Source organism: Carassius gibelio, chromosome A12 (genome assembly GCF_023724105.1).
Source record: "Carassius gibelio isolate Cgi1373 ecotype wild population from Czech Republic chromosome A12, carGib1.2-hapl.c, whole genome shotgun sequence".
In the NCBI taxonomy this organism is placed as follows: domain Eukaryota; kingdom Metazoa; phylum Chordata; class Actinopteri; order Cypriniformes; family Cyprinidae; genus Carassius; species Carassius gibelio.
The window spans coordinates 3,171,212-3,450,662 of NC_068382.1; the positions used below are offsets into that span (position 1 = coordinate 3,171,212).

General features: G+C 37.1%; 11 protein-coding genes and 1 long non-coding RNA gene across 20 annotated transcripts; 8 read left to right on the forward strand and 4 right to left on the reverse strand.

Moving 5' to 3' along the window:
- Window positions 1-6,018: 6,018 nt before the first annotated feature.
- On the forward strand, window positions 6,019-46,477 carry avl9 (AVL9 homolog (S. cerevisiase)). The gene is made up of 16 exons (XM_052612169.1): window positions 6,019-6,227; window positions 21,749-21,869; window positions 29,558-29,643; window positions 30,235-30,306; window positions 30,398-30,487; window positions 30,918-30,984; window positions 31,508-31,548; window positions 31,644-31,682; window positions 31,776-31,845; window positions 33,054-33,517; window positions 36,483-36,617; window positions 37,458-37,677; window positions 38,874-38,991; window positions 42,100-42,153; window positions 44,284-44,372; window positions 45,824-46,477. The coding sequence occupies exons 1-16, from the start codon at window positions 6,153-6,155 to the stop codon at window positions 45,934-45,936; spliced, it is 1,854 nt and encodes a 617-aa protein (XP_052468129.1). The 5' UTR covers window positions 6,019-6,152; the 3' UTR covers window positions 45,937-46,477.
- Window positions 46,478-49,137: 2,660 nt separating this feature from the next.
- kbtbd2 (kelch repeat and BTB (POZ) domain containing 2) lies at window positions 49,138-60,613 on the reverse strand. Of its 2 annotated transcripts, none has more exons than XM_052612168.1 (4): window positions 60,465-60,613; window positions 55,273-55,683; window positions 52,613-52,778; window positions 49,138-51,676 (listed from the first exon to the last, which is right to left on the reverse strand). In XM_052612168.1, the coding sequence occupies exons 2-4, from the start codon at window positions 55,443-55,445 to the stop codon at window positions 50,120-50,122; spliced, it is 1,896 nt and encodes a 631-aa protein (XP_052468128.1). In that variant the 5' UTR covers window positions 55,446-55,683; window positions 60,465-60,613; the 3' UTR covers window positions 49,138-50,119. The 2 variants fall into 2 exon arrangements, with proteins under 2 accessions (XP_052468128.1, XP_052468127.1); XM_052612167.1 differs by lacking the exon at window positions 60,465-60,613 and adding an exon at window positions 57,811-58,300.
- A 472-nt stretch (window positions 60,614-61,085) lies between these two features.
- Window positions 61,086-66,006, forward strand: buc2l (bucky ball 2-like). The gene is made up of 4 exons (XM_052612160.1): window positions 61,086-61,243; window positions 61,474-61,707; window positions 62,293-64,707; window positions 65,842-66,006. Exons 2-3 carry the CDS (start codon window positions 61,476-61,478, stop codon window positions 64,689-64,691), a joined length of 2,631 nt encoding a protein of 876 aa, XP_052468120.1. The 5' UTR covers window positions 61,086-61,243; window positions 61,474-61,475; the 3' UTR covers window positions 64,692-64,707; window positions 65,842-66,006.
- A 1,802-nt stretch (window positions 66,007-67,808) lies between these two features.
- si:ch211-217a12.1 (alanine aminotransferase 2) lies at window positions 67,809-101,926 on the reverse strand. Its single transcript, XM_052612173.1, has 12 exons — window positions 101,754-101,926; window positions 95,190-95,370; window positions 91,722-91,811; window positions 91,524-91,632; window positions 76,039-76,172; window positions 74,629-74,872; window positions 73,799-73,878; window positions 73,572-73,708; window positions 72,683-72,857; window positions 72,152-72,307; window positions 70,779-70,891; window positions 67,809-68,117 (listed from the first exon to the last, which is right to left on the reverse strand). Exons 1-12 carry the CDS (start codon window positions 101,909-101,911, stop codon window positions 68,027-68,029), a joined length of 1,668 nt encoding a protein of 555 aa, XP_052468133.1. The 5' UTR covers window positions 101,912-101,926; the 3' UTR covers window positions 67,809-68,026.
- Window positions 98,404-102,596, forward strand: LOC128025698 (uncharacterized). The gene is made up of 3 exons (XR_008186205.1): window positions 98,404-98,646; window positions 100,753-100,852; window positions 101,832-102,596. It is a non-coding gene; the product is annotated as an uncharacterized LOC128025698 (long non-coding RNA).
- A 9,679-nt stretch (window positions 102,597-112,275) lies between these two features.
- Window positions 112,276-145,231, forward strand: aclyb (ATP citrate lyase b). Of its 2 annotated transcripts, XM_052612157.1 has the most exons (29): window positions 112,276-112,481; window positions 114,470-114,646; window positions 114,725-114,847; window positions 116,393-116,455; window positions 119,066-119,256; window positions 120,360-120,439; window positions 121,983-122,113; window positions 122,211-122,329; window positions 124,138-124,274; window positions 124,540-124,601; window positions 124,679-124,796; window positions 127,416-127,570; window positions 128,071-128,164; window positions 130,018-130,059; window positions 131,436-131,577; window positions 131,782-131,950; window positions 132,378-132,482; window positions 134,917-135,113; window positions 135,603-135,684; window positions 136,106-136,216; window positions 136,532-136,659; window positions 137,933-138,026; window positions 141,083-141,237; window positions 141,368-141,518; window positions 141,844-141,987; window positions 142,751-142,864; window positions 142,964-143,046; window positions 144,218-144,294; window positions 144,556-145,231. In XM_052612157.1, exons 2-29 carry the CDS (start codon window positions 114,488-114,490, stop codon window positions 144,648-144,650), a joined length of 3,321 nt encoding a protein of 1,106 aa, XP_052468117.1. In that variant the 5' UTR covers window positions 112,276-112,481; window positions 114,470-114,487; the 3' UTR covers window positions 144,651-145,231. The 2 variants fall into 2 exon arrangements, with proteins under 2 accessions (XP_052468117.1, XP_052468119.1); XM_052612159.1 differs by lacking the exon at window positions 130,018-130,059 and having other exon boundaries at window positions 112,277-112,481.
- Window positions 145,232-147,872: 2,641 nt separating this feature from the next.
- klhl11 (kelch-like family member 11) lies at window positions 147,873-155,045 on the forward strand. The gene is made up of 2 exons (XM_052612165.1): window positions 147,873-148,444; window positions 151,704-155,045. The coding sequence occupies exons 1-2, from the start codon at window positions 147,912-147,914 to the stop codon at window positions 153,289-153,291; spliced, it is 2,121 nt and encodes a 706-aa protein (XP_052468125.1). The 5' UTR covers window positions 147,873-147,911; the 3' UTR covers window positions 153,292-155,045.
- Window positions 155,046-156,361: 1,316 nt separating this feature from the next.
- fkbp10b (FKBP prolyl isomerase 10b) lies at window positions 156,362-170,484 on the reverse strand. The gene is made up of 10 exons (XM_052612170.1): window positions 170,031-170,484; window positions 169,235-169,380; window positions 168,864-169,053; window positions 168,410-168,555; window positions 159,172-159,361; window positions 158,935-159,080; window positions 158,425-158,614; window positions 158,134-158,276; window positions 157,123-157,286; window positions 156,362-156,659 (listed from the first exon to the last, which is right to left on the reverse strand). The coding sequence occupies exons 1-10, from the start codon at window positions 170,222-170,224 to the stop codon at window positions 156,471-156,473; spliced, it is 1,698 nt and encodes a 565-aa protein (XP_052468130.1). The 5' UTR covers window positions 170,225-170,484; the 3' UTR covers window positions 156,362-156,470.
- A 3,035-nt stretch (window positions 170,485-173,519) lies between these two features.
- Window positions 173,520-187,753, forward strand: dbf4b (DBF4 zinc finger B). Of its 2 annotated transcripts, none has more exons than XM_052612161.1 (12): window positions 173,520-173,675; window positions 180,115-180,230; window positions 180,359-180,487; window positions 180,826-180,876; window positions 182,796-182,862; window positions 183,428-183,477; window positions 183,580-183,616; window positions 183,749-183,794; window positions 185,189-185,326; window positions 185,415-185,547; window positions 185,691-185,824; window positions 185,966-187,753. In XM_052612161.1, the coding sequence occupies exons 1-12, from the start codon at window positions 173,657-173,659 to the stop codon at window positions 187,551-187,553; spliced, it is 2,508 nt and encodes an 835-aa protein (XP_052468121.1). In that variant the 5' UTR covers window positions 173,520-173,656; the 3' UTR covers window positions 187,554-187,753. The 2 variants fall into 2 exon arrangements, with proteins under 2 accessions (XP_052468121.1, XP_052468122.1); XM_052612162.1 differs by lacking the exon at window positions 173,520-173,675 and adding an exon at window positions 174,850-174,918.
- A 1,772-nt stretch (window positions 187,754-189,525) lies between these two features.
- Window positions 189,526-227,387, forward strand: adam11 (ADAM metallopeptidase domain 11). 2 transcript variants are annotated; one of them, XM_052612164.1, is made up of 27 exons: window positions 189,526-189,861; window positions 190,162-190,331; window positions 197,000-197,076; window positions 197,196-197,262; window positions 198,291-198,373; window positions 201,223-201,286; window positions 204,811-204,871; window positions 205,140-205,246; window positions 208,699-208,773; window positions 208,864-208,935; window positions 209,043-209,209; window positions 211,296-211,380; window positions 212,423-212,513; window positions 212,610-212,661; window positions 213,669-213,768; window positions 215,404-215,475; window positions 215,951-216,043; window positions 218,041-218,121; window positions 218,214-218,264; window positions 219,475-219,538; window positions 220,070-220,172; window positions 220,266-220,385; window positions 220,753-220,921; window positions 221,320-221,434; window positions 221,700-221,790; window positions 222,754-222,771; window positions 226,372-227,387. In XM_052612164.1, exons 1-27 carry the CDS (start codon window positions 189,801-189,803, stop codon window positions 226,385-226,387), a joined length of 2,325 nt encoding a protein of 774 aa, XP_052468124.1. In that variant the 5' UTR covers window positions 189,526-189,800; the 3' UTR covers window positions 226,388-227,387. The 2 variants fall into 2 exon arrangements, with proteins under 2 accessions (XP_052468124.1, XP_052468123.1); XM_052612163.1 differs by lacking the exon at window positions 226,372-227,387 and having other exon boundaries at window positions 222,754-222,817.
- A 5,348-nt stretch (window positions 227,388-232,735) lies between these two features.
- Window positions 232,736-267,120, reverse strand: ppp1r16a (protein phosphatase 1, regulatory subunit 16A). 2 transcript variants are annotated; one of them, XM_052612172.1, is made up of 11 exons: window positions 266,939-267,120; window positions 245,192-245,669; window positions 244,639-244,709; window positions 244,184-244,329; window positions 243,051-243,154; window positions 240,092-240,216; window positions 239,885-240,010; window positions 238,795-238,870; window positions 238,592-238,721; window positions 237,840-238,002; window positions 232,736-236,452 (listed from the first exon to the last, which is right to left on the reverse strand). In XM_052612172.1, exons 2-11 carry the CDS (start codon window positions 245,436-245,438, stop codon window positions 235,967-235,969), a joined length of 1,674 nt encoding a protein of 557 aa, XP_052468132.1. In that variant the 5' UTR covers window positions 245,439-245,669; window positions 266,939-267,120; the 3' UTR covers window positions 232,736-235,966. The 2 variants fall into 2 exon arrangements, with proteins under 2 accessions (XP_052468132.1, XP_052468131.1); XM_052612171.1 differs by lacking the exon at window positions 266,939-267,120 and adding an exon at window positions 264,844-264,954.
- A 6,093-nt stretch (window positions 267,121-273,213) lies between these two features.
- Window positions 273,214-278,977, forward strand: foxh1 (forkhead box H1). Of its 4 annotated transcripts, none has more exons than XM_052610773.1 (4): window positions 273,214-273,310; window positions 274,669-275,090; window positions 276,200-276,304; window positions 276,389-278,977. In XM_052610773.1, exons 2-4 carry the CDS (start codon window positions 274,740-274,742, stop codon window positions 277,334-277,336), a joined length of 1,404 nt encoding a protein of 467 aa, XP_052466733.1. In that variant the 5' UTR covers window positions 273,214-273,310; window positions 274,669-274,739; the 3' UTR covers window positions 277,337-278,977. The 4 variants fall into 4 exon arrangements, with proteins under 4 accessions (XP_052466733.1, XP_052466735.1, XP_052466734.1 ...); XM_052610775.1 differs by having other exon boundaries at window positions 273,286-273,310; window positions 274,627-275,090; XM_052610774.1 differs by lacking the exon at window positions 273,214-273,310 and adding an exon at window positions 274,338-274,379.
- The last annotated feature ends 474 nt before the right edge of the window (window positions 278,978-279,451 follow it).

The window sequence follows — 279,451 nt, forward strand, 5'->3', positions numbered from 1 at the left end:
AGGTGCGTATTCCACAGTCACTGTGAATCACATCAGTCTCATTAAAAGTCTTTGGCAGCGTATTGGTACCGTGTCCAAGTCTTTTTTATTAATCAATGGTACGAGGGGTTTGTGGTCTGTAATAAGGCGAAATCTGTCCAGGCCTATGAAATACTTCTCGAATCTCTCGCCTGGTACCTGGTTTCTGCCTCATTTAACCTCCTCAAACAATATGCCACTGACTTTCAGCTGTCTCCGTGCAGCTGTAGTAGGACTCCTCCCAGCCCGTAGCTACTCGCGTCTGCTGACACCGCCATGGGTTTCCCTGAATCGTAGTATGCGAGATCAGGTGCAGTCATTAGAGTTTCTTTAAGCTTTTGAAATGCGCTTTCTTGAGACTGGTCCCATGTCTATGCTACAGTCCCTTTTGATAAATCAAACAGCGGCCCACCCACACATAGCCCTTACTTTCCCTGGGTCAGGCCTGACTCCTCTCTCGTCTATGATGTGCCCCAGGAAATAAAGCTCCTTCTTTCTAAAGATACACTTCTCTTTGTTGGTCTTGAGCCCTGTGTGCGCGATCCTCTCCAGAATGCGCCTCAGATGCTCATCGTGCTGTTCTTGGGTTTTGCCATGAATGTTTAGAATGTTCATGTTCCGCAACTCCCTCTAAGTGTCTAAGGTAAGGTCTGTCATCAGCTGCAACTTTCGTGAAAGCTTTTTATCTTTGATGCCAACCACAAGCTTATCTCGGATGTTCTCTGTCACAACTCTCTGCTAATTCGTAGAGTGCACAGATGAATATCTCTGCCTTTTCCCCCGGCCCTTGTATGCGTTGGTAAAAGCACTCCCTCTCTTGGATGATTTTCTTTTTCGGGATGAAATAATAATTAAACTTGTTCAGCACAGCGTCAAATTCTTTTTTCTCCTCGTCTCTCTCAAACATGAATGAGCTGAATATATTCTCTGCCTATGGTCCCATGGCATATATACAGTAATGGTACTCACTTGTACCTCGCCATCCTCCTCCTTGAGCTTCGAGGCTATCCTGTACCTTGTGAAGCACTGATGCCATGCGGCCCATTCTTGAGGTCTGTCAAAGGTGAAGTTTGTGGGTGGAGCGAATTTCTCCATTCCTACTTCTCCACAACTTCTGACACCATGTAATATAAGTCTCACTTACCATGGCTTTGTTGCTAAGAACTTATTTATTTAACTGAGTGCAACAGACACAGTCTCAATCCCTATGTCTCTGGCTACTGGATTCAAGTCCCACCCCATTTTACTCAATCCCCTCTTATGTCAATCAGCATATGTAATTATCTAATGTCTATGACAATTATTATTTATTTTTTATTTATTCAACTGTTGTATAAAGTCAACAATATCACATTTTCAATCAAGCAGATATTCAGGAAATGGCACTTTTGCCCACTTATTTTGAATTTTAAGCACATTCTAACTGCATTCAAATAGGCCACATCATAGTGAGTCATTGCCTTCTATCATGTTCATCACTAAGCAACTGCGTGCTATGTAAGATAGCATTTCTGGGCAGGGGTGCATTAATGCAATTTTCAATTCAACATTTTTAACAGTTTAACACGTTAAATCAATAGCCTTTGTTAAAACATTATCAGATTTTGGCAAAAACTATGCACATATCCACTCTGTCATGGAAGTCATTGTCTTGGACATTTTTAACATTTCTTGTTAAAGAAGGCATTTAATAAACACATGGTGTACCTTTAGTCAGCAAAGTGGTTCATAGTTGAAGCTGAATGTGTATTGCTTAAAATATATATTTTGAATTTCTGTAAAACCTTTATGTAAATTAGTATTTTACTATGACGGTGGACATGTTAAGCTTGGCAACATGCAGTACAACACAATATGATGTTGGAAATATGAGTGAAGATACTTAGTGTACTTGCAGCAGATGTCCTCCACTGAAGAAAGGCAAAATGTGGGTGGAGATTTCAAAGAGTAGACCAGAGGGTTTCTTAAAGGGGCAACTACAACATCATGACAGGGTGGACAGCAATTTCAGGGACACCTGGAAAAGGCTTAATATTATTATTTAAATAGAACATGAATGAACAATCTGACTTGTTTTTATTAACAACTGGCTGAGGGCAATAAGAATATTTAAAAAAAAAAAATTTAAATTACTTAACTAGTCATTGAAGATATCTGAGCTGCATGAGGGACATGCCAAAATCACACACATCCAATCAAAGAAAATGGTATAAAATGAGAAAAATACATTTCAAGAGACTAGTTGGAGTTATTTGTGTGTGCAAATGTTTGGTCATTTATCATATCATTCAAGATATTCATTATACTGTGTTATGTTCATGATGACTGAGCGATTCTGATGAGGACACCAAAGGCACTTTATAGTGATTTTGACCCACATAACACTTGCAGGTAAATTTAATGAAATTGACTATTTAATAAAGAATGAGGAGTAGCCACCCATAATGTGATTTGATATAACATGATCAGGTTTTGCCTCTGCCTCTTTTGAAATCACATTCAGGGAAGGGGAATATGACTTACTATGACTTGACTGCTTTTCTGTCTACTTTTACTTTTACAGTATTTCTTCATTGTAAATGGAAAAAGATCAACAAATTGCAAATTTTGAGTAATATTAGTAAAATATGAGTAATTAATAAATAAATGTCCCTATCTGTAACAACATTATTAAAATATTTAAGTCTAATCTTCTTTCTTACAGTATATTGAAATAAACTTATCTGTCACCTGTTCATACCACTATGAACCCCTTCCTTCCACTTGTTCCAGCAAGGGATTTTTCAATGGACAACAGTGCCAATTCTGATTTCACATTCCTGTCCTGTTGCATTCCATGGGCATTTCTTAATTTGATTTTATTTGATTTGATTTACCACACCTGCAGAAGTAGCCCACATGGTAGCAAAGAGACAGATGAGTTTTAAAAGCTCAGGCATAGCCTTGTCAAGTCAAGTCAAGTCACCTTTATTTATATAGCGCTTTAAACAAAAAAGATTGTGTAAAAGCAACTGAACAACATTAATTAGGAAAACAGTGTGTCAATAATGCAAAATGACAGTTAAAGGCAGTTCATCATTGTAATTCAGTGATGTCATCTCAGTTCAGTTTAAATAGTATCAATGCAAATATTTGTAATCAAGTCAACGATATCGCTGTAAATGATGTGACCCCAACTAAGCAAGCCAGAGGCGACAGCTGCAAGGAACCAAAACTCCATCGGTGACAGAATGGAGAAAAAACCTTGGGAGAAACCATTCTCAGTTGGGGGGCCAGTTCTCCTCTGACAAGACTAAACCAGCAGTTCAACTCCAAAATAATTTTCCAAATCACTTGAATTTGAATTTCCAAACTTGAATTCTCTGAGGACACATAGACACACATACAATTTATCTTTAATCCACCTGGTGCACCCCGTTTCAGTGGAAAATTTGCTAGAGGGCATTCTCAACTCCAAATCCACTGGCTACACCTCTTCAGAAATTGCCGATCCAAATCCAGTGACAGTGTCATGGGGTAGCGAGATGCCTCATTACCACAAGAGGTATATCAAAACTCAAGAGTCATAGCCAGCTCTTGAGTGACCATTTTGGAAGCATTTTATTTAGCACAACTCACCCAATATCCAGATCCGACAGAAATGGAGGATGGAAGAAGCTGACCTGCAGGTGGGTGAAACCATCATGATTGTACCCCATGTACTTTGGCCTGTAGAGAAAATAGTTCAGGTTTTTTCTAGGTTGGACAAGAGAGTCAGATCTGCAGAAATGCGAGTCAACGCAAAACTTAGACCCAACCTGGTACCAAGATTACCAAGATATACAGATAAGTGTACTAAGAAAATATTATACAGATGGAATGTGTAATAAGTGTATGTACACTATATGGAGAAAAAACTGAATATATTAACATTATTTACACTAAGTGCAATGGACATTAAAAAAAGTGCATAGAAAAAAATATTCCAATGTTCAAATGGATTATTCAGTATTCTGTATGAATGATCAGTCAGTAGTAATAACAAGTGTAACTGTTTTTGTTGTTGTTGTTGTTGTAAACCAGATGTAGTGATGAGGAGGGGTGAGGAGTGTGTAGTGGTGAATTTGGGGGGCACTGTCTTTAAGTTGGAGTGATTAAAATCACCCGCGGCAATAAAAGCAGCAATTGACACTCCTAATTGAGATTGTACATAGAGTGTCGGTGGTCCTTTTGAGAGATAGGTGGCGGTAATGCACTTACAAGTCTTATATGCCTCAGGTGCCTGTTGCTGAGAACGTGCTAAGGAGGACACGCTCAGGAGAGTTCTAACAGTTAGGACATTGCGTGAATCAGAGGTAAAAAACAATATTAAATACTTTTCCGTTTCTTGTACAGACGGATTGTCCATTGGTGATTGGCCCCTAATAAAATGAATTCTCTTTTTAATTAATTATTAATTTCCTTCCTTTTTTTCCTCTAGCCCAAACCTACCTCAGGCCACATTATCTTCCATGGAGCAATCACTGCAAAATCTACCATACTGCTTAACCTCAAACTAAACACTTCTAAATCTTTAGATATATTATTTCCAACCTGACAAAAGTTTCCCCATATATTTCTTCCGTTCTCCCAGCACTCATGTAATAGATTTGATGGGATCTGAGTCAAGATGCCCTTTCAAACAAGCCCAACAGTTTGTCACCAGTTGGATCTTTTGTAACTCCAGTTGCATTTTTCCCATTTCTATATGTATGGCTGGTACTGACGTTTTAAAAGCTCCACAACATATTCTTAGTGCTTGTATCAGGACAATCTCCTCTCTTTAAGATTTGGTTGCTGACCCATCCCCAAGGATACCATAATCCAACACTGATCTAATCAAAGCCACATGTACATTTATAGAGACGCATTAAAAAAAAAAAAAATGTCACTCCCAAAAATATTAAGATTCCTTCCCTCTTTAATTCTTTCTGTGGTTTACTATATCCTCTTCCAGCAATGTCAAAGCCTTAAAATCTTTAACATTGGGCACAGAGTATGATATTTATGCTTCTTTATAATGTGCTATTGGCTAGCTGTCGGGAGGGTGGGATTTAACTTATTTTCCTTTTTTAGTTCTTCTTTTCCTCTCAAATGTAATTTTTATTTCCCCTGGATTAATGTTTTGTTTTGTGGTTATTTTGCAAGATCTTTGTAGATTGTTCATATCAAAGATATATCTAGTTTGGTTGTTAGAATTGGATTTTATCTGTTGGATCTTGTTGGTGTTCTTTCAAGTAAAAATTCAATAAAAATAAAATTATATATATATATATATATATATATATATATATATATATATATATATATATATATATATATAAAAGAATAGTAAACATATAACATCCGGGAACTACAGGAATATCCCTAGAGTACCGATGCAGAATCTGTATCTGCTGTTAGCCAGCTCACCAGCCGGTGGTGCAAGCGGGTGTTTAGGAAGACAACAGATCGCCTACTGTTTTCTTTATTTTATGACTTTGAAATTATCTTATAGATAATAGAAGTAGAAATAGCTCCACAGATATTTTAAAAAATGAACAAAATCCATACGTTTTTTTTTTCTTTTTCAGAAAGTAAAAGGGAATTTAATTTTGCTAGTAATTTTGACCAGCCTGCATGTGAATGTTTTAATGATTTGCACTGTTAGTGTTATACCCACAGACAGTTATACCGTACAGTCGGTAATGCAGAAAACCTCATTTCCTGTTCGTAAAGTGAATCTCATAATTAAATGTTTTATTTTGTGTCACTTGCTCCCTCTTAAAATATAAATTAATTGCAATTCATTATCTATCTATATATTTAAAAAAAAAAAACTTTGAAGGGCTGATGTTTTAGAACTAGAAGGAAAAAATTATGGATTAATAGAATAATCCTATGGCACATGGATGATTGACGGAAGAGTGAGTTGTGCGAGCCATGGCGCGCCCTCTGTCGGCAGACAGGAATATATCTTCTATTCGTCCGGGATGTTTGTTCGTGCTGGAGGCGGAGCATCGCGTGACTAAACACTGACGGTTAAGGGTGCGGAAGTTATAGACTCTACACATTAAACGCTTAATTAATTGTTTTTATATTTTCTTTTGGACTCTGATCTAATTATAATTGAGCTGATGGAGTCTCAGTGTAAAGAGGAACCCGTGCTGCACATCGTGGTGGTGGGATTTCACCATAAAAAGGGCTGTCAGGTAAGAGAGTCCTCATGTTTGTTAATAAATATCAATCTGCTTTAAACAGTGGTGAGCTTCACTATCACCCTTACATGAAAGTGGCTTTACCATTGCATCGTGTGTTATTTACCATGGTACTCTGGTAGTGTAGAGAAAAAAAGAGCAGCTGGAGGAGCACTGAATGATTAACGTAATGAATATAAATAATAAACAATGCCTGTAATTCAGTACTGATGGTGACAAAGTGTGTGAGATCAAGCAGTACTGCCCTTTTCCTCTCCTCAAAACACACACACACACACACACTTGCATTTCTGGTTTACGGGAGTAATGATTTTTATACTGTACAGACTATATTCTATTGCACTACACAAACACCTAAATCTACCCCTTACACAAAACTACGGGGGGGGGGGGGGGGTGGTTGTTGGATGGGGTAGGAGGTCTGGTGCAAATTATGATTTGGGAAATATATATATATATATATATATACAGTGTTCGAATTGTGTCAAAGCTCTTGGGGGGTCATTCCCCCCCACCCCACACCAAAAAACAACAATAACAAAACAAAAAACTAATAATATAAATATTTATTTATTTCATATAATAATGTGAAGCCTTTGGCCTACTTGTGAATTTCATTTACTTTGTGTGCTTCAGAACATGTTTTTGCAGCTGAGCATTTACTATATGTAAAATTAAATAAAAATCTATATACTTCGTTGTTGCGCTTGTTGACACGTCGTTGTAACAAAATGTGATGTGACAGTTGATTGGTGTGGAATTTGGCCCGCCCCTCCTGCGCTCTGATTGGTTAGCTGTCTAGAAAGTGATGAGCGCAGCTATTTATCTAAAGTTGAACATTCTTCAACTGTCGGCGCGAGAAAAAAATTCCTGATCCTGAACGCTCAGCGCTCGGCACACTCCTGGCATTTAAAAAAACGTGGCGCTCCCATTGAGAACAACCGAAAAAATACACTAGCTGCAGGGAAAAACGCTTTGGTGGACACGCGGCCTTAAGGTTACTCGATTAAAAATAATTTGTTTAATTCAGAATGGGTGCAATGCTAGCTTTTTTTTCTCAGAATTACTTTAGATGGCTAATGTACAACTAACGATTCAAAAAAAAAAAAAAACTATTGACCGACCAAGATTATAATAATAGTGACTGGCCGATTCTGAGATAAACAGTTATTCAGTAGCAGTAAATTAGGTGTACCAAAAAATCATAAAACAAAGAAATATTATCTTACCATCATCGTGAGGTTTTAATGAAACCCCCCCCCCCACCCCCAAAGTTATTTATTTGGGCCATTGAAACTGTGTGTATGGTCTACTGTCCAGAAAGGTAAGAAAAACATCATCAAAGTAGTCCATGTGACATCAGAGGGTCAGTTAGAATTTTTTGAAGCATCGAAAATACATTTTGGTCCAAAAATAGCAAAAACTACAACTTCATTCAGCATTGTCTCATTCAATGTAACTGGATCTTTTTGAACCAGTTCACCAAATCGAACTGAATTGTTTTAAACGGTTCGCGTCTCCAATACGCATTAATCCTCAAATGACTTAAGCTGTTAACTTTTTCCATGTGGCTGACACTCCCTCTGAGTTATAACAAACCAATATCCCAGAGTAATTCATTTACTCAAACAGTACACTGACTGAACTGCTGTGAAGAGAGAAATGAAGATGAACACAGAGCCGAGCCAGATAATTATTTATATTGTTTTATTTACAGATTTTAATATACTAAGTTCCCTCTGTCTGTGACTGTTATGCATGTCAAGTCAAGTCATCTTTATTTAAATAGCGCTTTATACAATACAGATTGTGTCAAAGCAGCTTTACGGTGTTAAACAGGAAAAACGTGTGCTGATAATGCAAGAGGACAATAGAAAACAGTCTGCTTATTAGTTAAAGTCAGTTCATTGTTGATTCAGTGATGTCATCTTACAGTGGGAAGGAAGAAAAACTCCACTGGTGACAGAAATGGACAAAATAACCTTAGAACCTGGGAGAAACCAGGCTCAGTCAGGGGGCAATTCTCCTCTGGCCAGACTAAACCAGCACAGTGTGGTTAAAAGGGGTCCTATTATGCTTTTTTACAAAGTCTCGGCGCCTGGTCAGGACATGTCATGCCCCTTACCATAGCCACCTGTGAGCTTCAGTGTAAATATTGCATCAAAATCAAATCAATTTGAGTATGTTTTAAATCTGGATGATTGACCACTCTAGGTTCGTCTGCTTTGGTAAAGCTAGCATGTCTCTGACATAGTGATAAACTCACCTTCTCTAGTGCAGCTCAACCAGGTCTTTTCCCCTTTCGTCAGTGTTTGTGATGTCACAAATCCCAGAAAATAGGCATTGTAGTCCAAACAAGACATTCGTTTTAGTTTTTAAAAAAGTGATTTCTGTTAAATAACATACCTCCTTTTGAAGTGGACTTTGAGCTTTGTAACTTTGCAGATCTTTTTTATACTCAAACAGCAAAATTACAGATTAACTAAAGTTGAAAAAGTGAAAAAGCATAATAGGACCTTTTTTTCCAGGCTGCAATGCACATCGGACTGAGCCAGGCCCAGCACCAGAGGTGGGGCCGGGGGGCCTGGCTCCACCACGGACATCCCTGTGTCCCCTATTTCGACAGAGGGGGACGGCCGTACTTGAGCTTAGCGTGTATTATAGCCTCACTCATACAACTGCCTGCAGTTGTTTCTGCTTACTTTTAGAAGGAAAAGCTGCCCATAACCTCTGTTTTCTTCATAATAATAGCATAAAGAAATAGATTTGGCAGACAATCCACTGTGTCTTTTTCTATGGAAAGCGTCAAATGATTTTACAATGTCCCTGTCCCAAATGGCACCCTAAACTCTCACGGTCTTCCTCTGAGTCTGCACTTTTGTGACGTAATGCCGCATCGACTATCGGGAAGAAGTCTGCTGCAGAACTCGCCCCAGTGTGGGCTTGGCAGAAGTGCATAGAGGGCGCATAAAGGCTGCAAATGGGTGCTCAGGAGCTTGGTCTACATTCTCGTGGACTTAACAGACACACGCATGCGATGGCCACTGTAAGTCTGCAATATCGAAAGTGCACATGAAGTGTTCCATTTGGAACTGGGCCAATGCATTTTCGAGAGGTGAGCAATGTAGCCAATCACAGACGTGTTTGTTGATTTCTAAAACGCAATGGCCAAATAAGAGGTGTTTAGGTTGGAATCCACACTAACCACTCCAGTCACCATTTTTTTTGTCCAGTGCTGAGTTCAATAATGGCCGTTACTTCTTTCTAACAAAGACATTAAAAAAAAGTTGCATTGTGTGGTCCAGTTTGTTTGTTTTTTGAGGGGGGGGGGGGGGGGGATGAGCGACAGTTTTTAATAAATTTGAAGGGAGCCCTCTTTGGATGCTGTGTAGGAGAATATATTCAGAATTTAATAAAAACTTATGTTTTTAATGCTTGACAAGTGGCCATTTACAACACAAAGAAAGCTAACTACTACACTATATTGAAAAAGATAATAATTTCAGAAGCTCATATGTGATTCTGCAACCCAGCCTAGTCCAATCACACTTTACACAGGATTTAGGAAATGGTTAATATTTGTATTGGCTGCCACACCAAATCATGCACACTTGCTTGATTTTCTGTTTAATTTAGCAGTGTTTTTGTGATAAAATATTTCGAGCATTCACTTGAAAATATTATAACATTAGTAGTTTAAAATGTGGTATATTAACACAGTTTAGTGCTCGGGACACTGTTGGTTATTCAATGTTTCTGTATATGATATTCATTTGATATTTATATATTGTGTGATATATGTGTGTACGAATGCATATATATATATATTATATATTGTGACGGGAGGAGCACAAGACAGACACAGTGGGCGTGGCGTCAGACCTCGGAGAGGCTTTTATTAACAGAATATCAAATAATACGGGGGATAAAAGTGGCCAAAGGGGGAGGGTGTCCAAAACAACAGGGAATCTGGTGTCCTCGTCGTGCTGCAGGGTTCGTGTGGGTCGGGCAGTGTTCATGGAGGAAAGATCCAGGTAAGGGGCGGAGTCCGGCGGCCGCACGCACTCCCCCCTTCGGTCCGGGGTGCAAGGGGTGGCACCTTCCTCTAGCGGCCACATCACTCTCGTTGGCCGCGGCGCTGGCAGTCCTCTCAACGCACCCTTCCTGGACCCACGAGGACACCAGTGTGCATGCACGGGGAAGAGACCGGCCTCCCGAGAAGAGACGCGTTGGGCTTTTAAACAGCGGTGGTGATGAGGCTTCATTTCCTTCAGGTGTGCCCCATCACACGCCGCCAGCCCTGACTCGTCCAGAGCCCCTCCTCTTACACACCCACTCCAGTCGGGAGCCTGGTGAAGGGCGGCGATTTAGGACGGGGTGCTGATGACAATCAGGGAGGAGGCAGCTGACTTGTCACATTCCCCCTCCCAAGCGACATCGCCGTCATCAGGGTGCTGCCCACATGGGAGTGGTACCATCCTCAACCAGGCTCCAAACGGTCGGAGTGGGCAGGGTGGGGATTCCTCTCCTGGCAGTCCTCCCTCTCGCAGCGCGCCGGAACAGGGACAGAGAAACCGGGTTTTGGTCGACAGCCTCAACCAACCACAGGGTAAAATGACAATAACAGAGAAGTCACTTACCCCTTTTGTGGCTGGGAGGCTGTCCCCGGTTTTCTTCCATCCCAGTCCGGGTTCTCACAAACGTTTGCGAGCGAGAGGGATAGACGTCATCAGGTGTTTCCCAACCGTGCTGTCTAGGCTCCGCCTTGCCCGCATTCTCCACCACTGTGACGGGAGGAGCACAAGACAGACACAGTGGGTGTGGCGTCAAGCCTCAGAGAGGCTTTTAGTCAGTTGGGATATGTCTTACCTACTTTTCACATCTAGACTTTACAATATTTTCCCACTCTTTGCAGAACTGCTCAAGTTTAGTTAAATTTGATGTGACTGTTTATAGACTCCAGTCTTCAAATCATTCCACAGATTTTCTCTGGACTTCTGACTAGGCCATGCAAGGACATTCACCTTTTTCTACTTCAACCACTGTGTGGTCAGTTTTGCTGTGTGCTTTGGGTCATTGTCATATTGAAAGGTTTTTTTCCCCATTGACAACTTTCAGGCAGAGAGCAGCTGAATTTACTCAATAATTTGACAGTATTTTGTCCCATTTGCTCCATTTTTCCTTCTGTCCTGACAACTAATCCAGTCCCTGCTGCAGAGAAACACCCAGATAACAGGATCTTACCACCTCCATGCTTTACTGTAGGAATGCTGTTATTTGGATGCTGAGCTGTATTGGATTTCCGCCAGACATATAATTTGGTGTTGAGGCCAAATTTAAATTTAAATTTTAGTCTCATCTGCCTCAGAATCTTCAGGATGCGTTTTGGCAAAGCTCAGTCATGACTGCATGTGGCCTTTCTTGAGGAGTGGCTTTTTTTCTTGCAACTTGTAAAAAAATTACATTAAGCATGTTCTTAAAACCTGCATTTTCCACTACAGAGTGCGCTCGCTCAGTATGCGCTGAAGGCTCGTTGCAAAATGGTTAAAGGGTCTTTCACACAGGACGCGGTATGCGCGGCGCTGGACCCTGGGCTCAGCGTTGCCCTTCAGATACAACGCAATTTGCGCTGCACTATGCCAAGAGCAAAGTAGGTTGAGTTTTCAAAACTGCCCATGCATACGTTCTATTTATAACAGTTCTTCTATCTAATAACGTGCATGCCTGTTAATTGTATCTTACTGCTCAGGAAATTCCGACACAGTACAGTACTAGTCCATTTTGATTTCCGTGCTTGTTTGGATGCCCCGATCGATTGGTAAAGTGCACCCAAACACCAGACCTGTTGGTTATTGGAGGATCTTCTATTTCTGGTCTGTTAAATGCATTGGCCATTTTGCACGAGCCTTCAGCGCGTACTGAGTGAGTGAGCGCCGGACTGAGTAGCCAAACATAAACATATAAGTTGGTGTTTTTTTTCTTCTTTGGGGGTGTCAGGGGCGTTGCCTGTTACGTCGTTTGGGTTATTGGACTACCTTGTTGAATGCATCTCATTATATTAAATTTTTTTTTTGTTATTTTCCAAATATAATTAATTAGTCCAACGAACCGTTCGGTACATAATGCGTACCGCGTACCGAACGGTTCAATACGAATACGCGTATCGTTACACCCCTAATTTATATATAATACCACGACATTAAACTGCAATTTTAAAAAGTCCAAGAAAAGAGCAAATGACAGATCCAGTCAAGAAAGGCAATCAAACACCATGTAAAGATGGTGTTACTTCTCCACCCATCTCTCTCTCTCTCTCTCTCTCAAACCGGTAACCGGTACTTATATCTCCCATTTACTAATTGGAACAGGTGATCCTCATCTCTCCTGCCACCTATAAGAGAACAAGAAAAAAACTAAAATACATAAACACCCTTACCCCATTTATATTTTCTTTGTGTAATATCATAGAGCAGTGCTTGGAATGGAATACACCCCTCTACATCAACTTCGTGGACTTCAGAAAGGTCTTCGACAGTGTCCATTGACACACCCTCTGGAAGATACTGCAATCCTATAGAATACCATCAAAGATCATCTCAATCATAAAAACATTCTATGAAGTAGGGCTGCACGATATTGGGAAAAAATTACATTGCGATATTTTATATTGCGATATGAAAACTAATTTTTTTCTTACAAACAAAAACGGGGTGAGCACACTTATATTCTCATTTTAAATTATTTAAACATCGACACCAACGTGTCAATTGATTAATATGCGTGAGGGAGAGAGAGCAAGACAGCGTTTGTGTTGTTTGGAGACATTTAGCGGCCGGCGGGGCTCTCTCTCTCTTTCTCTCGCGCGCACGCTCTTTCTCTCATGCCGGTGACAGGTGCAATATTCAATAAAAAATCAATAATTATTAATTTACTTTTTAAATTACATTTATATCTGAATATGTCAACCTATAGACTTTCAAATATCTACGTGTCATGAATTAATATGAATCTGTGTACAAAATGACATATAAACATATTTTCCTATTGTATTTTGCCTGAAAACACTTCCAGCACGCTTGCGTGTCACGTGAAAAATAGGCGTCGGTTCTGTTTCTAGCATGCACACATTTTCCGGGCCGCGCGTCTCATGCAGGCAGTCTACAAGCTCTAACCTGTTAACATGGGAGCCGAATTAAAAACAGACACGCCACGCAGCTGAGACGCTTGCGCCACGCATCTAGTGTGGTGCCGGCCGCGCGCTTGCGCTCTTTCTCTCTCGCGCGCACGCTCTCTGGCCCATACAGTTAAGAGCGCGAGCGTGCTCTCTGGCCCATACAGTTAATGAATAACGGATCAACTATGACAGCCTACATCGCACATCCTGCGATGTGACTATCGTGGATTCGTACATCGCGATATCGATGCTTAAACGACACATCGTGCAGCCCTACTATGAAGTGTAATTTTACATTTTAAGTGTAGTGTCATTATGGGAAATCACCTCTCTGAGTGGTTTCCGGTGCAGTCCGGAGTGAGACAAGGGTGCATCATCTCCCCTATCCTCTTCCTGGTCGCCATAGACTGGATCACAACCAACACCATAGCAGACAGACCCAGAGGCATCCAGTGGACTCTCTTCTCCCAGCTGGAAGATCTTGACTTCGCTGATGATCTTCCTCTCCTATCAACCAACCAGTACAACATGCAGGCTAAAACTGATAGGCTGAACAACTTTGCCAGACAAGTTGGGCTCAGTATTAACACCTCCAAAACACAAGTGATGTGTGTCACCTCCATTACCACAGCACCCATCCTTGTTAATGAGGAACCACTTGAGTTTGTGGAAAATTTCACCTATCTGGGCAGTCTCATCAGTAAGGACAGTGGGGCATCTAAAGATATTAAAGCAAGGCTGGGAAAGGCTCAGGGTGCCTTCTCCCAACTCCGTTCTATATGGAGATCAAAACAATACAGCCTTAAAACGAAGATGATCCTATATAACTGTAATGTAAAGTCTGTTCTGCTGTACGGTTCAGAGAGCTGTCCAGTTATCAAAACTGACATGAGGAGAATGGAAGTGTTCCATAATGGATGCCTCCGATGAATATGCCAGATTTTTTGGCCTAATAAGATCTCCAACAATGAATTGTACAAGAAAACCGGAAGCTGGAGTATCACTAAGGAGATTACACGAAGACGCTTAAGATGGATAGGACACATGTTAAGGATGTAGAAGGACTGCATCACAAAAGTCGCCCTAAGATGGACACCACCTGGTAAAAGAAAACCAGGGAGACCCAAAACCACCTGGCGCAGAACTGTGACACAAGAGCTGGAACAGATGAACCTGACATGCGGAGCATGACCGAATACAATGGAGAGTGCTCATTGAAGCCTTATGTCCCATAGGGGATACCTACCCCATTACACCTCCCCCCTTAAAAAAGAGGACCCTTGCAAAGGATCTCCAGTACTGTGCCTTCTTAATCTAGTCCCCCCTCACAACACCAATAGCAGCAACTCTGGAAATACCTAGGAAAAACCAGTGTCACAAAAAGGGAGAACAGAACAAATACATCAAATAAATCAGTCACAAAGACTCACATGGGGCACAAGATAAAGCATCAGCCAGGACGTTCTCTACACCCTTGATGTGTCAAATCTCCAAAGGAAAGGGCTGTAAAAAGAGAGACCAACGAATAAGATGTTGGTTTGGGCTTTGCAAAGAGTGCAAAAAGGTAAGTTGTTTATGGTCTGAAAATATCACACTTGGAAAGGTTCCACTTTTCAAATAAATGACAAAAAAACTGCAAAGTCCAAATCAAAGCCAAGGCCTAGTTTTCAATGGTGGGGGTGGTTCCCGGCGGGGCTGACAGGCTGGCTAGCGGAGTTGAACAGACTGTTGAATCCCGGCTAATCCCTGCCGTGGAGGACCGGAACTGGTAGATTGCGACTTCTCTTGACGATCCCGACTTCTACTGGACCACCCTTTGGGGAAAGGGCGGTGCTCGCTCCCCAGCCTCCAGATGTTGGGTTGCCTCCGCCAGCTCGATGGCCTCCCCCAGCTCGTCGACGTTGGTGGGATTCCGCATACTGGCCGCCTGCCGGAGAGGGCGGGGAAGGGCCCGTAGGTGGCGGTCCACTACTACATGCTCCGCTACCTGGTGTGCGGTGGGACCCCCGGCCAGTAGCCAGTGTTGGGCAAGGCGTGAGAGGTCACTTGCACACGGGCGGGCCGCCATGGGTTGTAGGACCAGTCATGGAACAGTTGGGGCGGCGCTAATGGCCAACAATCCAACCCGCCCCAAGATCTCCTTCTTCAGCTCTTCATATGAACTGCTCCTCTCAGGGGTAAGCATAAAGTATGCCTGTTGTGCTTTTCCCAGGAACAACGGCGTCACGATCCGTGCCCACTCGTCCCTGGGCCACGCCTCCCGGGCTGCAATCGCATCATCTGAAGGATTGTCTTGTCGTCATCAAGAGCCTTCATTTTGGGGGTGAGCTGGGTAGCCTGGGCTCGGGGGTCAAGTAGCGGAGTTCGCGCAGTGGCAGCCATGCGGAGGGCGGCGAGCTCTCGTTCCGTTTCACCTTGTCCAACAACCCGCCATCGAGGAGGTAACAGAAGATGTTGAGGTTAGGGACCATCGAGACATCACGCAGCCCCTGGTCCAGCGGTGAAACCTGCACCGGAGCCCTGCAAACCCCAGCTACAGCCTTGTTGACCAAGGATCAGCAACCTTTTTGGCATTATGTGGCATTTTATATTTTTCTGGTTAACCACTGTACCAACCAAGCCCCCCCCCAGTTCAGAATAATCTCTGTTAATGCGCTGCTTTAATTGATGCACATACACACACACCACTTGCACACAGAGATCTGAGATTGTGCTGTGTAAAAAAGTAACATTCAGAAGCTCATAAACTTGTCAGTGCTGCCACATGACTTTTATCACTCACTACTGAATCGCTACATTATATTTCTCAACAACAAGGGGGCAAAATCGCTTCATTGTTCGTTTGTCTCTTTCTTTCTCTCTCTCATCAAAATGGCCATATTTGAGAAAATTGTCATCACTGGATATAGCTGTCTGTCATTTATTATTTCTATCATAAAACATATTGTTAAAAGTTGACTGATATTAAATGATTTGCAGCTTCATCTTACCTCGCTCTCTTAACGTTAAACTGATGCTTCGCGCTCGGCTTCTGTGAATGGTAAACCCCGCCTACTTTGATTTGATTGGCAATCTCAGTAATTTTGACATTGATGAGCGCTGTTAGACTTTTAGAAGTTGTTAGAGTCTTTGATCCAGAGTAGGGCTAAAACGATTCCTCGAGTAACTCGATTACAAAAAATTATCGAGGCAAATTCCTCTGCCTCGAAGCCTCTTTTAATTTATTTTAAATCTCACATCAGGTTCTTTCGCAATGATTTTTTAATGTGACACAACACGTTTACGTCACCCACAAAGCGGAAGGAGACACAAGTCCTGCGTCCAAAATCGCATACTGCAAGGAGTCAGCAGTGTTTTGATTTGAGGGCGCAGGCAAACGTAAAGAGAACGTCGTGGTGTGTGTCCATTGCAAGATATAGCTGGCATGCCACAACTAGGGCCCTATGATTTCCGCAATGCAGAAAACGCGGACGCAATCGCGGAATCCAGTCATAAAAACTGAATCTACAGTTTAACGTGGAATGGCACAGAATTTGCAAAATTTTGAATTAATTCATCCAAAATAGGTCATTGCACTTACATCAAATCACAATATGGACTAATATCTGTAAATATTTAGCCTGAACAGTCTATTTAAATATGAATCCTGCATGTTCTGCGTGTCTCTGTTAATGAATGGTGCAGAAGCACGTCTCCGTTTATTAACACACACTGAAGGGCACGTGACGCTCTGGTGATTTCAGTATCTGTCGTCTCTCTAAATAAGGATGTGGAACACATGAATAACATCTCCAGAACTGCTATGACAGTCACTTCATGAGCATTTGACCGTTTGATTTGAGTAAAACTAGCATCACATCACACACAGAACTGTAAAGGTACGTCAACCCGTCAAAATAAAAGTCCGGTTAAAGCAGGCGGCAAGGAAGTCTACCGGAAGTTGAAGTCAGCAGCGTGCCGCCATCTTGTAGCAGAACTTCACTTTCGTTAGCATCCCATTGACCTCCCATTCATTTTGGCATCACTTTGACAGCGAATAACTTTACATCTGAGGCGTTTGAAGACTCCATTTGTCCATGATTTATTTCTAAAGATACACAACAATGTATAAAGGGCTCCATTACCTTCTGTGTTACATTATGGCCCCGTAGAAACAGTTTTTGTAAAAATAGGCAAACGATTGCGTCATAACCACTCGACTCTCTGTCGTACAGTGGAGAAATTACTGTACAGGAGGAGAAGCTCGCAGGCAATTAACTTAATATGGCGTACTGGCGTTATATTTTAAAATACTATACAAAATAATTAATCAGAATACTTACTCATGCTCACTCAAGCCAAAGAACTCCCTGCTCAAGCTCGCCGTCTCTGCAAGATTAACGATGGAAGTTTGCACGCACAGCTACTAGAAGATTTACATCTGTCAGACAGGTTGCTGACATCATCAAGCTTAGTTTGAGTCTGCGCGTCAGAAATGGAAGTGCTTAAAATAGCTAAGAAAGGGCTTCACTTGTCTCAATTGAGTTCCAATGGGGTCGCTGTGTCCCTTTCTTTTACCGTCTATGGGTCAAAGACTATTGTTCAGCAGAATGTACATAGCCTACTACAAAACATAATTTTTTATAAGGTTTAAGGTTTAATCACATTGTTTCTTCCATGTTTTATTTTTAATAGTAGATCTCCTTTGTTTACCAATAAGTTCAGTTTTCAATAATTAAAAGATAAATTAATGTTTTATGTGTTTAATGTTTAATGTGCATCTCAGAAAATGCTTTATTTAAAACCCCAACTGAATGGCACTTAAATGCACTTAATTCATTTGTCAACTTTATTGTCATTGTTCACAGTACAAGTACAGACAGAGAAACAATGGGTAATAATTAAATGTTTATTTTTGATGTATGCATTGCATTCTATGCATTTAAAAAATAAAAATATTTTTTTTTCTAAAAAAGTAAACTTAGTTGTTAATTTTAAGAGACCCAGGAGTCTTATTTTCTCTTGCATGATTAATATTGCACTTTAAATAAGCAAAAACACGTTTTATACGATTACTCGATTAATCGATGGAATTTTTGGTAGAATACTCGATTACTAAAATATTCGATAGCTACAGCCCTAATCCAAAGCACCTAGTATGTGCAGTGTTTGCAAAAACTAGCGCAAGTTAATTCTCACAATTTAATTGGATTTTTTAGCTCCTAACAGGTGTTGTAACTATGAGAAGTTATTACCTCAAAATGTATGTCAGTATGCAGTTTTCCAGATTGCTCGTGTGCCAGCGATTATCCCTCTGCGTCCCATAGGTTGCCAACCCCTACTGTAGATGGATTGGTCTGCTTCAAGTCGAATACACAGCTGCTGCTGCCACCTTATGACACTTCAAGTTATGTATTCTGTCATTGATGACAGTAGCTCATTGGAAAACGATTAAAAATGCCCTTCATTTTGTTTGAACTAATACATGCTGCTGCCTGCCAGGTCCTAATATATATATATATATATATATATATAATCTCATAAATATTGTTATTGCAAATATTCTTGAAATATCGTGATATAATTTTGAGGCTATATTGCCCACCTACAGTATTGTTCAAAATAATAGCAGTACAATGTGACTAACCAGAATAATCAAGGTTTTTCGTATATTTTTTTATTGCTACGTGGCAAACAAGTTACCAGTAGGTTCAGTAGATTCTCAGAAAACAAATGAGACCCAGCATTCATGATATGCACGCTCCTAAGGCTGTGCAATTGGGCAATTAGTTGAATTAGTTGAAAGGGGTGTGTTCAAAAAAATAGCAGTGTGGCATTCAATCACTGAGGTCATCAATTTTGTGAAGAAACAGGTGTGAATCAGGTGGCCCCTATTTAAGGATGAAGCCAACACTTGTTGAACATGCATTTGAAAGCTGAGGAAAATGGGTCGTTCAAGACATTGTTCAGAAGAACAGCGTACTTTGATTAAAAAGTTGATTAGAGAGGGGAAAACCTATAAAGAGGTGCAAAAAATGATAGGCTGTTCAGCTAAAATGATCTCCAATGCCTTAAAATGGAGAGCAAAACCAGAGAGACGTGGAAGAAAACGGAAGACAACCATCAAAATGGATAGAAGAATAACCAGAATGGCAAAGGCTCAGCCAATGATCACCTCCAGGATGATCAAAGACAGTCTGGAGTTACCTGTAAGTACTGTGACAGTTAGAAGACGTCTGTGTGAAGCTAATCTATTTTCAAGAATCCCCCGCAAAGTCCCTCTGTTAAAAAAAAGGCATGTGCAGAAGAGGTTACAATTTGCCAAAGAACACATCAACTGGCCTAAAGAGAAATGGAGGAACATTTTGTGGACTGATGAGAGTAAAATTGTTATTTTTGGGTCCAAGGGCCACAGGCAGTTTGTGAGACGACCCCCAAACTCTGAATTCAAGCCACAGTACACAGTGAAGACAGTGAAGCATGGAGGTGCAAGCATCATGATATGGGCATGTTTCTCCTACTATGGTGTTGGGCCTATTTATCGCATACCAGGGATCATGGATCAGTTTGCATATGTTAAAATACTTGAAGAGGTCATGTTGCCCTATGCTGAAGAGGACATGCCCTTGAAATGGTTGTTTCAACAAGACAATGACCCAAAACACACTAGTAAACGGGCAAAGTCTTGGTTCCAAACCAACAAAATTAATGTTATGGAGTGGCCAGCCCAATCTCCAGACCTTAATCCAATTGAGAACTTGTGGGGTGATATCAAAAATGCTGTTTCTGAAGCAAAACCAAGAAATGTGAATGAACTGTGGAATGTTGTTAAAGAATCATGGAGTGGAATAACAGCTAAGAGGTGCCACAAGTTGGTTGACTCCATGCCACACAGATGTCAAGCAGTTTTAAAAAACTGTGGTCATACAGCTAAATATTAGTTTAGTGATTCACAGGATTGCTAAATCCCAGAAAAAAAAATGTTTGTACAAAATAGTTTTGAGTTTGTACAGTCAAAGGTAGACACTGCTATTTTTTTGAACACACCCCTTTCAACTAATTGCCCAATTGCACAGCCTTAAGAGCGTGCATATCATGAATGCTGGGTCTTGTTTGTTTTCTGACAATCTACTGAACCTACTGGTAACTTGTTTGCCACGTAGCAATAAAAAATATACTAAAAACCTTGATTATTCTGGTTAGTCACATTGTACTGCTATTATTTTGAACAATACTGTATACTGGAGCTGTTAAACACTGCTAAACAAAAATCCATGATGGGGCACTTTAAACCGAAGTTCACACGTTTGAGCTCAGAAGAGATTAAATAAAGGACTAAATGTTACAGTCCCTAGTGTTACTCGGATACAGATTCCCTAGTAAATTCTTGAAGAAAAATGGCTGCTGTAAGGCTTTATCACCAAGATACATCATCAGTTGTGTACCTCAGCATCACGGGGTGTTTTGCCCATTTATCACAAGACACCCTCTGCTGAGGCAGGCCTATTACAGGTTGATCAGGCTTGGTTATCTGCTCTCCTTGGCAGTCCATCTGGTGTCACTCCTTTTCATCCACAGCCAGTGAATTGTCCACTTGGCGGTGTAGGCCAGCTCTTTGATTGCCTGTCTATGAGCCTACGCACCTAAATACAGTAACAACAATAATGTGCATACAAGGATTTATGTCTTGAAGATATAGCCTAAAGTAAATAAATCAGCACAGAAATAATGATCCTCTTACTATACATAATCCATTTAGATTTATTCTTTATTAAATAAATAATGGATAATTCACCCAAAAATGAAAATTCTGTCATTAATTACTCAACCTTATGTCGTTCCAAACCCGTAAGACCTCTGTGGTGCGGCTAACAGCTTCATAAAATTACGGTTGAACCCCTGATGTCACATGGATTATTTTACCAATCTCCTTACTGCATTTCTGGATGATGATGGTGTAAGGACCTTTGCTGTCTTTGGGAGGGTCAGAGAGATCTCAGATTCCATCAGAAATATCTTAATTTGTGTTCCGAAGATGAACCGAGGTCTTATGGGTTTGGAACCACCATGAGGATGAGTAATTAATGACAGAATTTTCATTTTTGGGTGAACTAACCCTTTAACATGATGATAAAAAGTCATTTATTTTGTTAATTTAATGGTCTTAGTCACATTTATAATATTATATAAATTTTAATGTAATTTCTCATTTTTATTAAAATTGTTGAGAACAAGATGTTCAAATATTTGAGTTATGTTAAAAATATGATAAAGTTTTATAGTTTTCAGATAGCGCTTTGAGAATATTATTCAGCCATTGACCCCAAATCAGTCTACAGTTGTCTTTTTATTTTTATTTCAGGTAGAATTCTCATATCCTCCCATTATTCCTGGGGCGGGTCATGACAGTAACACACTTCCAGAAGAATGGAAATATCTGCCTTTCCTGGCACTGCCAGATGGAGCTCACAATCATCAAGAAGGTAAAGTCTCAATTTACTCTAGACTTCACTAAAACAGTTGAAGGGTTTATGAAATTCTACCTAAATTATTTTGTTTTGTATTAATTGTATATTTCTGATTGGTCATTGTAAAATCAGCAGATATATCTGTGATTGTCTATGTTGCTCAATGCTACAAAACATATTGTAAATAGAAAACAGCCCTGCCCCACAAGTTGAGGGGATTGGTTACATGTTTGTGATGGTAGAAAACAGGGGCGGCTTGAGACTTGAGTCTTTAGTATGCTGCAGTACACTGATAAACTTGCACATGGGTTGTCTTTAAGCATTTTAAAAACACCAGACTGTACAAAGCAAGCAAAAATAAAAACTAGATTTTTTTTTACCATAGAGGGTTTGAATAGACTAAATACGTTTCTTAAGTGTTAATAAGTGTTTTGGGTTCTTTTGGGTTTATTGTTTAGGGTTTGGTCTCCTACCGTATCGCATACCTTGTGAGTGTTTTGCGCTTGATTAGTCCTTTGTTGTGATAAACAGTAAAGTGTGTTCTGCTGAAATCAATTTCCGTTTTGTCAAATGAGTATTAAAAAGTTAGCATACTGTATCAGCGTTCGCGGCAGCACTTGCGTGAAAGTCTCCTCAGTTTGATGACCGAAGATTTTAAAGACCATCGACTCTACAGTTGCGACTCCACTGTGCAGGGACACCGGCAAGGGACATATGTATCACTTTTGATTGGGGCTATGATATATGGACCAAAAAAACCTATCGCAATTTCATTGATCAATTTTGCGATTTTGATTTTCAGCACAATTTTGACACACACAGAAATGCTTGCTTTACAGTCATAAATGCATTCAGTTTGAATTTGAAACCTATTTCCAAAAGAAAACCAATTAGAACTTTATCAGAGAGTTATAACATATCTCTTGAACAGACATAAGTCAAAATAATCACTAAGTAAATGTGTGACAAAATGTCTAGACATATGGCAAAAAAATATAATAATAATAAATAAATAAAAATATGTGTCCAGGGTTTTTTATTTTATTTTATTTTTATTTATTATTTTTTTTGCCATGCATTGGTCATAGAGCTCATTGTAGTGGTGCCTCATGTGTTGAAAGCACATTAAAATAATGCGCTAGTGCGAATCTCTCCAAACACATGCAGATTTCCTTTTGCTCTGTCACAAAACCAGACACGTGTGCTCAGATACACGCTGCTCACACCTCACACTTAAAACTTTTCTCCTCTCACTCAAATTGTGTCCCCTGTACTCACAACTCTCTCTATGCTAATGCCCTATCGCACCTTTCTTTTTCTAATCTTTTCTGTTCACATCTTTCGCATCTTTTACCACATGCAATGTGAACGCTCTGATCTGTTAACATGGGCTTGAAAAAAAATACGCACCACAGACAGAGTGTGTGAACCTGGAGTTATGTAGGCATAGCCTATGCCCAGTCTGTTCTGTTCTAGCTCTCCGTTTAGATATTTATGGTCTTTTTGGCCAGGATAAGAGATTTATACCATTTAGTTGGGTGTGTCTGCCTCACACTGACCACACAGGTAAATAATCCAACACAAAATGTAGCCTTTTTCTTTGTGAACATAATTATTCAGGAATTAATCAACATAAAGGAATTAGTATCATAGATGGATTTGAATACAAATCCTATTCCAAAAAAGCTGGGACACTGTACAAATTGTGAATAAAAACAGAATGCAATGATGTGGAAGTTTCAAATTTCAATGTTTTATTTAGAATATAACATAAATGACATATCAAATGTTTAAACTGAGAAAATTTATAATTTTAAGGGAAAAATAAGTTGATTTTCAATTTCATGGCATCAACACATCTCAAAAAAGTTGGGACAAGGCCATGTTTACCACTTTGTGGCATCGCCTTCTTTTTTTTTTATAACAGTCTGTAAACGTCAGGGGACTGAGAAAACAAGTTACTTAAGTTTAGGAATAGGAATGTTGTCCCATTCTTATCTAATACAGGCTTCTAGTTGCTCAACTGTCTTAGGTCTTCTTTGTCGCATCTTCAGTTTTCCACTTTGCCACTGTTCATTTTAAAAGAGCCTTGGCCCAGAGAAAGCACCTGTGCTTCTAGATGATGTTTAGATATGGCTTATTTTTTGACCTATAGAGTTTTCGCCGACAATGGCGAATGGCACGGTGGATTGTGTTCACCGACAGTGTTTTCTGTAAGTATTCCTGAGCCCATATTGTGATTTCCATTACAGTAGCATTCCTGTATGTAATGCAGTGCCGTCTAAGGGTCCAAACCTTAATTCACACTAGGGACTACCAATATGGTGTGACGCGGATTCACTTTCATGATGTCATGAGCAATCCAGTTCTCTATTATAGTTCAGTGTGACCAACTCTTACTATGTGTTTCCATATCCCTACAATAACTACCATTTGCCAGTGGTGGAAAGAGTACTGAAAATTTAGCTACATTGATAAAATAATACTCAATTACAAGTAAAAGTACTGCTGTCAAAACAGTACTTAAGTAAAAGTAAAAAGTACTCCTCTCAAAAAATTCTCAGAGTAAAAGTTACTAGTTACTTTTTAGCTGGCGATATTTAATTACCAAAAAATATTCATATCAAAGATCTATGTGGATGGATAATAGCAACTTTGAACAAAACCCACTTTTATCTTATTGACAAAGTATGTGAATTAGAGTTCATGATATAGGGATTTCTAACTTCACTACCTTGGTTGGATAGGAGTGGTAAAAGGGGTCCTATAATGCTCTTTTACAATGTCTTGAATTTGTGAGAATGGTGTTTTAAACTCAAATATACGGTTTATTTAAAAATGTGTTTAGCCGATTTTCGGAGGTTGTCTATTCGCGTCTTTGCATTGACTTAACATTGAAATCACTCGCTCCAGACGCTCTATTCACATCTGGCGTGAACGCACCATAAGAGTTGGATAGTGTTCTGTTTATTGTGCAGTAACTGTAGGCCTAATATACAGTTACAGAGATTTGCACTAATGGCCAGGTTTCCCTTTGTTTCTTTTTACCCAAGTTTAAATTAGTTTGTCTTAATTTTGCACTTGAATTTTATTTTCAATATTTATTTTTATATGTTTTTATTTCTATGCATACCAAACGGCAGGCTGCAATCTATTGAGTTCAAATAAATACAAGATTTTCTAAAATCAAGTACGCTGCTGTTTGCAGATTTACCGGATTTGCGTCGTTGCGGACATCACACTCCCGAGTCGAATGCACAGTCTGAACTACCGAAGATGCACGTCCAAAATCAGCGTACTTTGTATTGAGAAACGCACGCAGACCTACGTCACCAGTCTATTTGCCTAATCTTCCCGGTACTTTACACCACGGTGGAAACGCTGTTGCTTTCTGCGTTTCCACTCGGGAGTGTGATGTCCTCGACGACGCAAATCCGGTAATACTGCAAACAGCAGTGTACTTCATAACTTCAGTCTGCTCGTCTTGGTTACTGCAATTTTCCTCTCTGTATATTTACAATAAAACTAAATAGGATATCAAATACCACTGCCTCCTTTCGTTTTCATTTAAACATAATAACAGCTGCAGAAATGTACTTAGTTCAGGGATATGTGTATATGCAGCCATTACAATGAAACGAAATATTATATAAATTTGCCTTTTTTATTTTCATTTTAACATATAGATCAATTGAATACAGACCAAAGAAAACCTGTTAGATTTACCCCGCAGCTAAATTATATTTTATGTCTAACCACTAAAGAGACATCAGAGCAAGCGGCACATATCAGAAGGTCTTGCCGAAGTGAGGCTGCTTCTCGGCGGATAGATGATCACTGAGCTCTCGCTGATTAAGTGGAGTTGACCGTGTCTGAGATCGGCGAAACACATTTTTAAATAGGCGCTGTCTTTATAAATTAACCACAGATTTGAGTTTTAAACAACTACATTCTCGCCTGAAATACTTTTAAAATTACATTTCATGACACAATAACAGTAATATTTTGAAAATGTTGATCCGAATAAATGGTGGTTGAACTCAACCAACGCTGCGTGAACTCAACCAATCAGGATGTTTAGCGCCCAAGTACCGCCCCCAAAAGTTCCGGAACTTTGAAAAAGTACCACCCTGCCAGCAGGGACTTTCTGAGGGGCATTTTTTTATCCGGAACTTTATTTAGTTCCTGGTTCCTGTGGTGGAAACGCACCGAGTACCAGGACAAAGTCCCTAGTTCCTGGGTAAAGTTCCTGCGGTGGAAACGGGGCAATAGTTCCTGGTGAAAAAAGTTCCTGGTACAAATGTTCTGGGTAATTTCGGTGGAAACATGGCATTAGTGACAGTCTCTGCATTTCAGTGTAGCCTGTGTTGCCTCTTTTCAGAAGTACTGTATGATTTGTACCATTTTAGAAGCAAGCCATTCCTTCAAGAAATTCAGTCTATTCAGGCCTCTTTTACTCTGACAGGTCTATTTTAGGGAAGAATCTTTCTAACTGCTTTGAACTTAGAACAGACCAGATGAATTACTTACTGTTATCTGGATGTCAGTCTTTTTATTTATCCTCCATCTTTGATGAAATAATGCATTAGCACTTTTTTGAACTGACTGATTGAATGCATTGGCTTACTGGACCTTTGAAACAAAAAAACTTTCCAGGAGTTTACCAGTTTTATTTCAGAGATTTATTTATCCTCTGAAAGCTAACTAAATAAGCTTTCCATTGATGTTTGGTTTGTTAGTATAGGACAATGTTTGGCCAATATAAAAACGTTTTGAAAATCTGGAATCTGAGAATGCCAAAAAATTAACATACGGAGAAAAATCACCTTTAAAATTGTCCAGATGAATTCTTAGCAATTCATATTAGTACAACCAGAATGCAATGATTTGTGGAGGTTTCAAATTTCAATATTTTTATTCAGAATAAAACAAAGATGACATATCAAATGTTTAAATTGAGAAAATGTATAATTGTAAGGGAAAAATAAGCTGATTTTAAATTTCATGGCATCAACACATCTAAAACCCACTGTGTGGCATCCCCTCTTCTTTTTATAACAGTCTGCAAACCTCTGTGTTTGTTGTCCCATTCTTGTCTTAGGTCTTTGTTGCATCTTCCTCTTTATGATGCGGCAAATGTTTTCTATGGGTGAAAGATCTGGACTGCAGGCTGGTCAATTCAATACCCGGATCCTTCTTCTAGGCAGCTTTGATGTTGTAATTGATGCAGTATGTGGTCTGGCATTGTCATGTTGAAAAATGCAAGGTCTTACCTGAAAGAGACCACGTCTGGATGGGAGCATATGTGGTTCTAGAACTTGGATATACCTTTCAGCATTTATGTTGCCTTTCCAGATGTGCAAGCTGACTATGCCACATGCACCCATGCAAATCCAATTCCATCAGAGATGCAGGCTTCTGAATTGAGCACTGATAACAATTTGGGTTGTCCTTGTCCTCTTTAGTCTGGATGACATGGCGTCCCAGTTTTCCAGAAAGAACTTCAAATAGAGTTTTAGCCGTCAATGGCTAATGGCACGGTGGATTGTGTTCACTGACAATGTTTTCTGGATGTATTACTGAGCCCATGTTGTGATTTCCATTACATTAGCTTGTGATCCAGTGCCGTCTAAGGGCCCGAATATAATGGGCATCCAGTATGGTTTTCCGGCCTTGACCCTTATGCACAGAGATTGTTCCAGATTCTCTGAATCTTTGCATGATATTATACACTGTAGATGATGATAGCTTCAAACTCTTTGCAATTTTTCTCTGAGAAACTCCTTTCTGATATTACTCCACTATTTTTCGCCGCAGCATTGGGGGAATCTGGGAGACACTGCCACCCTGAGAGGCTCTTTTTATTACCAATCATGTTGCCTATTGACCTAATAATTTGCAAATTGGTCCTCCAGCTGTTCCTTATATGTACATTTAACTTTTCCGGCCTCTTATTGCTACCTGTCCCAACTTTTTTGGAATGTGTAGTTCTCATGAAATCCAAAATGAGCCAGTATTTGGCATGACATTTCAAAATGACTCACTTTCAACATTTGATATGTTACCTATATTCTATTGTGAATAAAATATACGTTTATGAGATTTGTAAATTATTCCATTCCTTTTTTACTCACGATTTGTACAGTGTCCCAACTTTTTTGGAATCAGGTTTGTAATCATAAATTAAGTTTTGATATAGTTATGGTCAGAAATTTACAAAGTATCTTCATAGAACATGATCTTTACTTAATATCCTAATGATTTTTGGCTTTAAAAAAAAATGTATAATTTTGACGCATACAATATTTAAAATAGCCAAAAATATACCCCAGCGACTTAAGACTGGTTTTGTGGTCCAGGGTCTTATATAGTTTATGTAGATAAATTGGGGCTATATTTTTTACTACTCTGCATGCCTCTTTGACATGCTCTGGGAAGGCGCAGCCAACACTTTAAAAACCCCTGCAATAAACAATACACAATACATTCAGTGTCACATGATCTTCAGAAATCATCCTAATATGCTGATTTGCTGCTCAAGAAACATTATTATTATTATTATCAATATTTAAAACAGTTGAGTAAATTTTTTTCAGGATTCTTTGATGAATATAAAGATCCAGAGATCAGAATTTATCTGAAATAAAAAGCTTTTGTAACATTATACGCAATACCATTCAAAAGCAGCAAATCAGTATATTAGAATGATTTCTTATAGAGGTGCTCCGATCACGATCGGCCGATCGTTAATGCGCATCTCGTCAGTAAAGCCGGTTTTCTAATCAGCGGTTAATTCCATCAGGTGCGTGATTTCACATAGAGCAGCTGTTACTACACAGAGCCGTTGTTAACTGAGAAGATGCGCAAATAAACGCTGAAAATTGACGTGATTTGCGCATCTTCTCTATTAACAATGGCTCTGTGTAGTAACAGGTGCTCTATGTGAAATCACGCACCTGATGGAATTAACCGCTGATTAAAAAAACCGGCTTTACTGACGAGATGCGCACAACGATCGGCCGATCGTGATCAGAGCACCCCTAATTTCTCAAGGATCATGTGACTGGAATAATGATGCTAAAAATTCAGCCTTGAAATCATAGGAATAAATTACATTTAAAAATATAATCAAATAAAAAACAATTATTTTAAATAGTAAAAAATTGTTACAAATTTTCCTGTTTTTGCTGTTCTTTAAATCAAATACATGCAGACTTGATCTGCAGAATATACTTCTATAAAAACAATGTTACTGTTTAAAAATGTTTGACTGGTAGTATATATTGTGAATAAAATTGTTTATCCAAAAATAAAACATCTAATCACTTACCTTTAATTTTTTCTTATCCATATTATATATACTTACAAAAGGAGATCTTATGCAGAATTGTATTCAGTTAATTTTCATATAGTAATTAAATGGTAATTAAGAAGGTTTCTCTGTCATCTCATTTTGTTTTTCAAATATATTTATTTGTATAAATTAATTGTATAATAATTGTAATTAATATTATTTCCCAAAGCTGAAGTGATAAGAATATCTTTTATTTGTTATGTATAACAGTATTTTAACTAATTGCAAGAGCAGAATAATCAATCAAATTCTATTGATTAATTGGTAAAATAATTGAAAGTGAGAAAACACTGTATTTCCAGACTGTATATCTGTTATTAAACAGTACTTTGTGTTTCTTTACGGACAGACACTATCTACTTTCATTTGCCCCCTCTGGATGGCCAGCAGAAATGTGTTTATGGAGTTTCTTGCTACAGACAGATGGAGGCTAAGGTTTGTCCATGAATAATTTATACTAATTCTTGTCACATTTTGCTGTTTTGTTTATTTTATAAAAAGAGAAAAAGAAAATTGATTTAATTTTAGTTATTTTAGATTAGGGAACACTATAACCAGTTGCTTATTAGCCTGCATATTATTAACATGGTTGTTTATTAGCATTTACTGTATAAAGCACTTATTAATGTCTTATTCTGTATGACCATATTCTAGATCCCTTAAGCCTATCCCATACCTTAACATAACTACTACAACATCTTCCTTACTTACTATCAACAAGCAGCAAATTAGGAGCTAATTGAGGGAAAACCCTTAGTTAATAATGAATATGTGTTCCCTAATCTAAAGTGTAACATAAATTTTTAAGCATAAGCCAGAAGAATGTAGTCTGATGCTATTATAATGATAGCATGCTGTTATTAGTAAAAGAGATGTTTCTTAATGAAGTCAGCCAATTAAAGGATAACGTAAAATGGTTTTCTCAATCCAACATAATTTCTTCTTAATAAAAAATAAATGAGGTATTTTGACATATATTTTAATCACATTGTGTCTAATCTGATATTTTAATGTTTTGTGTTACAGGCACTAAAAGTACGAGAGGCAGATATCACAAGAGAGACAGTTCAGAAGAGTGTTTGTGTTCTTAGTCGATTGGTAAGACATGTATATGGCAGAGAAACCTTTATTTACATAAAAATACCTGCTTGTTTCTGAAAATTATTAATGTAATGTATTGTTGTTTCAGCCACTGTTTGGTCTGATACAGGCTAAACTTCAGCTCATAACTCACGCTTACTTTGAAGAAAAAGATTTCTCTCAGATCTCCATCCTAAAGGCAAGTTCCTTCACACACATTTCATCTGAAGAACTAATACAGCTAGTAAAAATGCTTTTATGAGATGCGCAATATTTATGTCAGATTTGTTTAAAGATGTAGAACTCCAGTCATATCAGTGTTTACAAAATATTAAATGGTCTAAAATTAAGTAACCCCTTAGAAAACAGTAAATATAATATAAATCAACACACTGAAATTAACAGCATATGTATGTGTGAAAAGGATTTTTATCTGCCCACTTTCAGTTCCAGAATAAATTAATCAGGGTTGTCAAATATATGTTTGAACAGATTATTTTTTATAGTAACTGCAAATATTTGCTTTTGTGTAATGCTGCATCAACACAGATTTCGATATAAAAAGACGGCCAGAAGCAGAGAATCACTCAGTGCATCTTTCATGAATTTTTGTTTTTGGTTCTTTGAAGGAGCTGTATGATCATATGAACAGATCTTTAAGCTGTACAGCACTGGAGGGATCACAGATTTATCTGGGTAATTCAAAAACACTTTTCACTACTAAAATTGAGTAATTCAAGAATCTGCTTTTCACTAATATAACTGATCATTTAACCTCTAAATAACAGTAATTGGATGAGGAGAGTGCAATGTCCAAATTTACTTTACAAATACACATTCTTTTGTCTTATTGTGTGTAACTTAACACATCCTACTTTTTTTAAGAATCCAGTAAAAACCTATAGAAAAAACAGTTCAATCTTAATTTTTTTAGACTAGAAGATTTTATTTTATACATAAAAGTCCTGCATTATGGAAGTCAGTTGGTTACAAATGATGTTTCATGTTATCTTTAAATGCTTTTTAGGAGTATTTGGATAACTACTCAAGCACCAGTTATGAAATTGTGAAGCAAATTTTATTTATGGTGTTTTCATGACAACTTTGGGACTTGATAAAGTACAAATTATCATTTGAAATAAATGTGGCCATAGTATACATAACCCTATTAACTTCCTATTTTCCAACTTTTTTTTATTTACATTTTTATTAACTAAAGGTCTGTCTGCCCGAGATTTGATTCTGCACTTTAAACACAAGGTAAAGGACTGGACTCTTTCTTTTTTTAATTCTGCTTCATCCTTATGCATAATATGAATTGATCAAAATGCTTTTTTTCTCTCTATTTGCTGTAGGTTTTGATTCTCTTTAAACTGATTCTGCTAGAAAAGAAGGTCATTATTACCATGTCAATACACATTTTATAGTAAAGTGGATTCTCATAGATGAGTCTAGTTGTAATGACACAAGTATTTATCTTCCTTTAGATCCTATTTTATGTGTCTCCAGTGAAGAGATTGGTTGAAACTCTGATGACCGTCCTGTCATTGTTTCCAGGTAAAAAGTTTGTGATCTGTTGTCAGATTTGCTTGGTGGGTGTGTTACTCAAACTAAAAACTGAAGCACTGACTCAGTAACTTGCCAGTAACAAGATTCTTAAAAATTATATTAAATTATCTAATACAAACAATTTTTTGGCTTTTAATTTTACATACTCTGATAATCATTTTATAATATGCTAATGACTATATGTTTCCAAAGAAATTGCACGTTTGCTTCTAAACCAGAGTTCGACTGGCTATAGGGAGCAGAGCACTGAGATTTTTCTCATTTGTGAGCTTTGACTAGAGTACAGGCCGAGTCTGTTTAAAAGTTTTATTTCAAAGTATCAGTATTTATGTTAAGGTGTGACAAACTCAAAATCATGTTCGTATGCATAAAGACGATGCTTTAAATGAGCATAATGATAATTTACATAATGAACAAGCATAATGATAATAGTTTTATACAATAATTTTACACAATGCCAATTTCATTCAAGTAAGTTTGATTTTATATTGAACAAAATCAGTTTTTTCAGACTCAAGAAAATGAAATGTTCTTTACTGTTGTTTATTGACAATAGTAGCTTACACTGAAAGGTTTTATTCGGAGTAGGATTGTGAGTGTCTGCTACGTTAATCATGAACTTTGAGTCAAACTGAGTTGACAGAGAAAAGTAAGTTCAGTGAGCCTACTGAATGAACCTGATCTAAACTGGGTTGGAATTGGTTTGGTTTTTGGTTTTGTCAACCCTAAACCTACTGTGAAACTCAGAGCGTGTTCATCCTGCTTTATGCAACTGAACTCAGTACCTTATTGTCACGTTTATACAGTTGAAAAGTACAGTTCCAGTTTGGTAGAAACCAACAGAAACTTCAGTTTAGTTGGTGGCCAGTCCAGCATAAAATAAGTAACTTGTCAATGTAAATGTGTCAGACTAATTGCATTGTTAATATTTTTCTGTAATTTAGTATAACTGTTTCATTTTGTGATTTGTAAAAACTGAAATATCTGCATCAATAATTGTGTGAGCAAGGCGGTTTTCCCCAGAGTTTGTAGTTCTTTTGCCAGAGCCAGGAACAGACTAGATTGTTCTGCAACAGCTAACAGAAAGTCAACCAAAACCCATGCTTCATTGTTCTGTCAATTTTGTAAATCAAGTTTCTGACTTGTTTATTCCCAAAAGTAACTTTTATGTTGTGAAAAATGTATTTGTTTTGTAGGTGTAATAGAGCATGGACTGGCAGATTCCTCTCACTATCAGCCCCGGAGGAGCATCTCAGAGGACTTCAGTTCACCAGAAATCATATCTGCAGATGAAGAATCACTCTCTGTGTCTACTACAGATATTATTAACATATCAAAAGAGCTTGAGGACAGGTATGATGTCAGTGATCAGTCGGATCAATCAAAGCCTTGTAACACTACTTTGGACACACACTACCTTCAGCCTCATGCAGAAGGCTTGCTGGACTCAGAGTGCGAATGGGAGACACTGGAGCCTCATGTGGTGGGCGAAATGGAAGGGAAAGTAGACATAGCTCATTTAAATATGTTTGACACAGATTCAGGACTGCCAATAACAGTACAGCCACAGTCGGCCACAGGACAGGGAATATTGACCTCGGGCCTGGTATCTGGGCTGCAAGAGGACCAGTATGGACTACCACTCGCTGTCTTTACAAAGGTGTGCACACAAAACACAATCCACATCCACCATAATGGTATCTACAGTACACTTGTTCAAGTTAAGTTTTATTATAGCATTTTTAATATATATGTTAGAACTATATGCCATCCAAATATCACAGTATGAACATTTGTTTTGTAATTTTTGGATTACCTCAAGGCTACATTGGCTAACAAAGACAACTGTTAGATATTTCTATATTTGGCTGAGCAGTCATTTGGGTGGTCAGTGTATTAGATTTCTCACATATATAAAAATACATAAAGTAAGTAAGCTTGACCACTGTTCTTGTGATAAGATTAATTTGTTGAAGGTAGTAGTTTAGCACAGTTCCTCAGCAGCAATGTTTGTGTTTCAGCCTTCAAATGAATCTTAACCCAAAGTTCTGTCTGTGGGACACAGCTTTTTACTTAAATCTAATTAGCATACAAGATATCACAAGGAGCCCCCCCTATTATCTTTCACAACAGAGAAGCAATATCAAATACAGCTACAGTTTTTCAAGTAATTTCCAGGGTCTAGACAGATGTGGAAAATTTTGCCTATTATATATATATAATGTATGTATATATGTATGTATTTTAATGGTGCTCCGATCACGATCGGCCGATCGTTATGCGCATCTCGTCAGTAAAGCCGGTTCTCTAATCAGCAGTTAATTCCATCAGGTGCGTGATTTCACATAGAGCAGCTGTTACTACACAGAGCCGTTGTTAACTGAGAAGATGCGCCAAAAAACGCTGAAAATGAAGTGGATTTGCGCATCTTCTCTATTAACAACGGCTCTGTGTATTAACAGCTGCTCTATGTGAAATCACGCACCTGATGGAATTAACTGATAACAAAAAAATAAATAAATAAATATATAAATATATATATATATATATATATATATATATATATATATATATATATATATATATATATAAATAATCATAATCTGATAAAAATACTATTATAATCTAGGTCAGTGGACAATTCAGCAGCAAAATATACTCTAGAAAAATCATGGGTGCACAATAATTTAATAAAATCAAGTGAAATATTTTATTCACAAAAAGTGATTAAGTCTAAAATCTGGTAAAATGTTACACATTGCTCTTTGTATTGTTGTGAAATACATTAATCAAAAAACAAGTAAATCCATTTATACAGAAATATAAAACAAATTTATTTTAAATGTATAGCACAGAAATAAAGACAGCAGCATATGATAGATAGGACAGAACAAGAAAGACTATTAATAATCTTTGATTGCGCAGAAAAGTTTTATAATACCAAAGGCTCCAATAAGTAGCACAGAGCGCTTATGCCTGCACTTGACACAACACGGCGTCACAGTGCACAGCCCTCCGAGTTCACATAGAAAAGTTAGTACAAAGGGAAGAGATATTGATACATAGCATATTAAATATGTGTGTTAGTTTATTGAGCCTTTTCTTTTAATAGTTTTAAACATCAGTTACCGTGCGCTCTTTTGAGAAGTGTTTAATTGTTTCTACTGTAATAACCGAACGCTACACGCAGTTGATTGCTGAATGGAGGATGACAGACAGCTTCAGCAGAAAGAAGAGTTTGTGAAATTGAATTTAATTCTTTAAATATTCGTCTGTTGATCACATTGAATTATGGAACAGCTTCAGAACACGTAAAACTATAGTGAACAAAACCTTTTTGGTGCTTTTTGGTTTTTGTGCCTTTCGTGGGGCTCAAAAAATAACACAGAATAGTATATGTACAATATCAGATTTGGATCAGTCTCGTCTGACCGATAACTGACCTGGTAGAAAATGGCACTATCGGAGCCAATACGTATTATGCGTATCGGACCGATGCATCCCTAGTTAGTAGTCTCTACTAACTTTGCACATCTAGACATTGCAATATTTGCCCACTATTCTTTGCAGAATTGCTCAAGTTCAGTTAAATTTGATAGTGACCCTTTATGGACTGCAGTCCAGGACAACAGATTTTCCAGAAGGATTTGACGGTGTTTTGTCCCATCTATTTTTACTTCTATCCTGACAAGTGCTTCAGTCCCTGCTGCAGAGAAACACCCCCGTAACAGAATATAACCACATTCATGCTTTACTGTAGGAATGCTGTTATTTGGATGGTGAGCAGTATTACAGTATTACATTGAGCAGTATTACAGTACTGAATGTGTTCTTTCTCGAGGAGTGGCCTTTTTCTTCCCATACAAGCCACATTTGTAGAGAATATGTGATATTATCACATGCACACAATGGCAACTCTTTGCCATAAACATTCGGATCCAGGAAGGGTCTGTGTTGAACCAAATACAGTGCCTTGCCACCCATAGTTGATTGTTTGCTTCAGTTGCACTACCAAGGATCAAAATGACCACAGCTGAAAGTCAAATGGCTTTGTGTGCCATTGAGAAGGAGATTAGCTACACCTGATTGAGTTTACAAGTCATTTTTAGGAGGGATGATCATTTCTCCAACTCTGTAATTCTCTTTTTATTTTTTGTTTATTATGTTTGTGTTATATCTTACACTTGGATGTTATAAGCAGCACCGGGTAAATACAGTGGGATAAAACAAAAACTGTCCATCTTCATTTCAGGCTGCAAAGCAAAAAATAATAATAATAAATACAGATTATTTTCTATACCCACTGTACATTGATTTAAACTATTGATGCAATGTATTAAGGACAAGAATCACCGTATATAAGTTACACAGCAAATTAGTTAATCATAGATATGCACTTCAATAAACTGACAACTCAAGAAAAAACCCCATGACATCGAAATGTAAGGAGACATACATAGAATAGCAAAATTAACTGACAAGATGTCAACAAGAATGAGAATGCAGAAAGATGTTTTGCTTTTGAATGTAATTTGAGGTTTTACCAACCAGGACTAACTGCTAACCAACCAAACCCTGACGACTGGATTAATCATTCCAGTTTTATTTTTTCAACCTTTTTCCAGGGTTACCTGTGCATGCCATACATGGCACTCCAACAGCACCACCTGCTGTCAGACATAAGTGTTCGAGGTTTTGTTGCTGGAGCGACCAACATCCTCTTCCGTCAGCAGCGCCACCTGAGTGATGCCATTGTGGATGTGAGTACATCTGCTTTTTTGTCTGTACTCCATAATTATTATAATATTATAGAGGCCGACATACAGGATGTTATTGGATGAATCTCACAAACCCCGTCAATAATGTCACCGTATTGAGTTCTGTGTATTGTTTGCATTGTGACATTATTTTCATGATAATAGTTAAGCATGATTGTCATAAAAATTTGTAATCTAAATTTTCATTACTGTAATGCATCTGGAATGCGTCTTTACCTTTGATTGTTAATTTCTTTATTCCCCATAATGATTCTCATTACTGTAGCACAGTCATGAAAATGATTCTTTATCATTTTTCAAATTATTTAAATATGTAAACATACATACAGCCTGTGAGTCAGAACAGCCAGCATTGTATTCTACCCTCCCAGGATCAGGAAACAGTTCTCCAACAGTCTTCCTTTGGGTTGAATTGTTCTGGAACAGTGTTGTAAATACAACTTAACCATTGCTTTCTATTTCTGTTCTCTGTTGGAACCCCAAACAAAGTAGTTAGACTTTCACAATGAAACACAGTTTCACCACAACATAGCACCGGCAACAGCGAGAATATATGTTACGCCTCCTTTCTTTGTGAACATTTGGGCTGTGTTATGCAAATCTTCCCACATCGTGATGTAAGACATGTGTGACGTGTTATGAGCCATTTTAGGGAGGTGTGGTTGACTCTTAACTTTTATAAAGAATATCTCTTTGGATTTGAGACTTTAGTCTTTGCAGCTTTACAGATCTTCTTTATGCACCAGGAGCTTGTAACACTCCAAAGAGAAAGGACAATTTTAAATCGAATCATATGACCCCTTTAAATTTGCCTCTGTGCAGGTGGATGAAGCTCGTATTCAGATCCATGACCCAGAGTTGCGCAAAATGCTGTATTTAAGCACAGCTGACCTACGATTCGCTGATTACCTGGTAAAACATGTCACTGAAAACAAAGAAGATGTGTTTCTGGATGGGACAGGCTGGGAGGGTGGAGACGAATGGATACGGGCGCAGTTTGGCCTATACATCCACTCACTGTTATCTTCTGCTCTACAACAAGGTGCATAACAACACACAGATACATTACACATATTTAAGTATTATTAATTTGCATTTAATGTATTAGAATAACTATGTATTATTAATAAACATTAATTGACAATGAACAATATTAATTTAAGTGATGGATTAAGGGTGTATATGGTGAAATGTTTTTGTGTGTATTGAAATGGAGACAATCTGTTATCTTCCATTTAGGATGTGGTACAGTGACCGACAGTCACAGTCATACACAATTGCACATATACCTAGCCTCCAATTTACCTAACCTGCATGTCTTTATATATGGGGGAAACCAGAGTACCCAAAGAAAACCCACATAAACACAGAAGATGTAGACTACATAAAATATTGGCCTCCTGGCTCAGCTGGCACTCAATCCGTGGGTGGACCTTCTTGTTGTGAGCCGAGAGTGTTACCTACTGAGCCACATTTAAGTACTTTAACTGTTATCTTTGCCATAGAGTATCTCTGTTTTACTATTCTGTATCTATTTTTATCAGAAATTCAGTGCTCATTTTCTCTTTAATAAGTCAGGTTACCAACTACTCCAGGTTCATATCAAGTCAAGTCACTTTAATTTCCATAGCACTTTTATAGAGATTGTTTTAAAGCAGTTTCACATTTGTATTTAACAGGAATGTAACAGAATAAGTGATGGAAACCTAAAAAATCAGGCAAATCCAAAACTCTGCTATAAAGCTGTTGCAAAACTTTACTGTCATTATTCAGCACCGGTCAGTTCAGTGTTGGTTTAGTTGTGTTCAATAAATGTGTAAAATTAATTATGAAAGTATTAATTTAGCAATAAGTGAAAAGTGAAAGTGAAGTGACATACAGCCAAGTATGGTGACCCATACTCAGAATTCGTGCTCTTCATTTAACTCATCCATTAAGTCTACACACACACAGCAGTGAACACACACACGGAGCAGTGGGCAGCCATTTATGCTGCAGCGCCCGGAGAGCAGTTGGGGTTTAGTGCCTTGCTCAAGGGCACCTAAGTCATGTTATTGCCGGCCCGAGACTTAAACCCACAACCCTAGGGTTAGGAGTCAAACTCTCCACAACTTCCCCAATAAGCCAATAGTGTCATTTTATTAATCTCAGTTCAGTTCAAGTTCATGTATGTATCATGTTTTGTCATTACATGAAGTTTTATTTGGTATTTCTGACTGCATTTTTTTTTTTTATCAGATCATGAGCGTCTTTTGGCAGATTATGGAACTGCTTTCACATCTGCCTGGAAAATCACACACAACTACAGAGTGTGGATCAGCAACAAGCATCCCGCCATGGGCAATATCACACCAGGGTACAACAACTGAGTCACACACAGCAAAGACAAATCCATATAGAATACTAGCTTCTGCTTACTTTTTTTTTTTTTTATATATAGTAGGCCAAAAATGTCAACCATATTTAAAAAGCAATGAGTTTGTTCAGAAAAATATGTGACACTTTGGGACGGTTATACATTTTGATTTTACATTTGTAAACCAGTGTTTTTTTCTGCTTTTTATCTCAAACTTTGATATGAATTTTCCCATATTGTTTACTAGCAGTCCCCTTTGCTAGTCATTTTCTCCTGCTATATAGGCTATATCTATCTATATCTATCTATCTATCTATCTATCTATCTATCTATCTATCTATCTATCTATCTATCTATCTGTGTATATATATATATATATATATATATATATATATATATATATATATATATATATATATATATATATATATATATATATATATATATATATATATATATATATTGCCCAGTAAAAATTTTAATATTTTTTACACAGTTTTAAAACTTGTTTAAAACATGTTTGATAGCTAATTTGTAGCTAATTGTAAGTATTTAAATTGGTCAGATTGTGTCACAACAGTCTCTGGTCTCCTGTTCTACACACAGAAGTTGTACATCACTAAATGAGCAACTCATAACACCAGGTCACAAATCATGAAGAACATTTAAAGATCTGTAATGTGAACTACCAATAGACCATGTGTGGGCATGAATGTACTATATAAACACAGTAACAAACTTAATCATTTATAGAGTAAAATGTGTTCAGTAACATTTTGTTCATTTGCAATACGTTTAGTTGTACCCTCCTTCACCAACTACCATAATTTCTAGTAACACATAGGTTTTGTCGTCTTTTATGCATTATAAGCATGTGTTGCTTGGGCCGGTGACACACTGGCTGCGTGGCGTGAGCGTGGCGTTTCTGCTGCGTGTCAGTTGCGTGGCGACTGCGTCGTGTTTTCTGTGTCTTTACACACCAGAACCGTGCCTGAAGTGGCTCTGGCACGCTGCTGCTGCTGTAGGTGACATAGATGGCGGCCGCCGACAAACCAGGCTCTTGTCTTTACGACAGCAACAACTAGGGATGCACCGAAATGAAAATTCTTGGCCGATACCGAAAACCGAAAAAGAGAAAACCAAGGCCGAAAACCGAAACCGAAACACCGAAAGAAATTATGCTAATTATTAGTACCATTGCATTTATTGCTATGACCGTGCACTAACTTTACTAAAATTAAGACATTGCAATTGCATAAATTAATATTAAAGTTTCAAAGATAATTACAATTACATAACTTATTTAAAAAAAACATAAAAATACATAATTACAAATCATGCAAATATTTATTAAGCACATTGCAACAATGCACAGTATAAAATAAAATTCAAACCAAAAATGTATCCCACTCATGTGTATATTTAATAATAATGTACAGGCCTACTGGCCTGCAGAAAGGTTTTAAAATGAACTGTTCTCTCATAAAAACAAAGTGCATTTAGGTGAAGTGCATTTGAAATTTTTCTCTGTAGGACTAGAAAGTGCATCACTTCTCCAGTATAGGCAAGAGGGTTGTCACTTCTGGGGATGGGGACTTCAGACCATCTAGCTGTTGTGCAGTTGAGCTTGTCATCTGCCTGACATTTGAGAAATATTTGAGAGAGTGTATTTAAATAGGGCCAGGGCATAAATAAACATTTTTTTATCAAATTAAAGCAGAAATCTAGCAGAAAATCTAGCATAAATATGGCTACAATCTGATATTATGTATGTACATATGTTTGTGTGTGTGTGTGTGTGTGTGTGTGTGTATGTATGTATATATATATATATATATATATATATATATATATATAGTAGCCTAAGAACAAAATAGCCAACGTATTATTATTATTTGAGGCACTTTCTTGCAGAATTCCACTGAACATATCAGACAACGATGGTGCATGCCACTCATCTGGTGCAGAGACCAGTCTTTTTTCCGGCGCTCTGTATCCAGCGCTTGGCGCTTCTCCGTCTCCACGCGGGTTCTCCGCATCCAGCGCGGCCTGGATCATTTCTCGTGCGCGCTGCCTTATTTCCGCATCCAAGTAATGGTTTTATAACGCGGATCAAGCACATTCGCGATGAAGTGCAGAGGATCCGAAAAGATCTCAGTGAGACGTGTGCTAACAGACTCTATAAGACTGTACTTTTATTTGTTTTTACTTCGTGGTCCGTCTTAATCTCTTTGTTAGGAGACGTTTTAGTGCTGCGAATAAAGGAATAAGAAGAGAGAGAATGTTCTCACTGGTGTTAAGTGAATGTCGCGTGGAGCTCGTGGTCTGCGCTATGCAGGTGCACGTGCAGGTCGCGGTTTCTGTTTGCGTCCTCACAACATTTCGGCCGTGTTGTTTCGGTGATAAAAGTCTATCGGCCGAAAACTGAAAAGGACATTTTCGGCCGAAAATTTTCGGTGGCCGAAATTTCGGTGCATCCCTAGCAACAACATCTATTCTTCATGCTGAGCAGAAATATAAAGCCTACTGATAAAGGACACCGTCAACAGTATTGACGGCAAAATAGACTGTTTGACAGGAGCAATATTTTGAAAAAAAAAAAAAAAATATATATATATATATATATATATATATATATATATATATATATATATATATATATATATATATATATATATATATAATTTTTTTTTTATATCTGAATTTGTCAACCTATAGACTTTCAAACATCAAAATGTCATGAATTAATATGTATTTGTGTACAAAATGAAATATAAACATATTTTCCTATTCTATTTTGCCTGTAAATGCTTCCAACACACTTGCGTGTCGAGTGAAAAATAGGTGTCTGAAAACGCGCGTCTCACGTAGGCAGTCTGCAAGCTCTTACCTGTTAACATGGGAGCCGAATTAAAAACGGACACGCCACGCAGCTGAGACGCTTGCGCCGCACATGTGTCTCAGTTGGCTGTTACTTTACAAATCATGTGAAGCATATTCCTTTTTTTTTTTTTTTACAAAAAAAAAAACTTTGAAATAATTTTAACACATGACTATAACACAGGAAATTGTAACTTTGACCTTACATCATTATATCATTGTTCTTAGCCATCCATTCCAGGGTCAGTACAGTGTGGCCGATGTGAAGATTCGCTTGTCACAGTAAGTGTTACACATTCATTATGCTTTTGTCTAAATACTCTATGATTGGGTAATTAATGTCCATATGCATTGTCTATAGAACTCAAATATTTTCAGGGTAAAATGACACCGCATGTTGTGTAGATGTTAAGAGCATGTCAGGTCACTTTTATTTATATAGCACTTTATAACAACATATTGTTACAAAGCAACTTCACAGTATTAAACAGTAAAGTAACAGAATCTGTGATGCCAAATTCCAATATAAGACAAGTTCAAATTCGCCAAGCAGTTGTAAAAAAAGACAATTCATTATTCGGCTCCAATTAGGTCAGTGTTGATTCAGGTCAGTTCAATTACTGTATGATGTTTTATTATAAATCACTTATAAAATCAATTTAGCAATGAGCAGCTCAACTGAAGACACTAGTTTCTTTATTCAGTTTAAGTCAGTTCAGTGTTGATTCAGTTCAATGTTGATCAGTTCAATAACAGTGTTGATGATGATGCAAAGTTGTCAAATATAATTGTCTCAGTTTAATTATTTGTATTTTTTTTTTCTGTTTCTTCATGTAATCCCAGACAGACTGGATAATGTTAAGATCAAATCTCTGTGTGGAGCACTGGCTGTTGTCAGACTCCTTGTGCAAACACAAATCTAACTGGATTATTACAATTAATTGGGAAAAGGAATATCTGTAAATGTAAACTGATATTTCCTACTGACACACTACAGCCAAATATATTAATAACTGGCATAAAGGCATTTTATTTGTTGGTGAACATAGTAGTGTTCTAATAATTTTGGCCACCACTGTATAATCAGCAAGATTTAAAACAATTAAAACTAACGGGTTTCTTTAAAATATCTCCAAAGGATGTTTCACTAGTGAACATCCAGTTTTGATAAAAGATATTCATTCATTCACTTGAACATTTTTGTGTATGTTGCATGCCCACAGCATTTTCTATGTAAACATGCAAATCTTGCTTATAGTGGGCCAGAATGCACCAGTATGGGCATGTTCTATTAACAGTACTGGAAATTCTTCTTCTGAGTGAATTTGTGACAATGACCACGTTATCTCTTTGTCCATGTCACTCTCTTCGAAAACAACATATGCAAAAGCCATTCCAATGCCAAGTTTTAAGTATAAGCTTGAGCAGTGTATAGTGCAATTGAATGTATGTGTGTAGTCGAGTCAAGTAGTGTTCAACTGTTGTACAGCTCTAGCAAAGAAGCTTTTTCTTCATTATTGTAGAAAATGAATAAATTGTCCTGTATAGCCTACCAGATGGTAGGAGTTCAGTGAGGTAGTGTCCAGGGTAGGTGAGGGTCTCTGGTTTTGGAAGCTCTGTCCCGACATCTGGACAGGTAAATGTCGACTGCTGGAAACTGTGTACAGATGATGTTTTGGGCCATTTCGGTAACACATTGCAAAAGCCTTATTTTCCTTTCTCATGCAGCTGGCATACCAGTATGTAATGCAGTATGGTAGTACATCAAATGTACTGTGGAAATCTTGCTTTCTTCAGTCTTCTCAAAAAATAAAAGCTTTTCCCATTACAGTAGCCCAAGAAATGTCCTCTGTAATGTTTAACGGCAAGAATTCAAAACTGGCCACTCTCCCCACAGCCTCCCCATTTATGAGCACAGTACTCAGATCAGTTCTCCTTGTCTTCCTAAGGATCAGCTTATTGGTGAAACACCAGGCTTTCAGATTTTGTACCTTGTCCAGTGTCCATCTGCAGATTTTCCCAGTCTGTGCAGTTTGGATGCTAGGACTTTGGAAATTACCATATTAAAGACCAGGCAAAAATCAGAAAACAGCATTCCATCATGCATGTTCAAGTTTCCAGGTGCCCAAATGGTTGATGTTGGTCAAGTGGCAGTGCAGGCCTGGCAACAGCCCTACTTTTGATTGCAAAGAATGTTAAATTCCTCTGCTATACAGACATTTGCATTTATGGATATTATAATACCTTTTGTAGTCTGTGACAGTTTGTATGCTTTGTTGCCACATAAGTTGGGGATTGTTATTGAAGCTGTCCTCGGTCCTGTGTTTATGATTAAATTAATCATGGGTTAATTGTGAAATTGTACAAGTAAAATTGGAAAAATTTTGTGATAGCTCTCTCTTGATATTTCAGTTCAATGCAGAACAGTGAGCGTGGAAAGAAGATCGGGAACGCTGTGATGTCGACGAGCAGAAGTGTTGTGCAAACAGGAAAGGCTGTCGGTGAGATGGACAATAGATTAAATTGTACACTTGTTAATTCTTTCTTTAACATAGTTTTTTTTTTTTTTTCACATTAAATCTGTTCCTGCAGTACAAATCAGCCAAATCCTAATAGTGCAATGCTTTTTGAAAGTATTCCCACCTTTTTTGTCATATTTTGCCATATGTTATTACAATCATACTAATCAATTCAATTCAAGTTTATTTGTATAGCGCTTTTTACGATACAAATCATTACAAAGCAACTTTACAGAAAATTAAGTTTCTGCAATATTTAGTAATAGCTTATAAGTGGTGACTGTCAGTTTGTGCGCATATGACAGGATTTTTTAGATAAATCAAGACGTAGTCAGCCAGACGATGAACATTATTAACAACAATTATTATATGATGCAGTCACACTTGTAGCAATATTTGTTAGTTCTGTTTGTTGATTCGGGGTTAGCATCATCTTTTCTCAGGTGTTCTGGATCCAGACTGGAGCTTGTGTATATCCTAGTTACCTCGGGATGTAAATCCCGTGGCAAAACAGAGAAACAAATAGAGACATCATTAGCATAGCTGCTGTTCCAACAAAGTAAAGTTAATTAGTTTAACCCAAGCTAAAGAATAAGAATGCACATTTGATCAGGTGAAACTGCAGTCACAATTTAAAAGATACATTATTCGAATGCTTGGCGAAAGAGATGCATTTTAAATCTAGATTTAAACAGAGAGTGTGTCTGAACCCCGAACATTATCAGGAAGGCTATTCCAGAGTTTGGGAGCCAAATGTGAAAAAGTTCTACGTCCTTTAGTGGACTTCGCTATCCTAGGAACTACCAAAAGTCCAGCGTTTTGTGACCTTAGGGAGCGTGATGGATTGTAACGTGGTAAAAGACTAGTTAGGTACGCTGGAGCTAAACCATTTAGGGCCTTATAGGTAATGATAATTTGTAACTGATACGGAACTTAATAGGTAGCCAGTGCAGAGACTGTAAAATTTGGGAAATATTATCATATTTTCTTGACCTGGTAAGGACTCTAGCTGCTGCATTTTGGACCAAAAAAAAAAAGTTGAGATGTAGTTATGCTCTTTGTTAACAAAGAAACAAAATTTCAGTCCAATGCGATAACATTTACTAGTATTTTGGGAAATGGAAAATCTTCTTGGGTGGGGGTGGGTTTAAGCTCTGAAAAGCATTTTCAGCTGTTAGACCTATATAACAGACGTGTGCAATTTTTAAATAACGTTCAGTTAACTGAACTTGTTCAAGGTTTCAAGGTTAATTACAATTTGTTTATGTTCGTAAATACAAATTGTATATATTAATACTTTAACAGGCACTGTGCTTTTGTCGTGTGTGCCCCCTGAAATAAGTTACTCAAATATTCCATGTTATTGATTTATTGGTTTTGTTCGCAATGGGTTTTGTAATTCTTGCTTTGCTTTCAATATTTTTTTTTTTTAGGTCAATCAGTAGGTGGAGCATTGACCGTCGCTAAATCAGCAATGTCGTCCTGGTTCTCCATGCTGGCTCAGCCAACCGCAGCAGTCAGTGCATCTCCAGAGCCTGCAGATTGACATCTGCTGTATTAAATTATGAAGAAAATATGCAGACATTGCACACATCTCTGTTGTTATATGAAAATTAAAGATTTTAGAGAGCAAGACAGAATGAAAAAAATGTAAAATAAAAAAGGGGTTTAGAACAGCTATCTGTATTTTAGATTTAGTACTTGTATTAGTTTCGTGGTAATAAATACTGGAATAATTAAACAACTTTCTTCTTTCTATGACAAAATCCACTAATTTCAGGTGTTCTATTTTGGATTGTTTAGGTTTAGGGACTCACCTTTGTAAATCTTGAAGCCTGTCTATTCTGAGATCAGGATACCAAATGTTTTTATAGGTATTTTCCTACAAATAGCACACAAATAATACCTAATGGCGTATGAGAAAATATAATATTATGGTCATATTCAGTCTATCTTGCTTGTTCAAGTGGTCACTCTCCACATATATTACAAATAAAAACAGTCAAACCTAAAGAGTTTGATCATAAATTGGACCTACGTTGGGGTCAAATCAAGTACTATAACACAATAAAGAGAATGAAATTCAACCAATGTTTCACAAATCATTGTTTTTTTCATGTATTATTGAATATGATCCAGGAGTAAATGTTTGCAGGCTTTTCATTTATGTGGTTCTTGAGTTCATCATTGGGAGGTATAATGTGACATACCCAGGTAAGTTTATGGATAATTTAATCTCCGGAGCAAGTTATGTTTCAGTGTTAATTTACTTCAGATGTCAGAGTGCATGCATACCCTATTGATGAGCTTCCACAAGATTGTGAACCAATATAGTGATGGTCGAGGAATGTAAGAGGGCTGTTGAAGGGGTGATCAAGCTCGTACAACAGGAAGCATTCCCCAAACAAATAAGAATGATTGAGAAGGGGAACACTTGAAAGTTTGTGAACTAATTTATAAATTATTATATACAAAATCAATAGGAGTTATTAAGATAGGTGTGGTTTGGAATTGGTAAACTGCTTGGAAAAAAACTTGCCTAATAATTATGTGTACATTGTATATGATCCTGGTAACAAAAGTTTGCTGAGGAATAAGACATACTGTTGTAAAGGACCACTCATCTTAATGATCCCATCCTCAACAACGCAGACACTTGGTTCTGCACCAGCAATAATGAGTAAAAAAAAGTACCTCATGTGTGCAGTGAAATATACTGCTGTATCTTTAATGTTGTGGGTCTAGTTTTCTGCCAGACATCCTGGCTATTTTGTTAAGACAGACAGCATTGTGGATTCTATAAAATACCAACAGATACAAATTTAAACTGACTGTCCATGCTAGAAATTTTATAATGGGCCATGGTTGGATCTTCCAACAGGACAAAGATCCACAAACATCAAAAATAAAAACAAAAATGAGTTTTGAGCAAAAACAAATATTCTGCCATGGCCATTCCAGTCCCCTGACCTGAACCCTACAGAAAATGAGTGGGGTGAACTGCAGAGAAGCAGCACCAACCATTATAATTGAACAGGATATTTCTTGTCAGATCAGACAAAAATGTCTTTACCAACTATGACATACTAAGGTAATTCACTTTTGTTGACAGACGCACTGCAGTAAATTGACTTCTTATACAGTATACTGTGTTTCATCCAGAAAATGTCCTAACCTTCAAAACTTTCCATCAGACAATATAAAGATGGTGTTTTAGTCAGGGATTTATTTTGGTCTTTGCCACATAATAATAATTAAAAAATAATAATATATATATATATTAGAAACCCCTATCTGTCTACTGTCAATACTCGATAAGTAGCTACCAGAGTATTTAAAGAGTCTGAATACATATGCAAACAAGACATGGAATTTGTTTATTTTTATTACATTAGCAAACCATATTCAATATGATTCAACTGCACTCCAGTAAAATTGAGGCACATAGAATTAAATCTGTCCAATTTTTTTTTTCTCATACAAATAAGTTACACAACATATTTGCTATCCATGTAATCATATTTGAATTTAGAATTAATCAACTAGAATCTTATTGTATTCTGTTTTAAAATAGTTTGGAGGCAGGCGTGCATTCATATCTGTCAAGCAACTGTGCAAATATAATATCTTATAATGACGCAATACATTTTTTAGAACAACTGACTTTATAAATACCTCACTAATAAATAGGTAATTACTGTCTATTTTAAAACTGCCAAAAGCTTAACCACATCTGGATGAAATACTGGCAAGTTATCAGCTGTCAAGCTGTTAGCAGTCAAAGTCTGGGCCCAATGTCTCAAAACATTAAAACCTGTTCATGCAAAAATTTTGTTGTCTCTCTTGCAAGAAATGGTTAACCCAGGGTCACTCTAAACCCCAGGTAGACGGAGTCCTGTGTTATCTTGCACTGCTCAAAATTTACCCAGGCCAGGATTAATAATTTTTAAGATTCACACTGTACATTCCTAAACCCTCGGATAACATTATTTTTTCCATTTTTAGGACAAAAGCCACACACAACAAGTTTACATGCATTGCGTATCCTCAATTGGCCAAACTGCTGACTGTACCATCAAGTTTTCCCTGAATGAATTTCTGACCATTAAGGTAATAATAAAAAAGTCTCTTCACTCCAATTCACGTTTCCCTAAAATGAACACTGAAACAATTGTTTATACAATGCAAAATGTTTCTGTGACTGTCCGAAGCACATAAATATGAGGCTGTCTGTTGCTAAGCATCTAGCCTTAACATTTTAACACTGGCACACATTTGGCCCCACAATGCGGCGTTAACACAAAAGTGTTGCTATCTAGTTCCAGAGCAAGGATTTATATCCCCAGCCAAAAAAAAAAAAAAAGCAGCGCTAACACTTCTTCTAAATTACAAAAGGTGAAACATACTTTTACCTGGGCTTAAAAGCAGGGTTTAGAACAACGATATCCGAGGAATAAGCACAGTGTGAAAAGTCCCACAATCGCTTAACACATTTTTATGTTGAGGAAAAAAATGGCAGAGCGGCATTTCCTCCCCGCGAGTTTTGCAAAGGTACTGATGAGAAATTTGGATCAAGTATATTTACAACTGTTGTACCACCCTCACCTAAATGACCCAAGCAACAAAAAGAGTCTAAATATTATTTTATAACAAGTGATTACAAATAATAGTATGAAATCCAAAAAGAAGGGTTCAGTTTTGGCAGAAAATAACAGCTTTGTACCCACTATTGCACAAATACACCAGCAAAGATTTATTATTTTTTTATTTATTTTTTTACATTAAAATAACCATAATATTAGAACAAACGTTATGACCCAGGGCAACAAAGCATTAAGGGCAATTTGAAGATGCTTCATGGTGACTCAAGAGTAAAGCTTGTTTTATTTATTTTAACTTGGTTTCATTTAAGTTCCACAGCTTCAGTACATAAACATACATACATCTGAACATGATGGAGAATGAATACTGTTGCTTGTATTTCCTGCATTCGTTTCATAGGGGATATATATATGAGTGAGGGAATGAGAAATAAATGATACAGTAAACCGAGCAAGAAACCAGACTGGAAAGCACCCTGAGGTATCGCTAGTGTATCTGTGGTTGTAAATGTGAAACCTATCCTTTTAAGAGGTCAAATTATGTCATATCCAAGATGGGTCAACAGACAGACTACAGAGAAAGTGAACAATGAAAATACAGCACAACAATGACAATAACAAAATCAATGTCAAGCAAGTCACCAAACCAGCGGCGAATCCAAAACATCAAGTGACAATCAGTACAAAATATCTCGCCAACCCCTTGAACCTCTTGTTATTCTGGTGACATTTAAGAGAAAGGTGAGCAATTGATTTCTGGAAGATGAACAGGACAAAAAAAAAAAAAAGTGAGAAATTTAAGAACTCCCAATGTACAGTTGCCGTTTCCAACCAAAGGAGGTTGTGCATCATTCGCACAACCAAATTGTTAAAACCGTACCTCCAACTGGTAATGATGAGAGAAATTAAATATTTATGTTCTCAAACTTGCTATGAGAATGATAAAAATTTCAAGTGTTGAAGAGGGGTCAAAACTGAATTAAAAATGTGAGATTCCAATTAAATTTTTGATATCCATAAGCACGCTAATCATTAACGGAAGACCGTCACCTTTCCTCTCAAAAGAGAAGAGCATTATTCCAGAACAGTGGATAAATTACAGGTTAAATTTGAAGCCGACTCCATTAACTATACATGAGGCAGTGACACCATGTCCTCATCCACCTCAAACTCCTCCGCTCCATCAGGAGAGAAGAGGTAAGTGGGTGGCTTCCAGGGAGATTCATCAAGGCAGGAAGGGTATAATTTACCCACAGCACAACGGAAATCTTTGCCAAGATCCCAGAGCACACGTTCTGACACTGCCTGCCGCAAGGACCAGCAATCAAGCTCCAGGTCGTACTGATAGAGAGCATACTTCGCCCGCTCGTTTAAGTGCGTCTCACGTATAAAGATGCATAGCGTATTCAGTAGCACCACGGCACGCACACAGGGGTCAGAATACCTCTTGGCTGGGATGTTAGCAGCCAGACGCCATTCGTTTTTGTTGACATCATATATTTCTACCGTAACAGAGGAGCCATCAATAGTGCTTGTTGGCAGACGCAAACCCGAGTTGCCCACAACATGCAGACCACCAATATAGAAGATGAAGTCTCCCAGCGCAGCAGCTGAAGCAAAGCAGCGACTAGTCTGCCGCATGGCCATTTCCACCCAAGTGTCAGCTCGAGGGAAGTAGCAGTACATGAGGTCGTGTGTCATGACATAGATGCAGTCCCGGGCTGTTACTGCTGTGCTCCAACTCCACGCGCAGGGAAGAGGACTGCTCAAGCTCCATTCGTCCCGCTCGCAATCGTAGCGTTCCACTGTGCGCTTATTCAACTCACCACCCACATTATCACCAGCAATAGCGTAAATGAAACCCTGACAATACACCAGTGATGGTTTAGTACGAGCGTATAGCATCGGCGTTTTGGCCACCCATGCATTCTGCTGGGCATCCAGCCAGTAGAAGCTGTCCACTGAACAGTAGGCAGCCTGGAGCTTGCCACTTTTGCTGCCATGGGTAGCTAGAGTGCTCTTCAGTGGTATCTGTCCACCGGCAATAAACACATCATTGTCTGGGGTGACCAATGTCCCAACCTTCTGCAAGTCTCCGGGCAGGTTACACAGTTTATAAACCTTCTCTGCTTGAGGGCTGTAACAGACCACTGTGTGACGTGGACCTATAACGACTGGGTGGCTTTCAGCCGGTGGTTCAGCCTCTACAAAAATAAGCATTTCTTCCTTGGTCATTCCCAGTCTGGGCTTAAAAAACTTTGGCATAGACTTGTACAGGCCTTGCACTACCACTGATTTGTCGTTCGGTGGAAGACCTTTGAACCAGGCACGTTGGGTCACCTCAGAAAGCGCATCAATTCGAATCTGGCTAAGGACGGAGGACAGATACGGAGAACGTGCTTCCATGTTGTATTCCAGCCAAAGCATGGCCGCCTCACGTACCGTTTCCTCTTTCTCCACATTGAGATTGTCGCTGCTCAGGAGGTCCAGCAAAAGCTCGTGCGAGAGCTGCAGGAAAGCCTCCTGTCGGTAGACGACAGGAAATTTGTGCTCCACCATGCGCTTAGCACTTTGCTTCAACTCTGTGCAACTAAACAAATCACCAATGCTTAGCATGCGGACGCAGTTTTCAGCAGTGATTTTTTTGACCAAGTATTCTCGACACTGCAGTAAAACATCCTCCACCTGAAAGACAATGAAAGTCAGAAATAAGTAGGCATAAATCTGATTAACAATATTGCAAATGTTAAGATTGTTTTTAACTGTCCCACTTCTAAAAGGTCACTGAAATTCCATTTTGATCAGTCATTTCCTTCATTGGCTGTTTAATTTTCCAACTCTCCTAGAGTTCAACAGTTGAGTTTTACCATTTTGGAATCCATTCAGTCAATCTCTGGTTATGGCGGTAGCACTTTTAGTTTAGCTTAGTATATATCATTGAATCAGATAAGACCGATCTCGCTCAAAAGTTACCAAAGAGTTTACATATTTTTCTTATTTAAAACTTAACTAGTTACTAGTTACATCATGTACTAAGAAAAGCTGTGAGTTTCTAGGCTGATAATGCTAGGAACCATGCTTTCATTCGTTATAATCAAGGAACTTTTGCTGCCATACCATGGGTGCAGCAGTGCCTGAAATAAGTCCCCAGCCAGTTTGTGTAGTTGCAGCAATAGCAGAGTTGCTGGGGACTATTTTCAGGCACTGCGTAATATCACTGCACCTGCTGCACCCATGGTACGGCAGCAAAAGTTCCTTGATTATAACACGGAATGAGAGTATAGTTCCTAGCCATATTGGCCTAGAAAATCACAACTTTTCAATTTCCGTCATTCTTAGTACACGATGTAACTACAGAACAGTTAAGTTTTAAATAGGAAAAATATATAAACTATATGTTAATTTTGAGCGAGATGCTAACAGTCTTATCAGATTCAATTATCTATGCTAAGCTAAGCTAAAAGTGCTACCGCCATAACCGGAGATCGACTAAATGGATTCCAATACAGTAAAACTCCACTGTTGAACTATAGGAGAGTTGTAAAATGAGCCTATTTTCAAAACAAGTGGAGTGTTCCTTTAACGTTTACCCATGGAAGAATGTGTGCATGTCTTCCTAACCTGAAGAAAACATGCCGTCTCATAGAGAGGTTCAACAGTGGTGTCGTTGATGACTAAGATCCCGGTGTAAGCATAGGTTATGATGGTCTGCAGTGTGATGGGGTCAACATTTCTAAGATGAACATGTGTCTGTTTGCTCTCACTGAGTCCACTCATAAACATGGCCCTACAGAAACAGAGAAAAAGCAAAAGCAACACTGGTTAAAACAAAGACCCTCGAAAATAAATGTGCACTCTCAAATGAGTCAACTGATGATCTATTAAAGTTCTCACGATTCTAAAGAAAATGATTATAATTTACAAAACCCAAAAGAACATGTACTTTACTAGAGGTCTGACTTTGTCCCAGCCTGTGTCCATGTTATATCCTTGTTAATGGTGTCCTTGTGTCCTTTTAGATACTGAATAATATTAATTAACTACATGTACTTACTACATGGTTATGGTTAGGATGAGGGTTTGGTTTAAAGTTAGTTGCATATAATTATGCATAATTTATGGTTGTTATTACTAAACCAAGTACATGTATTGTGTAACAAGGACACCATAAAATAATATTACAGGGAGTAAATATCTGAATTTTCATTGTTGTGTGAATCATATAGTCAAAGAAAATAAGTTGTGAAGGGGTAAATAAACTCCAAACTTTGAAAGAAGGACAGCTAATTAAAGGGATACTCCACCGTGTTTTCATATTAATCTATGTTTTTCCCTTACCTAAGACGAGTTGATACATACCTCTCTCGTCTCAGTGCGTGCACTCAATTGCTTTGGCGCGCCGTGACACTTTGAAAGCACTTAGCTTAGCCCATTCATTCAATATGGGCCAAGCAGAGAAGCTACCAAACACCTCCACGTTTTCCCTATTTAAATACAGTTACTCGCGTAGTGTAACTCGACCTAGAACGGTAACACAAAACAAAACGTTGCGCTTTTCTAAGCGTGTAAAATGGATAACTATATTGTGTGGCGGAATACCATGGCAAGTGCTTGTAAGCACTTCGTCTTGGCGCAGTCATATCTTCACTCGTGAAAAATCCTCTCACCGGCCCCCGCTCCCTCTAGCGCAACGTTTTGTTTTGTGTTACCGTCCTAGGTCGAGTTACACTACGCGAGTAACTGTATTTGTAGCTAAGTACTTTCAAAGTTTCAAAGTGTCACCGCACGCCAAAGCGATTGAGTGCACGCACTGAGACGAGAGAGGTATGTATCAACTCGTCTTAGGTAAGGGAAAAACATAGATTAATATGAAAACACGGTGGAGTATCCCTTTAAGGATTACAAAACCCCTTTCCTGAAATCAGAGGTGGAAAGTGACAAATTACAATTACTTTCTCGTATAGTTGAATAAAAAGTAGGCCCTTATGTATTCAACTTCACTACATTTATTTTTTTATCAAAAGTAAAGAAAGAAAGAAAGAAAGAGCATTTGAATAAACTACTGGGGTGGTGACCAGCACTTCAGGTGATGAAATTCAGACAGTAAGACTAACTCAAAACCTTCCAGTTCAGCTGGAGTCCAGAGCAATAAAGTGACATCCACTCACTGGCTTGTTGAATCAAATTTAGCTAACGTTGCAATATTTTTTGTGAAGCTATGTGAGCTATGCTCATATTGTGATTTTCAATTGGTATTCGGGCTGTGCAATATGGACAGAAAAAAAAAAATCATGATTAATATTACAATTTTGATTTCAAAAGGTAACAGATTAGTCTCTCAAATAACAGAAACTAGAACAATGCATTGTAAGGCCAGTCGGTTCCATTCTGGCGCTAATTATTAATAATGGTTATTTTAATCCATGTAAAAAACAGTTTTTGCCATTTAATATTTTATGGAAACACTTTTTTCTCCAGGATTCATTGATAAATAGAAAGCTCTAAATACAGCATTTATTTGAAATATAATCTTTTGTAACATCATGTTTTCACTGTCACTTTTGATCAGTTCAATGCATATTTGCTTAAAAGAAAAAGAAGCATTGAACACATACACATTTCAATGGTAACATCGATAAAAATAAGAAATGTTTCTTGAGCACCAAATCAGCATATTGGAATTATTTCTTTAGAACCATGTGACAATGAAGGCTAAAGTAATGACGCTGAAATTTCAGCTTTGCATCAAAGGAATTAAGCATATTTAAAATATATTACGATACAAAACAAAACAAAAAAGTACTGCATATAAATTGTCCAATGTGTAAACAATATGACTTAAGTACTTAACCCAGCAGAAATATGAATATGAAGACACTATCAGCATATTTGAAAACATTTATGACAGATGTCACACTCACTACCAGCTTCACATGGAGGTTATCTGCCGCCCCAGCATTATTTACTTTACATCTGCAAAGTCGCTCAGTAGACACGCACCGTGAGAGGAGTTGCAGAGAAATTGTGCTTTCTGTGGTTTATAAATCATGCTTGCTTACATTTTTGATTAATTGCACAGGCCTGCTTGTCTCAATTTTGTCTACCCTGAAATGGTCATATTTTTTAAATGACCAGAGCACTGAGCAGTTGAAGTAAATAGAAAACACGTAATCATCAAAAATGTAATTTCCAGTAAACACTGAACTTTATAGAATTTTTTTTATGTTTTTTAGATTAATCAGTTGAATATTCAGGCATTCAGAAACACCTGCTCCACTCACCTGAAGTAAGAGCTGCAGGTGGCCAGCACCATTTTATGGCAGGGGAACTCACTGTCCTCCACCAGCAAAGTTATGTCAGTCAACAACTTCTGCTCGTAGAAAAACTTCAGCTGTTCCAGCACAGAAACAGCATAATCTGTGTTGACTTGCCGACGCTCTCCAACCTCCGACATGTTCGTATCCCATGAGTTTTCAACCAGCCCCTGAATGTCAAAGAGTATCGCTTCCTTTCTGCAATGGCCTGTTCCCTGAATACTTTGAAATTAAGGCTATTCCTCTACCATGCTGAAATCAAAACTTTTACAGCGGTTCCAAAGTATTCAGCTGTCTCAGAGGACGTTGGGACAGAGGGAGAAAGTGACGTGAGGTAGAGGGAGATGTCTACATCAGAACACCAGCAATCCAGCGTGTCTGTGGGGAAAAAATGTGCACATTAGACAGAAAAGGACAAAGGGGTAACAGAACCACCCCCATATTTAAAGTATTAATATTACTTTTTATATACAGAAAATGTATATATTCCACTCTTATTGAATGTACCATTATTTTTCTAGCATATGGAACTGACTAACTTCAGTGATTGTGTGTGATTTAGTAGCAAATTGAAGAAATGTTTGTGACTTTGCTTACTTCATACACAAAAAGTTTAAAATTCGGACAAATTCCAATTTCTTGATTTGATATTTTATAATAGTAATAATTTAAAAATATAGAGAAAAAGTATCAATAAATGATTAATAAAAGCCAGTGAGTGATCCTCTGTTGCTGTCTACTGGTTATAACTGATTTGATGTATAATTTTACATAAGTGTTTGTTTACCACAAAGTATATTTTGTTCATGCCATTGAAATTAACATTCAAACTGGATCACCTTGGAGCTTTAAAATGCTGGAAATAGTTGTGTGAAATGCTTGAAAGTCACTGAAAAGTGCTAGAATTTATCTCTCAAAAGGTTGCACAAACCCTGAAATGAATGATATATTAAGACTTAAAGTTCTGCATAATTAAGGGCGTGGCCATTTGAGTGACAGGTGGATTGCCGCTGCTGACAATGCCGTCGCACTAGGTGGGCGTGGCTTCAGCAATCAGCTCCCGTCTTTTTGCTTATTTTCGATTATCCGGGAGAATCACACGGCGACGCCAAGATGGCAACGGCCCGCTCTACACACTTTAGGCTTCAAAACCGCTAATGAGGAGTCTATGACGTCTGTGACGTCACGGACACTACGTATATATTTTTTTTACAGTCTATGGTTGGGCAATGTGGTGGTCGCACCAGTGTGATCACTCAAAAATATGTTGCACCGGCAGAACAAATGGTCGCAAAATGTGAGCATTTGGTCGCAGTCTGGAGCCAGAAATTTATATATATATATATATATATATATATATATATATATATATATATATATATATATATATATATATCAAAGCTACAGTATGGTGCAAAGTTTTAGGCACTTGTGTAAAAATGCTGTAAAGTGAGGATACAATCAAAAATAATGCCATAAATAGATTTTATTAATTAACTTTTATTAACTTAATTTAAATCAACATTTGGTGTGACCACACCATGAGTCAAAAAAAGCTTTTGTCCCAGGTTCACTTGCGCATAGTTTTTCAGGTAGGTTTCTTGAAGTGCCACAGATCTTCTGGATTTAGTCCATCTCAGTTTGTTCTGTTTCTTCATGTTATTCCAGACAGACTAGATGATGGTGAGATCAGATCTGTGTTGAGCTCTGGCTGTTGTTAGGCCCCTTGTGCAAACAAAAATCTTAAAATAATGTGTGGAAATGTAAACTGATAGTTGCTACTGACACACTACAGCAAAAGATAAAAATAACTGACTTAAAACCATATTTTTTGTGTGTGTGAAATTTTTGCACAGGACTGAATATATATATATATATATATACACACACACATTTTGGATTATTTGTTAAATGTTGATTTTATGCTGTCAAACGTTGCATAGTCATCGACGTCAACTCAGCACGTGAAGGTATTATGAGAATTGCAAGATGCAGCCTAGACAGTCCAGTCGTCGCCGACTAACGTTACAGTTCTTAACTGGCGGGACAGGAGCCTTTTCCGGTTAAAAATCATTAGTTCACATCAGTAATGTCACCACATGAACCCATACATCCGCATATATATATATATATATATATATATATATATATATATATATATATATATATATATATATATATATATATATATATATATATATATATATATATATATATATATATATAATCGAAGTAAGAACTATTTACTCATAAAGAAATACAGTTAAAGTTACCCCTTATATTAGTGTGTCCTAATTTCCACTTAAGTGAAGAACGTGATTTGCCTCGGCATTATCATGTTGTAGCATTGAGTACGTTACTATAATGAGAACAACATCTCACTGTGATACGCAAACATTTTTAGCTCAGTGGACAGTTGCTCGCATCTGGAGCCGAGCAGAGACGCGGTTATCGGTCTCATAACCACACGGCGCTGTTAAACAGGCCTGTTAGAGGTCACCTTACCTCCGATGTGCTGCTTGGAGCTCCGGCTGCTGTGCGTTTCTGTCGAATCCACAACACGAAGACAAAGCTTTTTCACAGACGGCGAGCTGCTAAAATTGCTGTCCTAACCGGATCAAAGTCCGATGCTTAATGTGCCTACATCAAACACCCTGATCATAATTTCAGTATTTAAAGAAAAGTCAAGCGCATATTACACACTGATCACTGCTATAGCAGTATGCAGCTAAATATATCTATATGAACAAATATGAAATGCTAACGCAGCTAGCTAGCTCTCGTTCCCCTTATAAAAACAACAATACTTTCTTACAATTGAATAAATCGATATCAAACAAGATCGATCATGCAACTAAAAACATTTAGATGTAAGCAACGGTGAAATTACTTATTCAGGCCTGTAGACACCGAGTGAGCTACGGAAGCCTAATTTAAGAAGTTGCTTCGATCAGGAAAGCTAACTGCATGCTAGTAACGTTAGCGCGACAATAGAACCGGTAGAAGAGAAATCAACGTCAATCGTGTCACCGGAGGGGGCGGGTCTTTTCCTGCCTGGCCCGCGGGATTAATAAGCAAAAGTAAATAATGCAAATAAAAACATTCTCTTCTATATCAATGACGTTATACAGTGTGATCAATATCCTTCAAAAAAGATACTAGTACTTTTTAAGGATTAAACTGAACGGTTTTTATTATTTTTATTTTATTTTTACATTAAATCATGTCAATATATACTGTTACACCAAATACAGAAAATAATGATCTTAAAAATCAAATGACCCATTTAAGGATTAAATGTTAGAATGGCTTGCTCAAGGATGTTATGTTTATATATTTGTACACTGGGTGGCGCTAACACTACGTACAGTCCGTGACTTCATTTGCTTTACTACCACACATTGCAAGTCTTAACGTGAACCATTAACCCGTGCAAGTTAATCCGCTAAAAATGTTTGTTTTGGTAATCTTTAATCAAAATCTTAACATTTGCTTCCGCTCTGAAATGGCATTCCTTTGCTGATGACGTCAGTGTGGTGGCTTGGGCAGAATATCCTTAAACACAGAGAGGGGAGGAGCGCAAAAAATAAAACCATGCCCTATATTCAATATTCCGTTTCAGATGGAAATATTTCACCACACTCGGTCCGAGACCATTGCATTTCTCAAAACAATACAAACAGAACCACACAATGTATTTACCTGCAAAAGTCTGTAACTTTCTCAAATTCTATAGTTAATTCTCTCAAAAGTATTTATGTAAATGGATTAACAATTCTGCTTTTTAAAAGTGCTCTGACAACAACATGATTGCTATAGTGAAAAGCAAAAGTCTCTCACTTCATATATTTACACACAAAACAGATATGTTAAGGCGTGTGTTTCAGTATGCAACATAAAGTATATTTACTGTATATCATAATATACAAGTAGACTACTGTAATATGAAGCAATACAGTGTATACATCATTTACAGCACAGTGCAAATTGTTGAAATATATTGTTTTGGATATGGACCTGTTTCAATGTTATTTTATTTTGCTTACTTTTAAGTTGATGCCATATTCGCTTGAATATGAAAATGATATATGATTAGAAAGTACCTAAAATGCTTTAAATGATATTGATGTATGTGCATGACTACCTTTGTTTATACTGTAGGAAGGATGAAATGAGCAAAAAGGTGTCAAAAGTAAATTCATGAACTTAATTTTTTCAACTAACGACAAAGGTTACTGAGATCGTACATGGTGTGAAGAGAAGGTTTTAAACCACAAGAGGAGGTTAAACAGACAAGACTACAGTAAGAAAGATAAGAGTGCTAAAAGAAGATGGCAGCAAAGGAGAAGATAGGAGGACATCCGGCAACTGGACATGATTCACAGAGACTGATATTGAATTGGAATTTACCAAAAATTTATAAATGTTCTGAGGAGTAAACCACTCTTCAGATGCCATTAAGCATGAAGGACACCTACACCCTATTGAGGGGCACTTGACAGTATCTCAAATATTGAAAATCTGGATATTTATCTTATAAAAATGAATGGATTCACTACAGGGGGCCTTAATTCCCAGCAAATTCAGCAGTTCCTGACATCATCAAGAAATAATGTCTCTAGGCATTTCTTTTATAACAACTCAATGCCATGTTGTATCAATGAAACATTCAAATAAGTAATTGGTGACGTGTCAACAATACGTGTCAACAGTAATGACCTGATGAGTGGAATCAGGTGTTAGATAAGGGAAACATATAAAAGGTGCAGGGCAGGGGGGCCTCCAGGAAAGGTCTGGGAAGCACTGAATTAAGTTAATGATGTTTGTGATCACAGTTTCATTCGCATATCCTTTGTCAGATATGACTGACTGACCAATATTGACTAGCCTACAACTTATAAGATTCCTACAAGTTTCACACCTACAGCACATATTACAGACATTGATGCAAAAACGCAGATACATTGTTCTACATGTCTACAGTATAAATAATGAATAAACCAGTCTTATAAACTCCTTGATTTTTCGCTTAAGTAACTTTAAATATAATATGCATGCAAAATAATCCATTGTAAGATTAATTTACATCACTCCACAGAAAGGTTTTTGAAGGTTTTAATAAAATAAAAGTCCTAAAAAAGCATATTTCCAGTACGCACCCCAGGCTTGCACAGTATCGTAAACTCACTCATCAGAATCTTCGGTAATCCTCGGCAAACATCGACACGGCTCATTCGGTTATTTTTGGGTCCACGGCAAATTTCGACTGTTGGTTCAACCGACTCAATCGGTTATTTTGAGTCGGACGTGCTACTTATGCTGTGCGTCCTGCGTCACCAACTAAAGTTCGATTCAGTTCGATATGTGAACCGGCTCAAAAAATGATTCGTTCAAGAACCGAACATCACTAGGGATTATATTCTTTGCGTTTTTGCTACTCCTAAATATCTTTTATGTGTCTAAATGTTTTGTCAACATTCCCAAACACTCTGATAGTGAATTGTCTGTATGAGTTAGGCTACTGTAGACAAGGTTATTAAAAGCAATGCAACTGAGCATTATTCAAGTTATATCTGATCTCACTGGTGGCTGATCTGTACTAAATGTACTCATTTCAGTTTTCTGACTGAGGTATTTACTCAAGTCTAAAGGTAGACATTTGGCATCTCAATCGACTTTGTGTTTGTTGTGCTAGCATAGGTTGATTTAACTAAAACCAAATAACTTTTCTGGAAACAGTAGCCTTTCTAATAAAGTCAGCAGAACTGCCTAATCAGGTCATGCTTCATCCTAATTAACTCCTCCTGATTAATAGGTCTAATTACTTTGGTGTGGTTTTCTCTGGGTTCATAACGCACTGATTTAAACTTGAGCAAAATTGTGGATTAACTTGTTTTAGTTTTGTGAAAGCTTTTCCCTTGGTGTAGACAACATAAAGGTAAGCACTATGTAAAAATAAAGCCACATACTCTGTTTAATTTGGAATTATAATAATTTAAACCAACCATTTTAGTTACTACCATATGTCTTTAATTGCTAAGAAATCTGTACAAAATGAGAAACAGCCTGTGTTTGATTAAAAAACAAATGTTCCTTCTGGTTGACTGTAATTTGAAGAACTTTTCTGGCCAAATAACCAAAACCTTTTTTTGGCTTGTTATGCACAAGATATGGCTGCTATAGCAACACAAGATCCCACTGGCAGTATTGCAAGTATACTTCATAGACCACAGTATGCACAGGCTCCTCAGCGCCCTGGTCCTCTGCCCTCCAGAATATTACACCCAGAAGAGCAGTTCCAGCTAAACCAGCCCTTTTACGTCCCCACTGTCCAGCCATTCATCCCATATCAATGGTCCATGTCAACTCCATATGTACCCTATGGTGGATTTCATGGATTAGGTATAACTTTTTTGTAGTTTTGCTAAATATTACTAATTCTTATTGGTTTCAAATTTAGTTTTTCAGAATTTTATTTTTGTGCTTTAAAAAGTTTTACCTGATGAACATAATCACTTATCTGTATCGTCTCTAAAAGTTTCTAGGTCTTTCCCAGATAGTTTTTGAGGACATTAACATGTAGGGAACCTCGTGCTTTTCATAATATAAAGTGTGATCTTTAGGAATCCAACATAAGCTGGAAAATTCCTAATGTTTCTGCTCAGGCCTATTTTTAGGTGTCTGGTATAAGCTATAACTTTCTGTCCCTATTGTGAAGACTTCACATGATTTAAGTACCTGTGGTATTTTGTGTAACAATGAGCTTGATCGAATGTATGCAATGTTCAAAATGACAGCCTTAGGATTTACAACAGGCTTCCTTAAATCTGGCCCTGGATAGCCTCTGTCACGCAGGCTTTAGCTTAAAACCTGATCAAGCTTACCTTCTTGTAACTTTAGAGACCTTGATTAGCTTGCAATGGAAGACCATGATTAGCTTAAATGGAAATCCACACATACGCAATATAACTTTTCTTTCTTTTTAAGGTTATGGCATGATGCCATCATTACTACTACCTCAGTGTTTAGAAGTTCCTGGATACATGATTCCTCAAACTCAACTTCACATGTTGGACTATAGACATCTGACCCCCCATGTGGCTCCAACTATTCCTCTTCAGACCCGCCGCTCACATTTTCAAAACGGTGTGCCCCCTGGTCGTGTGATGGTCAGCTCAGAGGTGCAAACTGAACCACTTTGTCGTACCACAGACACACATGAACGTGCAATATCTCACAATTGTTCTGAATCAGGTAGGGGTACTGACAGTCCAGTGTCAACATCACCCAGCTCCTTGGATAACAAATCCGTAGCTTGCCCTGAAAGTACATCCATGCTAACTCAAAATTACAATGCCACCAATGCTATCAACACTACTGATTTGTCTGCTGTTCCCAAGAGTGAAATCCTTCAAGCTGAACACATGCACATGAAATGTGACAAAATGTTTTATGAGCATAAGAAGTTTCAGAACAAGGATAACATGGAGCTGGCTAGTCATAATGAAACTGACCTTTTGCAGTGCAGCATGGGTTCTGTACAATCCTCAGGGGATGTTGTCTTGTGCTCTTACCAGTCATTAGCATTTAGGAAGGATAAACAGAGAGTTGAAGCTGGGATGTTAAGCTACTCCAGGAAGCATTGTCTCCCTGCTTGTACAGAAGTTACTATGTTGAGAAATTCTCCATCTTGTAGAACTTTTAAAACTTATCCTAAACCAACCAGATCTGTCATTACCCAAAGAATCAAAGCAAATAAAAACTCTGAGATGCCATTTCGTGCAAAGAGCAGAGATGATGTCAACATCTTCAATAACGTTGACTTTAAGATTCTGCGGCTGCCATTTGACATTGAGAACCCTAACCAGCCTTGTCAGCTGGAAGCTTCTATCTGGTCAGTAGAGTCTCTGATACCTTATGTACCTTCAACTGAGTGGATGACCAATAATGGTCTTTTAAAAACTCCCCAGAAACCTTTGAGCACACTGAATGAACATGTTGACATTATCTCAAAGCCAAATTATGTTCCTGAAGGGAAGAATCTACAACCTGGTGCATCAGTTAAATCTCATGGTCGTCCATGTCAGCTTGAGGCCTCTATCTGGTCCGTAGAATCGTTGATGCCTTATGTGCCTTCAAATGAGTGGATGGTTGAGAATGGGTTTTTAACTCCTCAGAAACCTTTGGGCACACTGACTGAACATGGTGACATTATCTCCAAGCCAAATTATGTTCCTGAAGGGAAGACTCTACAACCTGGCGCATCAGTTAAATCTCATGGTCGTCCATGTCAGCTAGAGGCCTCTATCTGGTCAGTAGAATCGTTGATGCCTTATGTGCCTTGCAATGAGTGGATGGTTGAGAATGGGTTTTTAACTCCTCCGAGACCTTTGGGCACACTGAATGAACATGGTGACATTATCTCCAAGCCAAATTATGTTCCTGAAGGGAAGACTCTACAACCTGGCGCATCAGTTAAATCTCATGGTCGTCCATGTCAGCTAGAGGCCTCTATCTGGTCAGTAGAATCGTTGATGCCTTATGTGCCTTCCAATGAGTGGATGGTTGAGAATGGGATTTTAACACCTCAGAAGCCACTGAGCCCACATATTAAATCTAGTGACCTTCTATCAAAGCAGAATCAGTCTTCCACTGGTACTCCAACAAAGAATCTACAAACTTGTGCATCTACCAAACATGACTCCTTTAACCCCTCTGAGTCCCGATCCCCATACCGTCCCTCAACAAGCTGGCTGGCTGACTTTGGTAATGTATACTACTACAGTAAACTACCTGTTGTACAGCAACATCCTGACCTTCCAGAGAAGCAGCAACCAAAGATGTCCCTTGCCATTAGTCTTGAATCATCTCCTCTCAGAAATGGGAAAAACACAAACAACCAAACACCAGGAATTGGCGTCTCTGTTCAGAATCACTGTTCATTTCATACTTGCAAGTGCAAAGGAAAAAGCAGTTTGCGGTTAGCTGGATCTTCCATGAAGTCTGGTCAGGTTTCTCATTCCACACTGGAGAATGAACTTCCCTTCTGCCCATCATGTAGATATGATGAGAAAGGAAAGGATCATAGAAAGCCTTATTTTTCGGACCGTTTTATCTGCAAAAGAGAGGAGACTACTGAATTGAAAAACTTATACATGAAAAGAGCTACTGCGGGATTCCATGGTACCCCAAAGATGACTTTAGGGAGTCATTTGACAAAATGCTATGCTGCTTCTCGGGCTAAACTGAGTGAAAAGACTGGACCATGTCAAGATTACCAATGCCTTAATCCCAGCCCTGTTCAAGATAGTTGTGGGGACCTTAGATGGCGAATTTGGGAAAAGAGTGAGGAAGACTGGATTAACAATCCAAATCTGAGATTGTAACCGAGACTGCAGAGAGGTAGGACTTCCATTTATACCATTGCCAAAATGTATGTACTCTAAATAATAATAATAATAATAATACATTTTATTTGTAATGCACTTTACATTTGAAACAAATCTCAAAGTGCTACAATTAAGATCAATTGGAAAGGATAAAATACTAAAGGGTTTAATAGTTAAGTCATAAGTTCTCCTAAAAATACATGTTTTTTAGTCTTTTTTTTAAAAAGTCTCAATAGTTTGAGGTGCCCTCAGATGGTCCGGAAGGGGCATTTCCATAGATTCACTGGTAGGTTAGAAGGGAGATCTTCTATTCAATCCTGGCGGAAACCGGAAGCCAGTGAAGAGAATGGGTGTGATGTGATCATATTTTCGAACTCATCAGGATCCTAGCAGCACTATTCTGAACATACTGCAGTCTCTGCAAGCTTTTGTCCGGGATCCCGATGAGAAGTGCGTTACAGTAATCCAGTCTGGAGGAGACAAAGGCGTGGACCAGTTTTTCTGCATCTGCTAAGGGTAACGTTGGATGTCAATCTTACACAAAGATTGGTGACCGTTGTGGAGAGGGGAATGACATGATCAGTGATCGTTATACCAGTAATGGAGGAAGACTGGGTTTGATGTGGTGTGCCAACAAGAATTGCCTCTGTTTTAGAGCTGGAGGAAGTTGTGCTTCATCCACACCCTTTTCTCCTCCAGACAGGCAGTAAGCGTTGAAGATAATGTTGGTGAAGGTTTCATGTACAGTTGTGTGTCATCAGCGTAGCAGTGAGATGAGACTCCATAGCAGCTAATGACATGGCCAAGAGGGATCATGTAAATGATGAAGATAATGGGGCCAAGGACTGACCCCTGAGGGACCCCGCAGGTAACCGTGTGTTGCCGGGACCTTGCACTTCCAAATGAAATGTACTCCGTTCTGTTAGTGAGATATGATTTTAAACCAGTTAAGAGCTATAAAAAGTATATTTTTTACAATACATGGAAAGCAAGTATGCAGGGATTTGAAACTGAAAGAAGGATTCAGAAAAGTTTCATTTAAACCAATTCTGATCATAGGTTCTCAGCAAAAACGACAATGCTCTGTGTGTGTGTGTGTGTGTGTACTGAATGCAAATTTAAAATCGTATATTTTCTTTATTTTCAGAGATCACACAAGAGGAAGACACCATGTTTATTACTCCCAGTCTGCACACCCCATGGAGGGCTAGAAGGTGTATTTACGTCACAAATGGTCAAACCCTTCCTACAATCAAATAATCGCATGTATGGTTTTTATGCAGTGATTTAATAAAGTACTTTTGAGTGTGAACATGTTGTATGGGTTTATCACTGAATCCTCAAGTTCCATTTGAAGTTGTCTCAAATCTATTTTTTTTTTAAATACTACAAAAGAAACCATGCATTTCCTAACTTTTTTTTTTTTTTTTAATTGCACAACAAAAGGTTTGATCCACAAATCGATAGGTGACTGATTGCATTAAAAGGCTTAAACCAGTTTAACAAGTAATCCAATTTGTTTCAAGACTAGTCATAATGTTTAGTCAGTAACATAAAATATATTGGTTTCTGGGGAAGTCGTGGCCTAGTGGTTAGTTTTGACTTCTAACACTAAGGTTGTGGGTTCGAGTCTCGGGGCTGCAATACGACTGAGATGCCCCTGAGCAAGGTACACCAACTGCTAACCGGGCACTGCAGCATAAATGGCTTCCCACTGCTCCGTGTGTGTGCACTTTGGATGGGTTAAATACAGCGCACAAATTCTGAGTATGGGTAACCATATTTGGTTGTATGTCACGTCACTTTTCACATTCATCTACAGTTGTGGCCAAAAGTATTGGCAGTGACGCATATTTTGTGATTTGCTGCTTAAGCTGCATTGTTCATTCACATTGTTTATAGATTGTCACTGCCAATATTTATAGAAACAATGTGAATGTATACCATAACAGGATAAGTAGCAAATTTTGTAAAACACTAAATTTATGCCACCGCCAATACCTTTGACTAAAGTATGTTGAAAATAAGACCGTTACTCCTTGGTTAACAGGTAGTTCTTAACCCAGGCTCAACATGGAGGTAATGCTTATGCAGTTGGCTATGATCTTACCATTAACCCAGTCTAATGTTACATTAAGAGACTTAAACAAGTGACACTAAAAACTAAAATCATAGAGCTGATATGTGGAAGTATAAATACAGTATTTCTCCTTGCACACTACTTTAAAAGTCTAACTAACTGAATCGACAACCATCATGATTGTTTCAATACATCTAATGTGTATTCATAGCAAGAGTTGCTGTCTGGAGTGACTGAAAACATGTTTAATGGGAGACTAGAGTTAGTCCTGAGTAGACCAAAATCTATGAATATCCATTAATATTACCAACACATTTAGAGATGAAAAAAAGTATAAATGCATAATGTCGTAATGATTAATCTGATTAGTGATGATGTGATTAGTGATATTCTAACACACTGCCTGATACAGATGCAAAGATGTCTACAAGGACTAAATCAAGCAAGCTAAGTGGATTTAAAATCAGACAGAAAATTGAAAATCCAGAACTGGTGTTTGTGATAATTTCTTTACATTTGTATATGAATGTGGTCACCGTTCACTTTAATTTGGAAAACAGCAGACTGATCATTGTCTAGGTAATTTCTAGATCATTCTTATAGTTTACTGTATATTGAGTAGGTATTGTTTAGTCATCCAGGCAGTGTGCAGTGAACAGAGGAGTAATTATAATGAGGTGACACAAGCATGCCCATTCAAACTGAAGGGACAATTGTCCCATCAGATTTTTGATCTATTTAATCTATTGGTCTTTGAAAATTAATTTCCAGGATTATTGTGTGTAAAATGTGCTTATCTTAAACACTGTTAGCATAAAACATGGCTTCTGCCAACTCATTTTAGAATACTGTAGTCTTAAATGTAATTTTTTATTTTTTTACTTTATCTTTTGTAAATAAATGAGACTAACAGATTGCCTTTTTGAAATGTACAATGTCATCTTTCTTAACACTGGAATGTTAGTAGCAGAATAAACAATACAGTGACCAAACGAAAACATTGAATAAATAATAGAACCATTAATACCAATGAAAAACTTTGATATTGTCTTTAATGGAAAAGCCAGTGACTAAACTCACAGTAGAGCTGTGTACTCTCAGCACACCTGTGTTCAACTCGCACTTTGTGAGATGCTAGATGGGAGTTAATTTGCATTGCAGGGTATTTATCCAGAACAAATCTCAAAAGTGCTGTAGCTTTAGGTGTAAAATTGAGGATTTTACTAGATATCAGAAAATGGGATGGCCGTAGTTAAGAGTACTGCTCCATAAAATGCTGGTGAAACTCCTTAATTTTTGCCAACACTATCTTCAGTTTCTCTTTTGGAGGAAGGATGGTCATTCTGTAGGAGAAGAATGTTAAAAACAGGTACAGTTAATCAACAGGGATTGAAAGAATTTCAAAATATCAATTTAACAATTGATAAAGTGTTAATATTACTCTTATTTGACTGAATTTAGTTGACAGTTTAATTCTGACAATTTATTTGGCATTTATAGTAGGTGAGACAGACTTCATAATTTTGATTAAACATCCAAAGAGCTACTGTCCTGCAGAGTTCAGCTCCAACTCCAATAAAACAAATATGAAATGGGTCATCAAGTTATTCAGGCTTAAAAGTACAGGTACACTGATCAGAGCAGATCCCTGGCAAAGTTTTGCTTAGGGGTGAATAAAGGCCCCCGTAGCAAATCCATACGTTTTTGTAAAATAAATATCCAGATTTCAAACGTAATAAACACTTTTTTTTCCCCTAACATCTGCTGACTGTGGGACATAGAAGACATCTTCTGATTAATCAATTTTATCGATTAACTCAAATGTGTAGTTTACATCAACTTTTTAAAATAAAAATCATTTTTCTTTTTAACATCCGCCGACTATCCAGGTTATCTATACCTGGTGACCATCAAAATAAAGTGTTAGCATATATTTAGCAGACATACTAATACTCTAATGACCACTAGTTTGTATGTAGTTGCAGAGCTACTTATCAATAACTGTCTAAAGGGTACCATCAAAATAATAAAACCGATATTATAATAAAAACAGTTCAAAGCAAATGTGTAATTTCACACATTAATCTGGTATCTGATCGTATGGCTGTTTGAGAGAAAGAAATATATTATTATTATTATTATTATTAATACTACTTATAAGTGGTCATTGACTGCTTTAAGTAGTATCAGAAAAATGGCAAGATATGAGACATATATATATATATATATATATATATATATATATATATATATATATATATATATATATATATATATACATACAGATAATAAATTATAACTATGAGAAATATAATCCATTGTAAAAGTGGATGCAAAGTGTTCATTGTGTTATAAATCATCATACTCTTAAAAGCTATAACCACAAATAAGTCAATATTATAATATATTAAAACTGTTCTTATGAATATTCATGAGATGATACAACGTATGTTTTTTATAATGCCTTAAGAATACCCTTATAATGTATTATAAATACGGGCTTCATAGAAGTAATTAGCAAATAATTCTTCATAAGTGTTAGCAAAAGGATTTGCCTTGTTGTTTTCAACAGTTCAGAAGATGTTAAATGCATCTGTATCTGTAATGAAATGTCCATCACATGGCTCCGGGGGGTGAATAAAGGCCCTCTGTATCAAATCCATCCGTTTTTGTAAGATAAATATCCAGATTTCAAACATAATAAATCCTTTACCCTCATTGAAAGGCTTGGAAGAGCAAGGACAATATTTAATATAAATCTGATTGGATTATTCTGAAAGAAGAAAGTCACATACACCTAAGATGCTTCGAAGTTGAGTAGAAGATGAACTGTCCCTTTAACAGATGATGAAAGACAGCAGCAGGTTTATACAGTATGATGCTGCCATGGAATGCACAGATATTGACTAGCATTCAATTACTTTTCACTAAAGACATAACTGACTGTGTTTAGTGAAAATTCACCAAGACGAACATTTTGACATACAAAATGCAAAGTAGCCTATATTTGTCTGTGTTTTCATAACCACTGGCCAATATAAAATATGAAACTGGTGTTTTGGGGGTCCTATGCAACATGCATACTTTGCATATAGGGAGGATCACCTCTGGCACTGATGCTGTTCGCTTTATTTGAACAATTAATTTTGATTTAATACCATTGTATCAGGTTTCTTGCTCAGACAGGACTGCATCATGTCAAACTGAGTTGAAATAGTTCTTTTTGCCTTAACTCAATGTTTTCATTTTGAAAGAAATTGTTTTAAACAAGAAGCTCAAAATTAATTTTACACTTCCTGTTTTTGGGCAAGTTACCATTGTGGTGAAGTGTGGAGTGTGCGCTTGGGTTGAGGACCTGCTAAATAGAATTCCAATGGGAGTTCTAGAGATGTAAATGGTGTCATCTTTGGACTGCCAAAATTGAACATGCGTTTAAGTATGTTATATTTAACTTACTAGTATGTCATCTTAACATTTTGCCTGAATTGCATGGAAAGTGGTTCTACAGAATGGAAACACGTTATCTCTACACAAATACTGAACTAAAATGAAGGTACTCAAATCAAATTAGACATTTAGACAAATTAGACAACTTGGTTCAGTCTTGTCCAAAAAACTGATTCAATCATGTGGAACCACTGTCCATGATTGAATAATTTTCAACCAATGAGTTATTTTTTTGAGTGTACAGTAGTACAGAGTGTACTTGGAGCAAGTTTGGAACTCAACCCTACAGGATGTTTGCTCACTTTTCCCAATGGTACATACATTAAAAATAAAATAAAATAAAACGAACTTAAATTTTTATATAACTTAACTTTATACATTTTATAACTTAAAACTTGCTAAATATTTAACAAACTTTTTTGTATTGGCTTTTATTTCAGATGTTATTTCACTCTTAATTACCCATAAGCTCCTGTTGGACTAGGACACCCACACCTTTGTCATAAGCATATCCAAGGCTAAACTCATCATTCTTGTTTGTATAAAGGGAGAATAACCTGAAATGGTAGGTGCCATCTCGCTGCCCAAAGCCGCTGCCGGGAACCAAACAGATGCCTGTTTCTTCCAGAAGCTTCATACAGTAGAACATATCTGGAGTTTGTCCCTTCTCCTAAAATTGGAGTGGATGGGGGATTTTGGTTAGGGTTTTATGATGCTGTTTAAGTCAGCCAAGTAAAATATAATATATGACAGCTGTGTAAATGTGTTCAATTATAAAATTATAAAGAAATATTCAATTATATGTACAGAACAAATCTTCTAAAGCAAATAAAGGCCAAAATCTAAATTCTACTGTTTTAATAACTAGCAAAAGGGAGCACAATTAATGTAATCATTTTATTCACCATAACAACGATATCTGAGATCATATTTGAGACAATATTTGAGAAAAAGAAACACCCACTGTTTTTGGCTGTAAACTGTTATTTGGACATTTCTAGGTTCATAAAGATCTGTGACAGCTCTTAAAGTTTGCGTGCACTGAAGAACTATAATAGGAGTGAGGATTTGACCTTTAATTTTAGGGGTAGTCAATTATTTTGGGGTGCAGATGTCCCAGTTAATTAATCAAAATTAATCGCATTTTAATCGCATATAAATATTTGACCTGAGAACAGTGAGAAGTAATTTTTTTTCACATGGATTTATAGTATACCATTGAATAATGACTGAATACATAAGCTTAAGTAACAAAATATTGTTTATTTTTGTTCAACCAAGTCTAGCAGACCAGTGCAATTTTTGCCATTAAGTGTAGCAATAGCATATTTAGAAACAATTTAGAAATAGTATATTTCAGAAATTCAGGGACCTTATAGGTGCTGGAACCTTCTGTAAACTGTTTTTTAAGTAAAACACAATACTGTCAAGTACACTCAGAACATTGAAAACCTCTCTCTGTTGCTTCAGAGGTCCAACACTCTTTAACCTTGGCCAAAACAATAAAGAGTTCAATATAAAGTGTAAAGTCCACACTAGCTGCTATATGTTTTGCGTTGAGGTGATACTTGAGGCTCGATGTGCTGCGGTGATGTGTGAACGCTAGTTGGTGCTCCAGTATAATCGGTCCGCCGAAACTCATCCAGTGAGAAACGTTCCGCGGTGCAAAAAGAAGTTATTAAAGATGCGGGAATTTTTTTTTTTTGTAATTAATTAATCTTAATTAACGCGTTATTTTTTGTGTAATTAATTAATCTTGATTAACGCGTTAAAGTCCCGGCCCTAGTAGCAATATATTATTAAGAACAGCTCACACAGAATTCACTTTCAAACCAAGTAGCTGTCTGTTAGGAATCGGATAGGTATCTGATCAGTAAAAAAGGTACAAGTGAACAATTGTTAGGTTTAACTGATCACAAGTTCATCCTACCTTGGCCTCCAGGATGGCTTTTGGTGGGAGGTGGATACGTGGGAAAGTGTACATTGCACCCTGCACTGGGTTACATTTTATTCCTGGGACCTGATTCAAGATTTCTTGCGTCATGTTGGCCTTCTCTGCCAGTGCGGCTAAAGTGTCTGTGCGCTCCTGAAGACAACAGAAAAAAAGGTTTTATTTTAAACTACGATGTACATATACAAAAACGTTCAAAATTAAGTTAGAAATTAAGATGCAAGAATATTGATATGGAGTGATAACTGTATTCAACACAACAAAAATACTGAGTATATCTTAAAAATATAATTTCCTGGTCAAATACTAATTTCTTGTAGAGACTAAATACTATTGTAAAAATATAAAATTAACTTTGATTTGTACGCATGTACAGTATATTACACATTGTACGCATGTATATTATAAAAAATATTATTAAAAATATATAATTATCGCTATTTATTATTATGATATTTACAAATCCACTTTAGAGTGTCCAAAGCAAACAGTTAATGGGACAATATAGACCTTGATGAATGTGTCATATGAGGGTTCATCTGGTTGGGGTGGATTGACCACCACATCTAGAAGAGCCTGTCCAATCACTGGAGGACACAGCCGCACAGATACCAGCTTAGTGAGTTGAACTTTCACCTCAGGGTCTAGATTTACCACCTCCATATAACCACCACGAAAACCACACCTTAAAGAAGACAGACAGACAGACAGGCTTAGAGCTTAACTATTTACTTGTTTTTTAAGAACACTACTGTTAGAGCAAAACAAATTATTTATTTCACAGTATTTGTATATGTATGTTTTTCCGACATCATCTCACAACCTTCATTTCAAACCATGGAGGAACAATACAGGACATTTTATTTAAATCGACTACAAACGTATTTGTAATTGGTAAAAGCAGTATGTGATGATTGTGCTCAAACGTGCTTGCGTGAAATGCAAGTTCAAACCTCATTGGTTCTGGAGCTTAAAACAAGTGTGTTTAATGTTGTGTTTACCACATTCAGTAAGCTCTCTGTATGTGTTGATCAATGTTTACATGTGAATAAAAGCCAAAATTCATGTTTTCACCACATCAAGCAATCATGTCTTTTCAGAGGTCTTGAAACTTTTGAATTGTCAAACTTTAATGTAATGGGCTTTCAATGGAGGGACAGAAAGCTCTCTAAAAATAACTTAAATTGTGTTTCCAAGAAAGAGTTATGGATTCAAAATGACATGAGGTAAGTAAATGATGACAAAATGTAGATTTTTAGGTGAACTGAACCTAACTAAGAAGTTGTTAGGAAGATTGTGAATTGGAACCAGATTAAATCATTTCTATCATCTTTCCTATGGAATAATTCTCCCAAATCACCTAAAGATCGATTGCTCTTCTCTTGTTTTTGATACTCACTCTCCCATGTAGCACTTCGACGTTGAGTGAAAGGAAGCTAGTTCCACTTTCTCAGAGTATTCCAGACCCATTTCAAACAGCACCTTCTTAAAGGAGTGAAATTTACACCCATCCGCGTAAACATTGTCCTGATAAACCTGGAAAAAGCAGGGCAAGTTGAAAATATTAATAATGTGAGGTTTTTATTTATTTACAAAAAATATATATAAGCCTATCATATAAATCACCTCATCAGCCATGAGGAAAAGCTTTTCTGCTGCCGCAAATCGGATCACGTCCTCAATGCACTGTCGGCTTTGCACTTGACCTGTCAGGTAAAAACAAACCATAAAAGCGTTGCCATATTAGTTTAATGTTTTCAAACCCAATGGTTGTTGGACAGTTTGGATAATTGAGAAATCCTTATTAAATACTACTACAGGGTTCTGTAGGTTTTATGAAGGTAAATTTAAGACTTTTTCTTAAAAAAAAAACTTTTTTTAAAACCTTTCCAAGACCAGTAATCGAAATTTAAAGGAAAATCGAAAGGAACAATATTGTATATGAAAGTCTAGGAAGCAGGCAATGAGCTGTATTAGCAACTTCCCAAAGATCTATGTTACTTTTTCATTCATTTTACATAAAAAAAAAATGATTAAGACTTAAATACAGAATAACCACTAGAATACGGAAATAACGTTTACACAGATAAGAAGACATATTGTTCTGAGAAACAATTGAACAATTAAGTGAGATTAAGATTAAAACAACAACAAATGTCAATGTGGTCAGAAAGAAATTCTCAAGAATGCTACTTTGCTTACACCATTGGCAGATATTTGTTCTTGGTTTAAGTATAAACCTATTTAATTTGATTAAATTCCCAAGAAAACAAGACTTATTCTTTATTTTGCATCTCAAGTAAATGTATCTTTTTTTATATAATATAAAATGTGTTTTTTTTTTGCACTGCATGCAACATTCCATGCCGTAGATTTATGCATTTAAGACTTTCTGCTCTGATTTTGGGAATCACAAACTGACCACCATAATAAAAGCTGACAAACTGTCACCAAACCTGTGGGGTTTCCAGGATTGATAATGCACAGTGCTCGAGGGCTGCAGTGCTTCTTTGCTTCCTGCAGGGCGCGTCGTAACTCACTGATGTCCAAACTCCAGCAGTTGTCTTCATCCAGATAATAATTGATTTGTACAGCAGCCAACTCAGCCAGAGCAGCGGAGTACAGTGGATACTGGGGGATGGAAATCATCACTCCTGAACGAGACATTCCTTTTCCTGACACCAGCAATTTAAGCATGGTCTGACACATAGACAAAGACAGATCATTAAAAGTAATTCTGTCGTTGCGCAGTATCAACTTTTATCCATGCATGGATTCAATGGGAAAGTTGTTGTTTCTATCATATATTCCAAGTTGGTTAGAATCTTAGGGATGCACCTACATTTTACTCAAAAATCTGAACAGAAATTGTTACTTAAATCTGATAATTCTGAATTATTAAAACATGATCAGTTAATTTGAGCATCATAGGAGGATATTATCAGTTGGTTAAGATCAGTGTTTGATCGTTTAGAGTTAGAAAAATATAATATGTTTGTTACATTCTCAATATTTTGTCAGATTGCCTCAGATTATGTACTATACATTCACTTTAAAAAGAAGGTTGTTCATTGCTCCCTCTCTGTTGTGAGCCTGTGCACTCCTCTAAACCTGAGGGTGCTACACTGCTCTCGCGGTTGACTGCTGCACCTTTGTTCCAACCTTCTAGAAAACGGAATCCTTTGTGGATCCTCCTGAACTGTACATTCATCTTTCTCCATGTTTCTTTGACAAATGGCAGAATCTCAGTCTGATGCACACTGCATATGAGTTACCCACGCCTACTTATTTACATCTCAATGTATACAAAGAATTTAAAAAATCTGTTACGGTTGACATTTTATACCGTGGTAACGATATATAACGTCATACCCACCAGCCCTGGCATTGTTTAGCATTGCTGCCAGCAAATGCTGGAAATCATAATTTCACACTGGGTTTTGATTCCGGAAAATTACAAGAGAGCTTTTTGTGCGAACACAAACCTTTGTCAGAATGCACAAAAAATTGACAGCACTATTTACTTTATCTACAGGTCATTACATCTAAAATTTTGAAGTAAAATAAAGTAACGCAATAAAAATTAATTTCTTCTAAAGAGCGAGAAATTGTGCCAATTATCCGTTTCTGTGCCATGTTTCTCTAGACAGCAATATTACCACTTTATTACTGTGAACTATAATGCAGCTTTTTTACAGCAAAGCTATTTTAATGATAAAAGTCACAGGGCAGTGCTGACAAGTTGTCAGTGAGACTCTGGTCTAGAGTGTGTAATGCACATATCTATTTCATATAAATCAATTTGCATGTACACTTTTTACAAAATATTAGTGTTACATTTTGATCTGTTTGTCATATCTGCTTACCACGATTGCATCACTGGCTCCTGTGGATAAGTAAATGTTGTCAGGGTCACACGTGATTCCTCCATCTCGCCGTTCAATGTAGCGTGCAATGTCCTGACGAATCATTTCAATTCCCTGACTAGTACTGTAAGCACCTAAAATATCCAGAAAGCCACAAAAATTAATTAATTTGAAAAAATAAATGCCATGTTGAATCAATATCTTTGTCATATTATCCTTTCAGCGGTAATGGGATTTCTCATGACAATGAAAAACAAATATAGATATGAAAAAGTACAATGGAAGTCAATGTATACTGTCAACTGTCAACATTCTACAAAAATATCTTGTTAATTTTTCAGCAGAAGGAAAGATAAAACTCCTATAGGTTTGGAACAACTTGAGGGTGAGTAAATGGTGACAGACTATCCCTTTAGAGTAAAAATAATGTCCTTGTTTACAACCTTGTTTCATCCTTTCAATATAAAAATTTTACTGACTCTAGTTCTACTATAAAGACTATTTTTACCATCTAATGGTATTGTATCCTCCACTGAAGTCAAAATCACCATCACTAACACAGACCATTTCTCAATATTAAAACATTATTAAATACTATTAATATTTATATAAAATATTATTTATTGAACAATAATATTTAATAAACAATAATTGCCATTATAAAAAAGAAATAAACACGCAAATAATTCCGTCATAACAACAAAGGCAGTGCTCTGATACAGCATTAAAGTTTTATAAAACGAATGGCCTCTGCTGCCCTAGAGCTCACATCTCAGAATCTTTATAAATAAACAGCATATCAGGTAAGAAAATTAAGCTATGAGGGTTAGAAGTACTGTGTTCAGTATCACTGTACTGTTGTTTAACATACTAATTGTTCCCATACCCATTTTTTTTTTTACTTCATAACTCCATAAAACAGTTTTAAAAGAAGTGAGATAATGAAAAATACATTATATAGGACCTTTATACAGTGCTTGCCATTGTAAATACTGTAATGGCATTTTTCCTCTGCATGGTACGGCCTGGCTTGGCACAGCATGGCATTGTACTGTACAGCTCGGCTAAGTTTATGTTTCCACTCCAGTTTAGTACTGCTTTAGATTGGGTGGGATTATAGACATGTCGTTTAAGCTTTTTCATTGCATGTTGTACCTTGAAGCTCTTGTTGGATCCACTCCTCGGCTATCAACAAGAGGAACATCCATATTTCCTCAACAGACCACGAAACGTTCATTCAAAAAAAAAGTTGTGTTCATTCCTCGCTGGCTTTGCTATTTTAATCTAGTAAATCCTCCTGTAGCAAGGTCAATGACTCAGGTAGTGACTATGCTCTCTGGCCAATCAGTGATCAGCAGGGTTTACACATCACATTTTGGTAGCAGTACGGCTTGCTTGGAACCTCAGCCGAGGTGGTACTGAGAGAAGGTACACAGTGGAAAACCCCCCAAATGTGAGTCTATCGCCCACAGCCTCATTTTCATTAACGTCAAAATTAATTTTGCGGCTATGGCCTATAAATAGTCACATGTGCACATAATAGCACATGTGAAAATGTGAATGAGTACTAGTCAGGTCAAATCACTATCGAACAGATTGTACAAGCAGACTGATTGGTATAAAACAATGGAAGAAGCACCTTGCGAAAATATTCATACCCCTTCTTTTTTTTTTCACGTTTTGTTATGTTGCTGCCCTATGTTAAACTGCTTTAAATGACCCTTTTCCCCACATCAATCTGTACTCCATACACCGGTTACAGAGTGGTGCATAAGTGAATGAATGAAAACAAATGAAAGCAAACACAAAAGTCCATAGCTGTGACAGTTGGACCCCCACCATCTGTGCACTCCGCCGGGCTCCTTCGTCCCTCCGGCTCCACCTTGGTCTGTAGTCGACCATCTGCCACCTTGGGACTCCACTCCTCTCGCTCCGTACCTCAGGCTCTGTCAGACTCCTCCTACCCTCCAACACCACCTCAGACCTCTGTCGCTCTGTCTTCACTTCGGCCTTCTGGATCCCCGCCTCGGTCGCCGACGCCATCTGCTCCGCCTTGGCCCTCTGGATCTTCTGTGTTTTCCTGGCTCATCGGCTCTCTGTCTCCACCTCGCGTCATGTTGAAAAAGGGCTGGGACAGAGGGGGACTATGGAAGAGGACAATGTTCGAGAATGTTGGAGAATGTTCGAATGACTGGGAGGAAGACAAAAACCAGATTCCAGGGTGGTAATGACGGAGGGAGGGAAGAGGGAGCCCGGTGGAGCTGGTGGACTGATGGACCATGGTGAAGCCTCTGGGTTAAAGGGCCAAGGCAAAGTCCAAGACTTGGTTTTGGTTGAGGTTGAGAATAAATCCTCAGTAACTGTTGAAGACCAGCATTATATTGACAAAAGATCACCAAATCATCCGCATACATAATGGTTTATAATGGTATGACCAACTATACAACCTGTTCTACAACCATTTAACAGCTTTGATAAATCATTCATATAATCATTAATTAAAAAGGGAGACAAAATGCTTCCCTGCCTGACTCAATTACAAACAATGAATTGAACAGACACGCAATTACCCCATTTTACAGATTAATTGATCAGCATAACAAAAAGCCCAAATTCTCACTAAACTTTGGGAACTCCTCTATTGTTTAACTTAAAAAAACAAAAACAAATTTTCATGATTAACATGATCAACGGCTTGAGAAGCATCAATAAATTACAAACAAATTGTGGAATTATGCCTGTTATAAAAATATCCTTTAGAGCAAAAATAAACATATCAATGCCATGTTTCGGTTTAAAACCAAACTGGTTATCAGAAGTCAGTTTAAAATGTTTAATCTTATTCATTAAAATCCTTTCAATAACCTTGGATAAAGTAAAGTAATTATCCATGTAATTTATTTTAATTGTCTTTAATAATAGGCACTAACATAACAGATAAGATAGAATCTGGCAAAATACAATGATCTAAAAACCCAGTAAAACAAATAGCATGCAAATAATATAATTTTCTACTTGCAAATTGTAAATGTTCAGCAGATATTGTATCCATACCACATACTTTACTATCTTTTAGCATCATAACTGCATCATTAAGTTCTTGTGGGGAGACATTTATAACTTCATCATTATCAGTGTTGCCCACTACAAGAGTTACTCTTAACACATTTAAACAGCTCATAATAATGCTTTTGCCACATTTGAGTAATCTCCTCTGACCCGCTTACTCCACTTATATTTGTTGGTAAAGATGTTTTACAATTGTTCATTTGATTTCTTTCTTTCCATAAATCGTTTAGATTATTATTTTGCAGATTCTTCGCAAGAGTCCGATCTCATAAAATGTTCATTCCTCTTGATGAAAAGTAATGCATACTTAAAATTTGTGTTTGCCCGTTTCTTGTATTCAAATAAAAGGACCATAATTATTTCTGCCTGACTCAACCCAAGCTTTAAAAGCCTTTCTAGCCTCTGTATGAAACTCTTTTACAGATTCATTCTAACCTGGCTTAGAGGTACATATCTTATTATTATGCAGAGACCTGCTTGATGTAAGTAGAGACTCCACAATGTTATCATACAAGAAACAAAACTAAATTCCATGTTGTGGGTTCTTACATTTAATATCACAGCATATATCTGTGTCTTTAGGTTAATCAATATTACTCAACAATGTGACAGGCTGAAAGCAATATACTTTAAGTTCCTTCTCAGTCAAATTAGACCAATCTAATATCCCTACCTGCATGTTGTTACTCACAGACAATAGTATAGGTAAAATGCCCAAATTTATAGACATAGAAAAAGGCACAATGATCAGTGGTGGCAAACTCATAATTAATTCTCATTGACTAAGTTGTGTAGATGCAATGATCCAACCATAAGGTTTTATGTCATGCATCTTTGATATGTGTGTAACTTTATCAGGTAAATTACCTGGAATGGACCAGACCATTATCAGAGCAAAACTCAATAAAATTATTGGCAAATAAGGAGCTACCATCAGAAACATCCATATCACCCACAATTAAAAAGCATGTGGTACCATTATCTTGAATAAAGGACATAACACAAGCCAACCTGTTAAGGTATTCATATTCACTCTGTGGACTCTCATAAGGTGTATAAATGTTCAGAATGATTAACTTTTTCTCACCACAAATGAACTAAATTCTTATTAACCAAATTAATAGACAAACTTTATGTGCCATAGTACTGCCATAGTACTGTAAAACCAGTACTACTGCCATAGTACACAGAATCAGAATCAGAATGAGCTTTATTGGGGGGTATGTTTACACATGCGAGGAATTTGTTTTCGTGACAGAAGCTCCGCAGTACAACAGAATGACAGCGACAGAACATAAAACACATAATAAAAGAATAAAAAATACAAATAAGTAGATAGTGAATGACAATATACAAATGACAATTGTAGGCAGGTATATTACAAAATGCAGTTATGTATGTACATATATATTATGTGCAAAATTTAAGTGTATACTAAGTATGTGTGTTAGATAAATAAAGTGTATGTGTATATAAATATGAAGTGTAGTGTGTTCGCCGTTATTATCAGCTGTTCATAAGATGGATTGCCAGCGGGAAGAAACTGGTCCTGTGTCTGGTTGTTCTAGTGCTCAGTGCTCTGTAGCGTCGACCAGATGGCAACAGTTCAAAGAGGGAGTGTGCTGGATGTGAGGGGTCCAAAGTGATTTTGACAGCCCTTTTTCTCACTCTGGATAAGTACAGTTCTTGAATAGATGGGAGAGTTGAACCGATGATTCGCTCAGCAGTCCGGACTACCCTCTGTAGTCTTCTGAGGTCAGATTTAGAAGCTGAGCTGAACCAGACAGTTACTGAAGTGCAGAGGATGGATTCAATGATGGTGGAGTAGAACTGTTTCAGCAGCTCCTGTGGCAGGTTAAACTTCCTCAGCTGGCGGAGGAAGTACAACCTTTGTTGGGCCTTTTTCACAATGGAGTCAATGTGAATGTCCCACTTCAGGTCCTGAGAGATGGTGGTTCCCAGGAACCTGAATGACTCCACTGCAGTCACAGTGCTGTTCATGATGGTGAGTGGGGGGAGTGCAGGGGGGTTTCTCCTGAAGTCCACGATCATCTCCACTGTTTTGAGGGTGTTAAGCTCCAGGTTGTTGAGAGTGCACCAGACAGCCAGCTCTTTTACCTCCTGTCTGTAAGCAGACTCGTCACCGTCCTGAATGAGGCCGATGAGTGTGGTGTCGTCTGCAAACTTCAGGAGCTTGACAGAGGGGTCCTTAGATGTGCAATCGTTGGTGTACAGGGATAAGAGCAGTGGGGAGAGAACGCAGCCCTGGGGAGCTCCGGTGCTGATTGTACGGGTGCTGGATGTGTATTTTCCCAGCCTCACTAGCTGCTGCCTGTCTGTCAGGAAGTTGTTGATCCACTGACAGACGGAGGTGGGCACGGAGAGCTGATTTAGTTTGGGCAGGAGGAGGTTTGGGATGATCGTGTTGAAGGCCGAGCTGAAGTCCACAAACAGGATCCTCACATAAGTCCCCGGTCTGTCTAGGTGTTGCAGAACATAATGCAGTCCAATGTTTACTGCATCGTCCACAGACCTGTTTCCTCTGTAGGCAAACTGAAGAGGATCCAGCAAGGGCCCAGTGATGTCCTTCAGGTGGGCCAGCACCAGTTTTTCAAATGACTTCATGACTACAGACGTTAGAGCCACAGGCCTGTAGTCATTTAGTCCTGTAATTTTGGGTTTCTTAGGGATGGGGATAATGGTGGAACGTTTGAAGCATGAAGGGACTTCGCACAGCTCCAGCGATCTGTTGAAGATCTGTGTGAAGATGGGGGCCAGCTGGTCAGCACAGGATTTCAGACAGGCTGGTGTAACACAATCTGGGCCTGGTGCTTTTTTCCTTTTCTGCTTCCGGAAGACTTGGCGCACCGCATCCTCGCTGATCTGAATTGCAGGTGCCCCACCTGAGAGGGGGGATGCAGGAGGTGTGAATGGTGAGAGTGCTTGATTGGAGAGGTGTTCAGGATGGGTTGCAGGAGCTGTTAATGGTGTGAACGGTTGTTTGGAGAGGCATTTGGGGCTGGTTGCAGGAGTTGTGAAGGGTGTGAATGGTTGTGTGGGGAGGCGTTCAGGGCAGGTGATGGGTGTTCTTTCAAACCTGCAGTAAAACTCGTTCAGATCGTCTGCCAGTCGTTGATTCTCTACAGTGCTGGGGGGTGGTGTCTTGTAATTGGTGATCTTCTTTAGACTTTTCCACACTGATGCGGAGACGTTGGAAGTGAACTGAGTCCTTATTTTTTCAGAATAGTTCCTCTTTGCCACTTTGATCTCCTTTTCCAATGTGTATTTAGCCTGTTTATACAAGACATTGTCCCCCTTCACGTAAGCATCTTCTTTGGCCTGACGGAGCTGTCTGAGTTTTGCAGTGAACCACGGTTTGTCATTATTGTAAATTAGTTGAGTCTTTGTAGGAATACACATATCCTCACAGAAACTGATATATGAGGTTACGGTCTCTGTGAGTTCGTCCAGATCGGTGGTAGCAGCTTCAAAAACACTCCAATCAGTGAGGTCAAAACAAGATTGTAAATCCTGCTCTGCTTCATTAGTCCATCTTTTTACAGTCCTTGATACAGGTTTAGCTGATTTTAGTTTCTGCCTGTAGGACGATATAAGATGAACCAGAAGGTGATCAGAACGTCCCAAAGCTGCTCGTGGAACAGAGTGAAATGCATCCTTTATTGTGGTGTAACAGTGATCCAATATATTACTGTCTCTTGTGGGACAAGTAACATGCTGTCTGTATTTTGGCAGTTCACGGGACAGATTGGCTTTATTAAAGTCCCCGAGAATGATTAAAACAGAGTCCGGGTGTTGTTGTTCTGTCTCTGTAATCTGATCAGCAAGTTTCTGTAAAGCTGAGCTCGCATGCGCTTGCCGAGGGATGTAAACACTGACCAGAATGAACGAGTGAAACTCCCGCGGCGATTAGAACGGCTTGCAGTTAATGAAGAGTGTTTCGAGATTTGAGCAGCACGTCTTCTTTAACACAGTTACATCTGTACAACACCGTTCATTGATGTAAAAGCATGTCCCGCCGCCGCGCGATTTCCCAGTTGATTCTGATTCGCGATCCGCTCTAAACAGCTGAAAGTCTGGCAGATGGAGCGCGCTGTCCGGGATGGTGTCATTCAGCCAGGTTTCCGTGAAACACAGAGCAACAGAGTGTGTGAAATCCTTATTTGTCCGAGTAAGCAGAAGGAGTTCGTCCGTTTTGTTGGGTAGAGAGCGGAGATTTGCCAGATGGATGCTAGGCAACGGCATTGGAAATCCGCACTTCCTGAGTCTGACGAGCGCTCCCGCTCGCTTCCCCCGTCGGCGCATCCTGAAGCGCTTGATCAGCGCCGCCGCTCCTCCGATAACAACGTTCACTAAAACATCTGAATAATTGAAATCCGGAAAAACATCTTGTGGTGCATTCTGCCGAATGTTCAGCAGTTCTTCCCTGGTGAAACTGATGGCAGGAATATAACTAAAGACAGGACAAACTAACAAAAACACAAAAACATATGCAGAGCTCGTCACGGAGGCAGCCATCCTGTATCGGCGCCAGTCGTTAACCGGGTACACCAGTACACCGGGTTTCCTACCTTGAACTACTTTAGTGCTCAGGTCAGTGGTAGATTCACCCCATAAAAGTCTTTATGTATAGAATTAAGTCTTTCCAAGTCATGCTTAGGTAAGGTCTCTTGGACACACAAAACATCACAGGACTCCAATAGTTTATCCACCACAAAACAGCGTGATTTATCTGCATCCCTATGACCAACACACAGTCCTCTTAGCATTATATGACACTACATTGATCTTCATTTAGTTTAGTTTATCCTGAAGACCCACAAAGCTACTGCTCTCTTGTAAGCCTGCAGATGTTACGACAGGCACTTGGGCGATGTTCTTGCAAATCAGCCTTCTGATCCGAGGGCCGTGCTGCCAATGTCTACTCTAGAAGGCTCAGAATAACAGCGAACATAAATACCCGCCAGCCAAAGTTGTGGGTCATACATGTCAGCTATTTCATTACACTCACTGTACAGAGTATGTCAGCATCGATACTAGGGTAAAATCTAGTTGCAAACACACTCACACAGCTTAGTTTTGACCACTGGAATGTTACTCTCAGTACAGGTATCAATAGTACCTATTTTCGTCCACTGTTCCCGTTTCAAGCGAGCCTGCACAGCTGCATTATTGGACTGCCCAGTTACGCTCGATGGCCCACAGCACCTCTAGCACGTACTTCTGCAAAAGCCGCCATGATGGATGGGATTGTTTGAAGAAGAAAAGGTGAAGGCTACCATGAGTCCTGTGATGTGCCAACAGTGAAGCATCCTGAGACCATCCATGTGTCGGGTTGCTTTCCAACCAAAGGAATGGTCTCTCATAACTCTGTCCAAAAACACTGCCATGATTAAAGAATGGTATCAAAATGTCCTGCAAGAGCGACTTCTTTCAACTATCCATTAGCAAATTGGTGATGATCTGTGCATTTTACAGCATGATGGAGCACCATGTCACAAAGCAAGAGTGATAAAGAAGTGGCTAGAAGAGCATTACATTGAAATTTTGAAACTGTGGCCAGGCAACTCCCCAGATCTCAATCCCATAGAGAACACTGTGATCAGTCCTCAAAAGGTGAGTGGCCAGGCAGAAGCCCACGAATTGTGATCAACTCTGAGAACTACTAAGGCAAGAATGGATCGCCATCAGTCAGGAATTACCCCAGAAGCTAATATCCAGCATGCCAGAATGAACTACAGAGGTTATGAAGAACTATGAAGAAATGTCACCTTTATTTTGATATTTAACTGTGTTTCATGTTGCTGTCATGTGCTTTCCTTCCCTGTCATGTGATCCTGCTATTGGTTCCTATGTTCCCCTATCTTTTATGGTGGTAGCCATCCTGTGTGTTTGGGCTACTCACTGCTCTGTCCATGAATCTGCCCCAGAGGCCTCTCTTATCCATGAGTTTGTGCCTTTTCCTCCCGAGATGTTGGCTTCTGCTGCAGAATCTCCAGAGGTGGCAACAGTTTCTGCTGCAGAGCACCTCGTGGTGGTGGCATCTGCTTAAGCTCCTCTCAAGGTGAACTCTATGCTTATCCGCATGTGGCTGCAGAGGCCATTGTTAACCTGTCTATGCTCTCTGTTCCAGTCCTGCCTGATCTGCCGTGGTGGTTCCCTGCACCATCTGTGTTTTTGTCTGCTTTGGTGATCTCCTGCTCTGCCAGCTCTGCCCTGGCTTCCTTCTCCGCCGCCTCTGACCTAGTGGTCTTCTGCTCCATGTGGGCTCCCTGCTTTGCAAGCTGCGCCACTGCTTCATGGCCGAGGTCCTCCACTGCTCCATGGTCCAAGTACTCCAGTGCTTCATGCTCCAGGCCCACCTTTGCTCCACTGTCTAGACCTGCCCTTGCTCTGGAGTCCAGGTTCACCACTGCTCCATGGTCTGCCTCTGCTCCACGTCCCAGTTCCACCTTGGTCCCAAAGTTCTGATCCTCTGCCATGCTATGCAGTGTTTCCCATAAACTTGCACTCTATTTGTGGTGGCATATATATGCAAATTCATTCTCTGCCAGCAGGAGGCGCTTGTAGAGTGGGTGAGATCGAGGTTTCCCCGGTAATGGCTGCAGGCCCGGCGCCACGAGGGGGCAAAAGGGGGCAATGCCCCCTCAGATCTGACTTGTGCCCCCTCTGTTTCATTTTTGTATTCATGGTTAAAAATAAATGGTAAACCTTTTGAGTTAAATAATAATTTAACCTTATCCCCATGGGATTTAGAATGTTCAGTGTTGTGACTCGTGACATTACTGCCAGATTCAAATATCTTTCGCGTTGGTTGGCGCTGAGCCAGATACGGACGAGCTCAACGCTGTCATATATCACAACTATGTAGTGTTTTCAACCTCTTAATGTTTATTTTAGATTTCATACATTTAAATAGGCTACACGTAAGCACTGGTAAAAAAATAGGCTACATTTGGAGTCTGTGAAAGCAGCAAAAACAATCTATTCAAATGTAATTAGCCGGCGTGTGTTTTTAAAATCAGATAAACACAGTGGAAGTATGCTATCTATAAAGTTTACTCTATTGTTATAAAGATTTTAAAACGACCAAACACACTCACTTACACATATTTGAGAATCGGCATATAGGATAGTTGATGACATGGTAAGTAAGTTTGTGAATATTTCGAATAAAAAAGGAAAAACGAAATGAAGGATAGCCTACATCTGTTATACAGTTATTGTGGCTGCTGTGTTTCACGTGACAAATATGACGCGTTGCCATGGAAACATTAAGGGGGAACGTTCTAAAATAACTGTCGCCTTGAAAAATCTTACTCTCGGGAGTCAGTTAGAATATTTTAAACTTTAGTGTGAAAGGGTTAATTATTCATAATAAATGACGCTGGCTTGGCTGTGTGATTTCCTGATGTGGGTATTAAAGGTGCTGTAGGGAACTTTTGTAAAAAAATGTTTTACATATTTATTAAACCTGTCATTATGTCCTGACAGTAGAATATGAGACAGATAATCTGAAAAAAATCAAGCTCCTCTGGATCCTCCCAGTGGTCCTATTGCCATTTGCAGAAACTCCTTCGCTCCCGGTAAAAAATAACCAATCAGAGCTGCGGTCCGTAACTTTGTGTTCAAAATGTAGAAAAATTTATATAATAAGCGAGTACACCATGAATCCATTTTCCAAACCGTGTTTTTGGCTTGTCCTGAATCACTAGGGTGCACCTATAATAAGTGTTTATATTCGGACTATTTTAGATTGCTTCGGGGATACCGCGGCGGAGTAACCCAATACCTTTGTGATTCTTCATAGACATAAACAGAGAGAAGTAGTTCCGGCTACGATGTTCTTCTGCAAGACGCAAGCAGTTCTGTTTATTAACCGCTAGAGCGTCAAAAGTTCCCTACCGCAGCTTTAAATCACATGGAAAATACAGTTGTTTAAATTTAAAGCAAGGGGCGTGGTTTTATCCAACCCCGCGCCATTCGGTGTCCATCGAGCAAATATCTGAACATGTGATATTATCAGCAATTCAGTTTCAGCTAAAATGTGAATTATCATTAATATCATTAAAAATGGACATAAGAAAGTATATGCAGCGTATTTCAGACCACAAAAAGAACACTGAAAGTGTGATTGAGAGTACAGCTGATGAACATGACAGCCATCAAAGCATTTTGATGGTGTAATAAAGTTAAGCCCCCTTAACAATTTCACATGCCCCCTCAGTCATTTCATCCTGCAGCCGGGCCTGAATGGCTGTACACAAAACTGCGCTCTGCTCACAAATGCTGCTTTATCAGACATTGCATGCAAGATGAAATGAAAATGACATCCAAAATGATTCCTTCAGAAGTACAGTAATATAAAAAAAAAACACAATGGGTTTAAATTTTTAAATGTGCAGTACTCATGTTTATTAAAAAAAATCTAAGCATCTGGGCCATTAGGCCATCTGGAGCAGCCTTTACAGGGTGGGATATGTCACGCTGGTTTTTGGGTTTTGTTTCTTGTTACCATTTTCTTGTCTTGTATTTTAATTTTCAACCATGCTTCATGTTCCTGGCATGCGTTTTCCTACCCTGTCATATGATCCTGTTATTGGTTCCTTCTTCAATGTGTCATGCCGTGATTGGTTGTCTTATTCATGTGTCCGGTTTCTCACTGGATGAATTGTCTCATATGAGCTATATTTTTTGGTATGTGTAGCCCCTCATGTGCCAGTGTCTCTGGTTGAGTATTGTTTATGTAACCCCCTGTTAGTGAGTCTTGTTCATGTTTTTGCTTAGCCAAGCCTTGTTCATATTTTTGCCAAGCCAAGCTTTGTTCCTGTTTTTGCTCACTGTTGTATTTGTAATAAACTGCACATGGGTTCAGTGGACTAATCTTTATTGTTAGACCTTTTTCCAATTTTCTATGGTCCAATCAGTTTCATGTTCTTGACAGCTCTTCTGCATACTTCCTTTGAAACTAATGGTTATTTGAATTACTCTTGCCTTTGTATCAGCTCGAACCAGTCTGAACATTTTTCTCTGACCTCTGGCACCAAAAAGGCATTTTGCCCACAGAACTGCCACTCACTGGATATTTTCTCTCATTTAGGCTGCTCTCTGTAAACCCTAGATATAGTTTTGCATGAAAATCCCAGTATATCAACAGTTTCTGAAATACTTAGACCAGCACATCTGGCAACAACCAAAGTCACCTTTCTTCCCCATTCTGAAGCTTAGTTTGAACTCCATCAGATAATCTTGACCCTGTCTAAATGCCTAAATGGACTGAGTTGCTGCCATGTGATTAGCTGATTTGATATTTGTGTTAACAAGCAGTTAGACGGTTGCGACTAATAAAGTGGCCTGTGAGTGTATATATGGCTGTGTTTACACTTGGCATTAACATGCGATCACCATCATCAGATCAGGCAGAGCGGATCATCAATCAATCAAATCAAATTCCCACACAATATTTAAATAAGTCTGCAGAGAATGGCCCAGTGCAAAGTCAACCTGAAGTGGGTGGGTTTAAAAAGCATTTTCAGTCATGGGACATTTTACAAATCAAAGAGAAGTGTAGGGGCCGTTTCATAGTCAACGCATCTGTACACATACGCGTCCCCGAGGCTATGCATCGTTACGCTTCGGCCACCATTATGCGTCGGTGCGTAGCCAAATGTGTCGTCCTAGTTTTTGCTACGCGACACGCCGATGCACGCAATACATTGCAAGTATTGTACATTAATTCAAGTATATTGTGTTTACAGAAGAAGAAGAAGGTTTGAATACAATGGCGGGCGAAGAGGAAAAATGTCTCTCCTCCTCCAGGCTTCGCATGGGAAGCACCAGAGACACAAACTCCCCAATCTGATCTCTTTTTTGATTTAAATGCCACCGTCTATCTCTGCATTGCCTTTGTTGCCGCCGATGTAAAATCAGCAACAGAATACACTCCTCTTCAGTTGCCATTGTGATCTGAATATCATGCGACCCGACTCTACTAATATCACCCGACTCTACTACCCCTGGTGCGTGAGCGGTGTATTGCATACACGCATTGACCGTGACGCTTGCGTCCACTGTTTAGACTATGAAAGGGAGCGTGTCGCTCGCGTTGCTTGCTCGCTTTCTCACGTTGACTATGTAACGGCCCTAGGAGTCACATTAGCGCTACACATGGGTGTTCTCCATCTTTTTTGGATTACCCTCATGTTTCATGAATTAAAAAGTCTCCATCGTTCCTTAGACAGTGTAAGTGTGACAGATCACCCGACCAAAACAATAACCTCCATTTGTCTATCCTCCATTTTGTTTTCCGGATTTACTCAGTGTTTTCTTTTGTTCCCATTGTTTAAAAGATCTCCTCCTTCACCCCGAATTCCTTCCCCTTCTGCTGGAGCAGGGGGGCTGCTTGCTCGAGGGTCATACAAGATTATTTCTGGCTAAAGCCCTTCTCACCACCTACCCGGACGATGCGCTCAGCACGTTCTATGACAGCAGCTTCAACACCGCATCCAGAGTGCCCAGAGCCCAGCCCATCATCTACCAGATGCACATGCCCAAGCCCACCACTGACAGAGATCCGGAGCCTGCCGACGAGGCATCCCTGCATAGAGCAACAGAGCTGAGGATCGCAGCGGAGCGGGAGGCAGTGAATTCAGTCAAGGTGTGTGAGCCAGCAACAATGTCTGCTATGAGGGAGAAAGCCAAGGATAGTGTGAGAGAGGATTTCTGTACTCTGCACCGCAGCATAGGGTGAGCAGAATATGACATTGCGAAAGTGCCAAAATGAAGGGAAGAGGGCTCCAGCCCCCAAATCCAGTCAAAAGCACCCTCCAGTGCTCAATCCTGTTCTGATGTTCAACCTAGAGAGGGCTACTGATCCGGTGAGTAGCCCCGAATGCCTGGAGGCTCACAATTGCCCACCCTCGCACCTGCTCCTGCCGCCTCCACCACTGTTGTCTGGCAGCCCCTCTGCTTGCCCTCAGGCCACCACCTATGTGGTGCGAGCTCTGCAGGACTGCCACTCTCCAGCGTTGCCGTGGCTGGAGTCTCCCTTGACTTCACCTCCAGCCTCCGAGGCCTGTTGACCCTTCGGCTCCACCTCGGATTCTAGATCCCTCGTCTCCACCGTGGCCCGGCAGTCCACACGCTCCGCCAGGCTCCCTCATCCCTATAGCTACACCTTGGTCTGGCGTCGACCATCCTGCGCCTCGGGACTCCACTCCTTTGGCTTAGCCTCATACCTCCATCCCTCAAGCTCCGTCAGGCTCCTTCATCCCCTCTGCTCCACCTCAGTCCTCTGTCACTCTGGCTCCACCATGGCCTCCCGGATCCTAGTCTCTGTCTGCCAGCCCCCTCCCGGGTGTCCGTCCTCTTCCGTAACCGCCTCCCAAGTTCCCACCCAGGCCTCCCTCTGTTGTTGTTATGGTGCAAGAATGCACTTTCCAGGAGGGGGCATAATGTCAGGATCATGGACTGTCTGTGTCATTTTTTGCCCCTGTTTCGGTTCCCTTATATGGTCAGGTTCCTGTGTTCTGTTTAGTCCTGGTACATTCGGTTTGTGTTTGTCAGGTCTACTTTGTCCGTACATGTGTCATTCCTCGCTCCTGTGTTGGATTACCCTCAGTGACGGAAGACTAATGAATGTAAATTTAAGACTTTCAAGTTTGTATTTCTACCTTTTTGTGCTTTACTGAGGTGTGGGGAGTTCACTTTTAAATCACTCCATTAATCCTGCCATTATTCAAACTATGTCAGATATTATTTTAGACCATCACCAACCGACTTTATTGCTAAAGTACTCTAAACTAGCTGTTTTCAATTCCAGTCCTCACAACCCCCTTGCTCTGAACATTTTGTATGTCTATCTTTGTTAACAGACCTGATTCAGATAATCAGCTCATTAGAAGTGAGCTCAGTGCATGAACTATGTTCCGACTAACATGGTTCCTACATAGTGTTCATTGCTCACTATTCCCTGAGCAGGGGAAATCTTTTGAAGTTTATATACTGTGATGTACACTTCGCAGGGCACTTACATTTGAATACAACAAACGTCTGAAGAGATAAGAGAGACATGTGCAGAGCAAGAGGTCTCGAGGACTGTAACTGAGACCTGCTGCTCTAGACCCTTCACACCAAACACAAATATTTACCTATATTTAGACTATCCTGCACTAGTAAAATTTTGAATAGAAGCTATGGATTCCTACGTGAGCATTTTGGCAGAGTGGAAAATTAGACAAAAAACAATAACCAATAATTTGCATTGTCCTTGTGACATCAGTCAAAAAGGTGAATCAAAGACTGAACAAGATTTCAGCAACAGTTAAGTAGTTGCTCATTTTGATTTCATGTATGCTTGAACTATCTAATTCAATCTAACTTAAAAGTTTTTCCTGTACCGAGACTTCCTCCACCACATGCTTGCAGAATGCGGCGAGCTCTACTTTTGGCATCTTCTGGAAATTTGCTGTCTTCAAGAAGATCTGGATAAGAGCACAAAGCCAAGACCTGACAAAACAAATTGAGCAAATGTACAGTATGTACAAAAACTACTGTTTAAAATTTAGCATGACATGCAAAATATCTTGTAAACACACCTGTCTAAAGAAGGTGATGGGTTTCTGGCCCATAGCATGGCAGTCGCCGATGTTTGCTTTAATGACCTCTGTGAATGGCTTTTTTATTCCCTACATTGACGGAGAAATTAATGAGAAAGTAAGAAACATAGGATAACAAAGATAATTAAAGTAAGAAAGAAATAGGAAAAAGAACATAAATTTACAACTGGGCTTTTTAAATAATTAGAGAATTTTCATCCAACGATTCCTTAAAATAGATCATTATATTTTTTCACCAATTTCTGTAAATAAGTAAATTAGACAAGACAAATTTGCTTAAAAGGAGGGTTGCAAAAATTAGTAAACCCTTGATTAAATTCAACAAACGTGTAATCTTGTTGTATGTATTATGTTTTCCATAACTTTAAGTACTGTATACTGCTCTGATCATTTAGGATAAAAGTTCAAGTTCACTGCAAATTGTCACATCTCCAAGAGGTCAACCTCTTTGTGTACCCTGAGGTTTCATGGAGGGGGTTGCTCAAATTGTCTCCTCAAAATTCCCTCAAAGGTGCTCAACTGTGAGTCAGGTAGATGCGAAAATTTGCATTGAACTTGTACACTTCAACACCTTAAGTGTTTACCACCTGTAAACCGCAAATGTCTGGACCGTTCCACAGGTGCATGTGAAATAATTCTATATGGTTTAAACCCTTTCCAATAAAGATCTGTAAAGCTTATTTGGATTTTATAAAAACCATATCTTTAAAATACAGTATTTTAAAAAGGGACAGTATCAATAACAATATCATAAACGGATATTAAAATATGGTGAAGGTTTTGTGCCTCAGTACTGATAAAAGGCTAGAAATGATCCTGGCTGCAACTGACTGCAACACTCTCCTCATACTGCAGTTGATGGCACTGTTGTTAATTGGGGAAGAGTTTTGAAGTACTTCCACTTTTGGATACACAATATTTTAGAAACATTTATATTTACCCTAACAAGATTAGACAATTCTGCATTGATCTAAATATTCTTATTTTATTTAAATTATAATCACATAGTTTAACCATATATTATGATGTGTTTAAAGCTGCGGTAGGGAACTTTTGACGCTCTAGCGGTTAATAAACAGAACTGCTTGTGTCTTGCGGAAGAACATCGTAGCCGGAACTACTTCTCTCTGTTTATGTCTATGAAGAATCACAAAGGTACTGGTTACTCCGCCGCGGTACCCCCGAAGCAATCTAAAATAGTCAGAATATAAACACTTATTATAGGTGCACCCTTGTGATTCAGGACAAGCTAAAAACACGGTTTGGAAAATAGATTCATGGTGTACTCGCTTATTATATACATTTTTCTACATTTTGAACACAAACAAAGTTACGGACCACAGCTCTGATTGGTTGATTTCTTACCGGGAGCGGTCAGTAACTGCAAATGGCAATAGGACCACTGGGAGGAGCCAGAGGAGCTTGATTTTTTTTTCACAGATTATCTGTCTCATATTCTACTGTCAGGACATAATGACAGGTTTAACAAATATGTAAAAAAATATATATTTACAAAAGTTACCTACTGCAGCTTTAAAGGCATTATGAATGTTCCTCTTATTTTTCATAAACAATAGTACTATAATATGAATTTACTATTAAGTGCAGGTAAGTTCAGCTTTGCAATGTTTAATAATCACTCAAGATGTGTTAAAAAATAACTAAAATATGTAAGAAGCAGGAGGTGTCATGTACAGGAAATATGCTTGCAGCAGATAACAGATCATCATCTCTGAGAAACTGTCTTACAGTGGACAGCCAACTAAAACAAACTGTACAGAGCATTTGCTTTCTAGAACACTGGAGGAACATCACGCAAACCTTTCTAAGCAACATAATGAAACAAGATAATACAATTTTGAAAGTGAACAACAACTTATAGGTACAACACTAATACTTTCATAACCACTTGATGTGTTCAATTTTTTTTTAAATAAAAGTTACATTTAAATGCTCTAATTATATAATATAATAATAAATCACAAAATATAACTTTTACTAGATAGAACTATTAAAGAAAAAAAGAGTATTTAATAAAATTACATAATAATAATTTGAATATACTTCCCATGCTTTTGCGAATTTCATACCTTTGTGTTTCAAAGTTCCAAAGAAGTGAAATTGTATTTCTTTGCTGATTATTTGAAAATAATTGAAAAAAAAAAAAAAAAAAGACAAGAAGCATTTATAGAGAAAAAGAGCAAGAAGTGTTTCTTGATAAAACAGATCTCAGACCTGTAACTTTACCCTGTGTGACAATTTCCTATTTCTATCCCTAACATGACAAGATCAGGCACACTAGGGTGATAAGGCTGTAAGCATTAACAAAACAAGCTAACACTGTATATAAAATGCAGATAGAGACATTTTTACTAATGAAACGAAGACAATGAACACATAACAAATACATGGATGATCTGTAAAGTAGTAATGTAAAAAGTAAATGCACGGTTTAGTTGTCACCAGGGCACAGTAAGCTACATATCAAAATCAGTGGCAATACCACCATCATACCACCACAGTATCTAACTTTGTTAAAGCTTGATTGTGTTGAGATCACAGGTAAGACTCGGGTAGGCAGCTCACCAAGTTTTAAGACACAGCCATCATCACTTTAGTGTTATCTAGCTCATTTCTATCAGACTGTTGTCTGTGTTATGCAGATTTGGTAGTCACTGTTGTTATGATGTATGCATTAGGTGACATTGAGATGAACGTTAAAGATAATTGAGTTTCATTTGTCAAAATGTGTAATACACAACAGAGCTCATAGCATGAAATGGGCTACTCTAATCCACAATGCAATGCACTCAGCCTTGCATTACCAGTATGAAAACTGAACTAGATGTAGTATCTCTTTCTTGACTTATTTTCGGTGTCTGAAACTTAAGGTGACCTCTGCCAGGTCAGTCAGTGACTTCACACACACAAGACTTTTGAGGCACCACAATGTCTGATAATCTTAAAACAAAACGAAAGTTGTATTTAGAGACATCCAATCATATTTTTGGATAGGCAAATGCACATATTTCTTTCAAAGCTCTTACAGGATTTTACACAAACACTGGATTCACATGCTTATAGTTAACACTAATCCAAAGTTGGTTTAAATAATAATAATTATTTATATTTCTGTAATCATAACTATGTAAACTATATCTGCCACATGCAGATTAGGCTATACGGAAACCATATATAAGATATATGAACGGCTTACCGATGTATGCCATTATAACGTTTGCAGATCATTGGTTTGCATACTGTTTTGAATAGAAACAGAAAGCTGTAGTATGCAGTAGCCTATACTAGTATTTAATCAGAAAGCCCGTCGACTTTTAAAGTCAACTTTTAAAAAAAGTTAATAAATCAATAAATAATTTGCGATCTGATGTTTCTGATCGCCTATACGATTTTAATGAGTTTATGAGTAGATGAACTGACACTCACCATCTTGAGTTCTCTTTCGATCTGAACTGCCCTCTGGACGATGGGACCTCGTACAGCGTATTCCACGCGTTTAACGTTCGGGTTCATCGTGTCCATCCTCAGCACCCTCTCACGGTATTCACCGCCGTTTTCAGTCATTGTATCTCCGTGTATTCCTTTTCTGATAATTGCTTGTGTAAACCTGGAGATAACAGAACAAACGTGCACTGCTCAAATAAGACGTCAGTAATCAAGAACGTCACGCATGCACATCCTTTGTTTCCCTCTTCTTCTACTTTCTTAAAGGAGACAAATTGACAGGTGATCAATTGATTGATTCTATATTAGCTCATAGAACCTGTGGAAAAGTTATAAAATCTTGCACACAGATAAAGTTTGGTGCAGGGCTCAAATCACTAGGTGGAGTTGGCATGGGTGGGGGGTGGGGGTGTGGCTGTGTGCATCATACCTTTTTTTTTCTTTTCTTTTTTTTTCTTCATATATATATATATATATATATATATATATATATATATATATATATATATATATATATATATATATATAATTCCATTTTCATTATGGCTGCACAACAAATATAAATAAATATGTCTTATTAATGCGATAGCGTTATCGCGAAGGCTACCATTACCGTTAACAGAGTCCATAGACGCTGAAGAAGGACGCAAAGATCGAGGACGTGCGAAGAAATCTCAAATATTAAATTGGGGATGATATTTATATGAATGTATCTGAATATTCATCAGAAAAGTTTAGATGGCATTTTTTCATCTTACCTCCGTATAATGCTCATGGTGCCATGGTCTTTAGAAGCACTTTGTTTACAGTGGTAACTAAGGAAACACTATATTGCCAACACTGTTCCCTAAATGCCACCTGCTGTCAGAGTTTTTGTCAGCTGTTTTTGTTTCGTCCTGATTTTTTAAGTAGCATAATTTTACAAAGCTAAAAGTAAGACCATTCTCATTATTCTGAAATAAACAAATAAAATAAATTGATAAAAATAAAATACATTTTGCTTCAAATGCAGAGGTGGGTAGAGTACCCAAAAACTTTACTCAAGTAAAAGTAAAAGTAATTCTAGAAATATTTACTCAAGTAAAAGTAAAAGTACTAGTCTTGAATAGTTACTTGAGTAAGAGTAAAAGAGTATCGGATAAAAAATCTACTCAAGTAGTTAGTTACTAGTTACTTTGGGTCATATATACGGAGCCTTTTTTTATATAGATATATAGACAAAAAATGTATGTAATGTATGTGTGTGTGTGTATAAATGTATATATTTCATCAGCCTTTAATCCAATTTATGTAATTTATTATAAAACCCTGTCTGTTTAAGTAACAAATATAGGTGTCATGCCATAACATATTTTTAATACGACTGACTTTATTTTAAATGTGAATTTAACATTGAAAGTTAATGTGATATAAATATTGCTACTAATCTTTCATTGTTCAGAAAGAGAGCAAATAACATTTACATTATTAAACATAATTTTCACTGACAGTCTAGATTTCATTCACTCTCAGAAACTACCATTAAAATCACTGAAACTGTTAACACTGTGAAATCAATATCTTAATTATAGATTCGTACACACATCTGCACTTTGTTGTTTCTGACGAGAGAATTCGCCAGAAAGAGGTATTCAGTAAGTGAGCGAGTGAAGGAAGCACCGGCATTTCAGCGATGACTCATCGGAACACCTCTGATTGGCCATTGCATTCAAAAGCTCAACAGAACCGTGTGTGATTGGTTAATGCGCAGTGCTGTAAAAACGCGTCTGTCTCTGGCTCAGCGCCAGCAAGCGATCACAGATCTGAATTTAGCAGCTGATGATAGGACTTGCTGAACGTACTCGCACTGGTGTGATTGTATTAAAATTAATAAAATCTTAATCGGCTATTCTTTGTCTTTTGGAAGCTGCATTCAACCTGTTATAAGCCACACACGTACAACAAACTAATGTCACAGTGGTATCGTGTACTGTAATCGAATGTAGCCCAAGTTATTACCTGTTAAACAGTAGACAGCACACGCGTTCATCTAATAAGGATCTCCATCGCAAGCAAATAATAGCCTTTGCAGATTAGCTTTCAATTCAGTGCAGTTCCATAGCCCCGTTTTCAACGCTGCTAATATTCTTAAACGTTACAACTCTGAGTGAACCGCTTCAGAGCTCAGCGCGTGCAGCATGGAACTGAACGACTCAATCAAACTGATTCATGAACCAATTCACTCGTTTGCCAATTGGTTTGATCAAAGCCTTTGAACAGAGTTGACTCAAAAGAATGAATCATTCGCGAATGGGCATCGCTCATTGTCCAGAGAAAAGTAGACGGCGTGTTTGGAATAAACTGAAGCATTTATTGCATTAAGATAAAGTAACGAGAGGGGCGTCGCCCACAGTAACGAAGTAAAAGTACAGATTTTTCCCAAAAAATGTACTCAAGTAAGAGTATAAAGTACCCATCTTTAAATATACTCCGAAAAGTATTAGTTACCCCGAAAAATTACTCAAGTAAATGTAACGAAGTAAATGTAACTCGTTACTACCCACCTCTGTTCAAATGTAGAAATTATACATTACAATTTAAATATAAAACTGCTCTTGCTACATGTAGCATCTTTGTTTGGATTATGGTCCAGATTTTACAGTTCAGCCTTTAATAGAGCAAATAAACATCTTGTTCATGTACACATATTTCCATTCTTTCTTGTCTCTTTGATAAATTACTAATTTTAAGAATGTTTGAAATGAAGAAATCAAGACATATATATTAGTATTGCAATTTTACTTCAAATATTAAAATAACTGATTAAATATTGCAGCATAGCATTGGATGATAACACTTTATCATTAAGTCAACTACTAACTAGTTGACTTAATGTCAGTGTTTTTTTTGTTTGTTTTTTTTTTTGTTTTTTTTGAATGATCGGTGGAGGAATTGGCTGTGATGCAAGGGCAATGCAGCTAAAATCTTGCCTAGGGCACCAAGTTGGTCAAGGCCAGCCCTGATTTGTAGTCTTTAACTAAGTAATTTAATTTCTAAAAAATCTTTAAGTAGTACAGGGATCCTCAAATCTGGCCCCAGAGATCCACTTTCCTACAGAGTTTAGCTCTAATCATAATCAAACACACCTGAGCAAGCTAATCAGGATCTTCAGGATCTTCAGGTCTTCAGGATCATTAGAAAATCACAGGTAGTTGAGTTTGATCAGGGCTGGAAATAAACTCTGCAGTGCATTGGCCCTCCGGGGCCAGATTTGAGGAACACTGCCTAGCACTACTAACTGTCCAAAATTTACGTTAATAATAAGGGCTAGAAAGATTTTTTTTTTTTTTCTGATTTCTTTTGCTTAAGATGATTCGATTTGTACCCTAAGACGTCATGAAGACCAGTGGTTTTCAACCTGTGGGCCGCGGCACCCTAGTATGTCGCGATGGTATTGCAGGTGGGCCGCCAATTACTATTAAAATAAATTATAATATTGTTAATATATGTAAAAATGACTAAGTCATTACATAATAACATCCTTTCATATATATAATAAAATGACAAAAAATAAATATTAAACTGTAGTATGCTTCCACTATTCGAGCTCGCTGATTGGTCAAAGAATAAACCACCAATTTATCTTAGATATTTTTGCTGCATATGCTACAGAACAACAAATTCAAACATGCATAAATGGCTGTCAACAGGGTCAACATAAATGGCTGTTCCCTCTTGACTGCTTGCTCGGCTGACTGTCTACCTGCTGCCGAGCTCTGCCTGGATCTGGTTTTCCCGTTTTCCTGAGCAGTGCCAGCCCGAGTTATTTTCTGTTCATTGCCAGTTCATTCAATAAAGACAACAATCTAGCTTCTGAGTATCTAGCTTCTAAGTATTAAGTGATTAACCAACAATAGTGGGGTCAGTTACTTTTTTTGCAGTGGGCCGCACAAATATATTTGTTTGGTTGTGTGGGCCACGAGTTGAAAAAGGTTGGGAACCACTGAACTAGACTATTGGTCTAATTTTTGTGAAAATCAAACCTAATCATCTTCAGTCCATACCGACAAAAAGTTGTCAAATTCAATTTGATTAGTTAAGCTGTTATCAAATAATGTGTGATTGAATTTCACAAATATGTTGCCAAACTGAATGTGTGGTTATATGTCCGTAGCGCTTTAGCCAATTCAGACCAATCTTGCTGTTATGACAACCATGACCTAAGTGTACCTGCAAAAGGTACCCAGCTATTTAAATGGGGTCCTAGAGAGGGCAAAGAGTTTTATCACTAAGTCAGAGACGGGCTAGTTTCCCCAAGGCAGACAAACTTAGAATGGTTACAATCATCCGGGTTTAAATCCTGCACTAATTGAGCGAATTTGACGCAATATTTAAACTGAAGCTTGCAGGCTGCTATGGTAAGGGGCATTACATTTCCAAAGTTTAAAAGTCCAAAATTCTGCAGCACGTCTTTTAACAGGAACCAAGAAGAGCACTCATATAACTCCAATTCTTGCCCCATTGCACTGGCTTCCTGTTCGTTTTAGGATTGATTTTAAGATATTATTGTTTGTTTTTAAAGCTGTGAATGGACTGGCCCCAACATATATCTCGGACCTCATCCAAATTTATACGCCAGCACGGACACTGAGGTCAGAGGGCCAGCTACAGCTTGTAGTCCCTAAATCGAGACTTAAAACTCGAGGAGACAGGGCTTTTTCTGTGGTTGGACCTAAACTATGGAACGCTCTGCCCCTCCATGTCCGAACTGCCCCTACAGTTGAGTGTTTTAAGTCTCGTCTAAAGACTCATTTTTACTCTTTGGCTATTAACTGCGCGTGAGTTGTGTGGTCCTTTGTGGTATTTAATATATATATAATATATATTAATATATTTATTTTTTGTATTTTATATATTTTTAATTGTTTTGTATGATCTGAATCTTTTATGCAGCACTTTGGAAACTTTGTGTTTGTAAAATGTGCTATAGAAACAAAGTGGATTGGTTTTCCCGACCAGGCGTCGAGAGGGGCCAATCACAACAAACCCTACCCCAGCTAACCAATCACAGCAAACTTTGTATTTCAGAAGGCAGGCCTTCATTTGATACAGGAACTATTCGAGACGTTCATTCGAAAAATAATGTGTTTTCCAACAACATAGTATGAGAGCCTGTTCAAGTACACCCCCAAAACAAAATCAATACGTTGTAAAAGAGGATAATAGGACCCCTTTAACACTACTCTTTGTCATATCACACTGACCACACCACATTAATCTGGAAACTAAACTTTAATCTTACTCCAAAGCATTCAAATAATGCATCTAATAATTTGTGACTGCAGTTGCATCTGATCAAATGCACATTCCTATTCTTTAGCTTGGGTTAAACTAATTAATTTTACTTGGTTGGAACAGCAGCTACGCTAATGGTGTCTCTATTTGTTTCTCTGCCTGTTGGTGGGACTTATGAATGTGCTGCTAACATTGACTCTTAGGAAACTCTGTGACTGAAGTGAGATCAGTGAATTGCTGAATCTTTTTCCTTATGGAACTTTGTGTGCAGGACATCCCCTTGTCCCTTGTACAATGCTGATGTTGATGAATACGTGCCCAAATTGAAGTGTTCACTGGGAGCTGATGAGATGGGTGCAGCCTGCTCAACGGTAATTCTAGTTTCCTGCCATGAGACAAGCAGGGGATACCCCAGTGGTGACATGTTGGGTAGCACGATAAAGCTAACCACAGAACTTTTTTCAGATGTTTTACCAAAAACCCATTCAAAAAAACTATAAATTACAAACTTACTTCTTATAGTACTCTACTCGAGTCTTGTAGTCTCTACTAATGACCAGATGAGATTAATCATGTGAGATATATGGGGAACCGTGTGTACTGATGGGACATCAGGACAGGTTTAGGAAGCACTGTTTTTCGGTTATTTCTATATTAACATAACCATGCCTCATATTGATCATATACTTTAGTTTTTGGCCGCACATAAACAGGTTTTGGTCTATGAAAAACATTAAGGAAACAGGTAAAAAAAATGATTTTGTAATTCTGATTATATTCTGTGGTGATTTTCTTTGTTGCTTTGTTGCTAAAACATTTAACTGCTGAGCTTGTGTTTTCTCAGAGTATGTTTTCATTACCGGAAGGCGTAATGTAGTTCTCTGCCATTCAGCTAATGATACTGGAAACATACAAGAACTTACTTCTCTTTACTTTCAACTTTGCATTTTTGCTCAGATTTTTTAAAACTTTTATTATTGTTATTATTTAAGTGGATATATGAAGTCAGTTCCCCTCTAATTAAAACAGTAATCTCATCATCACATTAACTTTTTGGATGTTCCACTAATGTCTGCAACCACAAAGTGTCACAAATTTTATTGTATTTTTTTATCATTTTAATAAAAATGGTCCATTGTTTTGTCATTTCAAACTTTCATTTCAAAAGCAAACAAACGCAACCTTTCTAGACACACTCTAATGATATCAGTAATATGTTCAAACAAATCATGAAGTACATTTTTTACACTTTTGTAAATAATTGCACATTACCTTTTCTGACGCTTTTGGTCATTAATCTCTGTCTTCCAACTATTTATTCTGATCTTCTTCCCTCTTTTCTGTGCACAGTTTAAAAGACAACTCCACCAATGTGAAGACCATGTGTTCATATATGACATCAGAGGTTTCTTCCTGCCCACCCCTTTCATTCCGTTCTATTCAAGGAAAGTGTCCAAGACATTTCCAAGTCGACTTTGGCCTCTATGGATTGTACCTTCTCAGGAAAGAGTGATATTCGATCTTTGTAGACATGTGATGTTGACCCAGATGAAATTCAGTTGAGCAGAACGTGCTGCACTCTGACAAAATGTACAAATGCTGCAGTCCATCAGCATAAACTGTACCATATTACATATCTTCTATAACAGCTGTTGTTTAAAAATCAGCCATCAAAACACAGGGACCACTTTCTAAAGATAATACACAGCTGATTGTGACATGTTGGTTGTAGAATGGAAGGAGAGAGTTGAGGAAAGGGTCTATTTGCACCGTTTATTAACCCTCTGCTATTATTCAATCATTAGAAGAAAAGATCCCATGTGGTCTGAGAATTAAGAAATTTCCTTCATTTTGGGCTGATCATTTGGACTAAAATAAATGGGAGCAAATACTGAATAAATTCTCTATCATACTTCTCCACAATACGGAAGCTAAAAAAAATACAAAAGGAAATACATTTATTTTATTTTACCCTAAAATAGATTTTAATTTAATAAATAATTTTCCTCTATATTTTAAAATATTTTATATTTTATTTTTGTTTTCCAATTTAATTAATTTATATGTTTCGTATGTATTTTACTACTTTGTTTGGTTTGTGTAGAAGTTGGTTGGTTAAAGCTATTTCCACTAATTATTTTTTTAATTAACTGTTTTGATTATCCACTGATTGACAGTAGTTTAAAGAATGTTTGTGTGAATAATGGATGTGTATCCTGAAGAAAGTGAATTCTGTGTCTATAATGTGTTGATCAACTCTTTTAATGTTTTAATGAATTAGCCCAGTTCATTAATGGCTTTTCATGATTAACCATGTGAGTGCCTTGGAATATTTTGTTGTTTGATTTATACATAAAATTTGGACTTGTTTTGAGATGGTCTTAAAAAAAGTCACACTTGTACAGTTTGAGGTCCATAGGAAATTAATGGGAAAAATACAGAACATTTTGTGTGTGTGTGTTACAATTTACAAATCAGCCATGATGCAGAAAAAAAATAAATCACACATCAGAAGAGGATAAACTCCAGAAAAAACATCAAGAGTGCAAAATAGACACTTCCAACCTAACACACGTATCCACATGCACATATGAACTAGTGTCACTGTAACACACATTTAAGTTTTGTCAATTTGTGAAACAAAATCAATAATTAAGCCAAAATGCAGAAGAAGAAGAAAAGAGTAAGATAGGGATGGACTAAGATGGGTGGTATCAAATAAATTATAAAGGGTATTGGATTTTTATTGCACAATGGGGAGAGCATTTAACTCTTCATGAGGTAGTTTGCTGGGGAAAGAAACTTTTCTGTTCTGTCCTTGTGTTCAGTGCTCTGTAGCACTGACCAGATGGAAAAAGTTCAAGAAGATGGCTTGGATTTGAGGGGTCCATGATTTTCTGAGCCTTTTTCCTCTCTATGGATATACAGTATACAGTTCTTAAAGGGTGGGTAAGGGAGCACCAATAATCCTTTCATGATGACAGAATTTATTTTGAAGTGGAGTATCCTTTAACAAGTGAACTGGATCAAGTTCCTGTAGAATAAAAAATGTTCTTGATGGCATGCATTGTTTCTCGTTTTTATTGTTTGATTATACAGCCAGGACTGGACTTCCTGCTTTTACACACACACACACACACACACACACACACACACACACACACACACACACACACACACACACACACACACACACACACACACACACACACACATATATATATATATATATAATTTTTTTCATGGTATAATTATGTAATCTGCTTATTGTGAGCCTAAATGAGTAAATTGGTATTTAATTATTATCAGGGTGACTTGCCACCAACTGCTGGTGTTTTTTATATATATATTGAAAGTAGTGTTTCATGTTGTCACTTCACATTTAATAGCCTCTTAGAATGAAATTGCTATGTAAATCCACAGTGCCTCCTTTGAGCTGCAATAAGCAGTGTGTAAAGTACATCTAAATGCCAGGTCAGATGCTGTTTCTGTGCAAAGCTGGGTGTTTGTTCATACAGAGTTCATCAGACAGCCTGAAGCCTATTACGTTGTTTATTTAAATTTCAAAACACAATTCAACATTTGCTCGCAGCGTTTTTTTTTTTTTTTTTTTTTTTACGAAACCTCATCATTTTGCAGGACAATTGTCTACTACAGTATACAACACATATAAAAAGGGTGCCAATAAAGCTGTGGTGATATACAACACGCTTTAAGAAACGTTTATTTCCATCACACTGTAAAGTGATCTAGAGGAAAAGCAGATGTGTTTTGCCTATTGGCATAGATAGCCTATTACGTGCATTTGTTTTTATTCATGCTATTATAATTACAACGGGTCACCAACTAACGACAGATGGAAATCTACAGTAAATTAACAAATCCTTCTTAACTCTTCAACCGAGTGTAATGGTATTTAAAAAGCCTTTAATAGTATGTGCTCAACATTAAATCTGTAACATGTAGCCAACATTAAGAATAGGGTTGTGTCAGTGAGGAAATTTTCCCATTGATTAGTTAACTTATGACAACACCAATGTTATTTGTTAATCTATTCTGTAGATTTTGATCTTTTTAAGTTGTTATGATATATTGTTAATTAAAAAACAACAGTAAAATAGTAAAAAAAAAAAAAAAAACTTGCGTATATAGAGTTTGGGAACATGACCTCAGCAACGCAATGCATTCTGGCACTTTAGGACACGGACGCTGCTGTATGTATTGTATTGTATTGATAATAGACTTTTGTTTGCTCTCTACAGCTAAAAAATAAGTTACAATGGTAAAACCTTGTTGTGTAATTAACTGCCATACTCGTACTCATGACCGGCATGGAAAAATAATTTGAATGGAGTGCGATTTTTCAGCTTTCCCACTGGAAAACCGCACCTTGATCTCAGGTCTCCGAGTTAACAAAGCGGCGTCACATGGCTTGGTTAGCAGCAGTAAGAAGGAAAAGAAGGATTGTCCCTTTGGTCTGATATATACACACGTATGTATGTGCATTTATATATATATAAATATACAGAAATGTACGTTATATAAACAACTTTTTTTTGGATGTGATTAATCGATTTGATAGACTTATATTAAATGTTACCTATGCATGAACCACATCTCCTGCATTATCAGTGTTATGCATATTGCATACCACCTGTTACAGTAATAAATGGCAAAATTGATCAATTCTGTATCTCTTTATTTGTGCATCATAACACACTGAGGTTAATTTGTACAGCTTACAATAACGCATATTAAAAAGTGAAGGGGCAGTGTAACTCCCTCGTTGACGCGGAAAATGTGTAGGTTCTGCACCCATCCATTTGTAAATTGCAGGTGAGACTCGAGAGATTTGTGTACGCTCTGACACTACAAACAAGGTAAGAAAACACATTGGGGAAGCTTACGAGTGGCAGCTCTCTAAGATCATCCGACCACTCTTTGTGTTCGTGCAGATTGAGTTTGTTGATTGTCTTGATTTTTTTCTAAATACCGCATCTTTGCTTCCTTGTTGAGTTTTTCTTTATATGTAATCTTACACTTGATCATGTCACTTTCACTTTTACTGATAAGCGTGTCCCAAAAAATGGCCGCGACTACCCAGAATGCAATGCGCAGTGACGTAGTTTCCCAAGCTCTATAGCCTAATCAAACTAATAAGACGGGCATAAAATACCCATATTATAACAAATAAATAAAATATATTTGGAAATCGCCCTTTAAAACAAAGGCTCGGTTTGTGGTTCACAATTATTTGATTAAAACAAAGACAAAGTCATATTAAAAAAAAGATATTTATGTTTTTGTTAACAGAAGTTATATTGCTCTTTTAATTGTCTCCGCTATCGTCCTGTCAATCATATTCGCGGCGTCGCAGGTCATTTTCAGTAAAAATGTATTTCACCATCATCGGTACCAAGTTCTGACTGCTGACTGAACACTGGTCAGGGATCCTCTCCCGCTCGGCGCTGTCTAGCGCAGCTTCACCACACAGATTTAACTCCGCACAGCTAAATAAAACGGGCTGGTGGCAGACTAATATGTAATATTTCTGATGTAAAGATTTCTGTGAAACGCGTTAAGTTGCACAGAAGAAAGCCCAACAGGACCTGCCCTGCACAGTTTAAGAATGGGTAGCCATAGTAACGTTAGAGGACTATTAATTTGTTGAACAGACCTGAGCGGCTACTGATGGCGTCACATGCTCAGATTTGCTTGACCAATCGGCGGAAGGGGGCGTCTCAGGACCGCCCACATGTGGAAAACGAATTTTGAAGTAATTTATTCGTTCCTTCTCGAGGCGATAACTCAACATTACGTCAGCTAAGACGTATATGGGAACTCTTCCCTTCTCCACTTTCACTGAAATCTTATTGGCTAACGCCAGCTGGGGACAGCTGGCCAATTGACGCGAAGCATGCAAACACTGGCGGGTCAGCGGGGAGTATAAAATGAATAGGCGCGAAAATTACGTCAGAATCTCTTTCTTCACGCTAGAAGTCTTATCTAAGTCATCGTGGAAGTTGCAATAGAGGACTACTCACCCTGTTTTCCTCTCCGCATCCGATGGCTGCTAATGCTAGATTCGGACCGTCACCAGTTCTGTGGGACCTGCCTGGGTTTCTCACACGGACCACACGTGCGCCCCCTGTGCCGAGCTGCCAGTGCGCACCCTCAGGGCCAGAGTGGCTCGAAAAACGGTGGGAATGAGGCCCACTGCCGCCAGCGAGCTGGCGAGGAAAACGACTCCATGTCGCTTTCGACGTTGGAAAAGGTTTTGAAAAAGACCTCCCCGACCAAGAGGGCCCTGCAGACCTCCAGGAGGAGCTCATCAGGGTCTTCGGAAAGGCCGTCACAGAGCTGGGTCTCACTTACAAAACGCACCTGACGAGCCTGTGGAAGGTAACTGGACTCGTGGCTCCTCCAGTCGAGCTCCTACCAGACGGCATTGAGGCATGCAAGAGCTTGTGGTGAAGTCGTGGGCTGCACCCCAATCGGCGCGCACCCACTCTGCTACGCAGGCCATGTTCACACACGAGGATGGGGCGGAAACCCTCCCCCCGTCGTGGAGACCATTACCGCACACCTGTGCCCGTCTCCCTCTGCATTTGGTTCGGACCACAGCCTGCCTTCCAAGCCGTGCAGTTCACGGCCCTTAGACGAACAAAGCCTATACTTCTGAGGGAAGACAGCTTCTGTTCTTCAGGGCAATACTCTAGGTGTTTCAGGCAGACGGCGGCACAGTAGCGCTGACGTCATCAGGGATCTGCGCGCGGCAACTGATCTCGCGCTGATGGCTACTAGCACTCTGCTCAGCCGTTTCATGGGGCTCATGGTCGTCCTTACAGGCACCTACGGCTTACCCTAGCTGTCCTGGAAGACGCGGACGTTCAGGGCTTATCTTCACTGCTCTCACGGCGGGATTTTATACAGTTCCCATATACGTCTTAGCTGACGTAATGTTGAGTTACCGCCTCGAGAGGGAACGTCTCCGGTTACTATCGTAACCTCGGTTCCCTGAGAGGCAGGAACGAGACATTACGTTAGCCGCCGTGGTCGCTGTTTGATCAGCTGTGCTAGCATTCAGTCGTGATTCTGACGTAATTTTCGCGCCCATGCATTTTATACTGCCCGCTGACCCGCCAGTATTTGCATGCTTCGCGTCAATTGGCCAGCTGTCCCCAGCTGGCGTTAGCCAATAAGATTTCAGTGAAAGTGGAGAAGGGAAGAGTTCCCATATACGTCTTAGCTGACGTAATGTCTCATTCCCGTCTCTCAGGGAACCAAGGTTACGATAGTAACCGGAGACGTTTTATGTCTCTGAACTAAAAACGAAAAATAAAGCAGAAATCTTGTTTTTTCGTTTTTTTTTTTTTTTTTTTAACTATCCTACTCTTTCCCTGTAAACTCAGTTCAAGAGTGGTGTGAAATTTGTTTCAATAGACTGACTTAACTCAACTAAGTAAACTGCTCAGGTCAAGACAGGTGAAATGTGTTTTTAGTGTACCGTGGAGTTTATAGGGTTACATGAATTTATAGGAGTAATTTTTTTCTACATTGAATTTTGACACAAAAAAAGCTTCCAGTTTTATTATGTATTTTCTCTCTCCTTTTACATTTATTTCAGTAATGATAACGACCCAAGCACGTCATCTACACCGGCAAGACCACCTCAGCTTCCACCCAGGAGAGAAACTCTAACACCCAGACACTCTACTGAGAGTGTTCAGAAGCCCACGCTGAGCCGCTCAAGATCACGCTCTCCACACCGTACAACACATGAACAACACTGGAAAACTGAAAACAATCCAGATGTGGCACCCATTCTCCCCAGGTTTGCCCTTGCCAGGCCCCCAGGAGTGCAACTCGATAAATCCAAAGTGTACAGTCCACTTGATTTGTTCCAGCTTTTTTTCAGCAATAATGTCATCAGAAAATTATGCAGTAACACAAATAAGCAAGCTGCAAAGAGGATATCAGAAGGACTTCAATTCAAATGGACTGATGTCACTCCCACAGACTTCCTAAAATATCTTGCACTTGTGATTTTCATGGGACTGCTAAAACTTGGATCAGTGAAAGCTTACTGGAGGCAAAAAAAACATTTTTTTCAGTGCCATTTCCAAAGAAAGTGATGCCAAAGGACAGGTGGCTCTCCATTTCCTCAAATGTGCACATGAGCGATCCAGCTGAGGATGTTGTAAATGACAGCAAAAAGGGAACATCAGACCATGACCCACTGTTTCGCCTCAAGCCTCTGATGACCGAAATCATGGCAGCATGCAAGTCCTTTTACCAGCCCCCAAAAAATGGCGATAGATTAGAGGATGGTGGTGACAAAAGCCAAAACAGGAATGACACAATACATAAAGGACAAACCGACTAAGTGGGGATTCAAACTGTTTATCTTGGCTGACTCTTCAAATGGTTATACATCTAGCTTTACCATGTACACGGGAAAGGCAAAGTTAACCACTGGCTTTGGACTTTCGTATGATGCAGTTGTGGGCCTCCTGGACAAACCACATTTGGGAAGTGGTTATCACTCTTCAGACACCTGTCTTCTCTGCACTTTAGAGCCTGTGGTACATATATACAGGGGAGGAAGGACACCCCTAAATCAACTGTGAATGCCCTCTCCAAAAAATCTCAAAGAGGCACAATCAGTTGGATCCGAGATGATGACTTGCTCTTCAAAGACAAGAGAGGTGTCCATCTGCTCGACTATCCATCAGGCCTACACATCGGAGAAGGTCACGAGAAGGCAAAAAAAGACAGATGAAACCTGGGAGAAAGTGAGAATTCCAGTTCCCACTCCAGTTGTGGAATACAACAAATACATGGGTGGTGTTGACTTGTCTGATCAGCTCATCCAGTACACCTCTGCTCACCACAAAGCACACAGATGGTATAAGACTATGTTCTTGCACTTTGTGGACATCGCCACATGCAACAGCTACATCCTCCACAAAGAACTGTGTAAAGAGCAAAATACTACACCACTGACACACAGAGACTTTATGGAGGAGCTCGGTGCTCAACTTGCAGGGGTGACAACTGAGGATGCAGACAGGACAACTCACCACACACCCCTACCCATTGCTCCCTTGGACCCAGCAAAACCTGCACACAAGCCTGCAGATGTCAGAAAGTACTGTGAGCACTGCAAGGCAAGCAAAGTGTACAACAAGACCCCCTGGCAGTGTGGGGCATGTCAGGTGCCCCTCTGCAACTTCCTGGAGAGGCCTTGCTTTGCTCACTGGCATGCCTAGGACTGTTTGTAAAAAAAAGTTAATTATTTAATTGTTCTTTACACATTTGATTAAACAATAACACATGTCTGTCAAGCAAAGAGTTTGAAAAATATTTTTGTTGTTGTTCAAAAACTGTTCTTTATTGTGTGATTTACAGTAATAAATGACAAAAATCTAATTTTCGTTTTTGAAATTCTCTAGTTTATTGTACATTTTCTTTCACTCATACTTCCTTTATAAACACATTACATGCATGCTTATGGTAGCTTAGGGTCTTCTGAATCCATAGATACCAAACACAGGGTGTTCCATCTCCTTTACATATGATTTATAAGCCCAATATAAAAATAGAGAAAACAGACCAAAAAGGGCTTAGTCCCAAAAATAAAAAAAAACGCCTAGGACTGTTTGTAAATAAAGTTAATTATTTAATTGTTCTTTACACATTTGATTGAACATTAACCCATTTCTGTCAAGCAAAGGGTTTGAAAAATATATTTTTAGGTCAAACACTTTTCACTATTGTTGTGTGAGGTAGGATTTTCAGTAATAAATGACAAAAATCTCATTTTCTTTTCTGAAATTCTATAGTTTATTGTACAATTTTTCACTCATACTTCCTTTATAAACATATTGCATGCATGCTTATGGTAGCTTAGGGTCTTCTGAATCCATTGATACCAAATACATGGTGGTCCATCATCATTACATATGGTTTATAAGCCGAAATGTAAAAATAGAGAAAACGGACCAAAAAGGGTTTAGTCCCCTAAGGGTTAAAGATATGAACGCAATATGCAAAGTTTTTAACACTGGACAGCCTGTGTTACAAATAATGACTGTTTTGAGTTTTGCATGTAGAGTTTTGAAAAATGACATTAAGGTTCTGTTATTAGTGCAAAAATGATTGTAAAAAATTGTTGCTGTCCATATGAAATGAAGAGACTTTGCAAATATCATTAATTCATTCTTCTATCCGCTGAAGTTAAGTTTAACCTTTATATAATACTTAAATAAAAGCACAAAATAATTAAAAAGTCTAGGCTCTTATCCTTCAGCAATACTCCAACCTTAATTGAGACCACAGTCAAACGGTGTATTGATATAAAGCCAGTTTTTTAAAATCCATTATGTTATATGTTATATGTAATCATACTCTTAAAAGTTATAAACACAAATGTGTAAGAATTATAATTAGGGGCCAAGGTCCGTAGGCACCTATTGTATCCATTAGCATGATTTTTTTCTTCCGCCACATGTCTATGGCAGCCCATAGAACCACTTGCGAGGAAAGTTGTGAAATTTGTCACACTGATAGAGGACAGTGAGAAAAGTTACCATCGCAAATTTTGAGTTTCTTATTAAACTCTCTAGTGCCACCACTTGTCTTAACTTTCAAAAAATGTGAAGTGAACACACACACACACACGTTTGTTTTTGTAAAAAGTGGGGACATCCCATAGGCGTAATGGTTTTTATACTGTACAAACTGTATATTCCATCATACCAACCCTACACCTAACCCGAACCCTCACAGGAAACTTTGTGCATTTTTACTTTCTCAAAAAAAACTCATTCTGTATGATTTATAAGTGTTTTGAAAAATGGGGATATGGTTTATGTCCTCATAAGACACCCTCTCCTTGTAATACCTGTGTCATAACCATGTCATTATACAGAGTTGTGTCCTGATATGTCACAAAAACAAGAGCACACACACACACACACACACACATGACTCACAAGGTGTGAGTTCGAATCTTGGGCTGGCAATAGCACGACTTAAGTGCCCTTGAGCAAGGCACCGAACCCCCAACTGGTCCCTGGGTGCCGCAGCATAAATGGCTGCCCACTGCTGTGTGTGTGTGTGTGTGTGTGTGTGTGTTCAACAGAAAAAAAATAACTTTATGCAGGTTTAGAACAGTGAGGGGAAATTATGACCGAAATTTTTGGATAACCCATTCCTTTAAAGTGACAGAAACATCTGTGCATATTGTTTTATTAAAATTTGGATAGTCTGTTAATATAATATTCCATACATTATCAGAGCTAGGTAGACATTATTATATTTTGAGACATTATTAGAGGAATGAATAGATTAAAATTAATGTAAGACCCTATTTATTAACATCATTTATATTAATCATAAATATATACATAATAAATAATCATATGTCACATATAATTTGGCATTTTAAAACAGTCACAAAATTTTAAATTAAAGATCCCCTTCTGGTGGAATGACCTGTCCAACTCAGTTCGAGCAGATCTTCAGGATCTGCTAAAAATACATCTCCACTCACTAACTACCTCTCTACCATCTAACTCTAAAAAAAGATAAATATAAATAATTAAATTAAAAATACCAAAATTAATCTGTTGCAAGTTTACATAGTTGGGAATGTTTTATTATGGGTTATTATTGAGCAAATTTTTTGTGACATTGGTGAGGGGTGTGGTTATGGGTAGAAGTCATGAATGGGTGTCCTTTATTATGCCTCGCTGAAGGAGGCAACGAGGCAACCCTTGTCGTAGGCATAGGCCTACTATTACACACTCCAATGTAGTAGGTGGCAGTATGCACGATTTACAACGGTCTGTATCCTACCAGGAAACTAAAACAAGAAGTAGAAGAAGAAGAACTCCGAGCATCAGCATCCAAGTCAGAGCGTACCCACCGGCAGCTGAACTGTATCGAGTTTGACAGTCCCGAACCTCAAGACCGTCACATTGTGTGTTTTGCCCGGTAAGGTTTGGCATTGTTTGGCCGGGCCGTGTTAACGTCTAAATTCTGTTCCTGAACGCGCGACGAACTTTATAGACGACGGTTGTCCTCTGTGTAGACAGCTCCGTCGAATATAATGGGAGTGTTTGTCGCGTCGCTAGCAGTGTAGAGCGGTTTCCTAATTGTTAATGTGTGACGGGCCACTCTCTGTCTATTAGGAGATCTTCATATTATCACTCTCTCACCTTATAAATGTTAATGTAGGTAACCAACTCTTTCATTCCAGATGGCAGCCGACATTATGACTAAAAATTTTACTAAATTATAAAAACTATGTGTTTGTAGTTTTTATAAAAACTACAAACACAAACCAATTGCAGGAGCTGGGATTATTACCGCTAAGATTCAGGTGCTACCCTAAACTGGTTTATTTTGGACTTTACATATAATGCAGCTGCTTTTATTCAAAATATACTACCAATAAGTGTAAAGTCTACATCGTTGTGTATTATGGTGGTACAGCAACGGATGCTATCACAATGTAATTATATAGTTCTGATAGCTTACCATGTTCATGTGTCAGTATTTGTACATGCTCAAAGTTTATCTTGGTATTTATTATGGTGCACATCCCAAAAGAATCTGTAGTGTGCTATTTGTGTGAATATATATATATATGTGTGTGTGTGTGTGTGTGTATTTACATTGGTTTCTAGACCCTATGGACTTTTATTTCAGTAATTTATAGATCTGGATGACTATGTTTGTGTGTTTCCAGACAATTGCCTCAATTCTGTTTTGTGAAATAAGATTTTATGAATCTGGAAGCATTTCTGAAAATACATTTATCTTACAAGCAGAGTTTTTATGAAAATATGAATGCGTATCAAATATAATCCTATATTTTCAGTTGAGCAGAATAATGAATAACAAGAAAACAAACAAACTTGGAAAGGATTATGTATAGCCTAGAAAGTGTGTAAAGAGCACTCCTTTTATAATCAATAAAAAACTGTTTCTCATCTCAGTTCATCACAATCTCCATTATAATAAGTTCCATTGCTGTCTACACTACACAGTGAATCTCTTATTTACATTGTGTCTACGTTGTTACAATGACGGGGTCCATGATTGGACTCTTCTGATTGGAGATCAACATACAGTATGCTGACATATATATGTCATTGATTGGCCATGTTGAAATATTGAGTCAGTCTGATGCACGTGAAAGTCTCGTTCATTCCTTTAGCAACAGTTGGCTTCTGGCGTGTTTTATTTTAAATATTTATTGGTCCAATTAATGTTTTATTAAGAAAATAAAAGTTATGTAGCATCCAAAGAATTAACATGACTGTCGACAAGAGTAGTCTATATTTATTAACTAAGATGGACAATTGTGTGAAATAGATATTCATTAATTAATTATATCTCATTTAGAATATACGATACATCTGCAAGTGATAGTATGTAGCAAAAATAAGGATGTTTAAAAATTGTGTGTCAGATCTGGCTTATGAACAAAAATAAACAAGCTTTCTGCATTTTCTGTCATATATGACTTGTGCATCTGGTGTCATACATAATATGGTAAATGTGGTATCCTCATTATTAAAAAAAAAATCCCCCAAATTTCAGGAAATTACTAGCACGAAATCAATTAATATTTTATCGCAAGAAAATTTTTTTAAATCCATGGTGGGACTGATTAGAGGACTGTCATCTTATGGCCTCTTTGGTCAGTGTCTTTGTGCTGTCAATCATGTTATAATTACCTTTATATAATATGAAAATAATTAATCTGTGTAATAAACATGACATGTACTGTAAAACTGTTAATCATGTTTGTGGGCCTTTACCATTCACTTGATAAATGAGTTATATTTAAAGTCTCATATATATAGCCAATAGTCTCACAGACTTCACAATCATGCTCAAGTGATGCTAATGGCTGGGCCATTCTAACTGAAATCAGTTTGTTGAAGACCTGATTTTTTTCTGTCTTTCTATAGGCAGTGTTCTCGGCTGTGATGTCTGCTAAGGCCATTACTGAGCAGACAGGAAAAGAGTTCCTGTATAAATACATCTGCACCACAGCAGCCGTGCAAAACCGTTTCTGCTGTGCTACCGTCACTGCAGACACCGACTGGGCCCGCCTTACGCAGGACCATCCGTGGCTGCTAACAGAAGTGAGTATATGTCTTGGTTTTCTGATCGTAATACTGCATTGTTTTCAGTGTAATATATTTGTCGATCACTTCATGCAGAGGCTGGTTGTGAAGCCAGATCAGCTGATCAAACGCAGGGGGAAGCTGGGATTGGTGGCAGTTGACCTGAACCTTGAGGGGGTCCAGGAATGGCTGAAATCGAATCTGATGACAGAAATCACGGTAGGCTTTTAAAAAGTTGATATTTGTAGCTACTTGGAGTAACTTAATTTACCTTTCAAGTTGATTATGTAATTTCACTATGACCTTAGCTTTTATGTTACAAGCAGGTAACTAACAGTTTATTCCACTGTAACTACAAAACACTGAAACATGCTTTAAACAAATGTGATTTGACTTTCTGGCAGACATTAATCTAGATTTAATCCATGTAGCATAGCCACTTTGCAGGTAAAATTACATTTTTGACACTGGAAACAAAATTGAGATCATGAAATAATTTAAAAAAACAACTGTCAATCATGCAACAACCTTAATCAGAGTTTCAGAGATTCTCTATAATCATCAAAAACCTTTTTGATGATGTCATTACTTTGCTGTTATGTTGCCAGTGTGCCGGGAGGAGCAAACGACAGACACTGTGTGTGTAGTCTCGCATAGCCAGACCTTCAGACTGACGACTGTAGGTCTGGAATTTATGGCAGCTTTCATTGGCTAAGGCCCGCCTATGGGGCCGTTTAACCGAAATGTCAAACAACCAATCACAGTTTGTTTCGCTCAGCATCACGTTTCGGGGCGTGGAAATGTCGTCACAATAACAGACCGGGGTGTGTAAAACTCTCGTTTTTGAAAGATTCTATGCTGCGAACATTAAATATTAGAGATACCTTTAAATATCCAGTGTTTAGTTAATCCTGATAAGCGCTCATCATCACAGTTGTAAACACTACGGCTTTCTTCTTTCGTGAGGGGGTTTGACGCCACAGCATATTTGTTTCCAGACAGAACGTTAAAGAACGCAACACACACATCTCCCAGAAATCCTGTATAATTCATCCAATCCGATGACGACTTCGTCATGCATCAGACGTTTAGCCAACGGTCCTTGGGCATGACGTCTGAGCCTGAGACGACAGTGTGTGTGGTGTCCAGATGGGAAGGGTGTTCAAAATAAACAGGGATGGGGTGATGCTGATATTTAGGGGGGAGGCAGGTGACTCGTCACACCAGCCAGTCGTCAACTGTATCAGTACATCTGCCCTTTCCAGTGAACATAAGAAGACACCGTAATCTTGACAACTTAATCCAAATATTTTAATGAAATGCTTTTAAATAACCAAATAAGCCACTAATGTACTATTGTACACAAAGCTCTTGCTATGTGTACTGCATTAAGCTAACAGAGTTGTTATAGCACTTGTATATCATTGCTCTTTTGTTAATTTTGATTACTTCCATTGTCCTCATTTGTAAGTCACTTTTGATAAAAGCGTCTGCTAAATGACTACATGTAAATGTACTCTTCTGCTCTAAAACCAGTGCTTTTGTTACTAGGAACATATACCTGTACCATATACCATACATAAATGAGAATAACTATGTGATGGCATGATTTTAAGGTCTTTTTAGGTGGTATACATTTTAACTTCACGAAACCTGTCTAAACCTGATTTAATAAAAATTGTTTAATTTAAAGTTTATATAAAACATTATTTGACATTTGATAGAAAGTGTTTTTTTTTTTTTTTTTTTTTTTCTGTTCCTCAGATTGGGAATGCAAAAGGGATCTTAAAGAACTTCCTCATTGAGCCGTTTGTGCCTCACTTACAGGTATTACAAATTCAGTTCAATTTTATCTTTATCAGTATCTTTTTGGGGGGTAATTACACATTGTCCCTTCCTTTTATATTTTGGATGACACTTTAGAACAAGGTTCATTAGTTAACATTAGTTAACCACTTTAGTTAACATGCACTAAGAATGAACAATACGTCTACAGCATTTATTAATCTTAGCTAATGTTAATTTCAACATTTACTAATGCATTATTAAAATCAAAAGTTGTGGTTGTTAACATTATTTAGCTCGCTGTGAATTAACATGAGCTAACAATGAACACCTGTATTTTCATTAACTAACATTAACAAAGATTAATAAATACTGTAATGTATTGTTCATTGTTTGTTCATGTTCGTTAATACATTAACATTAATTAATGGAACCTTATTGTAAATTGTTACTATATATTTAAATATACTGCCTGGCCCTCCAAAAAGACCAATTTTAAGAAATCATTTTGAATAATTTTTCCAGTGATTAATATGTTTCTGGCATTTTATATGTTTGGCATCAATTCTTTTAACTCTAACTGGTGCAGTGTGTAGCTTTTTATTTATTAAAGGGGTCATATAAGATGCTTTTTTTAAAGATCATTATTTGGTGTACCATAATATGTTGACGTGCTCAAAAAACAATTCTTTTAGAATACTGTACATTACTGTATGTCCTCTATGCACTGCCTCTCTCAAACGCGTCGTTTTCTACAAAGTCCCTTGTTCCGACAAGCGCAGTCTGCTCTGATTGGCCAACTGACCCAGTACATTGTGATTGGCCGAACACCGCAAACACCCCTTTTCATAATCGTGAGCTTCATCTTTCAGATTAAAATGTTAATAATGTCCTTAGTTTTACCATCAGTTCAAGCCTGAAAGGGGAACAGAGTGGTGTGACAGACACAGTGATGAACCCCTTATGTGTTTGCAGTACACAAGCCACGGACGGTTTAGACAGCTGACTCCACTGTGTGTCCCTGTGTCTCTCTCTCTCTCTCTCTCTCTTTCTCACACGCATGTGCACACGACGTGCAAAACTCCACATTTGAACAGTAAATATCAACAACTTACAGTAGTTGAATCAGAAGTGCCAGATTGTCGTAGCAAAGTCAGAATTACCTCCTCTCCTAACAAATGTGCCAACTGAATGCTATGAAAACACAGTGCTTAACTTATTAGACCACCTGTTATAAGACAAAACAGAAATATTATAGGAATCTGTCAACAAAAGATTATATATATATATATATATATATATATATATATATATATATATATATATATATATATATATATATATATTCTAAAAATTTTATTGTAATTTTTGGACAAATAACAAACTGAAACAACTAAATAGTTTTATTCACATAACAAAAATTGTATATATGTGTGTGTGTTTGTGTATATATATATATACATCTATATATATATATATATATATATATATATATATATATATATATATATAGTGTATGTGTGTGTGTGTGTGTGTATATGTTTGTTGTGAAATATAGCCTGATAAGATTGTTCCGAAATACTGACAAAAATATTTGATTAAATAAAATAACCGGTTTCTCATTAAACACCATTTAAATAAACAAATATTTAAAAAAAAAAAACTGAAGTGTCATTACAAAGTCTTTGATTAGGGCAGTAATGTTTTTCATAGGACATCAAACATTTATATCAATGACTTATCCAGATTTGTACCATTATATTGTAGACACTGAGTGTATCTAACCAAGAGGCTGCAAAAGTGCCTTATAGTTTAGATCAGAGCTGGGTTACTCTGTCCTGCAGAATTTAGCTCCAGTCTTGATCAAACTCAATTGATTAGCATGTTTAGGTGTGTTTAATCAGGGTTGGGGCTAAACAATGGCTGCATTTACACTTGGCATTAACATGCGACCTGTATCCAGATGTTGTCCACTTTGAAAATACAAAAATACAATACACATTGAAAAGACAAGTGTAAACGCACCTCTGATCAGAATGTTATCCAGTCAGTGTGTCCTGGTCCAGAGGTAGTTGAGGACACATTGTGATCGCATCTCAATCTAATGTAAATGCAATCCAGCTATCGTGTCTGCATTCGCAGGTTGATATCACGCAAAATGCCACCCCCTCTCTCGGAGAACACCTGTGTGGTGCGCTAACGAGACTCTAACACTTATCTTTGATTTGTCAAATGTCCCTTGACTGAAAATACTTTTCAAAAGAAATTCCACCACTTCAGGTTGACTTTGCACCGAATCATTCTCTGCAGACTTATTTAATTATTGCGCGGGAAAGACCGGTACGATTGGTTATCCAGATAGAAAAGTCAGTTGATGTTGCCCAGTGTAAACACGCCATGTTCTGATTGACGGATCCAATCTGCTTGATCAGATCACTGTGATCACATGTTAATACCAAGTGTAAACGCAGCCTTTGTTGGACAGTATATACATAGAAGAGCCAGAGTTGCGAATGACCTTTAATTATTTGGCTTTCATCATCTTTTACGTATCTTTCTTTAGAAAAGGTTTTTACAAAATCAAACAAATTTTCATAAATTTGGTTAATTTGACATGTCTTTGTTTGCGTGTGTACTGGATCTCTCTCCCAGGAAGAGGAGTTTTATGTGTGTGTATACACAAGCCGAGAAGGCAGTCATGTGCTGTTCCATCATGAAGGTGGGGTGGATGTTGGAGACGTGGACACCAAAGCCCACAGACTTTTGGTGGAAATAGATGAGAAACTCACGGAGGACATGGTTACCCAGCAGTTACTTGAACATGTTACAGATGAGAAGAAAGAGTAAGTATGCTGATCAGTTTCATGTATTTTTTTGTTCCATGTCTGTTAGTTTAAAACTATTTTAGTTTACTTCTGGACTTTTTGCACTTTCACATTTCAAAGTCTCCCTGAAGAATATTGATGATGCCATGTTCCAATGATATACATACCCTTTGTAGAAGCTGCAAGTCAGCATGAAGAATATGATGAATCTTATTATTATTATGTTCTTTTTCTAGCTCAGTTAACTTATTGACTTTTTTTTCTTCTTCTTCCAAACAAAATAATGTTGATAATCATGTAGCGCTGTAAAAAAAATTTTTTTTTTTTTTTTTTTTAAACTGATAAATGAATAATCTTTTGATTATTTATTCTGATTAATCAATATTTTCTGTATTTTATGGACCCAAATATTATCCAACATCCTGCCCAGTGTTGACACTTAGCCACCAAACAATGTGCAAATTGATGGCTATGAAAAGCAAACAAATATGGTGAACATGTATACTGTATTTAGACTTTGCATGACATCAGGCTTCTTCTAATCCAGTCCTGAAGGGCCAGGATCCTGCAGGCTTTATTACCAATCCCAATTTAACCCACCTGTCTGAAATTTGCATGTAATTCTAAACTCCGTAATTTGATTTTTCAAGTGTGTTCGGTTTTGGTTAGAGCTAAACTCAGCCAGACTCTGGCCTTCTAGTGCTGGAGTTGATGAGCCCTGTTATGATGCCTTTACAGCAGAGGTAGCTATAAAGTGCAAAACTTCTGTCAAGAAAGTGCCTTTCCCCGTATGATGCAACAATACAGTTTATGTGATATGACTATACATTGATGTTGCAAGCACATTTGCACAGTTGTCCTCACATGAGATGTGCTTTATATAGTGAGTGTTTCAAACTTACTCATGAGCCTACAGTTTTAATGTGGCTTGCCCTCCTGTCACAGGAGTGTGCTGTTTAATGCGTTTGAGACATGTTTTCCTCAGTGCAATAACTTACATCTTACAGTTGTAATCCTATCTGTAAATAATACAAATTTATGTCAGTATTTCCATTTTGCATAAAGACCAAACCACTTCATGGTGCCTTTATAAAAAAAAAATGTTTTTATTTTTATTGCAGAGTGCTGGCAAACTTCATAGTGGGTCTCTTCAATTTGTATGAGGATCTTTACTTCACATATCTGGAGATCAATCCACTGGGTATGTGTTTTTTTTTTCTCAGGACTTGTGTCCTGTTATTTGAATGAATGGTGTTTAAGGCAAGCATGAATATTAATATTTACTCATACTTAAAGTTCCATATTGATATTTGTTGTGTGACTGGCCATATGATGCAAATTGAACAATTATTTGTAAATATTATGCATATTATTATTATTATTATAATTAGTTTTTTTTGCCATAATACTTTTCATAGAAACACCCCTCAAAATGAAAGGTAAAAAAACAACCTGTGCTTGCTCAGTAACTTGATTGTTCTTGGCCACAATAAGCTGTAATGTGGACCAGACTATTGTTCAGATGTGCACTATTTGCGCTATGGAAATAATTGATACTTAATATCATGAGGAAAACTGAGCAGACTTGTTGTTTCTTTTCTAGGTGGTCAGACATAATGGTTTTCCATTAATAGGTAATAAAACAGATAGGATAAAATCCAGTAGAATATAGCATATGCTGCGTATTTTAATAAATCGTGCAAGGTGATTTACTACGGTTTGTGGTAGTCAGTTTTTTTTAGACAGTTTTTTTTGCCATAATTTAATATCCAAGAAGCATGTCCTAACTCATTTTGTGTCTTTGTTGTTAGTAGATCACGTGCTCCTGATTATCATCGGCTCTGCTTGTTTGTGACCCTACACTAATTTGCGCTGCTCTTTTGGCCATTACAGACATGGTCTAGCTGCATCTGTGTCTTTTCATATGTGTATTGTCAGTAGAACTTCTGCAGAACTTTCCATTCCCATCAGGGCATTATTGGGATTGCGCTAACACTAATTTACCACTGTTTATTAAATCTCGCACTAAATCTTATAAACTGGTACTGAATGAAAAGAGAAAAGTGAGTACTTAAAGGCCGGGACATCAAGCCGACTTCAAAGAACTAGTGGTGATGAATGCCACTTTGGCAGTGTCGGACCAAAAAGGTGCGCTCAAACACACCGCACTGACTACAGCTGACAGCACATGCGTGAGAAATATTAACTGTCTATATCAGCAGCTATCAATAGTATATATTTGTCATTCAAAGGGAGAAACCGAAACAAAAATATAGGAGAAAAACGCAGATTTATGAAATGTAAACGAAGCAGCGCTTGCTTACCATTTTTAATATCAGTTATTTTGATAACGTTAATCATTTTAAGTGGCTCTTGTTATAATGAAAGAATTTGCATATTAGAATGATTTGGAAAGATTACAAAACATTTAAACAGCCTTCTTTCTGTACTGCCTTCAATTATGTGCTTGTTTTTATCACTTCATTAATTCTCTTGTACTGACTCGTTCACTTAACTGAACATCCAATCAGAGTTCATGTTGAATTGGGCAAACTGCCACCGACATGAGCCGACGAACACCCCAAACAAACTAGCCCGACTGTCGCTCGCCATCGGCCAATTGACCGTCAGCTTGGTGTGTCCCAACCTTAAAGGAGAAAACTCTAAACTGGTGCTAAAAACATAAACAGGATGTTACTACCAGAATGCCAATCATGTGTTATTTTCTGTTTGCATATATGCAGTGGTCACTAAGGAAGGAGTGTACATCTTGGATATGGCAGCCAAAATTGATGCTACTGCAGACTATATCTGCAAGCCCAAGTGGGGTGATGTGGAGTTTCCTCCTCCGTTTGGCAGAGAAGCTTATCCTGAGGTACAAGTAGACAAACGTCATGCCATCGCACACAATTACCAGAGAGCAGGTGTTCTTTTGCTCAGATTTGCTTTGTTGCTTTGTGTTTTTTGTACAGGAAGCATACATAGCAGATCTTGATGCTAAGAGTGGCGCCAGTCTGAAACTCACCCTGCTGAATCCCAGAGGACGCATCTGGACCATGGTGGCTGGCGGCGGTGCATCAGTGGTGTACAGGTTGTGCTGCCAACATCTTGGCCCTCAGTTAGATATTAGATAAACCAAGGGCATAAATACAGTATGGATATGGATCAGCTATTTTCACAGTGAACCGTTTTAATGCATATCTCTTTAAATGAAAATGAGTCATCTATTTTTTTTTTTTTTTTGTGAGTGTGTGTTAAAAACGTATAACAGTATGAGATTTTCACGGTATTGGAAAATGTTCTGGTTTCACAGTATCATGGTATATATTAAACAATAACTCTTATCAGTAACAATGACTCTTAAAAGTATAAGAACAAGTTATTTGAGTGGACAAACCTTTATTAAACTAACTTGAAACCATTTTGAAAGTCCCCCTCTCCAAAAGAATACATTTCATTTAAAAAAAAACAATTAAAAATAAAGGTATACACCTTGTGTACATATATATTACACACCTTAACACTTTAATGTTTTAAAATGTTATCACATGAAAATTTTACAACTTTTATTTTGGCAAAGTTCTGCACAACAGAGGTTTACTAAGTTAAGACATGGACAAACATGATAGTCCTTGAAAATAATGTTTAAATTCATTATTATAAAGAATATTATTGATATTATAACTTTGAAGTACATTGAAAAATGTTAATATATTTGTCATAATTAAGGTAAATCAAACTTTTATTTTGACGGACCTTTTGAGTTTCCGATTTGAAAATGGTTTTACTCAAATAAAACTAAGACATTTTTATTTAAGTTCTCTTTCAAAGCAGCTCTGGTGAGTTTCATATTTATGTAACGCTGAAAACACCATTAGAGTCATGCCTACTTCAGTGTGTAGTAGATAAAACATCATCACTCAGAGATGAGCAATTATTTCTATCAGCAATATCTTCGCACTTCAGATTGCAAGTTTTACATGACATCCTCCTTTATACTGTAAATTCCATGTTAATGACTTCACCGGGATTCCCTCTGCATCAGGAAATTATACAGCTTTAATTTGTTCATTTTTATAAATGTGACACACCTTTATCTGCACAGAGGGAAGGTTTCCGCGAATATGAGCGAAGATAATGTAGAATCTTAATACTTAAAGGGTTAGTTCACAGAAAAATAAAACTATTATGTCATTAATGACTTACCCTCATGTCGTTCCAAACCCGTAAGACCTCCATTCATCTTCGGAACACAGTTTAAGATATTTTAGATTTAGTCAGAGAGCTTTCTGTCCCTCCATTGAGGCTGTGTGTACGGTATACTGTCCATGTCCAGAAAGGTAATAAAAACATCTTCAAAGTAGTCAATGTGACATCATAGGGTCAGTTAAAATTTGCTGAAGCAGCGAAAATACATTTTGGTCCAAAAATAGCAAAAACTACGACTTTATTCAGCGTTGTCTTCTCTTCCGTGTCTGTTGTGAGAGAGTTCAAAACACTGCAGAATCTGTATTATTGCTGTAGCGTCTACCTAAATTTTGAATAGTAGGGACATGTGCCATTGATTTAGATACGAAATGGCTTCTTTACTTTACTTTAGGTTCCCTCTAATAAGTTAAATGTTTAATCTGATCAGGGATATTTTATAACAGGGCTGTATATGCAATCATTATGTGCACCACAAAGGCATTTAATCTTAACATTTAGTAATACATTTTTTAAATGGAATGTTGTATCCTTTAACATTACTTAATGCACTGTGAACTGACATGAACTAAGAACATTAAAGGCATTAAAGACCAATGAAAATACATTGAAAAATAAATTGTTAGTTAATTTAGCTAATGCATAACTGATATTACCAGATAAGACTTATTATAAAGTGTTGCCCTTGTTTAGTGATACCATCTGTGATCTGGGTGGAGTAGATGAACTGGCAAACTATGGGGAGTATTCTGGAGCTCCCAGCGAGCAGCAGACGTATGACTACGCAAAGACTATCCTCTCTCTAATGACCAATGAGAAACACCCTGATGGTGAGTGTGAGACAGAATAGCATGCTTTTTAAGTCATGAATTGTAAAAATAAAACACAATAAATGGCATTTCAGTTCTGTATGATTTCAGCGGTGCTAACACCTAGACAGAAACCAAAAAACAAAAACAAACACAAAATAGAGTTGCTGTGGTCGCAGCTGGTTAAAATTAATGATTTAATTTGTCCCTCGCATTGTGTGTGATTAAGACATGGTTTAAATGTTAAATTCAGATTTTTTTCCCGACTCCAATTTTGCCTCTCCAGGAAAGGTGTTGATCATTGGCGGCAGTATTGCTAACTTCACTAATGTAGCAGCTACCTTCAAGGTACAGTGGCTCCATCATTGTTAAATCATGTTATGTAGCTAGTTCTTTTATGTTTTATTTTTCATCAAACTCATTAGGGCATTGTGAGGGCTATCAAAGACTACCAGGGGCCCCTAAAAGAACATGAGGTTACCATCTTTGTTCGACGTGGAGGTCCAAACTACCAGGAAGGGCTGAGAGTGATGGGAGAAGTTGGTAAGTAAAAACAGCTTATAAAGGGTGCTATTAACACCTGGTATTAACATTGACCGAAATAAGATTTGTACAGTTCAGACAAAACTGGTCTCACTATCCAATCAGAGTAGATCACTGTTAATCCCGCCCCCACGAGAGGTTTGTCAAAACACCAACGAAAAACTGCGAAACGTAAGCGAAATATGTGGCAATGAATTCAGAATTCACGATTAGTGAAAACGAATCTTTGAAAAACTTTAACAAAGAATGAAGCATATTTGAAGAGCCTGTTACATTTGTTCGACTGAGTTCATTTTTTTTAATTTTCATAGTGTTTTTCTTTTTTTTGTAATGGCATATTTTTTATAGTTTCTGAAAAAGTTACGTTCAGTTTTATAAAGTTTTGTTCATTGTTCGTTCAATACTTTGTGACATCTGTTCTGCCTTGTGACAAAGTCTCCTGGTTCAATTTTGTCCCAGAGAAATGAGTCAAAATTGCAGTAACTACAAAATCCAAACTAATACCAAGGCAAACCACAGTAAGTGAAGTTACTGAATTCTGGCTTTGTTTTCCTGTTAGACACCACAGATATTGCGCAGTCTGCCTTGATATCCCATGGTAAATCATGGTTGAAAATTACATTTTGATAGCAAAATATTAACAAATTACAGCTTTTTAATCAGTTAATAATAACTAGCCAGCCGCTAGCAAATTAAACAGCCTGCATTGCTTCATACCCAATCTGAAAACGTAATAAGAATCTGATTTATATTATTTTATTTATTTATTTATTTTTCTGAGAAAATTTTATACACCTTTTTATATACCTAACTGCAGATATGGATGTGGTACAGTACAAATATTTTGAGCATCCCTTACTCTGAATCACAATTATCCCTTATTTTCTTTTATGGCATCCCTAGTTATCTTGTTAGGAAAAGTTTAAATTGTGTGGATTTTAACTACTTGGTCTATAATGAATTACTTTTTAAATAAAATGAGCAAAACACTTTGTGGTGAAAGGAACATTGTGATAAGATGATCTTGAGGCTTACTACAGAGTAATTATAACTTTCACAACATGCAAACACCAATAAAACTATTAAAGTTATTAAAAACAATCAACATTTAGTAAGAAACACAAAAAGAAAGCTGGATGGACTAGTTTTTTAATCTGATTTAGTTTGTAGATACTTCACTTTGCTTTTGAAATAGTGTTTTAGTTGATATCTGCATTTTAGTGGACAAAGGTCACATCAATGGTCATGGTTTTTATCTACAAAAAAATGTCATCCTAAAAAGGCTTTAAATGAATGCATTGCCACTAATTTACCCGCAACATGTTTGACTGACTGATGTAAAAACTTTAAAGGCATTTTTCTCAGTTTAATTAAATTCAATTAAAGTTTTGAATCTGAGGGGTCAGCATCAACTCTTCTCAGGTGTTCTGGATCCAGACTGGAGCTTGTGTATATCTGTGGCAAAACAGAGAAACAAATAGAGACTTCATTAGCATAGCTGGTGTTCCAATAAAGTAAAATTAATTAGTTTAACCCAAGCTTAAGAATAAAAATGCACATTTGATCAGATGCAACTGCAGTTACAATTTAAGAGATGCATTTTTCAAATGCTTGGCGAAAGAGATGCGTTTTTAAACTAGATTTAAACAGAAAGTGTGTCTGAACCCTGAACATTATCAGGAAGGCCATTCCAGAGTTTGGGAGCCGAATGTGAAAAAGCTCAACCTCCTTTAGTGGACTTTGCTATCCTAGGAACTACCAGAAGTCCAGCGTTTTGTGACCTTAGGGAGCGTGATGGATTGTAGCGTGGTATAAGGCTAGTTAGGTATACAGGAGCTAAACCATTTAGGGCCTTATAGGTAAATAATGATAATTTGTAACTGATACGGAACTTAATAGGTAGCCAGTGCAGAGACTGTACAAATGGGGTAATATGATCATAGTTTCTTGACCTGGTAAAGACTCTAGCTGCTGCATTTTGGACTACCTGTAGCTTGTTTGAGTTTATTGACTTTTTAGGGCAGTATTGTGTTGTCTTGTTTATCTGAAAGTGCACTTTTTTCTTGTTTTAAATCTAGCCAAAAAGCCACTTTGACTGTAAAACAGACTAATTGTATAAATTTAGTGTGAAATTACTACATTTATAAATGTATACATTTATACTACATAATACATGTTTATTTTTACTGCGAACATTTCACTGTCGCTTTAATTCAGAATCTGCAGCACAGCAAAAATAGACTGTGTGTAAGCGATTGCTACAAATGCACCGCTCCTGGAACACAGTGCCAGGCCTCAACTGCGTGCAGTGTGAATGCTCAGAAAAAATACGCACCGCATGACAGCATACACAGTTGCCTGTTTTACATGCCTGTTCTTCTGGCCTCAAACAGATAAGAAATGTAAAAAGATGTATTAATTATACATTTTACTTCCAAGTTTGATTGTTAGCCATTAGGTCAATCTGTGATGTGTAATAAATTCACTGGTCAGATCAGACAATGACAAAATGTCCCTGTATTCACTTGTGAATGATGTTTAGAGATGTCCATTCACACATAAAGTAATCTCATATTTCTGCATCCTTTTGTTGTTCTTGTTCCATTTTCATTGCAACAGGAAAGACTACTGGAATTCCCATCCATGTCTTCGGCACAGAGACTCACATGACCGCAATTGTTGGCATGGCACTTGGTCATCGACCAATCCCCAATCAGCCTCCAGTGGCAGCACACACTGCAAATTTCCTATTGAACACCAGTGCTAGTGCAGCTGTAAGTGTATTTTTATAGTTTATCCCAGTGGCTGACATGTAAACACATACAGTGTTTACGGCCATGTGTGAACTTACAAATGAGTAGCACATGATGCAGTGACCAGCAAAGAGAATGAAGACATTGGAGCACATGTGATCTGTATTTTATGAGATACTGTAGTCAAGACAAGAGTTGGCAAGATGGAGAAGTTTATAGCAACATTTCTCATAAACATTACATGGACATACAATTCTTACCATTCTGAATTCATGCAATTCTGATTCATACATTAATGTTAATTTCATACATGTATGTGTTAGAGCTTCTTTATACTAAAATGACATTTTTTTACATATACCATTTTGTATTTAGAATGATTTAAATTCAGTGCCAAAAGCAGAACATATCACACCTGTTATATAACTAAATATGCTAGAATAAATATACTGAATATGCTGAATAGAATTCAGTGGCCCACAAACCCTTTCAGAAGTTTGTTCATTCTTTCTGTCTTCCAGACGCCAGCAAGAACCAGAAATACTTCATTCTCTGAACACAAACTGACCACTGGTGTCACCGAGGGCATGACACCCACAGCAGGTGTTCCACGAGGTACAGAATTTAGAGCTCAGCTGAGGTTTAATATCACAGTCACAGCAACTTTTTAAGATAACTTTTTAAGAACACATTTATGTTTTATTCTTTAACTGTATCTTAATTGAAGGTGCACTAAGTAACTTTGTTTAGCTAAACTTCTGTTCACCACCATGAACAAGTAATTTTTTTACTCCAGATCAAGCAGAATTTTATCCTAGAAGTTTCTAGATTCTTTTAAATTTTTTGCTGTCATGCTTTGATCTCATACAGCAATCCTTCTGTGCTAAACCGATAACTCATGAACATTTTAGACATGTTTAAAAATGATCGGGAGGTCGGAAAGTGCTCGTAAGGCACTCTGCTCGGCTCGTAATTCCTTGCACATGATACGAGCCACGACCATACGAGAATACACGATTTCCACACGATTGAAAAAAAATGCATGTGAACTCGTACAAAAGCAAAAATCGCACCGTGTACGCCCGCCTTAAGCAAGTAGCTTGACATTTGACTTTATATTTCTTTTAAACTATTTCCATTTTTAAATATTTACTTAATGTTCATAAAAAAATGTATGTGCATTTAAATGTTTAGTTAGTTTTTTAAATGATCAAGGTGTTTTTTTAAACATTACTGTGATGTTTTAGTTTAAAAGGCCAATTTAGTTTGAAAACAGTAACTAAAACTTGTCATTAAAAGAATATTCCGAATTCAGTACAAGTTAAGCTCAGCTGATAGCGTTTATGGTGTAATGTTGATTATCTAAAGTAAATGGGCCAGCTTTTGGAGGAAATATGAACCTTATCATTAATAGATACTTATAGTATTATTTGAGATTAAAAGCTGTTTAAATCATAATTTGTTTTTGCAGTTTTAAACTGTATTTTATTTTATTTTAACTCTGTGTTGTCACACTGTTTCTGCCTTATCTTGGCCAGGTCGCAGTTGTAAATGAGATCTTGTTCTCAACTGATTTTACCTGGTTAAATAAAGGTTAAATAAAAAATATATATATATATATATATTTTTGCATTTGTGTAAAATTGGAAAGCTTTAAACTGAAAAGGTTAGTGATTTTTTTTTTTTTCACTCTAAAATCATGCATCTTGGAAAATTAGCTTTGAAGCTATATTTAGTTACCGTATTTTCCGGACTATAAGTCACACTTTTTTTCATAGTTTGGCTGGTCCTGCGACTGATAGTCAGGTGCAACTTATTTATCAAAATTAATTTGAAATGAACCAAGACAAATGAACCAATAGAAAACATTACCGTCTCCAGCCATGAGAGGGCGCTGTAGTCTACCACTGAAGACATGGAGCTCCCTCTTGTGGCTGTAGACGGTAATGTTTTCTCTTGGTTCTAAATAAATGCGACTTATAGTCCAGTGCGACATATGTTTTTTTTCCTCATCATGACGTATTTTTGGACTGATGCGACTTGTACTTAGGTGTGACTTATAGTCCGAAAAATACGGTAGTTGAAAATGACTTGGCTGCATACAATATATTATTTGTATCTATTTTATAAAGTAAAAATTGGTGTTCAATAGCATGTTTTCAGTGGTGAAGTTGATTTATTTATTATCTTTCTATAGCTGCCATTAGTTATGAATTGTATTTGTGTGGTGATAAGAAATATGCAGAAATTTGGTAAAAGTACAAACAATTTATACATTGAAAAGTTATTAACTGCACCTTTACTTTTATTTTTTATTTTCTCTCTACATTTTTCTTCTGTCTTGTTTTTTTTCCCCAGTTCTTTTGTTGTTAGTCATTTTTTATAATTTTTTTTAATTTCTCTTTCATCATGTCTCTTTTTTTCTCCTCATGCTGTCATATTTTCTTTGTGTTCATCATCATAATTAGTTTCATGGTCTGCAACAGCCATGTTTAATGCAGAGGTTAAAGGTAAGATCTCAGGCTGTTCAAGTCAAGCGTTTAGTGTGTTTCTTTGCACAGTGTCATATGTTGGCATGGCAGCAGTTATTAATCAATAATCCAAGAGGTAGTTCTGGTCCTCTAGTTTGATTGTTCAAGAGTGCTTATATTGAGAATGAGAATATTAAAAATGTAGTCTGATAAAAATGTAGTCACTTGGTTAAGCCTGGGCCTGTTGTCGTTCTGTAACATCAGCCCAGCCTGCATCTATGTGCGTTGCATGTGAGCAGCAAAAAGCTGCTATTAGATGTTTTTTATTTTTGTAGAAAAAAAGCTGTATGCAGGCCATTGATTTGATGTTCTGATTCAACTGCATGCTAACTTCATCTACTTATTTATCATTGTCTAAAACACATTTAAAGTTTACCTTACTACCTGAACAAGTGTAGGTACAACAGGTGAACTGCCAGCTGTGTTATGAATACTTATCTTTTCACATAATGTTTTTCAGCTATTTTATAATAGTGAAGTATGCATATTCAGATGCAGCCCATGACTTTGTGGCACATAGGCATAGTAAATTACCAGGAGGCAATGAAAAACATTGAGAAGAGAAAGAGAGATTGAGGATATTGAGAAGCCCTTCCTCTTTTGGTGTTAATAAACACCATACCATCCAAAAAACTGTTAAGGATTGATTAAATAAGTTGAATGGCTGTTTAAACAACAGAAATGAAATGTTGTGTGTACCGGGATAACTAGCACATACAGTATTTGCATTTCTGTAAGTGCCACCTAATATCAGAGTGAGTTTGCATTTATTTTTACATACTGATCTAATATAATTGAGGAAATATGAAAAACTTAGATTTGGCTGGACTTAATAGGGCCACTTCCTCCGAAATATATTGAAAATGTATATAATATTGTCAAAAAAAAAAATATATATATATATATATATTTTATACATATATGTGTATGTGTGTGTGTGTGTGTGTATTATTTATATATATATATATATATATATATATATATATATATATATATATATATATTTAATATTTAATAATTTTATGTTTAAAATACGCATTTTCATGTCCATGTCTAATTCTCATTTTCTTTATCCCTTTTCCATGTTTCTTTGAGTCTTGTATCTATTATTCCATGAGTCTTTTCACACCCTTATTGATGTCATTTGTTTTTTTTTTTTGTTTGTCTTATTTTAAGACACTCAAACTGAAGGCATATGAAGCAATAATGTAAAAAAAAAAAAAAACAAGAAAAACTCATTGTGCATGTTTGGACTTAATGGTCTTTATATTTACATAATTTAGATTTATGGCATTAAGCAGGCAAATTACTTTAAGCTGAGTTTCAGCCTAACATTTGTCTCTCTACCCCTTTAGCTAAAGCCACGACTCTATTCACCAGGCAGACTAAGGCAATCGTGTGGGGCATGCAGACACGGGCAGTTCAGGGCATGATGGACTTTGACTACGTGTGTTCACGTGAAGAGCCCTCTGTTGTTGCAATGATCTACCCCTTCACGTCAGTACATTTAAAAGAATGTAGAGTGTCCAGAAGAACTTAATGCTGAATGTCTACCATGAGATTTAATGTAACTTGCGCGATGTCTAATAATTGGTTTATTCTACTTATTATGTAGCACATAAGATTATAAAAAGTGATTGGGATTTGAGGGCATGAGGCCATTTTTATGATTTTTATGTTATGTGTGTTTGTATGTGTCAGTGGTGACCACAAGCAGAAGTTTTACTGGGGTCATAAGGAGATCTTACTTCCCGTCTATAAGAACATGGCTGATGCTATGAAGAAACATCCAGATGTGGATGTGCTCATAAGTTTTGCCTCCCTTCGCTCAGCTTTCGACAGCACCATGGAGACAATGCAGTATCCTCAGGTAAAATCCTATATTGACAGCTCAGCATTTGTAATAGCAGTTAAATAAACCTAATTCATTTTTTTTTTATGATAATCTCTGAAGCCTGTACAGAATCACATCGATTTATTGCCACATTGCACATATAAACAGAGACCAAAGATGTTGTGTTTGTATTTGCAGTGCAATAACTGATATATAACTGATGTAAATATATTTGCGTGCGCTTTGTGTAAAAGAAGGCAATTTCATTATAGGAAGTTGCTTTAGAGTTGCAGCATGTTTCAAATGCAAAAACAACAGCTCAACCTATGTTCCTGACAATATGGTGTCTAATGTATTCCCTTCCCATTTCAGGCTAGTGGGCACCACTGGTCATATGACACGTTGCTATTCCGTACCTGTAGATTCAACTGTGGGTATAACCATGGTCTTCTTGTTTTATCAGATACACACTATAGCTATCATAGCTGAAGGGATTCCTGAAGCTCTAACCTGCAAACTCATCAAAACAGCCAATGAAAAGGGTGTCACTATCATTGGACCCGCAACTGTGAGTGTTTAAATATTTTATAACTATATGTTATGTGTTTATATAGTTGAATATCAACATTAGTACAAATCTCAGGGAAAATTCTGAGGCAGATGAGAATAAAATTGAATTATTTGGCCTCAACACCAAACAATTTGTATGGCAGAAATCCAATACAGCTCAGCATCCAAATAACAGCATTCCTACAGTAAAGCATGGAGGTGGTAAGATCCTGTTATAGGGGTGTTTCTCTGAAGCACATGTCAGAATAGAAGTAAAAATGGATGGGGCAAAATACGGTCAGATTTTTTAAAGCAAAAGGTGGTTCAACACAATACTGACTCAAGAGGTGATCCTTTTTCCAACTCAGTTATTATTATTTTTATTTATTTTTTTATTTTTTTGGGACATGTAGGGGTGTGCCGGTTTCAGAATTGGTGATGACGGTTATGACGTGAGTCAAATGTGACGGTTCATAACATAACCGTCGGGGGGGTGGGGGGGTGGGTCCAAGTCAATTGGTTGTTCTTGGAGATAGCGGGTTAACTCCGTGTCAGCGCGCGCTCTGATCGGTAAAGGGGCAGAGATTTCAGACCTCCGTTTATTAAGGAGATCTGTCACAAAACTCATCATTCGCGCCAACGTTTTTTGAGCAAATTTCAAAGCCGCACCCGCCCGCCATCCGCTGATTGTTTTGGGGTCTATGGCGATGCAATGCTTTGCTGATGCGAGCCGCAAAAAAAAAGCCATTGCCATTTGCCCATTAGCTCCACCCACTACCGGAGAAACTGGTATGTCTTCTGCTTGTTCGAAAATGAATATGAATATTTCTAAATTTAATCCATTATTTTGACAGTAGAAGACAACAAAGAATAGTTTACATATAGCGTGTTGTTTAAGCGTGGTAAGACTCTCGCTCTCTCTCTCTTTGCATGTGTGAGAAACAGCGCTATCAGTAAAGTGATGGTGAGTCATGCGCATTCACAAAGAGTTTACAGAGTGTCAAATACAGGTGCGCTGTGTTGTCCATTGAGATGAGCTGAAAAGTTCAGATCGTTTGAAGGAGAGAGAACTCTGAAGCTCAGATGCTGAAATTAATGCAAGCGTCATGCGCTTCAGTCTATGTAGTAAACAAACCTGCACGTCTCTGCCATTCATTAATTCACACAGAGACGCGCAGAACACGGATTTATATTTTAAACAACTTTTGCGGCTTAACATTTACAGATACTGGTCCATATGGAGATTTGATTTGATTATTTTATGCTAACTTTGGCAAATTCCATGACTGTCCATATTAAAATGCAAGTTTCATTTTCATGACTGGATTTCGAGATTCCGTCCTCGTTTTTTGCTTCATGGAAATCATAGAGCAAATTTCAAAGCCGCACCCGCCCGCCATCCGCTTCTTGTTTTGCGGTCTATGGCGATGCAATGCTTTGCTGATGCAAGCCGCAAAAAAAAGCCATTGTCTGTTCTAGAAAGGATGCAGCAAAGATATTTAATGCTAATGTATGAGTCATAGGCCTACGCTGAGTTTCATTTACGATGAGATGCGCTCTAGTGCAGTGCAAGTGAACGCGGCGCGCTGGTGCTTCCATGTCACGGTTATCATTGTCTGCTTTACTTTCTTTTTATTTATTAAAATACATGCAATTGGTTGATGAAACATTTATTAAAATTAAGATAAAATTTGTACAAAACGAAATTCGTTTTTAAGAGGTTTTCTACAAAGCAAAATTTTATGAAGTGGTAAATATCATGTCTGACGATTTACAAAACTTCATTAAGTGGTAAAAACCATGTCTCCCGATATATTGCGCATCTTATGATCTTATCTAAAAAATGAAAATAATTTTTGATAAAAAATGTTTGTAAAAAATATTTTAATGACACGGTTTTGGCGGTTATAGAGTTCCAATGACGGTGTTCAACTATAACCGTCGGTCTCACGGTTATATACTAACCGTCACACCCCTAGGGACATGTTGGTGTTTTATCTTTAACTTGGATGTTAGAAATTGCACTGAGTAAATACAGCTGGATAAAACAAAAACTGTATCCACCTTCATTTCAGGCTGCAAAGCAACAAAATGTTATTATTTTTAAAGGGAGTGATTATCTTCTATACCTACTGTAATTTGCCTGTAATTAAATAAAATAATATCTGTAATTTTGTGTTACTCACTTCCAGTCAGAGTCTGAACATAACACTAGCCGTTCAGATAAGACTCAGGATTAGTCGATTTATGAAAACTGGTAATTTTGCCCTGTTTTTGCAGTAATAGGGATCTAATGAGAATTACCACTGAAAATAATTAGAATTATAAACACATTCATAAGTCCATACAAACATGGGAGTATAGCATCATCTTTCATGGTCTTAATCTCTTTTATGGCTTGTCAATTTTTGTTTTATAAATTAGATTTACTAAAGTACACTTATGTGTTGTAGGTTGGCGGTATAAAGCCAGGCTGCTTTAAGATCGGGAACACAGGTGGGATGCTTGACAACATCCTGGCATCAAAGCTGTATAGACCGGGCAGTGTGGCATATGTGTCCCGCTCAGGAGGGATGTCCAATGAACTCAACAACATCATATCGCACACTACAGATGGAGTTTTTGAGGGAGTTGCTATTGGAGGAGACAGGTGACAAACAGAACATATCTTGTGAACATGATCAGTGACTGACAACCCAAATAGCCAATCAGTTTGCTGCGATGAGGAGCCTTGTTGCAATCCACCATTTTTTAAAGCTTAATGAAAAACCTACTGTTTTTAAATCACACTGAACTGTAAGACACATACAAACCATTCAACTGTGATTAAAAAAAAAGAAGTGTTCAGAGCACATGCATTTTGAATACTAGGTATCCAGAGTTGCAAGTTAAAGGGAGTTTTGTTCATTTCATTACTGAAATCAGCCAACAATTTTAGAAAATCACTGGATAGTTGTTCATCTGCTGACTTCATCTTATGTGTGTGTTGTTTTATTTTATTTGAAAAAAGCATGCTATTAAAGCATACTGCTACTAAAAGGTCAAATAGAGAAGGATTCAGAAAATGCTAATTGCTAGTTAATTAAGCTAATAAACCAATCAACATCTAAACTGGCTAATGTGCCACTCTCCTCCACAGATTTCCTGGCTCTACGTTCATGGAGCATGTTCTGAGATATCAGGACACTCCAGGAGTCAAGATGATTGTAGTGCTGGGAGAGGTGAGATGAGAAAGCTTTGTGAGGTCCTCGAGATATTTTCACGTAAGACTGATATTTACATGTATTTGTATCAATAAATGCTAAAACTCATCAAGGGGAACCCAATTCTAAGAATTCATATTCATCAGCAAAATGATCAAAAGCAAATCAAAATTAAGCAAGTTGTTATGACCTTTTGCATATTTTCTATATAATATCATTTAAAAAGAATGATCCTTTATTTATATTTCAGATCAATCACTCTAAAAATGGACAGATTTGTTAACATGTTCATGTATAATCTACTGGTGGTCAATTCTTTGACTTCATATTTTTTACCATAATTATATGACAGTAATATAATTTGAGAATTTGAGTTGAGTAAGTGAAATAAGAGCTAAGGCACTGTAATTCTAATTATAATATGTGTGCTGTCTTTTAGATTGGTGGCACAGAAGAGTATAACATCTGTCAGGGCATTGCAGATGGCAGAATCACTAAACCAGTCGTGTGCTGGTGTATTGGAACGTGTGCCACCATGTTCTCATCTGAGGTACTTCCTTTTACATGGCTTTTGAGATACTTAATGCATATTGGCCCTGTTCAAACTGGCACTCTCCACCCATTTGGTGGTCTTTTGAGTCAACACTTGTAATGCATAGGCAGGGATCAAGAGCATAAAATGGAATAAGACAACTATGGTCTTGTGGACTTGGTGGATATGTGCCAACAAAGGCACAAGTCCACATGAAGTGCTGCATTTGGGACAGGGCCCTTCAATGTTATGAGATATCTTTATCTAGAACTTTTGTGATAACCTAGCTAGTGACAGCAGTAACATTGTATTGTGTTAATTTAAATGTTTTAGGTGCAGTTTGGTCATGCGGGAGCATGTGCCAATCAAGCGTCAGAGACAGCTGTGGCCAAAAATCAAGCACTGCGGGAAGCAGGTGCATTTGTGCCCAATAGCTTTGATGAATTAGGTGATGTCATCAAGTAAGTAACAGAAATCAGAAGTATTTTGTCTAGAGGAAGTAGAATATAACCTAAACACTACAATTTGAAGTCATGGGTGACCGGTTTTATTTTTATTTTTTTTATTTTTTTGCATTTATGGGGTGCAGTCTAACGTGTTAATGCCATGTTTAAAAAAAACCACACAATTTTCACACAATTTACCTTTATTCTACACCGCTCTGTCGCTTCTCTTTTGAACATTCCGATGCTTTCTTGGTTTTTATGAAACCCCTCCCTCAGAAATACGCAATGGGCACAGATTGGTCAGCTTGGTCAGTGTGTTGTGATTGACTAAACTGCTAGTGCGCGTCTAAATGTCATGCCCCTCACCTCAGCGGTATGTTCTCTGGATGTATTGTAAACAGTGACGTCATCAATATTGCTTATCTATTTGAGCCCGATTGAGACTCATTAGTGAAGAGGTTCGTGCAAGCACGGCTCTTACAGGATACTTCAGAATGGTATGTTTTTTAATTTGTTGTTGTATCATTCTTTCGATATGCTATTATTTCTAAATGCTACTGCTTGTTAGCTTTTAATATATCTTATGGTTTTATCCTGATTAAAGCTTTAGTACAGCACGGCAACTAAATGTTTAACGCTTCTTATAGCTATGTGAAAAAATATATGTCTGTCTATACACACAAATTGTATAATTGGAACAGTTTTTATAGCCGACAAGCTGATGATCAGGTGAAAGAGAGATGCAGTGTGTGCAGAACAGGAGGATGTCACATGAGGATCAGGAACCGCTGCTTTGAAACATTAATATTGAAACTGGTGAATCCATTAGAAATCGTTAGAAGACAGTATCATGATTTATATATGAATAGATGTTATTGTGCACCCCTAGTTTTGACGGCATGACAACAACTCTTTCTCTTCTCTGTAAAAACAGCGTAACATGGCCTCGCCCCCCTGTTGCATGTTTCTGGGGTTGGGGTTTATTTACATAACATAAATTAAGTAACTCGTTGTAGACCCTACAAGCCATTTTTGAAGCATTAAACTGCGAGAATTTTAAAAGACATTGCATTGAACTTTCAGCGTCGTAACTTTGCAGATATTGTTTATGCTCAAACAGCAACACTACACACTAACTAACATTAAAATAGTGAAATGGCAATCAACCACCCCTTCACCTCAGCATAAGAACTCATTTACCTGTGTTGTGAAAGCTAGTTTGTAGTCTGAATTGAGTTGAACAAAACGGAAGCATTATTAGTTTATTTTCTGTTTTTTTTTTGGGAAGGTTTGTGTATGATGATCTTGTCGCGAAAGGAGTCATTGTTCCAGCACAGGAAGTTCCTCCTCCTACCGTCCCAATGGATTACTCCTGGGCAAGAGTAAGTCCTGTCCCCATTCCTTTACAGTGTGAAAGAGGATTGCCTTTTTTCAGAAACATTACAATATTCTGTAATCAGTGATTTCATATAAATTTTCACTAGTGTTAAAACCTGATTCTTCTGTTTGTGGTATTGTGATGTGTATGATGTGCTGCCGTACATCGTGTAACTTTGTGAATGGAATCTTATCTAGAATCCGTTCCATGTCACATAAAAAACTTGATGATTTTCATTGTTTGATTCTGTGAACAATTCACAGATGTGGACAGAATACGGTACTGAAATACTCTGACCGTGTTTCCTGCATCACTGTTCAGTTGCTGCTTAATTGCAACAGAATCTACAATGCCATGCTAAAATAAATGACTGGGTTGTGAACTTGCTGTAAAATTCTTAATTAACTGTTAATTGAAAATTTTAATTCCTTACAATTTCCAAACGAATATTTGAAAAATATAAAAATGTCTGACTGTGTCTGGGTTTTCTTCTAAATATTTTAAAGGGGTCATATGATGTTGTTAAAAAGAACATTATTTTGTGTATTTGGTGTAATGCAGCAGTTCTCAGTTCCAGTCCTCGCACCTCCCTGCTCTGCACATTTAGTATGTTTCTCTTATTGCTTCAGATGTTTGTTCTATTCGAACATAAGTGCCCTGCGAAGTGGACAGGATATTCAGCCATGATTCCAGTTCGAAGCGAACGTATATGTTCCATTCAAAATGCATTGAAGTGTGTGAGACGTGAATTTATATTGTATTGATTTACAGAGCTATATGATGTCACACTTGTCCGTGTGTGCAGACGGACGTTGTGCAACGCAAATCCGTGAATTAATGTTCCGAAGTGAAGTAAACTTCAACAGATTTCCCCTGCTCAGGGAGTAGGGAGCAATGGACACTGTGTAGAAACCATGTCAATGAGAACACAGTTCACTTCTAACGAGTTGATTATCTGAATCAGGAGTGTTAACAAAGAGAGACATACAATATTGTGCAGAGCAGTGGGGCGCGAGGACTGGAATTGAGAACCGCTGGTGTAATGCAATGTGTTTATGCGGTTAAAGGTTAAAAAAACACATTGTTTTCCACATAATGAAACGTGTACATTTTTACAAAGCTCATTGTTCTGATAAGTGAGGTGTATGCTGATTGGCCAGCTATCTCAAGCGTGTGCGGAAATGTTAGGCCCCTTATTATACTTTGATGCTGTCTCCCGGCGTGGCGAGACAAACAAGGCATTTGTTGCATCCAGTGGGGACATTATTACTGATTATAATGACTTATACAGTCTTTTTATGCTTTGCGTATCGCACTGCGTTAACATAATACCATGTCTGCATTTGTGATCTGTGAAATGAAAAACAAGCGCTACTCTACACTGCCCAAAATTCGCATTTGAATTAGGGATGCACCAAATCCAGGATTTGGATTTGAATTCCGCCGAATACTTGGCTTTTTGATGAGGTTCGGTTTCGGCCGAACCTTAGATGTTTTTCCACTGAACCAAACTCTAGGCTTCTGCTACGCTGGTCTACGTCACGCGGCCGTTGATAACGTGAAGGTGTTTACATGTGGACCGTTCTGTAGCGATACAGAGCCAGTCACATTGGGTGCTGACATGAAGATAAGCATTTTTTTTTTTCGGTGAGCCTTTGATTCCTCTTAGAGAGGATCATCTTGAGTGGTGGAAGACAAACCAGCAGCGATTTCCATTTCCTTCCATAATATTTTTCGTAATATTTGGCTACTGTTCTAATTGTAGCCTAGCCTACTGTTATAAACGAAAACTAAACAGCCTACTATCCATGTTTGTTGAGTAAATGTTCAATAACATTAATTTCAGTTAAGTCATCAAACATATTCTGATTTAAAGAAAAGAAGAACACTTTTCTTTGCATTGTTGCACTTTTATTAAAAGGTTTTGGTTTGTACTTGGTTAAGGCTTATGGTAACTGTCAAAATAGTTTTTCCCACTTGTCATCCTGGGATAATGGTCCCTTCTTTTTTTTTCAAAAATACATTGCTGTGGACGTTGTTTACTTCATTAATGTGTTTTATTGTGTTAATGGAATAAGGATGCGAGTAGGATTCGGTATGCGGCCTCGGATTCGGCCGAATCTTAAACAGTGGATTCGGTATTCGGCCGAACCCAAAAAATCTGGATTCGGTGCATCCCTAGTTTGAATCATCAGTAAAGTTGAAATTGCCCCACTTTATAGAAACAAACATCGCCGTTGTAGACTACTAGTTTCAGGAAACAGTCCTCATCCTCCATAAAATGCACTGCACATCTGAATATTTGGGTTGAACTGTTCTGGAACAGTGTTGTAAATACAACTTAACCACTGATTTCTAGTTGTGTCCTCTTTTGGAAGACCAAACAAAGTAGTTTTGCTTTCACAATGAAACACACAGTGTCTCCACAACATGGCACCACCAGAATAAAAATTATGCGTTCTTTTCTTAGTGTGAACATTTAGGCAGTGTTATGCAAATTTTGACGCAGACTTGTGGGTGCGTGTTTAAACAAGGCGTTTTAGGAGGGCGTAAACGAGTCTTAACTTTTATAAAGAATATCTCTTTGGATTTGAGACCTTATTCTTTGTAACTTTACAGATGTTATTTATGCAAGAGAAAGGAAAAATTTAAATCACATATGACCCCTTTAATGCAAATTGCTAAACATATTCAACATCCACTGTACATCTATAATGTCTGTATTATTGTCTATATTAAATGAGCGCATGTTCTGCTATTTATGCCATCTCTGTTCCTGTAAAATTGAGCACATCAAAAATTAATCAGATTTATCCATAGAACACAATGTTTTAATAATGAACCAATTTAGCAGAAACAAATAAAAATAAAAACTCAACATGCTGCATGAGCTCCAGACTATCCCCTCAGCATATAGAATGTTACTTTTTTACAAGAAAAACTAACCAATTTGTGGATTCACTGGAAAGTCAATGTAAATTGCTGGCTGCTAAAATGCATAATAAAAAGGAGGATATGGTCAATTTTCAAGATGTATCTGGGCTGCTTCTGTGTGTGTAGGAGCTGGGTTTGATTCGTAAACCTGCATCATTCATGACTAGTATCTGTGATGAAAGGGGCCAGGAGCTCATATATGCTGGTATGCCCATCACCGAGGTGTTCAAAGAGGAAATGGGACTAGGAGGGGTACTGGGCCTGCTGTGGTTTCAGAGGAGGTTTGTTATGTAAAATTCCTTCATTATATAGAATATTCATATGAATTGACTGAGAAACTATCTGTGTTTGTCAACTTGCGTTATGTATGGTTTTGGCTTAAAATCATGAATGCATGTGTGTTTTTGACAGATTACCACGTTACGCATGTCATTTCATCGAGATGTGTTTGATGGTGACTGCAGATCATGGGCCGGCTGTATCTGGTGCTCATAACACTATTGTGTGCGCTCGTGCCGGTAAAGACCTGGTGTCCAGTCTGACCTCTGGACTTCTGACAATAGTAAGATCAGTCAATGTACATGGCTGATGTTTTCCAAACTAAACTGGTTCTGCTACAGTACAGCAAGAACGAGAGTTCACTAGCCTCATATCAAATATGAAATATATCAAATAGAGTATGGCTATGTTTGATTTCGATGATATTTATTGATATCTGCTGTTGATTTACAAGTTATATTACAATAATTAAATATTAAGAAAACATTGTACATAGTAATTACTATATGTGATATTTACTATTTTATATGATGAGAAATAGTTGAAAAATATGCTTGCTAATTCTCCTTCGTTTTAAAGAGGAACTGAATGGTGTGTGTGTTCTGCAGGGAGATAGATTCGGTGGTGCACTAGACGCAGCTGCTAAACAGTTCAGTAAAGCGTTCGACAGCGGCCTGCTGCCCATGGAGTTTGTCAACAAGATGAAGAAAGATGGTGTACTGATTATGGGCATCGGGCATAGAGTCAAATCAGTAAATACTCACACACATACACACACAGATAAAAACATTGCATGAGACTTAATTACCGTATTTTCCGGACTACAAGTCACACTTTTTTTTCATAGTTTGGCTGGTCCTGCCACTTATTGTCAGGTGCGACTTATTTATCAAAATTAATTTGAAATGACCCAAGAGAAATTAACCAAGAGAAAATTGCCATCTACAGCCGTAATTCATTTATTGTCTTTCATGTAATGCATTACATGGACTCAACTGAAAAATTTCTGAGTCCATAATATCTGAGTTTAAGTTTGAGTACAAATTTACCCTAATGTGTAAAAAGTTCATTTTAATTTGGCTGGACTTGAATCAAGAGTATGGCATTGAATACCCAACTCTGTCATTGATTACGGCATGTAACATAATTTCAAGTTTTCTAGGGATGTATTGAAACACCTGTGAGTTTTTTTTTTCCCATACCATAAACCAACCGAATGCATCATAAAAGTAGTTCATACGGTCCTTGTCAAACGATAGATTTGCATGATCAACAGACCAAAATTTAAGTACATGCAATATTAATCTCAAGCTGAGGTGGCCAAATATTTATCAGATTTGGAACCACATTTGAAAGTAGCCCAAATTGAATCTCATGTGTATTTCTATTTACACATACATGCATGTATCATTAAATGCATACATAAACAACAAATTAATGTAATACATTAAAATGTCATGTGGTGCGACTCTCAAAAATGTTGTATATATTCATATCTGGGCTTTTTGGTGACAGATCAATAACCCTGATATGAGGGTGCAGATCCTGAAGGACTTTGTGAAGCAGCATTTCCCATCAACACAGTTACTGGACTACGCCCTTGAAGTAGAGAAGATCACAACCTCCAAGGTGATGTTATCACTGATGCCATTTTAATGCATGTATGTTTTGTTGTGTGATTGTTTCTTCATGTGATGCTCACATTACAATGTCTTTCCCGCTCTGCAGAAACCTAACCTTATTCTAAACGTTGATGGTTTTATTGGTGTGGCTTTTGTGGACCTCTTAAGAACATGTGGAGGATTCACACGGTAAGTCAAGAAAACTATTGTTTTTAAATATGTGTTTAATATTATGGATGGATTCCATTTCCTAAATATTTCCAGCACCAGGGCTCACATAGTCACAGAGACCAGAAATATCTAGGATTTTTTAAATGTGATTTCCATTGGGCAATCGCTTGGATTGTAGTGCGGTTGTTGTGCAGATGTGTGATTTTGATTTTCAGAAGAGTCTGAAATTGTTTATTTCTGGCGTTGATCAATTAATAGTCGTTCGTTTTAAGCGATTAGTCGACTAATCACACATTTATATAATTAACCATATTATTCATAATAATGAGCATTTAATCAATCAGCACTTAAGTACACGCATAAAATTCGCCACAGCATGCTAGCAGAAGTAGTGATTACTAATGTGTTTGGGGTAAAAACAGCAAGAAGACAGACTTAACATGATAATTCATTAATGAACTAGTGTTTTCTGTGTTTTCAGCTGCAGCGATAGACAGTGGACAGCACATTTCATAATCTGAAAATATTTCAATGCTTTCATTATTTTACAAAAGCACAACATTTTGTTATTGCGAGTGCACAGAAAGAAATAAGTAGACCTTTTACTGACTCAAAAGATGTAGTACTCTTATCTGTATGAGCAAAAATGACAAAGTATTTTAAGTTAAATGCAAATTATCAAACTGGCACTTCCAAGATAACTGTCATGCAGTGAGCGTGCTACTATTCGGCTTCGGCTTCCACACTCAAACACTTGAATAAGGTACACTTAGATTAACTTTAGAGAAGCCATGTAATGATGTTCCTACTTAGATGTTTCAGATGATAAGCCACATTTGAGGTTGATGAACGACATGAATGTTTGTATGTCTTGACCGATGTATTGATAGACCAGCTGTTAATAATCTGTCTGTCAAGGAAAAAGTGACTTGCCACTTTCTGTGGATTTTTTTTTTTTTTGCAACTAATACAATTTTTTGATAAACTAAGCCTCTTCTCGTCGCCTAACAGTTATTTCAGGCGTCTGAAATCCAAATGTCTGTTTTGTCTAGTGCTCGTTCTTTATATTCAGAGTATATTCTTCACTAGTTAATTTGCAGAGTATATTCTTGACTAGTTTATTTGACATTTGTTTAATGTCATTGTAAAGATCATGCATCTAAATTACATCAGTGTTTATGCGTTGCAGGGATGAGGCGGATGAGTTTGTTGAGATCGGGACTCTTAATGGAATCTTCGTTCTGGGACGCAGCATTGGTTTCATCGGTATGCCACTGAATTACTCTTTACTGTCCAGACCCAGTCCCACCAGTTCTAAAACTGAATATCTGCTTGAAAAATAACCTCTATTACCCAACGTGTCTGCTGTTTATTTCTGTTTTTGAATTGAGATTGTTTAAAAAAAAAATTCCATGTTGACTTCACCAAGTAACAAGTATATTTGTGTGAAAAAATCCATAGAAAATTTAGCAAATTTAGTTAATTATTAATTAATTAATGTAATATTTTTTACTGTTAATCCCACAGGTCACTATCTGGACCAGAAACGTCTGAAACAGGGTCTCTACCGCCACCCATGGGATGATATCTCCTACGTCCTTCCTGAGCACATGTCTATGTAAACCTGGAAAATGTTACAAGTATTTTGGATAAATATGTGGGAACATGTTTATTTTATTACTTTATCATAGTGGGAAGGGGTAAATTATTCAGTCATAACCAAAGAAACACACTAGCAAAATACTGACAAATAGTAGTTAAGCTTATGTTAAAGCATGACAGTTCTCAGTTGAATTTATAAAACGGTTGATTATAAAGCAAGCTTCATTTTTATGGTACAGTGTCATTGGCCATCTTATATTACTAACACAATGCACCTTCCTTTGCTTTGGTTATGATTAACAAATGAAGTATCGTGTCTCTTCAGGCTGCCAGCTTTGATCAGTCTGAATGAAGACACCACAGCTTGTAGATGCAAAGCACCAAATTCTATAGCATATTCTCAAATGATACCATTTATGAAATGTTAGCATATACTCCCTGAAACTTGAGTACGCAAAGTGGAGATTCATACTAAGCACATAAATCACTTTCTGGGATAAATTACTGCAACAGAAAAGTGAAACTAAATTAGCTTCTATGGTGTTGTTTTTATGTGCAAAATTCTAGTATTTTTAAAATAAAGTTCTTTATTGGTTATTTATGTTGGACAATGTTCATTTGTTCCACAACATTCAAAATTGGTCAAGGGTAATCTCTTTAGTGCAAAAAAACCTATGATATTCAGTGCATATTGGAATAATCAAAAATATTGTGAGTGAAGTTACTTATTCTGATATCTTCACTAACAAATTGATGGCTTTCAGTGAATTGGAGGAGTTGACATGCTGCATTTAATATTTGCACTTGGAGCAGAAGTGAACCATGTGTTCATAAGTTCTGGTGAAAATGTCCATATTTACTGTAATCATGCTGATCATTCTGACAGGCTTTCTGATTCGGTTTGGTTCAGTGAACCAGTGCATGAGAAGAAAAATTAAAGCAAGCAAACCACAAATTCAAGAGGTCATGCAGGTGGCTCTGTAATTTTATGTTCATCTGTATTCCAATACACAAACATTTTCATGATGACATGAACTCATGGAATAAAGTAATGAAGACCAACTAATCAACATGATTTATATTCAAACCAGTAAACAAGTTCTGCTTTGTATACAGTAGAGATTTGCACAAATACATACAAATGCAAAATGGCTCTGTTTGAATATATAAAAAAATAATGTGGGGGGGGGGGGGGGGTTCAGAAACACAAGTACATTATTTTGTATTTGAAAACAAAATACAATTTAAAATAGCCATTCAATACTATTAGGCTGAAATATTTTCATATAATCTTTCCTAGACCTATTCTGAGTGCAAACATTTTACAACTACTAAGATTGTTTTCATTTAACCTACCTTTTCCTTTCCCTTGTCCCCTACAAGACAAAAAAAAAAAAGTTTTCTCAAAAAAAGCTGAATCCATTAATGACAGAGTAGCTTGTTGCCTGCAAACTAATTTCCTGTTGATATGCATTGTATTGGCGGGCGAGAAGTATTCTAGCTACCTAAATATATTAATGTAAATTATAAATTTAGTATGTTATTATTATGCAACAAGAAGAATCAACCATAACACCTTTGCTCATGACGGACTGGCATCTCTCCAGGGATTTCTCTGCCTTCGGCCCGAGATTCTGGGATAAGCTCCTGCTTATCTGCGGTTTGGAAAATGGATGGATGGAATATTCATTGTTCATGAAGTCATAATTTCATGCTGTAGTGCTAAATTGATAAAATTGATAAATTGCAGGAAAATTTAGGTTGGAACCAAGTAGTTTTTCTGTAATTTTTTTCAAAGTATATTTGTCTTCTAAGTTTTTTTTATTTTTAAGTTGAGTCAACAAATTATTTTTTGCAGTGCAGTAATATTTTTGTATGTTTATAATTTGAGTAAATAGACAGCCTACTACTACTACTGCTAGGCCTACTACTAATAACAGGCAGGGGCGGACTTAACCAGTAAGAGAGGTAAGCAGCCGATAGGCTCCGGGGCATCAGGGTTTTCTGATCGGGGCCCCCATTTGATATTGGTGAAGAAATATTTGGCCAACGCTCCAGTTTGTATTTGTGTTCTGGAGAGCATCAAATTTTCATAAGCTGTGAAGAGGTAAATAGACTATAAACTATGAGAGAGAGAGAGAGCAAAAATAAGGTTTAGTAAAAGTATGTAAAAATGTAAAAGAGCAAGCTTAGTTATTGTGTTGGGGTCCCGTACCTGACATTTGCTTAAAGCCCCCAAATCACTAAGTCCGGCCCTGAAAACAGGCCTAATAATTAATTAGTTACAGCAGCAACTTTAGGTATGTTCCATGTCTTATCGCTGTTATGACAAAATAATTGCAATATTTTTTGACCAAGTTCTGCAGCCCTGTACAGTTGTGGCCAAAAGTATTGGCAGTGACATAAATTTTGTGTTTTGCTAAATTTGCTGCTTTGCTGACCATTGCATGTTCATTCTCACTGTTTCTACAAGTATAGGCAGTGACATAGTCTAGAAACAATGTGAATGAACACCACAACTTAAGTAGCGCACATTTTGCAAATACTAAATTTATGCCATTGCCAATACTTCTGGCCACGACTTTATTTAAATAATAATAATAATGATTTTATATATATATATATATATATATATATATATATATATATATATATATATATATATATATATATATATATATGTGTGTGTGTGTGTGTATATATGTGTGTGTGTTCACAATTTAGCTTAGATTTACTCATTACCAATTTCTTTATATTAATATATTTCCCAATTAATTTGAATAATTAGTTAAGAAAATAAATTGTACATTTAGAATCGTGTAGAAAAACAAATATAAAATTTCAATTTGTATTAATGTTCCAAACATCCTACAAATAGAGTTAGAGACATTATCCAAAACAAGCTTGAGTATACACACTAAATATATATATACATGAATCACAGATTATTTTACAACACCACAAAAGTCACATGAGTTTTCCCTATATCCAAATCGAACCATTAGTAGTCCTGATTAAAATATGCCATTCCTGACGTCGTTTATGAGCTGAATGTAGGCCTAGATCCAACAGGGATCAAGTCTGACACAATATTGTGTGTTTTTATTTTATTTTACATATAACACATTTCTATGCGATTTCAAAACAATATGATGTTCTTTTGTTATGTTACTTATCTGTTCCCAGATCAACAACTTGTCTCGCGTCAGTTCCTGTGCGTCAACAGGACTCCTGCGGTGTATGTACCGTGCGTGTGCGCATGCGCGTGTTGAGCGCTGTTTATGTTGGAGTGTGTATGTTTGAGTGTGCTCCACCACCTCAACATCTTACGCACTTTACGAACCGACCGCGCGGACACCAAGATGGCCGCAGCCGCCCCTAATCTAGAGGACGCCAGCCGAAACAGCGGCGCGCCAAGCACGACAAGCGCTCTAGCGGGAGACGGAGAGTCTGAGGAGGCTGAGGAGTTTGCCTCCGCGACCCACTGCTCGGAGCTCTCCCGGCGGCAGAACGAGCAGCGGAAGGCCGGGCTCTTCTGTGACGTGACACTGGCGTTCAGCAGCGCCCCGGGAGCTACCAACACATTCGAGTTCAGCGCCCACCGTTCCGTTTTAGCTGCAGCCACGGATTATTTCACGCCGCTACTCGGGGGTCAATTTTCAGAGTCGGTGACGCGGCGGGTGGAGATGAAGGAGTGGAGCAGCGAGGCAGGCCTCGACCAGGAGACAGTGGAGAGCGTCATCCAGTTCATGTACACTGGCGAGATACGAGTGAGCACTGCGAACGTGCACGAGGTTCTGGAGCTGGCTGACAGGTGAGAGAAAACCATACAAATCGAAGAGTGTCAAAACACAGCGAGCAGCCTACCTAGACATTATTGTTGGGATGTTTGATCACGAATAGTCTATACATTGGGCATCACATGAAACTGGTGTTTTGTTATCGTTGGGGATTGTATGCGTCGTTTGAGTCAGTAGCGCTTTGCAGCATTTTGGGTAGCATGGGTACCTTCTGCAGCTTTTCTGGATATCATAATTAACATTTTCAGATCGACAGGATTAGCTGAGCATGTGTATGTTCTTAAGCAGCAGCATTTTATCCAGCATATGTCCAGCATTATGGGATATAATACTTTTTTTGTAATTGTTTTCCTACATAAAGATTAGTTTCCCTTAAAAAATAAAATTAAAAAATAATCTGCTCGCCCTCATGTAGTTCCAAAGTAATATGATGTTCTTTATTTTGCAAAACTATCAGAAAAATGTTTCAGCTCTTGTTATCCACATGGTCCAAAAGAAAAAATGTGCATAAAGATAGCATGAGAGTCAGTTCTCTAACCCAGTGACATTTTGAGTCCTAATGTTGATGCACAAAAAAAAAGTGAGGTTTGATGTTATTTTGTTGCTGTTTGATTTTGACTGTATACCACTGAGTTGATCAATAATTTGATTTGAGAGTAATTTTTTTTCTTTGCTCTGTTCAACATACAAAGTTATCATAACTTGTATGTAAAATGTAGAATCTATACACATGACATAATACATTTATTTAGTGCTGCCCTTTAGACTTACACAAAACAACACATGCACTGCACACATTAATATTTCAAGTTATATTAATAATTATTTTGAAAATAACTTGATTTAATCTGTTTAAAAAAAATAAAATAATGTATTCACCCAATTTTCAAGGTCTTATTATTTTTTTATAGTAAAAACCGATTTACTTTTTTAACCTATATATCACCCACCGCTATTCAGACCCCTGATACAATGGTGTGCTCTGGATATTTGTAATTTCACTGCTGCATATTTTATTTCTTGCCTGCTGAAATGCTCTCTGCTAACAATGACTTTTTTTTTTACCTGAGTGTGGCTGCTTTATTGAATCAATATAATTTAACTTGCTTTGCAGCAAAGTGAGGTTTTGATGTTTAGCCCTTAATTAGCCTACAGTGCATATACACCAAGTAAGCACAGCACATACATACATCTCCTGTCTGTCTGTTAGAAAAGTGCTTTATCTGGAAAGCATCTGTTGTCTACAAACTCTCATCTTAATGAAAATGATTTAGAGACATATTGTTTATCAATAAATGCTATCAAAATGCATCATATAGACATCTCCATCATCTTCATGTGTTATTATCTGGGATAATATTCTGCCTATTTGTATCAATTTATGTCCTTTGTTCTCTGTGAACATCTTCATTTTAATATATAGTGTGCAAACAGAATTTGCACAAAGATCAGTATTGTTTCAGTGATGTCTTTACATTTATTAGTTTTTTGTTGCTAGACTACGCTACTATTAGTATGCTGCAATTATGTTGAGACAGGAGTTTTCGAAGTTTAAGACATTGAAAGCCTCCCTTTTGACATAACATACACCTTGCCTTGACTGCATGCACGGATCCTTTCAAAATGACTAAACTACTGACCATTGCATAGTTTTTCATTGGCCTCCAATATTTGTAGATGCATTTTGTCCATAGAAATGTGTTATTTCAGTGCTGTAATTTGATGCGACCGGTTGCACGTGCACTGTGGTGTGTGGGCAGACCCGACTAATTGATAATGACAATCGTTGTCGATGATTTTCATAATCAATAATCCTCGATTTTATCAATTAGTTATTGCAGCCCTAGTAAAATTACTGATTAACATGGCGGATAAAAGCAACGCCAATATACTATAGGCATACTAACAGAAAATAGGTGCTTTTTCAAAATTGATGTGCAGTTGTGGTAGGCCAGTTTCAAATCGCATATTTTGCACACTGCCTTTCTTGTCCTCACTCAATTTAAAGTGCTCCCACACAGCTGAGGTCTTCGGCATTTTTGTCTTTTCTTCCAGATGAACTGAATCATGACGTTCACTCATTCATTTTGAACAGTTTACAAATTACAACAAAAAAAAAATTCACCTAGATGTAAAAATACTATTATTACATTGTCATATATAGAATCTGCATTACACACCGTATATAAATACAAGGAATACATTCTTGAAATATATTTGATTTAGTTTACAGATAAACAAAGGGGAAAAAAAGTGCAACACCTAACATAGCCTATATATATGCTGAGCTTCAGAGAATTTTTTATGACGTGCTTAATTTGTTCACAGAAAGGAAACTCAAATGGCAGATCGCGACATCCTATTTGTTTTCTTTATTTTACAAAAGCACAGTGTTTTGTTTTCATTGTGAGTGTACACAAATAAAAGCAGACCTTTATACAGTGGAGCATTATTAATAAGACTGTGTTTCAAGTTGATTCTGCTATTATAAGGAAACAGTTTAAGTGATCGCCCCAGTGTGCACGCATGCACACACACACTCACACAAAACATCAGTTCCAGCATTGCTAACTTGACAGCACAGTTGTTACTTTATCAAAATAAATACAGTGAACCAAACATCAGCTTCCCTGCCTCGGTGTCACCATTGGAACGTGACTGAAGTACAAAGCCTATAATTTACTTTATATATAATAGTTTAGCATTCAGATACATTACATCGCAAATATGGAAATACTATGGTATATTTGGATTTTTTTTAACGGATGAGAGGAGTAGGATACATGAGCACAAAGCTCCATTTCACAAACAGTTGAGTGCACAAGCCTTTCGAATATCAGACTTCTCAGTCTGTGAAAGATGCATTCAGAGTCAAAACATGGTCACTGTCTAGTGGGCTTTGTTTTCAAGTGCGCAACTCATGGAATTCGCTGTTCTTCTGCTGGCTGCCAATTATCAAACCGCATTCATTGCTGTGGGCGCCCCCTTCCGGATTGGGGGTGAATTACCTGTATTCGTTGTAAGGCCTCATGCACCGAACCGAGATGTCCGTACCGTGACTGTTCGGTACGAGTACATGTATTGTTCTACCACTTTGATACTGTGATATACACAATATAGAAAAATCTCAATGTCAGTCACAATGTCAAAGCCCAGCCCTAGCTGACTATTAGAACAAATAAAACAAAAGAGCACTGACATCATATATCTTGCCTGTTCTTGTTGTTGGTTTTTGTAAGTCCTAAATCAATCTCTTTTCTTTTCCACTCACAGGTTCTTGCTTGTGCAATTGAAGGATTTTTGTGGAGAATTTCTCAAGAGGAAGCTCAGCCTGGGCAATTGTGTGGCCGTCCATAGCCTTGCACACATGTACACTTTGGATCAACTGGCCTTACGTGCTGCTGATATGATTCGTCGCAACTTCCACAAAGTCATCCAGGATGAGGAATTTTACACGCTTCCATTCCACCTGGTCAGAGACTGGCTGTCAGACGCAGAGATCACAGTTGACTCTGAGGAGGTTTTATTTGATGCAGTGGTCAAATGGGTTCAGAAGAACTCAGAAGAACGGATAAAGTATTTTGAGGAGCTTTTTCGTCTTCTCAGGCTGCCACAGATAAAGCCAACGTATCTTACAAGAGTTGTGAAGAATGAGCCTTTGGTTGTGCAGAATGCAGCCTGCCTACAGCTTGTGTCAGAGGCTGTGGAGGGTCATGCAATCCGCTTTGAGAACCTCAAATCAGCAGATACAGAGTTCTGGGCTTCATACATGGCCACATTCCAACCAAGATTTGGCCAGAACATGGATGTCATCATGGTGGTCGGCGGAGTCTCTGAAGGTGGTGACTACCTGAGTGAGTGCGTCGGGTACTTTGTGTATGAAGACCGTTGGGTCAATTTGCCACACATCCATAACCATCTGGATGGTCACGCTATTGCGGCCACTGATACCCATGTATATGTGGCTGGGTCCATGGAGCCAGGATTTGCCAAGACAGTGGAGCGCTACAATCCAAATCGCAACACCTGGGAACAAGTGAGCAACCTCACCACACGCAAGCATTCCTTTGGCCTCACCTGCATCAAAAATATTCTGTATAGTATTGGCGGTCATGGCAACTTCAGCCCTGGCTTTAAGGATGTGAGTGTCTATGAACCTGACCAAGACAAGTGGCACAACCTAGAATCTGCTCCTAAGATTTTGAGAGACGTCAAGGCCATTAGCGTCGAAGATCGATACGTTTATGTCATGGCGCGAACACCCATAGATACCGACAGCGATGATGGGTTGAAGACAGTGACTACTCGCTACGACACTGACAGTCGCCAGTGGCAAGAAGTCGATTCCTTACCGCTTATCGACAACTACGGCTTGTTCCAAATGGCTGTAGCATCGACTAACTTCTACCACACGGCTTCTTGCTGTCCCAAGAGCTACACCAATGTACGTGACGATGTAGCTCGTCAGAAGATCAGCGCAAGGATATCTGATGATATTCTTGAGAGCCTTCCCCCAGAGGTTACTAGTATCGAGGGTGCTGCTATATGCTATCTTGGTGATGATGTGTTTGTGATTGGTGGCTGGAAGAACAGTGACGATGTGGATAAGCAGTATCGCAAGGAGGCATACCGTTATTGTGCTGAGCGCAAACGCTGGATGCTTCTGCCGCCCATGCCCCAGCCACGATGCCGTGCCACAGCATGTCACGTTCGCATTCCCTACCGCTTTCTATATGGCTGTCAGCGTTACCCAATGCCACAGAATTTGGCACGTCAGAGGGACCGTATGCAGCAAATGCAACAGTTACATCGTCGCACGTTAACTCTACGCAGGCAGTTACAATCACAGATTGAATGCTGAGAGCCCTTGTTGCTCAATAGTGCAAATAATGCTGCAAAAATCCTGATAATTGAGTGTCTTCAGCATTCTCATGATCCCATTCTTATTAACATGTGTATTATTTGTTTACTTGTGACATTTCATCACCAGGACAGTGAATGAAATGGCTGAAGCTAGTATATAAAGAGAGTATTTTCAATGTGATTTTGTATAATGGAATCATATAAATATGTAAAAAAAGATACGTTTGTAAATATCTGTACATTGTTTCATTGTTTCATGGCCTTGCATGAATTTGCCTTATTCCTGCTGTCGGCAAGTTGCAGAATGCTGCACATTGTTAATTTATTCCAAGTGGTGATGGTTGTCCTGCTACATTTGTGGGTTTTTAGGTTGTTTGTTTTGCAGGGAGTGATGTGTTTAACCATTTTCCCAGCTGTAATGAATCACCAGGTTTTTTTTTCTTTTTAGAACCGTTCAAAAACAAATCATTAATAACTACAAAAAGATCCACTACATCTTTATTCCCTTCACTTGTAAATTAGTTCCTGGTCTTAATTCTGATTATTTTACTTATTTGGCACTTGAATGCAATTCTTTCACAATCTTTGTTAATATTTGCAAATATATATATATATATTAACTTTAAAGCACAGGGAATAAAGATGAAGTTGTGGCTTTTTTTTTTTTTTTTTTTTTTTGTGCATAAAGTCTACATCAAAGCTAAGATGTTCAGAATATAGTCAAAGATCCATTACCTCAGTGTCAAGGGCTGTACCTTGTAAACTTACTTAAAATAATGTCATTGATGGTGCACTCTATTCCATTTCAAAATCTCTCAAATTCCATTTTTTTTTTCATATATATTTGTTAAGCCTCCTAAGCTGTCATGCATTGCCTGTCAATAATTGTTAACATTTCCCATCAACCAAGTGTAGTTGTCCATTCCAGTTTTAATAAGGCATCTACTGATGGTACCCTCACTGCATCTTTGTATTTGTTAAATATATAATGCCATTTATAATCAATTTTTGTTTATTTATTGGAAATCAGTTTTCATCTACATTCCCGTTTGTTTTTATCTCCTCAAAACTTTTTTTCCTGTGTTTTACAATATGTGATGTTTGAAGTCTTTTTACAAGAAAACTCAGTGCACTTCAGTTCGGTTAAAACTTGTCAAGCAATCATTGGCACTATCTAGACCAGAAAACATTTTGTAATGTTCACCTGAAGAACATTTAGCCATTACCACAGTCCACACCAAAGTCTTAAAGTGTCATCTTAGCTGAACTAATGTGACACTACGATGTTAAAATCTCTTCTAAATGCAAGATAAAAATGGCTTTGACGATGCATCTATAGCCCTCGTATTGACTTTCATATTTTAATATTCATTTCATACAGGTAAAACATCATAAAACATACAGTGAACATACATTATTAAGCCTTTTTCAAACATTTTCCTGCATATTGGAGACCATAGGATTTTAGATATTGTATTCAATGGGAAATGTAAGTTTTGTGTCTCTCATGTTGAGATGTGGTTTAATAGTGTTAAAGATCTTTATCTGTTTCTTTCCTTCTTGCACAGAGAAAATGTATATGTATGTATTGACTGTGAAAGTGTCTAGACATCAAGAGTATCATGGCTGGGATGTTAAGGCTGGCTCGTTGTTTTAAAGTCTTTGAAGGGCGAATATAGTTCTTTGCACGTGTTATAAAGTATGCACATGTTGTGGATCTCCGTGATTTGCAATAAATATATATAAAAAATCTGATATTGTCCAAGAACATTAGTTCTTACCCTTCCTGAAGAGACGTTACTTTTATGTTTGCCGAAATTTTTTGATGCAGTATAACTGTGGATTACAGTGTTAATTTTAGATCGATTAATGCATTTTCACATAGAATGATTATTCCCCAATTGATATGCTTGACAGTGTGTGCAAATTGACATGAGATCTGTTACTGTGCATGGTTTGGGCAAGTTATAGGAAATATGGTCATATTACAATAAAGAAATTATTAATGAGAAAACCTTTTGCTATTTCAAGTGTACAGTTTTGGTGACTTGTGGACACACATATACAAGTATGTACATAAAGTTCAATAGGAACCAATGGAAAGAAAAGAAGGCAAAAATAGCATACATTAATCACCGCTACATCCAGAAAGTTATTTCAAAACATCTACATTCACCCTAAAAATACTCACAGGACAGTATTATGAAAGGACAAATGAACAAATAATTCATTAATGAAGATTATACTTATAAAATAAAAGTATACTTCTTCATTAGCAGATTGGGTTCAAGTATATTTTCCAATTATAATTTTGTAGCAAGTGTTCTAAAATGAATATTTATAGTAAATTTTAACTTATTTCAGCACTTATTGGGAATAAATTTGCTGCTTTTTGCTTGCTTCTGTTTGTAAAAGTGTCCTTTAACAGTAAGAGTAGTACATTTTGAGTTTTTCATTGGTATTGCAACTATATTACATCTATACTACAGGAAATAGTGATCTATACTACAGGAAAACATTTTAGTTTTTATAATGTAAGTACACTTGGTTTTTAAGTGAACTTAACATTATACTTTTAGTTTACTATTTTTGTACTAAATACAGGGGTACCCAACGTCTGTCCTGGAAGAGCCTGAGTCCAGAGTTTCACTCCAACCCAAATCAAACACACCTGAACAAGCTAATCAAGGTCTAAGGGTTACTAGAACGTTGCAAGGTTGGAGCAAAACTTTGCAGGACTGTGGCTCTCCAGGACCTTGGCCAACCCTGACTTAATAGTATACTAGTATAATTAGCATATTACAATTATTTCTAAAGCAGGGTTCCTCAAATCTAACCCTGATCAAACCTACCTTTCATTTTCTAATGATACACAAAGTATTTTCTCTTATTTTAAGTCTAAAGAAGTAAACTAATAGCACACTTGAACACATATCTTTTTTGTAAGAGTTGTCATAATATTTCATTTCAAAATAAAATGTTTTTTTATACTTTTGAAACATTTTATTAGGTGGCACAAATGCATTTTTGAGATCCAACATGTTTAGGAATATAAAAATATGTGACCATCAAATGTACAAACTTTTAATACTGGAAAGCACGTTGGTCTAGTTTTCAGCCTCAGGATTATGAGTCTGTTGCTTTGTTCTCATGCTTTTGTGAATATCCATGAGAGTTTCACAGTTCTTCATGGTGTGTTTTCTCTGCATCCTCATCCACTTTTAGTTTTAGCTCATCCTGAGTGATCAGACCATCAGAGTTCCTATCCTGGTTCTTGAACATATCCATGATGACAGTCTCTGGATCCTGAGCTGGTTTAAGACGACCTTTCCCTTCTGATACCTGCTGTTTGATGAACTGGGAAAACTGTGGAGACACAAGGTACAGTAATAAAGTTAGGATTAAAACTAAATCATTGCTTTCTTACCCAAGTGACCGTGGCACTTACTAAAACAAGTATTAAATTACAAAGACCATGTGCCCTGATGAGGTAAATACTTCAGCAACAGTAAAGAAAAAGCTAATAAAAAAGGGCCAAATACAAGTCCTATATCTAGCAATGTAACATATCTTACAGAAACTAGTCAAAAGTCTGAGTTTTGTATTGTGCCCTTGAGTAAGGCCCTTATAGTGGTCTCACATGTCCACCTTGCAGCATATTTTGGTCAAGAACCACCCACTTTATTTGACTGACATGTAAAGCTTTCACAAGATAACACATTTCAGGGCCTGATTGTGATCATCATCATTTTTAAGAAGAACAGGGTTCTGACAACTAAATCAGAAAAGCTTGCTCAAAGGAGGAAATCATCTAGAGCTAAAAACAGACCTCTTCTAAAGGGACCTGTTGGTCCTGGTTGATGTCTAGTTCCTTAAACAGCTCAACCGGACTCTCTTCGAGCCAAATGAACAGGTAGCCTTCTGGAAGCCCCTTCTGCAGAGACACCAACTCCAGTTCGAAGCGCAGCACTGCACTCCCTGGGACAATGCCAGCTAGAAAAACAAGAGAACACACGACAAGGATGTACATTTGTGATTACAATATTTCCCGGACTATAAGTCGCACTTCTTTTCATAGTTTGGCTGGTCCTGCGATTTATAGTCTGTTGCGACTTTGATTAATTTGACATGAACCAAGAGAAAACATTACCGTCTCCAGCCGCGAGAGGGCGCTCTATGCTGCTCAGTGCTCTTATAGCCTACACTGAAAACATAGAGCGGTAATGTTTTCTCTTGGTTCTAAATAAATGCGATGTTACATATGTTTTTTTTTTCCTCCTCATGACGTATTTTTCGACTGATTCGACATATGGTCCGAAAAATACGGTAAATGTTTGTAAAATACAAATTCATAACCACTGATTCTGGCTAAATGCCTTTCTCCAAGTCATCTTATGTGAGAGGAGAAATATGCACAGATCAAACGAAAACAGTCCAGAACCTTTCTAAACATATGTTGGTTGATTTTGATTTGAGAGGACATGGATGACTTCGCTGGAGGAAAGCATTATGGACTGGCATTTTGGCCAGAAGTGACCGTTTAAAATGAAACAATCAATGATGTATTTGTTTCTTAACATAGGTTTTCACTCCACATGATTGGTTATTAATGGACTTATGTTGTGTAGATTATTGTTTTTCACTGGAGAGGATCCATTGGGGAGCAATAGTGATGTTGTGCAAAATTTTTCCAAATTGTTTATTTTTATTTTTTTACATGTTAGTGTCACTGTATTTGAGCTAATAGTACAGTGAAATTGTTCCTGTCTGAACAGATAGTTGGTCGGCACTGGTTTACATCCTTTTAGATTATGAAACAGACACATGATATAAGACAAACCTCCTTTCTCTCCATGTCCAAGGTGTGGTGGCACTATGACCGTCCGTCTCTCTCCTACACACATATTCCTAAGAGCCTCGTCTAGGCCGTCAATTATTTTACCCCCTCCAAGCACCACATCCTGTGGGGTCTCATAGTCCCTCCTGCAAAGATCAGACATTAATAACTAATCCAAACCACAAAACCATTAGCAAATTGTATTAGTATTGATACACTTAAATTTAAATACATAAAAAATGTAATTAATAGTGAAGCTATTATAAAGATATTCGATAGATTGGGGACACTCACGATGTAAAGAGCAGCGTGCCGTCCAGCAGCGAGCAGTTGTAGTGGTACTGAATGAAGTCATTCACCTCACTGGTTTCATTACACACCTCAGGTTTACGTGTGATATCCACCTGCACTGGATCTTTGACGCCATGGAAGTCTATCACATGGATGTCAAAGACCAACACCGCTGAACCTGGAATGTCCTTACCTGGCCAAAACAGAGCTGCACTTACTGGATAGTAACATTTTGAATGTAAACGGCAGTTAACATCAGCTATCTGAAATGTTGCCAACTATGTCAACTGGCCTTTGTCTATCATCATTGGCTATTATATGCACTATACACTATTTATCCAACCAATGAAGAACCTTCAGACTTATTTTCAGACTACATTGTATGTGTGTTAGAATCAACCCTAACCCTAACCTCAACTGAGTTTGACAAGCCTTGTGTAAATATACATGGCACACTTTTCATTCAACTTTCATTGATAAACTAGCATTTAAAATAAATTAGGATAAACTAACCTGCCCCCTGCTGGCCATATGCAAGATGAGGCGGCAAGATGATTCTTCTCCTCTCTCCTGTACACACACCCTGCAAGCCTTTATCCATTCCAGCGATCACGTAGCCCATTCCAATGTATGTGTTGTACGTATTATTATACTGATAGCTGTGTGATTAGAGGTAATATAATACATTAGAATCTCAGTAACATCTACAGCAATCCAAAACAACAAACAAGCAAAAAAAAAACAATTAACCTGGAGTCAAATGTGATGCCATTGAGAAAGGAAGCATTGTAGTGGTAGCGAATGTAATCGCCCGCAACAGTCTTGCGTGTACATGGTTCAGGCGCTTCAATGACCTCCACAATGATGTCATCTTTAGGGTTGTGGAGGTCTTCCAGGAGAATGTGATACACTAATGATGCATGAGGAGGGATTTCTGTGCCTGAGGAAAAGAGAGACACAAGAAAGGTGAAATCATGGGGATGAGAGGTCAGAAAGATCATTTGTTTAAAAAAAAAAAATCACCCAAAAATGAAAATTTGACCATAAATTACCCACCCTCAAGTCATCTTAGGTGCATATGACTTTCTTCTATCAGATGAATCAACAGCTCAAAAGATCAAAGACAGTTTTTAAAATAACTCCAACTGGATTCGTCTAAAAGAAGAAAGTCATATACACCTAGGATGACTTGAGGGTGAGTAATTTATGAGCAAAGTTTCATTTTTTGGGTGAACTAACTCTTTTAGAGAGTTCAAAACTATTATTTTTTAAAGTGTCCCAACATGTTGTAGCTACCTGTTATATAATGTGCCAGTCCTAGGATTTTGGAAATAAGTGAATTTACATAAAGTTGGAAATGTACTGCATAGAAGCAGTACACTCGTGTAGGATGATATATATACTATTTAGCACATCTCAATTGGTTAATTGATTGTATCGTTGTAAAATATAAACTATATTATCACCCAGCTTTAATCTGCTAAATGCGACTTTAAGACATAAATATATTCATATATATATATATATAAACATTAATCGCATGATTTTCTCTAAAGCTACTTGGAAATGTGTATTGTGAAAATAATTATACAAATAAATTTGGATTGACTAAACCAAAATCACAACTGTCTGTCAATGGATGTACTGTATATTAGGAGTGGGGTTTTTTTTTTTTATGTGTGTGTGATTTTACTAAACCTCACACAGGAAACATTTATGCTTTTTATTTTAAGAAAAAAAAAAAAAACTGTTCAATGTCCAACAGTGCTACTTTAGATTTAAGGCTGGAATCTACTACACTACACAATCTAAACCGATTTTAAAACTCCAGGAATCATACACCTGCCGACTTTGTAAATGGTTACAGAGGAAAAACTGGGCATCACTTACTAAATAAGCGGCGTTTAGTAGCATTTCATCAGAAACTTTCAACTGAATAAAACTTCACGCCATGTTACTGTAAAGCACAAACAGCACATTCCAGACAACAGCCAGACATGCAGTTGTGGAGCTTACTGGGATTAGCATATTAGCCTGGGGAACTGTGTGTAAGATGGCTAGGTGGCAGCAACGCCGGCACCACCTACTACAGAATGTTTTTTTATTTTATTTATTTTTTAACTAGTGGAATCCTGCAGCTCTGAGAGGGAGGGTGGGCCTACTGAACTGCTGTAAGTGCGTGTGCACAACAGCAAAAATATATAGCAGTGAGATGCAACACATGAATGCTGATATGACAGCTACATGCACTTGAGCGTGGAGGGCGTTCCGCTGTCATCCAAACACTATTGTAGAAAAGACAACAGGTAGTTGACAGGGTATTGGCCCTTCAAAGTGCAATTACAGTATTTTCACGGATGTACAGATGTCTATTAGATGGAGCGCTCACCTCTGAAATTGTCTTCAGCACTTACTATGACAGTGAGATTACAAACTGTTGATTGGCCAGATGCGCAGATCCCATAAGTCTGTGCTGGATGCCAGACTGAGTCACTTGCGTGAGAGAGGGAGTCTCTTCTAAATGAAATTGGCCATTGAAGTCCCAAGAACCAGGGCTGCGTGTTCCCTGTGCCTCGGCGCATGTACACCCTGTGATTGAGATTCCCAGAGAGACAGACGGCTCAACAGACAGGAGGTGCTGGTCTGCCCATGCCAACAGGTGAGTGTGTGAAGAGGGCGAGAATGGGAACCACCATGGTGATTCATGAACGCCATAGCGGCCATGTTGTCCATGCAAATGAGAACATGCTTGTGACAGACCTAAGTGTAGAAACACTTCAGAAAAAGGTGACCTGTTCCGAGCACCAGGCAGTTCCAGACAGGTCATCAGAGTGCCAGGTGACCATCATACAAGGCTGCTGTTGTAGAAGGCTTTGCTCCTCCAGAAGGCCAGAGCTTCTAGGCATTTGAGATTCACCAAGATTCACATTGAGCTCAAGTGACGAGCCCATGCATGAATGCATGCTTTTAACCATAGCTGAAGTGGTGCACATGAAGCAGTCCCAACATGCCAAATAATGTTACAGTGCAAACAGTCTGAGGGAGATCTTGATAATGCACTCGTTATGCTGGTGCATTCCTGTGCGGTAGTCTGCATTACACTATTGATATAGGGCAATCTGTGTATTTCATATTGAGCCTGTCTCTTTAAGGTAAGGGGAGAAAGAATTCTGATAGGATACATATTAGTAACTTCTGTATTCTGTTGTTCAGCTTGTTACACTGAACAATGGAACAATTATAGCACAAAGTAAAGCAGTGATATCAGTGCCTGCAATAGTCAGGTCACCTTTATTTGTATAACGCTTTATACAACACTGATTGTGTCAAAGCAGCTTTACAGTGTCAAACAGAAACAGTTTGTCAATAATGCAAGAGGACAATAACAAAGTCTGTTGTCCTGGAGTCATTTTTCAGCTAAAGTCAGTAAATTGATGATTCAGTGATGTCATCATCCAGTTCAGCTCTCTTTCAATAGTGCCTGTGCAATCAGTCAAGCGTCCCCAATGAAGCAAGCCAAGGGCGACAGTGGCAAGGAACCAAAACTCCATCTGTGACGGTAATGGAGAAAAAACCTGGGGAGAAACCAGGCCGAGTCAGGGGGCTAGTTCTCCTCTGGCCAGGCGAAACCAGCATGGCATGGTTTAATTCCAGGCTGCAACATAGGTCAAAAAAGTCAACACATGGGGGCAGCATCAGCACATAGAGGTCTAAGCACTACTACACATCTGTATGAAAGACAGCAGCACAGACAGTGCTTATCATAGAAGGGTGACACACAGCTGCAGAACCTGAATATACTGTATAGTATTCAGCAACTTACATAGTGGTCAGTGTAAGCAACTTTACATGTTGGCAAATATAGCGGTCAGTGTGGCAAGACTACCTACATGAATGACAGCAGCAGAGCGGAGTACAGTATATATATATATATATAGATACCCCCTGTCTATGTAAAGCGCTTTGAGTGCCTAGAAAAGCGCTATATAAATGTAAGGAATTATTATTATTATTATTATTATTATTATTATATAGAGGTCATGTAAAGAAACACCATACATCTGCATGAAAGACAGCAGCACAGCCGGTGCTTATTGAAGAGTAGTGCACAGTGGCAGCGCAGGCATATATGTTGGTCAGTGTAAACAACACTTACACATCTGTATGAAAAACAGCGGAACAGTCAGTGCTTATCAAAGAACATGGCAGCATACATAGCTGTCATTGTTAGCAAGTGCAAGTTTGCGGGTTTGAGTCCCAGGTAAGTTGCTTTGGTTAAAAGCATCTGCTAAATGCATGAATTTAATTAAAATGTAAGAAAACCAAAGCCCATCAGAACACAGGCTCCTGCGTCATCAGGATCACATTCATGCATCATGGTCCTCTTGTGAATAGTGGCGGAGACTGACACAGAAGAAAATTGTTGAATAAAGTATTTTTGTTTTCTTTTCACAAAAAAAGTATCCTCTCTCTTGGCTGGGATATTTTGTGCTTTGTACAATACTGAACGCCGCTGAGGTGTGTGTGTGTGTGGGGGGGGGGGGGGGTCAGCGGGACCTGTGCCAGCATATAAGCTCTACTGCAAACTTTACATTTGGCACCACTACCATGATGGGAACATAAGAGCCAGATTTGTTTCTTGAAGTTAGGTATGCGCCACCTATGATGAGTGCTTGGGCACGGCCAGGCGGAATATGCAAAGTTTGAGTTTGACTGGGATCCTAATTGTTCCCACACAGATCAAGCAGACCTAAATGATATCTTCAATCCATTCTTCATCAGAACATTTAAAGGGGGTCAGCAAAGCTTATTCCATAATCCCCTATTGGCGAAGCATTTATAATGAAGGGAGAAATTTTCAAATGAAATACCGCTCAGCTCCGCTTATATAGGGTGCTTTCACACCCCTTTTCACATACAGCAATGGCATTAACTGAATAAGGACTTGACAGACTACATTTCCTGAGTGTGCTTGTGAACTTCTACATAGTGCTGTGTTCGAAACATCAATACGATGATGCACTGTCAAAGAGATTTGACAATACGAATATCAATACAGTTGGCCATGTATCAATATTGTGGCACGTGTGTAGCAGTGGACCGCACTTAATTTGAATACAAGAATAACATTTAAAATTTAGTTAAAAAGTGCAAGGATGAATATGAATAGTGCATAATATATAGACTACAGCAAGGTTTAATCTGGCTGTAGAGGAACACAACTGGGTTGCCTGATATAAACAGATGTAATCCTTTGAACAGAGCTTCCCACTTGTGCAATATGGAAATATCTGCTAAGTGTGCTACTTATCTTTGTCAACCTGGCATTCATGAGTACCCATTCTCTCTCCACCATAGATAAACATGCTTGTTTTCTGAAAACAATGGTTAGCTTGCAGTTTAGTGATCTCCACTTCAATATTCTATTCTCAGAAAAGTGTGATTCATCAAGTGTTCATTTAGAGCGAGAGAGAGAGAGAGAGAGAGAGAGAGAGAGAGGGAGAGAGAGAGGCTGTGTATGTATGAATTATCACTGTTGTATCGAAACGATATGTACCGTTTCGTGACTTTGCTGATGATACACAACCCTACTTCCCTAGGTCTGTCATTGTTTCTGTCATCTAGGATGGTCAAAGGAAAATCGAATTTCAAACATTTTGTTGAATTTAAAATAAAAATCCACATTCTAATGCAAAAAGTTCCATTTAAATTTTAGTTGTGCATTAAGGAGGCTGCCTTGTGAGCCCCGGGTACACTTCACTTCACAGTCCACAGTCCACTTCACAGTCCACATTTTCTAGAGGGACACCATTAGACTCGCGTCTCTCACAGAAGAGCTGTATGTTTGGAAAGTTTGCATTATGTTTCCATTATGTTTTGTAAAATTAATTTTTAAGTTAAAAACATATCTTGAGACTTTATGGTGGATTTTTGTTCCCCATCCCACTTCATCTCATGTTTTTAAATGAAAGAATTGATTCTGTTTTTCTGGCTTTCCGCCCTTTTCCGCCCTAACTGAAATTATGCATTTTAAATGTGAATATAATTTGAATATTAATAATATTTAAGTAAAAAAATTCGAATTTAGTTTTAACTATTTTGTCATTACCTATTGCATTTCAGTGTGGTACTCTGTCTGTACCTCAGAAAACAGGAAGTCTCTCCAGTGTATAATTAAAACAGCAGAGAGAATTACAGGCTCCTAGCTCCTTAGACTGGAGGACATTTAGAGGGCACATTGCACCCGGAAGGCCAAAACCATCATAGAGAGACCCTTTAGATCTAGGTCACAACATGTTCACCCTCCTGCCATCTGAGAAACAGTATGCCCACACAACAAGACTCAAAAATAGATTCTATCAGAGCAGTCTCTCTTTTGAACAACCTACCTTCACTGCAAAAAAAAACGGCTTATCTTACTTAGTAAGTTTGTCTGGTTTCTAGTCAAAATATCTTACTATTCTTAAATCAAGATACTTTAGATAAGCCAAAGGACTGTAAGATATTTAGTCTTTTGCAGTGTTCCATATGTACAATAACTATAAGAATGATAACTATAAAAATAACTATAAAGATAATGATATTAGCGTCCACACTAGCAAATTATATTGTCTTTGTATTCTAAGCAGACGTGCGTCTACTGCTTTAAATTCTCGAGCTCATTACAGCAGGACTGATTCTGATTGGTTGGAAATTTTTTATCGTTCATCAGGGAAAAAAAACTTTCTGAAAGTGATTCCAACAATATCGTTTCTCTGTGCCTTTATCGTTATAGTTATGGTGTGGACTCTGCTATTCTTTAATATTGAGAACGATTTTTAGAACTATATCTTTATCGTTATCTTTATAGTTATCGTGCTTGGTGTGAACGGGCCTTAAATCACATCCCCACATACTGCCTCTCAGTGCAGAGTCTTAAATGTATAAAATGTGTGTGCAGATTTGTACATGGTACATCACTAATTTGAATATATCAAGAAGGCATCTGGAAGTAGCTCCACCCAGTGTTGCCAACTTAGAAAATTTGTTGCTAGATTTATTGACTCCCCTTAATGACTTTTTTCCAAAAAAGCAACAAGCGGCAAATCTTATGACTTTCTTGGACCAACCTTATTTAGTCTCTGAGACTGAGTGTGAGGTCTTGCTTTCCCAGCACACATACCTCTCTGGCCCTGTCCCAAATGGCACCCTAAAGCCCTGCGTTCTTCTTCTGGGTCTGTACTTTTGTGACGTAATGCCGCACTGTCAGGTAGAAGTCTGCTGCGGAGCTCACCCAGTGCGGGCTCGGCAGAAGTGCGGATCGAGGGGCGCATAACGGCTGCAGAGGGGGCACTCGTGAGCACCCTTCTGATCGCTTAAATGACATATGGGACACCCTATGGTCTCGTGGACTTTACCATAGACAGTAAAAGAAATGGACACAGCGACCCCATTGGAACTCAACTGAGACATGTGATGCCCATTTTTAGTGTTTTTTAGCACTTCCGTTTCTGACACGCAGACTCAAACGAAGCTTGACGACGTCAGCAACCTGTCTGACAGATGTAAATCTTCTAAGTGGCTGTGCGTGCAAACTGCCATCGTTAATCTTGCAGAGACGGCGAGCTTGAGCGGGGAGTTCTTTGTCATGAGTGAGCAGGAGTAAGTATTCTGATTAATTATTTTGTATTGTATTTTAAAATGTAACGCCAGTACGTCATATTAAGTTAATTGCTTGCGAGCTTCTCCTCCTGTCTGTACGGTAATGCAACAGAGTCACGTTATGATGCAATCGTTAGCCTATTTTTTACAAAAACTGTTTCTACGGGGCCATAATGTAACATAGAAGGTAATGGAGCCCTTTATACATTGTCTTGTATCTTTAGAAATAAATAATGGACAAACGGAGTCTTTAAACGCCTCAGATGTAAAGTTATTCGCTGTCAAAATTACGCCAAAATGAATGGGAGTCAATGGGAATGCTAATGCAAGTGAAGTTCTGCTACAAGATGGAGGCACGCGGCCGACTTCAACTTCCGGTCGACTTCCTTGCCGCCTGGGACTTAACGGACACGCGGTTGCCATTGTAAGTCCATAAGACCGCAAGTGCGCATGAAGTGTTCCATTTGGGACAGGGCCTCTCTCCGTGTTTGCTCTGTTCAGCGAGCGCAGAGAGGAGCAGCACTTTCAATTAAAAAAAGATATTCTGTTGCTTCCAACTCTACTTTACATGCAAGTATAGCCGAAATAACAGCACAGCCATTGTCTTAATCATTTGTATGTGTATTTGATTTCATTAGACAATGTTGTGATTAGGATTTTAGTGTAGATTAATATATTTGAGAGCTGGTTATTTAGTCTTAATAGACTGTGTTTCAGTCACTATAATATTCATTCCATTATCTGAGAAACGGTTGAATATATTAATAAAAACAGTTTTATTGAGAAGTTAGCTGCATTAAAATGCAGTACGTGAGCACAGGGAGGCAAGACAATATGAAGCACTGACGCCAAGAATATGATGAGTTTGAGTCTCATTCCAGCAGGGATTGTAGGTAGGGGGAGTGAGGCCCGGACTGGCCATAAGGAGCACCAGGAGTATTCCAGGTGGCCTAGCGGCAGATTTGGCCGAATGTTTTTGTTTGTTATTATTATTATTATTATTAATATTTTACATGTATGCCTTCTCAATATAACAAAGTGATAATTTACAATTGTTTTAATTCGATAATAAATCATGAATCAGTTGGTCTTGACTGGCAGCACTGCGCTACACAAATCGGCTCATGTCTGTTCCGCTTCCATCAAACAGTTCCAAACAGAACCGATGTGTGGGACTCGATGAAAGAGATAAAGCGGCCAGAAGAATAAAGATAATGAGTCACAGCCTAATAATGCAATAGTGTGTTCAGTATTATATTTTTTTCAACAAATACATTGTACTAATTTTGGCATTTAGGCATTTTAGAAATTGTGTTCTATTACACTACATGTCAAAAGGTTTTGATCAGTACGATTTTTCATTTTTATTTTTTAAGAAGTCTCTTCTGCTCACCACGCCTGCATTTATTTGATCCAAAATACAGCAAAAATAGCAACATATCATTACTCCAGACTTCAGTGATCGTTCAGAAATCATTCTAATATGCTGATTGGCTGCTCAAAAATATGTATTATTATTATTATTATTATTATTAAGCTGAAAATAGATAGGATTTATTTTTTCAGGTTTCTTAATTGAATAGAAAGTTCAGAAGAACATAATTTATCTGAAATAGAAATTTCCCTTGTAACATTATAAATGTCTTTATCATCACCTCTGACTCCAAGCTTTTGGTATAGTGAATGTATAATGTTACAAAAGCTTTTTATTTCAGATAAATGCTGATCTTTGGATGTTTCTATTCATCAAAATATTCTGATGTACTCTTAATAATAATAATAATAATAGTAATAATAATAATAATAATAATAATAATAACAAATGTTTCTTGAACAGCAATTGAGCATATTAAAATAATATCTGGAGGATCATGTGAAAATTCAGCTTTTTATTCAGAGAAGTAAATAACATTTTAAAATATATTCCAACCGAAAGCAGTTATTTTACATAGTAAAAATATTTCACAAAATTACTGCTCTTGCTGTTTTTGGATTAAATAAATGCAGGATTGGTGGGGGGAGGGGCAGAGATGTGTCCTAATCCGGCCCTGGGGGAGTGAATGTACAGCCCTCTCTACGTACAAAGTGTGTACCTAGCCTAAAGTTCTTTCTTATCTACTTACTTTAGGCTTCAGTACTTGAGGGAAAAAGGTGTTTGCCCAAAGCATCAGTTTACACTGTAAAGTAGAGAGGCCCTCTCGAAAGGAAGCCCAGAATTATATTGACACGTGAGAAAAGTCCAACAGAATACAAAAGAGTGCAACCATGTCCAAGATTTGAATAAAAATCTATAATTAATAGAACTAGTTATTCTTAATATGTACATGTGGGTGGTTTGCTTGCTTACCAAATCCTTTTTCTCCAAATGCCAAAAATGGGGGGATGACGAAGTGTCGTATTTCTCCCACACACATGCCCAGCAACCCTTCATCCAAGCCTTTTATGAGCCAACCTTCCCCAACCACTGCATCCTGCGTCTGGGAACGCTTGTAGCTGCATCATGTCCAATACAAGATTAATCAACACACTTCTGATACTGTTTATGACATATCCACTAAGCTAGCTTTTAGATGTTAAAATACTTTCTCTTATGCCAGTACAAAGAGAATTATTATGAAGCCATATGTAAAATTATTTGCATGAACGGTGTCAACATTGTGGATCCATGGCAATATCAACATATTGCTCAAACAAGAGCATGAGTTTGTTGGCAGGAGTGTTCAGGAAACTTGTTTGTAAATAGTTATTATTTTTTGCAGTTCCTTTGAGTTGAGACTACTAGGACAGTAAGTAGCACTAACCTGGAGTCAAACACAGTGCCATCCAGCAATGTCCCATTGAAGTGAAAGCGGACAAAGTCAGTCCTCATGACTGAGCGCTTGCATTCTTTAGGTGTAATGATGACTTTGGTCTGAACGTGGTCTGCTCTGTTAAAGATGTCCAGCAGAACCAGATCAAACACTAATGTTGTGTCTGGTGGCACTTTATCACCTGAAATGGCACAGAAGGAAGACAAGAGAGATTTCTATGATATCTAATACAATGCACCCAGACATTTTAAGCCATGACCTGTGTGCTCCAAATGGTTTTTGAGCTGCTTTCCAAGTCTGAGAATTAAACTAGTATGCACATTTAGTTTGATGAATGTTAAAGGTTGGTTTGGGTATATTACCTGCTCCTTGGCTACCGTAAGCCAAGTGGGGGGGTACGGTGATCCTCCTACGCTCATTCACACACATACCCAGAATGCCTTTGTCCACACCAACAATCTGCCACTTTTGGCCCACTTGTCCAAAGAATGCAGCCCCCCTATCATAGCTGCATTTAAAACAAACAAATCACATTACAATATATTTATTGTGAAAAGGAAAGAGTTCCAACACACAGCATACATGCACAGACAGAGCTTTGGAAGCCATAAAAGCACATTTTACACAAGTCCATTTTATTTCTATAGCTCTTTTACAAATGCAGCTTGTCTATCATGTATCAAAATTATTCAGAATAGTTGTTTTCAAGCTACACTGCAAAAAAAAAAATGCACAAGGCATAGAAACCGAGTGAGCTCCCTATCAAGATACCATACGGCCATTGGCCACGTATGATACTTTATATGATGTCCATAAATGCTTTCCATGTAACTCACCGGTGTCTCGAAGCACTGCCATAGTAATATATAATATCCAATATAATATTGTTAAATAGATTTGAGTAGAACATCTTGAACAAACCTATTAGCATGTAACTTTAAAAGGCTACTTCAAATTATATAATAGAAGTAGCCTGATTTTACCATATCACAAAAAAACGTATTCCAATGTAATATTCCATTGGTGCACGTCCAGAAAATCACGGCACTACACTGGACATCTCCAAAACACAATGCTATCGCCTGATGTGAATATTTTTAATGTGCAAGATGCAAAGAATGAACATCACTCAGTGAACAGTTGGCTTAATTATCTCACCTAGAGTCAAACAGTTTTCCGTCAGTAAAAGTGCCGTTATAGTGATAACGCACGAAATCTCCTGATTTCGCTTCTCTGATGCAGTTCTTAGGGATGAAGTGTCGATCAACTGCAATATCATCGATAGGCCCGGGGTTACAGTCCACGGAGAACCACGTCGCCAGCAGTAAACTTAAAATCACCCTCCGTACCATTTTAAGGAAAATGTAGACTGAGAGTGAGGCTTGTGCGCAGTCAGTTGTGGGCTCCTGTAGGAGGAGTTCGGATGTGTAAACGTGGAAGATCTTCAGCTGGGATGTTGCTTCGGGCACTTTTTCCGTGTTCGGAACAAAGAAAACTACAGGCTCTGAATTATTTTATTGAGTGATCAGTTGTAAAAAAAAACATTGTTTACTGTTATTATTTCTGATCTTATTGGTTAAAATGTTGAGAAAATGACGCACAAGTGAAAAAATATGTAATGAGATCATATTTCACGGAAACGTTTTGAAAGCCGTTCAGAAGGCTATGACCGTCGGATTGGCTTTAGCGGCGTCGCATTTTAGTCAAGAACATGAGCATGTATTATTTATTTATTTATTTATTTATTTTTGTATTGTAGCCTATGTAATATTATTTAACAGCTTGGTGTTTGGTTCATTATTATTCTGTCAAATAATTATTATTATTTTATTTATTTTTTTGCTTGGTTTAAAACCCCTTGGCATTCCTGCACGTAAAAAAGCATCCCCAAATCAATTGCGAGCTGTTCAACAAAACTCAGAGTGTCACCTAAGTCTGGTATTGAGAGTAATAAAGCAATAAGCCACAAAACAACATTGTTTACAGCGAATTTATAATAGCTAATAAATCACATACCGTCCTTTTTTCTTTCTTTTTTTTTTTTGTAAACAGATGCCTTAAGATGACTATACCTGTGAGCTATAAAGTAGAAAACACACTAGGATCACAGCGTGGAGCTTGGCAGTCTGACAAAGATTGTGCGTGCTGATTTTATTGTGTTAAAAAGAGTTTGCATCATTCGAATAACGATAATAATATCATCTTTCCAAAGATATGTGGCATGTTTAGATTTTTTTGTGTGTGTATTTTTGTATGGTGTTGTATAAATGACCCTATTTTTTTTTTTGCAGTGTACCGTGGGTGTGGAACGCTAAAAGGAAAAAAAAATTTTTTTGATAAAGTGACCCAAAAAGTAGCTTCAGCTGTTGAAGGGGGGAGCTTAGGGGCAGGCACGTGGCGGGTTTGGTTGGGGGTTGCTCGAGGACTCAAGCCTCTGCCGTTTTTAACTAATCGCTCAAAAGTCTGTCAATCTGAGGCGTTGCTATGGCTTATTTCTGCGTGACTGAATATCAAAGTCCCTTTAAGACTAGGGTATTATAGTCTTTGCTGACATAAGCGGAGGGAACTCCAGCTAAGACTAAAAGCAGCCAAATGTATTAAACATCATAAACCCGTCTTTTTAGCCAACAACAAAAGTGTCATGTAGGCTAATGAAATATGTTTAATGGGGCTGAATTTGCATTTAACATATTTACAATTTAATTACAATTTAAATGTTATTGATATATTTACTTTCCATGGTTAATCGAACAGCGAATACATTATATATAGAAAGTGACATTATCACTAACTTTGATCTATCGCAAGTTTAAGCACTCTCAAAAAAAAAACGATCGTGTTAAAGTCACTGAAGCTGTATACACTGTGAAATTATTCTCTTACTTGCAATGTACGCGCTTTGTTGTTAATGACGAGAGAATTCGCGGAATTCAGTCAACGCGCGCGCACTCAAAACTAATGAGTTTCAGCGATGACTCATCTGAACGCATCTGATCGGTCATTCCTAAACTCAACAGAATTGCGTGTGATTGGTTAAATGCGCAGCACTTTAAAAACGCCTAAAATGAAATGTGGCGAAACATGAGCAGATCTTAATTTGATGCCACAATCGACACTGTCTGTTCATTTTCACTTTGTTAGCAACAGATGTAATATATTTAATTTGATTGTGCAGGGGCATTTTTGCCCAAAGTCTCCATGGCCAGCCTTACACACGCGCCGCCTTTGGAAACCTAGGTTCTCAAGCCACCTTCAATGCATGATCTTTCAGAAATCATTCTAATATGCAGATTAATTATGTTGGAAACAGTTATGCTGCTTTTTACATTTGTATTTATTTTTATTATTTTTATTTATTTTATTTATTTTTGCAATAATACATTTTTGGGGGTTCGTTGATATAAAAAAGGCATTTATTCAATATAGAGATATTTTCCAAAAAATAAAATAAATAAATAAATCTATACTATCACTGTTTATCAATTTAACAAATCCTTATATTTACAAATACAAAAGTTAGATTTTAAATAAATACTGTTCTTTTTAAAACTTTTTATTAATCAAAAAATCCTGAAAAAAATAAATAATAATAAATAAATCACAGCTTGCTAATAAATCAGCATGGCATGGGAATGTATTTTGAAAAGTAAAAAAGTTAGATCAAATAAATATTAGATTAGTGACCATAAGTGACTTCTTGCAAAAAGATAAAATAGTAATGTATCCAAACTTTTGACCTATAAATTAAAAATGCCCCTAATTTACATTTGAGCCCCTGCCCTGCCTCTGCACATTCCTGATTATGGGTGTTGTTTTGTCTGTACTGTGGCACATGCCCCCCACCAAAAAGTGTCCTTGTATTTTTGTACTATTATGGATATATGGGATTAAAATGTCTTTCCTCTGTGTAATGTATAGAAAGCAGCTCACAATCTGATCTGTTTTACATAAAGTTCTTGATCTCAATCAGGGGCATTCCTCTGACTCTCTGAGATGTTATGGCTTGGGAAAAAAAAAAATTCCAAGTACTGTGTTAAATTCACTTAAAATTTACCTTTTCAATTCAATTCAAATGTCAATACAATTCAAACAATACACATTGTTTCAAAGCAGCTTTAAAGAAAATGCATGTGACTACAATTTAGAGTGATCTGTTACATTTTGTTTCTTGGACTGTTGTATAAAAATCATGTTTGTGGTCGTGCTATTTAAACAGAACAATAGTCTACACAGTGTTAATTCAGAATAATTGTGACCTTTTTCCCAGTGATCTCAATGGCAAGAATATCTCTGTGTACCTGAATCCAAAAAATAAAATAAAAATAAATAAAAATTAATACAAGAAGTCATTCCTCCAGCTGGACAGCTGACCAATTTTTAATCATGGTGTCATCTATCTTCTCAACCACAGTTTAACAAAATGTGATAACTCATACTGTACATGAAAGAAAAGGCTACAAATAACAACAGCTGCCACAGAAAAACAATGCATGACAAAATATACAGACCATTTACAATTACGTACGTACGATATTACAATGAACATAATATTTAGAGCCAATATATACTGTAGGACATATACGCATGTAGGTGGCGGTAATGTGTAACAGTGTACGCTGCAGCAGACAACTTGCAAGAGAAGAAGAACATCAGGAGGGCTGTTTGAAAAGATCATAGACAGTAAAAGAAAAGATCCACAGAAACTGCGCGTAATATTTATATCTCTTGAAAACTATATTTGATGATGTTTTAATATATCAAAACGAACGACATTTTTAATCCTTATGAACAAAGAACATCAAGGTAAGATAAACATATTAATAAGTACTCTGATGATACAGCTTTTTGTGGCTTTTTAGTCCATCGATTCTACCCCCTTCTTTTATAGTTTTGTTTATATTGGTAATATATGATATATAACTGGTAATATATTGAGGAATTAGGGTCCAACTGTGTTAACACATGGAAATGTGAGAAATCAATAGCAATAATAAAGAAGATGTTTACAATTACTTGCTAGGTTCTCCAATTATCTGGTTTCTTGTGCTGTGAGTGTATTATAAAATCTCAGGAATTTTAACATGTGTTTGTTAATTATTGACCCTAAAAAACAGCTACAAGGAGATTAAGTTTCATATCAATACACCAAAGTGTTGATATACAGCCTTTTTGTCATTTTGCAATCACATTCGTTGGTCCATTAGATATGCTACACATAAACACTGTACCTATACACAACTAATCTACTGACAGATTCTGAATATGAATATACCATATATAAATGTTTACCTATACATAGACTGAAAAAAAACAATATATAGACTATACGAATGCTTCACATAATACTGTACATGTGCAAAGAGAAACATCGTAAGTCAAACAACTGGCTGGGGAACAATGAAAGATGATTTGTAGTGCATTAGCATGTAAACACATATTACTGTATCTTACTGTATCTTATATGGGATTATGTACACACAGCAGTGTGTTTGAAAAGTGTCTAGTGTGCATAGAGGAGAATTGCACAATTAATATTATTTTTTTTACTTTCAGACAGTTTTTTTTCTGTGCTGTGGTAAGGTTGGGGTGGGGGTGTTTGGGGGGTGGATGAGGGGAGATGGTCCATGTTTTAGTAGGCAGGGGGTTTGTGTGGGGTTTCAGAGGGCTTGCACAGCCTGGGGGAAAAAGCTGCTGAGCAGTCTGGCTCGGTCTTCCTGATGGTAGGAGCTGGAAGAGACTGTGGGAGGGATGGGTGGGGTCATTCACGATGCTATCGGATCATCGTGTGAGGAAAATGTCCAGGATGGAGGGGATAGGGGCACCAATGATCTTTGCAGCTGTGTTCACAGTCCGCTGGAGGGTCTTGCGGTCTGCTGCACTACAGTTCCCGTACCAGACAGTGATGCAGCTGAGCAGCATGCTCTCTATGGTTTCTCTGTAGAATGTGGTGAAGATGGGTGGAGGGAGACTTGTTCTTTTCAGCCGGTGGAGAAAGTGTAGCCACTGTTTTGCCTTCTAGGAGAGTGACATGGTGTTTGTGGTCCAGGTGAGATCCTCTGTGATGTGCACAGATTTAAGTTAAGGCTAAAAATAGCTCATAGCTCATAACATCCTTTTATCACTAAACTTGTTTCTAAATCTGTGAACCGTTAGGAGTAGTGGAGAGGACTCCTAAGTCATGAAGATCAAGCCACAAACTATCTTCCTTTGAAATGTAAACATTTTAGAAACATTTGACAATAATGAGCATTTAAAACGGTATATCGCCTTAATTGCAGAGTTATTATGACTGTTGTAGAACTTGTTAGGGACAATTTTCCTTTGATTAGCCTATATCCTTGATTTCATTTACCAATCAGGCAAGAAGTAACAGCTCTTCTTACACCCGGTTTGGTTTTCTTTTACGTGTGCATGTCTTACTATCAGTCATGATTATTCTATTATGTTAATGAAAAGGCTGTTAATATGCATATTCACTTAGTGTTTACAAGAAGCATACATGTAAGAGGCTAACAATTAGCTCAACATATACTTATTTAATTAGTGACTCTTAGCCAATATTTAAAATATCACTGAAAGAGCCTGCCCCATCAGCCAATCACTGTGTGCATAGTAAGTTAAAATGCTGACATCATCCATAGCAATTTGGTCAACCCTGCCCTTACTCTTAGCTTAAGACGTTTCTCTATTCCTTAGTAAAAGTTTGTCTTATCAGCTTTGTGAATTGGTTTTGAGAGAACACTCTTAGCTAAAAACTTTTACTGCTAATTAGGTGAACTCTGTTAATGGTAATAAAATGTTTTGTGAATGTGGGCCCTGATTTTAAAGACAAACATATTCTGACTAATGGCACACTAATGGCAAAATGCAGTACTACTAGTTGTCACCAGTGTTAAATGTGAACACAACTGAATCTGATGTTTTATTGCATGTCCACACTTTTAAAAGATATCTTTATTGGTCAACAAACTAATTTACCTCTGCATACATAGAGCTTGGGAAACTATGTCACTGCGCATTGCATTCTGGGTAGTCACGGCCATTTTTGGGGACACGCTCATCAGTAAAAGTGAAAGTTAAAGTGACATGACATACAGATCAAGTGTAAGATTACATATAAAGAAAAACTCAACAAGGAAGCAAAAATGCGGTACTTAGAAAAAAATCAAGACAATCAACGAACTCAATCTGCACGAACACAGTGGTCGGATGATCTTAAAGAGCTGCCGCTCGTAACCTTCCCCAATGTGTTTTCTTACTTTATTTGTAGTGTCAGAGCGTACATCTCTGATCAGTTTAAAAATGATAAATCTCTCGAGTCTCACCTGCAATTTACAAATGGATGGGTTGCAGAACCTTCAAATTTTCTGCGTCAACGAGCGGAAAACTGTTGTCTGCACAAAGGTCTTGAATTAATCAATTTTAACAATTGTCTTTCTGTGTACCTTTTTCACTTACTACATTATCTATGTTCTTGATACTTGAAGGTTACTGTACTATACTTGAAGGATACTTGAAGTGCACTGAACGTATAAATTAAATAATCTTCCTTTTTTTTTCAATTTTCACTGCCCTACCTGTGGTCTTGATACTTGTTTACCTAATTACCTTTTATGTGTTACACTGCCCCTTTACTTTTTAATATGCGTAATTGTAAACTGTACAAATTAACCTCCGTGTGTTATGATGCACAAATAAAGAGATACAGAATTGATAAATTTTGCCGTTTATTACTGTAACAGGTGGTATGCAATATGCATAACACTGATAATGCAGGAGATGTGGTTCATGCATAGGTAACATTTAATATAAGTCTGTCAAATCGATTAATCACATCGAAAAAAAAGTTGTTTATATAACGTACATTTCTGTATATTTATTTATATATATATATATTCATCAAATTATTTTTCCATGCAGGTCATGAGTACGAGTATGGCAGTTAATTACACAACAAGTTTTTACCATTGTAACTTATTTTTTAGCTGTAGAGAGCAAAAAAAACAGTCTATTATCAATCCAATACAATGCATACAGCAGCGTCCGTGTCCCAAAGTCCCAGAATGCGTTGCGTTGCTGACGTCATGTTCCCAGACTCTCTCTCTCTCTCTCTCTCTCTCTCTATATTATTAGGGGTGTAATGGTACGTGTATACGTACCGGACTGTTTCAGTACAGGGTTTTCGGTACGGTGCACGTGTGTACCGAATGCAATATTTTGTGTGCGGAACATATACATTTTCGTGTTTACAAACGTAACATATTACTTAACATATTAACTTAACATATTAAGTGGCGGAAGTCTCCGCGTTCAGCGCAAATCCCGCCCTGGAGCTGATTCTAAGGCCGGTGACACACGGGCTGCGTGTCGTTTCTGCTGCGTGTCAAAAAAAAAACTATAATCTTGCAGAATGTTATACAATATAAAATAATTGAAGAGTTTGGTTCCAAAACACTATAAATGCATTTTGATTAATTTGAGTAAAGAAAGTGGCAAGATGAAAACACTGTTTTCCATTTCAAACTTTCACATAGCATCTTTAGGTTATAATAACAATAAGAATTCAAATCCAGATTTGATTTTAAAAATGTATTAGTATTTTGTTTTTTATCATTTCCCCTCCGAAATGCAATAAATCCATGATAGTTTTTTTTATGCAATAAATTCATGGAATCAATATGAAAGTTATTTTTCATATTGAATGACAGCCTCTGAACTTGGTTAATACCAATCTTGTACACAGGAACTGGACTAAAAATACATTTATCAGTCATCATGAACAAGGACATGAACAACAATATCACAATAGACCACAGAAAGTCCAAAATGACATTTAATCATTTGCATTCATCTTTGCCATGTTACATTCATTTAGTTAAATGCTATGTGCTGTATTAACAAAAACATATATGGCATAAATAAAAACACTGACAAGCTACTCAATATCGCGTTCATAATCGAATGCGAATCATCTAATGAACGCAATATAGTGTAGCTTGTAAGTGATCTACGCTCTGTGTATTAAATGCATCTGAATAATTTCCATCTGAAAGCACATGGAGATTTACTGGTACTATTAATCACAGAACTGGCTTTATTGACGTGATGCGTATGATAATCACATGCGATTTATCATGCAACCCTTGTTTGTTGATCACAAAGTACAAAGTAGATGAGGAAAACTAGGATGGCAAGTGTATTCAAAGCACCGCCATTACTGTCTAGAGTGGGTGGAATGATGCGCTGTGATTTGTTGAGCGGATATATCACATTGTGCAAAAAAGGAAGACTGGCGTTTGTCACGGTTTGGAGAAAACATGAACTAATAATTCTGTGTATAACACACTTTGTGTAAAATTAAAATCGTTACTTTCAATACCATCCAGATACAATAGAAATTTTGGCGGAAACTCAATAAAAGTAAAGAAATGGAAATATATATTTTTATTTTTATTTATTTATTTGTTTATTTTAACAATATAAATATTTGCTATCACTTCTTAACAATTTAACCCATTCTTGGGTTATGAATATTTTAAAATGTTTATTCAAGAAAGAATCCTGAAAAAAAGTATCACAGTAGCACAACAGTTTCCAGTAATAATAATAAATCAGCATATTAGAATGATTTCTTAAGGATTATGTGACACTGAAGGCTTTGCATCACAGGAATAAATTAGACTTTAATGTGTTTTAAAATAGATAAACGTTACTTTACATCATAATAATATTTCACAATATAAAATTGTATTTTTGATCAAATAAATGCAGCATATGAAACTCCTTTAAAAAAAAAAAAAAAACATTAAAATCATTCTGATCCCAAACATTTGACCAGTAGTGTATATTTAAAAATAAATTAATAAATTAAAAAAAATAAATTAAAAAAATAAATAAATGTAGGGCTACATGGACTTAAATCTCATTCATAACTTAACCTAATGTGTTAAAAATGGCATACCACAAGCTCATGTGAGTTTTGGATTGCAAAATATTAATAAAAAGTCTTACCTCTTTGATATGTATCCGTCCATTTCTTTTATGCTTTTTTTTTAATGACCCCTTAAAGTGTCCTGATTTGCACAAACAAATTGGAACGATTTAGACTTGAAATTTAAAGGGATAGTTCACCTAAAAATGAAAATTAACCCATGATTTACTCAGCCAAAAAAGCCATTCCAAAATGAGAATTGACGAACGTGGAAGCAGAACAGAACAAAACAAATCAAAACACCGGTCATAAATTAGAAGTACAAAATGAGGATTTGTAAAAAAAATAATAATAATAATAATAATAATTAGAGGATTTCGATATATATGCCAAGAGAAAACTGCTCCTAAAGAAAGGCTTACAAAATATACATTTATGTATAAAATATTTAGCCAGGTAAAAAATAAGGTTGAATACATTGCAAATAAGATTGAATACATTGACTGTTCACTCTAATGTGTATACCCTAGTAACATTTTCTTATTTCAAAGAAATATCAGGAATTATCCCACACACACAAAAAAAAAAAAAAAACACTCAGTATGTTTTTCCAGAGATTCTTATTATACTGACAGTACCAAAAAAAAAGAGAAAATCTTCAGTTTGGTGAGCAATTTACATCAAAGCCATCAGAACTAAACCATTGTAGAAAACACTTTGTAGAATAGCATCGATGTAACATTTTATAAGACACTTTTTTTTGTGTAGATGTATATTGTCATATTGTCATATGACAAACATCGGTTAATCATCTTATTTAGAAAAGCATACAAAAGTGGCTTCAACCAAATGGCAAGATCTGACCTGGTACCAATGGAAACATTTGAATTGGTTGACGGTGTAAATGCAACCACTGAAACACAAAAGACTGCAGAGTATACGAGAATTTGTTATATGCATGCAAAATGTGAAGCTGCTGTATTTATAGTTCATCGTGACTATATACAAGAATTCAGTTCACATAAGACACATTTTCATACATACTGTTCAGGAGATATTGCTCAAAATGCATTTAGCTTTATTGCTTCCCAATTTACTATTCAGGACCAAACAACCATCCTGCCAAGTTTCAAATCTCTAGGTCTTTTGGGCTGCCGGATGCAGTTTTGGGGTACAAACCAATATGGTTTGTAGCACTTGAGCCCATAATAACAATTATATTTAATAATAATTAATAAAGAAATTCAGTTATTTTTGAAGACCCTCATAGATGAACTGAAATGCATAAAAACATTGCTAATCCTGTTTCAGATCAAATAATGGCTGGAGAAATTTCGGGCAGTTTGAGGGGTCAATCCTTCTACCTGCATGTTGTGAAGAGACATCAGTCCATCACACTCGCTGACATCATCAGCCGTCTGGGAGGGGTGAGAGATTTTATTTTGTCATTCGTCTGTAAATGAAGGACAAAACAGGAGTTGTAGTAATTTTTTCCCTTTATGCAATGTGATGTTAAATGGTGCATCTCATCCTGTCTGTTCACTGTTTCCTATAGAAAGTGGACAGTTTTCTCACCAAGGATGTCGATGTGATTGTGACGGGAATTAAAGAACCTCATAGTGATTTGCAGGTGGATGGTTCATGTACTGCAGGGGGGAAACAAAGTGGAGCCCCCAAACCTCTGGTATGTATGCAATTCTTCATTTTGTTCTTGTCTAGGTCTAGCATATAGTTTGATGTGCTATCATTAGATTATTTTAGGAGCTTTTCATGCTCTTCAGTTCTGGTTCCCCCCAAGGTTATTTTTTTTAAACCCAAATATTTCGACAGTTTTTTTTTTTTCTTGCCGCAGTCACGTTTGTCTTATTCACAGAGGGTATGAAGGCTTTTTTTTTCTTCAAAGCTGCTTTAAATTGGTATATTAAGAAAATGCTATAGAGGAGAATTGAAATATTTCTAAAAGGTTCAAGCAGGGAGGTTTAGTAGCTAATAATGTCTTTTAAATGTCTTTTTACCCTCAAGCTTTGTGGCAGTCGTGGAAAAGCATTACTGGAAAAAGCAATCCACAGAAATGTAAGTCCACACAGAAAATTCCCTTTCTTATTTATTTAACTTCAATGCAATGTGTTTGTGTGCATGTGCTCCTGCTTATAGTCTCAAAATGAATCCTTCATAATCTTAATTTACATTGACATTTTTTTAAAAGTTAAAGGATTTGACAAAAAAAAAAAAAAAACTGCACTACAGGGCTCCAGGCTAACATTTGAAGGCATTGGCACTAGCGCCACGATATGGAAGCAGTTTAGTCTCAAATATAATTCACGCAAAAAACACGATTCACACATGCATAGACAATTTCACATGCATGAAACCTAATTCACGTACACACAAAAAAAATTCACGTGCGAGAAAAAAAAAATATATACACAAAAAGCAATTCACATGCGCAAAATAAAATTATATATTTTTAAAATACATTTCACAAATGCAAAAAACAATTTGTAGATATACAACTGTGCACAAAAACCTTTGAATGTTTAAAATGTACAAGTGTCTGAATGTACGAATAGTCATTTACGAATACACTCGTTTTTGTGTGTAAGCTCAATTGCACATGTGGAGGCAGTGTGAAGAAGCCCATTACTACTCGAACCTGTGCAATCCGCTTGCACTTGGATTTAGACCATACTTCGGCCCAGTGGAAAAAAAGGTTGAGAACCACTATATCATATATAGTTACAAATTAAACAACGTTTCTTAATATCTGATGTTGTTTATCTTGATCGAACTATATTGCTTCATTCGTACACACTGACCTAACAGACATCAATTTATAAAACAAGATTATTTAGAATTATAATTTCACAACTCTCAAAATGTTACTTTTGTCTTTACAGGTCTTTCTTTTTACTATCCTGATTGCAGTTTAATTTATAATTACTGTAACTGTCCTGTTACAACTGTATTTTGATTGAATGTGTAAACGATAAAATGTGTAAACTCAGACTTTTATGAAATAAACTAAACTCTTACCCGTGCTTCCCGTTCTTCATTCGCCATGCTGGATTACTGATGTAAAGGCTTAATTTCCGTTCTAATTAATCCATATTGCGCAAAAGGTGCGCAGAATCGTGCTCCTTGAATGCACTCAGTGGTTTATGATATGATTGGTTGAATGGTAAGCTCGCATCTGATTGGCTAAAGAGTACGACGGACCCACGTGGGAAGAGAGCTCTGCCAGGAAAATCACAAAAACACACACACACACAAATCCGAGTGGATTCATAGTAAATGACGATTCGTACATTCAGACACTCGTACATTTTATACAACTGTGCACAAAAACCTTTGAATGTTTATCTACAAATTGTTTTTTGCATTTGTGAAATGTATTTTATAAATATATAATTTTATTTTGCGCTTGTGAATTGCTTTTTGTGAATATTTTTTTTCACGCACGTAAATTTTTTTTGTGTGTACGTGAATTAGGTTTCATGCATGTGAAATTGTCTACTCATGTGTGAATCGTGTTTTTTGCGTGAATTATATTTGAGACTAAACTGCTTCTATACCACGACAGATGTGCCAGGAGAAGATTTGGTAGCGCTGAATTTTGAAAATGCATAATCAAAAAATTTTCACTTGTGCTTTCTGCCCTTTGAACCCAACTGTATGTTGTACCAAATATCTGGTAGCCAATACATTTATCTGATGTTCCAAACATGACAATAATGTATAGTATAGCAAAAAAACATTTTTTTGCTCCCTTTTAAAAAAGGTATGTTTTTTTCTTTCTTTTTTTTTTTACGAAGCAATTCATGTTTTTGAATCGAGCATGCTTAATATTGGATAAATCCAATCTGACCCCTTCAGATGATAACATACTTTTTGCTCAGTCATAATAATTTCCGGATTAATGTTAGGACCTCTCAGTTCTTTGATTTTGCATTTTTATTTATTATTATTGGTTGAGTGTCTTTGGTTGTTTGTAGGAGAAGTATCAGAGCAGTGTGCTGGCGAATGCTCGGTTGTGGGGAGTCAAGGTCTACAATGTAGATGGTATCCTTTCATTTACCTGCTGTAGAGGCCGCTCAACAATATTATATATACGAGTCACATGGGCTGATCTTGGAGTGGCATTTTGAAGTTTGACAGCCCCATTCCTCTTTCACATTCATCATACTTAAACGTAAGGATTTTTTAATATTTTTATGAATTCATACATTCGTGTCAATTCAAAAAGTCAAAATGGGGTTGGGAATGACATGTAGTCACAAAGTAAAGACAATTTCAGTATTATATGACCTTGCCAGTTTTTTTTATTTTTTAGTTGTTTAATAAGTGAAGCTCAGAAAAAACACTTGGTTACGCAAGCATTATGTTAAGGATCATGTAAGAAAATGTAAAATAAACCTATCAATAAAACTACAGCATACCTGTTCCTCTCAGTTACAAGAAGTCAACACTAGAGAGCACCATATGTACAGTTTGATTTTACATTTCAATGAATGTGGGATTCTGCTCATGGACTCTTTTGTGAACCCCTGTTATTAAATAAGTTAGAATCACAGTTAAAAATTGTACTGTACTGTTAGTGCTGTTTTTTTCTTAACTTAAATGACAGAATTTCTAAAGTTCATCAATCATCTAAATGAGAAAATGAAGATAGCTAAGGTAATTTTATTAATTTTTAATTTTAATTAACACTGTTATTATGAGTTGCTTACGAAAATGATTTTCTTATTCACACTAATTTCACCCTTTGTTTCCGAACAGAAAAAAAGAAGCAAACTAACAGCTCCTCATGTGAAAGGTTTGTACTACAATTGTTTTATACTAAATATAAGTCTAGCTTTAATATTTTTTTACACCTCTGTACCTGAGAAACGTGAGTGTAGATGTGGCACATGCTCTGGAGCATTAATACATCTGTGTCTTCACGCAGCTGGAGTTTTGAGAAGTCCTTATCTGAAAGTGGAGGACTCCAGTCGGTGAGTTTTAGAGCTCAGTCTCATTCTCTTAACTCTGCTTTCTGTTTAGATGTTAGTTTAGGTACTTTATACTGTATTTTACACTGTGTTTTATTTTAAGTGAAACAATGGTATGTCTCAGCCTCTGACTGTGTGATCAAATAATGAGTCAAGAAGTTGTCCGTTGTAGCTGATATCAGTTCTGGTTCATTCGTGGCTCTGAAAATGGGAAGTCAAGTCTTGTATATTGCATTGTGTGTACAGTATTTTTGTGCAGTGTGCTCTGTAAATAAACATTTTCTAACAAAAAGTGCAAAGTAACAAGTCCAAAAAAAGAAAAATGCACAAAGAACTTCTACAGAGATTTTTCTCTCTGCAGATTTTTTCTAGACCTTCTTTTCTCGGTAAATTAAGGGTGCACACTATTGCTGAAAAACACAATCACTACTCAGCAGTCAGATGTCCATATGCACAAAGGCACAGATCCCTAAACAAGATCATATCTGCAGATGAAACTTTTTTTTTTGTTTAGTTTTCATTTTTGTAGAAGCATTTTTGAAATTTGAACTAGCACCTCATGACTACACGTTATGTACGAGAAGCTGCAAAAGACACAGGCACAAGTGGAAAGTACAAAACATGGTGAGATTAAATTTTAAGTGAATATAATGGCCGATATATTGCGTCACTAAAAATGATTTAGGTCATGTACATATATTGCGTGATAAGTCTATGTATTGATTATTGCGACAGGCCTATTTTTCTTTATTATTAAATTCCCAATAACTCTCTGTTTTAATAAACAGTATGTTATACTTGACTATTTCCATTGTAAAACTGTTTTGGTCTCCAGTTCCATTAACATGGTGAATCTTTCAGCTCAGGTCACTGTAGATGTTTTAGAAAAGTTAATTATCAAAATGCATGCAGCACCCTTGAGGCGGAAAAGGTATCAGAAAGGTATCCTTTCCCTCCACTGCTGAGGATCTTTGTGTACAGAGCACACAGAAAAGAACTATTTTGTTTAGAGTCTGTTTGGCACTGCTGTCAGAAATTGATCCTATAAATACTAGATCCTGGTGGATATGGGTGATTAAGCCAATCTTATACATTATGCAGTACATTAATTTTTTTTTACATACCACAAATACTACAATGACATGTAAACAGCCAGATGAAATGTCATTTCAGCATCCTTAGCAATAAAACACAAATACATTTTCGCATAGTTTTCATTTTTTGGCTAGTTACAGCAGATCACAGCACGTTTTCCCTCATTCAAATTTTGACATTTTAATCTGAAATATTAAGAAATGTTGGTATCCATTTATCATCTACTTAACTATTTCCCAATTTAAATGTTGTTCAAAGATGATTTTTATTTTGTTAATCCTTATGGTTTTGGTTTTAAACAGGAAGTTCAGACCATTCTATGCACAGACTCTGAGTTTCCCAGTGATGAGTTTTTCAGGAAGATTTAGCCCTTTTGAGCCCCTCATTCCTCGGCAGTCTGGTAGAAGCAAGGATGTAGATTCCAGCGAGGACAGTTTTAGGTATGTTCTTTGTGTTTTGAGAAGTTGGAAATTAAAATCTATATTGTAACTTTAGCCTGCAATTATTTTTTTGTTTGTTTTTTATCAGGAAGAAAGAAGCTAGTATCAGCTGCCGTAAGTTGCGAGTGCCACATACTGCAAGCGCCACACGCAAAGGCCCAACTAAGAAAAGTTCAGGCTATTGTGAGTGCTGCCACGTGGTCTACAAAGACCAGTATGAAGTGAGTCAATTTGGTTTTTTGTTTGGAAAAATTTAGTAACGGACAAAAAATTCTGTAAGATCTTTTCATATTTACTACAAGGCACTGTTTAATATGCAAACTTTTGATTTAATTTTTGACATCAAATCCTCTTTGATTTTTAGCACTTGCTGTCTGAAATGCATCGTTCTTTCATTCAAAATGACAGTAACTATGCTGTAGTAGACCAACAAATAGCTGCCATGGTGGCTAGCTTTGTTTGTAATGCAAATCTAGAGGTGGATCCAACGCCAATCAAGTAAGTGGCAATTATACAAATGCTTTCTTTGCTTTGAAGCAGTTCACATGATATGTTGACTTTTACTGTGTCTCGTTGACAGTACAACATTGAGTGTAAGACTTTTTCTCAGTATTCACTGTGTTTATTCATTCCCCTCAGGTCATTGACAGGCTTCTCTCAATTACAATTGTGTAATTTAACTGAGACTAATACTGTCAGCGAGAATGAAAAATCTCTTCAGACTCCACTGCATCAAGAATGTGATCGTCTACTGGCAATTACTGACAACAGAGTAAACCTCTTTCCTAAACCTATCCAGAGTCCACCTGGTCAACCAAATGCAACCTCGCATCCTACAATGCAAAATAACACTCCTGATCATGGCAATGTGAAATTAGACCTCTACATCAGCTGCACCACAGATGTTCAGGACTTTCAATCTGGTGTTCTTTGCATGGATATAGTACCACATCACATTCCTCCAAAATCCCAGTCAATAGAGAAGAAACCCAAAAGCCTCTCTTCTGTCATACTTTCAGAAGCTCCATTCAAAATGCTCACTCTAAGCTCTTCCGGAGAAATCCCACGCATAATCTCTGGTGGTAGAAATGTTCCTGAATCTCAGGAACGAGGTGAAGGTGGTCATAATCTACATGTGTTGCATATGCGAAGGGATCTTATACGTGGTATTCCTAACACATTCATCTCTCGAAATCAAAAACCTGATTGGGATCATTGTTTAAAAATGTGCTCAAAAAGCCCTAAGATGCTACTCCAGCGAGGTGAAGATGATAATTCTGAAGGTTGTGGCCAGTATGCGTCAGCCCAAGATAGTTTTTGGCCTCCAGAGTTAGGCATGTCTTACTTTTCATTTCCACATATTTTACCATTTCCACACTTGTCAGATTACCCATTTTCTATAGTTTGCTTAAAAAAGCGCTGCAGGTCCTTCACTCCAAGTCCAAAACTTGCCAAGAGAAGAAAGATTAAAGAAAAGCCAAACGCAATTCAGGGGGGTTGCAGTGATTCCTGGATAAGACCGTATTCATCTGTACTTTCCACCATGACATGTTTACCGGTCTCCAAGGTGGGTTTTACAACAGAGATGAATAATCAAACTGGAGGTAGCATACTAGCAACCCATGAATCATCACTGAATGAGTCATCTCTTGTGAATCAGATCCCAACACAGCCTTCCCTAAAATATTTTTCTCCCAGTACCCATTTTTTGCCACATCAAGCTGACCAACAGGCCAGTGCTGCAAATCAACCCTGTGTCCATGTTAAGCAGTCGCATGAATTGTCTCCAATCAAAGATTCAATGGAATCCCAAATAACCACTTACTCATCTGATTTGGACCCTCCTCGGTTGGTTCCATTTTTCCACGAAGACCATCAACTCCAGCGCCATCCGTTTCATGATCCTCCAGAACTGTTACCATTTTTTTGCCATACACCAGAAGATACTGTCCATACATCAGTAAATAAAGCCTCAAACAGCTCATTCCTGTCACACTCTGGAGCCTCTGTTTGCACTGAATCTGCTCTCCTCCCTAACCTCACCTGGTCCACGGGCTCTTCTGAGTCAGATTGGGATTCTGGCCTGTTGTCATGCTTTGCGGCTGGAGTTCCTCTTCAGAATAAAGGGGCACATGACGACGTGGGTCTGTTATTACAAAAGCCACACACTGGTATGCAGGATGGGAGCTATACATCACGGTTGTGTTCCATACTGCAACCATCTTGATTCACATCATTGGGATTGAAGTTGCACCAATCCAACAATTGTGACTGTTGATGAATTCAATGTTAAAGCATTTTCCATTCTAAGTAGTCTTTATTTTTCAGTTCTGCAATTAAATTAAGATGACTACTACCATTACTTGTGAAATAAGACTAATGAATAACGAATTAATTGTTTGTTTTTAATAAAAAAGATTTATTGTAGTGGTGTGCCTAAATTTTGCAGCTAATGTATAAATAATTTCCTATTTTTCAAATATGTTCTATTCATGAAGACTTCTCAAACTATTTTTTTTTTCTGGATAATGAAACCATCTTGTCTTACATCAATATTGATTTATAAATTTTTCTTAAGAATATTGAACAATGTTTGTCTCTCAGTATGCAATATCTCACCAAAAACAACTAGTTTTAATTAACAGCTAGCAAGTATTTCATGCTTTTCTCTTCGAGTGACCTCCATGACCTCTCTTATGGCTCTCTCTTGCCCTGAGTGTTGACCATGACTTTTCAGCGGAAATATCCGGGAACATGTGCTGGTATTGAGAATTTAATGAGGCTTTGCTGGAGGGGCATTATCGAATTAGTTTAAGTGCTGTGTCTGGCCTCGCTCCAGTTTAGAGGCAGTGTTAATGGTAGAACAATGCCGTGGTGGTTTTTTGAGAACATGCAGGATAGGATACACTCTGAAGGCAAAAATCATTTTTAAAAGACATTTCAGATTTCCTGTAAATGTGCATCTATTGCGGCGGCATGACTGGTCCAGTGGGGAGTGTTTAATTATTTAATATCAATATCAAGTCATCTTTTAGTGACAGAACATCTATTACAGAGGTTCTGAAAGGAGTATATAGAGCTTGTACCACTGATGTAGAATGACTAAAACCTTGCACTTGAAGGATTTTCCATAAAAACTAGAAATTACCTTTATGAAGGCCTTAAGACAGTTATACATGTTTTAAGACAAAATCCTTAATAAATGTAGAGTTCTACAATAATGTTTTATTATTGTTATTTAGCAGTATGATGAATTATTGTTTTGATATCTGTACACTTGTATTTTACCTTCTTAGGTAAAGCATTGACTTGTTTTGAATTGAGTTATTTGCTAGTCTGTTTACTAGTTTCATCTTTCTTTCTTGCATGTGATATGATAATAATATGGTATTTTTAAAAAATCTATTTGATGTAATTCAGTCATTCTGTGGGATGCTGTATCATACAAGGAAATGCACTTATTTTGACCTTCCATTTCCAGTGTGATGAATGATTGAGTAGCAACCAATCATTTTTAAACATATAATTTTTGACTCGCTGTTTGATCGAGCAATGAAACGTTAAGACATTCTTTTTCTAAATGGGCACTACTCAAAACATACAGTACTTTTAAAATGACATCCATACTGCATAGTCCTTTACTAACTAGTTTTAAAATGTATTTAAAAATATATATAAGTAGGTAGCATGCCATCAATCCATTCTGCCATAGTTCTGATTTAAAAATAAATAAAATGATGCTTACAAAAGCTATTTCTATTTCCCATATTAGTCCCTGAATAATGTGCCACGTGCTGTTCACTATATAGTCTATGTATGCTTCAGAGTTGAGATGAGCATCATGGTTTTATGAGTAACTAAAGATTAGTGCAGATCGATTTAGTCCTCAGGCATGAGAGAAATCGCTGAGGACAGGAATATTTGATATGCTTTTAGCTCTCGGATGACGTCGGATTCTCTCTCCAGGACACACACACACAGAGAGAGAGAGAGACATCGATCTCACTTTTAAACCACTTACAAAATGATACAATACTCGATGATGTATTGTAATCGATGATATATATTGGCCTATATTTTGTATAAAATAATATTTAATTGTGTATATTAAAGTGATCTTTGTTCCAGGTCACAGAAGTGGAATATCTGATGTTGCATGAGTGCGGTGTGAAGTGAAGGGGAGGAGAGGAGAGTGGGAGGAGGTGCGGGTGGGAGTCCCGCAGAAGGAGCTTTTCAATCCCAACATGAATTCCACCCGCAGTTTCTGACAAAACACGAGCGATATAAGCGGACATCACGGCGCCTCGCGCAAGCGGATACTTTCTGAACTCTTTGCCATCAGCGTCTGCTTGTTTTCCACGGATGCCCTTAACGTCTTCCTCGTGACTTCAACATCGCCGCGGAACGGGATGAGGCGGTAAATGTCGCGTTTCGCATCTTTTCGCTCCGGTTGAAGCTGCAGGAGTATGTGATCATGTTGGCGACGCGCTGCCTCCTCCTGTGGGCTGCGGTCACCGCGCGACTCGCCGTGACAGGTGAGCGATGAGCGCCGCGTTGGGAGCGGGTTCGTGATATTAGCACAAGCTCCATCGGAGTAGCTATTTATGCATAATATGCGTAACAGGTGCAACGATTTCTTCATTTTACGGATTGCCCGTTTTCTGTCACGGGCATTGCTGTGAATTTTTTTTAGCGTCGCAGCAGAATACGCAGTGATGCCGCAGGCTAGATAGAGTGAAGTGGCTGTAAACGCAAAGGAATTAGGCTACTAAAACATAGAACCATGGCTTTGACGATTGTCTTACAGTTTTTATGCATGTGTCCTATATTGAAAGCCTGGGGCAGCAGCATCAAGCGGGACGGAGCGGAACGGGGACGCGAACAGAGCGCGTATGCAGAAGAGCTCACGCAGCCTCAGCGACTGCTGCAGCGGACTGACGCCGAGGAGGAGCTGCCGCACGGGCACTTGGGTACTCTAGTAAAGAATGATGCTGATGGAGCGCATGTGAGTGACTCTCCAGTGATGGCATGAAATTGGCCCCTTTTACTTTCTTAATTCACATGTTTCTGGTCTTATAATGAAAGATGTATTTGGAAAAACAAGCATATATTTTCTTCCTAAACTTCCATCATAATATAATAACTTGCTCCCTCTCTGAAATTACTTTATTCTCTGGCTGATGTCACCAAGTTCTGTTATTTTCCATCCCCTCCCTTCCAACCTGGCGAGTCCATTGAGTGTTACTGCATTTGATGAACATATACATGTACATTTGCCTTGCTGGCATTGGCATGTGATCTATTCTTTCTCACTTTGTAACACATAAAAATAAGAATGTTCAGTAGGTTGTGAATACTCTTTCGTGTTTTATTATTTTTTAAAGAGACCATGATTTAAAAACTCAATTTCATAACTTTTGTGGCTTTTGTTGTGTGTAAATGAAATATTTTGTTTATTTTGATGTGTCTGGCTGCCAATAACTGTGTAATATTGTCAGCTCTTTGCTCAGCTCTCCATCTGGGCCTGCACCATCCATTCCAAGGTTCCACATGCACAAAACATCTCCCAATCTTCTAAATACTATGGCATCTAATTTATTCACTAAATAAATAAAATGGTATAACCCATTGCTGTAATTGCCATAGACACATCTCCCTCTGATAATCAGATTAATAATGTACTGTTTCTGTTTTTTTTTTTTTTTTTTTTTTTTTTAATTGATTCCTAAATCATTGCATTTGACTCCCCATATCATGAACATGTGCTTTCAGCCTTGATTTATAACATTCTTAGCAATTTTCTTCCAAACCCAATGTGTCATGAAGACTGTTGACTAGAGCTGAGAGAGAATTGGCACTGAGCCCTTTTGAGAGTGGTAAAGTGCACATTAAAGGTTCTACATGTAAATATATACTTTAATGTAATATTGGCTTCTTGCTGTAGAGGAGGGTGGAATATTAACCGTTGGGGGAAAAGTAAATAGGGCTGTCTCAGTGTTTGTAAAGATCTGTAAAGGTTTAGTTCACACAAAAATGACAATTCTTTCATGGTTTACTTCATCTTGAATCTTGAAATCGGAGAGAATATGTCCCTCTATTAAAAGTCAGTGTAAAAATCATAAAACTTGTTTACATTATATGAACTGAGTGGTCTTCTGAAGGAAGCACAACCATACTTGTTTAACACATGAAGACAAACTTTAATGGTTCTTATGTTTGAGCTTCCATTTGATATGCTATATGCTTGTGCATATAGATCAGTGTTATATATGTGAATAAAAGCCTAAATGCAATCATTATATAAAGTGATTGAAGACTTGGATTAAACCAATTTTTGAGTAATTAACTTATAATGACATCATTACAATTTGTAAAGATATTCTATTAATATATCAAATACCTTATATTTAAGTATCTCTGCATTTTTTTTTTTCTATCCATCAACAAAAATAGTTCCAGAAGAAAGCAGGAAGTACATTACCTTATGATACAGTACCAAAAGAGCAACCACCAAAAAATGACATGACACTGAATGCTGGGGCCATAGTTGAATCTTCAATAAACTGACTTACAAATGATTGTTTGAAGAGTTCAGTAATCGCTCCAGGTTTTCCAGCTCTAGGTAAGGCAAGTTTATTAATATAGCACATTTATATACAGTGGTAAATCGAAGTGCTTTACGTAAAAGGAGTTTACAACAGTCATAAAACAGATGCCTCAGAAATAAGAATAACAATGTTTAGTTTTATCCTTTATTGTCTTCTTTAGGATAAATTTGTCTCGAGCAATCAGGAGAGCAGGACAACATACAACAATTCACTATACAATCACACTTCATCCATACAAAAAAAAAAAACAAAGGAAAGAAGAAATTTTATTTAATTGTATTAAAACTGTTTAGTAAAAATAGAGGAATACCTGAATAAAATTCACTGGACATAGCATATTCGGACATAGCACAGTGCTCTTCCTGGTCTCCATTTCCCATTCGTCACTCACAATCTTTTCCCTATATATATATATATATATATATATATATATATATATACATACATACACACACACACACACACACACACACACACACTTACTGGCCACTTTATTAGGTACACCTGTTCAGTTGCTTGGTAACACAAATTGCTAATCAGCCAATCACCTGGAAGCAACTCAGTATTTAGGCATCTAGATGTGGTGAAGACGACTTGCTGAAGTTCAAACCAAGCATCAGAATGGGGAAGCAAGGGGATTTAAGTGACTTTGATCGTGGAATAGTTGTTGGTGCCAGACGGACTAGTCTGAGTATTTCAAAAACTTCTGATCTACTGGGATTTTCATGCACAACCATCTCTAGGGTTTACAGAGAATGGTCCAAAAAAGAGAAAATATCCAGTGAGTGGCAGTTGTGTGGACAAAAATGGCTTGTTGATGTCAGAAGTCAGAGGAGAATGGGCAGACTGGAAAGAGATGATAGAAAAGCAACAGTAACTCAAATAACCACTCGTTACAACCAAGGTATGCAGAATACCATCTCTGAATGCACAACACACTGAACCCTAAAGCAGATGGGCTACATCAGCGGAAGACCACACCGGGTCTTGCTCCTCTCAGCTAAGAACAGGCTGGTGGTGGTGGTGTAATGGTGTAGGGGATATTTTCTAGGCATACTTTGGGCTCTTTACTACTAATTGAGCACCGCAACCTTCCTAAGTATTGTTGCTGACCATGTCCATCCCTTTAAGTCTAATGTACCAATCTTCTGATGGGTACTTCCAGCAGGATAATGCACCATGTCACAAAACTCAAACTCATCTCAGACTGGTTTCTTGAAAGAGTTCACTTTACTCAAATGGCCTCAAGTGATCAGATCCCAATCCAATAGCAGATTTGGGATGTGTTGGAATGGGAGATTCTCATCATGGATGTGCAGCCGACAAATCTGCAGCAACTGCATGAGGCTATCATATCAATATGGACCAAAATATCCGAGGAAGGTTTCCAACACCTTGTTGAGTCTATGCAATGAAAAATTAAGGCAGTTCTGAAGGCAAAAGGGGGTATTAGCGAGGTATACCTAATAAAGTGTCCAGTGAGATTTTTGACTGAACTTGTTACAGTGGCCTGATTGCTCCTTGTGATTTGATCTAAATGATATATCTTTGATGACAGCATAATTTTGCTACTTACCTTTTAAAAGAGTCTTTGCATCAGGAGTGCACATATTGCTTTGCTCATATTGTTTAGTTAACTGAAATATTCTGGTTTTGGACTGGCCGTCATGATGCAGTGAAATCCAGGCAGTCAGGTAAATGAATATGTCAGAGATAAATTTTAGAAGAAGGAAAAACAAATGTATTAAATAAAATAAGAAGTAAGATATAGGGGATATGTAAAGAGTAGAGAAGAAGGGTGGGCACGAGGAATACATATATGCAGGAAACTGACATCCTCCCAAACTGCTGTTTATAGCTAATAACAAAAGGGTCAAATAGATTTATCCATTTTATCACTCATCCCTTATGTCATTTGTTGTTGTGCCTATAGGTCAGATCAAGTTAGGTCATTGTGACCAGTCAAATGTTGAGATTAAAATTAGAAGTGTGGCTAGACGTGGATTTCACACCTTCAGTATAAATATAGCTAAATAAGCACTTTCAAATATCATGTTTTACATAGTACAAAAACATAGTTTCTGGAAAAAGAATGTGATAAGAAAATCAAGGAAAATATAACAACATTGATTATTTGGATACATTAAACATTTATGTTTACTTTCATGAATTATTGCTGTTTTTGATGCAGATGTTGCTGATTTTGCTGATATTATTGGTTACTATTAGAATCATGAATGTAATTCATGCATGCATTCACATAGAAATGAAAAAGTACTCATTCTCAGGCTATCCAAGATTGTGTTTCTTCAAACACAAATTTAGCATTCCATCACTTGAATCCTCTGCAGTGAATGGGTGCCATCAGATTGAGAGTTCAAACAGCTGGTTAACATATCACAATAACCTTGTGAAGTGAAAAGCTAACTGTTTGTAATACATTAACCATTAAGACTTTTTAGGACATTTACTGTGGTCTTGAAAAATTAATCTTTTGTAATATTTTGGTGCCCAGCCATTGCAAAAACTAAAAATGATCAAAGGGAACTGCTGGGAACAAAGAGAAGCAAATTATTATTATTTATATATATATATATTCATGAAATATTTTAACTTCAAATATTTATAGCCATAATATTCAGGATAATGTACAGTCACCCGGTTGTTATTGCAAAATTTGGGTCACAATGGGGTCCTGAGCATTTATTTGCTTTAACATAAATTATTGTTTCACACATACCCATCCCTGTCTGTATTTGATCCAACCTACTGTACAGTGCTAGACTGTAGTTTTTGAATGATTTATTTAGTCCAATAGATGAGTGTGGATGCACTCCCCGCTTCTTGCATTGAGGCAGGTATTTGTTTCCGTGCCTTCGACTGCAAGTATTGCAAGGTGATCGCATTTCACACCCAGACCGTTCGTCTCCTGTAACCAGGGATGCAATATATACCACCTGTCTGTCAAAGGCCATTTTATATGCTCATAACCTTGAGCTGCCTCACCTGACACTGGTGTAGAGCACAGGTCAACCCTACGTGACCGTCCTTCAGGCACTGGAACCGACAACTTCTGTCTGAATCTGTACTGTCACCTGTTCCCTCTCTCTCCCTCCACTTTCCAGTCAAAATCTCCAAATGTCCTTTCTCATAAAGGCAAAAAAAAAAAAGTCAGCTCAGTGAGAAAAACATTTAGGTGTCACTTTGATTTTGAGGGTGAGGTGTGTTGTCTACGCCAAGTGCTTGGAGGGGCTGGTTTGATGATGTGGGTTTAAAACCGAGAAGCTGCAAAGGCATTAAAAAGACAGATATTAAAGTCACTGTTGGTTTCTAGTAGGTGCTCTTGTTTTGATGTGGTATCCACTTGTATCGGGGTCTGCATCTGCCACCAGTAGAATGATCTCTGCCACTAGAAATTGGGAACTCGCTGTAAATCATTGAACTCCCACTAAAGCAGCATCCAAACTGAAATAAATCCTTAGCAGTGAGTGATTTTAACATTTTACATACAAACTCCACTTGATTTCCAACGAGTTAACATTTACATTTTTACATTTACATTTATTGATTTAGCAGATGCTTTTATCCAAAGGAACCTATACACAAGAAATACAAGCTATGTTCTTTAGTTTAACACATTCACAGCAAAAAATAATATTTGTACTGAATATGCACTTGTAGTGTACTTAAAATCTTAAAAGTATGCATTTTTTTATTTATTTACTTGCAGATAATGTAATATTCATGAAATAAAAGCCCAATTAAGTTTACTTAGAGTACACTTTTACTACTGTTGAACACATTACATTACAAGTATAATTGATGTATGGCAAGTTTAAATTTAAATTGCATTAAAGTATATTTTAGTTTACTATAAATGCTTGTCAGTAAATTTCATGGTACACTGTTGTGAGTTAAAGGTTTGACCCATTGCATAAATTGTATTCAACTGAAATGATATTGAAGTATTTACCCTTATGTTTTATTCTGTCAATGATAACATGGTTTAATGCTGATCGAATCAATGAAACAATGCTAGATGATGAGTTGGCACTGGTAGAGAGCGTTTTTGTAAGCTCCTTTATAAAAATAGTTTTATTATTACTACCACAAAGTCATTTTCAAAGTGAAATTGTGTACATTGCGTAACAGTGGCAGTAAAATATGTATTGTAGATATGGGAGTGGCATGTTTTGATATTTGGCATAGGGTCATTGGGCTGGTTTGGGGCTAATTTTGATTTGCAATCGGGCTAGTTTTGTTTTCCAGACCTTGAAACCCTGTCATATAAACTACATTTAAAAAAAGTCCCTTTTTCAGGATTATGTATTTTAAAGTAATTTAGTAAAATCTAAACAGGCTTCAGATCTTACAGAGAAAGTATTTTCAAAGTTTGTCGTTTATGCTTTTTTCAATTAACCATGAATAATTACTGCATATGCACATGTGGAACAATCCTTAAGGCAACAGTTTACAGTAGGTTATTAAAGTCAGGGTTACAGTAACTTAGGGCAGTTGAGAGACCGTTCTACTGACTTTGAAAAACACCAGAATAAAGATGCCCAAGGTCCCTGTTCACCTGTGTGTACATGCCATAGGGCTGGGCGATATATCTAACGATATAACCATGCGCAAGTCAGTAAATCCGAATAGCACTAAATCGCCATCACTTGCTATCAAATGGAGTGGCATTTAATAGACAGAGCCGTAGATCACTGACAAGCTTCGCAATACTGCGTTCATTATCATCTAGATATATCGCCCAGCCCTAACATGCCATAGTCCTGCTGCAGGGAGGCATGAGGGCTGCATATGTGGCCAGAGCAATAAACTTCAATGTCTGTAATGTGAGATGCCTGGAAGAAGGACATGCTGATTGTCCCTGCTGTGGCAAACCACGCGTTCCCCCAGAAATGTCTGGGAACTTGCAAGTGCCTTGGTGGAAGGGTGTGATGGGTGGGGGGTGATGTCCTGTTGCTCAGATGCCACTCAATCCATGGTGATAAGGAATGGCTCTTTTTCATAATGTAACCAACCTGCCTGTATCTGTTCTTCTTTCTCTCAGCCCATTCATTTGGCTCAGATCTCGTTCCTGGTGACTGCATTTGGAATCCCATTTGTTCTAGACCTGGAGCTCAATCAGTATGTTCAAAATTCCTATCACAAAAAAAAACACAATGAATTAAACTTTACATTTCAAAATAGAAAGAATTAAATTGTATTTTCTTGTAAAACAATGATATGTATGTGTGTGTCTGCAGCGATCTCTTGTCATCTAACTATGTTGAACGGCACTTCGGTGAGGATGGGCGACCTTTTCAAAGTCTGGTAAGGAAAATAATATCCCTTTTTCATTTTGCATCCCTTTATATTGATATTGTTAGAGATTCATGTCATAATGACCCAACAACCCTGTTACAAATAATATATTAACTGTAGTAATATAACCAGGATTATGTACCATATTCTATGGTAATATGGCTTTATCAGATTTTGTTAGGGATACGTATCATAATACGTTTCAAATAATATAATAACACATAGTTCACTGCCGGTCTTAATTTAAAGTTCTGAGGTATCATATGTGGGTCTGGGAATATACCCACTCCCTTTTTTTTAGCGCTCCACTTTAATGCAGTGAGGCAAAGGAGCATGGGAAAGCATCCGCCCCTCCTTTTCAGTGTCAGCCGCGTTTGACCAATCACAACGTTGTTGCTATGACAACTGCTTATAGACAGATCTAGTCCACTTTTGTCCAACTGAGTCAGAGAGAGAGAGAGGAACACACACACACACTCACACTCACACTCACGGAAGAATGAAGCATTGAGTGGAGAAGCTGAAGTCATTAAGCAGCTACACTGCAGCAGAGACAGAGAAACCAGGACTGCAGTGCAGAAAACTACAGCCAGACTGGTAGAATGAATCCAAGCAACATTTAAAAAGAAAACCTCAGATACCCCAATCACACCACTTACATGATCATCTCCCACGTGTTCAAGTGTGTGGGCACCTGCTTACAGACCCCATGGCTCTTACATTTGTTTTGTGCTGATGACATGATGAAGGATTCATCAAATCCTGTCTTGTTGAGAAGATGTAGCTGTTATCAAGCGATCGGATGCACCATTCTCACTATAAAACAGAGGCCGAAATATCAGATTTGAGGGGGGATTGGTTTCACACCAGATAGGAAGAAAGACATGCTAAAAGCGTTTGATGGACATTGGAAAAGTGATCTGGTGAATTTGAATGAGGGAAGTTGCCGTGGTTACTGTCATATTTGAGGGCTGTTCACTGTGTAATCGTTTTACTTCAATGCAGTGTGTGATTGTTTGATGTGTGCGAGATTTCAGGGAGGTGAGCACTGCTACTATCACGGTCACGTGAGAGGAGTTCAGAGGTCATGGGCAGCTCTCTCCACCTGTCATGGCCTACAGTAAGTAGTTACCCTTTATCTGCTTCACCAATGCAAAGAACAAACACACTCCGTTATCTATTGTTTTCAGCAGTTTGGTGACATCATTACCAAAATGTCTGTTTAGATATTTTTGGAAGCTTATAGTCTATGCACTTGTAGGGTAAGATGGTGAAAGATGCCCCCTTTAAGAATAATGTGCATTTACTTTTGAATTGTAAAAAATTTTGACCTTTACTTAATTGATTGTCATAGCACAACGTATACATTTTTAAAAAATTCCCGCTACTGGGGAAAGAAGCCCCTACTTTTACAGAATGTATAAATAATTTGTATAGAGTTTTTATTAAAGGCGTCATAGGATGTTGCTAAAAAGAACATTTTATGTATTTGGTGTAATGCAATGTTTATGCGGTTTTAGGTTAAAAAACACATTATTTTCCACACACTGTACATTAATATTTCTCCTCTATGCCGCGCCTTTCTGAAACACAAAATTTATTTTTTTTCAAAGCTAAAAAGGTGAGGTGTGTTCTGATTAGTCAGCTATCCAGTGTGTTGTAATTGGCCAAATGCCTTAAGAGTGTGACGGAAATGTTACCTCCCTAACCACACGCCGTCTCCCGGCAGGACAAGACTAAGTCCAGCTGCTTGGCTCGTGCACATCCCATCATCAGTTCTCTTTTAGCAGTTCAAATCAATGTACTGTTAGGAGTACTGAATAACTAAGGATATTGGTTTATTTCGCGTCAGAGTGAGTGTATCAGTCACGTTTATTAACTGAATAACTTAAGTAATTTGTGGATTAGTGCATTCTGGAGACACAAACCGTTTTAAACGCTTCAGTTCGATCTGATGAACTGGTTCGACCGGTTCACTAAGAAGATCCGGTTAAATAGAAGGATTCGTTCACAATCCGGACATCATAATTATTACTGATTATAATGACTTATATTGTCTTTTTACTCGTTGTGTTGCGTATCGCTCTTCATAAACATAAAAAAACATGTCTGCATTTGTGATCAGAGAAACAACAAGCCTACTCTACACTGCTTTAAAGTTGCATTTGAATCATCATTAGCAAATTATGTAAATATAAAAAGCTTACTTACAGGCTGTGAGACAGAAGCGCAAGACTGTCCTTGCAAAGTTGGAACTGCCCTACTTTATAGAACAGCCTTTGTGCCACAGACACATTGTATTCTACTGGTTCAGGGAACAGTCCTCATCCTCCATAAAATACATTGTACACATCTAAATATTTGGGTTGAACTGTTCTGGAACAGTGTTGTAAATACAACCCCTTGTTTCCACTTTTGGAACCCCAAACAAGTAGTTTCGCTTTCACGACAAAACATACAGCAACTCCACAACAAGGCGGCAGCAACAGGGACATTAAAAGTTATGCCTTCTTTCTTTGCGTGAACATTTGGGCGGCGTTATGCAAATCATCTCACATCGTGACGTAGACATGTGGGGGCGTGTCAGAATGAGCCGTTTTAGGAGGTGGTTGACTCTTACCTTTTTGGATTTGAGACTTTAGTCTTTGCAACTTAACAGATCTTCTTTATAAACCAAGAGATTGTAACCCTCAAAAGAGAGGAAAATTTTTATTCGCATCATATGGCCCATCTTATGTTTATATATATTCAAGTGTCTTTAATGTAAAATAATAAATAAGATATTCTATGTATAATTGTTATGGCAATTTAGTTTAATAATTGATTTACTGATGACGGACAAAGCAGAATTCCAGTAAAATGGATTAATATGAAAGATAATTAAGTCTATGACTTATATACAGGTATATAATGATATTTCATATTTAATTGTCTATATATTTTAATTACATTTTACATTTTAAAATTAACATTTTATTGAAATTTGAATTCAAATTGAATTTTCAATCAATTAGCCTATAGATTTTAAATAAAAGCAAAGATTTACATTTTAAAATAATGAGACTATAGTAACAACATGCCACTTCCGTGCCAATTCTGCCAATTCAAATTAAAAACTATAATTTACAATAAAAATAATGAATTATAAATGCTTTGAACATTATGCAATATCATAGATCACTATTTTCCAGAGATGCAAAATTAGATAAATTAACATTTTTTTAATGAATAAGTCTCAGAAAATGAATAATAGCATAGGCTTTCATAAAAAGTTTTGTGATTCTTGTACTTTCTATTGTCAAGAAAAAAAGAATAGAGTTGGGGCCACCTTACCTCAGACGGCATCTTACCATGTCTTACCCTACTATGCTCTATGTACTCCATCATTTAGTGTATGAATTTTCTAATGTGCTTTACAGGGAGGGACTTTTCATAGGTGTAATGGTTTTTATACTGTACAAACTGTATATTCTGTCCCCTTGACCTAACCCTACTCCTAAACCAACCCCTAACAAAAAAATCTCTCTCTCTCTCTAGTTTTCTGTGGTGGATAGGTTTATGTGTAGTTGTACAGTGTAAAAACATTACGCTTATGGAGATTTATAAGTGTATACTTATGTATTGCTAGTAACACTTTCTAATTTGTTTCAGTATGTATTCATCTTCAGTGTTGGTTCATGTTAGTTTGCTAGCTCAGATATTTTAAATAGTATCAACAGATACAACGTTTAATATTAATTATATATGATGTTGAAATGCTAAACATTACAATTAACGGAGATTAATAAAGGCTTTATAATAATTTTTCTTTGTTAGTTCATGCTAATTAATATAGTTAAGTAATGTTAAAAAGTGGAACCTTATTGTAATGTGTTACCTTATAAATCCCTATCAAGTCTGCATTTTTAAACTGTATTAGGGTTGTTGTCATTGGAGTGTCTAACACTTGTGATGTTGGTGTGTCCACAGAGGGATGTTCTCAGATGGCAACTTTTCATATGGCATTGAGCCCTTGCACAACAGCAGTGATCGGGTCAGTATATAGCTGAAATATTCATCTCTCTCAACTTTCTCTTGAGGGGAATTGTCACTCTATCTGCCTGTTGCAGTCTGGAAAAGATCACGAGTAGATATACAATCCCGCTCGATGAGAGCCGGAAGAGCGAGCGAAGCACTGAATATTAGCCAAATGCACAGAAAAGTGCATTACTGTGGTTGACTGACAGGTGAATCAGCAGACGTCTGTATGTGGGACGGAGGTGAAGAGCAGAAGGAGGGATGTCAAGTGAGAAAACATGAGACCGAGCATGCAGCTTATACATGGCATTTTGATATCGAAATCTGTCAAGAATCATATTTCACTTCATTATACAGAGGAAATTTGATCTAAAAAGAAGAATGCCTATTATTTTTAGAACAATAAATATTATCTGACATTATTTTCAAGACAAGTTATTAAGTTGTAGAATTTCTTTTAGGCATTAAAAGTACAAAGAACATATTTCATCATGACTAACAAGACTATTCTGGGTTAAATATGGATTAAGCTCTGTCAATAGCATCTGTGGATTGCGGTTAATTACCAGAGAACATCATTCCATTCATCTCTCAACTCTGCAGTGATGCACTTGTGGAAGCCTAAAAGGCACGGCTGGCGAAGGGTTTATGAGCAGAAATGTAACACTTGTATTTTTGTTTTAAACATCCTCGTTTAATTTTCATTTTGTGCTTTGAGTTGTGATGCTGTTTGAATGGATGTTTTGATGGCAGGACTACTTTTTGAAGATAGAGAGCACTGCAGTGATGTTTTTTTTTTTTTTAGGCCAAACTAGAAGTTAGCATCACTCTGGTTCCCTCAACAAAAACCCAATCGGACTTTAACAGAAAATTATTGCAGAAAATAAACTCTAACTTCAAAGTTTTGTTCATCTTGATAATCTTTACAAACATTTACACATTTTGAAGCATTAATACAGCCAACAGAAATAAAAAAAACTAAGTGCAGGCTTTAAACAAACTACACCACGGTCGCTTGAGTTCATCATCACCATCATTAAGCTCCTGACAACTGTTTTCAGTCTTTAATTAAAAAACAAAACAAAATTTTTTCTAGAAAATCTGAGTTAGGATAGTTAAAAAATCACAAGGGGGGATTATGTATTTTAAAATACTGTATTTTATGTCATTGATTAAAACATGAATATATTTTGAGCTTGCGTTAACCACAGACCTTATTTCAGGTGTTTAACCAAAAGCCCATTGAAAACCCGCATTTACTATAGGACGATGGGACTGGAAGTGTTAAAATGCTAACTTGTTTGGATTTTGGCCTACCAAAATGTCTGTGGGAGGAGTTTGTTCCAAAACAAACAGAGCCACTGCAAAAGTAACCAAGTTTATGCATAGTTGAAGAAATAATTTAATGTGTTCTAGAATTACCGTGACACAACTCATGGTGCATTGACAATAGCATGCCAAAGGTGTTCAGATGATTTGGTAATTACTTTAGCTTCCATTGATTTCAGTGTCAAATGGCTACCCACTGCTCTGGGTGTGTGTTCGCAGTGTGTGTGTGTGTGTGTGTGTGTGTTCACTGCTGTGTGTGTGTGCACTTTGGATGGGTTAAATGCAGAGCACAAATTCTGAGTATGGGTCACCATACTTGGCTGAATGTCACCTCACTTTTTTACAGATTTTTTTTCGTTTATTAGTATTTGTTATCTGTCTCTTCTTTACTCTCTCCACTCCTCTTTCACTTGTCTTAAATGGGTCATTTTCATAAAGTATTCAAGCCACATGTAAAGTGTCTCTCTCTGTCTGGGTAGATGGGAGATTAATAATGGATAGTTGTGTAATGGCCTTACATAGCAGAGCCCAGTACATCAGCGAGCGTTTCATCTGCAAGGAAATTTTACCCAACAACAGTATACAATTCAGCCAGAAATGAAATGAATAAAATACTCATACAATTTGTTACTAAAATAGTTGTACAAATAGCATGCCTTACATCATGAAGTTTCAGCATGACATCACCAGGACTAGTAAGGGTGTGGCCTACTTTTCTCAAAAAGGTACGACACTTGGAAAAATAAAACAAGTGGTAACACTTTATTTTAAAGATATAACAAATATTATTTAACTATAAATACAGATACAATATTGTAGTTAGACTCACTCCATAACAAATGCTTTAAAATTTATGGCAGTCAGGAAAAATAGCTTGAGGTTAACATCAAGCCAAATTCATTTATTGCTGAAACAAACAATTGTTGGGGTCACTTTTATTCGGAACAAATGCAGTCAAAAATGTTTCCATATTGTCGTGATGTATTTGGATGCAAAACTGTAATAATGCTTTGAACTTTACTCCAGTGCACATAAATCATCCTTCACGTGCAATATTTGGTGGGTTGCTTTTTATAAGATCGGTTGGCTTATTTTATTTTGATACTGAACAGGCTGCAATGTCAAGTATGCTAGAACTGATGTGTTGTGCGTGTGTGTGTGTGTGTGTGTGTGTGTGTGTGTGTGTGTGTGTGTGTGTGTGTGTGTGTGTGTGTGTGTGTGTGTGTGTGTGTGTGTGTGTGTGGTGCATGCGTGATAAGAGTGAGACATCATATGAAACCATAAAAGGTCTACTTTTATTTGTGTACAGTCCCAATAACAACAAAACACCATGCTTTTCAAATTAAGAAAACAGATGTTAACTCTCTTGATTTCCTTTCCGTGAACTTGTTGCAAATTAGAAAAATGGACACCAACATAGAACTTTCCAGTTTTTCTTTTGTTTTGTTAATCTGTGAATGAAGTCAAACATATTTCACGTATAGGGCTATTTATTCATTAATTACATAACATGAGACTTTATTCAGTTTTTCTGCATTCATAGAATTGGTTATATTTATTTTGGCATTATTTCAAATTTTTAACAGTTTTAGTTAACTTTAATAGCCCTACCTTAATGGGAAAGCATCCACAGAACTGCAGTACACTTTCAATTTTCCCGCTGTTTCAAGCCACAAATATTTACAAATATTCACAATTTATTTAATGCATGTCTGGGAGAAAATTTCAGCCAGGTCGAGAGTCTCACAGTCATCCAATGTAGGCCTAACTTGTTTTTAAATAGGTTTTTATTTTGATGAACATGACACCATATTCTATAGCATTAATATAATATGAAAAGAGTTTGTAACACATGAAATACTGTGAGTCTGATTTGACACTTAGCCCCCCTTAGAATAGGACACAGATGAAACAGATTTCAAATTTCTCCCATTTCTGATGCTAGGGGGCGCTATAGCTTCAATAAACATCTTAACCTTTGATCGGTTTGTTTACATTTAGCACTAGCAGCTTGTTTTCTTTCAATTTTATTTCTAATTTTTACTTTACTAATCTGTTTTTACACCAGTAATTGTGGAGGGTGGGTGTTTGAAATCTTACTAGAATAACTTGTCATGTAATTAATGTCAAGTTAAACAGAGGTGACTGCATGTGATGCACTTTCTGCTTTTTATGTCAGACTAACAAGACTTTCATTATTCTCTCACACAGGATGCAAATACTCATGTTGTATACAGAATGGCAGATATCCGGCTGAGGCCAGTTTCCTCAGGTAAGACAGATTCCTCTCGCATGTCAAATATTGTAAAATGACCCTCATGTCATTTCAAAATTGTATCACTGTCTTTTAAGGAGTCACCACACATCATGTATTGGCTCTCATGAACAGACAGTTAGTCTCTGTCTTATATGATCCATACTCAAGAGCTTTTCACTCTCATTTCTTAGTAGTACACATCTTTATCGACCCACTGAAAGCTGACGAATGGGAACTTTTTGTTCGGGATGGTTTCATCTGTATATGGCTTCTTCTCTTTCAGGAATCACCAGGAACAGCAGTGACTCTGTCATTAACAATGATTATCATGTTTCTATGGAGACGAACGAGCCGGAGCTCACAGATGGGTTGAGACGGGCGAAGAGACAGGTGAGAGTTTTTATTTTTGATCAGTTGATTTTTTTCGTTTTTTCCTGACGATTAGTCATGCACAACAGGCTGCCAAAAAGGCCATCTAGAAATAAGTTTCAACTAAAGGAGGGCCAAGGTAAAAGTTTTGTGTTGGGCCTGAAAATTGAGCCCTACATGTGAACATCAGAGGTTCGAATTGCTGGTCAAGTCACCTTTATTTATTTAGCGCTATAAAAAAAAAAAAATACATTGAGTCTAAGCAAGTGAATAACATTCAGTAGGAATACAGTTTCTCAATAATGCAAAATGACAGTTATGTCTGTGCATTTATTTGCAATCAAGTCAACGATATCGCTGTAGATGAAGTGACCCCAACTAAGCAAGCCAGAGGCGACAGCAGCAAGGAACCGAAACTCCATCGGTGACAGAAGTGCTGGTCTCACTTATAATAGGTCTCTTTCAATACAAATTCTCTTTCACTACTGGTCAAAAGATAATTAAGCTAATTAGTAAAAACAGTAATATTGTGAAATATTATTACAATTTAAAATAACTTTATTCTTTTTAAAATGTAATTTATTAATGTGGAAGCTGAATTTTTAGCCGTCATTACACCAGTCTTCAGTGTCACATAATACTGAAATTATTCATTATTTATAAACTATTATTAATATGTGGATTTGCTGCTCTTATAATTACCATAGACTGTAGATAATTGTCTTATTAACTTAATACTATAAATGTTGAAAACTGTTTTGCAGTTTCATATTTTTGTGGAAACTGGATAAAACTCTTTCTTTCTTTTGTATTTACCTCAAATTTGAAATGGTAGTGTATCACAACAACAGCAAAAACATCAACAAGAGATCTTTTTTCAAACTTAATAAATGATTTCAGAATTATTGATGGCAAAATGATATCAATAAAGGGATTGGACAGAGCACTAGACAAGATAAAACACAACTCAAATATGACTAAACTAGAGTTATTAGCACAGATCATCCACATCATAGATTTGAAAAAGGCTAAAAGATGAGTATGTGAAGCAGTGCAAAGGTAGGAAGGTAAAGGGTGGGAAAAGGAGAGAGAACAGGAAATAAAACAGGGCTACAACTCGCTCAGTTTACAGCTAAATGAATATCAAAATTGGGTGGAGACAAAAACAACAGAGTTGGGGCCACTTTGCTCTATTTTAAAAATATAACCTTATGACAACAAACTCCTAAAACTTTATCCCATCTTTATCACTAGGGGTGTAGTACTGTAATAACTGTTATGAACAAATCAAATCAGCTTTTAGGATTTGTAGTGACAAATGTCAATGCTACTGGTAATGCTGAAAGACCTTTCACAATATCTTCTTCATTTATGAGCACTAAATGACACATGGGTTTAACACACATGAAACGGACGAAGAAAGACATTTAATATTCTGACCATTATTATTTGAATTTTTCGTCCCACTTTATATTAGGTGGCCTTAACTACTATGTGCTTAACATAAAAAAATAAGTACAATGTACTTATTGTGTTCATATTGTATTGTAAAACACTTTTGCTGCTATTGAGGTGGGATAGGGGTAAGGTTAGGGAGAGGGTTGGAGGTATGGGTAAGTTTAAGGGTGGGTTAAGGTGTAAAGTATGGGTCAACAGTGTAATTATAAATGTAATTACAGAAATTAAATACAGATGTAATTACAAGTAGTTTTTTTTAAATATAAGTACAATGTAAAAACATGTATGTACACAATAACAAATTATTAATTAAAATGTAAGTACATAGTAGTTAAGGCTACTTAATATAAAGTGGGTCCGATTTTTTTATTCCATATGGTCTATGTCCAGGTAAATAAATAAATTAATAAATTTAAGATGAGATTAAAGATTCATGAGATTCATGATATTTTGAGAAAATGTAAAAATTCCAAGAATAACGTTGTAGCAATACGATATTAAAAGTCAGAATATAAAAAACAAACAAAAAACAAATGTTACTCATATTGCATGATTTAATTGAATTAATTAAATCACACTAAATTACATTCAGTTAAAAAAATCCAAACCTTGATTCTTCACATGAATTTAACATTAAAAACATTAATAAAATTGTTGTAAAAGGTTGAAGTGGGCTCTAACTTGGTTAACCGACTGATTTATGAGAATAATAAAACAAATGATTCATCCCAGCTCTCTTCCATCTGTCCTAGAAGATGAGGTCTTGAGGCCCAGTGGCCTACCCACTTAATATGGTCAAATTAAAAAGAATAACCTTAATAATTTTTTTTACATTTTACAACCTCTGCTTCCTCTTTAATATCCAGAGCTGCAGTATTGAGCAACATTGCTGTCATCGTTATCACTGTGAGGATCAAAGAGCACCCCTTGATTGGTGAATGTCCCTGAGCAACACTTAATATATAAGGACTGGTGTCCTTATATAGGTAATTAACTAGGAGTAAAATTTTTGGTTAGTTAAATGACAGGCATTTTCAACAATACATTAAAAGCTGTATGCCATAATGAGGTTATACAACAGTAAATGACTGACATTTCAGCACTTGATGAACTGATAGCAACTTTAGTAGCACTTAGGAGCATTCATGTGAAGTGCATTTTAGGGAAACGTAAAAAGGAACAAATGTTTGTAACCTTGCACATAAAATCCCTTTTAAGAGTTCCATGTGACATTTCAAATGACCACTTTTAAAAGCATTAAAATGGTAATTAATCAAGCTAGTTCATAGTTTCAAGTTCATAGTTTGATGAAAAAATAATATGTTTCCACATTTTGTAAAGATTCTTCATTAAAACATTTCCCAACTTGTTCTCCACACAGGCTGTATCATTGAACATGGATCATGATTACACAAACATGTCACTGGGACATCTGAGGCTACACACAAAAGTGTTCTTGTAGTGGTTGTTGCTTTTCAAAAATTGACGATTAGCTTCTTTAAGACTTTAAGACAAAAAATCAGTGAGAGCAACAATACACCTGCCCTGAAAAAAGACACATTTTTAAACATTCTAAGACATAAAAAAGCTTTACTATGGTCAAAGAGATCCATCTAGTGTATGTTTATCAGGAATAAAACTGAAAAACGACAGATCCAAAAACTGACTGATGGCCAGTGTCATGATCAGTTTCATTTTTTTTACTGACTGATGAACCCCTGTCAAATATTACAGTGCAAATCGATTCACCGCTTTGAAAACTTGTTTGGCTAATTCACTAAAAAGAAAGAATCAACTAAAAAGAATGATTCATTTCTGATTGAATGGCATCATGCGTTTAGTCGACGGATGTATAGGATACACATACTATTATTGAAATGTTTACAGGGAAAAAGGGTTTCAGAAACAGCCGTGCAGCTGCAGGCGCCACTGACATGTCACATTGTGTCGTGTTCCTTCAACACTTTAGAGACATTGGTTTGCTTAAAGCTGTGACTCCATGTGTCCCCCTACAGGTTCGGAGGGGTCCGCGCACAGTTCAGAGTGAAACAAAGTACGTAGAGTTGCTAGTGGTCAATGATTACGAACTGGTAAGATCTCGTGATTACCATTTGCTTAATACTTATTTCTTTTTTGTAATTTTTTTTTTGTAATATATTTCTTGATGTTTCTCTTTGTAGTTTGTACAGATGCGAAGATCGGCCCCTCAGACGAGGAACTTTGCCAAAGCTGTAGTGAACATGGCTGATGCAGTACGTCCCTAAGTTTGACAGACACATTCACAGTTTTTCTCATGACATGTTTTCTTTAAGTACTGTAGGAATTTGTATACTTGACAAAACATCCTGTTAAATTCCAGATTTACAAGGAGCAGCTGAACACTAGAATAGTGCTCGTTGCCATGGAGACATGGTCAACTCAGAACATGGTTTCTGTCGGCGACGATCCTTTGGTGACCCTGCGTGACTTTATGAAATACAGGAAGGAGAATATCAAAGAGAAGAGTGATGCAGCTCACCTGCTTTCGTATGTTATGTTTCCTGTTATGTTTACTGGCTAGGTCACTGCATTAGAGACATGCAGTGTAAAGATATTGAATGGAAATATCAATTTAAAATAATTAACTCTGTGTAACCAGACACAACGGCATAAGATTCCAGCGACAAGCTACTTTTCTGTCCACAACCAGGCACGACACAAATCAAGTATCATAGCCAATCAGAAGAGCGGGTGGGCGGGCTTTCTCTGCAAAGCGATCAAGTGATATTCAGACTCACATTAGACACTTCACATTAAATAAAAACCATAATCAGTGCCTGGGATTATCAATGTTGTACACTGTAAAAAATTTCTTGTTGTTTTTACAAAAACTTTTTGGCAGCTGTGGTTGCCAGAATAATTTTGTAAAAATACAGAAAACTGTAAACACATTTACGTCAAAAACTGTTAATTTTACAATATAAAGCTGTAATTTACAAACAAGAAAATGTGAATATAAACCAGTAAATTCAACAACACACAAAATTAAATCTGTTTTGTACCTTGAAAATACTGACAACCACCATAATAATAAAGATGGTACTGTATAAGAGAAAGCCACATGAAGTATCAAAGCTCATCACAAGTAGCTTAACCACAAGCAGAAGTATATATTAACATATAGAAGGTGCACATTTATGGAAACACAAAACACCATCATGGTAACACACGTGATACTTAAATAATGCAAAAAACTTTCATTAAGCAACAGAAGATGTAACATAAAGCTCAAATGTACATAACTGATAACAAGAACTATTTAAAAACATGATTATTTAAACAAAATACTTTCAAACGTGGAGTGTCACGCAGGGAATTCTGGGAATATCAGTTTACAGTTTTAGACTGTAAATTATACATTGATTTGTTCTTTTTTTACTTCTAAAAGCTGTATAATTAACAGAATTTTACTGTAAATTTACATTAAATGCTTTGTTAGATCTTTTACAGTTTTTCCCTGTATATAGTACGGGAACTTACTGTTAACCTATTATCAGTTTTTTTCCGTAGCGTTTTTACAAAATTTTACAGTTAAAATTACACTTATTTTTTACAGTGTAGTTTGCATGCTGTTGTTCCAGCTGCGGCCTCAGATTAAGATCGAAGAGATTCCTTATTGCTTGTCATTATAGTGCTGTGTCACGTCTGGTTAGGACATGGTGTTGAGCACCATGAAATTCAGTTGAAATTTAGTTCATGTTTGTTAGCCTTGAGGTCATCTATATGGTAGTGTAATTTATAAAGTATTTAAAACTTTCTCGTCCTGGGAAATGGACTGAAAATATTAATTGAATCATATTTAGGGTGTTGGTGGCACAGTGGATAAGACACATGCCTTTGGTGTGAGAGACCCGGGTTCGAATCCACTGTGAGACACCAATGTGTCCCTGAGCAAGACACTTAACCCCTAGTTGCTACAGAGGCGTGTGACCTCTGACATATATAGCATTTGTAAGTTGCTTTGGATAAAAGTGAAAGTGAAAGTGAAGTGAAATTCAGCCAAGTATGGTGACCCATACTCAGAATTTGTGCTCTGCATTTAACCCATCCGAAATGCACACACACAGAGCAGTGAACACACACACACACACTGTGAGCACACACCCGGAGCAGTGGGCAGCCATTTATGCTGCGGCGCCCGGGGAGCAGTTGGGGGTTCGATGCCTTGCTCAAGGGCACCTAAGTCGTGGTATTGAAGGTGGAGAGAGAGCTGTTCATGCACTACTCCCACCCCCAATTCCGTCCGGCCCGAGACTAGAACTCACAACCCTTCGATTGGGAGTCCAACCCTCTAACCATTAGGCCACGACTTCCCAAGTGTCATCTAAATGAAGAATGAATGAATGAATTAATTAATAATTTTTAGTCCAATAAAATGCTCTTCTATATCATTGCTCCTAAAAACTTTTGTTTCAATTGGAAAAGTGTCAATGGAGAAAATAACATTTTGTCAAACCATTTCATGGGGCCACGCATTTGCATCACACCAGTGGAACTGCACTTTAATATAAATTAACCAACTCTGTAAAGAGTTTAAAACCTGAAAATATTCTGGGTGTTATTTTGCCCATAGGGGACGCACATTTCAGAGCAGAAGCAGTGGCACTGCCTACATCGAGGGCATCTGCACACCAACACGAGGAGGAGGAGTGAATGAGGTGAGAGCTAAGTGGCTAAAACACAGAGCTGCCAAATAGCAAAAAGCAACAAACGATGAGCCATCACCATTTTGTCCTTGAGTCCCTTTGCGAACGTGAATTGACCCTATTTTCTTATTACGAATTACTGGTGTTTCGAAGAAATACAATTTGTCCTCATAATCTCAATCAAATAACTTCTAAGTAAGCATCAAGGTCTGTTTATTTTCATCAAACAAGTTGGGAGCAAGTTCTGCAACTGACTGAATATGGTTCCATTCTTTTAATGAAAAGCCAATTTTATTTTTGTTTTAAATGGCAATTCATTGACTTTCTACCATCCCATCTTAATTTGCAGAGTGAATTATAAATCATCCATTAGACAGATGATTTCCCCACAAGTAATGCATTCACTGTTCAAACTGGCTCAAGCAGTGGTGTCATTTGGGGTGGAACTACAGTGCCCTCCAAATGCTTTAGGTCTCAGAGTGGGATTTTTTGACAATATCAGCATAAATACATATCAGTTCTTGGTTTAATTTTAAAATTAAAATAACTTCCAATTATCTTTAAACCAACAATAATGATGGCAATATACAGTATATAACAGTTAGACATACACAATGCAACTTTGGCAGCTGTGTTGCCTGATTAATGGATTAAACTTGGTCCAAGTTTCTTTTTATAATATTACTGCGTCAGCACTGCTTTATGGCTTTAGTGATTGATTAAGGTTACTAAATTACAGACCAATTAGAACTCTGTTTATAAATGCTTTATAAATATCTTGTATTTAAAACAATATATTTTCATATCTTCTTTTCACATATCTTCACTTTGTCTAGGATGTTTCCAAACTTTTGGAAAGCATTATATGTTCATTTTTTTTTTTTACAATTCTGCCAGCTTCTGATAGAGAAACAGTAATTACACACTTCACCTATAACCTCAGGTTTCACCAGAGGGATTATTTCTATAATACACATGCTTTCTATAATAAGTCACTTTGCATTATATCATCTGCTAAATGATTACTAACTTACCATCTTTGTGTATATGTCAGTATGGAAACGTGGGACCCATGGCTATAACCTTGTGTCAGACTTTAGGACAGAACCTTGGAATGATGTGGAATAAAGATCGTGCTACTGCAGGTAGCCTTCTACTCTATAAACCCATTTCTCCACTCTTGACGAAATCTATCAAAATAAAAAAGGAATTTTGTTTTAATGAGTTTGTGTGTGTTGTAGGAGATTGTAAGTGTCCAGATCCGTGGTTAGGCTGCATCATGGAGGATACCGGGTGAGTCAAGTTTTTGGGTCTTTGTGTAGGAGCATTTTTATTTAAACACTTATGCTGAAACATGTACTATGCTAAGTACATAGCTGTGTCAGAAATATTTGACAAGTTCATTGCAACCATGAGGCCCCATTGCACATGATTTGCTTGATGTGTATTCTTGCCAGGGTTGCGCAAAATCCAGAATTGAGGACCTGAATTTAACTGACTTTATCCCACAGGATGACTGGAAGAAAAATGGATTGAATTGCAATGCAAAAAATTTCAACACAATTAATGGATTTTGGAAGTGTTCTTCCACATTGTCCACTAAAGTTGAATAATTAAATACAATGAAATTAATTGTATTTAATTTTCTCTCCCCCAAGGTCTATATAAACCTTCAAACTTGCAAACAAGGCTGTCAAGCCAACTAAGTTTAGCTTTAGTTAAAATATAACAATTATGTCAATTTCTTTTAATTTAAATTCAATGTAATTCAAAAAAATCGATTTGAACTGCAATTCTGCATTATGTTTTCTACCTTAATTCAAATTTACTTTAAAATAATTATCAGTTAATTTCTGCATGGCACACAACCTTGCTTCTTGTATTACTGTAACCTCAGTACTCAAGTGGATGATAGAGTGTAAATGTTTTTGCCATGAAACCAGATTGTTACTCTTCAGATTGCTACACATTTGTAAGATTCAGCTTGCTCTGCAAGATTCTAATTGAACTGTTGCTTCACTGTGGAGAGTATTTTTCCAAGTCATTTCAAGTCTTAATGTCTACAAAATAATTTGTTTCTGTAGCACAACTGGTGGAGCATACAGTATATTAGCAATACTAAAGTCATAGATTTGATTCTTAGGATGCCTCATAATGTATACGTTATATACTGTAGTTGCTTTGGATAAAAGTGTCTGTCAAATGTAATTTACATTTTGCTGTTCCTTATCAATTAGTTTTACACACTTTCCATGTAAGGGTAACTGAACACTGTGAACTGTGTTATGTGATCCTGACAGATACTATCTACCCAGAAAGTTTTCACGGTGCAGTGTAGAGGAGTACATTCAGTTCCTCCAGAAAGGAGGAGGGAGTTGCCTCTTCAATAAACCTAACAAGGTTTGTCTGGAACATCCACTTAAAATGAGAGAAGAAAAAAACGATTATGTTTATTGGCACATTTTTGCAACAACACTACAAGCAACAAATTTTATCGAATTTTATCAAATGCTATGCTATGTTTTCACAGACATTATTCTTGCAAATTCTGTAGCCTTTGTACTAATCTTTGTGGAAGGACAAGAAGACATTTTACAACAGCAGAGGTCATTTTATGGCCTCTTAACCACCCGATATACTGGGTCCTGGATATCCAACATTCCAGTAACAGTGATGGAGATTGCGATCCAATATAACTATTGCCAATTTAATGAAAATCTTAGTTTTTTTTGTTTGCTGGCAAAAGCCATGAACTGCTTTTAAAGTTGGATAAGGTACCCCTGCTTTCCCTTCAGTGGTATGTCCAAATGTAATTGTGACCCGATCACCAAATCAACTGGTGTCTTCTTCAAACAAGAGATTTTGAGGTGGATATTGGTCCCGTCATGTTTGTGTTGTTTAACCAAGATGCAATGTTAGGTGGCTAGGCTACAACTAGAATGCTGTACCTGTCCATCACTTTGGGGATCTAGGGATGTAGTGTAGGTCTCCGTGGGATGTGCAGAAGTCAGACAAATTACTCTACAGCAGGGTTCCTCAAATCTTGCCAATGGGTTGTATAGTTTAGCTCCAACCCTGATCAAAGTCACCTGCCTGTGATTTTCTAATGATCCCAAAGACATTGATTGTCATTGATTCGCATGCTCAGGTGTGTTTGATTAGGGTTAGAACTAAACTCTGCAGGAAAGTGAATCTCAAGGTCCAGATTTGAGGATCCCTTGTCTACAGTATATCTTTGAAGGCACCAGGGTCAGTAAAATTTCCCTGTGGCCTGCCACAGCATCTTGAACACCCTTGGTCTCACAGAAACATGAACCAGTGAAGGTAGCTGCCTAGAGTGTCTGCTAACCATCACACATGCTGAGGGAGTTCCTCTCAGTGTATACAGTCTTACAATACACAGGCAAGAGCCAAATCATCAGATTGATGGGTGTCAGTCTGCATCAATGCCCTTTGCCCACACTAACATTTGTCTGACAGTGGGAAAGGAGTGTTAGTGAGGTTACAGCCATCTCTGTTCCAATTTTAATACCATAGTCAGTGTCCATGAGCGAGATGAACATGCTGCTGCAGACACTTATGTTTGTACCAGCACACTTCTTGTGCCTTCTGCATATTAGTACACAATGCTCATCTTGTGAAAGTTGTGATTGGAGATCCAATGACTTGGAGTTTTGTAAAGTGTCTTCTGTCTTTTTGTCCAGAGATCCTAATTATGATGCTAATGTAGCAAACAATGAGCTCACGGTCTCTGAAAATGAGACAACACCAATGCAAATTATGCAACAAAAATAATAATTCAAATATTTATATCACTGCGTCACTTATGCTGCCATGCATTCTGGGAAATGGAACCGCTTCCCACCAAAGACTTCACAATAAATATATGAAGCAGTCTGAATGTATTTAACTACTTTTACCATGTATCTTTAAGTGCAGTTTTTTCTTTAATGGATAGATTTAGATTACTGTAGCTTGCTCAACACTGCATATTTAATGTATGTGGCAGTGACATATTATTTCCTGTCGCTACAGTTGTTGGATCCTCCTGAATGTGGCAATGGTTTTGTGGAACAGGGAGAAGAATGTGACTGTGGCTCCCAATTGGTGGGTGACAAGATGACCTCACTCAAATATCCTTTAAAAATCCAATAGCAACCTATCATTCATATCATTCATACCCTGCCTTAACGGGATAGTTCACCCAAAAATAAAAGTTCTGTCATCATTTACAAACATTTAATGGTAGCCATTGACTTCCATAGAATGGAAAAAAATACTATGGCTACTTATAATACTAATAATAATTATTATTACTAATAATTACTAATAATAAGTAGTCAATGGCTAGCGTCAGCTGTTGGGCTACAATCATTCTTCAAAATTTGTTATTTTGTGCTCAAAAGAAGAATAAACTCATATAGGTTTGGATCAAGTTGAGGGTGAGTAAATGATGACAGAATTTTCATTTTTCGATGAACTATCTCTTTAAAGTGTGTTAGTATAAGTGAACAGGAAGGTGATATTCGCATTACTGTGATAAGCTAATGGGATGTTTTTTATTGGCTGTGCACTCTTGTAGGATTGCTCTCGTGCCGGGGGTGCATGCTGTAAAAAATGCACCTTGACCCATGATGCAATGTGTAGCAACGGACTCTGTTGTAGCCGTTGCAAGGTAAGTGGTGGCAGAATTGTTTATGCAAAAATTTTAATTCATGTTTGCTGTCAAGGCTCAAATGACCAAAGGACCATCATAGTGGTGGTTTTGGTCCTTTTTGGAGCTTGCCAGTACTTGGTCACTAAGCATCATAGAAGATGTCCATAATCAAGCTTTGCTTAAAAAAAAAAAAGTTACAAATTAAAGTTTTTACTAAAAATTCCCCTTCACTGTTGCAAACCTTCTGCGTATGCATATATTGAAGCATGAAGAGGGCATGTTTCTTGTGTCATGCAGTGAATCGCAACACATAAAGTTTGAATATGCAGACGTATGAATGAGATTTGAAGGCTGCTCCAAAGGGGGCAGTTTTCTGTGTATAATGACTAAAAGGAGAAATTCTTTAAAAATATTAAAATTCTGTTGATATCAATTTCATATCCTCATATCATTTCAAAACTTTAACTTTTTTTTCTTCTGTGGAAAGTTTGAATAATTACCGGTAATGACAGATATAAGATTTATAAAGGATGCAAAAGCACCATATATAAGGACTAATGACTAAAAAGATACATCTGAAACACCTAATGTATAAATGCACCTAATCAAGGGAATAACCAATGACCAGACACAACTGAGAACCACCTGACAAGAAAAAAAAAAACCTATAGGTGTGTTCAACTCAAAGCAGCACTGCACAGAACAAGTGGTGCATGATATCAAAGTACTGTGAGAGCTGTGCTTTGAATTGAGTAGCTGAAGGCATTTTGTTCAGCAAATCTTTTCATGAAGTCATCTATATTCAAAAGCCTTGGTGGGTTCTGACTCAATGCTGAGAACAGACAAACTCAGCAATCTACTCTCTGCCTTTGGTGACCTTAGCTGCCCCATTAGTTCTTGTACTACAAAACCATACTTCTCCAAACAGCTGATTATTATTTCAGTTAACCCAACAGCAACCAGCTTTCTACCTCTTGCAATTTTAGGAAGCTCTCATAAATCAGACCACTGTAATAGTATCTCAAGACAACTGACTTTGCGCTTATTTCTGAACACTGTTCCACCTTCACCATTCCTGGCAACCAAGCCAATATTTCATTCTAGTAATCCACTAGTAAAAATAATTTGTTTGTGATCCGGTTCACTGGTTGTGTTGAAATGTATGTTTTTGAAGAATCAATTCATTAGAATCATTAGACGAATGAACTCCTGAAGATATTTTACATTATTAGTCATTATTTTATCACATTTTTCATTACTATACATTGAAGCACCACTGCTGTAAATAGGCCTTTTTCACAAAAATAATGTCAGCCCAAGGGCAAAGTTAGTTCTATTACAGGTCTGTGCCTATTATATTAAATATACTCTTTTACCTTTAACCAGGTTGTTGATATATAAATAACATTTTACTTGTTTGTAACTTATGGTTAAGATAATACTCTCAGATGTCCTGCTGGATGGTTTCTATTCTTCACATTTGTACTTTTGATTATATTATTACAATGATATTAACTAATTCAGTCATTTCCCTTGAATCACTACATCATGATAAAATATTGTTTAATATATAAATGCCATCATTTACTTCCAGTACAGATGCGCATTTTTTCCAAGAATAATTTAAACAAACAATTCTGAATGTGTACAATTGATATAACATATTAAAATCAGTGCAACATGTAACTGAGATAAAATAGAACCATGAACTTAAGTCATCCCTTGTGAAAAATGCTTTTTCCCAAGGCTCATTATACTGTACATTCATGTTAATAATGAAAAGGAGAACAGAAAATGCAATATCATTTAAATAATAATAATATCGGTGTACAGTATATTTAATAATTTTTCATTTGTAATTAGACTCTGAAAAGCCTTTGATTTACGACTTGTTTTTGTTGAATATTCAGTGTAATTTAGCATTACCATTCATTTTGTATGAAGTACTTTAATGTGTATTTGACTTACTGAAAGACTGATAAACACTGAGGTAGAAGTGTGTTTGTGTGTTGCAGTATGAGCAGAGAGGAGTCGTCTGCAGGGATGCAGTGAACGGCTGTGATGTGCCGGAGACATGCACTGGAGATTCGAGTAAAGTAATGATACATTTATATAAAATCATCACTTAAATTATTATCGTAATAATAATAAGACATTTACATATGCTTCTCATTCATTTCTCAAACAGTGTCCACATAATGTCCACAAACTGGATGGTTACATGTGCAATTCTGGACTGGTAAAATCATTTGTTTTTCTCTCTAAAATGAACCATACATGTTTCTTAAAACAAGAGTACTAAGCATTGTTACTGTATTTTGTTTACATGATTTACTGTATAACACTGGCAGACTTCTCTTGTTAAACTTTTACCATGAACTATGATTTCAGTTAAAATGAATTTAAATGTTTCAGTGATTAAAGGGGCACATGATTTTGGGTTGGACAAGAACTGAATGTCATATAATTCTGTTGAGAAACATCTTTTCTATCATTAGAAACTGCAAATAGACCTTAATATTAATACACATGTGAAAAGTGTTATTAATCACAAGCCACAAAAAAGATTGCAATGTGTTACTCACCTAAAGCAGACACAGAAAGACAGGTCTCTTAGATAGCGTGCGATTCTTGATCCCTGATTAACGGTCAGATACACACAGAATTACAGTATTTCAAAATATCTGTCTGGGTGTGTTTGTATATTGACATAGCATTGTTGGTTTTGTCTTAATTGAACGTTTGGGGAACAGCTGGGGAAAAACATCTGATCTGTAACAATATAGAGCTATTAGATCTGTGCATTCCAAACAAACAAAGGGATTCACTCACTGCACTTGAGTGAACGTTTTTTGTAGCTCTAACAATAATCAGTTTATTTGTAATAAATACGTACAATGAAGATGCAGTATTACACTTGATTATTACATTTCAGTTTTTCTTTAATTTTGTGTGTAGTGCCGGATCTACTCCAAACTACTACTTAAATTGTATATATTCATTTATATACTAATGCCATTTTCTACTTTTATTTCATTTTACTAATAATGTTATACAAAACATTTTTAGTGAATGGTGGTCCATTTCAATGTTTTTGGACATGCGCATAATAATAAATAGACATCTTTTACAATAATCTTCCCATAATTGTGTCATATAGCACTGAGAATCTTAGCTTTAATAACATGGTCCAAATCGGTCAATATTAGAGGTATCAAGGATATATTTCCACAGAATGTTCTTTATATTATGTAAAATGATAAATCACACTCACAAAAAGAGTTTTTCAGTGGAGACAAATTACTGTGTACAACTTTAATTCTTTTTATGCTGTAGTCACAGAGGATATTAGCCATTAGAAAGCATCTTTGCTCTGTTTTATTTTTTGACGTCTGGCTGAATGAGTGAGTTTATATGGAAAGCTGATGTACCTTCTACTGCTCTCTCAGGGGCGCTGCTATGGGGGCCGCTGTAAGACCAGGGATGCCCAGTGTCAGGCGCTCTGGGGCCATAGTGAGTAGCGTCTTTTATATTGTCCAGTATGTATTGGAATACTTCTACTACTGATTTGACCCAGCATGGCAAAGGAGAATTTTTCTGTTATATTTAACAGCGAAAGTGTAAGTGTATCAATAATTTTATCAAATTTTGTAAATGAATGATCAAGTTTATATACTCTGTCTGCAGCAACATTAAACTTGTAAGCCCATCACTAGAATTAAATAATCTGCACATTGCAACACATTTTTTTTTTTTTTTTTTACAGAAAATTCTATAAAAAATGCTACAGAAACCATTCCCTGCATAACATCTGACATAAGTGGCTTGGTATATTAACATTATATTTATTAATTAAATATACAGTTATTTGTAAAATATACAGGTATGATATTCCATCCCATAATACCAGATGGAAACTTCACAATTTATTTTCAAGGCAGAAAAAAAAGTGTGTTTCCGCCACATTCGGGACAATCATTAGTGAATACATAAAGTGTAGTATTACTACAGGTGTATGTACATATCTCTCGTTTAATTTGTTAGATGCAGCAGATCGCATGTGTTATGAGAAGCTGAACATTGAGGGTACGGAGCGTGGCAGCTGTGGTCAGGACAGCTCACACAGCTGGATTCAGTGCAATAAACAGTGAGTGCATGAACAAACTTCTTAATGAGATCATTTTCTGTCCCTTTGTTTTTCTTGTGTGTCTTCCATTGTTATTTCTTTGTGCTTTCACAGGGATGTGTTGTGTGGATTTTTATTATGCACTAATATCACGGCGAAGCCACGGTTTGGAGACTTAAATGGAGAAACCACTAGTCTCACCATCTATCATCAGAACAAGTACCTGGACTGTCGGTAATATGCATACATTATATTCTTCAGTATAATTCATTTATTTTAAGCATGTTCAGATATTTTTTACTGGAAAACAAGATGCTGGATATGATGAATTTAGGGCTTTGGATGCTGCATTTGTTCTCTGCTTTTCCAGCATATCTCACCATGAGTGACAAAGTTTTAAGACAGAAATGTAAATGTTTTTATTCATTTCATGAATAAAGGTGATGAGTTCGTGATATCAAATGGAAACATGGGATTTCCAACTGAAAACATACAAATGAGATTGTACAAATTCATTTAAAAAGTTGTAGGACTTGCCTTTGCACTTGCTTTGCAGTGTGTGTTTGTGTGTGGTACTGAGCTGTTGTTTGTGTATGTTCAGTGGGGGTCATGCAGTGTTGGAAGATGGCACTGATCTCGGGTACGTGGAGGACGGGACACCGTGTGGCCCTAATATGATGTGCCTGGACCATCGCTGTCTGCCAGTCACCACCTTCAACCTGTCCTCCTGTCCCGGGTCGTCCTCCTCTCACGTCTGCTCTGATCACGGGGTGAGCTGTTCATCTTACCCAAATCTAACATCCCAGTCACATCCTGTCTGTTTTGGGCTTGACTGCGTTTGCCTCATAGCATAGACTGGTACATTTTTCAAAAGTGCATTTGACTCATTCTCAGAGTCACTCTCTTATTTTTCTAAACCTGTAAGAATTTAATTGATCTTTGGATCACAAATAAAGATATATTTAATATTTTGTTAATATTACTGATTTTATTCAAAGTGTTGACTCTGTTCATGCTGTGACATAGATTAATATAACTACATCTTACATCCGTAATTCTCACTCAAACTTTGACTGTCCAGATAGATTTCCTATACTGTAGTAAGTGAGCCGAAGTATTTTTCCAGCGTTAGGTTTATCCAGACATTCTCTGCCTCTCTCTGTCTCAGACATGCAGTAATGAGGTGAAGTGTATCTGTGACGCAGACTACACTGGGAAGGACTGCAGTGTGTATGACCCCATTCCAGACCCCCAGCCTGCAGATGGTCCTGAGAAGAATAAAGGTTCACAACACATTTAGTCACATGGGCGTCAGGTTGTAAGGTTCTTCATTTGTGTCAAACCGAATGTTACGACGACATATGATTGCCTCCTTCTCCAGAGAGCATGAGCCCACTGTTTGTGAAATATAGCTAAAACCAATTAATTAAATTAAAGGAAACACGAAGGAAACCAGGCTACACTAAAAACTAAAATTCAAAATAAAAGCACATGACAAAATAAAAGTTAAAAAATATGATTGTTTTTTTTTTCTCCGTCTATCAACAGGTCCAAGTGGTACAAACATTATCATTGGCTCCATAGCGGGAGCGATACTGCTGGCAGCTATAGTACTGGGAGGAACAGGCTGGGGCTTCAAGTAAGACAATTCCTGCAATAAAGAGCTCAAGTAGCCTTCAAGTAGCCTTCTGTTCTTATTTCAGTTGTAAAAGAGCACAACAGTGACTATCTGTCTATTTTTTTTTTAAGGGATGCTATTATTTTTTTTTTTCTAAAAATAAACCTTCTTAAATATGAGATTAGAAAGTAAATAAATTAAACTTGACCATGGAGTATCACATTTTAACATCTGCCACTAAACTGTAAGTGTCAATTGCAAAACGTAGGTCTCCGATAACCCTGATTAAATACATGATCAAGTACAGAACTACATAGAATACTGCTAACAATCTTAAAAGAAAACCGTGTTTATGTACGTCACTCTCAGAATCATAGCAAATGTAGCCTTTAAACGGTCCAGAATTATTTTTTGTGGGTCCAATAGAAGTATATTGCACCTGTGTGCTTATAATGTTAGTATTTTACATCAGAACAGTCAACCATCAATCTTGAAAAACAATGCATGGTTAGTTTTGCTCAACAATTTCAGATAGTTTGTTTCAATGTACTCATTCGGAATAATTAAATAAAAATAAAAGTTTCACCAGTTTTTTTTTTGTTTTGTTTTTTGCATCTTCACAATAATATCACTAATATGAAACGAATTAAAGCTTGAAAGTAGACACAACACATTCAAAGAGTGTAAGCACATATATTTACATTTTATTCATTTCGAACTTTATGTGAGTCTGGACATGAAATACTGATAAATGATAAATGATTTGAGACTAGTTATTATCGTTTTATTAGTAAATGGCTTTAAAGAAAGGGAAAGTGTTTTTTTGTTTTTTTTGTGATAGCTTTGCCGTATTATTTATAGGCTGCAGTAAATAATGTGTTTTCCTTATTTTTATTGGAAATGCATCACAGTTTCTAATGTGACATTTTCTTCTGCATAATTTAATCTCATTTGTTCTCTCTCTGTTTTGTTTCTTGAATACAGAAATATCAGAAGAGGAAGGTATGAGCTTGCACAACAAGACATGATGTGATGTCATACACCCATGTCCACCTAGCCCATATTGCACCAGCTGTTTTCACATTTTCGCCTGCCTATTTACATTCTCTGAGTTTTATTTTATTATTATTATTATTTTTTTTTTTTTAATGTTTGCAATACCTCAGTCACAGATTAATTTCAATACATCAATCAATACAACATCGCATTAGTTTCCACTGCATAGTTATAATGGACAATTAATTGGAATAAAATACAATATAACATTGGCATGTTTGGCTAAAGTATAGACATTTGTTGCTGTTAGTAACATTATATTAGAAAAATAATTTAGCATGACCAGTTTGTTTGGTATTCATTATATTCATAATGCTGTTATTTTGTCAACACTGTTAATATGCACTAACTGACTATGATTTTAAAACTTACAGGTGCATCTCATCTCAGTTTGAATGTCATGAAAAAGTTCCTTTATTTCAGTAATTCAACTCAAATTGTGAAACTTGTGTATTAAATAAATTCATTGCACACAGACTGAAGTAGTTTAAAGTCTCTAGTTCTTTTAATTGTGATGATTTTGGCTCACATTTAACAAAAACCCACCAATTCACCAAATCTCAACAAATTAGAATACTTCATAAGATCAATAATAATAAAAAAAAATTGTGAATTGTTGGCCTTCTGGAAAATGTTAATTTACTGTACATGTACTCAATACTTGGTAGGGGCTCCTTTTGCTTTAATTACTGCCTCAATTCGGCGCGGCATGGAGGGGATCAGTTTGAGGCACTGCTGAGGTGTTATGGAAGCCCATGTTTCTTTGACAGCGGCCTTCAGCTCATCTGCATTTTTTGGTCTCTTGTTTCTCTTTTTTCTCTTGACGATACCCCATTGATTCTCCATGGGGTTCGGGTCTGGTGAGTTTGTTGGCCAGTCAAGCACACCATGGTCATTTAACCAACTTTTGGTGCTTTTGGCAGTGTGGGGAGATACCAAATCCTGCTGGAAAATTAAATCAGCATCTTCAAAAAGCTGGTCACCCGAAGGAAGCATGAAGTGCTCAAAAATTTCTTGATAAACGGGTGCAGTGATTTTGGTTTTCAAAAAACACAATGGACCAACACCAGCAGATGACATTGCACCCCAAATCATCACAGACTGTGGAAACTTAACACTGGACTACAAGCAACTTGTGCTATGAGTTTCTCCACCCTTCCTCCAGAGTCTAGGACCTTGGTTTCCAAATGAAAAACAAAACTTGCTCTAATCTGAAAAGGAGACTTTGGACCACTGGGCAACAGCCCAATTCTTCTTCTCCTTAGCCCATCTAAGACACCTCCTTGACACGTCTGTGTGTGGTGGCTCTTGATGCCTTGACCCCAGCCTCAATCCATTCCTTGTGAAGTTCACTCAAATTCTGGAATCGATTTTGCTTGACATTCCTCATAAGGCTGTGGTTATCTTTGTTGGTTGTGCATCTTTTTCTTCCACACTTTTTCCTTCCACTCAACTTCCTGTTAACATGCTTGGATACAGCACTCGGTGAACAGCCAGCTTCTTTGGCAATTAATGTTTGTAGCTCCTTGCGAAGGGTGTCTATGATTGTCTTCTGGACAACTGTCAGATCAGCAGTCTTCCCCGTGATTGTGTAGCCTAGTGAACCAAACTGAGAGACTATTATGAAGGCTCAGGAAACCTTTGCAGGTGTTTTGAGTTAATTAGCTGATTGGCATGTCACCATATTCTAATTTGTTGAGATTTTTTAGTTTTTGTTAAATGTGAGCCAAAATCAGCAAAATTAAAAGAACCAAAGACTTAAACTTATTTAGTCTGTGTGCCTAAAATTGATCTAAAACACAAGTTTCAAAATTTGAGTTGAATTACTGAAATAAATGAACTTTTCCATGACATTATAATTTATTGAGATGTACCTGTATATCTTGAGATTTCCATTTCATGCATAATGAGGTTCAAGAATATAAAGCGAGAGATCTGAGACCATTCCTCAAAACAGAATCACTTCAGATCTTAAATATTCAGAGTTTCACGCTTGCGGACTCTCTTCTTCAGCTCTTCCTACCGGTTTTTATGTGGTTTGATACCGGGAACTACTGCATAGGCAGATCCTCAATGCTCTTACACGCTGATTATTAAACACGCACAGCAGCACACAAACATGCCAAATATAAACAAATCAAAGGATTGCAATTCATAAGAACTTTTTGTAGGCTAATTATATAAATGCCTGCATGTCATAATGGATAGTCATAGCATGTGTCAGAATTAGGCTATTTGCTCGCACACGAGCAACTCGGTTTCATCTCGGAGACACTTTTCTGTCTGTCTTGATGTTTGTCGAATTCCGCCGTGCAAATAGCAAATCCTTCATGGCATGAGCACAACTGGCTCTTAAAGGGAATGGAAGATGGGACTCTGGTTTGCACGTTACACCCAAAAAACAGCCATTACTCATTAAGAGAATAGGGACAACCCATTTAGACCATGCGCCCGTGGGCACCAAGTGATTTTCCATCATTAAAATAGCAAAAGTGGATTTGGACACGCCTTGAGTTGCAGCTGCGCCGTGCGCTTAACTCTTAGGGCCCTATTTTAAAGTTTTAAACACAAAGTGTAAAGTGCAGTTCATGACTTGCGATTAAAATGTGATTCTACAAAATAAAAAACATACAATATGAATTAATATACTTGAATTAGATCTTTATTCATGAGAATTTCTTGAGGTATCAATAATTGTGATCCACATTTTGGTGGGAATATTTTGTAATATTTAATAAATATTTCATCGATAAAGAGAAATGGCAAAAAATAAATAAATTTGACAGCCTGTTTTGCTCATATTTACCAATATGAGTGCAGAACATTACTAGCAATGTCTGCATCAATGTGTTAACTGTTCTATGCAATAATCTCAAACTATTTTTTGTCATTTTACTACCAGTTTTATAAAATACCAAGCCCTAAGACCTAAGTGTTTTATTTTCTCTAATTTGAAAGCTGCTCTTCACGCTACATTTATGGTTGCTAAAAAATTCTTTGAATAATACATTTGCATAAGAAATTTAACTGTTTGAGTGAATTTAAAATAATTTAATTAAAGTGGCAAGTCATTCCTTTTAAGCAGTGCATTTACTATTCCAGATCATATTGAACTAATAATTTTACATGTACATGAAATATTACACATTTCATCATTTTTCTTTCTTTAATAAAACCCTTGTATTTTAAATGACATTTTATTTTGTATAATTTAAATAATTTGTTTTTTCCAGTGTCCTCATCTTCACTTTCCATGTTGTTAGAAGCATTTATTATAATCCTTTTACAAAACTACTAAAATAAAACTGGTGAAATTATGATATCAAGTTCCAAAGATGAAGAAGTCTATTCATTATTTTGCAGAATAGGAATGACCCCTGCCATTTCAATCACATAACTGCTTCAGTTACTTCTTGATTAGAAGTTACTTGTATAGTCTTCATTTTGCAGGCAAATAAAAAATATAAACAATGCACAGTGAGTTGTATTATTTGACACATTGATTCTCCTCCTTTATTTTCCCTCTTTTCTGTGTCTATTCTTCAGATCTGGAGGGGGATAAAGCATGTCATCTGCTCTCCTGTGCTTCTGCACTGTGCTCTTTAAACTTTGAGGGAAACAGAAGAATCTACAGATGTCTTCCACTTTCTCACCAAACTCCAGTTTCACCCTGTTCTGTCTTTCTGACTTCCTGTTACTGCCTGTCACCTGTTGCCTAGAAGTACATCTCATGGTAACATTTTTAAACTGATTTAGATTTTACTGATGTTGGCTATTTGTAATGGGGTTTTCCCTTTAAACCCAGCACAGAAACTGAAAAAAGTCATCATTTAATCAACCTCATGTTATTTTGAACCCGTTTGACTTTCTTTATTTCATGGGGCATAAGAAGATATGTCGAGCAGAAAGTTCACATTGTTGAGCTCTGAAAAAAACTCTGAAGATTGTGTGCTAAATGCAGATACCTCTCTGCATATTCAGTTATGGCACCTTGACATGTTTCGCTTTTAGATAAACCAAGTCAGAATTTTCAGTTCCTTTTTTAGTATTAATTTTAATTTACTAATTGTGGTCCTAATCAGAGAGCTAACAAATTAATCCATATTTGTTTTGATGCTTAAGTATAATACTTTTAGCACTGAGAAGCCTAGACTTTTTAAGTACCCTCTGTTTCATGCAGATAGACAGATAGTCTTGTCTTCCCCAAACCGTTTGGATGAAATATTTCTGGATGTCCCGGTGGAAATCCCATAACAATGTATTGCCTTGCAGGGGAATGTCTGCTAACATTCCACGTTTACCTTCATTCTAGTCTAATATCTATAATCATGCTGCTTTTACTGTCATCTGTAATAGTTAAAAAAACATGCATAATCCTATGAATGTACTTTTACATAACAAAAAATAAGGCATTGCTCGTTTGTCTAATGTAGTTATACTTTTCATTGCTGAGTGAAGCAAAGCAAGGTAATTTTAGTAAAAAAAAAAAATTATTATGTAACATTTGTAAATCTTAAGCATAAATGGAACACCATTTGAATGCACTGAGCTGAGGATATATATATATATATATATATATATATATATATATATATATATATATATATATATATATATATATATATATATGGGGGTAAAACCACATACAAAAAATCCAATAGTCAGTCATATTTCCAAGCATTTTTATGCTACAATAATCTCATCCACTATTTAGCAAATTTTTCTCTATGATCTGCTGGCTGACGTCACAGTGCTATTGGACTTCATACTGACACATAATAAAGAGTTAGTTCACCCATATAGCAAAATTATGTAATTAATAACTTACCCTCATGTCGTTCCAAACCAGTAAGACCTCCATTTATCTTCGGAACACAGTTTAAGATATTTTAGATTTAGTCCGAGAGCTCTCAGTCCCTCCATTGAAGCTGTGTGTATGGTATACTGTCCATGTCCAGAAAGGTAAGAAAAACATCATCAAAGTAGTCCATGTGACATCAGAGGGTCAGTTAGAATTTTTTCAAGCATCGAAAATACATTTTGATCCAAAAATAGCAAAAACTACGACTTTATTCAGCATTGTCTTCTCTTCCGTGTCTGTTGTGTGAGAGAGTTCAAAACAAAGCAGTCATAATGACATAATTTTGCTATCTGGGTGAACTAACCTTTTAAATGTGGATCAAAAAATATTTACATAAAAACTATTGCATTTATTTTATTTTATTTTTGATAGTTATTGATATTGATATTTTTATTTAAAGTTTTGTTTTCCTATTTTATGGGCATGCAGTACTTATTTTTCGGACATTTCCAAATTAGATTTGTATTCAGAAATAAGCAAGGGATTTAAATTTTGAAAGGAAAAAGGTATATTTACTGGGTAATTTATGGTATCCTGTGCTTTTGGACGTCATAAAATGAGAAAATCAAATCATAAGGAGATGTTAAACATTTGAAATGATTTTGATGAAGTTTAGCCAAATGAATTGGTTACAAATTTTCATGATAGTCCACATTAGACATTCTACTAGCTATAAGTGACTTTGCAACTACAGTATGTCAACTTCCTCTCATTAGTGTATTAGTAGACTTCTAGGTTAGGGTTAAGGTTAGTAGAATAAGTTGACATTTACTTAAAGGGATACTACACCCCAAAATGAAAATTTTATCATTAATCACTTTCCCCCATGTCGTTCCAAACACCGTAAAACTTTGTTCATCTTTGGAACATAATTTAAGATATTTTTGATGAAAACTGGAGGCTTGTGACTGTCCCATTGATTTCCAAGTAAATTACATTGTCAAAGTCCAGAAATGTCTGAAAGACATCGTCAGAATAGTCCATCTGCCAGCAGTGGTTCAACCGTAATGTTATGACGCGATGAGAATACTGCTTGTAAGTGATGAAAACATAAATAACGACTTTATTCAACAAATTCCTTTGTCAACGGTCTCCTCTGACACCATTTTTGTTTTCTTTGCTAAAAAACTGTTTTCTCGTCGCTTCATAACATTACGGTTGAACCACTGATGGCAGATGGACTATTCTGACGATGCTTTTCATACCTTTCTGCATTTTGACAGTGTAACTAACTTGGCAGTCTGTGGGACTCCCGTTTTCATCCAAAATATCTTAAATTGTGTTCCGAAGACGAACAAAGTTTTACAGGTTTGGAACGACATGGGGTAAGTTATAAATGATAACATTTTCATTTTGGGGTGGAGTATCAATTTAAGTTACTTATAGTCAACATGTCTAAAATGTAGTGAAACTAATATGTTTAAACTAATAAATTGAAGCATTCATGAAACAAATGTCTGCCCCGTTAGGAACAAATGAACAACAGTTTAAAATATTTATCATTTTAATGTATGGGCATTGTGTATATCTTTAAAAAAAATCCAGATACCATTGTCCATTTGAAAGCATATCTGGCGCTAAATTATTAAAATGTATTGTTCAGCATTTTAAGACAGTAAGGTCATGCTCTTTATTGGAGACACAAAATGCACCAAATACCAAGAATGACCCTACTCATAAACCATAATCACTAGAAACGACATATCAGCTCTCTGCTGTTTATTGATCCTTGTGCACAGCCAGCAGAAGACAAGACACTCACTGAATGACTTTGGTGAAGTTCAAGGCACAGAGGCAGCATTTCATTTACACACAGAACATTATGTGATCTTCTGATTGATTCAATTAGAAATGTAGTTATATATATATATATATATATATATATATATATATATAAAACAACATTCTTGAATTTTTGACACCTAAGCTAACCTGCAGTCTCTTCTTGATAACTTTAGCTCTTTATTTCCAAGGCGTAATGGAGACCTCTTTATGCTGTTGTATAAATAAACTATACTGAATAAGGTTTAATAGCTGAGGCTAGCCAGAGCATATTTGATTAAGTCTAATATACCTTTTTATAGAATTACTTCCTTTAATTACAACTTTCAAACTTTTCAACTTTTAAAAAGGAGTAAAAGTACTGTACAAGAGGAATTAGCCAGTAACTGAAATAGAGTGAGTGGTACACAGTGGATACTTGGTTTAACAGTGATCTGAGTTTGGGAAAAATCTTCTGAGATTTAAAATGATCAACAGGAATGTGTGTGCTTTTTTCATACAAACAGTGCAGATGGCCACATGTTTGGAAATATTGTCTCATCACAATTATTTTCACAAGTTTCTATGGAACCTTTGCTTTTAGCAGATTCAAGTAACGATAAATTAGCAATATTTGTTCAGTTCAAAATCATGTTTTCTTGTGCCTTCAAAAACTTCAGCGGAGTTACATTCACCAATGATCGGCCTGTTCCAATGGTTAGTTTACTGGTGAAGTGCTCATGCATAATGTTATGAATTACAGCCAAAAATGGGATCTATTAGCAAAATTAAAATGAAAGACTTTGGGCCACACACGTATCGCACACACAGAGTATATATATATATATATATATATATATATATATATATATATATATATATATATATATATATATATATACATACACACACACACACACACACACACACGTATATATATATATATATATATATATATATATATATATATACACACACACACACACACACACATATATATACATATACATACATATACATATACACATATACATACATAGTAAATATATAGAACTCTTTCCTAAAATATGTACAATATGGTCATGTATTCTTTGCTAATGTAAATATAATGAATTCTTTAAAAACATGATCACACATCTACACCAAATATAGAGCATGTGCAAGATTCCAAAGAATGACACACATTCTCACTGGGTGATTTTTTTTCTTTTCTTTTCGTCGTCTTGCAATATGAATGGGACATTTTTTAATGCAGTCCAACATACATCATCTTGAGCCCCGTTTTCAGCCAATTGATAGTTTGGTTTGCATGTGTTTCTGGGCCACTGTACCTCTTCTGTTACCAAACCATCAACTTGATAGATGCTGAGAGGAATATTAAGGACAATCTATTAACGTAGCTGATGCCGTGTTTCAAATGTATTGCCTTCAGTTACATTCCAACGTTTCATTCCAATCACTGTGTATTTCATTCACTGAGTTCCAGTGTTTTAGCAATTTTCTCCTTCGGTGTGAATTTTAAACTCTAGGTTTCTATGTCTAAAGAGTTATTCTGGAGATATTATACTTCATAGTAATTTTCAGTCTGTTTGACTGTTAGATTGAATGGTAGATCTGAATAATCAGGTTCAGCTAAAGCTCACTGCAAACAAGAATTTTCCTCAATGATGCAACACTATCTTAGTGGTTTGTGATGAACATCTCATTAACATCGATTAGCACTGTGTTAGGGAAAAAAACCATTCCTAAAAAAAAATGTAACCGTAGTTTTCTTCACAACTTGCTTGATGATTTGTTATATTACAATGAACAGACTGCCAGCAAATCAAAGCTCGTTTTTGAAAAAATGTTTCTGTCTCTGATGTTTCAGAAGAGAATTCTCAGAATGTATCGGCTGTAACAGACCAGAACAATGTTTATTTTATGTATTATTGTCTGTATGCAAAGGTCTAAATCTATTTGTAACAGAAAAAACAAATGTACTAGACAACATTTCACAAATGCAAGTATCTACTGTGTATCGACATGTAGTTATAAAACTTCAAGAGTAGCAATGTTTTATTGTATATTTGTGTATAACAACTGCCATAAAAACATGAGGATTCCTGGAGAAATGTCTTCCGGGGTGTGAGACTTTGTTGTAAATATTATAATAGCTTACCTGAGAGGTAGACACATCATTGATTCCGTCTCTTCTCTCAATTGCCATCTAAAAATAGATTCTACTCAGCATGCGTGAGTGAAATGTCGAAAACAAGTCATTTCTGTTCTTGTTCTCAGAGATGAGATGCAATGGAATTTTTTTTTATCTTAAAAAAAAATATGTTGACAAGACACTTGCAAGTTATTAAGCTTAAATAAATACAAACTTGAACATTTCTTGCATTGTTTTTAACAAACTATTTTAAGTATATGGAAAAAGACACCTTTCTTTAGGCCCACTTTTTACTGATCATTATCTTAGACACCAACTTTCAGGGGAAATGTTTTTAAATAAGAACCAAAAAGTGTTGTCGGAAGTAATGCGATGTGGTGCAGGTGCTGACTGTAATTAGGCTTTAAAACTTAGAAAAGTTGTGTTCACTGTGTCCACATGATGAACAAAAACCTGCAAGAATCAGGAACTTCTGTTGGTTCAAAAGCCAATGGAAAAATCCTATTGGTATTTTGTTGAGGGAACCACAGTGATGTGTTCTGGGGTTAGCCTACAAAAATACATAATCACTGAAGTGAGTGCTCTTGTGGGAATGTTTTAATAGGTTTTCCATAGTATTTCAAATGATGACACACATTAATCTGTGATGTTGTCTCAACTGGTCCTTAAACACTATATATACTCTCAGAATTTTTTTTTTTTTAATATATACAAAAGTTGTCACTGGGGCGGTACCTTTTCAGAAGGCACACCATTGTTCCCTAAAGAGTCCATATTGGTACCTTAAAGGTACATTTTGGTACCTAAAGTGTACATATTAGTACCTAAAAGGTACAAAAGTGTACCTTTTTAATAAGGTACCACCCCAGTGACAGCTTTTGTACCTTTTTTTCTGAGAGTGATAAAGCATTCAGTTATATAAGCAATTTCACCACACCATCAACTCGAGAACTGTTCAGTGACGTTGGTACAGTTGGACAGGAAATACTGGATAAAGACAAATCTTCTAGTTTGAAGGTTCACAACCTCGACCTCTTTAAAAAAAAAAAAAAAAAAGGAAAAATTTCACAAACTGAAAAATGTCATGTTCAGGCTGGAGAGGAAGCATTTCTAAAGAAATTAATTATTTATAATTTCAGTATGCAAGTGTATTTTATTCAAACCTGGTTAATCTCTCAATATATTTACAGACATCAGTGTTACATTTAACAGAGGAATTAGATGACATAGAAATGTACAAAACGGATGTCCAAAAAACAAAGAATTTTACATTAAAGGCATTTCGCAATGTGAAAAGTGCTTTTCAGGATAAAACACTGCATGTCAAGATGAAATATTTGCACATGTTTCATGATAGAGTTCAGATTACACAATCCAGAGATATTTCAAATTCAAATATACAAAAAATGCCAAAATAAATAACCCTGATAAAGTGTTTACCAATTTATACTAAATATAGATTTAAGCATCCAAATGGACCATTACACCTAGAAATTACTCAGTTTCTGTAGTATCATTTTAGTGTCACATTCTGGAATATCAATTTTAGACCTTTTTCTAGATTATAAAGTCGCTTATAGGAAATTCCAAAATATTCAGAATATTTGATAAATGTGAAATGTTTGAGATTCATAAAGCTCATGAAATATCAATGATGTCATTTAGCATCTGCTTGTCATTGAGTCTATACATCCTAACATATCTAGAACATCTTCACACAAACAGTTTACAAAGTTCATTAAATAAATAATACAAAAAGATCATGAAATCACTAAAAGAAAACTCTTTGGAACTGCATTTAGGAAACTTTTTGAAATTTTTAAGACTGGAGCATCAAAACAAGGAATAGGTAATCGGGGGGGGGGGGGGGTTACACCTACAACACTTTGCATGTGCATTCATGGAAAATAAAAATTCAATTATTCACACAAAATAATGTAACACTACAGTATTAAACTTAAGCCTGAAAGTGCTAAAGCTTCTCATATTTTTGACAGTCATTACAAAAATAGTGTTTCCATCACTCATCCGATTTAAATCTCACTGAATTTTGAGCACAGCCTGCACTAACTAACTAAATAGCTTAACCCGTGTCTTACACTAACTTCAAATAAACTGTTAGCATCCTGTGGTCCTTGTACATTTGTGTCAATTCCTTTTTTCTTTTTAAACCAGAAATAATAATGGTTTTAACACGTGCAGAGAGAAACTCAAATTCTTGCTTCATTGAAAATCATAGAAATGATAAATCATTTTAATTCTAGCATGCCTTACAGCAGATATACAGGTGAAATAAAGAATCAATTTACCATGGACTGTAACCTACTTTTTTCATCGAGAAACGTTTGCCGCCAATACACTGACTCATTTATATGAGGCATTTGTATTTTTATGTTGCAGATATAGTTTCTCAAAAATATCTAGATTATTTTGCATGCCTGAGATCATTAAACATTAATTACATGTATATTTCTTTGCAATTTATTTGAGGAGAGATGATATTAGATTTTTTTTTCCCTCTTTTATTAATATAAAAACATTAAAATGTATATATTTCTTTATTTGACCATTTCTAAAAAATACCTCTACATAGTCTATAAAATAAAGATGCATATCTGTCCTTTGGGAATTAGTTTTTTTTTTTTTTTCTTTCCTTTTCCTTGTTAAAAAAGGAAAAAGGAATAGATGGAATAATGGGACAATGGTGTAAGGTTATCATTTGATCGTGGCAGCAATTTAGTCAGTTGCTATGTGTACCTTGAAAAAAATGGAAAAACCATTATTCACATTTTCGACCCTCTTGAAACAAACAAAAAATCTCATAGGCCAGTTTAAAAAAAAAAAAAAATTCCATCACACTTTGTTCCAATCGAAAATCCACTAAAACCAAACTGATGAAAGTTTTTTGGTTACACACTGTATTTTTTTGTGGGGGAAAAATGGGTATTCAAAAAAATTTTTATTCAGCTTGATTTTTTCTTTTTTCTTCAATTGGTATAAAAAAAAAAAAAAAAAACCTTTTCAAGCTTGAATATTTCATTTGCATATTGTGGCAGCACTAAAATACTCATTTCTTCTTGGCATCGCCCTACAAATAAGTTTAGAAAAAATAATGAAAACGAAGTGAAAAGTAACTTTACGTGGACAGGAGGGTAACAGAATACATTAAATGTACAGTTTACAATTTGAAATGTGTCTAAGTGCACTACGTTCTTCTGTAATCTTTTGATAATCAGAATACAGCTGCAGCATAAAAAAAAGTAAAAGATTCATATGTAAAACAGAGTGTTAGATATAATCCTGGGAGTATTAAGAGTTACAAATGATATTTTGGAATATATATCTTACGAACAAACAAAAATCAAAAAATCATCTTGAATTCTTATTTTCCTTTTTTTTTTTTTTTTTAAACATGTTTTGAAATTATTTGAATTTTTAACATTTTTAACCAAACTGCCAGAAGGTATTCAGACCAAAAAATATACATTTATTTTTCAGTTTGGTTTTATTGCATCTATTTCATGCAATTACAACCAAGTGTGATGAATTAAAAATAAAAATGTGAGAAAATTCAGCAAAGTGTTTTGTTTTTTTCTATGTTCAAGAGAAGGTTTGAAGAAAAACATTATGATCAAATAAATTATAACAACAGAAAACAAACATATGATTTCTTTACATTTAAAATTAGCTTAAGTTTAATCTCAAGGCAATAAACAATGCAGACAGATGCTGGGATACGAGGGTGTTGAAAGCAGTAATAATGATCAAATAGTGCAACCAGCGGTGAATGAAAAACTAGAGCAAGTGTGCTAGTTGTAAGATTGCAGCAGAACTGTTAAAAAAAAAAAACAATTTTATTTTGATCAGTGCAATTCAAATGTGCTTTTTTGTGCTCAGATTACTTTTATATGTATTTATATATCTATAAAAGTTGTGAAGATTGTTGAAAGTTTGGTCAAGTAAAGTGCTCAGTGTCAGTTTTTTTTCTTTCTCTATGTATTGAACAACTGAATCAATACTTTGAAACTTTAATGACCATACCAACTAATTAAAATAAAATGATGAGCTTAAAAGATTGAAATACTACAATAAAGCAATAAATCCATGAAACGGTCACCTTTTTTTCCTGATTTCTTGTGTTATACATTGTATATCCATGTAAATTCATCAAATGTTCTGGTACTTTCATTCACATTAGTGTTGAAAATGTCAGTTACCTCAGTCTGTGTGCCAGAAAAAAAAAGTGTGACTTGGACATAAAACTAATTTCCACGTACCTGCCTCATAATTCTAGTCTGTCCACGTGTTCTAGTAAACGAGAACTGCACAATCATCTGAAACCAAACACGTTCATCCGCTGCTTTCTACATGAGTCCACAGCATGGCTCTTTTGTATTAGCGGTGTCTTCTTCTGGTGCTCGCAGCTTCAGTAGAGGTGGATCTCCACTAGCATGGGTGAAGTAGACCTCACTGGGGGACACATCCTGTTGCACTGATTCAGGAGGCTCCAGTGGTCCCTGGGGTCCTTCAGGGATGACCACATCTTGAGGGTCTGCAGACAGAGGTAAAGCAGGTGCTGGATGTTTCTGCAGTTTAGCTGCTGCTCTCTGTCGTTTGAGATCTGCGAGCGTGTGGTGAGATCTTTCTCTGCTCATGTCGTCCCCGCCAGCAGCAGTCGAAGCTGGAGTGAGCTGATAGGAGGCACTGCGATCCATGCGACCCCCGCCTTGGAGTTCTCCTGGAAGCGAGGAAGAAAATGAAGCTGTGCTGCCGTTCCCCAAAACTTGAGCTCCATTTTCCACCTGGCCGACCTCTAATGGAGGAACAGGGGTTGCATTAGAGCCAGACACCTAAACCAAAGGAGGGACAAGTACAAGAAAATTCACCAGGGATGGCTACATCTGTATATTTTACGTCACAAACACATGATTGAATGCTCTCAACATAAAAAGATCAGTTTGCACTTTAAATGATCATTCTATTCTTTGCTAAATCTTTGAAAAATACTGCTCTTCAAGTATTTTAACATATGCAAACTGATCCATGATCCCTGGTATGCGATAAATAGGCCCAACACCATAGTAGGAGAAACATGCCCATATCATGATGCTTGCACCTCCATGCTTCACTGTCTTCACTGTGTACTGTGGCTTGAATTCAGAGTTTGGGGGTCGTCTCACAAACTGTCTGTGGCCCTTGGACCCAAAAACAACAATTTTACTCTCATCAGTCCACAAAATGTTCCTCCATTTTTCTTTAGGCCAGTTGATGTGTTCTTTGGCAAATTGTAACCTCTTCTGAGTTTTTTTTTAACAGGGACTTTGCGGGGGATTCTTGAAAATAGATTAGCTTCACACAGACGTCTTCTTACTGTCACAGTACTTACACGTAACTCCAGACTGTCTTTGATCATCCTGGAGTTGATCACTGGCTGATGATTGCGCAGTGCTTATTCCATTCATTCATGCATCATTTCCTAGTCTATAAGGTTTAAATCATTGCCTTTTAAATATACACAAATAGTCGAACACGTATGATGTATTATTTTAGTTGATCTTATTCTTGCCAAGCTCTGATTTCTGAGAGATGCACAGAGAGGCAACAGCAATGCAGTGTTTGATATGCGCTCTTTTCATTCATAAAGTTTACATTCATTCACTTCACACACTTATTGCGTGACTTTAGGAGGTTTGTGTAAAATATTGCGTTGATCCCCTGGCTCACCTGTTACCTAGCAAACACCAGAATGTCCTGCAGCCTCAGCCGAATATTAGGGCAGAATTATTCGTTATCAGTTATTCGTTTTTGAAGCCATTATCCGTGCCTTTCCGAATAACGTATTCAGCTTCGGGCACACCCCTAATATATATAGCATTTTTTTTACTATAATATCCCTACTCATAATAGAGAAACTGAGTATATTCATTTATTGAAATCTTTTCTTAAGACCTATTTTTTGGGGATTGCCTTTACTTTCTTTTAATCTTTTTCTATGCATGTTTACGTTTATTTTAATGTTCCTCTGTTTTGTGTATAAGCACCTTAAGACATTTGCCATAAAGGCTTTTCATTAAATTAGATGTATTATTATTACTACTATTATGCTGCTGCTTGGTGTCACTAGGGGTGCAGAAAATACACAACACAGCTTCAAGGGAAAAAAAAGGAAAATATCTCATTTTTGTTTCCAACCTGAAATATATCAGAAGTTTTCAAACGCTGAATGGAATTTCTCACCAGTGCAGCATGCAGGTTCAGTTCAGCATCAGTCTGTCTGTCTTCATCATCATCCAGGGCATCTGTCTGTCTTCCTCTCTCCTGCCACACTTTGGCTTCCTTCTGATGCTCTCGGCGATACAGACTGCTGCGCTCATTCACACTGGTGCGCCTCACTACTTTACTGTAATCACAAACCACACAAAGAAGAGGATTATTTGATATTAACACAGTTGAATGTATATTAAGATCACAATTGCCATGATTAATACAATTATCCACCCAGAAAAAATGACAATTACAGCAGTCTAGTGTAAACATTACTGCAAGTGAGCAAAGCGCTGATCTCTAGCATTGTATTTATGAGCAAACATATTTCAATATATTCACAATCTTTCGTGAGTGTTTTATTATATTACAGTGGTGTTATGTACATGGGTCACAGATCCTCCCAAAAATAAAATTAAACAGGACACATTATAAACTATGGGAAAAATATAAATACATTTAAAGCTTGAAAACTCCCTTTTTTTTTTCTTTGGCCCACATATTTGCACCAGAAGCTCAAAGCAAATGAAACACACAAATCTGTGTTTTTTTACCTCATAGTTTGTGTTGTTGCACTGTATGCATACTTTTTGAGTATTAAAAAGTATTTTGTACAATGTTTTTGGCTTTTGTGCCGTATATTACATGCTTCAAACTACACCTCATATCAATTACAAAAAACGATCAATTATTTTCTGTAGCAACAACTCTTCATCAGCACTCACCCTCGGCTGCCCGTGCTGGACACTCGTCTCTGCAGTGTGTTTTTGTGTTTGTCCTGACCCTTCATGATGGCATCGTGTTTGTGTTTCAGCTCCATCATTTTGGTGCGGACCTCCTCATCAGTGCACACATCTACAAAATAACAAAAGTATTGTAAAGCCTCCAGGCAAGTCACTCCTGATCAAACCTTTGGAATGTGTCATACCCAGAGGCGTCTCATCCAGCTCAGACTTGGCGTTTAAATTTGCACCATTAGCTACCAGCAGCTCCACCATCTGGATCTAAATGTAAACAAAGACAAAATCTACATTCATTATGCTATTAAAGTTCATATGTTTTTGCCAACTTTATGAATTAAAGTCCATTACATGTTTACTATTACTAGGAGTACAATTTATTACTTACTAAATAGGAAGGTGGGACAGGACATTAATAAATAAATTATTAATAAGAACTTTCCATTCTCTCATTCTATTTTATTAAACAAAACAAAACTTTTTTTTTTTTTTTAATTGATGAGAAATATTTATTTCTAAGGGGCATCCCCTTTAGCCATAAACATTTCTCATACAATTTCCAAGATTAAAAAAAAATGTAGGATGGGTAAAAAATTTTATTTCTGAGATTTATTTTTAATGTTATTACAGAATATATACTTAAAGGAATTTAAACAGCATTTGTTATTTTCACCTATTGAAGTATCTATGTGAGTTTTTTTTACCTAGCATTACAGTATAAGGTATGTATATATCCATCTGTACAACATACATCAGTTTAACACATTTTATGTCCATGAGCAGTTCAGGAACACCATCAATGAAGGTGGCAGCTAATGTGCTGCACAAAAATATTAGCAATAGGTTCCTGTGGTTCAGTGGTAGAGCACTGCGTTAGCAGCGCGGAAGGTTGTGGGTTTGATTCCCAGGTGAACCCATACAGGTAAATAAATTTACGGCCTAAATATGCACTGTAAGTTGCTTTGGATAAAAGCGTCTGCTTAATGCATAATTGTAAATGTAAAGCACTTCATATAAATTGCTTCCACGCTCAGTAACTTCTTACTGCTATCGCTTGTTCTGTGGTCTTAACCATCTTTCAAAATTTCTATGAAGAAACAGCCTACAATATAACTTAAAAATCCCTATGTAACTGCACAACTGAAGTTGTGACCAATATGATATTTATATTTTTGAGTTTCAAAAACATGTAAAACAAGACCAGTAACATGCATTAAGAAAATAAATGTGACAAATGTAGTTTTCATGCACTAAACCCTGATGTTTCTCCATAATCACCTGTCCCCAGCAGGCAGCAGCATGAAGCGGCGTCCACCCGTCAGCATCTCTGTCGTTAGGAGATATTCTGTGCTCCAGCAACAGCTCCCCAACCGACATGTATCCATTAGCAGCTGCTATGTGCAGCTACACAGAGAACACACAAGATATTTAGTTTTTGTAACATTCTAAATGATCGTCCCATCCACCTGCACTGCTGAGTCTTACCAGAGAGGCCCCCTGCTCGTCCTTCACATTCAGATCAGCTCCGCTCGCAACCAGCTCTTGAATGTCAGACAACATTGCTCTCTCCTTGGCTCCGCGACATTCATCAATTCTATCTTGAGTAATCCCTAAATACAAACATATAGATACTAGCAAGAGAATCACTGTATAAATGTACTGCAAACGGCAAATAATCTTTAAAAATGATTTAAAACTGCTATTGAAGCAGTTGACATAGAAAGTCATCATTTAGCGGGGTCTGTTCTCTTATACTTTCAAGAAGCAAGTGTTGAACAGTACAATCAGATTTCATTTTTAATCTGTAACATATTGGGACCATAATAATTTTTTCTTAAAATACCTGTAAGTAACCCATTACAAAAACAACTTTTGATGTGTCAAACTACTAATTTGCTGTGTAGATTTGTATATATTTCTGGTAACACTATACAATAAGGTTTATGAGTTAATATTTGCTAACTTCTTTAGTCAACATGTACTAAGAATGAACAATAATTCTACAGCATTTATTAATCTTAGTCAGAGGTGTAAAAAGTACTCAAAATCTTTACTCAAGTGAAAGTACAAGTACTCAGTGAATATTTTACTCAATTAAAAGTACAAGTACCTGGTCAAAATTATACTTGAGTAAAAGTAAAAAAAAGTACAACAATAAATTGTACTCAAGTATTAAAAAAGTAGAAGTACTTTTTTTTTGACAGACATACAGAAGAATGGTTAAAGGGAGAGAACGAAAAAAATGCTATGGCACAAGTTAAACATGTATATTTAGTTCAACAACAACTAAAATGAAACCCAGCGGAACACCAATTTCCATTTCCACCCTCATGCCATCCTATATGCCTTTCATTTATCAGATGAACACAAGCTAAGAGTTTTAGAAAAAAAAATCTTTCTCTTTATATAATGCAAGTGTTCTTCAAAAACTATACACAGAGAATATGACAGTAACTCATGCAACACTCTTCTTAAGTGAAACGATGTTTACGTAAGAAAAATATTTTAATATTGACACTTTGTGTGCTTTCTGAAGTGGTCCTGTCCCCTTGCATTATATGGACAAAAAATCTTAGCTTGTGTTCATGTGAAGAAAGAAAGTCATAAACATCTGGGATTACAGTAAATGGTGAGAGAATTTTCATTTTTGGGTGAGCTATCCCTTCGAAGAGCAAGATGTGATGGAGAGGCTAGAAATATATTCCAGACTGAATACAGGAATGTATTTAAATAATGAGAAGAGTCATAGAATTAAAACATACAACGTTTGTTTTCTTCATAACTCCAAAAAGTCTTTAGTTTTATTATATTCATAAGAGAAAGATAGTCTGTACCTATTTTTCCCAGAAAAACACGACCGGCTGGAGGCGTGACGTGTGGGCGGAGCTAAAGAATCACGAGCGCCAGTAGGCTTTTGAGTTGAGAGCGTTTGGAAGCTGTGACATTACCGTGAGGAAAAAAACATCCAAAACAAACCATGGCTAACAGTCAGATTCAGCGTATATTTATGGTCCAGAATCAGATCCAGAGGCTGAAATTTAACAAGAGCAGCAGCAACAACGTCTCTATGTGGTATGTACTGAAACTGTATATATTTGCTTAGCGGGTTTGGAAAATGACTAAGTTCCACTTTGTCGTCTTTTTTTTTTTTTTTTTTTTTTTTTTAAGCTGTACATGTGGAAAGTGCAGTTTGATGACAACATCGCATGTTGTTTACTTGATGTGCTTACGCGCCGATAGCTAAGTGAACAACACAGAGATATTTGAAGCAGATTTACTCACCGCATCCAACACACGATCGTGACCCTTTTTCGTTGGGATTGCATCATCCTTAAGAAATAAACGATGTGCAAATCCGTCGTCAAACTGGGCCTTGTTTGTAAAACAAGCATCTTCGAAATGCAGGGAACAAACACAAACACTTGCACAACTCCGTTAATACTCTGTAAAAATAAACTCCATCCACTGGTCCCTTAATGCTGTTTTTTTTTGGTAATCTGTGCAGGGTTGTCTTGCCCTGGCAACCAAAAACACACTCCTTTTGTGACATTTCGCGACGCTCTCGCTCTGATCAGTGAACGTCTGTTGTGCTCTCAGTACTCTGCTATACGGGAGCGCGCGCTCTTCCGGGAGAAGTGCCCTCAGGACCCATATAAGGAAATTCCGCTCCATCTAACGTCACACAGAGCCATACTCGAAAAAACTTTACGAAACTTGTGACAAACCGGAAGGAGTATTTTTGGAACAGAAATACTCCTTCAAACGTACAACTTAATTTTTGAAACTTTGTCCATGTTTAGCATGGGAATCCAACTCTTTAACAGTGTAAAAAACTCAGTATGAATGAAATAGCATTTCACCCCCCCTTTAATGACATTTCAACATTTACTAATGTTTTATTCAAATTAAAAGATGTGCTTGTTAACAATAGTTGAACTAACTATGAACTAACAATGAATGACTGCATTTTCATGAACTAATAATGTAATAAATGTATTGTTCATTGTTTGTTCATGTTAGTTAATACATTACCTAATGGAACCTTATTGTAATGTGTTACCATATTTCTTTTTTTTATTTGTAGATTTTTTTGTATATATTTCTAGGATATACTATTTCTACATAAATAGATATACATATACATAACATTTGTTATACAGTCTCGCTTATCAGTCAGAAATCAGTCAGGATTGCAATGAATTTAGGTAGGTGGCAACATGAAAAAGTGAGAAGCCCTGCTCTAGAGAAATAACCTGCTATACTAACATGCTCTTTAAAAGCATATATAACACAAAAGAATCGCATGAATTACTGTCCATAAAAGAATGAGTTACTGTTTTTCAAGAGAATTGTAATAATGTATCTTTTAAACATAACGTTCCTCAGCACTGGTCATAAGAGGTTTGATTTAGCTCAATATTAGGTATATTAAAGCAACCCTCACCCTGCTCTGCCATGATCATCTCTATGAGCTCAAGTGTAGCCTCGTCTTCACACAGATCATACGGCATGTTTCCATCTGCATTCACCGCCAACAGATCTGCACCCCTGGACACATGAACACAGACAGTCTGTATCACAGGATATATATATATATACACACATATATCAGTCCCTCCAGAAAAACGCGGATTTTTTTTGTGATTGTTGCGGGCAAAAATATGCAGGATATGCAGGATATTTTTGCAATTTTATGCGATGAAATAGCGTGAACTTGCAAAAACTGCGGTTTGATGAAAAAGAGAAAAAAAGGTGATTCCTCCAACACCTTTTTCTCACTAGGCTACTACCTTACTGTAAAGAGTAATTTCTTATTACTTCCTATGATAAGTGAGCATACTAAATCACACAATATTTAAGTTGCAATCTCTTACTGCAACGTAAATTATTTTACATACTACTAATATAATTACAACTGTAAGTTTTTGGTACTGTTCTGTAACAAAAAAGTGCAATCTTACAACTGTAAAGTTGCATCAACTTCTGAATGAAACTCCAACAGTGTTAGTAGCCTAGTGAGAAAGGGGGTGTTGGGAGAATCACCTTTTTTTCTCTATTTCATCAAACCGCAGTTTTGCAAGTTCTCGCAGTATAATTTGGCTCCACTGTCATGTAACAAATCGGGAAACTGCTTTGCGCTTATTTTTGTTGGCAAATAAGAATGATTTGCACGCTTCAAGTTTCTCACCGCGGGGTTTGCAGATGATATTCACGTCACGTAATTACGTCACTTCATAAGGTTCCCATGGCAATAGGGGGAAAATGGCGCTTTACTTGTGTGAAGTAAACGCAACATTTTTCAACTTTCTGCTAATATATATGTGAGGTTTTTGCAACAAAAATACAGGGATTATGAAATCATGCTAGCCCCGCATATTTTGCTTTCTGAAATCGGCAATTTATGCGGCAAAAGAGCGGCGTATTTGAAAAAATGCGACCCCGCATAAATATGCAGCCTTTGGCTGATTATGCATTAAATCAGGTGATCGCATAATCGCATTTTTCTGGAGGGACTGATATATACAAGAATAAATGTTTTGTATTACAAAGCAGTAAAAATGATAAATTGAGACTCACGCTTCTATCAGCAGCTGGACGAGGTCAGTGTGTCCACAGGTGGCTGCCGCATGTAGTGGGGTCCACAGCTCACTGTCACACGCATTCACATTTGCACCCGCGTCCAGAAGACAGCGTGATATATCCAAAAAATCATCTATGCAGCTCTACAAAGAAACTCAATAGTGAATTACTTTCTGTGGAAAACATGATTTAAGAGTAAGGATGTGATAAGATGCTCAACTAATTGAAAGGACATCCAACAACTAATTGTCTAGTGTAGTGGTCTATCGATATATCACCATTTAGCCACCTTAGGGAGCATTTTTATTTTTGTCGTTTTTCTATGTGGCTGGTAAGACTTACTACACTTCAAAGACTGAACATTATGATTTTGTGTATTTAAGTTTATAAGATGAAAACAATTTAAAATCAGCTGTTGTGTGTGTGTGTTGTTTTTGTTGATGAGCATGTACCTGATGAAGTGCAGTGAGCCCGTCCTCGTTGAACAAGTCTGGACTGACTCCATTATTGAGCAACTCTCGTACTGCCAACAGACACAGATGCTCTTAGGTCACCAAAAGTACAAACATTGTGGAAAATGTATGACATTACCGGCCCTAAAAAAAAACGGCCTTTTTTTTTTTTTTTGCCTAAATATCAACCTCTGTTTCTGTTAAATCCCACTGGATTTTATTTTCTAATTGTTGTTTATTTTTGTTGATGTTATCTTGATTTCCAGAGTAAAACGCTAACATGTCCAAACACACCGCACAATTTGCATTTGCATTTGCATACAAGTCTTAAAGGTAGAGTACCAAAACATTTTTTTGAGTAAGAGACGAGTATACAGCAGTCAAGAAAAACTAAATTATAACTGCTTTTAAATGTCACATTAATGGATAAAGATCTAGCATGATTTATAATACATTTTTTACATTTTAAAAAACTGAAGTTTTAACAAGGGTGTTTGAAATTACAAATCATTGTAATTAGTGAAACAAATGTGCAATATTGTTAGTCTCTTACCCTCTTCTATGTCATTCCTGGCTGCAGCCTCCATTAATGTCACACTAGTGCTGAAGGTCACCCTTTTGCTTTTCTTCACCCCATCTCCCTTGTGGTTGCCCTTTTGACTACTGGCACTGTCCTTCTCCATCTGAGCCCAGCCTTTCAGCTGCTGTGCCCGTCTCTTCTGTGCATGCTTCAGGCGCTCGGTGGCTGAGAGACGTCCGTTAGTTGCCATTTCTGTTAGCAGCTCGGCATGCTCTGCCATAACCTTCAAGTCAAGACACTCAACTCCTTCACAATCCCTTCTGACTGTGGCTTCTGCTATCTCCTATCATAGGCATTCGACTCTCTTACACTTGCAGTTCTGACATCCAAACGTCTGATGAGAGCAGCATACAAACTCGAGATCCAATAGGATAATGTAGAGATGCAGATGAAAGCCAATGACGAATCATATTTTTAATAACTTTTCCTATTTGGACCAGGAGAACAGGTTCTGCAAAGAAAGAACGAAAAAAAAAACTGTTTAAGTTCTAGTTTTCAATGAACACAGAAAGCTCATTATGCAAGAATAGTACAAGGCCCATTTCAACTTGCTAAACCTGTCACTGCCAATTATATAGCAAGTCACACCCACACCTGCGGGTGTCGCTGTTGGACAGTGTTATTCCTGCTTCCTGCTTGCCTTGCTGATATTTTGTGATTGTAGCTCCATGTAGCTTTGTTTTTCTGTAGAATCTTACTATCACTCTCTGTTGTTTAAAGTGATAAAATATAACTTAATTCCCACCATATTTCTGATATTATATATTAATTTAATCTGATTAATTTGATCGTTTGCTTTTATTCTTAATCCGCTAGCGCAGTGCACCTGCATCACGTTAGCGTTCGTTAGCTTGTCATTAGCATTTCCATTCGTGCCTATTGCCGTTTTCTTTTCTTTTTCTTTTCTCCTCTCCTCTCTCTCGTTACTTTCTCACTCTGGTTTTTCACAAGTTCATCAAACAACTGTTTTAATAATCTTTCATCATGCACGGTGAGTTTTGGCTTCTCCTGCTATTGTTATTTGCACCACTTGCCACATGTATAGTTTATCTCTCTTTGTAAATACAGTAAGATTGTTATTCATGCCGGCACTAATGATGATAATGACTTCGCCAGGATTTCGGAGATCACTAAAAATAACATTAAAGAGGTGTGTGAACTTGCAAGCACAATGTCAGACACTGTAATATGCTCTGGACCCTTCCCTGCTTACAGTGATGATGAGATGCATAGCAGATTGTCATCACTCAATGGCTGGATGGTGCCTGCAGATTAACATAGGTTTCATAGACAATTTAAAGTGAAGTGAAAGTGAAAAAGTGAAAGTCGTGACATTTGCCAAATATGGTAACCCATACTCGGAATTGGTGCTTTGCATTTAACCCATCCACGTGCACACACACAGCAGTGAAAAGTGAACACACCGTGAACACACCCGGAGCAGTGGGCAGCTACATATCTAGCGCCAGGGGAGCAGCTAGAGGTACAGTGCCTTGCTCAAGGGCACTTCAGTCATGGGTATTGAAGGTGGAAGAGAGTGCTATTCATTCACTCCCTCCCACCTATAACTACTGCCAGCACCGAGACTCGAACCTGCAACCTTCCGGTTACAAGTCCAACTCTCAAACCATTAGGCCACAGCTACCCCCATTGGACGAGCTTTTGGGGCAGAAATATGGCATATGGTCTTAGTGTTTATACTTGAATAACTGGGGCCCAGGTCAAGAAGTAGACAGACTGGCTAAACCAACCATCTGCTAGCCACCTCATGTCACAGAAGTCAGTTAATTCTCAGCACACAGAGACTCTTTCACCTAGATATCACACTATAGAGACTGTGTCTGTTCCCCAAACAAGAAAATACAAAAAACGTCCAAAGCAATTTAAGAGTAACAATTTAATTGAGGTTCAACAAATAAAAAAACAGATGCAATAAGGATAAACAAATGATAAAGCTTAGCTTATTGAATATCAGGTCCCTTTCTACGATAACACTTTTTGTAAATAATATGATCACTGATCATATTCTAGATATGCTCTGTTTGACAAAAACGTGGCTAAAACCTGATGATTACATTATGTTAAATGAGTCTACCCCCCCAAGATTAATGTTATAAACATAAGCTGCATCAAAAAGGTAAAGGGAGAAGTAATGCTTCAAAAACAATGTTTTCAGGATTTCTCAGAGGGCAGGCTTCAAGTATAACTCGTTTGAAGTAATGGTGCTTCATATAACATCATCCAGAGAAACACATTTTAATGATAAATCTCCTGTGATGTTTGTACTGGCTACTGTATACAGGCCACCAGGGCACCATACAGACTTTATTAAAGAGTTTGGTGATTTTACATCCAAGTGCTGGCTGCATATAACGTTTTAATTGTTGGTGATTTTAATATCCATATTGATAATGAAAAAGATGCATAGGGATCAGCATTTATAGACATTCTGAACTCTAATACTCTAATAGGGTTAGTCAACCCGTCTCAGGACCATACTCTAGATTTAATACTGTCACACGGACTTTGAGTTCTTGAACACTGGGGCCTTGTTTACAGACACCGACCGCATCTGAGCCCTCAGTCTGGGCTGTACGGGCGTGGAGCTTTTTCCTTCCACTCAACTTTCTGTTAGCATGCTTGGATACAGCACTCTGTGAACAGCCAGCTTCTCTGGCAATGAATGTTTGTGGCTTACCATCCTTGTGAAGGGTGTCAGTGTTTGTCTTCTGAACAACTGTCAGATCAGCAGTCTTCCCCGTGATTGTGTAGCCTAGTGAACCAAACTAAGAGACCATTTTGAAGGCTCAGAAAACCTTTGCAGGTGTTTTGAATTGATTAGCTGATTGGCATATCACCATATTCTCCACAATTTGTGGAGATGGGTGATTTGCTTGGCTTTTGTTAAATGTGAGCCAAAATCATCACAATTAAAGAACCAAAGACTTAAACTACTTCAGTCTGTGTGCACTGAATTTATTTAATAAGTTGAATTACTGAAATAAATGAACTTTTCCACAACATTCTAATTTATTGAGATGCACCTGTAAATGACGACAGAATGACAGATGATTTTCATTTTTGGATCTGTTTAAGAATCTGTGTATCAGAGACCATAAACCCCAGAAAATATAAACTTGGTGGGGTGGTCTATTATAAGTCAACAATTTAATTAAAAAATATATATAAAAAAAATTATGTCAAAAATTAAATAATAATAATGTTATGTAAAGCAAACTATTTTTTTCCTAGCTCTTCACATATTGATATGAAAAGTGAAAGTCATGACATTTGCCAAGTATGGTAGCCCATACACGGAAATGGTGCTCTGCATTTAACCCATCCAAGTGCACACACACAAGCAGTGAGAAGCGAACACACACCCGGAGCAGAGGGCAGCTATAGATCCAGCTGCCGGGGAGCAACTGGGGGCTCAGTGTCTTGCTCAGGGGCACTTCAGCCATGGATATTGAGGGTGGAAGAGAGCGCTGTTCATTCACTTCCTCCCACCTACAACTCCTGCCAGCACTGAGACTCAAACCGGCGACCTTCTGGTAACTAGTCCAGCTCTCTAACCATTAGGCCACAACTTCCCTGACCATCATGACAAAAAGTTATTAAAATAATTTAGATTAGTCAAACCACTGAAAAGATATACAAAAAAGCCAATTACATTTTGGAGTATTTTGGTGACTTGAAATAACTAACTGACCCTACAGTACATCTAAGTTCAATCATAATTTGTTACAGAGCCAAACAATATTTACTTACAGTGTGCAATACTAGGTTTATTCGAAAGCTAGACTAGGAGAGGTGAAATGCAAAGGTGAGGAAAATGTGTGTGTGTGTGAGTAAGTGCCATGGTTTAAGTTTGGACAAAGTGTCTTTAACGTTTTGGGATTTTTTGGCCTCTGACTAGCCTTATGCTGACTAGCCAATGCCAACATTTATCAAAATAACTTATCCTGAGTTCATCAGAAGAAAGAAACAAACAAACAAGCAAGCTAGTCTGGCATTGGTCTAAAATAGCATTGTGCAAATTCAGAAATGCCACCAAAATGAAATAATATGCCCTCAAAAACATATGAATTGCCCCGTATGAGTTGTTGTAACTGTATACTGTAATATTAATAACAACGTAGTTAAGCAAAGTTGAATGTGATGCTCAAACTATATGACAGTGCTGACGACTAACTCTCCAGTGTAGTTATATCTTCATACAGCACAGGTTTTCCAAGAATGCGTTTGTAAAGGTGTGGTCACATTTAACATAGTGCAGAAACATTTTATGGGCTATATCTAGCTTTTGCAATAGGTATTCAGGCAATCAGGAGTTTCATATCAGGGTGAAAAAGTTCACCATGGAGATTTCAGTCATGTTGAGATCTGTCTTGCCACACTGACCAACAGAAACCTGTTTGGTTTGAAAGTGATGCATGAGTAATGCTTCATGCATCTCTATGCTATTGACAATGGACATGTATTCTACCATTAGTTTCTGTGAATAATGTTAAGCATGATTTGCTTCAGTGGCTACTGCTAGTGATGAACATAAACAGAATCAACATCATTGTTAACAAGGATATGTCATTCACGCCCTTTTAGCAAACAAATGTTAACTCACAAAAATTGTACCAAATATGAGTGGTGAGCCCCAAAAAAAGAAAAAAGCCATATGTCAACTTTCTATTCAGTCTTAGTTCCGATCCTGTCACCTAATTTCCCACAAATTGAAAAATAGATATGCTGAAGATATTCCACTGGACTATACAATGATTATTTTGTTTCATTCATTCATATCATTCTTTTTCAAATGACCAATATTAGTTTTTTGTTTAGGAATCAGGCACAAACTGCTCACACTGTGTTCATACTGAAATCTTTTCTCTCATAGTTTTAGTTTTTATCTCTTCTCACATTTAGTTGTAAAAGTTTGTGCTTGTTGGGCAAGGTGGATATATAAAGGTTTAATTTTTAAATGAAAATATGGCAAATATGAAATAAATTACTAAAGGAAGCTTCTCACATCTGCTAACATCACCAGTAACTTCTATTCTTTCAAATATTTTTACAAATATTTTATTATTCTCCACTAAAAATGATTGTGCAGCCCAAACTGTTAGGCCTACAGACTTTAAACGAATGGGATGGTTTTTCTATTGGCTGTTACAGAAACTCAAGTAGCAAACAACTAGCATAGTCCTCAAATGGTTCAGGTCATTCTTAGAAAGAAGGGGTTTCTTTGTGAAGCATAGGCAACCATACGTTTAAGTTGACATTCATGACATGCCGAATCCCACAAGACTCATTACTCATGTGGGATTGCATATAGTCACATAATATGTAAAGTAAAATATTGTGAAATAACTAAATTGCTAACCATAGCTATGCAAATGACACCCAGATTTACTTGATGCCGCATGATGACTATAGCACTGATTCCTGACAGTTGAATGGGCAAAAGTCTGTTTGAAAAAAAAAAAGGCCAATGGGTTGGCTATCATGTTATGTAGGGTTGTCATGATTCCCATGATTAAATTTGTGTACTCAATTATATATATAAAAAAAACAAAAACAAAAAAAAAACACTTTGACTGCATTTTGTCCGTGTCGATTAACCAGCAAACTAGAGACGCATTCCAGGACAAGAATCCATATAAAAGCTTTATGTATATGCATGTAGGTTATGTGCATCTCAGAGTGGCTCTGAGTTGCTTATAATGTTCATCTGGGAACATTGGGTCTCATTCATGAAACATTCGTAAATATACGAGTAAATATCTGAGTAAATATCTGAGTGATTTGCGCGTAAAGAGAACTTCCCGAAAAATCTTCTCCTGATTCACAAAAACTTCGTAAACGTCAGATGTGATAGTGAAATGTGTGTGTGTGTTAATGAATTCCAATCAGTCGTCAATTACCATAAATCCCGCCTATTAAATCCGACTGACAACTATATATGAGCATCATATTATGACACCAAACGAAGGATTTCAACATGTCTTCTCAAAAGCGACTGAAAAAGAAACATTTCTCAGCTGCAGAAATTGAAGTTTTATTATCAGAAGTACATTCAAAATGCCACATTTTAATTTCAAGCGTACTAGTGGCGTATCAGGTCCTAAAAAAGGAAGTTTGGCAGCATATTACAGATCCTATTACTGGCTCTCATAATAAAAGTTAAAAGAAAAACCATATGTAATTAATATATATTATATTTTTTTCAAAATGCTGTGTAAATATGTACCCGATTAATATTAATTAAAATGCAGCCGTATTAATGAGCAAAACGTTCAGACGTTAAACGCACTATTTATGCGTGGCTGGGAGCAGGTGTAGATTTCTTTCGTACCGACTAACATTTGGAAAATACGAACGTTTTAATGAATCCGAAAATTTACTCCAAAACCACTTTACACGCGATTTACACAAAAATTGCTCGTGTTTCATGAATGAGACCCAATGTGCACCATTCTATCAGATTTATAAGATAAATCATATATTATAAATCTACACCAATAGAAGAATCATCTTTCGAAATATGGTTCTGGTCCGTCAGTGCATTCCAGGAGCATTGTGTCTGCAGCAGTGCAGCGATTGTTCACGCACCGAGTAGCGGACTGCAAACGCGTCCTGTGTGAAAGCACAATGGCAGTGGTTGTAGCATTACTATCATAAAGAAGTGGCCAAATATTTAAGATTAGGTGGACATTTGAATTAAATGTTGTTAATACTAAAGGGGTCATATGATGCGATTTCAAGTTTACCTTTCTCTTTGGAGTGTTACAAGCTGCTTGTGAATAGATAAGATCCCTAAAGTTGTAAAGACTAAATCCACGCCCTACTAAAACGCCTCATTTAAACATGGCCCAACGTCTACGTCACTGTGTGGGAAGATCTACCTAATGCCGCCCAAATGTTCACGCAAAGAAAGAAGGCGTAACTTTATTGTTGCTGCCACCTTAGCCATCATGTTGTGAAGACATTTGTTGTTTTTCGCAAAAGCCTTCCAAAAGAGTAAATTACTAGATATCAGTGGTTAAAGGGTTAGTTCAACTGAGAATGAACAAAACTGTTGTCAATAGTTCAGAAGACATGAAATAAAGTGCATGCATCTGTAATAAAATATCCCTCACATGGCTCCGGGGGGTGAATAAAGGCCCCCTGTAGCAAATTAATGCGTTTTTGTAAGATAAATATCCAGAGTTAAACAATAATAAACACTTTTTTCTCACTTCTGCTAACTGTTGAGAACTGGAAGACGTGTAGGCGGATGTCATAATACATCAGCGCTGCATGGTTAGTGATTAGCGCGTCGAGAGAACAAAACAAAATGCTGGTCACGAAGCACAAATTTGTAAAGAAAAAAGGTTGGAGGATCTCGAAATAAGCCAAGAGGAGACTTGTTTTCCTTTGCTAAAATAAGGAAACTTTGTTTCCTTTGCATCTACATTTTCAAGAGGTGTGCGAGTGATGCATACGTCTTCCACATACCACAGTCAACAAAATTTTCGAAAAAAAGTGTTTATTACATATGAAATCTGGATATTTATATTACAAAAAAGCATGGATTTGCTAAAGAGTCCTTTATTCCCCCCGTGGAGCAGTGTGATGGACATTTTATTACAGATGCGTGCACTTTATTTCACTCCTTCTGAACTGTTGACAACACACACCCGCTTATCCCATTGAAAGGCTTGCAAGATCAAGGACAATTTTTTATTGTGTTTTATTTGTTCACCAGAGCTGTTGCCTATAAACTGAATGTTCATTTCTCTACCAGGAGCCATCTCCAAAGGCATTTCAGAGAATTTGCCAGTACATCCAACCGGACTCGCAACCGCAGACCACATACAACCAAACCAGCCCAGGAACTCCACATCCAGCATCTTCACCTACAAGATCATCTGAGACCAGCCACTCAAACAGCTGCTTTAACAATTGGTTTGCATACCCAAAGAATTTCTGCACAAATGTCAGAAACCGTTACAACGAAACTCATCTGCATGCTCGTCGTCCTCATCAGGGTCTAGACCTGACTGCAGTTCGTCATCGTAACTGACTTGAGTAGGCAAATGCTCACATTTGATGGAGTCTGGCACTTTGGAGAGGTGTTCTCTTCATGGATGAATCCCGGTTTTCACTGTACAGGGTAGATGGCAAACAGCCTGTAATGTGTCTTGTGGGTGAGCGGTTTGCTGTCAACGTTGTGGATCGAGTGGCCCATGGTGGCGGTGGGGTTATGGTATGAGCAGGCATATGTCATGGACAATGAACACAGGTACATTTTATTGATGGTATTTTGAATGCACAGAGATACCGTGAAGGGATCCTGAGGCTCATTGTTGTGCCATTCATCCACGACCATCACCTCATGTTGCAGCATGATAATGCAGGGCCCCATATTGCAAGGATCTGTACACAATTCCTGGAAGCTGAAAACATCCCAGTTCTTGAATGGCCAGCGTACTCACCAGACATGTCACCCATTGAGCATGTTTGGGATGTTCTGGATTAGCGTATACGACAGCGTGTTCCAGTTCCTGCCAATATCCAGCAACTTTGCACAGCCATTGAAGAGAAGTGAACCAACATTCAACGGCCACAATCAACAATCTTATCAACTCGCAAAGGATAAGAGTTGCACTGCGTGAGGTAAATGGTGGTCATACCAGATACTGACTGGTTTTCAGACCCAACAATACAATAAAACTGCCCATTTTAGAGGGGCCTTTTATTGTGGCCAGCCTTAGGCACACTTGTGCAATAATCATGCTATCTAATCAGCTTCTTGATATACCATACCTGTGAGGTGGATGGATTATCTCGGCAAAGGAAAAGTGCTCACTAACACAGATTTATACAGATTTGTGAATAATATTTGAGAGAGATAGGCCTTTTGTGTACATAGAAAAAAGTCTTAGATCTTTGAGTTCAGCCCATGAAAAATGGCGGCAAAAACAAAAGTGTTGCGTTTATAATTTTTTTAGGTATACAGTGGGGCTCGAAAGTTTGGGCACCCCTCGCAGAATCTGTGAAAATGTGAATAATTTTAAAAAAATAAGAGAGATCACACTAAATGCATATTTTTTATTTAGTACTGTCCTGAGTAAGATATTCTGTACATAAAAGATGTTTATATTTAGTCCACAAGACAAAAAAAAATTGCTGAAATTATTAAAATAACCCCATTAAAAAAATTTGGGGAACCCTTGGTTCTTAATACTGTTTGTGGTTACCTGGATGATCCACGACTGTCTTTCATTGAAATATCTTTTTTTTTTACATTTAGTTCTGCCCTTCGTAAGCAACAAAATATACTTGTATGTCTCCCAGAACATAAATTAAGTACAATTTACCTTGAAATTTACCTTGAAAGTTTTCACCCCCCAGCTCTTAATGCATCTTGTTTCCTTCTGGAGCATCAGTGAATTTTTGAACCTTTTTTAATAGTTGTGTTTGAGTGCCTCAATTGTCCTCCGTGTGAAAAGATGTCTCTCCAAATCATACAGTCACTGCTGGAAATGGTTCAAATATGCAAAGATGCTGGAAAACTGAAGAATCTGCAGGACCTTAAAGATTTTTCTGAAGAACAGTTCAAGGTAGGGGTGCTCCGATCACGATCGGCCGATCATTATGCGCATCTCGTAGAGAAAAAAAGAGCTGTTGTTAATAGAGAAGATGTGCAAATCCACTTCATTTTCAGCGTTTTTTGGCGCATCTTCTCAGTTAACAACAGCTCTGTGTAGTAACAGCTGCTCTATGTGAAATCAAGCACCTGATGGAATTAACCGCTGATTAAATAACCGGCTTTACTGACGAGATGTGCATTAACGATCGGCCGATCGTGATCGGAGCACCCCTAGTTCAAGGTTTCAAATATTTAAAAATTGAAGCGTTTCAGGAAGCATATTATGCATAAACTGCATACACACATTTCACTACACCAAATACAAAAAATAATGTTATTTTTTGCAACATCATATGACCCCATTAAACAATGATTAGGTCACACTGCATAAAAAAATATCATCAGGCCTTTCGGCGCCTCTTCTGGCATTTGACATAATACACAATGTACACAAGTTATGACTGAATAATGCGTTTGATATTTCATTTGAACCAATTATTGGAAAAATTTTCATCAAGTATAAAAAAGATAATTGTGACTTTATATCTCACAATTCTGACTTCACATATGGAAGTTTAGGGTTCATCTCAAAATGACAGAAAAAAAAGTTAAAAATAAAAGTTAGTGTGATAGTCACTGTCTTTTTTTCTTTCTTTCTAATCCACTGTACTGGAAACAAAGTAAAACCAGAAAAACTTTGCTTCAAGAACAATTGCTATCAACTATAGAACTGTGACTCAGTACAGTCATGCCCAGAAAATGGAATGAGATATTGTTAGAAAATTTGATACCCATTCTTTGGTATCTATTGAATGTCTCGATGTCTCTAAAGATACATTGTATTTGGAGGGGCTTGGCACTTAGTGACAATTACAAACAAAACCATCTGAGCATTTGATCTTGTATTTCTGCCAAGAAGAACATAGATCAATCATTATCAAAAACATTGAACTTTGAAAGCAGCAAGACTTTTCCTGTACTAATGATGACTTGACACGTGTAAGGTGTGATTCTGGGATAAAAGTAAAGGTTGATGTTGACAATGTCAAAACAACAACAAATGTATAATTTGAGGCAAAACTATTTATTAAATCTAGCTGACACTATGGATATGCCGGTATCAAATTGATATAATACAGAAATTAACATAATACAGTTTAACAGGTTAAATTACTTTTTTCTTATAACAACAATAACTGAACATTTAAATACAATAAAGCAATACAGAAAAATATATAGTTAAATATTTTAGACAGTTTAAAGTGCAAAAGAACTATAAAGACCCATAAGTATCACTTTACAATAAGACCTCATTAGTTAACCATTAACATTCACAATAAGCAATAGCTAGATTTGCTGTTATTAACCTTTGTTTAAAAAAATGCAAGTCTTAGTTCATATTAGCTCATTAAATAATACAGTTGCAACTTTAGATTTTAACAACATGTTATTAAATATTGGAAAACCCAAGATTAATAAATGTTCAGAAGAATTTTTCATTGGCAGTCTGTGTAAACTAAAGAATTAACTAATGAAGCCCTAATGTAAAGTGAATTAACAATAAAGAATCAAAATACTTTAAAACAATATCTAGGGCACATCCAGATATGGACATGGACAGTATACCATACATACACTTTCAATGGAGGGACAGAAAGCTCTCGGACTATATCTAAAATATCTTAAACTGTGTTACGAAGATGAACGGAGGTCGTAGGGTTTGGAATGACATGAGGGTGAGTCAATGGCATAATTTTCATTTTTGGGTGAACTATCCCTTTAAATATGTTTAAGAAAGAAGTGCAGCTGCTTTATTTATGGGGTTTCCAGGGTAAGGGTTGCATTTTCTGCAGTTTAGTGCCATCTGCTGTAAGAGAGTGAATATGCTTTCATTCAGCGCATTTCTCACATGTTCCCCCATGTGCTTCTAATGCCGGTTTGTTCACATCAGAGCGCCCACTCTTTCAAGCAGCATACAGCGGTGTTGTACATTTTGACCAGTTGATGGCAATAGCATTCTTAAAATGCATTCCAAATTCTGAATTATTTGTAGTATATAATTATTCAGGGTATTAGAAGAACCTATGATAACAATATCGTGCAAATTCATTATCATGATATATTGCATTACCAAATACCGGCACATGTCTAGCTATCACATATGTCAGAAGTTTCCATTATTTTGTGGCTATATTTTACTGATAGTCAATGTTACTTACAAAGAATTTAGGTGCCAGCACCAATAGCAGTGAAATTCAATTATTTTAATACCACAGCAAAAACTAATTTGCTATTGATCAAACTCATTTTATGACTTCCTTATAAATCATAAATAATAACACTCCGTAATAAAATTATGAGCAATAGAGCAAATATTGCTTCACATCTTTCAGTATCAGTATTCAGAAATTCAATAAAAAAAAAATTCTTGCCAATATTGCTGTTGGACTGTTATTAGTCTTATGCTTCGTTCACACCAAATGGAAATAGAGTGTATTGTGCAAATTATTTCAATGTTAAGTCATTGTAAAGACGCAATTACGCGCGTCTGGAGGTCTTGCGGCGCGAATGAGGCATTAAGCGCATCCCGGTAGATGCGAATTTGCCTCATTTGTGAGTCTAGTTCACCCGGTAGACGCGAATTGACGTGCGTGCGTGCGTGCAAATTGACCTGCTTGCTGCTGGGGCGGCAGGCCCGCCTGGAGTCACTCATTTAACATGGAGCAAAGACTGATAGTGTCAGTGACCAATCACCCGGAGCTATATGACACAAGTTCATATTTCTAGAAAGACAGGAATATAAAGGACCTCGCTTGGAAGAGTGTCTATGAGGAGATTGGGCAACCTGGTAAGTTGTAAATACACATTTCACTTTTGAGTCACGTACACGTTTATCGACCTGCAGCCTTCCCGCCGTTTTTTACAACTATTTTCCCCCTGATATACAGCTACTTTTCACAAGAGCAAATACAAAGCGGTACCTCTCTTGATGAATGCTCAATCAACATCAGCCATCTTGCAAACAGACAACCACCTAGCACGTGCCCCTCCACCAAGAAGCAGATTTAGCCTCGGACGCGCGTCAATTTAGCTTTAAATGTTTGATTTTTATGCGCGTCTATTTCGCTCTAGACACATGAATGCATTTAAAATGTTCAAGCGGCAAACTAGACACGGAAGACGCGAATTCAACTCTCTATTCAAGTTTGGTGTGTATGCAGCATTAGCCTCAGGCGTCACACCCATGGCCTGTTGGCTAAATGTCTGATGCATTTGGCACACAAACGTGGAAACACTTCAGGTCATCGTCGAATTGGTTGAATAATGCAGTATAACCGGTAGACGTGCATGTCACATTCTTTAACGTTCCACCTGGAAAAAAAGATGCCATGATGCCAAACTCCCGCATGAAAGAAAAAAGCCATCGGACTTACAACTGTGACAAGGAGCGCATATTAGGATCAAATGAATGGTGGATTTTCAGAAGTATGTGAAATATTTTAAGGCATAGAATCTTTAAAATAGGTCTGAGAGTTTTATACACCAGTCTGTTACTGTGGCGGCATTTTCAAGCCCCAAAATGTGACAATGAACGAAAAGAACTGTGATTGGTTGTTTGACATGTCAGTCAAACGGCCTCATGGGCGGGCCAGGGCCAATGAAAGCTGCCATGAATTCCAGACCTTCAGGTCTGGCTACATGAGACAAGACTGTTATTAATTATATAATACACTGCAGCAGTTCTGTTAGGCTTAATTTATGTTGTAAGAGCTCTACACAGATATATTTTGTCTCGACTGTTAACAATGACTGAATAAATAACTGACTGCAGCTACATTAATACCATTCAGACAGTGTCCAGTGTACTTTGTACTAGAGGTCGACCGATATTGGATTTTGCCGATACCGATAGCTAGGTTGGACCACACTGGTCAATACCGATTAATTAACAGATAGATTTTAAAATGGATACTTAACGGATTTTAATTAATTAAAATCATGAAATTATACATTTTCACATCAATTTTAATAAAAGTTTAACAAAAATTACATGAAAAATTACGAAATGTTTAATTTTTCTGACCATACATTTTTACATACACAGAATCATGGCAAACACCAAGTACCAACTCTACCATTTCCATGGGAGTTGCCCCTGGGACGTTTAGACGGCTGTCTGTGACAGTACCCCTTATGGCCCAAGGCCTTAGCTACATATCCAACTTAATCGTTAGGGCCATGGTCCGGGGTAGAGCTGAAGGCTTGGAATCAGGAAAGATTCCTTTAAAGGGATACGGCTAAGAACCTAGCATTTTATACCAAGTCCTGCATGTCACACAGGGGCTACCGCTTGCTTTCGCATAAGCTTGCTGAAGGTGCTGTCTCAATAGATCCTTAGTAGCAACACCCTGTTTAGATAGGTATCCGAGGATACGTAGGTGGAGTGGCACCCAAAATGAACGAGGCTTTTACCAACTCAAGAAAGGGCTTGAAGCAACCGCATGAAGCCCTCACCATATAGGATTTTAGAAAGAACGCAGAATACTAGCATGCAAACTTACCACAGTGTGGATTTCAGAAAGTGCACAAAGACTTCAAATTAAAGCACTGTTAAACTACCAGGAGAATTGCCCAAACAGCCCCTCATGTTGAATGAAGCGATGCTTGAAGTGTATAAACAAATACACACTGGCTGAATGGAGCCCAAGGAACCAAGGTCTAATAATCTCAAGAAAGGCAATGAGGCGGAGCGCGTAACCCTCACCGTACAGGATTTCAGAAAGTGCACAGAGTCTTGCGTGCATGTTTACCACTTACGTGGACTTTAGAAAGTGTGCAAAGTTTTCACGTGCACACTAACCGCTATGTGGTTTTCAGAAAGTACACAGAGCTTAGCATGTGTACCTAAAGGTTCCTCAGCATCGCAGAGGCGCTGAACCTCACGGGAGAGGCAAGCTCAAATTTTACAAACCTCTGGCAAGGGAAGCAACACCTGCGGCAGCATATACAAGAAGACTTCTATAACTGCCACCTCCACTTCCAGCTGGATGCGACAGCACAACTAAGCAGCCAGGAGACCCCTCAGGGATGCCTAATACCAGAACATGAAACTGGATGGCTGGTGCTGATGAGTGTTTAGTAAACACTGTAACTGAGCACTGCAAAAGGAAACTCACAGAGTTTATTAGTAGACACATAACCACCGGCAATTAATAGACATAAGTATATACAAAAAGGGTTACATACTCACCCACCCCCGATTAGGTGGAGAGCTGGTGGTTACAGGGGAATTAGGAAGGGGAGGATAGAAGCAGAAGTAAAAAATACCCAAAGGGGATGAGTAGATACCTAGGTATCGCTCTGATTCGGACAAGACTGCTGCCTCGTCTGGATCACTTCCCTTAGGTTGTGCTTACCTCCTCATGACCCACAATTCCTCTTACCCCTGTCCGCAGGTGGGGGAGGAGCGCGAGTCGCGACACTAGCCTTATGTGCCCGTCTTTGATCCTCAGATCGAGACGGGCCAGGAACCCAATGTTGTTCAGGCTAAGAACTGGACCTTCGTGGAACGAAGGATCTGAAAGCAGTGGAGCGCATCTTCGTCTCCCTAAACTTCTCGATCACTGTCTCAAAGAAAATACCAAAAAGTTCAGAAGGTGAAACCTGAGCATCGAGAAGAAAGGCCCTCGCCTCTATCCAGGTCTCTTAGCAGATCAGTCTGATATGCTTGAAGCACCACCATCGTGTGTAATAAAGCCACAGCCTGACCTGCTGCTGCGTATGCCTTGCCATTTAAGCGAGATGTATTTCTTGAAGGGGCTTCAATGGCAAGGAGGGAGATTCAGAGAGGATGTCTCCCCTGCAGGAAGAAAGCTCTTTCTACAGGGGGCATCCTCCTCATCCTCTTCATGCATTGCCTCGATGTTGGCACAACTCTAATGCCGAAACCGATGGATGCAAGAAGAAAACGGCTTCTTTTATTTCTTTTCTATCTCTGTATGGAGATCGGGCAGAAATGGAAGGCTGTGGAAGTGGAACTCCAACTATGCCATGGTGCAATCCATAACCTCTAAAAACCAAGCAGAGCACTAACCTCAGTATCAGAAAGTGTTAAGGATATAACATCATCCTCCAGAGGCTCTCTCTCGTCCACCGCCATTAAGAGCGTGAAAGGGAAAGTCCCTCTCTAAACCATTCAGACAGAGCCACCTGAAATTCTCACAAGCTCATTCTCCTCCATGCCTCAGCAGCAGCGGCGGGTCTTGAACCGCGGGAAGCAGATGGCTGCATTTTTTCCTCGGAAAGAGAGACGAACGAGAGCGGAGCTTTTTCATTGAAAAAATGCTCACAATGCATGCAGATTGTCTCCTCAAAGACATAGCGCGTGTGCTCTTCACCAAAACAAATGACGCAAAGATCGTTTGTGTCATCGAGTGTCAATTAAAGCAGACACGAATGCACATATTGTCTAAACGCTTGCTAGTGGTCGCCATGATAGACAGAGAAAGATCGCTCTTATCAATTCTTTCAGATGCACACTTCAAACAAAACAGTCAGTGAAGACGAAGATGAGAATGACGTTTTCTCCCAGTGCCTGTTTATAGTTGAACCTGGACTGACGTCAGAGGCTGTCGCCAGCCAACTCGTTGGTGATTTTTCAATGTATGCTTCAAACATGGGTCACGGCAAGGTGTTCCCCATAGCGCCCCCTAGATGACGCAGTTCGAGGTTGCCTTGAAAGGGAACAGAGCCTTCTCAGCCGCGCCAGCAACGGACGTAACCCGGAAAACTATTAGCCACTCCAGCAAAGGACGAAATGCGGAAAACTATCGGCATGGTCAACTATCGGTGCCGATTAATCTGGAAAATAGATACATTTACATTTACATTACATTTATTCATTCAGCTGACACTTTTATCCAAAGCGACTTACAATTGCTATATATGTCAGAGGTCGCACGCCTCTGGAGCAACTAGGGGGTTAAGTGTCTTGCTCAGGGACACATTGGTGTCTCACGATACATCATTCGTGTACTACTACAGAGAGTCTACTTCTACTATATTTTTGGCATCCATTTGGTAGAAGTACAGTAATTGACATAGACAAAAGTAGTATTTCCAATAATTACAAACTATTATGCTTTAATGTGATCATTTCCAAGTCATAGTCTAAAGCCCTATTCGGACGGGACTAGTTTTACAGGGGGTCGTTAGAGAAATCTGCCTTTCACAGACGTACTTGGTGATTATAATCCCATCCGAATCTGCCACGTCTGTTTTTCTCACACAACCTCTGTGATAATTCCATAGCAAATTACCTACTGTTTTTCAGCAAACTCAGTGATCCTCTGAGAAAACTAATCCGAATTACCGTAGATGCTCTTACCGCGCGGATGTTTGATATATTTGCTTAGCGGCAAATAAATAATAATAAAATAATAATACAAATAATAAAATCAAGAGCAAGATCAAGTAAACTGTTAATACTGGCCATTGTAATATCAGCATCAGGTAAGATTACTCACGTTCATTTATGTACTCAGTTACATAATGTTTTAATTACATTTAATAAAAAAAAAAAAAAAGGAAAACAAGTTAAACTAAGGAACCACACATTAACATGGTTTTGTTACACTAGCCATTTAGTATGTATTGTGTAATAATACTAAGGCAATCATTCTGAATGAATGCAATGCACGCATACAGAGCGCGTGATTTCTGTGATACCCAGATACACAAATCCTCCCACCTCTGTAATAAACACAGAGATTTTAGTCCCGTCCGAATTGGTACATGAAAATCTCAGACGTCAGGTGGTAAGAATCGAAACTCAAACGTAGTTTAGAAAACTAGTCCCGTCCGAATAGTACTTAAGACTGCAATGCTCTAGACAAAACTTAAAAGACAAGATTTATTAGCAATTATTAGCATTTTGTCATGTTAATATTATGTTTTGGCTTAGTTTTCTCCATGTTCCTGTTCTCCTGCATTGGCTCCCTATTTTATCTCCCTGGCTATCAATTAGTACACACCTGTTTTTCTTCCTCTTGATTACATTCCCTTTGTATTTATACCCACATTCATGGTAGGGTATTGTTTGTATTGTATACAGATGGATGTTGGTTTCCCCGCATGTATTCTCCTTGGATATATTAAAAGTACCTTTTGGATTGTACTCCTTTGTTGTGCACTTTATTATTAACTTACATGATTATATTACTACATTATATAACAAATTACACAATAAGTAAACTGAAATTGACAAATCAAAAGGATAAAAAATGTACAAATATAAAACTTAAAACTTACCATGCTAGTTATAAGCACAATCATTGCAGAAATTTATTTTTTGATGTCTTATATATGGCTATATAACCAAATGATTTTTGATGGCTATATAACCAAATGATAACATTTGCAACATTTCACTCACTTCATCAAAGGAGGTGACTTCAACAAGGCTCCTCTAGAAGAAGCAGGTGTAGTTGCATAATGTTAGTGTTCTTAGAGCTGTACTGTTGATAAGTGTAAATAATACACACAGTATGCATGTGAAAAGCCAGCCTCTTTTAGCCCAGTTTTCTCTTTTTTTTCTCTCTTTAGACCAGAGTAAACTGCAGATAAAAGAGATTCATTATTCATAGGCTCTAAGCAGATTTAGTGGTGGAATAGTGAAAGTGACAAGTTCTCCTAATCCAAATGTTCTGGAAAGGATCAGCACAGCAGTATAAAGACTCATTCATACCAAGAGTCAAACGAAAAACATGTGACATGCTTTAATGCAAGACACTTGCCATCTGACCATAGAGATGTAATGCAATGATCTGATAGTGTGATACAGGAATATCAGAGTAAAATAACAATAAGAGAAGTCTACCATATGTTATAAATAGTACAGCTGTTGTAATAAAATACTTCTAGATTGTTAAAGTAAATTAATTTAACATTCCCATGATTTTGTAAAAAAAAAAAAAAAAAAACATACTTATACTTTCTTACTGGTTACACTTTTTGCAAATCAGCCAAAATAGTAAATTCTATTTTTAACCACGTCAAACACCGCCCAGTCATTTTATTGAGAACAGCTTTTTGAAAACTGAATTCATTTCCACTTCTGCCTCATTTTCTTTAAAATGATGGTGAATCGGACCAATTTATAAATGTCAAAATATGCACCATTTCAATATTTTGGACACAAGATATAAATAATATACGAGTTGACATGATCTTAATGTGAACAAAAAATCACTTACTACTTTAATATTTAGTTAATATCCATTTTTTCAACTTTCAAACCATGACAACACAACAAGCAAAATGACTCTCTAACTGTACAAATTAAGTTTTAAACAGAAATACACATATTTCACTGTAAGAATTAATGTACTGGAAGCGTATTTCTAAATTTCACTTCACATTTCTTCTTAAAAAACCTCCAGAAATCAGTCAAAACGCACTGAAGCCAGAATAATCCATTAACACACTATTCTCATTGAGCCGAAGTGTTTCAGTGAAATGAGCCATGGCACATGACCAGGTTTATGGATGTGCCGACTGGATCCAAGTTTGATTCGCTGCATTATACATTATAGAACAATTCACTCAAAAAAAAAAGGAAAAAAAGAAAGAGGATAAATAATTTACTGTGCTTTCAAACCCATGACTGATACAGAGGACACAAGAAAGGGTGTTTAGCATAATGTTCACGTTCACAATGCACATCTCAAACAGTGAAAGTGGGGTTGGGGACAAATGTACCACAAAAGTAGTCCACAAGAATATATACAGACTCAGAAAAATAACTCTTTTGCTGAACTTGAGTCACAAACATAAGTCTTTGTTTGCCACAAAACTCCCCCTCTGCTCATAAATGTGAAACCATCACGCCGCTATATTAGTATTCCATAGTATTCCCATACATTCTATTAAATTAATAGGAAATCATAACATTTTAATGCAGAAAACATGACTAATAATTTGAAGGATTGATTACCGCAATGCTCTGTTGGTCAGCCTTCCAGCTAAAACCACTAAGCCTCTGCAGATGATCCAGAATACAGCAGCATGTCTGGTCTTTAATCAACCAAAAAGGCTGCTGGCCCTGGAACGGCACCCTCCTACACTATCTCAACATGTTTCTACTACAAGTGTATGTTCCCTCCCACTATCTACAAACAGAGGGGGTGCATGGTGTTTCCTTCGCAACCGGGTACAAAGACCATCACTCCCTCTTGTGAATTTTTGCAAGATAATGACACAAAACATTCCTTTAGACTGCATCAGAACTACTTTTGAAGAAAAGACTTCCAGATATCAACTGCGTGACCAAAGTGTGAAAGCAGAGCAACAAGTATAACATATTTGTGGGAACAAATGCACCATATGTTCAAAATGCTTGTCTATAATGTAACAACAGTTGGTTCTATCGTAAAAATATCTGATGCGTTATAATAAATCAGTGCATTACTTACAATTAACAATACTGAAAAGAAAACGTTCATTTCACTTATCCTCTGAATACTGATACTGAAAGATGTCAAACACATTTGTTCCATTGCTTGTAATTGTTTTTAATAGCCTAATTATTGATTGCCTACTTGTCATTTGTCAAAGTTATGTATTCTTTACTAACAGTCATTAATTTTATATTAATATTTAACTTCTTATTTAATTATTTAATTAGTTTAATAGCCATTTCTAAGGCATCGATAAGATTTTGGTATTGTGAACCTAGCCGACAAGCTTATAAACTCTTAAATATGATAAATATTCTGCTGGATTAAAATGTCTGCTAAACTACTAAAGGTAAGATAGTTAAAAAAAATGTTTTATGTATGAATGTATAAGTATATATGTATGGCCTGGTCTATTATATTAGAACTGTAGGTTTTTTTTTTTTTTTTTTAAAGAAAAGCCTTTAAGGGACCCAAGATGCTATTTAGCATGTTATACTCTCAATGTACAATGCAAACATTTCAGCCTTTTCTGGCTGAAATCATGAATTTGGTTATGTCCCTAAATAAATAAATACAAATAAATAAATATATGAATATATATTTATATTTCTCATAATGTAGGAGACCTAACAGAAAACGATTTAATATCTAACTAGACAATTCTCTTCACTCAGCATAACTGATGTACTATGAGTTACTCGTGGTGCAGTACTGTTCTAATATCTAGATTAGTTTAATAACTGGGTTCCAACCGTCGCTGAAAACCAATAAAGGCTAATGGAATTTTTAAGAAATTGTGAAATCAGGAAAAAAAATTGCAAATAAACATAGTACATTTTTCAAATATTAATTTAGGGTGAAATATGGTTTTATTTTTTAGTGAAACTAAGCTCTAAAATATTAGCACAATCTACTCCTATAAGTAGCTTAGTCTATATAAAGTGTTGGACATGTTTCTTTACAAATTATTGTTGGGGCAGTAAACAATCTTAATTGTCTTAATATTTTTTTTCTGCTCAAGACAAAAAATAGTTTAATTATTATTTGAATCTATAATCAAACTGTATCACGGGTCTTTTTATTGAATAGTTACGAATTTGCGAGGACTGCTTTTGTATCGAGAACATATGAATCAGAAGACAATTATGTTTGTTTGTTTTTATGTGAAAGCTTGATAATTTAATTCATATAATAGCCTGCCATGGTAATGAACGATCGCCATATTCATGTGACGTTAGCCTTACTATAACGTAGCCTACTACTTCATAACGCAGGAATACATGGCACGAAAACATGGTAACATAATGTCAAAAACGTGGTATTATGTTGGAACATGTCCAAAAAACCTTATTTTATTTAAAATGACATTTCTTGTTTACTAGCATAATGCTAACTTGAAGTTTAGTTCATCGCAACTTCTTTAGCCTATTCCTCATTCAAAAATAACAACGATTCAAGAACACTTTAAACAGTACCATCATTCTGTATTAAATCAGTCATTCAAGAATAAAGCCACTTTAATACATTTAAAGCCGCGACAATGTTAGTGTCAGTGGCCTGTGAGCGCACCTGGAAACACACCTGTCATTTATTCACCTGTTTAATACGTCACATTCAACGCTTTTGTCTCACCTGTTGCTTTTAGCTGATCTCAGTCGGTAAATTCATGTCCGTTTAATCAATCCTGTGTCCTTTTCGTTAGCTTTCAGGTGAAATAAAATAATCTCCATAACAGCCGGTTGCTCCCTTTGGTCCGTCTACTCGCTCAACGCATCCCGAGTCCCGACAGTCGGCGCTACACTCACACAAACACTGGCTTGCACGGAAAGCGAATGCGCGGATAAAAGGCAGCAAAAAAGGTTTTAAGAAATGGGCGGATTGGCCTGAATAATAATTCTTCTATTTGAAATCTTAGTGTATTTTCAATACAATTTCTATGAACGTTTCTTAGTGTTGTTTTTTATTTTTATTTTTTTGTCCAGACCGAAGTAGCAGTAGATGGCGTAATTCCATGGTATCAGTTACCTTTCTCAGCGCTGGTCAAGTTGAACCAATCACATTCGATTCCGATTATCGAATAAAAAACCTTTATATTTAATTATTTCATAGAGACCGCTACGGAATTCCATTTGTATATCAGACAGCAATTCTTTGCATTTAGTGTTTTAACAAAAGTAGTCTATATTTTAGTGTATAAATGTTACTGAGCTGTGGATGCCCCTCATTAGGAACTTGTTCTGTGAGCCTGAGCCGTCAAGCGCCCCCTGCGAGTCTCATAAACACGGTCGGACTCGACAGCATACAGCAATGGGGGTGTTACGACAAATAACATTTATGCCTATGAAGAAAACGGGAAGAAATATCATCCAAACTGTTAATTAGTTGTTATTTTACTATAAGAGTGTTTCGTTGTTGCGTTAGTGAAAATAGCCTGAATTAAGACATTTTACTGTAGTAACCTAATTTGGAGTTGCATGCATCCAAGGTCAATGCAATGCTCAAAGATCTTGTAATATTTCTCCAATTTTGGGACCTTTAGAAGTTCTTATTACAACTTTTTATGTTAAGTTGTGATTAATATGTGCTCATATGTATAGGCCTACCTATAAGGTACCATTACACACCCTTAAGGTACAAAGGTGCTGCCCAGTGACAGCTTTCCATCTTTTAATGGAATTATGTAAATTACATGTAGGATTGTGGACAAAAATCTCACATTTTCATGTAGTAGACTATTCAGGAAGCATCACAGTTCATGATACATGCTTTATGAGGGGTTGCCATACACAAGTGCTTTTTTTATCTCATTTTAAATATGTAGCCTATTTAATAACATTATATTGATTTATAGCTATATATATTTTTCTCCAAACCTTTTTCTCAAGAGAGATATTTTCTTTCACTTGATGGGAAGAAGATGGGAAATTTGGTTTTATCAAAGGAAAACACCAAAAGTAAGTGTTTTACCTCGTTTACATTATGTAACTTATTTTTTAAGATGATATTACTTTATGATGATATTTAAATGCTGTGCTCGCCTAACCGTTTCTCACAGATTTTAATTGCTATGCAGTGCAGACGCAGAGGTTGCTTGAGAAGTAAAAGACCAGAAGTAAGTTAAGAGTTTTACCTCATTTAAAGTATGTATTTTATAACATCATATTGATTTATAGCGTCTTTAATCAGCGTGGAAATATTACAATATTTAAAACAATTAACGCAGTATCCATTTTTATCCATAATTATCATCACATCATAAAAAAACACAAAAAATGGCATCACTGTGTCCATTACTTTTTTTTATGGTTTTTGCGGTTGTTTGTTAATCTAGTTAATCCAAATGATTTATAACATCTTTATTTTTATTCAAATATAAATAAAAAATTAATTTATTATGTCTGTCCTCTCTAATTTGTAAATATTTTTTTAGCCATCTGAACAGATAACGGTTTTGTCTCCGTCTTTGTTTTTTTATTTCTTATGTCCTATTTACAATATAATATAGGTGCAGTTCCACACAGGTGGGAAACCATGCAGGGCAATAACGTAAAGTTTGTTCACCGTTAACGAACCTGTTCACACTGGTATTCCACCCTGTTATGCTCCAGTCATTTTAAATAATAATTTCACTGCAACATTAAATGTTTGGCATAGTTTTGTCTTATTTTGTGAGGTAAGGAGCACTAACATCATATATATGTTTTTGATAATTATTTATTATTATTTACTATCCTTTTGGCAAAAATTGGCACAAAAAGTACCTGTTCCTAAAAATGAAGACATATTAATCAATAATTGTTTTGTTATTGTTTAAAAAAAAAAAATAATAGGATGGCATAAGGGACATACACTATCCAAGAAAAACTCATTATTGTTTAACATTACATTTTTGACATGTTGTGATAACTATCTATTTGTCCCGTGGAATATTTTCATGGCCAGTGTCTGAACAATCTGTCCATAATCGTTATTTTTTGAGTCCCTAAGCTTGACCAATATCCATTCCTAATAGTTAAACATGTCACTATTTTGGTAGAATGCAAAAAACATAAAAATCATGTAACTTTTTTTCCAATACTTATGAAAACAAATATGGGTCATACCAGGAATGACCCATATATATATATATATATATATATATATATATATATGAAACAAACACATACATATATATATATGTGTGTGTGTGTGTGTGTGTGTTGTTTCATATTTCATATATTCATATATTTTCATATATATTCACTTGTATATATTTGAAAATAACTTTTCAGTATACTCAAACTCTTTGTTAGCTAAATTTGTTCACCATTTTAAGTAAATTTGTGCATGACTTGGAATATGACACGTGGGTAGCATGAACTACCCATCAGATATGATTTTTTGGTATGCGTGTACTGTCATTTATTTATGTGCTGTCTCATTTATGCGCATTCATTTTTATAGACAGAGCCCTGCCTCAGCGCAATTAGATCAGTACGGAATTCAGGAATTGTGACCTATTTTCCAGTAAGACCGACTTCTTTTTACAACAATAAATATATACATTTACAGTGAGTTAAATGATTTTCCTTATATGGATAGTTCAAATTTAAATAATCATTTACTAACCTTTGAATTTGTCCTATGTCATATGTTTTTTTTATCAGACCACAAAAGGAGATTTTAATAAAATGTCCCGAATGTGCTTGACCTTATAATGTCTATGGTAAATAACATCGAGCTTTTAAAATAGAAGCAAAAGTATAATAGAGTGGTCTTATGTATCATGTGATGTATATTCCAAGTTTTCTGCAGGTATACAATAAGATTTGGTGAGAAACATACTGAACTTTTTCATATCATTTAGCAAACATTCTGACTTGATTGTTGGTCTCTGTGCATGACTTTGTGTTCATGAGACACTATTAGTTCAGTTCACTCTAAATTACACACAAGTTGTGAAGAAAAAAATCAAGATTAATAAAAATGTTACATAAAAAACTAAGCATGGAAATCCCCCAAAAAGTATCTGTGTACTTTCTTCACTGACTTTGGACTGGAGCTTCGGTTGTGATGACGTCAAAATGACAGATGATGATGTAATAACTTCCTGTTGCAATGAGCACAACAGATATATTTACCTCAGAGAAAAAAAGCACATAGATTGTATTTTATTTTGTGTTTTTATTCATCTTGATTGTTCACAACTTTTCACCAGCTTTTCCTGGTTAAGTTAGATTGAATTACTTTGCTAATAGAGTAATTACTTTGCTCATGAACGCACATTCATGCACAGAGACCAGCAGTCGTGTAAATAAATGATGACATCATTTTTGGAGGCAAAATAACCCTTAAAACAAATTGTTCACCTGAATTGTTGTTTACTTATACTCATGTTATTCCACAGACTCCATGTATGACTTGTATGTCAAACAGGTTTGAAACCACATGAAGATTTAAAAAAAAAAGATTGTTTTGAGTAAACTATTATTGTATTGTAATTGATATTTATCTCTGACATTTCACTTGTTAATAAGAGCTTTGATAAATGGATTTGGGAAATTATTCTGTTTTTTCTCAGAAGCACTTTTGTGATGCTGCAAGTGGGAGTGGATTTCTTGCTTAGCTGGAAACTGCAGAGAACCATGTCTTATCGTCCTAAGAAAAAAGAAAGAGACTACTTTCTCCTAGGAGGTCCAAACAGTTATCATACTTTGTTCAGTGATCAGTAACATACATTCAGCCAGGGCCATCCTTAGTGGGGTGCAACTGGTGCGGTCGCACCGGTCCCCGCACTTGAGGGATAAACGGACTGAATGCACCCCCCCACCACCCCAAGAACGCAATCAAGCTGAGGGGGGCATTGCTCCCTACTTCGCACCGGGCCCCACATCAGCTAAGTACAGCCCTGCATTCAGCTTTGATGGTAATGAATGAGATGCTGTGGTTTAAGCAGATAAATGTAAGCACAATAAACCGAATGAAATTCAGAATGCATATAAAGCAAATAAGAATATGTATTTTGTGCCACTGATTTGCTTTAACATTATGTTTTATATATTTTTGTAAGAACATGTTGTTAACATGTACTGAAACCCGAATGTGAAGACATTTTGGTGCAGAAAATAAAGTTACAACGTTTCAGTTTAAATAAAGAAAATGTAAACATGCATTCATTTGTGAATTAATATATATATATATATATATATATATATATATATATATATATATATTAATACATTATTTACAGAGTACATTTTAACACCATGCTGGATTTACAAATAAACTCTTTCAGTGTCAAAATGTACTCTGAGTAATGTACATATTTCACACTTTCAAAAGTGTTATTTTAACTCCAAAATGGAGGTTATATATACATTTTAGGAGTGTTACTTTTGACTCGAATTGAGTTTAATTTTACACTGGCTTTTTTTGCTGTGCAGTTTATTACATAATCTGCATAATTTTTTAGAATTGCATGCTGAGAAAACAAGTAATCTCGTTTGATTTTCTTACATTTTACAGTATTTAGACATGCCCCAAATGTTGGCCCCAGGGTTACCAAAAATATTTCCATAGAAATTAAAATTTAAAAAATATCACAAAATTATAACCATTTCAGGACTAACATTTCTATCTCACAAATTCAACAAGCTTATGTAATGAAAACAAATAAACTTCACAAAATACAGAGCAAATACAAGTTCCATTAAAATGACAAACAAATATTTCTTGCATATGCAAATTTGAAACAATTTACCAAAAAAAAAAAAATGTTTCTGTGCTCTGAAAGTCGAGTTCTGGTGAATTGAGCTGTCTTTTGATTTAGACAGAGTTAACTCATATGGACAGCCCTCACAGCAGGCAGGTTACACACCAGCTTATCTGTTTATTAACTCACAGGGCTCATAAAAGTGTCATGAACACTAGTCAGCAATTACTGCTGCAATAGCGGAACATCGGGTCATATAAACAAGACTTAGCTAAAAGTGATTTGATGACAGTCTATGGATAACCTTCAGGTACTTCTAAGGTTAAACAAAAAAATTAAACAATTTAAGGGAAAAGTTTCAAGGGAAAATCCAGGAAGAGTCTGATCATTTAAGCTGAAGCATTTAATCTGGTGACCCTAATGACCTCACAGCTTCATCTGATTTTTTCCAGAGGGACACAGGAAATAGAGTCCTCTGGTTTTCTTTACATTGCTGAAGTGAAGAAGTTCCGCTTACTGATTCCAAGAAGATGCATATAACATGAGAATTGTATTATGTTGCTATAATACTTGGCAAATCAACATATACTGCAACTAACGTTAATACTTCCATAAACTCACTTTGTGTCCTTTTGTTATTATTTACTATTAATGCAAGAGACAAACCCACAATTTCACAGTTGTGCAGTTGTAAATGCAATTTATTTTCTAACTCAAGAATGTATGTCTTTTTGTGGTAGTTTTATCTACATTTTTCTATTTCATGGCTAAAAGAGAAATAACTAAATTAAAAATGGCATGTAGCCTACTTTCAGCGAGGATTTATTATAATGATTTCTGCATTGCTTTCTAAACCGGTGAAGAACCAGCATTGGTTTTATATAGCAAACGAAATCCTGAACATCGTTAAACTGTCAAAATACTATATGTGCTAATTAGTTTCTGTAATTTAGATTTTTTATGTATTTATGTATTAGACTATTATTTTTATTACTATTATTATATTGCGCTAATTTTTAAAGGCAATGTGCCTTATGGTTTTAATTGTTTATTTAATTAATTATTTATTTTTAATAAGTGAAGTTGAATTTTGAAGTTAGTAAATAAATGAATATTAAGGGAACATATATGTAATTGTAAAATTATGTAGCTAGGTTTTGGACAGGTTCGTTAGCAAATGCAGAGTTGTTTGTTTGTCCAATCAGCGTTGAGCGTTCGTTTGATTAGAACGTCACGTTATCATTACGCAAATGAGCTGCAGATTCTCAAACAGTCAGAGAGGAGCGCGTGAATGTAGCTAATCAATACCGCAGGTAAGACACGCGTCCGCTCACGTTTAACAGCTACAGCAGCTTCTTTTAACATAATTTAGTGTTTCTCTGTAAAATGTAAAAAAAGAGTGTATGCTACGATGAAAATCAGGAAATAAATGAAGCACTTGCAAACGTGAGATAGGCTAAATGAATCGCGATTCATATATATATATATATATATATATATATATATATATATATATATATATATATATATATATATATATATTAAATAGGCTACAATAAAATATTGTTCCCTTTTTTATTATTATTAAAAACAAATGTTCAAGAAGTTTGCTTGTGAAAGACAAGTATCCCAATAAACGTGCGACAATAGTAGTCAGTATGTTGTCAATCTGTTTTCAAGGCGATTATCAGACTCGCGGTGTGATGAGTTTAGTTCTCATCCCTCTATTGTGTTTTGAACCCCTGCGACGGAAGAGATTCTCTCTAATCCAACTTGTTTTCTCTGTCTTGCTGAGATATGAGAGTCCTGCTTTCAATCCGAACCAATCCCCAAAAGACATTCCTTTCGGCCTGGGAAATTCCACATCGTTTCCACGTTTTCTTTATTTAATCATATTTAGGGCTACCTTTTTCCTTTACTCGTGCGTATTGATACACAGAGACGTGCTCCCTATTAGGTGATCGGGTTGCAGTTATTTCCTGATTGTTGATTGGGTGTTAATCTGTGTATTGTTTCCATCCGCGTATTATTCAGGCCTCTTTATATCTGACAGACAACATGGAAATGTTTTTCTCAACAAAAGATGTATATAGGCTATGTTAGGTAAAGTGTAGCCTTGATTTGAAGGGCAGTAACTGCATGTTTTGAACAGCATTTTAGCCTTGTTTGCAGTTCTCTCCACTAGTCTTGCGATGTGGCATTGGATTTTTAAAGGCTTATTTGCAGTGTTCGTTTATTTTATTTTTTATTTAGAAAAAAATTAAATAAATTGGTTACATGATTTAGATGTAACTTTTTTTTTTTACTAACTACCGTTGTCACATTGTCACACTGCTTTCACTGTCATATTGGCTGTCCAGATGTGAAGTCTTCTATTCTATGGTTAGTTGAGCTGGTTCTTCTGTGACCTTGATTTGTTTGATTAAATGTATTGATTGCAAATTATCTTTAACCAAGTGCGAGATTTTGTTATTCCTATTCGCATTTATTGCTTGGTGGAGAAAGGTCCATACCAGGAAAGGCCACTTAAGGTGTCTTTCATTAAATCTGATCTGATGTTTATCGTGTCCTCCCCCTCTTCCCCCGCGGTGACCGCGCATCGCGCCTCATTCTCACTCCCATTACGCAGCGGGATTGACATGAAACTGTGAATTGTTTGCTGCTCAAATAGAGTTGACCTGGAGCCAGCAGTCTGAGGGGCTGAGGAGCGACCATCCCTTCCTCCTCCCCCTCTACATCAGCATGACAAAGCACTGGGGGGGTCCGGGCTCGTTGGCACCACCCGTGATCACTGTAGGAGCAGGAGCCCTTGACTGCAGAACCAGCTATTCCTCTTCCAACCTCAGCTGTCACTGCTCTACAAACCCGCTGCTGGAGTTCGGTGGCCGGCTGGAAAGGTCCACAGGGATGGCGCAGGACTCCTGTTACAGAGCCAAACCGTCGGATCGGAGCGCATGGGAAATGCATGATGGAAACTCCGGTGGAGGAAAAAAGAAGAACTACCAGCGTTATCCGAAACCACCCTACTCTTACCTAGCTATGATTGCCATGGTCATCCAGAACTCTCCGGAGAAGAAGCTCACTTTGTCAGAGGTAGGTTATCTTCTCATGCGCGCGACGCGCAACTTACTTCAGTCTTTTTAAATTGTTCAAATTAATCAGGAATGTGAATGAACTTTAACTGTCACAGTTTGTTTGCGTCATGCCCCAATTCATACGCCATTTAATATATTTAGGCTATAGGATATTTTAAATTCAGCGTTTCAACTGAAATGAGTATTGCCTAGGCTACTTATCATTAAGTCAGTGACACATCCACTTTTAAAATTTTTTTTTTACAAGTCGTACTGCAGAAAAAGTATTTTTTTAATATCGAATTGGAGGATTTCTTTAAGGTTTAAAGTTTTAAATGAAGACAAATTCCATTAGCATTCCTTGAAACACATATACACAGGAATGACCTTTCAAATTTGTATAAATCCTAGTGTGCCGTCATAACGCTGACGTTAATTTCCACAAAGAAAGTACAGGACCGTTTACATGTTTAGTTAGTTTTAGTGCGTGTTGTACGTCCAGGGGCACGTATTCTGTCTCATGTCTGGATCTCGATGGGGTTTGTGTTGTGAATAGTGAAAGCAGAGGCCGATACTCTATCATGCTGATAGCTGTGGCTGGAATCACACTGTGCCGCAATTACTACGCAATTGTTCCGAAATGTCACAAGTTGTAAGAATCCGCGATCGGGATTAACAGTTTGCTGATTATTCAAGAGTGACTCCTGTGTATTTGTGTTAATGATGTGAGGTAGGGTCTGCTGCTACAGGTCACCGAACTCGACTTTTCTTTAAATAAAATGGCAATCATATCCTGTTTTTTAAACATATTTTTAAAACGACTTATGTTTTATGACCTATGTTTAAACTGGTAAAATATGCAAATTAGGCAAACTCCTATTCACTGTGTGAGATTACATATAAATGTCACCACACAGAAAAAAGTCACTTTTTAAAATGTGATTTATATATATATATATAGGCCTATGAAAGCACACACTGTTGGCTTTTTGAAAATGTAGCAGACGGTCAAGATTCATTCATTCTCATTGATACACTTACTCAGCTGTCTGTTTAGAATCCATGGCTAATAATAATAACAGTAATGATGTTTTTAATAACCATGAATAAATTGTCTTCTTCAAACAGATTTTGAAGGAGATCAGCACTCTCTTTCCATTCTTTAAAGGAAATTACAAAGGCTGGAGGGACTCAGTCCGACACAACCTGTCATCTTATGACTGCTTCGTGAAGGTTTGTGTTTAACTTTAGGTGACTGACAAAAGATGTGTTAGTTTTACATTATTTTGACATTATCTTATTGCCCCTCTTCTCTAGGTGCTTAAGGATCCTGGTAAACCCCAAGGTAAAGGTAACTTTTGGACTGTTCAAGTGAGCCGAATTCCCCTGGAACTGCTGAAAAGACAAAATACTGCAGTGTCCCGTCAAGATGAAACTATCTTTGCTCAGGACCTGGCCCCTTACATCTTTCAAAGTTACACTCAGTCGAACAAGTCTAAACCTCTGCCCGCTGACCTCTCCTCACCCCCTGTCCCAACTCGTCACAGCCCACCCCCATCAGAGGACCCCTATCGTCCCAAACTGGACTCCACGTTTGCTATAGATTCTCTCCTGCATAGCCTCAGGCCTGCCAGTTCTGCTGGGGAAGGGCCCCGAGAGAGGGAAAGTTGGGGCATCAGGCCCCCGCCGCACAATCGCTCTACCACTCCACCACGCCATTGTAACGCCTCGTATAATTGCAGTTCATCAGCCAGCTCCGTCAGTCCTGCCTCGGATTTGTCAGACGAGGACTGGAGAGGGGTGACGCTTGTTGGTAAAAGATTGAGTGAACGAGGATCAACTTCAGAACGATTCAGTGACTCCTGCCCCCCGCCAAACAAAATGTCCAAACGGGGCAACACACCTCCATGGGAGCTACCGACTTCCTACGCCAAGTACACCCCTCCCAACGCGGTAGCCCCTCCTAGCATGCGCTTTAACGGAAACCCGTTCATGCCACTGGGTGGTATTCCGTTCTATGGTTACGGTGGTGCGCACGTCACTTCATCACACTTGATTGGTCACCCTTACTGGCCCATCCTACCAAATGGGCCGGTTTCTATTCAAGCCCCGCCCCTCCTAATGGACTTGGACAGTATGCTGCAATCTGTTCCGCCCAATAAAAGTGTGTTTGATGCGCTTGGCCCCAACAATCAAACTGCTCATCCACCTCCAAACCAGTATGCCCTTCAGAACGGACCTTCTCTTTGCAAATATTCTCTTTAAACTGTTGATACTCCTAAATGGGTTCTCATCTTTGGCACTGCTAAGGTTCACACAAAGATTTGCAACCACTAATGCTGCTATCACTGTATACTCAATCTGTGAATTGTCTCAGGGATTTCTTTGAGAAAATCCTGAACCGAACTGTTAAGGGCCCATATTGACCAAAGATTCTACCCAATCAATGTTCATTCATGTGACTTTCTTTGACACAACTACTACCTCAGACTGTTAATGTCAGTGGGGAGGCACATTAGCGGCTCTTGTTTCCTGAATGGACCCTTGTAATGTTTGGGGACAATCGATGAATTACTTGATAAGACCAATTGAATGTTGAAGTATAGTGTTTGTGATTCCTTTACCTCTCTACAAATCAACCAGAAATAGTGTGCTGGACATTTGTTAGGATTAGGAATGTGTTCGTGTGTTAATGTGTTCTTTTAAAACTGCAAGGGACCTGCAACGTTTACATAAACTTTTATGCCATTAATGTCACTTTTTATATGTTGGTTTTAGCAGGGTAAACTGATTTGTTTTTGGTTTTTTTTTGAGATCTTGACTTTTTGTATGGCTTTTCTGACATGATTATGTGTGCTTAAACACTTTCATTTCACCCCCGACTCCACTTGGTAAAGTCCAATCTCAGGCTCTGATAACAATGGTGGAGGCTTGACAGATCTGATGAGATCCAGTCTTGCGTGGTTTTTTTCTGGCATGCATTCACTTTGAAGAACTGTAATTAGAGCCATTTTTATCAGTGCACTGTCTCAAAGTCTTATCACGACTCTGTGTCCCTGTGGAGTGTAGGTGCTGTAACTATGATTTTTATAATCTGGTCATCAAATGCCTTTTTTTAAATAAATGTTTGTTGCCTTTTAATCATGCATGTCTGCATGATACTGTCCAGAAGCTCATATTGAGCGATTTGATCAGTAATTAAATGTTAGGGTCATTTAACTGGGTGCTCTGTGGTTGTCCCTCCGTCTGGTGCACGTCATCCCACCACCACCTCCTGCTGTTTTTTTCTGTCCTGTCCTCCCTTAAATCACTCATGCATACCCCCAACACTTCCACCCTCTTACAGGTCCATTCTTTGTAATGGATCTTAAGTTTCAAGTATTTGGGAAATCTTAGTTTCTGGGTGATTTTGTTTTGACTGACTTTGTGTCTTTTTTCATGTATTGTTTTTGTGTCATGCAAGCAGTCAGACTGTATAATACTGATGAATATGCTTCAGATGTGTTAATTTTAGGTGTAATGCGTGAAAACATGTCCAGGAGCTTCCTGTGTAAAGTTTTGCGTAGTTCATCTTAAGTGTGTGTGTGTGTGTGTGTGTGTGTGTATCACCTTTTGTTTACAGATTGCAGGGAAAGTGACAATATAAATATCATGGACAAAGCAATGGGTGACAGTATTTCTCACAGCAAATGCTCATTTGTAACTGTTTTCATTTACTTTGCATTTGGAGTCTATCAAATGTTTTTTCAAATGTTGTGATCATGTGTTCTTCTGCCCGAGTCACATAAACTTTGTGGTTTGAGAAGCCCTCCAAAGACAATATTATTCTTAAAGCCAGTAATGAAACTGACTGAATCCTGATAGAAATGAAAAAAAATTCAGAGTAATAAATCAAATGATACCTGATATGATTTATATTCATCTGTCAAAACAGCTTTCTATTTTAAAGTAACTCCTCAGAAAGAAAGATCCAGTGGAACAAGAATAATCTATAAAAAAACTAATGAAAATGCTGAAAATACATATTTTAAGATGTAATCCATGCTTGATAAGATTCTTCAGAAGTTATCCAATCAAAATTAAAGCATTTATTTAATGTGAAACAATATCAAAACATACTGTGTGTGTTAGGCTTATTTTGAGCACAGGTGGGTTTAAATGGGGCCTACCTCACAGTGCACTCACTTTTACCTTTATGAAAAAAAAAGCCTTGGGGCAGTACTGTATGGAAAGATTTTGGTAGGTTCCATACGGTAATTTTCAATGTGCCTCGATGTAGAAAATTTGAAATCGCAATTGATCTACTAATTTCGAATTCGTATGATTTATAGGTAAAAGCGTCATTAGAAACTCCACTTGGGAGGCATCAGCAGATCCAAT

What these genes read in the sequence shown, in the direction of transcription:
- aclyb (XM_052612157.1), top strand. Translation starts at nt 114,488, where the DNA reads ATGTCTGCTAAGGCCATTACTGAGCAGACAGGAAAAGAGTTCCTGTAT. An exon ending in ATCTGATGACAGAAATCACG is followed by an intron (nt 114,848 to 116,392) that starts GTAGGCTTTTAA and finishes TCTGTTCCTCAG; the next exon opens with ATTGGGAATGCAAAAGGGAT. An exon ending in CTGCTGTGGTTTCAGAGGAG is followed by an intron (nt 141,238 to 141,367) that starts GTTTGTTATGTA and finishes TGTTTTTGACAG; the next exon opens with ATTACCACGTTACGCATGTC.
- avl9 (XM_052612169.1), top strand. Translation starts at nt 6,153, where the DNA reads ATGGAGTCTCAGTGTAAAGAGGAACCCGTGCTGCACATCGTGGTGGTG. An exon ending in TTTGTGTTCTTAGTCGATTG is followed by an intron (nt 30,307 to 30,397) that starts GTAAGACATGTA and finishes TTGTTGTTTCAG; the next exon opens with CCACTGTTTGGTCTGATACA. An exon ending in ATGGGCAATATCACACCAGG is followed by an intron (nt 38,992 to 42,099) that starts GTACAACAACTG and finishes CATTGTTCTTAG; the next exon opens with CCATCCATTCCAGGGTCAGT.
- klhl11 (XM_052612165.1), top strand. Translation starts at nt 147,912, where the DNA reads ATGTTGGAGTGTGTATGTTTGAGTGTGCTCCACCACCTCAACATCTTA. An exon ending in GTTCTGGAGCTGGCTGACAG is followed by an intron (nt 148,445 to 151,703) that starts GTGAGAGAAAAC and finishes TTCCACTCACAG; the next exon opens with GTTCTTGCTTGTGCAATTGA.
- fkbp10b (XM_052612170.1), bottom strand. Translation starts at nt 170,224, where the DNA reads ATGGTACGGAGGGTGATTTTAAGTTTACTGCTGGCGACGTGGTTCTCC. An exon ending in ATATGGCCAGCAGGGGGCAG is followed by an intron (nt 158,615 to 158,934) that starts GTTAGTTTATCC and finishes TGTTTTGGCCAG; the next exon opens with GTAAGGACATTCCAGGTTCA. An exon ending in TGGACATGGAGAGAAAGGAG is followed by an intron (nt 157,287 to 158,133) that starts GTTTGTCTTATA and finishes TTGTTTTTCTAG; the next exon opens with CTGGCATTGTCCCAGGGAGT.
- si:ch211-217a12.1 (XM_052612173.1), bottom strand. Translation starts at nt 101,911, where the DNA reads ATGAAAGGGGTGGGCAGGAAGAAACCTCTGATGTCATATATGAACACA. An exon ending in GAGCCAGTGATGCAATCGTG is followed by an intron (nt 74,873 to 76,038) that starts GTAAGCAGATAT and finishes TCTATGTGTCAG; the next exon opens with ACCATGCTTAAATTGCTGGT. An exon ending in CAATCCTGGAAACCCCACAG is followed by an intron (nt 73,879 to 74,628) that starts GTTTGGTGACAG and finishes TTTACCTGACAG; the next exon opens with GTCAAGTGCAAAGCCGACAG.
- kbtbd2 (XM_052612168.1), bottom strand. Translation starts at nt 55,445, where the DNA reads ATGTCGGAGGTTGGAGAGCGTCGGCAAGTCAACACAGATTATGCTGTT. An exon ending in ACCTGCAGCTCTTACTTCAG is followed by an intron (nt 52,779 to 55,272) that starts GTGAGTGGAGCA and finishes CTGTTTCTGTAG; the next exon opens with GGCCATGTTTATGAGTGGAC. An exon ending in AGACGGCATGTTTTCTTCAG is followed by an intron (nt 51,677 to 52,612) that starts GTTAGGAAGACA and finishes ATTGTCTTTCAG; the next exon opens with GTGGAGGATGTTTTACTGCA.
- dbf4b (XM_052612161.1), top strand. An exon ending in TCATCAGCCGTCTGGGAGGG is followed by an intron (nt 180,231 to 180,358) that starts GTGAGAGATTTT and finishes TGTTTCCTATAG; the next exon opens with AAAGTGGACAGTTTTCTCAC. An exon ending in AACAGCTCCTCATGTGAAAG is followed by an intron (nt 183,617 to 183,748) that starts GTTTGTACTACA and finishes GTCTTCACGCAG; the next exon opens with CTGGAGTTTTGAGAAGTCCT.
- foxh1 (XM_052610773.1), top strand. Translation starts at nt 274,740, where the DNA reads ATGACAAAGCACTGGGGGGGTCCGGGCTCGTTGGCACCACCCGTGATC. An exon ending in AGAAGCTCACTTTGTCAGAG is followed by an intron (nt 275,091 to 276,199) that starts GTAGGTTATCTT and finishes TTCTTCAAACAG; the next exon opens with ATTTTGAAGGAGATCAGCAC. An exon ending in CTTATGACTGCTTCGTGAAG is followed by an intron (nt 276,305 to 276,388) that starts GTTTGTGTTTAA and finishes CCTCTTCTCTAG; the next exon opens with GTGCTTAAGGATCCTGGTAA.
- ppp1r16a (XM_052612172.1), bottom strand. Translation starts at nt 245,438, where the DNA reads ATGGCAGAGCATGCCGAGCTGCTAACAGAAATGGCAACTAACGGACGT. An exon ending in CAGGAATGACATAGAAGAGG is followed by an intron (nt 244,710 to 245,191) that starts GTAAGAGACTAA and finishes GTCTGTTGGCAG; the next exon opens with TACGAGAGTTGCTCAATAAT. An exon ending in CTGCTGCCTGCTGGGGACAG is followed by an intron (nt 238,871 to 239,884) that starts GTGATTATGGAG and finishes GTTTACATTTAG; the next exon opens with ATCCAGATGGTGGAGCTGCT.
- buc2l (XM_052612160.1), top strand. Translation starts at nt 61,476, where the DNA reads ATGGCTGCTATAGCAACACAAGATCCCACTGGCAGTATTGCAAGTATA. An exon ending in TGGTGGATTTCATGGATTAG is followed by an intron (nt 61,708 to 62,292) that starts GTATAACTTTTT and finishes TTTCTTTTTAAG; the next exon opens with GTTATGGCATGATGCCATCA.
- adam11 (XM_052612163.1), top strand. Translation starts at nt 189,801, where the DNA reads ATGTTGGCGACGCGCTGCCTCCTCCTGTGGGCTGCGGTCACCGCGCGA. An exon ending in TCTTCAATAAACCTAACAAG is followed by an intron (nt 213,769 to 215,403) that starts GTTTGTCTGGAA and finishes CTGTCGCTACAG; the next exon opens with TTGTTGGATCCTCCTGAATG. An exon ending in GTGACTGTGGCTCCCAATTG is followed by an intron (nt 215,476 to 215,950) that starts GTGGGTGACAAG and finishes GCACTCTTGTAG; the next exon opens with GATTGCTCTCGTGCCGGGGG.